The 288,358-nt window shown below is 45.9% G+C and overlaps 4 protein-coding genes and 1 long non-coding RNA gene across 6 annotated transcripts; 2 read left to right on the plus strand and 3 right to left on the minus strand.

The window, feature by feature from the left end:
- Nucleotides 1-213: 213 nt before the first annotated feature.
- ATP6V0E1 (ATPase H+ transporting V0 subunit e1) lies at nt 214-33,098 on the minus strand. Its single transcript, XM_037800956.1, has 4 exons — nt 32,914-33,098; nt 28,088-28,135; nt 8,255-8,385; nt 214-707 (listed from the first exon to the last, which is right to left on the minus strand). Exons 1-3 carry the CDS (start codon nt 33,015-33,017, stop codon nt 8,292-8,294), a joined length of 246 nt encoding a protein of 81 aa, XP_037656884.1. The 5' UTR covers nt 33,018-33,098; the 3' UTR covers nt 214-707; nt 8,255-8,291.
- A 5,200-nt stretch (nt 33,099-38,298) lies between these two features.
- RPL26L1 (ribosomal protein L26 like 1) lies at nt 38,299-51,587 on the minus strand. Its single transcript, XM_037800937.1, has 4 exons — nt 51,566-51,587; nt 47,674-47,726; nt 47,111-47,287; nt 38,299-41,070 (listed from the first exon to the last, which is right to left on the minus strand). Exons 1-4 carry the CDS (start codon nt 51,585-51,587, stop codon nt 40,942-40,944), a joined length of 381 nt encoding a protein of 126 aa, XP_037656865.1. The 3' UTR covers nt 38,299-40,941.
- Nucleotides 51,588-53,435: 1,848 nt separating this feature from the next.
- ERGIC1 (endoplasmic reticulum-golgi intermediate compartment 1) lies at nt 53,436-176,009 on the minus strand. 2 transcript variants are annotated; one of them, XM_037802153.1, is made up of 10 exons: nt 175,801-176,009; nt 115,325-115,386; nt 106,722-106,794; nt 96,496-96,590; nt 92,220-92,344; nt 80,287-80,391; nt 74,428-74,488; nt 69,162-69,262; nt 66,339-66,461; nt 53,436-55,412 (listed from the first exon to the last, which is right to left on the minus strand). In XM_037802153.1, exons 1-10 carry the CDS (start codon nt 175,992-175,994, stop codon nt 55,305-55,307), a joined length of 1,047 nt encoding a protein of 348 aa, XP_037658081.1. In that variant the 5' UTR covers nt 175,995-176,009; the 3' UTR covers nt 53,436-55,304. The 2 variants fall into 2 exon arrangements, with proteins under 2 accessions (XP_037658081.1, XP_037658082.1); XM_037802154.1 differs by lacking the exon at nt 175,801-176,009 and adding an exon at nt 115,663-115,680.
- Nucleotides 98,458-101,820, plus strand: LOC119508521. The gene is made up of 3 exons (XR_005211482.1): nt 98,458-98,513; nt 98,796-98,928; nt 101,583-101,820. It is a non-coding gene; the product is annotated as an uncharacterized LOC119508521 (long non-coding RNA).
- A 68,834-nt stretch (nt 176,010-244,843) lies between the features above and the next one.
- On the plus strand, nt 244,844-247,876 carry DUSP1 (dual specificity phosphatase 1). Its single transcript, XM_037801652.1, has 4 exons — nt 244,844-245,477; nt 245,755-245,900; nt 246,264-246,483; nt 246,846-247,876. The coding sequence occupies exons 1-4, from the start codon at nt 245,111-245,113 to the stop codon at nt 247,214-247,216; spliced, it is 1,104 nt and encodes a 367-aa protein (XP_037657580.1). The 5' UTR covers nt 244,844-245,110; the 3' UTR covers nt 247,217-247,876.
- Nucleotides 247,877-288,358: the final 40,482 nt, after the last annotated feature.

The raw sequence follows: 288,358 nt of genomic DNA on the forward strand, positions 1-288,358 counted from the left end.
ATGTTTGTTTCCCTCAGTGCCCTGGATTCAGAAGGCACTCAAATGTTTACAGAATGATTAAGAAAAGTACTTACCAGTCTCTTCAGGCATTTCAAACTACGTGGCCAGGTTTGTACATCCAACTTGTTCAGACTACAAAATAATTTTTTTAAAAGGCATAATCTAGAGGTAGAAATGCTTATAAAAGTGAACTTTACAAACACCAAAAGCAAATTCCCATAGAAAGCAGAAAAATAATTTATTCCAAAAGATGGCAGAAACAAGAAATTCATCCTGAAAATATAGTTTGTTGTAATTCTATTGTGTTGTGACAGATCTTCCCTCTGAATGTGCAGTCGTATTGAGTGCCCCACTGGCATCTTAGTTGGCTTGTAGCAGTTTCTGGCTGTTCTTTGCTCTTCTCATGGTGTGAGCAGACAGGAGCCATCTTCAAATCCACAGATTCCAAAAAGAGAGTACCCATATTTCTCAGAAGAACAGCATCTTTCATCTCAGAAGATCACATGCACATTTGTAGAGTCGGCATAGTTTAGGTTAAGTAGGCACATCATTCATCAAAGTGTAAAAAAAGGTGACAAGAAAAAAATACTACATTTTAGAAAAGATACTCAAACTTGCTGTGAAGGTTTAAGCAGTTGATGCCCAAGTCAAGAAAGGTGGTCTGGGGTTGGAGGTGATTTTGCATCCAGAGGAATTCTCTTCATGACCTGCAAAACAAAGCCATTCTAGTAACCCGTCCTTACACTTTCATTAGGAGGGGAAAAAGTTAACATCCAGAATGTTAATCAGGCCACTAATTTAAAATATGTAGGGATTCTATAACTACTTGAATGAAAAGTGGGGTTCAATAAACATACAGGATTAGACAGGTTTTACCGGGTTGTGAATGGAGGACCAACTCCCAAGGACATTACTAAACTGAGCATCACAATTGTTTGTGTCGTAGAGCAAGAAGAGCGGAGCTGACAAAAATGGATGGCACTGAAATCTAATGAGTTTACTTTGGTCTCAGAATCTGTATTTTTCCTTCCCTTCTTATGGCAAGGAAGTAAGGTTTCCATACCGGAAGTATGGAAAGTTTTTTTCTAGTGCCAGTCCCCACAAGTGTGGGTGACAAATGAGAATTAATTTTTCTAAAAGATTAAAGCTGCAATACCACTGTTACAAAGCTAGCAAATATTTAAAATTGTTATTTCCACACATCAAACTGCTAACAGTGGTTGCCTCTGGGAGAATGGGGCTGGAGGAGGGAGGTGAGGGGGGGAAATTTACTTGATAAACTCCTTCATATAAAATTTATTTTATGAACTTCTATATACTGTTTTACTTAAAAAAAAAATAAAGCCACCTAAGTGCTACTTTTGAAAGTAAAAAAAATAATAAAGAGGAAAGAAAAATTAAATGAACAGTCCTTTTCAAAGGCAATTTCTATATAAGGTTTGTGCTGGCTGATAAGAAAAAAGCTGGTTATGTCACAAAGATTGCCTAAAGTGTGGAGAAGGTTGGCTGGGAGATGAGTGCAAGGTAGGAGGGAGAGGACAGTTAAATTCATGAGACAGCTGGTTTGCAGCTGGCAGGTCTGGCAAGACTGAAGATCAAACAGCATGGAGAGATTTTTTGGGTTCTTTAGGTTTTCCAAATCAGTAGGCACAATCAGAGTTCCTACCATTGGGTAGAACTAAAGGATTTCCAGACCTGTGGTCCCAGAATGCCCAGAAATGGCCATGAGTCTGCTGCTAAGTCTTACTGGTACAAACTGGGGCAATCAACCTCCCTTGATGGGACTGTTAAACACCCACGATGTAGGACACTGCAAAACAAAATAACTTCAATTCGAGATGTAACCGGAGGATCATTTTCACAATATACTAGGAAAACAGCCACATCAGGCCAGGGAAGTGCAATTACCAGAGCTACGAGCTTCTTGTGGTCTTAAAGTCTCATAAAATCTTTTATTGTAACCTAATTGTCATCTTGTTTTCCTCCTTGGGCTGGCAGGACAGCCCTTCTGCATAAACCTCAATTCCACAGCAGATTATAAATTTAAATTGAGAATACCAAAGTAATGAATACAGATGTTACATGTGTTGATTTTCTGTGAAGGCATACTGATTAGACTTCCTCATCTTTTAGGCCTTTTTTGACAAAGGAACAATCATAAAGGGAAAAATGGATCTTTACTTTTGAAAAACCATATACCACAGGATATTTTTCACTCAAACTCAATGACACTAATTTAAAATATGAACAGGCATTATGTTAAATGACATAGTCTTAATGGTTTGGTTTTAGAACGAATTAAAGAAGCATATAATCTAGTTGTCTCTGATTTGAAATTACTGTTTGTGGGGTGGGGCTGGGGAACCCAACCAAAGGATCCATGTCCTCATTTTGTCAAATAAGGGAATCACTAAAGCTTCTGTTCAGATAAAACTGAGAATGAAGACAACATAAAAATATTATGCCCAGAACCAGGAAACCTGTTCAGGGAAGGCTGAGTGAATATACTTCTTAATCAAAGGATATGTCAATTACGTTTCATTTGTGTCCTTTTTTTTCATTGCAGATAAATCCACAAATAGTTCCTTCTTAACTATTATGTGCAAGGAATTATGGTAGGGGATAAACCACAAGATGTAGTTAAGCAAACAAAAGATATGTGTAGTTAACAATTCAAGGCAATGCACCAAATGAATGGCAAAAACAGGAGAGCTAAACACAATTAGGGATGGAAGAAATATTTGAAACAGTGTCCAGGAAAAGACATGCAAGCTGGACACTGAAAGAGAAAACATCAGGAAGAGTTAAGCAAGAATAAGTGACCTGAAGCAAGAAAGCATAAGAAATGTTCATAGAATACTGTTTACTAATCTGCTTAGTAAATTAATGGATATGGTAGGGCAATGGGAGGCAGGAAAAGCTAAGTAAATTAATTAGGTCAAGTACATGAAAACAGTAGGTCTGGAAACAATAGGTCATGGAGAAAAGTAGCGAGAAGGCAGGCTGCCATGGTGGTTTGAGGGCAGACTGGCAAAACCTTGACCTTGACCTTGACCACAGAGTTAAAAAGCTGGACGTAGCCTATAGATTGGTTGTTCTTATCTTCTGTGGAACCTTTGGTAATCCTGACAAAAGCTGTGTGCCTACAAAATTTTATGTAGCATTTTAAGGGGCATGTAACCACTAAAACTGGGGACTTCTGGTTAAGAAAAACTGCTATTGCCCATGGAGAATAATTGAAGTTTTCTTGAGAGAGCAGCTATCTGTTTCAGGAAGTGGTATATCAGGAAGATAAACAGGGTGGTGTTTTATAGATATGATGACATGAGAGTCAGGGAGACCCAGTCAGGAGCCACTGTAACAATTCAGAGCTGCAACGATCCAGGTCAGAAATTAGGGTGCTTGTTATGGGTGAATTGTGTCCTACTCCCTAACCTCAGAACGTGACCTTGTTTGGAAATAGAGCTGGTGAAGATGGAATCAGTTAAATTCAGACGAGGTCTGTCCTGGTTTGAATGTATAATGTCCCCCAAACATCATTATCTTTGATGCAATCTTGGGGGGCAGACATTTTGGTGCTGATTAGATTGGAATTCTTTGAGTGTTTCCATGGAATGTGCCCCACTCAGCTGTGGGTGATGACTCTGGATATTTCGGTGGAGGCATGCCCCACCCACTCAGGTGGGCCTTGATCACTGGAACCATTTAAATAAGCTGAGGGAAAGAGGGAACTCAGTGCAGCTGCAGCTGTGAGTGATGCTTTGAAGAGGAGCTACAGCCAAGAGGGACACTTTGAAGAAAGCACAGGAGCTGCAGATGAGAAAGCAGACTCTTGCTCCAGAGAAGCTAAGAGAGGACAAATATCCCAAGTGCAACTAAGAGTGACATTTTTGAGGAACTGCAGCCTAGAGAGGAACGTCCTGGGAGAAAGCCATTTTGAAACCAGAACTTTGAGGCAGACATCAGCCACGTGCCTTCCCAGCTAACAGAGGTTTTCCGGACACCATTGGCCATCCTCCACTGAAGGTACCCTATTGCTGATGTGTTACCTTGGACACTTTATGGCCTTAAGACTGTAACTGTGTAACCGAATAAAACCCCTTTTATAAAAGCCAATCCATCTCTGGTGTTTTGCATTCCAGCAGCATTAGCAAACTAAAACACGTCACACTGAAATATGCTATGCTGGGCTCCTAATCCAATATAAGAAGGGGAGACAGAAAGAGAGGAGACAGCCATATGAAGACATAAGCAAAAACGAAGATGGAGGCAGAAATTGAAGTTACACTGCTACAAGCCAAGGAATTACAAGGATTGCCGGCCACCACCAGAAGCCAGGAGAGAGGAACAGAACAGATTCTTCGCTGCAGGCTTCAGAGGGAAGGTGGCCCTGCCAGCACCTTGATTTCGGTCTTCTAGCCTCCAGAACTATGACAATAGATTTCTATTGTTCTAAGCCAACCAGTTTGTGGTACTTTGTTACAGCAGCCCTAGAAAACTAAGACAGTGCTCGAAGGGAGAATGGAAAGGAAGGGCAGACATAAAGATCTAGAAGGTTCAACTGGGTTTGAAGAAGAGGAGAAATAAGTGACCAGATATGTTTTCACTCTAACCAACAGGGAAAACTGGTTATCAGAAGCCAAAACAGAGACATGACTGAGTTTGAAATGGCAGAAGACTGTCCAGCCAGAGCTGTGTGAGGAGAGGTCAGAGTTAAACACTTTAACTGAAACACGCCTTGCTTGTTTAACTTTTCTCAAGTATGGCTTAATTACACCCTCTCAACAGACTGCAAATCCCTTCTGAGCCTTCTTTGAAACCCCCACTCATTACTAGGCACATCATGAGCACTCAAATATTTTTGGAATGCACAGAAAAATGTTCCCTTTAGAAGGCCTAATTGCAACATCCTGTAATGCCAACACCCTGTATTTCTCTCTTGTCCCAGATACTATAATAAAATCGACCTTCTGCTCTCTAGGACTGCTGTAAATTATAAAAACTCATCTACCATATCACAGTGGTAAACCAACTATCTTACAGGACACTGGGTATGAAGCCAAATCCACTCCAAGGAGAGTCCGTACTAGCATCAGACCTCTGAAGACTGCAGGAAAACAGCCACCTTGACGTAACAGTTCCACAACCATCTTAAGTCACACCTGCAAAACTAGGGGAAGCAGACAAGGCTGGCAGCGAGCAGAGATGGAGTGAACACTGTTCTTGGGAGTACTGGGCAGGGTTTCCAGCCAATAAATATAATGTGTTATAACTAGCCTATCATCAATACCTGTGGTTCAGTTCTTCAGCGCATGAAAGAAAATAACGCGATTAAAGTAGCAAAAGCTCAGCTAAGTAACAGAATGCTGCTCAGATCAATTCAATTTCAGCTATAAAAAATTATTCTAAAGCTTTCATAATTGTTCCTCATTTTTCTCTTCCAAAAAATGTCTAACTTACACCTCCTACTTTCCAAATCTGGCCCTTAAAGAAATCATGCACAAAATCAAAAACCTGGAAAACTTGCCAGGGTTTTGGTTCTTTAAACTGCCCCATGAGTATTTAGAAGGACTTCTTCCTTACCAGGTGAAGACAGGCCCAAAATCTGGCTTCCACACTCCTTTATCATCTCACTGTTGTGTCTGAGGTCCTGGCTCAACTCCAAAGTCCTGGAGTTATGGTATTACCATAATCACTACTTCGATGCTGAATGGATATGACATGATGTTCATGATTAGAGGTTGCCTGGCTGTATCCTCCTGTGCCCTTCTACTTCCTGCCATTTTGCTTTTAAAGAATCAACCTAAATATGAGGGTTTCAAGCAACCTGAGTTTGTGCTATGGACCAGAACCCAAATGTTAGAAACTTGTCAGTAAATCAAATTAACAGAGACATGAGACTGAAAAGAACAGGCAAATGAACCCTTTTCAGATCCACCCAGCCAGTGTGATTCAGTGCCAAAGGGCCCAGATCCCTCATTATAAGGGAAGGAAATGAGGCTCGAGAAGCTAAGTGAAGGCAATGCTGGAACTAGATCCAACTCTATAAGGCCTGAAGTTCTCAGCTTTAAACTCAAATCAACATCCTTACTTAATATTCACTAGAATTGAAAGGAAGAGTAGAAAACAGTACCTGCTGAAAAAAAAAAACAGGTTTTTTATGTATCTCTATCTATCTATCTATCTATCTATCTATCTATCTATCTTATGCGTGAGAGAAAAACCTATACAAAAAGAATATCAAAATCTCTTTGAGCAAAGACAGAACTCTAAGGGGGTAAAAAAAAGCTGACTACTTACCTATCAGACTGACAAAAATCCAGGCTGTGAGGAAATGAGTACACTCTCAAATACTGTTGGTAGAATATAAAAATGGTACAATCCCTATAGAAGGGAGTGTAGCAATATCTAGAAAAGGTGTAGATGACTTTAACCCACAAACTCCATTTCCAAGGACTCTACGCCAGATAACACTGGCAAAAATACAAATGTCTTATGCACACAGGATGGCACTGTGGCTCTTAGCAAGAAACTGGAAACAATCTAAAAGAACATCAATGGCTGTAAAAAGATATCTATATACTGACATGAAGAATCTCTAGGGTATATTGTTCAGTGAAAAAAGCAAGGTACAGAATAGTATGCATAATGTGATACATTATGTGTACTTATAGTTGTGGCAGGAAGATATATATTTGCTAATATTTGCAAAAAGAAACACTGAAAGGATATATTTTTCTAAATATATCCTGTTTATTCTTTTGACTTTGGAAATAAGTTTTATTGTGGTAGCAAAACATTGTCAACACAATTAACAGCACTGAAATATATACCTGAATATGATTAAAGGGGGGAAATGTTAGACTGTAAATATGGTAACAGAATAAAAAATTTTTTAAAGAAATCCATGGAACTACACTACACAGTGAACTCTAAGTTAAACCATGGACTTTAATTAATAGTACAATTAAAAAAATGTGCTATCATCAATTGTAACAAAGGTTCACACCAATGTAAGGTGTTGGTGGTAGGGTAATATACAGAAATCCTGTATTCTATGCATGATTGTTCTGTAAACCCACAACTTCTCTAATAAAGGAAAAAAAGAAAGAAAAAATTACTATAAATTAAAACAACTGAATATGACTGAATATCACATTGGTGACATGACTGAGGCAGGAAACATATAAGAGGGGTCTGTCAAAAGGATTCGGTGCCAGCCTGAACATATTCCTGTAGAGCAAAGATAGAATAATTGAATATAAAAAATAATAATAAATGCAATCAATTAAAATTAAAAAGAAAAGAAAACCTCACTGAATACCCTGGAAATAACTGGGGCACCAATATTACTCTGAAAATTAAAAGGCAAGAATTAAATACGTATCCTGCTTTTTCTGTATGAACTGTATTTCCTGGTTACTAAATAAACCTAGCTGATGAAGGAAAGCGCATCTTTATGGAACCATTTCAGCTAATCAAATGTGGAAATAAATAATGATAGAACTAGAAAATCACTATTTTGCAACTTCCACTGCAATGATTAATTCAGGCTATGATTATTGTGACAAGAAACTTTATAATGGGAGGGACCAGGCTGAAGCCACTGATCATCTTAGCATCACCAAAAACAGGACAGCCAGCTAGACATCCAGTGCCTCCTGATGTGAGGCATTATGAAATTCACAGCTCCACCCCTGTCAAAAAGTCAAACATTTAGCGCTAACCTCCATTTAACAAAATAATGGTGCTAGAGGAACAAATTCAAAGACAGTTTCCTGACTCTCATCCAGTGGCTGACTCTTTCCACTGTATCACTTACCTCTCTTGATCCTCAGAACCAAATGAGAGCTGCAATTTTAAGACCAATTTTCAAAAAGCACCACCTCTCTCCATCCAAAGCACTCAGAAACTCTTAATTTCAAATCTGCCAACCACTTCTCAAAGTTGTTGAGTCTTGCAATGCTAAGTATAAACAGGCACTTTTAGGATCTGTGTCTGAATCTGTCTTAAGACTGCATGCAAACAATTTTGTAAATCAAATTTTAAATGGCAGGGTAATAGCAGTTTTAAAAGAATCTCATGGATCATCCTTTGGTAAGATGAGTGGCCTAAGTTCCAGATTTATTTCTCCCCTTCAGATCATATTTGCTTATAAAAAAAAAAAAAGCTTATAAAATTCTGCTAAAAAGTCAAAGCAAACTCTAGCTGACTGATGGCCGACACTGATGTGAAAGAGCAAGATCCTCGTCACCTCAATGACTTGAGCACTGTAGAAGATGTCTTCTTCCTCAAGGCCAATGATACTTGAGATACCAGATGGTTTCATTTTTTAGTTGTGGTCCAAAGAGAGGGTTGAGCTGGGCCAGAATTGCAATCAGCCAACTAAAAGAATGATGGGTGGAGAAATGACAAAAAAAAGTGGTGAAATCATGTTGGAACATGACTGTTTTCAATAAGGATGGAAAAAAAAGCACTTCAGTAAAACTTGAAAGTCAAATTTTTTCTGTTCAGATCAAACCTTCAATGCACTCAAAGTTCGTAATGGAAATATACCTTTTAATAACACATTTCACAGAACCCACCTTGCCTTCATTTTGATATATATCCACAGAGCAGTGCTGCTTTGTCACAGCTGTCTTTTCTCTCCTTTTCTTAATCCCCTTTCCAAGTATCCAAGATATACTGAATTCATATGTTTTTACCTCAAAGAGTTTTTAGCTAATTTCAATTTATCATCATCATGACTTCTAAGCTTGGGAAAAATGCGTATTATATTCATTCTCCAAATTCTGAGGCCCACAACCTTTATGGCACATCTGGTTTTACCGATACAGCCACAGTTAAATTTCAGTCCATCACCTTCCAATTAGATTATAACATTTGAGCTCCCCTTCTCTAACTGCCATCACCACCAAAATGTATAACACATCTTTTGGGGCCCAGTGGAGCCGAACCAAATGGGCATTTAACTTTCCCTGCTTACTTCAGGACCTAAGTAACAAGGTATTTCCTCTGTGTTATGGACTATTTATGGAGGCAGAACAATGGTATCACATCTTACGCTGGGGTTAGGGGTGAAAAATAGCATACAGCCAAAATTATCTTTAACATTTTCTTATGCTGCTCACAAATTTCTGAATAGATGCTTTTATGCCAGATATGGTAATTCATATACTCACATAAGCTTGGGAATCACTGAGCTAGACCAGGAAAGAACAAAAAGAAAGACAGTGTGCAAAAGTCTGGCCATTCGAACCATTCCATGTTTTATCTATTAAACAAATATTTAATGAACACCTACTAGGTTCCAGGCTCCAGGGACACGAGATGAAATGTCACTACCCTTACAGAGTTTACATAATATAATACTGTCAGGTAGTGAAAAGTCCTATGAAGAAAAATAAAGCAGGGTGAAGGAAGAGAATAGGGGGCGGGGAGGGAGGAAAGGACTTGATAAAGCTGTCAAGGCAGGCCTTTCCAAGGAAGTAACCCTTGAGCAGAGACCTGAATGAAACAGAATATATACTGTTTTTAGTTTCTCTTTAAAATATTTTTTGGGGGGTGGGGGTGGGAGGATAAGTAGCAAACAAGCCAAACATCCATCCACTGATGTGGAAGAATAAATTTTAGTAAAAATAATCTGATGCTGCTATATACTCTCTGCATAGGATATAGGGAATTGCTTTCTAAAGACAAGAAGATACATTACTACAGTAGTCTCCTAAAATTTCAGAACTTTAAATTCCCCCGTATGAGAGGAACTAACCACACCTAACCAGGCAGTTATCTGGCTGAATTTCTTTTCTTCCATTTGCTGTAATTTTTAGAACAACTTTTCCAGTTAAAGGATTAAAAAACTGATTCTGATTACCAATGAAGAGATTACAGGAGAATCAGCCAGCACCAGCCAGCATAACTTCAGAAACTTGTGCCTACAGAAACAAGGCACCCACTCAACCCCCTCCCCCCAGACAAGTGGTTTTGTGACAGGAAACACGACACCTGAGGAAAGCAGGCCAAAATAGATACCTCAAGCTGACTCACTTTATAAACAAAAAGTTAATTCAGATGAGATTTTCTGATTTGTCCTTAAAACCACAGTATTGAACACGCACAAAATACCAAGACATGTAGTTGAGGTTTTACATCTATTTGACTCTACAAAAAAAGAGAGAGGAGACCACACAGGCAGATACACTGAAAAGCTCTGTGAGTGCAGTGAACACTAATGGTGCAGAGCTAAGAATCATGGAAAATTCCACAGAACTAGGATTTCCCCAACCCCAGCAGGCAATACAAGCTGACAGCAAAAGCAGTCACCTGCACTTTTGTAAGAGACTGAGATAACTGGCCAATGCTTAGAAATATTAAATTAAGGGTATGCTACAATCTAAACTTGTCCCAGGTCCCCCTTCTTCTCCAAAAATGTGTATTATGCAACAAAAACGCCATCTCCCGGCCCTTTGTATGACGTTTTATAGCCACGGGTCTGAACACTGGCTGCATATTATAATCATCTGAGAGCTTTTAAAAAATTCTGGTGCTATACTTCACATAACCTTTTGTTAAATTCTCCCATGATATAGTTAAGGAAACTGAGGCAGAGAGAGGCTAAGTGATTTGCCTATAGTCAAAACTGAGTGGCAGTAAGGGCCTGACCCCAAAACTGCCCTAACGTTCCTACTACAAAAAAATTAGCTCTGAAATATTTTAACTGAGAACATTTCAGAAGGCTTTCATTTAGCTAAATCTAAACTGTTTTAGAGTTAAGGAAACAAACAAGATTCCTTCTGCTGATTACTGATTAAGTCCATCACAAGCCTTTGGCACCTGGAGTAAAGAATAAATGTGCAGAAGCAAGAAGGGAGTCCACTTTGCTTGCTCAGGTCAGTATTCGGAAACTTTTCTGAATTTAATTTTACCTACTATTTTTAATGTTTCAAATCAAGTGAATCATCTCATGCAAAAAAAAAAAAAAAAACACACAACAAACCACAGTTCAAAAAATTCCTTGGGAAACAGTCCAAGCAAGTTCATTTGAAATTTCACAGAGGAATTTTCCTCTCTAACAGTTCTGTGCCTGCCCTTAAAATTTCCCTTTAAAGCTGATAAACACGACGGAGAACAGAAAAGAGAAAAAAAAATCCATTCTGAATTGATGGAAGTGGGTGGAGGAAGTATCATATTCCGATGAATCTATTACTTCACGAGTACAAGAAAAGGGAACTAAATGTACTTTTTCTATTTGCCCAAACCGTTCCACACGTCTCCGCAATCTGAACTCCAGCCTAATAACTAAACATCTGAGGTTATTCAAACGTCTGGGGCAGCATGAAAATTGCAGCGCTTGAAGGGACCTGAGTCAAGTCCATGTTTCTTGTTTTGTAGATGAGGAGACGTCTAAGTCTTATGGAACTTCAGACCCCACAGCTAATCAGTGATCGGTTGCTTCTGTATGATGCTAAGGATGAAACAAATCAAGCCACACTGACTCATTCCATAATCCTTTACCAGCGCTACCCTCCATGTTAGGCTCGGAGGGAGCAAAGAGGAATTAGTGGTTGATCCTCCAGGGACGCCTGAGCTTGTGGGGTGTTTTTAGTAGGGATATGCACCGGTGTTTTCATTCTACAAACACACACATGCTGGCTGCTTACTGTGAGCTCAGCTCCTGGTTATTAGACTTCTCCAAGCGTAAAATACGCCCTCCCACAGAAAAAGCTATACCTCAAATCTTGCTTTGTTCTTTTGTTCTGCATTCAGGTGTGAGAACAAGGAACAAAGGCACAGGTTACTTCCCATGGATGCACGGATCAAGAGGCCAACTGTTCGGTCTCCCTCCTGGAATGAGGAAGTCTGGCTAGGATCTCTCTTCTGGTCTACTGCCCAGGGCCATGACACTCCTCTGTCAGTGGACTTCTGAGAGACAGTAGACGACTGCTGTCCAATCCTCTCATCCCAATCCAGTGACACAACTACTTTCAAGGGTAGCAACATTATCAGATGCTATTGGAAAATATGAGATCTGGGTTTTTAATTCCATCTACACGAAACATTAGGGCAGTGATTCCAGGCCAGTAAACTTATGACCCTGAGCCTCTGTTTCCTCTTTTGTAAAATGGAGATAATATTCCCTAGCTTAAGACGTTAAGAATTAAAGACATAATATATGTAAGGTACTTTGTGCAGTATCTGATAAATAATCAATAAATGCTAGTTATTCCTTCTCTTTCTCTGTGAGACAGCTAAAAATGTATTCAAGCCACGGAATGAAACGCAACCTATTTACTTCACAAAGGAGTTTCTCACGTGGCACTGAGTCATTCTCCCCTCTGCCTCCCTCCTGTCCCCACCCTCCAATGTGGTAGGCAGAATACTAAGGTGGCCTCCAAGATTCCCACCCCCTGGTATACACGCCTACAAGAACCCCAGGAAGTGAATATGATGGGATAGTCACTCCCCTGATTAGATTCTGTTATAAGGCACAGCTGATGTCATGTATTCTCAGTAGAGGGTGCAGAAGGGACAGGGCAGGCTGGGCAGGAGGTGGGTGGAATGGGTGTGAGAACATTGAGTGGAGCCTGCCCAGCCATGGGCCCAGGACACAGTCCCTCTGTAACCTTGCAGCCTTGGCCTGGAGATAACCTTTCTACAGCCTTTCATCATGGAAACTAGAGCCTCTGCATAGCCTGCATGTTCTCCTGGGTGAGCCCCAGGACTTCCACCACATGCCTTTGCCTCTGATTACCTGCTCCCCTGCCTGCACTCCAGACCCAACTCTGGCCTGCCCAAACCAGTGAACTACTCTGTTATATGGCAGGCTGAACCATACCTTCACCAATAAGGTCGGAATCCCTTCAAGTTCGTCTCCCGGGGTACTATCCTTCAGCCCGAGAGTACCATATTGGGTTTCCTTATACTAACAGTTATTCTTTTATCATAGCTAATAATAATTCTTTGTTTAAGTTAAACTTCCCCCTGTTTAGCCTACTGCATAGTTTCTATCTCTTTTTGGATCCAGGCTGCTACAGGACAAGGATTCAACATGAAGGAGATTTTATGTTGCTGGTTTTGAAGATGGAGGGGCTACATGGCAAAAGAAGGTGGCCTCTACTTGTTGAGAGCCACCCTTAGCTGAGAGTCAGCAAGGAAACAGAATCTCAGTCCTACAACCACCAAAAGGAACCGAATTCTGTCACAGCCATGTAAGCTTGGAAGAGGACCCCAAGCTCCAAATGAGAAGGCACGAACTTATTTTCCATTAACCTTATGCCAACTCTTATCTCTACTCTGCTCCTTTACTACCTCAGAAGCATGCCTTATTTTTGCCAGCTCTAAAGTTAGAGTATCTTTCATTTCTTCTCTCCACACTTCAAGACCCACTTTCTATACTGGGGCTTAAAGTCTGTAACAATCCTTTTATCTGCCAAATTATAAAGGAAAAGTCTATAAAATCAGAAAAGAAAAATCAACACTTTCATATAGCAGGTAATCATGTAGGGCCAGGTACCTAAATTTCCCTTCCACTATCAAAAGCCAAATATTCTGGATGAAGTAAAAACAACTTACATGAATCCATGAGCTGAGAGAAATTTTAAGTAATTCTCAGGCGAAAAAAAAACTAAGAGAAAAAAGTGAAGTAACTGCAGGTCCCAATCCACACCCTGAGAGCATATACTAAACCACATGAACTTGGGCTCTGGTGTGTAGACCCTGAAGGAAATAAGAGACAAAGCCCAGGATCTATCCAGAGTAGAGTTTAATAAAGGTTTCACATACACACCCAAAGAGCTGGCACACCAAAGGGTTATATCTCAAGGTAGGGATAAATCAGATAGAACCCCCTCAAGGGTAATGCTAGAAAAATGAACTGTCTCAAACCCAAGCACTAAGAAGGAAGGAGAAAAACGCTGCTAGTGAGAATTGGCCTTCATGAAGGTTTGTATTCACACTACCTAGATGATCTAAAAAAAAACGCATAACAAGAATTTAATTAATCCCAGCCTGGCGATGGCCCTCAGACATGGCAGAAAAATGTAAATCCTTTTTGGAGAAGCTCACCTTCATACCAAGTCTCAAAGAAGTCATGCATATGAAATTATAGGGAAAATGGAACACATCACAGTAAAATATAACTGAAAACCTAAGAAATCAAGCACCATGAGTGAGAGACAGCAAAAACAACAAGGAGCAAACCTGTGAGAACCTTAGATAATGGAATGATCGGATATGGACTATAAATAAACTAGATTTAGTATGTTCTAAGAAATAAGCTTAAAACACAGGCAGGGAACAAAAAAATGAAATAAATATAGACTGAGCAAAATTGTACAAGAAGGAAAAAAAAGTATATAGAAATGAAAAACATAATACCTGAAAATAAAAAGTCAATGGATGATGGTCTAGTTCTGGTAATAGCAGAGTGGCTTGTATCAGACTCACTCCACAGGTAGTAATTATAAACCCTGAGCAAAATATAAAAAAACAACTGATAGTTTTAGAGAATGTCCAAAAGCAGGCAGAAACTGCAGGGGATTCGACTCTTGAAAGAAGGAAACTACACAGAGTACCCTCATATGGTTTTTCTCCTTTAGACACTGCCCAGTCCATAAGTGGGGCAGAACACCTGGAACTCAAGCAGCTTGACTTGAGATGTCAAAGGATGATCAGAGTTGCCAGGATATTTGGAAATTAAAGAGAAGTCTCAGAGAGGAGGGAGCCGAGAAGGAGCCCCAAATCTGGGTATAAATTTCTCTTAATTCTTTGGCTGACCCCTGAACTGTGCATGTACCAGGGAATCTCTAAGGACCCTGGTAGAAAATGACACCTGGATGGCTGCTAAGGCTGAGCAGGAGTCACTACTGCCTACCACAGGGAATAGAGAATTTGGAGTTTGAAGCAGAGGAGCTTGGTAAACTCCTCAGGCTTTCCACTGAAACCCCAGAAGGGCCACACCTTAACTATGAACTTACTCTAATCCAGAGGAAAAAAATGAAATAGATCTGCCCCAACAAAGTGTAAAACCAAGCCTCCACAAGTTTAAGGTGATCAACTAATAATTTAAATGTTTGCTAGAACAAAATTTAGCACTTTTCAGAGGAACAAAGTAGAATCAGAGTCTTTACCATCTACAATATCTAGTATTCAATAAAAAAACAGACAAGCAAAGAAACAAGAAACGGAATCAATGTCAAGAAAAAAAGGAATCAATAGAAACAGATTCCAAGATGACCCAGATGTTGGAGTTAAAAGGCAAGGACTTTAAAGTAGTTAATTTAAACATGTTTAAGGACTTTATAGATGAAAAAGTTCAGTGAACCCCAATCAGGATAAATCCAAAGAAAACCACACTTACACACATCATAGTCAAACTGCTGAAAAACAAAGATAAAGAGAAAATCTTGACAAAAGCCAAAGGAAAAAGAATGCTGAAGAGGAACTCAAGCTACAGGTGAGTTCTCAGCAGAAACAGTGGAGGCCAGAAGACAATGGAACAGCATTTTTAAAGTTAGTCTGAAAGAAAACAAACAAAATACCCCTTCAACCCAGAATTCTATATCCAGAAAAAAATTCTTCAAAAATGAAAGCGAAATAAAGACATTTTTAGATAAATGAAAGCTGAGAGAATGAAAATAAAAGGATGGAAAAAAGATAAATAATGCAAACAATGAGCATTAAAAAGGTGGAATGATTACTAGTATCAGAAAAAGTAAAAGGAGTATTATAAGCACATCTGTCCTACAACAAATATTAAAGGAAATTCTTCAGGCTGAAGAGATACCAAATATAAACTTAAATCTAGAAGAAGGAAACAAGTGCTCTAGAAATGGTAAATGTAGCTAAATATGACATTTTTTTCTCTTAATTTTTTTATAAGAAATATGAATGTTTAAAGTAAAAAACACTATTATAGGTTTTACAACATAGATATAAAATATATGAATACAAAAGCACAAAGGATGGGGAATTGTTGCAAGGGTGTTACACTTGACCTAAAATGGTTCAATATCAACTGTAAATAGACTGTGAAAAGCTAAGGATGTGTATTTTAAACTCTAGAGCTACACTGAAAGGAAAAAACACAAGGTTTAGCTAAAAAGCCCTTAGAGGAATTAAAACAGAAGTATTTTTAAAATATTCCTTTAACCCAAAATAAGGCATGAGAGGAAAAGTGGAACAAAAACAGATGGGACAAATAGAAAACAAGTAACAAAATAGTGGCTCCAAACCAAGTCACACTGATGATTACATTAATTATATATGGATTATCCATTTGCCAAATACAAGGTAAAGACTGTCAGAATGGATTAAAAAAGCAAGACCTAGCTCTATGGTGTCTACAAAAGACACATTTTAAATATAAAGACACTGACAGATTGAAAATAAAAGAATGGAAAACAACCACGTAAACGATGAGCATAAGAAAGGTGGAATGATCATTAATATTAGACAAAATAAAAGTTAGGTCAAGGAGTATTACCAGAGATGAAGGATATTTTAAAATGATAAAAATATCAATTCATCAGGAAGACACAACAATCATAACTATGTATGCTCCAACAATCATAACTATGTAATAGAGCTTCAAAATATATGAAGCTACCGAAAGCCACTGATTATACACTTCGGAGGGATTATATGGTTTGTGAATAAAACTGTCTCTCCCTCTATATATATTTATGAAGTAAAAATAGAATTAAAAGGAGAAATAGAAAAATCCACAATCGTAGCTGATGACCTAAACATCTCTGTCTCAGTAAACAGAACCAGACAGAAAGAAAACAGTAAGGACATAGAAGATGTGAATCACTTTGACCTAACTGACATTTATAGAACACTACACCGAACTGCAGAATATACATTCTTTTCAGGTGTACAGGAAATGTCATCATGCTGAGCCATAAAATAAGTCCAATTCCAAAAGACTGAAATCTTACAGAGTATATTATGACCACAGTGGAATTAAATGAGACATCAATAAAAATAAGATATTTAGGAAAGTACCAAATATTTGGGAATTAAACATCACATTTCAGAATAACCAATGGGTCAAAGAAATTACAAGAAAAATTAGAAACTTTCAAACTGAGCGAAAATGAAAATACATTATAATGAAATTTGTGGGATGCAGTTAAAGCAGTGCTTAGAGGGAATTTTATTGTCTGAAATGTTGACATTAGAAACGAAGAAAGGTTTCAAATCAATGATCAGAGTTTCTGCTTTAAGAAGCTAGAAAAAGAGCAAACTAAAGCTATAGTCAGGAGAAAGAAACAATGAAGAGCAGACATAAACAAAATAGAAAAAAAGACCAAAAAATAAGAAAACATAACAAAGTTAAAGATTCGGTTCTTTGAAAAGATGTGTAAAATTGATAAGCCCCTAATAAGATTGATCAAGATAAAAGAAAGAACACAAATTACCAAAATCAGCCATGAAAGAAGTAATGTCACTACAGATCCCACTGATAAAACGGATAAGGGACCATCAAGAACAATGTTATGCCAATAAATTCAAATTCATTCAAACAGGAAATGAAATTTTAAAAACTTTTATTCAAATAGCATTAAAAATCTACATAAAAATACTTCCCAATTAAAATCCCAATAGGCTTTTTTGTAGAAACTGACAAGTTGATTCTAAAATCTATAGGGCTATTTTAGAATAGCCAAATAATCACAAAGAACAAAGATGGAGGACTCACATTTCCTGATTTCAATAAAAAGCACAACATTCAAGACAGAGTGGTATCGTCCTAAAGTCAGACAAAGAGACCAATGAACAGAAGAGATAATCCAGAAATAGACATATATAAAGGGTCAAATACTTTTCAACAAAGACACCAAAGCAATTTAACGGAGAAAGAAAAGTCTTTTCTTTTTCAACAAATGATGCAGAAACAACTGGGTGTCTGTATTGGGAAAACAAAACAAGACAATTAAGAAAAACAAAGCTTGACTCCTACCATTCTACTGCCTTTGGCTTTTGGAAGTGGGCATGCCTAATGCCAAAACCCTCTCCACTGCCAAGCTTATCGTGTAAAGCCTTTAGGTCTAAGTTCTCACCTAATAACAGAGACTATAAAAAGTAAATTCAACATGTCTCATTTTTGTTCACCTCAACTATTTCCAGAAATCCAAACTTCCAGAACCAACTATTATGGTCCATCTCCAGAATGCTCTGTTTATCTCACCATGTGATCCAACTTCCCACATTTCTCTTTCTTTCAAATTCTTCCACTACTGAAGCTTGTGTCCCACCTCCAGTGCTTATGATCTGACTGGTCTGGGAGCTGCCTGGCATTGGCATTTTAAAAGCTCCCCAGGTGATTCTCACCTGTAGACAGGCTTGAGAATGCTGACAAATATTCACAATCACTACTCTACAAAGGGCATTCGGCACTGCCTGGCAGTGGCGTTTCTCTAATAAGCTCGTTTATTCTTCCACTCTCCCAACTATTCCAACCTTTTCCTTAGTCCTCAAACCTCCTATTCTTTCTCCATGTACTCTGCTACTCACTCCCCTACCTTTTTCAGCTGATGACCCTGCCTCTTACTTTCCCGAGGAAACAAGAAGCTGCAGAAAGTCTCTCTTTCATAGGACCAAATCTACATAAAACCTGTATGTGCACCTGTCTTCTTTTCACGTTACAGTGAAGTGCTCCAGTGCCTATCAATGGCCCATCCCTTCGTGTCCAATAGAGTCTCCTTTCCTCTCTCCATCAGACTTTCCTAACATACTCCTCTCTCCTGCATCCCCCTCCCCATCAGCATAGCAACATGCCCTTGATCCCTCAGTCCTATCAGCTACTACTGCATTTCCTTACTTTCACAAAAAAGACTTTTCCAGAGTTAGCTATATTTCTGTTTCCATTTATCACTCCATGAAGACTACTACTGTCAAAGCCAACCTCCAGGCTGACATGTCCAATGGATACCTTTCTTTCCTCACTGTTTGACACCTGGCGGTACTCCACAGGTGACCATGCTCTCCTTCCGGAAACATTCTCCCAACTACTAAAACACTGCTTTTCCTCTTTCGTGTCTCTGGTTACTCTTCCTCTGCCGCCTTTTTCTGGCTTTTTCTCATCTATATAATATCCAAAATTTGGAATTCTTCTAGTTAAGCCCTATGCTCTCTTCTCTCTCTCAACCACTTTCCTACTTTAGGGTTTTTCCTTGGCACTACTGATATTCTGGGCTGCAGAATACTCACTGTGGGGGCAGTGTAGGATGTTTAGCAGCATCCCTGGCTTCTACTCTCTAGATGCCAGTAGCAGCTCCAGCAGAGAACCACTCCCTTAGTAATTACAGGTATTCTCATGGCCTCAAGTTCTCTCTCCTCATACCCAACTTCCCATTTGATATCTTCTCTGGGAAGTCTCACAGACATCTCAATCTTCCCTTATCTCCAACTGAATTTGTGCCTTCAAATTTATATCCTGTCCTAAATCATCACCATCTTAGTAAATGGCCCAATTCAGAAATCTGGGAGTCATCCTTAATCCCTCCTACATCCAAACCATCAGTAAAGACCTATAAATTCTACCTCTAAATTACCTCTCAAATCTGGGCACCTCTCTTCATCTTCACTACCATCACCTCAGACCAAACAACACATATCTCCCACCTAAATGAATGTAATAACCTCCTAACTGGTGTCCTTCCTTCCACTCTTCCCTCCCAACAGTCTACTCTCCACAGAGCAGCCAGAGTGATTTTTTAAAGATGTAAATCCCTCCAAATCACTCCTTTATTAAAAATCTTAAAAGATTTCCTATTCATCTAATATCAAATCTGAACTCCTTACCCAAACTTCTACCATTCCCCACGCCTATTAAACTCCAGTCACGCTCCCCTCCCAGAAAGTCCAATCTCTTCAGCCCTCAGTGCCTTTGCATCTATGTAGAATCTTGCCTAGATAGAATGCCCTGCCCTCTGTGCTCTCCAAGGCTGATTCCTTCTCAGACAGGCTTTCTATTACCACTCGGAATAAATCTCCTCCTCTTCCCACCATCCACATTTTTCTCTATCTCAGCACCTTTTTCAGCCCCTTAAAACATTTTCTCATTTGCCTATTAAAAATTTACAACAAGTTTGCTGCTGCTGTTTATCTGTTTATCGTCTGACTCCCCTCACTAGACTGTTAGGTACAGAAGGACAGAAATCTGGTTCTGCACTGTATATCCTCTAACTGGCACAGATGAGGTGTTGTATAAATGCTTGGTGGATTAATTCCAGATGAAGATGCATAGCAAACCGTAAATAAACAATTATAAGCAAGAAATAGAAATTGAAGGGAACAAGCCAATTAGCTACAACAACAGATGGCTTCCTTTGGCTATCCATGCACAAGCAGGAAGGACTAAGGGCAGGAGAGCTTAACATTTTAGGAACAAAAGTGCGTTACCTACTGCTTTCCATTATCAATTCCTTTCTATTAGCAGACATCACCAAATCAGAAAGCAGGCACAAAAAAATAATTACCAATCTACACAGAAACAGAGACAGACATTCCACCTGTATAAAATATAATTTCTATCCTGAAGGTGCATCAAAGCTAGAAGGGAAGACAGATGCTACCAAAAAACTAACTGAAGGCCAAACAAACCACCTGCTAGTTGCATCAAAGGGACTGACTCAGGAGCCAACTAGAATAGGCTCCCACTGGCCAAGATGGAATAATCTGAACATTAACTAGGATATTAATTACACTGCATTGAAACACAAATATGTTTAACTACTTAAGACCATATGATACTAAAACAAAACAAAAATCACTGGTTCCCATTAGAGGATGCTAGGAAACCAATTCATTATTCTCAAAACTGGTAAATAAAGGAAAAACCAAACATTTATACTATCTTTCCTTTACAAACTCTTCTTCAGTTATCTGGCTAACCAAATAGCTGATGAAGTAAATCTTTATTCAAAGAAGTATTCCAGTTAATGAATGAAGAAGAAATGATAGAATACCATCAGTAACTGCCAACAACACAAAGAAAAGCCAGACATTATATACCTCTGATGACCCAAACTGGTTCATTATGCAGAACACCTAGTTCTCCACACCACTTATGAGAAAGATTTTCCAAAAAATTGAAGTTGAATCTGATCTAGCCTCTAGGTACGATTACCAGTTTACAGGAAATGCCAAGAAAGAGAAACATCTTTTAAAGGACATCATGGATATACAATCAAAAAAGACCAGACTCTGGAAAACTAGGGGGCAAACAAACCAGTTGTTTTTTCTCTAAAAAATAGGCAAGAAAAAAGAGGAAGACAGATGGAGAAGAAACTTATAGAGACTAAAGAGATTCTAACCAATTAACTGTGCAGTATTTGGATCCTGAGTCAAACGAACTATAATATAACTTATGAGACAATTAGAGAAATTTAACATGATAAGATATTTGATGATACTCAGGAATTAACTTTTTGTATATGAGAATGATATAGTGGTTATGATTTTTAAAAGAATGATTATCTTTTAGAGATAATTTTGAGATATTTCTAGATGAACTGATATGTCTGAGATTTGCTTCACAATCTGGGGTAGAAGGGGAAAGTGTGCGGGGATGAAACAAGATTGGCCAAGAGTTGATAATTTTTGTAAGTGAATGACAGGCAAATGGAATTTCATTATACTATTCTATTTTGTAGAGAGAGTATGGTAGATTTCAAAAGTTCTAACTCAAAAAGTTAAAAAAAAACAAATGCTACAGTAAATAATACCCCAGAAACCAACCAGCTCATAGTTGTTTGGTTGGATCCCAAAGTGAGGTCCACTGGTTCCTGGAACGTGATCATGTCCTGTGCCCAAAATGGTTCTAGAGCAGGATCCAAAAAAAAGGTAGGTAGCAAGGCTGGGTGGAAGGTATCTGCAAACTCCTGGACAAGTGAAATAGAGTTCCTGTGGCTGTGCAGGTCCTGTGACAGGCAGTGTTAGGGGGTTAGAGGGGTGATTGAGAACTCTTTGGGAGGAAAAGAATAGGGGTCTGTGAGAATGAGTGGATGGGGAATCTTTGGAAGTGGCTGAGGGTGATAGTGAGGGAAGTGACCGGGGGCTCTCTGGCTCTTAATTTGTTCACTGTCTGTCGCCCCTCACTAAAGGGGGCAGGGGGCTTTGTCTGTTTGGCTCATTTACTAGATACAGTGCTTGGTGCAGAGTAGGCTCTAAATAAATATATGTTAAGCGAATGAACTTGAATAAGGCCTAGTAACATACCTGCTACACAGACTTGTAAGCAAATTGTGCCCACAAGTAAATACACTTCTTTGAATTAAAAAAACCAAAACCAAAAACAAAAAAACCTCCAGTAATATAACTTCACATTTTTATTGTCCTTTGTTTTAATTTTTCACATATATCACCGCAAAAGGTAATTAGGCCAAGTATTATTCCTCCTCGAAGAACTAAAGTCTCCTGTCTCCTAGTCAATATTTCTTCTTCTACATGACTCCACTGTTAAGATTTACAATTAGTCAAGTGCTAAAGATACAGCGTATTTTCCAAGAAGAAAAAGTTATGTTCACAGTACAACTCCAAATTTCTAATTTGAAGACGTGAGTTTTGTGACTCTGTGTAAACTACAACATTACTGACATTAAAAACTAATCTAAGACCAAGAGAAAGTATAGAATACTAATTAATAGGATTGCATGCTTAGGAGACAAAAGTGACCCTGCGCCTAAAGGAGAGAACCAGACTTAGGACATTCAGATTTTCCTCTGTTGAACTATTAAGAGAAACTGGCTTCTACTGGCAAAAATCCTGATTCATTCAGAGTTCAAGCAAGTTATGCCCCACAGAATCAAACCTTACACAAGAACAGACTGGCAAGCAAAAATTGCCACAAGCAGAAGGTAATTTAAAAGTCCATGAATATATTTCAAAACATGACGTTGTTTAAAAAACAAAGTCTTTTTGGGTGTGTCTTACTTCAAAAGAGGTATTTTCAAGAAAACATACTTACTGGTGCCAAAAAGAAGTCGTCTTTGAATTCTAATTTACTCTATTATATAATCCCTTCCCTTTCTGGAGTAAGCTATGTAAAATATTTGGGGTCTGAATTCCAACCACATTTTTCAGGCAGATGTCTTGCTAAATAGGATACATAATCAGGTTTCAAAGAAACAAAAGAAAGAAAAAAACAGCTTCATAAAGTGAGTACCACCCAGCTACTTTTCTCCATAAAATGGCCTCCAGAAGCATTTAATGTTGGAACACTACGTACTACCTTTATAAATAAACAACAACAGGACTGATCCTCTGTCAATGGAGCATTCATGGCACTTTTGGACAGAGGAAAAAATGACCTAAAGTCTAGACAGCAGTAGTTAAGAGGTCATGGATAGTTCTCAAATGAGTCAGTAAAACCCAAAATGAAATAATATACAACCAAATCCAAGTGTTCATTTTACACTTCAAAATGAAAATAAGAGGCAATGAGACTGCATGAAAAAGTTTTTTTGTTTTAAAGGGAGCAGCATGGATATTAACCAAATTTCAAAGTTGATGGATTAAACCAAGATGTTAAACTCAAGCCATTCCTGTATGCAATAATTTTCTCATTGTACTATACCACCAGCAACCTTATTTTTCAAGCCGCAGAGACTCTTCAAAGCAATACAAAGGCCTCTTCAATCACAGGACCACTCCTTCGCTCCAGAATCGATAAAGAGTTCCCTTGTTCAGATTTCCATGGGAAATTCAGCAGGATAGGCCAGTGTTCAATCACTGTCACTAAAATTATGAATTCTCGATGATGCCTGAATTTCTTCTCACTTAGTCTTCAGAGCTGAGTACCACCAGTTTAATTATTCTCCCTATACACTGCTTGTCAAATGTCCATTCTGGAGGCTGAGCTATCACCTGAAAAAGCCTCTTCTACCTCTATAACCAGAAAGAAAACTAGACAAGCAAATTTAGAAAGTCTCATTATCTGAGTCCTAGTGTTGAGGAAGCAAAATAACTATCAACTTTGATCACAACTATATCATATTATGATTCAGCTTTAAACACCCAGAGTTGCACTTCAGTGAATGAATAATTGGCCAGGTAGTCAAAATTCATGGTAATAACTCTTGGTTGGCGGCAGATTTTGCCTGTGCCAAGAACTGGAATTTGGCTCATTTCCACAAACTCTGCTGAAAAACCTTAGTTCAGGAGTCCTAGGACACTGGACTTTCACAGATTCAGGGTCACAGTTAAATCCACCCCAGTAGGAAGAACTGCTGCTTCCTACTTATCTGGGTACTAAACAATGGTTTGGCTAACACCAATACTTTCCATATCATTGAGGTCTAGGAAAGCTGGAAAGTTCTCTTTAAGAAAAGGGAATCACTGCTTCTAAATTCTAAAAAAAAAAATCCCTAAAAGGATGAATTTATCTTATGTGAACTAAATCTCAATTAAAAAAAAAAAAGGAAATCTCAAAATTCTTTGAATATTTTGAAGTGGTTACTCTCTCCATGGATTGATTCATACAGTTTTTTTCCTGGGGCTTGACTCTTTTAGGGAAGAAGAGAAGGTAGATAAAAGCTAGAAAAGTCTGTAAAATAGTTCAACTACAACTCTGCCACTTCTGGCACACATGAGGATAAACTACTCCAAAAACATATGTTGAAGAATGGAATTACCTTACATATCCTAAAAGAATTTTGAGTCAACAGTTTATATAACCTATATAATCTATTCAAAAAGATGCTAATTCCAACAACCTACTTTGCAGACTTGGAAAAGCTAGTTATCAAATTTATTTGGAAAGGGAAGATGCCTCGAATTGCTAAAGACACTCTAAAAAAGAAAAACGAAGTGGGAGGACTTACACTCCCTGACTTTGAAGCTTATTATAAAGCCACAGTTGCCAAGACAGCATGGTACTGGCACAAAGATAGACATATAGATCAATGGAATCGAATTGAGAATTCAGAGATAGACCCTCAGATCTATGGCCGACTGATCTTTGATAAGGCCCCCAAAGTCACTGAACTGAGTCATAATGGTCTTTTCAACAAATGGGGCTGGGAGAGTTGGATATCCATATCCAAAAGAATGAAAGAGGACCCCTACCTCACCCCCTACACAAAAATTAACTCAAAATGGACCAAAGATCTCAATATAAAAGAAAGTACCATAAAACTCCTAGAAGATAATGTAGGAAAACATCTTCAAGACCTTGTATTAGGAGGCCACTTCCTAGACTTTACACCCAAAGCACAAGCAACAAAAGAGAAAATAGATAAATGGGAACTCCTCAAGCTTAGAAGTTTCTGCACCTCAAAGGAATTTCTCAAAAAGGTAAAGAGGCAGCCAACTCAATGGGAAAAAATTTTTGGAAACCATGTATCTGACAAAAGACTGATATCTTGCATATACAAAGAAATCCTACAACTCAATGACAATAGTACAGACAGCCCAATTATAAAATGGGCAAAAGATATGAAAAGACAGTTCTCTGAAGAGGAAATACAAATGGCCAAGAAACACATGAAAAAATGTTCAGCTTCACTAGCTATTAGAGAGATGCAAATTAAGACCACAATGAGATACCATCTAACACCGGTTAGAATGGCTGCCATTAAACAAACAGGAAACTACAAATGCTGGAGGGGATGTGGAGAAATTGGAACTCTTATTCATTGTTGGTGGGACTGTATAATGGTTCAGCCACTCTGGAAGTCAGTCTGGCAGTTCCTTAGAAAACTAGATATAGAGCTACCATTCGATCCAGCGATTGCACTCCTCGGTATATACCCGGAAGATCGGAAAGCAGTGACCCGAACAGATATCTGCACGCCAATGTTCATAGCAGCATTATCCACAATTGCCAAGAGATGGAAACAACCCAAATGTCCTTCAACAGATGAGTGGATAAATAAAATGTGGTATATACACACGATGGAATACTACGCGGCAGTAAGAAGGAACGATCTGGTGAAACATATGACAACATGGATGAACCTTGAAGACATAATGCTGAGCGAAATAAGCCAGGCACAAAAAGAGAAATATTATATGCTACCACTAATGTGAACTTTGAAAAATGTAAAACAAATGGTTTATAATGTAGAATGTAGGGGAACTAGCAGTAGAGAGCAATTAAGGAAGGGGGAACAATAATCCAGGAAGAACAGATAAGCTATTTAACGTTCTGGGGATGCCCAGAAATGACTATGGTCTGTTAATTTCTGATGGTTGTAGTAGGAACAAGTTCACTGAAATGTTGCTATATTATGTAACTTTCTTGGGGTAAAGTAGGAACATGTTGGAAGTTAAGCAGTTATCTTAGGTTAGTTGTCTTTTTCTTACTCCCTTGCTATGGTCTCTTTGAAATGCTCTTTTATTGTATGTTTGTTTGTTTTCTTTTTAACTTTTTTTTTTCATACAGGTGATTTGAAAAAAGAAGGGAAAGTTAAAAAAAAAAAAATAAAAAAAAAAAAATTAAAAATGAAAAACAAGGGGAAAAAAAAAAAAAAAAAAGATGTAGTGCCCCCTTGAGGAGCCTGTGGAGAATGCAGGGGTATTCGCCTACCCCACCTCCATGGTTGCTAACATGACCACAGACATAGGGGACTGGTGGTTTGATGGGTTGAGCCCTCTACCATAAGTTTTACCCTTGGGAAGACGGTTGCTGCAAAGGAGAGGCTAGGCCTCCCTGTATTTGTGCCTAAGAGTCTCCTCCTGAATGCCTCTTTGTTGCTCAGATGTGGCCCTCTCTCTCTGGCTAAGCCAACTTGAAAGGTGAAATCACTGCCCTCCCCCCTACGTGGGATCAGACACCCAGGGAAGTGAATCTCCCTGGCAACGTGGAATATGACTCCCAGGGAGGAATGTAGACCTGGCACCGTGGGACGGAGAACATCTTCTTGACCAAAAGGGGGATGTGAAAGGAAATGAAATAAGCTTCAGTGGCAGAGAGATTCCAAAAGGAGCCGAGAGGTCACTCTGGTGGGCACTCTTATGCACACTTTAGACAACCCTTTTTAGGTTCTAAAGAATTGGGGTAGCTGGTGGTGGATACCTGAAACTATCAAACTACAACCCAGAACCCATGAATCTCGAAGACAGTTGTATAAAAATGTAGCTTATGAGGGGTGACAATGGGATTGGGAAAGCCATAAGGACCAAACACCACTTTGTCTAGTTTATGGATGGATGTGTAGAAAAGTAGGGGAAGGAAACAAACAGACAAAGGTACCCAGTGTTCTTTTTTACTTCAATTGCTCTTTTTCACTCTAATTATTATTCTTGTTATTTTTGTGTGTGTGCTAATGAAGGTGTCAGGGATTGATTTAGGTGATGAATGTACAACTATGTAATGGTACTGTAAACAATCGAAAGTACAATTTGTTTTGTATGACTGCGTGGTATGTGAATATATCTCAATAAAATGATGATTTAAAAAAAAAAAAAAAAAAAAAAAAAAAAAGCTGATAACACAGGCTACCAGGAGATAGAAAGAGGGTAGAGATCTGCCATACACTTTAATAAATGTATTTGCCTCCTAAAAAAAAAAAAAAAAAAAAAAAAAAAAAAAAAAAAAGATGCTAACTATCATACTTTGATAGAACTTACGACAAACTGTTATAAAAAAGTGTCCATATGCTATTTGATCACAATTATTCTAGCTCAACTTCTGTTCATCAGAATACACAAGAATCACAATAAAGAACGGCTTTATTGGCATTATAGCTCAATATTTAAGTAAAATGAGTAGTAGAATATGAAGTAATACAATTATAATTTCCAGTTACTAACAAACATTAAATTTGTACCAAATAAATTGCACTTGTATTCCCAAGTTGACATAACACCTGTATAGCTCTTATGTAAAATATACTGAATAAGGAAAATTATTATATTTTCAATTTTAGGACACTATTTCTAGATATTACACAAAGGACATAATCCAATGAAACAAAAGTGCAAAGATTCACAATTCATGCTCTACTGATTTAATTTCCAACTGCATACACTATAACTACCAAGAATAACTGCTTATTAATTTAAGAGGTTAAAAAAAACACTTATAAGAGATAACATACCATACAAAAAAAGAAAAAGAGAGAGACAACATACTTACAAGAGATAGCAGCAAACTGAACAGGTCACCAACATGGTGATGGTAACTCTAAAAATAAAAACACACATTAGATAACTAACAACTATGCAGACATTACAAAATGGTTTATGTCCCCTTTCCAAGCTTTCAAACCGACATGGACTGTGCACCAAGAAAAGAGATCTGAATCTGTTCAAACACAAAGTAGACTGCAATGTATCCTGGGGGACTCCTGATAGAAGTTTAAGTAACTAAACATTCATATTTAAAGGGATATGTATTGATGCCACAGCTCAGATGTCCAATCCAAACCTATCTAAATTCAAACAGAAAAGGTCATAGTGACAATTAGTTTTGGCATCCAAGTAACTACTCTGGCAGTATTTTCTGCAATGGAGTAAACAATGTACTTCTAAAAATATGACTCTCTAGTCTTGACCTCTCATGGTTCTCCATTCCTGCCTAAAAAATAGTTAAAGTTGGAATCTATGATCAGCTCAATTTCAACATTTCGAAAATGGAATTCATAATATTCTCATCCCACACCATGTTCTCCTTCTAAACTTCCTACTCTCCAGAAGAGGCTCGACCATTTCCAGCCACCCCACCAACCCTCAAAACAGTCATCTTTTTGCGCTTCCCAACTCTGCACACTCACTTTCAGTAAGCACATGCTCTGGATTTGTCCTTTGACGTCTCTCTTCCTTTGTGGATGTTTTCCTTTCCAGTCCCACTGTTAGTACCAAATTCATCAGGTTCACCTGGCTAACTAACTGCTGACAGGTTCAAGACTTTATTCCTTCCCTTTTGACCTATCCACAATTACTACACATTAATCTTTCTGAAACATTCCTATCACCATACGCTATCCAGCTTAATACCTTTCAGTGGCTCCAGATCATCCATAGGAGTGGTTTCCAAAGAGTGGTCTCCATCCCCCACAGAGTGAGCAAGACTATCTCCTAAATGCAGAAGTAAGTATTTATTTTTAACTCATCCTTTAGAAGTTCTATGTGTGTGTGTATTTTCTGAGGCTAATAAATTGGCACATTCATCCATTCAATAGATTTTCACTGAGTCTCAAGAATGTGCCAGGTTCTAGGGATAGAGAAGTGAACAAAACAGATGAAAACCCCTGGCCTTGAGAAGTTTACGTGAATGACAGTGAAGGAGACAGACAAAAAAACAAGATAAACAACAAAATGTGTGTGTCTGCACACAAACATATATGTACACATACACACACACGTGCACACACCCTTATTTAGTAGGCTGGATAGTCAGTAAGGGCTATCATGGAGAAAGAAAGCAGGAAACGAAGAGAGGACATAACAGGGTTGGAGGGTGGAACTGCAGTTTTAAAGAGGGTAGTCGGGAAAGGCCTTGCTAAGGAGGCGACCTGCGAGTGAAGACCAGGACACGTAGGACTGAGCAGAGGGAACACGAGACGTTCAGAGAAGAGGAAGGAGGCCTATGTGGCTGAAGGTGAGCAAGAGTAGCCTAGTAGGAGGTGAGGTCAAAAAACTATCACGTAGCCACTGAAAAGGACCTGGGTTTGTGCTCTAAGTGCAAAGGGAAACTGGAGTGACTTGAGAAGATAGACAGAAAGATTCTACTTCCAACAGGATCTCTCTGCTGGGTTGAAACAAACTGGAGGAAGAGGGGCAAAAGGAAAACAGGGAAACTGGTGAGGGGGGACCTGCAATAATCCAAGGGAACCCAGCTGAGAGCAGAGCAGGGAGTGAGAAATGGTCAGGGCCTTCAAAATACATAATTTATCCATTAAGTTTATAATATATAAATGAATATGTATGGAGACTTGTGCTAAAAATTTTTGACAGCTGCACAATACAAAAGTTTTAATACCTATTTTCTCTAGAACCAAGTCCAGCTCCTCATACTCCTAACCAAATCCCTCCATCCATCCTCCTCTACTTTCAAACATCAACCCTTCATTCCGGAAGGCAGTTTCCTCACTCTCTCCCAAAACACATCACATTTATTATTCTCAATTCCAAGCTTTTGCTCATCTTCCCACTACAACCTGGAATCCCTTCCCTCTGTTCTTAGGCTGCTGAGGCTTCTCTGTATTACCTGTTTAATAGTGTCACATCAAAAGCCCCCTCATTAAAATATTAGCTCCTAACAGCCTTATTCTTAGGAGTTGCATGCTGAAGAATTTAGTGAAGTGTTTAGTGAAGTCTCATGATGCCCCTAACTTACCTTCAAATGGCTGAGCAAAAGAAAAAAAATTATACTGTGTATGCCAAGTGTGTGTGTGTGTCTATGTACAGACAGATGCACACACATACCCTTACTCAGAGAAAAGGCAAACATGAAAATATTATTGAATCTAAGTGGAGGAATATGACACTCATTGTACTATTTCTATCCTTCTGTATGTTTGAAAGTATTAAAAAACAGGAGCTGACTAAACTTCTGGAACACTAATCCCTGCTATCGCCCCCCTTCCCACCCCACCCCCAATCTACTGGTACGGGAGCCACTGTGACAAAACTTGAAGCTTTGAAAGAATCTGTAGATTCCTAAAGAGAAAAGAGGGAAATCATGAAAAAGAGGACTGGTCAGGAAAGCTGACTCCAGGCACAGACTTTCATCCCCCATTTTACTATGGCAGAAAAGAATGACACAGTAAAGACTAGCTGTAGGCAATGCACAGATTCAGGAGAGTTTTGCTCTCTCCACTTTCTTCTCTCTGCCTTACTAGGTCCTGATAACCTCTTACTCACCATCTGATCACCCAATTTGCAGGGAAAAGGATGTAACATCAAAGACCTTTTTTGCCTTTCTCCCTTCCTGCCTTTGCTCACACTGTTCCTTTGTCCACTATGTCCACCATCAAACTCCGGTCTTTTAAGGTATAGCTCAAATACTTATCTCTGTAATGACAATATCTTTAATCTCTCACAATAGAAGTGCTTTACTCTATTAAAACACTCACCACAGTTCTTCTTGAAGCAGTTATGCTCCTTCATGCATTTAAAAAAATTTGATATGCAGTCTTTCCAGGAAGGCATCTCAGGTAAAGGGGAACTAGTACTAATTCAGTACGAATATTCCCACTTTAAATGAGGAAATGAGAACATGGAAAAGTTAACTAAAGTGCCCAAGGTCACAGGGATCATCCACCTAGGAGAAGGGTTTCTCAAAGTGTAATATAGTAACTCTTTGGAGGAGACCTGCTCATTCCTGCCAGGAGCAGGAAATACAAGGATTGGGGTGGAGGCTGTAAATTGAACCTGCTAATATATCACTAGCAGGTCAAACACCTGCACATGACATCAGGGCTAGAAACTGAGGAGCCTGTTCACTCAGGGAAGGGTTTCATTACTTTGGATCAGGACCCAAGGCTACGCATGGAGAGTCCCAAAGTTGGGGGAGAGTGGAAGAAGGTTCTTTAAGAAAGGGGTGATCAACGCAACCAGCACATTAATAAATGGTTTTCTGAGTATGAAGCCTGGAAAGGCATACAGTAGGGTAATGAGAGAGTTGAAGGTGAAGACAAGAAGAAGTACTCTATTGTTCTCCTACTCTGGTAGGAGTAACCAGTCTAAATATTAAATTTGGCTAATACAAATTGCTTTAATAAACCCAGAATTCCGGCACTCGACTCTTCATAATTACAGGCTGGAGAGATGACCCCATATAACTAGTGTGTCTGTGAGTGTGTGTGTGTGTGTGTGTGGGGGGGGTTGGGGGAGCCCAAATTTGATGCTTCTAAATGATATAAATTCATCTACCATTCTTCCTTTTTTAAAAAGACAAATATTTATGATTTCTTTTGAAGCTAGACAGAAATAACAGGTACAAAGAAACTTTATTCTAGAGAGCAAAAAGGGTTCAGGTCACAAAATATTCAGAAAGTAATAAAGGTAGTAAGAATTATCCACTCAACAGATATCTGAGTGCCTACTATGCTTGCAAAGTACTGTGAAACTAGGCACTTCGAACAAAGCTAGAGATGGTGTTTCCGACAAACTGTGACTTCAGTGCAAGTTCCACCCCACATGATCTTGAGCCAAGAACAAATGACTAAAAAGCAAAAGGGGAACCACAAAGAGGGTGTCCCAAGGCTCCTTTGAAGGTGAGACTCTATTATGTATTACAGTAAAAGGTTTACTTACAAAAAATATAAAGCTCTATTTAACAAAGTCTGAAAAAGAAAATCTTTCTTATCGTCATTCTGAGAACTTGTTACATTCACAAGAGAGAGCCGGAGCGCCCTCCAAAAGGTATGACGCAGGGGTTTCTAAACAATCCCTCCTGCGCTTTGGTAATTAACTTCTCTTCAGATCAGGCCCCAACTACCTCCCGACGCCTATTAGATACAAGGCCTGGGCTCAACACTGTTGAACAACCTTGTCCTATACGCAACCGCGACCACGTGTGAGCTGAGAGGGCAATTTTAATTTTATTTGGTCCCTTTCTTTAAAGTTTAGGCAAACTAGGCCTCATTTGTGTGGACAGCAGGGCCCACAAAGGGCGAAAGTCAACTAAAGACAAACCCCAACATCTCCCTGAGTCAGTATAAACCCATTTCCGACTGCACCCCTCTCCACACTGTTCTGCGAAGAGAAAAAAAATCCCCCGAAAACTCGTTTCCGAAGAGGGACCCCTGAGGTCACGCTCCTCACTTTCGGGCCAGAGGACGATGAGGCTGCTGCGATAAGGAAGGTAACGGGCTCCATGGGGGTCGGGATCTGACTGTGGCGTGTGAGACACCCCCTGAAAGGTTTTGTGACGCGTGCGGAGGTCGCCCCCTCCCCCGCCCAGGCCCGACCCGTCCTCACCTCGCGTCCCTCCCAAGGCGGGCCTCGCGCACTTACCCTCGGTTAGGTCCTTTAGGGATGAACCAGGGCACCAACAGGCCGACGAAGCCCCAGAACACGCTCATCACGATGAGAGGCACCGTAAGGCCGTTATACGCCATAGTTGCCGCCGGAGCTGCCAGCCCCTGCCTCGCCGCCTCACTTTGGTCCCACCCGGAAGTGTCAACACCGGGCCGCGTGACCAACGCACGCCAAGACCCGCCTCCCGCGCCCCACGTGACCCGGGCCCCGCGACTCCGCCCCTCCAGGGGTTCCTGAGACAGAGCCCCGCCCTCACCTGGCCAGTCTGAGCGCTCCAGCTCCTTTGCTCTGGACCCTCACCCCAGAGCTAAGGGTCCAGTGAGCGGCTCAGCAAAGTTTTCAGATAAGAACGTAACTCTTTTAGGAAGACAGCTATAGGTATTTACAGCTTTGTCTGCCTCTTCTATGCAACAGACATATAGAGAGAACGTAATAGTTGAGTTACTACTATGAATCTTCCTGTGTGTCAATGAGAGCTTTACCGGCATGAGCTCTTGTTGAAGTCTTTCCTCACTTGTAATTGTTATCCCCACTTTGCAGTCGATGGAAGTGAGGCCCAGGGAGGAGGTTAAGGATTTTATCCAAAGTCACCTAGCCAATAAATGGCACGGAGAGGATTCAATGTCTGATGGTCTGGTTTTCAAGGTCGGTGCTCTGAGCCACTAAAGTGCTATGCTGTGCACTGTGGCAGGTTCTGGGGTTCCAAAACTCATCGACGCTGATGAGGAGGTGGGATTGCAAACAGTGTGAAGGTAGAGTGAATGATAGTGGATGGCCTCCACCATCATTCCTGAACTGAGCTTGAAAGAGGAGGCGTTAGCCAGAATAGTAAGAAGAGAAACATGGAGTTTCTAATACCTGCTAAGGGTTTTCACATAGGTTCATTATAGCGTACAACAACCTTGTTATGAAGGGAAAAAATCAATTTTCAGAGAGGTTAACTAAACTTGATCAAGCTCACAGACAGAAGTGGGAAGGAAAGTGGATCTGCAAACTAAATCTAGTGTGCTTTTACAATAGACCATGGTTTCCTTCCTACCTAATAATACCTCCTGATGTCTTTCTTCATCAAGGAAAATGGATTCCTGGATTAAAGTTGGACCAGTAATCTCCAATACCTGTCCCAACTCTTCATTCATGATTCTAAGCCTTTGCCTGTCCAATCAGGTAGGAAAGTAATTGGCCTCCTTTGTGCTTGTACTGTTCCCCCCAAAATTCAGCCCCAACAGAAACCCTATTATCCTTAAATTACAGTCAAGGATTGCCTCCTTCAAGACCCATTTCATGGGAACCTCTCAAAATTAAAAGCTCTGTACCTCAAAGAAATTTGTCAAAAAAGTGAAGAGGCAGCCAACTCAATGGGAAAAAAAATTTGGAAACCATGTATCTGACAAAAGACTGATATCTTGCATTTATAAAGAAATCCTACAACTCAAAGACAATAGTACAAACAGCCCGATTATAAAATGGGCAAAAGATCTCCAGACATTTCTTTGAAGAGGAAATACAAATGGCTAAAAAACACATGAAAAAATGTTCATCTTCACTAGCTATTAGGGAGATGCAAATTAAGACCACAATGATATATCATCTCACATCAATTAGAACGGCTGCCATTAAACAAACAGGAAACTACAAATGCGGGAGAGGGTGTGGAGAAATTGGAACTCTTATTCATTGCTGGTGGGACTGTATAATGGTACTGCCACTCTGGAGGACAGTCTAGCAGTTCCTTAGAAAACTAGGTATCAAGTTACCCTCCAATCCAGCAATTTCACTTCTCAGTGTATACCCAGACGATCTGAAAGCAGTAACATGAACAGTTATTTGCATGCCGATGTTCTTAGTGGCATTATTCACAATTGCCAAGAAATGAAAACAATCCAAATGTCCTTCAACAGATGAGTGTGGATAAACAAAATGTGGTGTATACACACAACGGAATACTACATAGCAGTAAGAAGGAACGAGGTCGTGAACACGACAATATGGATGAAACTTGAAGACATAATGCTGAGTGAAATAAACCAGACACAAAAAGAGAGATGCTATATGTTACCACTCATGTGAACTCTTTGAAAAATGGAAAATAAATATTTTATTTTGTGGAATGTAGGGGGCCTAGAGATGGATAGCAATAATCTTAACAGGAGCATTTTACCCATAGAATGCGCTCAATAAATACTTACACAACTGAATTGAATTGTTAAGGATGAGATCAGCCAGAACTAAATTACAGAAAGAAGTTCACTCCTACCTTCCTTTCCATTTCTTAAATAAATGCAAATATTTTCTCTGAATTTGATCCCTTGAAGTAGAGTGTCTAACCTTGGCGTCATCTTCTAGGTAGCTACTTTGGGAAACAGATGTTGGGAAGTGCAAGAATGTGCCTCATTAGACACCAGTTCTGTGTTAAGTCTGTCAGTTTTATCTTCTGTGAGTTGAGAAAAGTTCTTGATCTTGGTTTATTAGAGTTGTAGGCTAATATTGGCCAATAGCTCCCTCTATCAGTCATTCTGTCAACAACATTTGGTCCCACGTTCTGAATAAAAACTGGGTAAGGCCAAGAACTAGGATTTCTCAGAATGTCACCCACCTAAAGAAGAAATATTCTGTACCCTCAAGGCACCCTCAAGGCACTTACAGTCTACTACAGGAAAAGAATCAGACCCTAGAGTAGGACCCCTGGCAGAGGGTGGTCCTGACACTTTCTGCAGGTCTTCTTGGAATCTCTTTTCTTACACAAATGTGTGGGGCTGAATTTTTTTCATATGCTTCACCTAAAATATTTCAGACTGAATGCAGAAGCATTATGAGAATCCATTGGTCTCCTATTAAGCCAGACATTAAAGCATTTTACAAAAATGTAAAACAATGTCACTCTCCTCACTATATTTCTTTTGTTTTGGAAAATATACTCACTTTCTATAAAAAAACATGTTATGTTAACATGTTTTACTTTCTCAGCTGCTAAAAGAGATACCATACAGGGGGTTGGCTTAAACAATGAGAATTTATCCACCCACAGTTTTTGTTTTCTTTTAAGAGTGGCTAACACAATAAGAAACATTATATCACAAAGAAGACACCAGGATGACAGTTTCAGAATTGGTTAATTCAATAATCCAATGATGTCAGCACTCTGAGATTCTCTTGCTTTTTCCTCATGGTCACAAGATAGTGGCCACAGCTCCAAACATAAAGTCTTCACATGACAATGTCCTTGTCAGCCCACAGTTTTGAGGCTTAAAGTCCAAAATGATGGGGTCAGTAAGGTGAAGCTTTCTCTCTGAAGATTGTGGCATTCTGGGGCTGGCTACTGGTGATCCTTGGCTCTTTGGCTTTTCCGTCACGTGGTAATACGCGTGGCGGCATCTTCTCCTTTCTCTTCTGTGTTCTGTTGACTAACAACTTCTGGCTGCTCCTCCTGGCTTCCCCTCTCTCCATTTGACCCTCACTCTGGTTATAAAGGACTCTGATAATCCAGATTAAAGCCCAGCCTGATTCAGTTGGGCCAGACCTTAACTGAAGTAATATCTTGAAGAGATCTTACTTACAGGGGGTCCACACCTTCCAGAATGAGGACCAAGAACAAGAATACATCCAAACTGGGGGGTGCAATTCAATCCGTCACAACATGTAATAGGTGTATCGCAGTTTTTAAATGAATTAAAAATAAGTCTTAAAAACTTGTTTTACTTTCAAATATGGCAAACATCAATAGATATTTTTAAGAGTGTAAACGGATCTCAAGACGAAAAAAGTTTGAAAATCACTTCCTAGAGGAGAAGCCTCAGAGGCAACTCCAAATGGCATAAAATAAACAAGAGCTCACCAAAAACACTATAGTGCCAACAGCTAAGGAGTCCCTCTTTCCTAGGCCCAGTCCTGTATGTAAACAAGCATGCAGAGGTACAAAGCCATGGAGTCATAAAGCTCCTTTCCAACCTGGTCTGGAAACTGGAAGTTCGTAGACAGGCTGAAAACTGCAGCATGATTCACTACTCATTTGTTCAATGCATGTATGAAACATTCCCTGTGGGAGGACACTACTGATAAACAGCCTCTACCATTTCTTGACTGACTGCTGTGTGGTAGATGTTGAACTAGGTGCTTTGAATAGCCTATCTTGTTTAATGCTCGTACCTAATGTAGATATGATTAAATTCATTTCACAAATGAAGAAAGAGAAGCTCAGATTTGTAACTTGTCCAAAGTGTAGCTGTTTTAAACGTCAAAGATGGGATCTCAACATAGGTCTTCATTGCTCCTGTTCTTTCCACTAAGCCATATTGCCTCTTCTGTTTCAAATAAGTCAACATACCAAAATAATCTAAAATATAAACAACTTTGCAAGATAGGGACATCTACTGCATAAAATGAGAACTTTGGAAACCTCTGTTCCAGAACCAGCTGCACTACTACTAGGGATTGGCCGGAATGCAGTTGATTTACTCATTTCTGATGGATAAAGAATATTGTATTTAATATTTATGCATGTTTACATTGTAATTATGGGTTTCAGCCATTAAGTCAATCTTCTGTAGCTGTTTAAATTTGGGTGACCAAATTTAAAAGTCTCATGAAGACTTCCTGATGGATCAAAATAAAAATAAACACCCAATCATAAATGCATAGATTATTTCCAGAGGGTTACAAAAGAAACTGGGAACAGTGGCTATCTCTGGGGAGAACTGGTTGCCTGAGCAAAGAAACTTCCTTTTTCACTGTACACCTTATGTACCATTTTATTTTGTATCAAGTATAAATACTATTTTAGGAAACAAACTAAATTTAAAAGAACAAGGAACAAAAACTGGAGCCAACAACCAAATGGGAACTGCACAGTCAGTGGCATTAGCAGAGTACGATGGGTTCTTAGTACAGTTCTGTCTGGTTCCTGAAAAATTCTGTTACTTGCCCACCCAACTCCCATTGAGAGTTCTGTAGTTGAACATCTTATGTCTGAGTGCAATATGAAAGCAGACATTCAGAAACAGTCAGCTGAAGTTTAAGTTTGGAGTCTTCCCAAAATAGCACAAGGGGACTCACTCACTCAAGTGAATGGACATCTACAAACTATGAAAAAGTCAGAAGGAAACTGCTCCCTTCAGTCATGCCAGGAAACAAGCTAATCCCCTGGGGCCTAAACTCTGATAGGCAGATACACCCATGTGGCATTCTGCAGAGGCCCAAACACATCAGGACCACCCTTAAGCTTTCCTTTCCATCCAAGAACCTGCATTTGTCTAAAGTCCCTTGAGAAAAACTTCTCCCTCTTCTCCTCTGAAGGACAATGGCTAACATTTGCTGAATACTGCTTTACGTGCAATATCTCAAGTAATGAGGCTGACAACTCTATGAGGTAGGTACTTTTATTTCCATTTTTATGACAAAACTGAGGCCCAGAGAGGTTAAGCAGTTTGCCCAAGGTTACACAGCTTCAGAAGTGACAGAGCTGGGATTAGAGCTCACAAATGATGCTCTGTTCCTGCCCTTGTTTACTATTATTCATTTGGCTCAGCTTAAGCAGTCTGGTAGGTTTTGGATGTCTGTGGGGAGATTGCAGTTCTTAAAGCTCTCATCTATTACTTGTTTTAGAGAAAGTTAATGCAAACAAGCTAGGTCTGATGCCTAGAAAATAACTAATTTAAATTTACTGATGAGAGTAATGGCTGGAGTCTAGGACGCAGGCCAGGCATCAGAATATGCCTAAAGGAGCTCTGAGTTTAACCTAGAGTGACATCTGACTTTTATGCAATTTTTGGAACCCTAAAACATCATTGGGTCAGGAATAGATAAAACAGAAATTAGAAATTACAAACTACGGAACTTACTGGCTGATCTACTCATTATCTTCTAACATATAGATCAATGTTAAAAGACAGCTGCAGGGTGTTGAACAACTACTCTATTTTATGTGCTGTGTATATATATATTAATCTAGTTTCTAACAATCATAGAAAGCCCATGTAAGAAATACAAATGTACAAGACCTACTGCATCACAGAATCTCCAGGAAAAAGGGTGGGGACTAATGTTAGCAAGCACCCAAGTTACTCCTACAGCACTATCAATACTTACAGCTTTCAAAGTGGACTAAGAAATATCAACTATCCCATTTGATCCTGGCACTTTATTTCTGCATTTTCCATGAGATTGGCAGGCAGTGCAAGTATTATGTGTTATTACTGAGAAATGGGAGCTCAGAAACGAGTAACTTGCTCAAAGGCTCAAAGATCCCTAGGAGCATAACTGGGATTGGAGCTCAAGTGCTGCTGACAGTACTTTTCTCACTAAGCAGCACTACTGCTGCAAACCTTAAGATCTCTGTTCCACAAAAATGGGCATTCTCTTATCAGACTTCAGTAAAGGACTGACAAAACTGAAGGAACACCAGACAGCTGGCAAAAGTGGGAAGTGACTGACCTTGTTTAAATCCGGTCCCATCTCTTACTCTCTCTGATTTGGACAATTAGCCTAGTCATTTATCAGTCAAAATGGACAATAACCCTGATTCAGTCATCAATCATTTATTGAGTAGAAACTCCATCGTGATAGATAAGCCCTATGTTATTTTACTGGAGAGCCAATAAAGGGTCAGTTTGCATTTTAATCAATAGATTATTTTTCACAGGGGCAAGGAAGGATTTTAGATGTGGCTCTGCAGATAAAGCAAGAAGAAATAAAAGTAAGACCTGGAGTCTAAAGCTCAGATGCCAACAGGAGCCAGGAAAGTAGAGTAAATGAACGGAGCAAGCTGGAGAGGGGGCAGCAAACCTCTCAGCTTCACACGACTAAGGCCATTCAGGAATAGGGCCTTTTACAGCCAGATGAAGCACAGGATCTGGATTTCTCTATGGAATCTCCCAAGTTTTAAATGTTGGAAAGTGATTTAAAAATGTCCTTATAAACAATATAATGACCAAACAAAACCCGTGAGCCAGATCTGGCCCACAGGCTGTGGGTTTTTTGAGTTAGTCCCAGAAGAGAGGACAGGCATTCCAGTCAAATGGAAATGGTGCTTGCAAAGTCAAAACCTTGGGAAGAGTAACCTGATGAGGGAGCTGCATTTGGTTAGGTTTGTGTTGGAGATTGAATCACGTCCCCCAAAAGACATGTTCGCATTTCATCCGCATTCCCGTGGGTGTGAACCCAATTTGTAAATAGGACCTTTTGAAGTTTGCATTAGTTAAGGGGTGGCAAAATTGAATAAAATTGAACTAGGTCTTAATACATATGAATGGAAGCCTTATTTTAAAGGGAGGAAATTCTAATGCAGAGAACGCCATAGGAAAAAGCCAGATATTAGAAGAGGAGACACAGAACGCTACAGAGTTCGGGAGAAAGCACGGCTTCATCAATGCCTTGATTTTGTACTTCTAGCCTCTGAAACCATGAGACAACAAATTCTGACACATTGTGTCGTATTTGTGATAGCTGCACTGGCAAACCAAGATAATTTGGTGAGAATATGAGGCAAAGGAAGCTGGGGATATACAAGGAGGAGGACAGAGAGCACTCTGTCTAGAATGAGAGGCATGAGTGTAAAGCAGTACCAGATGCTCAGTGAGGCCTTGAGCCCTTGAGTGTGCCACTTCACTTGTGACTGTTTCTGAGTGTGGCAAGTCCCTGCATTGGGGACCACAGCCCTGTCCTTTCAACCCCATCAGCATTAGGGTCCAGGCAGGAGGAGGGCCAACATAACCCCACCATTGCTATCTGGCTGCTCAACAGATTGAATATATGAAAGACTGGAGAACGGAGTTGATAATAAGATGGATATCACCTATAAGATGATGCAAATATAACTGGAAATTAGGGAACATTTCCAACTTTTAGTCATAAATTAATCAAAACTGCAAAAGTAGTAGATTTACAAAGCCACATGTCAATAACAAAACAAGACAGAAATGAAATGTTCCAGAGACATCTTGAAAAGTTCCAAAAGAACACGTTAGGCTAAAATGTATAGTTAAACTGTGGTTGCACAGTAGGATGTACTCAATCCTGCATTTTCTCAATCAGTTCTTCCTTATATTTGCCTTTCTCTTTTCCAACTTGTCGAGATTTGGCTTTGCGTTCAAGAATGTTTTTCCGATCTTTGTCCAGTTTTAGCCTGGTGATAACCACCTGTTAGCAGTAAGAAAACAGCTATTCAGTTTTTTTAAGTGTAAAGGTTTATAACCACAGCATTCTGTATATTCTTCCCTTAATAACAGTTTGAGTTTCTTCTTATTACCCAAACCTCTGACCCCCTAACTACTGAGATTCTCAGGAGAGTAGTTAGTTAGTTTAGGGATATGAAATATCATTGGGGCTTGGAGAAATTTTACTACCAACATGTTACTGGTCTGTTCACCATCCCTTGGCTAGCAAAATACATTGCTTTATAAAAGAATGTTCTTATTCATGGGAAATGTGTATGTGAATTATATTGTTTGTTCAAGGATGTGTGCAGCTTGCTCTCATATGTTCAGAAGACAGAGCAATAGATAATGGATGATAGGGAGGGAGGGAGGGAAGAAAAAAATGGTGGCGTGACAGGATGTTAAAGCTGGTGGATGGGGTATCGGGGGAAGGGGGTTGGGGTATGCTGGAGTTCTGTTTATGGGTTTTGTATTGTTTTTGCAACTGCTCCTGTAAGTCTGAATTTATTTCAAAATAAAATAATAATAATAAAAAAACAGTGCTTTAAAAATGTCTACCTTCCCTCTAGCTAATAGGCAATAAAGAAGCCATACTATCCCAACCATTCTCCCCTTAAGGATCTGAAACTCTGGAAGAAGAGAAACACCTTATCATACAATGTATAAAATGGGAGTGCAAAAGTGGGACAACATATTCCACTAGGTGGGGTTGAGGGCCACAGAAAGAGGTGTATACTCTTCTCCCTCTAATCATTATCTAGGCAGGAAGTGATGCCTGCAACACCTGGAGACTTCTTGCTGCCAGCCTGAAGACAGATGACAAAAAGGATAAGAAAAGAATCTGCGTCCTTGAGGATACCCTAGGTCACTGAATCAATCAAGTTTGCCTAACCTACCTCCGGAAGTCCATACCATGGCACCATGGTGTTCATGCATTAGAAATGGGGGGCGGAGGGGGACTCCCGAGGAACTGGGGAAAAATGCAAATATTAAACTTCCCCACCTGGGTTATTACTGATATTCTCACAAACACTGGGGACTACAAAGTTAGTAAGATGAGCCCTCGATCTTGGGGCTTGCCCTCATGAAGCTTGTTACTACAAAGGAGAGGCTAAGCCTATTTATAATTGTGCCTAAGAGTCTCCCCGAGTACCTCTTTGTTACTCAGATGTGGCCCTCTCTCTAGCTAAGCCAACTCGGTAGGTGAACTCACTGCCCTCACCACTATGTGGGACCTGATTCCCAGGAGTGTAAATCTCCCTGGCAATGCGGAACATGATTCTCAGGGATGTCCGGGATGGTACCAATACCTTACCAGTTCTGTCTGTCAGACTACAACACGGCACTGCTGCTACCATTACTCAGTACTGGATTTGTACCTTGCTCAGGTGAATGCCCACGTGGACAGTTGTGCCATTAGCCTTCTCATGCTGTACCCTCTCAATGTAGATGACACATTTCTTTCTGTACACCTGGACTACCTTGCCAATTTGTTGACCTTTAAGTGTCCTTGAACCACCTAATAGAAAATACAAATGAGGATCAATACCCCCCATTTCTTTTTTTTATTAATTCAGTTTTATTGAGATATATTCACGTACCATACAGTCATTCACAGTGTACAATCAATTATTCACAGTACCATCATATAGCCGTGCATTCACCATCACAATCAATTTTTGAACATTTTCCTTACTCAAAAAAATAAAAATAAAAGTAAAAAAGAACACCTAAAACATTCCATCTCCCCCATTCCACCCTATTTTTCATTCAATTTTTGTCCCCAGTTTTCTACTCATCTGCCCATACACTGGATCAAGGAAGTGTGAGCCACAAGGTTTTCACAATCACACAGTCATACCACATAAGCTACACAGTTATACAATCATCTTCAAGAATCAAGGCTACTGCTGGTGGTGGATACCTGAAACTATCAAACTACAACCCAGAACCCATGAATCTCGAAGACAATTGTATAAAAATGTAGCTTATAAGGGGTGACAATGGGATTGGGAAAGCCATAAGGACCACACTTCCCTTTGTCTAGTTTATGGATGGATGAGTAGAAAAATAGGGGAAGGAAACAAACAAACAAACAGACAAAGGTACCCAGTGTTCTTTTTTACTTTAATTGCTCTTTTTCACTTTAATTATTATTCTTGTTATTTTTGTGTGTGTGCTAATGAAGGTGTCAGGGATTGATTTAGGTGATGAATGTACAACTATGTAATGGTACTGTGAACAATCGAATGTACGATTTGTTTTGTATGACTGCGTGGTATGTGAATATATCTCAATAAAATGAAGATAAAAAAAAAAAAGAATCAAGGCTACTGGGTTGAAGTTCACAGTTTCAGGTATTTCCTTCCAGCTATTCCAAAACACTAAAAAACTAAAAAGGGATATCTTTACTGTGCATAAGAATGCCCTCTTCCTCTCAACTCCATTTGAAATCTCTCAGCCACTGAAACTTTATTTTGTTTCATTTCTCTTCCCCCTTTGGTCAAGGCAGCTTTCATAATCCCATGATGACGGGTCCAGGCTCATCTCTGGGAGTCATGACACATGTAGTGGGGAGGGCAGTGGGTTTCCCTACTGAGTGGGCGAAGAGAGCGAGAGGCCACGTTGGAGCAATAAAGAGGTTCTCTGGGGGAGGCTCTTAGGCACAATTGTAAGTAGGCTTAGCCTCTTCTTTGCAGTAACAAGCTTCATGAGGGCAAGATTGAGGTAGTCCTCAATGTTTGTGAGAAAATCAGTAATAACCCGGGTGGGGAAGTTTAATATTTCACACTTTTCCCCAGTTCCTCGGGAGTCCCCTCCATTTCTAATCCAGGAACATCATAATGAGGAAGCTAATTATCAGGAACACATAGACTGAAAATACAACCCTTTGTATAGAAGCAGGTCAGTCCCGGCAATCAAAAGTCATTCATTCATTCATTCATTTATTGCATAAATCTGCTTTGTGTTATTCTAAGTCAGGTGAAAATTCTTCACTTGAATTTTTTCCTTTTCTCATCGGAAGAACAAAGAAATTCCTTGGACTAGGATAATCGTAATAGAACTAGTCTCAAGAGTAAAAAAAAGTATAATCATTCTAAAGCTCAAAATAGAGAACAATATCTAAAGAAATCATACTGACACTGCCATGCAACCATTTAAAATCCTTGTTTTCAAAAGATACTTGAAAGAGGACCTAGGGAAATGCTCGAGATATGAGGTTTTTAGGGGGAAAAAATGAGCATATAAAGCTATATAGAGAATATACTGTGAAATTTGTTTTATATATATATATATATATATATATATATATATATATGTTATCATAGAAAACAGTTGGATGGAAATACCTCCAAATGTTAAAAACAGTTGCTTCTAGGCAATAGACTGCAGGTGATTATTTATTTTATTCCTTTTTTTTTTAAATTTCCACAATATTCAAATATTTTATAAGAAAAAAAAGTAATTTTAAGTTATAATCTCATGGGCTATATTTCCATGCAACAAAATCTGCTCAAGCTCCAACTATATTAAAAAAAATGGTAAGAGGAACAACTAGATTATAATTTTACCAAAGGCAAGAGTCTTTTAAACAGCAGGCACCATATTAGTGACATTGAGTAGTAAGCATGGAGGAAATACCATAGTAAAGAACCAGAGAATCTCAATGCTCCTAAAAGGGAAAAATATCCACCTAGATTGTTCAATTAACTTCCCAAGGCAATTTTCAAGTTGAAAAGAGGACAGTCACGCTTCATTCAAAATCAATCCAGTATACATGACCAGAGACTCTCAGGCCACACTTGGAATATGTCTGTGAAAAAGTTACCATTAACTATTGTCAAGACTGAAGAAATGTTAGTAACACAAGTCCAGAGGAATAGGAGGGTTAAAGAGATATGGACAAATGCTAAACCTAGTGAGGCAAATGAAGTAAGACTAAATGTACTGGGATTGGAAAGGTGAGGGAGAAGAGGCAAGGACAGTATCCGGAATCTGGCTTGGACAGCTGGAGAACACAGAGAAAGAAACAGATTTTAGGAAGAAACGGTTTAGTTTGAAACATGTTGAATTTGAGACATCTAGGGGACATTTTAGTGGAGAATTCCATACACAGCTAGAAGGCCATCTGGGTTAGCAACAGAGACATGGGAGTCACCCACAGAGATGGCAATTCAAAGTCTGATCTCACCCAGGGAGTTGGTATGAGAAGAGGGGAGAATGTAGATTCAGTATCTGAGAATAGCCAACATTATAGACGAGCCTGACACAAAGACTGAAGTGGCCACAGGGAACGGGAAACCACAGGACTTGGTATTACAGCAGCCAACAGAAGACTGTCGAATGCTGTGCACGGTCTAACAGAGGAAGTATAAGGACCTGACAGACTTGACAACCCAGTGGTCACGGGTGACCATGGCTAGCATGCTTTCGATGGAATGGTGGGATGGAAACCATTTACAGTAAAGCAATGAGTGCTCCTGAGATGAGAAGGTGAATGTCAGAAAAGACGCCTCCCAAGACCCTGACTGTAAAGAGGATGAGAAATAGGATGGATGCTGGAAAGGGATATGAAGTTAAGGGAAATTTTTTTTTTCTTTTTACAGAGGGGAGAAACAGAAATATGCTTACTTACATGCTGGTTAGAAGAAAGAGGTATGGAAGAAGAGGTTAAGGAAACTATTGAGAAATGTGTTAATGGATGGAAAGGTTTTCAAGAGGAGAATGGAGGACCACAGGACACTGGGCTAATGGATTAGCTTCAGATGGAAATAGGGATAACTCTTATTTTGATAAGAGAGAAGAAGGATGTGCTGGTTTGCATCTGTTAGGTATCCCAGAAAAGCCTATCTTTTAATCCATTCTTGTGGGGGCAGACCTATTGTGGTGGGACCTTTTGATAAGGTTGCTTCCATGGAGATGTGACCCAGCCCATTCAAGGTGGGTCTTAATCCTGTTGCTGGAGTCCTCTATGAAAGGATAAAAGGCAGAGATTTTGGAGAGAGCTCAGAGACACTTAGGAGAAATGCCCAGAGAGATTTTGGAGAAAGAGGGCCATATTGAAACCAGATCACAGGAGAAGAACCAGCAGACATTGCTATATGACAGAAGAACCCCAGATGCCATTGGCCTTTCCTCAGAGATGGTATCTACCTCTTGGTGCCTTAATTTGGACAGATTCATGATCTTAGAACTGTAAATTTGCAACCTAATAAATCCCTATTGAAAAAGTCTACCCATTTCTGGTATATTGCATTCCAGCAGCTTTAGCAAACCCAAACAGGACAAGACGAATGGAACTGCAGGTAAGCAAGTAAAGTGTAGAACCAGACTGCCTGGCCAACAGTTTCAACTGACTCTGTACAATGTATAACAGTCACCTACTCAGAGAAAGAAGTGAGATTCAGAAGTGCTCAATAAATAGTCATTCAAAGGAATGAACCTAACCCCTGCCTACTTCACGCACCTCAACTTCTCACCTCCTACACATCCTAAGCTGAGATCACAGAGAAGAGAGGATTTATACTTTCCCACAAAGGCTCTTTCATAATTTCACACCCCTAATTTGCTGCTGCTTCTACATTTTCCCTGCCAGACTCAGTACCACCACATGTCCAGTCTCCACAAATCCCTGTCCATCAACTCCACAAAACCCAATGACACTAAAATACCACTCTCACTACAACACTTTCCCTCCAAAAGTCTGGTTTAAAGAGTGACCATGAGCAAAACCCAGCAAACTAGCAGGCAAGGGCCAAATCAAAAGACAAACATTTGTTTGGCTGGCATACTACTCTTTTTAATTAAAGAATTAAATCTGAATGTTCTTACCTAGGGTAAGCATTTCTGGTGGCCTTGGGTCCCACCTCTAATCCAACACATCTGCAAGGTCAGTGTTACTCACTTGCCAGAATCCTTAAGGCATGTGAATACGCAACTCTCGATGTGAGCGACTCCCCCACGATACAAGCACACATGATGCGACGACCCGAGCGCCAGCAGCTGGGTAACAAGATAGTTACCTGGACCTCGTCGTCCTTGCGGATGGGCATGGAGCGGACGTTGTATTTCTGCCGCAGCTCCTTGGAGAGTGGGGACGACATAATCTTCCTACGCACGTGCGAAGGGGCATTGAAGTGGCGTTTGCGGTTCTTGTTGCGGTCAGAGGTCACAAAGGGGTTGAACTTCATGGTGACCGTCTGCAAAGAGGGGAGAGGGAGGGAACCAAGGGCGCTCACAGGAGTACAAGGGCCTGTTATCCACGCAGGATAGCGTACCCCATACCCGAACAAGGGCTCCATGTAGGGAGGTGGCCTTGGAAGAAAGCGCCTGAGGAGAATGGGGGATAGGTGTACAGCATGGGTGCTAATACGGAGTGAGGCACGGTGGGAGGCGCCCGCCGGACCCAAGGGTTGGTGGGGAGAGGGTGACACTGGGAGGACTTGAAGCTGAGTGAGGGAGGGATGCTAGGGCTGGGGGTCACGGAGTGAGATCTGTGGTGATGCGCGTGGTTGGCAGCACGCAAGGGAAGGGTCTTCTGGGGCAGGGAGCTTCAGAATCGGAGAAAACACTTTAACTAACCTACCTGATGCCAGGCAAAACCAGACCGTCCGCGGACAGGGCCGGAAGTGAGGGTTTCTTAATGGCGCAAGCCCAGAAAAATACCGTCGCCCCATTGGCGTCTGCGTGAAGTAGAATGGCTCCCCTTGCGGCTCGGGGTGGGACTGCAGCGCCAAGACCCGCCGGGCTAGGGAAGCGCTATCCCGCGTTCACACCGGGGAGAAGGAGCGTATGTTTTTAAGGGTTAATCATGGAGACTTATTGATGCTCTTTTAATAGGTACACTGTCAATAGTCTCTCTCCTACCCAAATTCTTTCTTTACCCCTGTTACCCTCCGCGGAGATTGCCTAGGCATATTGTCGGAGTGCTTTAAACATCGTGTTGCACAAAGTGTAATCTGTGTACCTTCTTCAAAATCACCGAGACGTCTGTTCAAAATGCAGATTCTCGAGCCTTAACACCGTCCTACTGAACCAGACAGTGGTACCGTGGGGGCCAAAGAATCTGAATTTTAAGCAAGCACTTCCTTCCCCACCCTAACCCCTGCCAAAGATTTTGAGAAGCACCGATATTAAAGAATCGTTGAGAACCAATCACCTAATTTTGCAAAACTTCCTCCAGATGTGTTGGTCCTGCTCAGAGGCACTGGGGTTGTAGAGTCAGACGGGGGCCCAAGTGCCTCTTCATATGGCTGGACCTTGGGACACCGACTCCACATTTCTGAGCCTCAGTTTCCTCATCTGTGAAATGGGGGATGATCTTAGTAGCTGCCTCATAGGGTTGTTATGAGGATTAAATGAGTTAATCCGTTTACAGGGCACGTAGAGCTCACTTAGAATAATAAAAGCAGGGGCCCTAGGGTGGAGCTTGTTGTGGGACAGTTCTAAGGCCGGACTACACATAGGATCCTCACATTTAGACTCTGCCATTAACTCCAGATAACACAAACTGTAAGTTTGATGTGTTTGATGTAAACACGTGCAATGCATCACACTGGCTGGAACTCGTGTTGTGCTACCGCTACTTTGTTGTTGTTGTTGTTGTTGTTGTTAATATGCGAATCTTCGGAAAGGGCTGGTTAGGGTTCCTAGGGCTCCGCGGCACTGGTGCGCCCGCCGTGGGGTAGCTGCTGCCGGGCAGCGCCCCCTCCAGCCACGCCCCGATCCTATCAGCCACGCCCACCTACCGACCCCGGCCCGTCTACCCCACCTTAGGCGCGTCGCTCTCCACGTCGGTTCCTCCCTGGCCCCGCCCAGTCACGCCCAGGCCCCGCCTCCCGCCCTAGGGGTCTCCCCACCCTCGTGGGAACCGCCCAAGGGCTCCTCTGAGTGGGACACCTGCGTCGATTCTGAAAGATCTCGCGTCCCGCCTCCGCTGGGTGGGGGACACCCGCGACGTGGGAGGCCCTTCACTGCGCACCGTAACAGCGCTAGAAGGGTTGGGAAGCAATGAATGCCAAGCTCTCTCGCTCAGTCTTCAAGTTAGGGACCCAAAGGGCTAGATGCATGACGCTATTCTAAAAACCTTATTCTGTGCAATGTACTTCACATTCATTATCTCTAGGCTTCCCATTCATTCATGCAATCTTTCATTTTCATGTTTATTGAGCGCCTACTGGGTGCCAGATGCCGGATAGAAGATTTTGTGATGCTCAGTTAACAGATGGGAATCCGGAGGCCAATAGCCAGACTCTTTTCCAGTTTATCCGTTATTGGCTGTCATGTGGAGGTGAAATTAGACACCAGTATTTACTGATACTCATGATCAACCAGGCTGTCTTTGTCCCTCTGGTGGGTCCTAATTTAGGATTCATTTCAGACCCTCTGCAGGAAATGTTGGAGACCCCTCTGGTCTTCGAACTCAGGCAAGAAGGCTACACTTTGGGGTGTTTATAGAAGCAGGGAAGTAAGCAAGTTAACGTTGTTGGCAATAGCAACTGAAAGGCCACCCAATGCATGTGTGCCCAGGCTCTAAGAATATGGAGGTCAAAGGGAGAAAGTAAGAAAATTAGGAAGTCACTTCCCATCGGCAACATGGGCAGGCTGTTCCCTGAAGGAGCAAATGCTGTCCTCTTCCACAGGCCAGTCCTCATAGTGTTCATCAGCCCTATGTCGGGATTTCCAATAAGCTCATTCACTCATTCATTCACTCACTGTCTCCTGTTCATTCACTCATTCCTCTATCCATACATTCATTTAAGTCATCCACCTACTCATTTACTCACACATTCATTCATTTGCTCACTAATTTATTCACCATTTATTTGAGACCAGCTTAGATCCAGGTACTGGGCTACATCAAACAGATCTGAGGAGAGCGATCTGGTCCCTTCTTTCAAGGAGCGCAGAGCCTCCTATTGAAAGAAAACCACCTGGGATCATTAAAACCCAAAATACTCAAAGATGTATCAATGATCAGCCAGGCTCAAGGAGGCATTTCTCCAACCCCCACATGGCTCAGCAAAATTGAGACAGACATGATGACATCACCAGACAAGATGATGGGAGCCAGAGGCCCTGTCATTCTAATGACAACTTAGTGAGATTGGTTACTGTCTCCCACCCACCCTTGGAACCATGCACAGGGACTGGTAGAGAAGCCCCCAGAAGAGCACAGGACCCAGCACAGAGGAAATGCCCAGAGAATATTTTTATTTCTCTGAGGCAGAGAGTGGTGTGATGGGTAATACACGAGCTCTGGTATCTGACTGCCAGGGTTTGGATCTTCACTACTTCCTGGCTCTGTGGCTTTGGATAAGATATTTAGCTTCTTGGTCACTCACTTTCCTCATCTGAGAAATGGGAATAATGATAGTCATTACCTCATCAGTTTAGTCAGGATTAAATGAGTCCTTAGCACAATGCCTGGCACAGAGTAAGCACTGAGGAAATATTAGAAATTATTTATTGAACGAATGGATGAATAATGGCTAATCTTATTAGACTGAGCACTTACTGTGTGTCAGGCATTGTGCTAATGGCTTTACAAACATTACCTCGTTCAATCTGTTAAACAATCCTCTGAACTGCCCCTTTTACAGGTGGGGAAACTGAGGCCTTGAGTGAGAATGGAGCAAGGATGGCCATGCATAGTATATGCTCAATATAATCACTATCTGTTATCTTGCAGCTGATAATGATGAAATCTATATTTATTAAAAGGGGATGAAGTCTATTATGGGAGGCAAAAGTAAGCTACCAAATAATAATGATGGGACTGTATGGTCCCACTTTGATTATGGAAGTATATCATTAAAATATTAACAATAGTCATCTCTGATTAGTGGGATTATGAGTGACTGAGTTTTGCTTTTATACTTTTCAGCATTATCTGATTTTCCTCCAATGGGCCTACAAGTGTGTACTATTTGTGTAATTTAAGAGTTTTAAAATTTTTCTTTAAAAAGCCCCCTAATGTGTTCCTTTGCTCCTTCACAGGCTATTTAAAAGGAAAAAGAAAAAAAAAAAAAAATGTAAGTATCCCCTTCCAGCCGCCCCCATTTCCAATTTTCCCTTTGGATACAGCTGAAATGCTCTTGGGGACTGAGACAGAAATATAACTTTGGAATCAGGCAGATCTGGGTTTGAATTCCAACTTTACCCTCAACTGGCTGTGTGACCTTGGGTCAGTTACTGAGTCTCTCTGAGTCTGTTTCCTCCTTCCTAAAAAGGAGATAACACCCACCCTTAGGATTGTTTTGAGGATTAAAAGATAATAGCCTTGAAGAGCAATCACTCTCTGCCTGGCATGTGGAGAATGCCCAACCATTGGGAGCTCTCACAACAAGAGTTAAAATAAAAATAATTTACTTTTGTTAGAATGAAGTGCATGACCTCATCACTAAGAAACTGGCAGGAGACAACTGCGGGGGAGGGAAAAGTGTCTTCAGTGAATACTCTTCTCCACAACATGTTACCGCTCTCGCATTCCTGCGCCATAGCATCTATCTCCTGCAGCAGCTCATGAAACTTCAGAATTAAAATCTGCTTTCCTTGGTGAACCTTAAATTAAACCATGGAGTATATATAGCTAATAGTATAATTATAAAAACATGCTCTCATCAATTGTAACAAATGTACCACACCAATGCTAGGTGTTAATAATAGGGCTGTATATGGGAACTCTACTTTATGCATGATTTATCTGTAAACTCACAACTTACCTCATTAAAAAAAAAAGGAGGGGCAGGGAGAGAACCAGTTTCCTACCTAGGGATTAGGGCCACCAGTGGCCTGTGGCAGTGAGAACGCATAAATATTTGTTTCTGCTTAAAAACTAATTTGTGACATATAGAAATAAAAACTAATTATAGCTACCATTTAAGAGCCCCATTGTCATACACACACACATCCCACCCCCAACCCTAGCATCAATTGTTCTGTGAAACCCACTCATCCCAGGCAGCTTCACCTCTTCTGCAGCAGCTCCCCAGGAGGGGCCATTTATGCCCCCAACCCATCCTCCACCACTCTATGGGCTGTTCTGTAATATCCCTCATTCAGAAGTCCTCTTGCCCAACATCACACTGACCCGCCCCTGGTTAGATAATCAAAAAAGCTGGCTTAAGGGAAAAAATCACAAAAATGACATATACATACTCTAAATGTTTTATGTCAACTTAAAACACATTTGCCTATCTTCTGTTTGCCAGTCTTCTGACCCTGAGCCAAGGCTTCTGCAGTGAGAAACCTCTATTGGAGTTCTGCTTCATTTTCCTTCCATAAACCAACCTAAGAGTTCCAGATTTTAGTTTTTTTCAAATGGAGTGAGAACTTAGGCCCTTCTAATTTGAATGCACAATCCTCAAAGATTATCCCCTCAAGTCTTGTTCACATCTAACTCAGTGGCATTTTGAGGAGGGAATGGCAACTCCCCTTTATTAGGTCTTCAAAAACAATCAACTTAGTTTTCATAGACTCTTTCATTTTTCAATCGTATTTCATTGGTTTAAGTCATAATTACATCATTACAATATAAAGCACGACTGGCATAAACAGGTTTGGGAACACAAGTAATTGACCGTTCGTAGGCATACCACTCTTGCATTTGGGTGTCATGGTAACATCAGTGTCAAACAGGATGCTAAAGATGGAGAATGAGGAGGGGGCATTAAAAGTTTCTTGGAGACTGACTTCCTCCCATATTCTTTCCTGATAGATTTTTTCAAGTGAGTGCTGTCCTGATGAAGGCCTTGAAGAAATGGACAGCAGGATGGGAAATATCCATGTAAGTCTCCCTTTGCTGAGCTCAATGTTGAAAAAGGAATGCCAGATCCTTTGGAATCATGAATTTATGAAACAGTTTTGATATGTGGTGCACTGGGCTCAAAGCTGTGGGAGAATGCCAGCCCTATCCTCAAGGAAATTGTATTCTATTTGGGAATATCTATAAGTAATTACCATTTTTGAAAATTGACCATATACCAGGAATAAATACTTTACTACATATATTATCTCAATCTGATCCGATTATAGCATTTAATTTCCACAGCAGCCCTATGAGGTAGTTTTATCACTACTCCATTTTCAGTTGGGGAAATAGAGGCACCAATTATTTAGGGATCTGGATAGAGGATACCCAGCTAGAAAGAAGCAGAGCCGAACATTCCGTAGGGATTCAATAAAGGAAGGGCTTACTCCAAAGGATCTTGACTTCCTGATCATCCTCATCGATCTTCTCTTCAATATTTCCCAACTTCTCACCTCTGGAATTAAATTCCATTCTGACTGTGATTTCAGCTTTCCAACTACCCAGGCACAAATTGAAGAAGAAACAACACGGCAATATTTCTGAAAATCAACCTTTTAATCTATTTGGACCCAGTGAGTGGGGAAACAACTAAGACATTGTTTTCCTTGAGATTCTGTTTATAAGAATAACAGGTCAGAGATGCCTCTTCCATAGGAAACTGACATCCCCTATGTCCTCCGAGTTTTTTACAAAAATGCATAAAAGTGGATTTTTAACTCACGTGCATGCCACTTAGCTCCCCATTCCCAGCCCGCCCTGTCCCACCCCACCCTTGACAGGCGAATGTACTCACAAAAGGGACTCCTTTCTGGAACAGGGGAACAGAATGTAAAAAAATCCATCCAAGTGGCACAGATACCAGAAATCACCAACTGCAGTTTACACTCACGACATCAATCAACTCATATGCAAAAGGGGAAGCTTTTCTAATTGGAAACCAGGTCCAAAAATTACATATGGCAGAGACTTGAGCTATCCATAGAGATAATTTTTAAAAATCCTTCCACTGGACACTCCCCTTAATTACAAAAGTATGCAAACAATCTTGATATAAATGGAAACAGGGTGGGTGGCTCTCTCCCTGGGACACTAGGGCATGGCTAAAATTCTCTGGGTGGAATTACTGCCTGGCTCATCGCCCCTCCCTTTCAGGACTAAAGGGGAAGAACGAGGGGGAGCAGTAGGTAGGGACCCTGCTCACGAGCAAGTGGGAACACACTGGAGTTACTCCAGGACAGGAAACATGTTGGCATTTGGCCAGCCAATGGGGGACACTCAGTGGCCAGTGGGCCACGACTGAGCTGTAAAGAGGTCTGAGTGCTTTGCACCCCTGGGAACCCCTGAGGGCCAAAGATGGGAGAGGGGCTGGTCTGCTTTGGCCTTGGGACCAACAGCGGCTGTCAGGGAGAGGCTGAGATGTGATTATTTTAAGGATTTAGAGAAAGATGCTTCCTGTCTAGATGTGAATGCACATATTACCGTCAGTTCTCAAGGATAACCTCCAAGTCACACGCCATCCCCCAGCCCCTGCCACTGCAGGTCCCAAATGAGAGGTGGGTGGAGCTAGCAGGGGGAACCAGCCCCTCCAGTAAGAGATGCTGTTGCCACACAGCATAGGAGAGAGGCACATTGGTGGGGGCTTCAGAGGAACAAGGAGAAGAGAGGAAGGGGAGTGTGTGTCCCAGCCAGTGACTGGGGGGAAGCTCCGAGTCTCCCCACTACTGCTGCACAACTAGGCAGCTTGCTTCTTGGAAGAAAAGGAAGGAGTGGAGGGCGAGGGACTTGAGGATTGAGGGACTTGAGGCCTGGGCTCTGGGTTGGGCAGAAAGGGATGGAGCAGAAGTGGGGATTCCTTCAACAGCACAAATCTCAGGGGGCTGCCTGGAAAGTACCATCCTTCGTTGAAGGCTCCAGGTGGGAGGCACCTGTGAGCAGCATGGTCCAAAGCCGAGAGCCCAGGTGTGGTGCCTCTGGGCAGGTTGGCTGCCCAGGGGAGAAACCAAATGATTAGCATGTCCAAATGGTGGGGGTTGTGAGATTGTCAAAGCCTGGCTGAGAGCTGGTCGAGGTTGATTCTGGGCTGCTCCCCCAAGAGGGAAGGGATGGAAGCCTCACCTCCTGGACTGGTCCCCAACATCCCTGAGCACCACACCCCCTTGCCTGATTCTGGTCTTGGGGCTCCCCAGGGAAAGGAGTACCTCAACTCCAGGCAGTGGAATTCGTCTAAAAATCAAACACGGGGAAAAGAGGTAGCTGCGAAACCTTGAATCCTTGAAACCGCCCTCCTACCCCCCCAACTTGGGATGCAGCCGGATCCTGGGCTGGACAGAGGGCAGGAGGAGACAGGGCGTTGGAGACAGGGCTGGCGGCTGCCCTGGGTCCATGGTCACCAGGACAGGAAGACATCAATGCATCTTGCCCAGCTGGATCTTCTTCCAGGCCTCGGAAGCTGTGAAGATGCATGAGTCTAGGATGCCTGCAACAGTGAAAGTTCCACCGATGATGGCACAGATCTGAAAGAAAGTCAAGGGGAGGTCAGAGGTCAGTGCTGGAGGGGGCACCAGGTCAGACCTTTCCCAAGTCATGAGATGATGACCCACTAGGGGTCTGAAACCTATTCACAGCTAAAAACAAAAAATCGTTAGATGACAAATATAGTAACAGTCATCAGCATCAACATCAGCTCATTTAATTCCCCTAGGAACCCTCTGAATGAGCAAGGGGGGTTATTAGACCCATTTCTCAGGTGAGAAAACTGAGGCTTAGTTAGGTAACCTGCCTAAGGTCACACAGTAAGTAGCAGGGCTCTGACTTGAACTAAGGGATATCCTGACCCTGGAGCCTGCAGTCATAACCACAATTCTAAATTTATCAGATATTTACAACCCCATTTTCAGATGAAGGAACGGAGGCCCTGATAGTTGAGTGGGGCTGCTGGCCCAAGGTCATACATCCAGGAAGTGGAGAACCTGGGACTTGAACTTGGGTCTCAGGGCTCCAGGCCCAGTGCTGCTTGTGACTGAGGTCTGGGGTGGGCTGGCTAGAGCTAGAAACAAATCTTCTCTCTCTCAGAAGCTTGGCCTGTATCACTGGGATAGAAGCAGAGAAGGTTGTTCAGGAAGGGCCAAAAGAAAACCAAAAGGAAATGCACTGGTGGGTTTGAGGAGAGAGAGGAGAAGGGAAGGGATGAACATTCTCAGAACACATTCCAAATACCAGGCCTTGAGCTCAGTCCAGAGTCTTCAAGGTGAATACACATGCATGCACACACAGGCACACACACGCATGCACAAAATAGGCCAACCCTATGGAACTCAAGAGTCAGGTCAGGCAGACAGAGAGTGATCTCATAACCATACCAATAAATGCAAACTTCCAAGCAGGGCAGGCGCTACAAAGGAGAGAGACCTATGGTGCTACGAGAGTTTATCTTAGGGCAGGGTTTCTTCCTGGCACCATGGACATTTGGGGTCAGATAATTCTTTGTTGTGGGGGGCTGTCCTATGCATTGTAGGATGGTTAGTAGCATCCCTGACCTCTACCCATTAGATGCCAGTAGCATCTTCAAACCAAAATTGTCTCCTGACATTGTTAAATGCCCCCTGTTGAGAACCACTGTATAATGGGAGATGCTAATGAATATCACCTACATGCCTGCACTTCTTAACTTTCTGCCACGTCATCGTACAATAACCACAACAAAACATTCCAGATTGTGTGCAGATGAATACAGATGTGTGTGTGTGCGTGCGGTGATTTTTCATGCCAGGCACCGATTTGAAGTGAGTTATTGCATATCCACTCACTGAGACCTCAGGACAACCCTAGGAGATAGGTACTATTCTACCTATTTTGCAACCAAGGAAACTGAGGCACAGAGATGCTGAATCACAGCTTTTCTCCAAAGCTACAGCAAGAGGCCAAGCTGTGGTTCAAACCTTTGGAATCTGTGCTCTTAACATGACATGAAACACCTACCTGGTTGAACTACTAACTTTGCTTTGAAGTTTTCCAAGCTCCCTTTGGGACTGATCAAGCTAATTTTATGCTGTAGTCAACATTTTCTGGCTCAGAAATTGCTTTCTGGTGGCATAAAAGAATCAAAGTATGGATGACGGAAAACAAAAGCAGTTCATAAAAGGCTTGCAAGGAAACTGTCAACATATTGCACCTACTTCATGCTGTTCTTAAGAACCCCGGCCACCCATCCACTGTGTACACCCAGGCCCAGCAGGAGCAGAACAGCCTGTGATGGTGGCACCTCTTGGCTGAAGTACCAATGGGACCCAGAGAGGTGAAATAACTTGTCCCAAGTCAGAGAGCAAAGGTGGGGCAGATCCAAGGCCTGCCACCAAGTCTGTCTGCCTCTTTCCCCCATGCCACACTTAAGGGCCACCTACTGACCACAGGACCTAGGGACAGCCCATGGTTGGGCAATCCCAGAGGGCTCAGTGGAGTCCAGTGGAGATGGCCAGCCAGACAGGCAACCACCAAGGACTCTGAGAGACGTGCCTTAATGGACCCACCGGTGCCAAATGGTGGGAGGCCAGGAGACAAGGTGAGGTGAGAGGGAAGTGTGAATCGAACCAGCGTTTATTTTTAAAATGATATTTCCATTAGATGAGCTAAGCGGAGGCCTATGAGGCACCAAGACAGACAGAGCAGGTCTGTCCGGAGGGGTTTTAAGTGGAGCAGCTGGCATTCCGGTAATAACAGCCCAAGAAACTGGAGCAGCCCGCCAGGGACTGGAGAGGATGGGGGGCGCTGGGGGGATTACCATGAAGTGTTTTAAGTGGGCAAGGCCTCTCCTTGCCGGCCTCAGAGCATGACGCAGGGGCACTTTTCAAGGAAGATGACGGCAGGGGAGCTAGTTTATTTCAGTAGAGTGGATCAGATGATGGGAGATTTTATACCACAAAATGCTTTTAGGGCTTGCATCAGAGGCCAGTGAAATGTGACTTAAGTGCTGTGGAGCAAAAAATAAAAAATCACCGCATGCACACACACACATCTGTATTCATCTGCACACAATTTGGAACCCAAGTGCTGATGACTCACATACACCTGGCACCCAGTTTGAAGCCTCCTTTCATTGGGTTGGCCCAGAGTAGAAGGGAGACAACACATGCATTGAGATACAGAGAAAAACACACAACCTGTGGGGAAACTGAGGCCCTGAGAGCACAGAAGCAGCTAACAATTGGCCCAAAGTATGTGTATCTCACATTACCCGACTCAACAACCCATCCTGTTATCCAGCATCTGTTGAAGGGGTTGGACATTGGACAACAGAGGAGGGGTGGGGAGAGGAAATTCTGGAACATTCTAGGAGGGGCTCCTCAAATGCTGAAAGGAATGGAGCAGACCATTCAATGCTGCCACAGCCCCCTGGTTTCATTATTTTATCTTCAGCCTGCTGGGGCTTCTGTGACACACTCACATCCTGGGGTGTGACTGGCATTTAGCAAAGCAAGGTCCTGTGGGCAGGGCTCCTGGGTTCTCTCAGGCAAAGGAGCTCCCTGGAGTTCAACATACAGAAGGACCCAGATACCACCAGCCCCAAGTTTACCACCCATGACTCGTCCAGGGAAGCAGTGCATCATGGGCGCCCCACATCGTAAAAAGCTCACAGTTCCTACGTCTGAAATACAGAGAAATAGAGTCACAATGCTGCACCAGATGGGTCTCAAGAAAGGACCAAGAAAAGGTAGGGGTGCTACTGGCGGAAAGGGCGCTGGCAGCTTGGCTTCCCTCTGACCGGTGGGGGCAGGGCCCAAGATGAATACAAATACAAATGAAAGTAAAACAAATCACATCCATGACACTTAATTCCCACAGCCTGTCGCTCTTTGTGCAGAAGAGCTGGGAGGCTAAGCCTATATGGGGATGCACAAGGCAAGGAAGGGAGATGGGTCCCATCTTGCTGGACATGGTCAAGTTGGATTGAGCACAAGGTGCGAGCAAGGGGAGGGCTGGGGGGTCCCCGAGAGACTTCCTTGCTCTGGCAGCAGAAAAAGCAGGCTGTAGGCAGGCCCAAGTCTGAGACATCTATGGCCTTGGGAGAACTCTATCATCTTTCTGGGCCTCAGTTTCTCCAATCTATAAAATGGGAAAACCAGCCCAGTCTTGCCGGATTGCCATACTGCAAAAAACACATCTGGAGCACCAAGCACTTAGTAGGTGCTCAGTAAACGATCCCTACCTAGTCTCACCTTTTGTTGACCCAGGGAGGGCTCCAATCTTGGTGCCAAGAGCGTAGATTTCTTTAACCTGAGACCCACCATAATCAGAAAAATGGGCAAAATATCATATTCCCCAGAGCAGGCCTTGGGGCCTCGATTTCTACTCTTCGCTTGCCCCGTTAAGCAGAGAACGAGTCAATTCACAGAGGAATGTAAGCTCTGAACAGCAAGGGTGTCCCAGGCACCAAAGAACCAGGCAGGCAGGCAGGCAGGCAGATGCCCTGCAGTTGCCCAGGGTCCAAGCTCTCCAAGACCCTCTAGAGATGGGGCAGCTGAGGCCGAGGGAGGGGAACTCCTCAAGTGAGCACCAGAAAGAACATCCCTCTGGAGCAAAGCACCTGAGGCCAGAGGTTATTTCTATTATTTGGCCAGTTGGGGAGCTCTGGTGTGTCCTCAGTGCCCTAAGGCCACACTATCACTTCAATTTCCTTCTTCCCTGAATGCCAAAGGTACGGATGGCAGGCTACGTACCAGATGCTCAACAGATGGTGGGTGAATAAATAAAGGAGTGAGTGAATGAGTGAGAAGGAAAGAATGAGGAGCAGGTGAATGAGTGAGTGAGCGAATGAATAACTGGCTCAGGAAAGGAGCAGGGGAATTCTACGCCCAGGGCAGGGTGCAGAGGTGACTCGAGGGGTGTGGGCCTAGAGCTGTGAGCAGGCAGTGCTGAGAAAGAGGGTGGGTGTGGAGGAGGAGACTCAGGATGGGGGTGGGGTGGGGGCAGGCAGGAGGCACCCCTCCCCGTGTTTAATTGCCTTCGGGACCCTGAACCTGGGAAGCCCAGCCTTGGACCCAGGAAGGGACACTGTGGTTGTAAGGAGAGCCTGGCTTTGGAGTCTGGCAGAACTTGCCTTCGACCTTCTGATCTATGCATCTTGCATCACACCAGCTCCTGAGCCTCAGTTTCCTGACTTAGGAAATGGGAAGACTAAGCCCCACCCATCAGGGTTACAATGAGATTGAATGAATGTCTGCGTCACTCACATATCCTCAAATGCTTATTTTTCCTTGGTCCCTCGGCATCACCATGCTTCTGTGTCTCCTGATCAGGCCCTGAGGCCAGGGACAACCTGTGTGTGTGTGTGGGTGGGTGGGTGCGGGGAGTCAACCACCCCAGGCCAGGTGGTGGGGGGATGAGGGAGCAGGGCCGTGAGCCAGGGAGGGTCACCCCAGCCAGCGCCTGCCACAGCTCCAGAGTGAAAAACAAGGTCAAATCGATCCGCAGGCCCCAGCGAGTCTGAGAAGCACATTAATTTGCTTTCATCAGAAGTCATCAATAATGCCACTTTGTTCAGAAACAGCGACTTCCTCCTGAGGTTCCACCAGCTTCCCAATCCGTGCTATGACTAAGTCAGCCTGTTTACTTAAACAAAAAACAAAAAACAGGTGTGTATTTCCCTTTACATTTTAATTACTTCTCTTAATCCCTTGTAGTGGAAAGGCTATGTTTCAGCCAGGCAGGCTGGGCAGCTGGTTCCCTCATCCGAGCACTTACCACCTTCCCAAGCCAACCCCCCAATCCCCACGATTTCTGTATTTCTGTGACCCTGGCCCGGACAAGCCGGTTTCACCTCTCTGAGCCTCAGTTTCTCTCATCTGCAAAATGGGGCCCCCTGTGAGGACTGAGATGACAGCTCACTAAGGGCCTGCTGTGCGATAAGTGCCCAGGAACTGTTAATTTCTCCCCAGGCAGTGCTGCTTTTAAAGCTTCTGGAAAAGGCTCAGTGTGAGGAAATAAATAATGACTAGGAGGCCCATCAGATGGGCTGGCAGACAGTCTGGAGCCTGGAGCCATGTCTGAGGACACCACTGCGGGCAGGGGTGGGGCTGGGGGGTGGGGGCACTGATGACTGGGTTTGGGGGGTGGTTCAGTGGTCTCCATCCGGTGATGTCACACCCAGACACACACCCAGCAGGCCCCCACCCCCTTGCCCAGAGGCTGGGGAGAAAATTGAGTCCTTTCCTTGCCATTAAAAATATTTTTTAAGTTAAAACGTTATGTTTTTAAAAGTATTATTTGTACTTTTGTTTCTTATTTTAATTTCAAAAACTACTTTCATTTAAAAAATTTATTGTAGGTGAAAAAATTCTTAAGTCTCTACTCCCTGCCATTTTTTTTTTACATTGGCTGCAGCTGCAAAATATGCACTTCCCCTCTGTAAAAAAACCCACCTCGGTAGGACACTTGCTATGCAGCGGGCCTAAGATGGTACATTCATCTGCCTTATCAATCCTCATAGCTTCTAGGGGAGGAACACGATGTAGTGACTCCCATTTCACAGACGGAGAAACTGAGGCTTAGAGAAGGAACCGCTGGTTCAAGGTTACACGGCTACCAAGTTGGCGAGGACGACTAGAGCCCAGGTCTAAGGGTGGGGGTCTACAAAGACCACCCTGCCTCACTCACGGCCCACAGGAGGCTCTGAAAAGGCTGTCCGGCCACTGCAGCTGAACAACACTGATCTTTTCCCAGCTCACCCATGATAAGTGGGTAAAACTGTTTCGATTTTAAGTTTGTTTCCTGTCAATTTTTCTTCACCACCTCCCGACCCTGGCACTTGCTATCTTTTGTCTCCAGCAAATGTTTGCGGCTCCCCAAACAGATGAGCAAAAGTAATCAGATACAGGCAGGAAAACTTGCAAACCATCAGCCAACCACCCTTTGATGGGCAATTCTTTTGTGTTCATTGAATGGTGTGGGAATGGTTGTGATTTTATAATGCATGCTTGTTTCCAGTTATAAGATTTCTTCCCAATTCCCAGGATGAAAGTCGATATATCAATCAATCCTGGGGTCTCTGGTGCTGGAACCCCCTTGAGAACCCTCGCTTTGGAAGCTGGAGGTTCCCCAGCCAGTGGTGGCAGAGGCAAGCTTGGGATCAAGTCCCAGTTGTGCCATTTACAGGCTGTGTGAGTTTGGATGGGTTTCTTTGTCTCTCCAAGCCACAGCTAATACATATATGAAACAGGAATAATACTAACTACCTTATTAGGTTGCTGAAAGGGTTAAAGAAGATAACTGTGAAATTTCTTGGCAGATAGTAGGTGCTCAATAAGGATGGCTATTATGACATTATGATACTATTCAAGCAGCTGTCCCTTGTGGATTTTTAAGCTCCTATGTTCTGTCCATCTCAGGCTGGATGCACAGACCTCAGAGATGAATCAGACCCAGGAGCCCATATATTGGCAACCGTGAAGGGCAATCTAAAATTTGGGGGATTATCTCACTCGGAAAGAAAGTGCGTGAAACCCTCCCTCATTCTTAGGTTGAGTCCCAACCTAGGTCCCGAGTGTCACATGAGTGAACGTGAGCTGCACGACCCTTTAAGCATGGCAGGTTTTGAGTAGGGTTCAACAGGCCCATGTCACAGCCATCTGGGCATTTCTGGTGTCTAAAAATTGCCGAGCCACACTGGCCCAATTTGGCACTTTGTGACTTCTGGCTGTTCCCCTGAAATAAAATAAATCACGTAAGGAAAGAGATTCGACACCTCTGAAGTCATCCAATCTGTCACCACAACCCACTTGAAGGCAATCTCAAAAAAGGGGCTTTAGCAAGTGGCAGGGGCTGGAGACAAATGGACATGTGTAGGAGGGGAGCACTTTGAAGGGGATTACTTGCATGGTGTTAAATATGACCTGTTGATTTTCTAAGTGATGGAATTTTCTGGTACAGCCCAAAGGAGAGGTCTGAGCAAGAAGTTCTGGGTTCCCAGAGAGAGGAACCTGGGCATCTTAGTGAAGATTTCCTGGAGGCTGAGGATAGAAAAGTCCTTTCCAGACAATAAGACCCTGGAGGGGCAACCCAGAGTAAGCTGGGTACTTGATACTTTGAAATGTAGCTGGGTGGCCCCACCCAGCCTCTTCTCCCAGCTACCCCCACATCTCATTCCAGCCCACCACAGCTGCCTGCCCAGCCCCGCAGTCGCCACATGACGACATCCTGGCCTAAGCCCCCTCTTCAGCAGCCCCTCTGAGGAGCTATTTGCAGAGGCCCTGGTTTGGGGGGCCAGGGGCTTTGCACACAAGTGTTTGGTTTTAAAAACAAAGAAAGAGAAGATGCAGCAGGTGCCTGTACGTCCATCTCATCCCCATCCCACCCTGGGAGGGCTCCCAGGTATTTCTGCCATGTGTCTGTGTGTGTCTGAGGGCCAGCGTCATCCCCACATCTGCTGTCCTGTGACAGGGGCCTCTGAAGCCCCCACAATGACACCATCTGCCAAGCACAGCCGGCTCGCTTCCTTGGAGCTCACTCCTCGGTTGCCGAGGCAACCAAGATGGCAGCATGGGGCCGATGATGCCTAGAAGGTTCCCTGTAGCATGGCCCGCAACCTCCAGGTTCCACCTCCAGGGGAGGTGGGTTGGGCAGAGATGGTGGATAGGCTGGTGGCCAGAAGAAAAGGAGTCACAAAGGCATGTGGCCTCTTGGGCATGAAGGATAGGCTCTTCCCCTGTGCCTCGAGGGAACCTCCAACTTTCAGAAGTCAGAAGGTGAAAGGCTCACCTCAACCTAAGAGGGAGCCAATCACCCCTGGAAGGAGGCCACATGGCCTTCCCAAGACATGCTATGTTGGGCACCTCTGCACATGCTCTTCCTTTTGGAGCCTCTTTCTTTCACTCATCAGTCTAGAAAACATCTACTCACCCTTCAAGACCCAGCTCAGGGTTTCCTTCTTGGGGTTTTTCGAACAGAGGGGACTTGCCCTCCTCTTTGACACTGCTGTGCGTCTGTGATATAGGATGGCCATTCTCTGCCTACCCAGCCATCTCCCCCACCTACCTGATATGAACTCAGTGAGGGCAGGGATCGTGTCTGATTCAGCTCTCCCTGGTGCCCAGGACATGGAAGATTCTAGCAAACTTATTAAATGAATACATGAAGTTGCTTATATGTCTCAGTCACTTGGTAAGTGACTTCAACACCCAGTACTTTGGCTGCCTACCATACAGGAGCAAACGGGAAGGGGGTATGGAAAATCCCTCTCAGCCCTTCAGTGTGGCATGGGTGCCAGTCAATGCCACAGATGCCAGGGTCCCTGAAGGGCAGACCACACCCTCACGGACGCACAGAGGCACTGACCTGCATCTGAGTTTCTGTCTTATGCAATAGGAGGAGCCCTGGAGAAGAAACAGAACTGACAGCCTCTTGGGGCCCTATTCCTGTGGGGCCTTGGATAAAATCACTTGCTCACAAATTCCCTGATTTGGGGTCAGAGGGTTTGTGCATTTCCCTCCAAAGTGGTTATACCAATTTACCTGTGCACCAGTGGTAGATGTGAGTCCTTGCTGCTTTGCAGCCTCCCAGTCTTTAAGTTGGCAGGTTTAATTTCTGCCAGTCTGATAGCACTGAATTGGTGTCTTCTTGTTTTGAACCTCATTTCCCCAACTTTTAATGAATGTGCACCTCTTTTCACTGCCACTGAACTCTCCTCCTTTGCAAAGGGTCATTCCTTAGCATCTGCCCATTTTCCTTTCTGGTTGCTTAACTCTTTTTTTTTTTATTTTTTAATTTGTAGGAATTCTTTATATATAAATTCTGAAGATTACTCCTTTCTTGAATGTGTGGCAAATTTCTCCTCCCTATCTGCATCCATTGTTTTAACATTACATTAAGAACTCTTTGTTGAAAAGAAATTTCAAATTTTCATGTAATCAAATAGAATGGCAAGAAGCTGTGCTGAGGCTCCTATAAAAGCACCAGATTTATGACACTCTGTATTCATGTGGGTTTTTATATCTGCAAAGAGCTTCTCCTTTCATGATCTCCTTTGAGTCCCACAAGACCCTATGAGGTAGGAAGGGTCAGGATTATTCTTTTTTTTACACAGTTTAGAAAACAGAGGTCTTGTCATAGGCATCTAAGTTTTTTTTTTTTTTACCTGCCAGCACCCACTCTCCCATCTTCTAGTTTTTCTCTTGAGATACCCTATTCTGCACAATATTCCTTCTTGTAGTTTGGGTGGGGTTGGCTCCAGAGGGGGCTACTAGATCTAAGCCTGGCCTCCTGAAGCACTCCATTCTCCAGGCCACAAGGTGGGGCCAATAAGAGTAGCACCCAAGATTCAGGCTGGAATTATTGAGAAAGAGACACTGTCAACTGGTAAATTCTATTTGAGAATGAAGCCAGTACAGAGGAAAGGCAGTATGGATCAAACAATGGAGAGAGACCTATTCCTGACAACCTTTGTGCTTGGATCCAGCCATGCCTGAAGCTGACATACCCCTTACATCAGCTCAAGGTAGGTTCTGTCCCATCTGTAACAGATTCTGACTAATAGAGATGTAGTCCCAAGCCAGAAAAGAATGAGCCAGGACTAGACCCCCCCCCAATCTTGAACCATTATTAAAAGTTTGAAGAGGTATATAAGCAGGAAGGCCTTTCAATGCATTCATTTGTCTTTAAGCCTCAGTTTCCAAATCTGTGAATAGGAAAACTCACTCAATGCTTCCACCTCAGCTGACTCTGGCTTACCAGACATCTCCTGGACCCACTGGCTGAAGCAGAACATCCTGACCCTGATGCTCAGACCTTAGGGAATGACTAGGAGGCCAAGAAACAGTAGACTTGAAAGAAATAATCAGCACAAAAGAAAAGTGACATCAGCTGAGGCTGCCCCAGAGAAAACTAGACTTGGTGGAGACAATGGCAGAAAAAAAAGAACAGAAAAAAAAGGAAAATAAAAGAAAACAATAGAAAGAAGATTAAAAAAAAAAAAAAGGAAAGGAAAGGGGAAGGAAGGAAGGAAGGAAGGAGCATGTGGGCAGACAGAAAGGAGAGAAAAACCCTGACTCTATCAGCAGTTGTATTTGTAAATTAGATATGGGGAAAAAAAGAATGAAATCTTGATTGTAAAATTTACCCAGGAAAGGACAAACCCTGCTAAGAATAATTACTGTAAAAAAAAAAAAAAAAAAAAAAAAAACCTGTATAAAATCACCCATATCTAATTATGCCATATAAGGACTGGCTTAAGGAACTAAAGTGATTTAGTGGCATTCATTCTGGAAAATGTCTTGATGAAAAGTCATCGCTATTGAGGTGATTCTGGTAACATTTCTAAACACGCCTGGGGGCAAGGCCGCCTGTGCTCAGCCTGAGCCCCCGGCCCTGCAGGCTCCGTCCTGTTCCAGTGGGGGGCGCCAAGGGACAGGCTGCCCCCGGCGGCCGCGCTGCGCCGGGCCCCGCCCACTCACCGTGGTGATGAACCTGTACAGGGGCTGCCGTCTCTCCGTGTACTTGACCGTGATGGGGCTGAGGTCGTAGCGGAACCAGATGGCGGGGATGATGCGGCCCGTGTGGCTGTAGGCGACGTACTCCTGGGTTGGAAGGAGACAGAATGGGGGAGGAGGCGGGCGGAGGGGGCGAGAGTGAGAATCGGAAAAACTGCGCCTCGTGGTGGACAATGGACGCGGGGTCGGATTCCAGAAGGTCCTGCTTTCCTCCCTCTCTCCCCGACGACCCCAGGCCCCATCGCCCCCTCCTCTCCCGCCCCCTTCTCCAGGGCTCTAAGTTCTGCCGTCCAGCGTCAATACAGGCAGGGAATTTTTGACCCTTTTGGCTGCTTGGAAACTGACGCTGCGAACTTGAAGCTGCAGCAGAATCAAAGGAAAAAAAAAAGTGATTTGGGCTCAGCTTGAGTAAAGGCCTATCCCCCTCTCCTTTTTATATACGTCAACTCCTGGGCCACAACAATTTGTTCATTCAATCAACAGCTGTTGGTTGAGTGCCTTCTCTGTCCTCCCATCCCCACGGGCTGGCTGCTGGGGACCCCCTGAGGTGAGTGAGCCCCGGTCCTCCCCCAGAGGGGGTCATATAAAAATATCCATAATGCTGCAACATTATCCGTGCCAAGGCAGGATGACTGGGAGACTTCAGAGGAGGGGCCATTCTGAGCCAATATGACAGATAAGCAGGGGTCTGGGCATGTGTGTGTGTGTCTGTGTGTGTGTGTGTGTATGTGTGATGTAGGGAGTAAGCTTCTTCAAACTAGGCACAAGCACAGAACTAGAAAGCCAGAGGACACAGCCCTTCCCCAAGCCTTTCTGGGAAGGCACATGGCAGGATCTAAAAGGCTGCTAAGTGTGACCCTGGGCCAGTCCTTCCCTCTCCCAGGGATTTGGTTTCCCATCTAGGTACGCAGGTCTGGGATGATGACTTGTGGAATCTCCCCAGTTTGGACACTGCAGGGTGCTGAAAACCTCTGGGCTATTCTCATTCATCTGCAACAACTGGAGACCAAACTCAATCACTGGCGTACCCCCACCCCTAAATGCTAGGGCCTGAACTCGGGGGCTGCTTCCAGGGCCTGTCCTCCAACGCCTGGCATGACAACACTGAGACCTGACCTTCCTGCTGGTCACCACGGACCCTGACACACATGGCATCACTCAAGGGGCAGTCTGGGTCAAAGCCACAGAGGAAGCTGAGCAAGCTGTTCTGGCTGCTGGGTCCTTGCGGAAGCCTTGGGGGAAAGGAGCCTTGGGCAAAGAAAGATCAGCTTTCTCTAGAGAGAGCTGATGGGGCCTGTGAATATCTGGGTCACAGCACAGAACTGAGGGGCAGAGAAAAATAATGAAAAATAGCAGCAGTAGGTACCACTTACCTAAAGCCTTCTTTGTGGGCAAAGTGTTTTGAAAACATTGCCTCATTGGCTTCTCTCAACAACCTTATGAGGTGGGTACTACCCCCATCTCATAAATGAGTAAACTGAGGCATGCGGAGGCCATGTGACTTGTTCCGGGTCACGCAGCTAGTGAGCAACTGAGCTGGGATTTGAACCCAGCAGTGTGGTCCAGAGCCCAGGCTCTTTCTGCTCACATTGTAGCCATGTGCTTCCATGTGCAAGATGCTGTCAGCATTTGAGAGTTACAGTAAGATGCCCAAAGGCAAACAATGAATAAAAGAAAGAAGACCCTCTGGCAGCATTACATGGGGACATCCCCACAGGATGGATCAGAGCAGACTCAATGGGCTCTTTTCAGATGGAATGGGTGATTCAGTGATCAAAGAGGCCAGACCCTAGAGCTCAGAGAGGACCTGGTTTTCAACCCTATCTGGCCCCTTTATTGCTCTATGACCACCTCTCTGTGCCTCGGTGGCCAAGTCTGTAAAATGGGGATAATAGGCCCAACCCCAGTGCTGTCATGATGATTTGAAGAGATGATGGAGGTAGAGACTGTAGTATAGTATCTAGCCCACAATAAGTACTTGATACATTATAGCTCCTCCTCCTATTATTATTATTATAGTTAATTGAGCAAACAATGTATCACTTAGAAGGAGTTTGGGCAGCTGAGAACAGAAGAAAAAAAATAACACTGGAGGTAAAGGTTGGCAGTACAATCCAGTCAGGGTTCAGTGGGGGCATCTCAACCAACAGGCTTTGAGCATTCATGTCACAGGCTTTGAGCACTCATGTCACATTGGCAGGGTCATCTCCCCGGAAGCGCAAAGCTCACTTGGCTTCACACCACTAACTTGAGCTGTTTCACTGGCTCTGATCAAGCTATGTTCCCACAAAGGTCTGTCTGTTTCTCCACGACTACGAGTACCGGGTTCTTGGGACATTCCTGTTAACAGCCAATTAACCAATGGCCATCCTGGTGTGATTCACCAGCCTCCGTGGTTTTAGATAAAGTGCTTTTGCCCCAAGAGTTGGAATGTCTGGTGTGTAGTGACCAATCAGGGTCCTGAGCCTGAAGATGGGGCCCCATGCTCAGCAGTCGAGATGCCTAGGTTTCCCCTGGGACCTTTGGGGATGGGGATGTGGGGCACATGTCTGCTCTTCCACACCCAGGTCACACCCTACACCCTGCTTAGATTTTCTCCCCTTGACTCTGAGGCCGCCCCGAGGGCAGGGACTGGATCCTTCCATCTTCACCCAGAGACAGAACCTGGCCGGTGGAGCCACCCAGGAAAGTGACCCGAGCAGACATCGCGCCCGGCACTTGTCACTTCCGCCCCTGGCCGGCAGAGGGCGCGGGTGCACGCGGCTCGGGCGGCCGCCGCCCACGCACCTTGTTGGCCACCGTGTACTGGTAAGAGTAGCGCTGCTTGCCGCTCTTGTCCTCATAAACCGTGGGCACGATCTTCAAGATGTAGTCGTGGGAGGCGAGGGCTGCGGGGAGGACACAGCGAGATGAAGGAGGGGTACCGTCCTGCCCGGCCCGCGAGGCTCTCTACGTCATTTCAGTGCAAAACCCATTTGGCAAGACCGGGGATGGGAGGGGTGGAGGTGGGGGGCTCACGCCCTGCGTTTCCACCACCAAACCATCCCTCTTCATTTCCTCCACTCGGATACCAGGGATCGAAAGATTGCACCTGTCAGGCTCATTACTCCCACACTGTTCATAATATTAAAATTCTGGCACCACCCCAAAGGTCCATCAATGAGAGACACAATTTCCCGGAGGTAATGTTAAGTGAAATGGACCGAGTTACAGAATTGGGTGGATGTACAACATGTTTCCATGTACTGGGGAGCAGGGGAAGACTTTCTATATATAGGCTTTAAAAGCTATAAGAATGTTCTGGAAACATACCCAAGGAAACCATTAGCAGTTTTAGTCTCTGGGGAGGAAGGCAGGCTGTGAGAAAGATCCCTTTTCACTGTGCACCCTCTGGTATGGCTTGAAGTCGTCTATGTTGAAAACCAACTGGATTTTAAATTTTAAAGAGAGTCCGCCTACTAGTAAAACTGCATCTAGGAAGAACTGATTACTGTCTTTCCCCATTTTCAATTCATGGAAGATAAACTCTCCCTCCTTCATGGCCTCTCTTAGCTGACACCCCTCCACACACCGACTCTCCCCCCACCCAAGATGGAGGAGGCAGCAGAGACAGGGACAGCGCCTTACTCATCTCTGCGTCCCCAGAGCCCCGCACAGGGCCTGGTACGGAGCGGACGGTGGCAAATGCTTATTGAATGAATGGACGGATGGAGGGATGAGTGGACAGACACATGAATGGAAAAACAGATGAATCAGCTTCTGATAAGCATGAGGTAAGCAGAGTCCAACACGAGGCTGATCTAATGCTGGCTCAAAGTGGCCAGATATCACCCAGGGAAGGTATGATTTCTCCCGGCCTTCCGAGATGCTGCACCCCCACCCACCCGCCATGATTGGTTTCTAGAATCTTGGGTTGCATGACCATGGAGCTAAAGGCAATATAGAAATGTAAGGCCTGAAGAAGGCCAGTCTCACAGCGAGTCAGTCCTGAGTCCTTGAATTCATCTTCTGTAAGAGGGTCAAGGATGGAGAGAGCACCCATGGCCCTTGGCCCACTCCCTCCCTGCCCCTGCCTACTAAGGCTGCGTCTCAGAGAGAAGAGGACAGTGCTCTGTAAATGGATGCTTAAAACCTAGGGGGAAAGCCCTGCAGCCTCAGAAGCAGGTCCATGAAGACCCCCGTTTCCCTTGCACCCCTCTGCTCAACCCTGCAATGCGAGGAGCACTAAATTACCTGGGATTTAAAAGGCAGCTTCCTGGACCACAACCCCAGGAAGCCCCCTCAACAGGTCTGGTGTGTGGCTCAGAATCTGCATTTTAAACCAGGTGCCCAAAGACCACATTTGAAACCTAGTGCCCCAAATGCCCATCGCCCCAGGCTAAACACATGAAAGAGCGGCTGCTTTAGGAAATCATCCCTGTATTGTTCAGATTTGTACGAAACAAAAGAAAAATAAAGACAGACAAAAAATAAATGAAATAAAACAAAACAATAACAAAAAAAGAATAATCATAAAAAAGAAAAAAAAACACAACAAAAAAGAAAAAAAAGATTTGTACAAAACAGATGATCACAAAGAAAAAAAATCACCTATAAAACCATCACTCAGAGGAAACTGCGGTTAGCGTTCTCAGGTATAAACTGCCAGGTTTTGTATATGTTTATGCATATATATTTTTAGATTAAAATACATCAAATTATACCTTTTTCTAAGAACAGAACATCAGAACCATCATTTCAGGTCAATGACACAGTATGTACGCTACACAGAAGATAGTCTGTTTTACTTACCTCCTTATTCCCAGAACCTAGCACAGTGCCTGGCACATAATAGATGCTCAATAAACATCTGCTGCCTGAAGGCCAGCAAGAGACTGACCCATCAGGGTCAGCAGCGGCACAGATTCCCTGGTGTGGGCATAAATGATGGACTCAACCAACCTCCTATGACCCAGACACTGATGCGGCTTCACATTTTCACCCACATAAACAAGGACCAAACGAACAGTATTTTCCTAAACCTTTGCACCCTCTCTTAATTATTTCCTTAGCTTACCCTCCTAGGAACAGAAGTGATGACTCTAAGGGAATGTCCATTTATAAGGCCTTTGATACAATGTGCCAAGTCCCACTAGAAACACTGCACCTGTCTGCACCCACATGCATTCCTTGTTAGTGACCTTTCTTGATAAAGGCTCCTGGCTCCAAACTGTTCCAGGCAGGCCCACGTACACTTCATACTCCCTCCCTCCCTCCCTCCCCCTCTCTCCCTCCCTTCTAACATTTTACTGTGGAAAATTTCAAACATATTCAAAAAATAGACTCATATCATGAACCCACATGTACCCATTCCCTAGAGTCAGCAATTATCAACACATGGCCAAGCTTGTCTCTTCTTTTTCCTACCCCACCTTATTTTGAAGCAAATCCCAAACATCACCCCACTTCATCCATAAATATTTCAGTATGTCTCCCTAAAAGATAAAAACTCAAAAAAACATAACAAAACAAAAAAACCCACATACACACCAAAAAGCACAGCCACAAAGCCATCATTACAGCTAAAAAAAAATCAACAATCATTCCTTAGTATCTTCAAATATTTAGAGTGTTCAAATTTCTACTTATCTTATAAATGCTGGGTTCATATATATGTATTGTGCGGTATATATATACATATCTATCTATATTATCTATTAACGTATCTTTCCATCTATCCATCTAATATCTGTGTCTACTTACCAATCTATCTATTCATCTAATGTCTACCTAATATCTATCAATCTATTCATCTACATATCTATCTAATCTTCATGTATATAAAAAACTACGTCCCAAGCTTGTTTTGATACCAGTCACTCAGAATACAATGCATGCAAGAATCACCTTAGATTCTGCCCTAGGGAGTCTGGTTCCTGAAGTTGGTGGCCCACAATGATGAAGACAATGGGATGATGATAAGGATTTAATATTTATTGAGCCCTCACTGTGTCCCAGGCCATGTACTAAACCCTTTCCACATCTCTCATTAAGCCTCATGGCAATGCTGTAAGGTGGAGGGTACTCTCCCCACTTTCCAGATGTAGAGACAGAGGCTTGGAGAAGTTACACAGCTCTCCCAAAATCACAGCGTTGGGTCATGGTAGACTGGGGACTCCAGAATCCAATGCCTCATCACCACACTGCCCCACCATCTGGCAGGGGCTCCCCCTACAGTGGCCTTCAGGAAGTGACCTCTTATCACCTCTTCCCACCAATTAGGCATTCTGGGCACAGAACAGTGGACAAGGCAGAGTCCCAGAGCTCATAGAGCTTATGTTCTAGTGGGAGAGTCATCCAACAAACAAAAGAGACAATTGAAAGAACAAGACAATTTCAGAGAGGTATGTGCTGGGAATAAAATCAGGATTGTTATTGTTAGTGGGAGTGGGGTGACTTTACACGGGGTGGAGAGGCAGGGCCTCTCTGAGGTGGTGGCATTTGGGCTGAGATCTAAAGGACGAGAAGTCACCAACTGTAGGGTGAAGTGAGAGGAGGTCAAATGCAAAGGCGCAGAGGGGGGACCGAGCCTGGGGAGCTGAAGAAATAAAAGCCAGCCCTAGCCCTGGGTTTCTGTTGCACGATCCCATCCACTGTTTTTCCCACTTCAGCCAGCCTGGAGGCTGAAGGTCTTGCAAGGTCTTGCACCCCCACCCTGGCTCTGCTCTCAAACACTAGGGCCTTCCTAGCTGGGTCCTCTTCCAAAAGCAGGCAAAGCAAGAGATCCATGCTAAATGCAAGCGTATGTGCACAGTCACTTTAGGTGCACACTCAACCCTTGCACTAAACTACAACTACACAACCATCTGAAGATTCATCGACCTCTCTTATAATCAGACATTTGCATTAAAACAAGATGGGGGCACTGTCTCATCAATAAGGTGGGCCTGTTTTAGACTCACATTGCTGGAGGCAGCATAAATGAGCACCGGCTTAAGCTGGGAAGCGATAGGGTAAAGTAAAGCAAATGCATAAATATATCAGAGGCAGCGCTGTAACAGTGAGATGCTAGAAACAACAGGCATTTTTAATGATATGAAAATGCCTTCATAAAGTAAGGCAGAGCTGCTAGATGGATCTAGAGCTGCTAGATCCTCCATTATGATCGGAAAGAATAAAAACCATGATTATGAAATCATGTCAAGTACAAAGATAAGGATGCAAACTTCTATCTATGCTTTGCAAAAAGGATGTCTGCTCTGCTCACAGGCAAGCATTCAAAGGGACCCAAAGAAATGAAAAGTTTGATTTGTTGGGAGGTAGGTCAGGGAGGGGAGTTGCCTTTTGCTTAGATTTCCCCCTGTTGGAGAAGTTTATTATTTTATGAAATGATAAGAGGATGTGGGTATTGGGTCAGCTTGAGCAGACAGGACTCCTAGGCAGCTTCTGTGCACAGGTCCAACACCCCATATGTGCACACGTGTGTGCATGTGTGGGGGTATATGCATGTGTAGGTGTGTGTCACGTGTGTGTGTGCTTGGGTGCACACCTGGCCATGTGTGGAGAGGAGGGGTTTTCTTTAATTTGGACCAAGGTTCCAGGAAGTGAAGGGAGAGGGGCAGGAGGCAGGGTGGTCAGACCTGAGTGGGGTGGAACAGTGGGATGTGTCGGAGCCACCTGCAAACCTGTTCTGAAGGTGCAACTTGGAGCCAGAATGAAACCTGACTCTGCTCTAACTCCCCGTAGGATCTCAACGAACAACCACGTGGTGTGATAGCAATGATAACAATAAAAAAGCATCTATTGAGCACCGAGGATGTGGCTATTGAGCACCGAGGATGTGGCAAAGGCTTCTACATACTTGCCCCGGGGGCCAAGTCACTTTTTTTCCCTCCTCTGTGTGACGGGGATACCTCCCCCTTCCTCCCTGACCGTGGAAGGAAGCTGGCGGCGCCCTGACCCCAGCATACAGTGAGGGTTCCATAAACTATCCTCCCCTCTGCCGTCCCCCTTTCCCACCAGTCCTCCTGGGAACCCCGGGGCACATGGCTGTGTTCCCAGTCTGGATACGTACGGTTGGAGTTGAGTCTGTCTGCTCCTCCAAGGGCGTTGAAAGCTCCCTGGACGTTCTGGACCTGTGGAGAAGCACAGCGAGGGGACTGTCACCAGGAAGCCACCACCTCCAGGTCCGGCCCCAGCTATGGGGGACAGATAAGGGACAACCTGGAATGGAAGGTCTGGGACCTTCCCCGTGTGTACAATGGGGGACCCAGCAGGGTCTATCTCAGAAAGAAGTTGTGGGGAACAAGATATGGCACAGGCACCCAGCTTGAGCACCTGTTGTATGCTACTCTGTCCTGGCTGCTTCATGTCATCTTGTTTAAAGCCCCTGTGCTGGTTTGGATGTATTATGTCCCCCAAAACGCCATGTTCCTTGATGCAATCTTGTGGGGGCAGTATTAGTGTTGATTAGGTTGGAACCTATTGATTGTTTCCATGGAGACATGACTCAGTCAACTGTGGGCAAGACCTTTGATTGGATAATTTCCATGGAGGTGGTACCCCACCCCTTCAGCGTGGGTCTTAATTAAATCACTGGAGCCATATAAAAGAGCTGACAAACAGAAGGAATTCAGAGCAGCTGTGAGTGACATTTTGGAAAGCAGCTTAGAAAGACATTTTGAAGACAGCTGTTGGAAGCTGACACTGACATTTTGGAGAACGCCATTTTGAAACACAACCTGGGAGCAAGCAGACACCAGCCACGTGCCTTCCCAGCTAACAGAGGTTTTCCAGATGCCAACAGCCTTTCTCCAGTGAAGGTACCCTATTGTTGATGCCTTACCTTGGATACTTTATGGCCTTCAGACTGTAACTTTGTAACCAAATAAACCTCCTTTATAAAAGCTGATCCATTTCTGGTTTTGCAAAAGGGCAGCATTAGCAAACTGGAACACATGTGAACACAGGGAGGATGGGGAGGAAAAGGGAATGCAGCTGAGAGAAGTGGGGGTCATAAGTTCCTACAGAGAGGGCCTCGATGGGGGTCCGGTTTTCATATAGGAGCAGTGGGCAGCAGGTGAGTGCCCTGATCCCTGACCCTGATCTCAAATTGTTGATCTTTACCAAATGCTTAACAGAACTGCACACTGTACAACAAACCTAGATGAAAGGAATGCTTATCCATTTACCACCTTGGAGTCAACAGTCTGAAGATTTGGTTGTAACCCAAGAGGATGGGGGCTGTGGAGATGAACATTGCTCTTCCATCATCATGCCATGCTTTTATGTTCCATTTATTTCTGGGATTATTTCATAAACATCCACCTTCCCCTCTAGACTGTAGGCTCCATGTGGGCAGGGACCATGCTTGTCCTCCTCTATGTGTGCAAGGTCTGGCACACAGTAGGTGCTCAATAAATATTGGATGGATGGATGGATGGATTCTCTGCTGAATTCAATACTTTGTTTTAACATCTTATTCCCACCACAGTAATGACCAAGCATCAGGCTGTTGCTTTCCTTCTGTTTCTCCATCAGCAAACAGCAACGCATGACTGCTTTTCTCTCTCTCTGGTCCCTCATCTTCCTTCTCCCCTCTACCCTGCCTCAGTTTTAGCCCCCGTCACTCCTGCCCTGGGGCCCCAGCCCCTTCCTCACGTCCCTGCCTGCCTCCAATCTTGCCTTATGGGTGCTCTTTCCAAGACACACACTTGATCCTGTCTGTCAGTCTCCACCTTCCTAAATCCAATATGGATCTCCCAGGCCCCATAAAACCCAGCTCTCCCCTCCCCACTTCAGCTGACTCTGATGAGGCCTCCTCCTCCAGCTTCTGGCATCGCATGAACAGAACATTACTTGGGTCAAGGATGCTCGCTGAGCCATTTTTCTAAAAGTAACGCCAGGGGTCTCCATGTGAAAATGACCAGCTGGGTGTGCGAGTCCACTAGGAGAGCAGTGGTGGTAAGACGCCCCCAGCCCAGGACCCACTGCCCCACCCTGTGCCTGGACAAATCTTTCTCACCTTTCAAAGCTTGGCTTAGATGTCATCTCCCAGGCTAGGGGAGGACCCCCTCCCCACCACCCCAACATCAATGCACACAATTCTGGGCTTCTCCTGTCCTTAGCACTCCCTGCTCTACACCATCATGTTTATTTGCATTTGATCTCTTTGCTTGAACATGGGGACCCTGCCTTGTTCATTCATCGCTGTAACCCCAGGGCTTGGTGCAGAGTCTGGGGCAGACAAGAAATTTCCAGAAGGCCTGATGAACACATAACTGTAGGAGGCACAGTGAAAGAAGACCTGGGGCCAGGCACACTAGGGTTTTTTACAAGCTGTGTGACTTTGGGCAAGTTACTGAAACTCCCTGCCTGACTCGGTTTCCTCATCTGAAAAAATAAACACCGTCCAGCATATTTGAGTGTGTTTTTGTGAGGATTAAAACATGGCATTCTCTGCAACACTGCTGTCTAAGTGAGAAAGTGCCCCATGGGCAGAAGGTGCCAAAAGGAGCACAGTGTGATGCACAAACTGGGTTTGAATTCCAGCAGGGGCTGCTGATGAGCTGCATGGCCTTGGGCATGTGGCATCAGTTCTCTGCACCTCAGGTTCTCCACGTGCCCACCTTCCAGGGCTGTTGTGAGGATCTGGAGAGCTGGTGGGTGCAGAGGCAGTGAGGACACTGCTCAAGGAAGCCCTTCGGCCCCATTGCCTGCTTGTGTGTTTCATCAGCCCCTGTCCCAGCGGGGTAGGAACCACCGCACATGTCTGTGAGTCCCCTGCAGGCTAATGGCAGGCTGTATGTAGCATGGTACTGGGCAAGGGCAAGAGTAATAACTGACACTTCCTCTGTGCCACTGTTCTAAGAGGTTTCCACGCACTAATTCATTTCATCTTTGCAATATCCCTATGAAGCAGGAATTATTATTGTCCCCATTTCACAGATGAGATCACTGAGTGTGTTGGTTTGGATATACTATATCTCCTTGAAAAGACATGTTCTTTTAATCCAATTTTGTGGGGGCAGATTTATAGTGGGTGGGACCTTTTGATTAGATCATTTCCATGGAGATGTGACCCCGCCCATTCAAGGTGGGTCTTAATTAGTTTACTGGCATCCTCTATGAGGGTGGAAAGCAGAGACATTTTGAAGAGAGTAGAGAGATGCTTAGAGAGAAAATGCCCAGAGACGTTTTGGAGACAGCCGCGTAACTAGACGTTTGGAGATGCTAAGCTAAGAGATGAAGCCCAGAGTTTGCCCCAGAGAAGCTAAGTGAGAACCCACAGGAACTTAAGGAGAAAGCCACTGGAATTAGAAGCGGAAAGCAATACAACCTGGGAGCAAACACCAGCCACCTACCTTCCCAGCTAACAGAGGTGTTCCAGACGCCATCAGCCTTTTCCTCAGAGAAGGCATCTACCTCTTGATGCCTTAATTGGGACATTTTCATGGCCTTAGAACTGTAACTTTGCAATCAAATAACCCCCCATTGTAAAAGTCAACCCACTTCTGGCATATTGTATTCCTGGCAGCTTTAGCAAACTGAAACTCCAAGGCCTGGGAGGGATTAGTAATTTGCCCAAGGTCACATAACTTAGTGGTGGGGTCAGGATTTGAACCCAGAACCCACGCTCCCAACCTCCATGCACCACACCCTCGGATGGAGAGATGGGAGCTGAAGGGTGGTGGACCCTTTATGAACTGGCTACAAGGAGTGAGTGAGCTCAAGTCTGGGGTGGGGTTGGGGAAGGGCTTCACTGAGCATGTGGACAGGAAGTCTGGCCCACGGGTACTGTTACAGGTTGAATCACATTCCCCCCAAAAGATTGGCTGAAGTCCTAACCCCAAGAGCCTCAGAGTGTGACCTTATCTGAAAATAGGTCTTTGCAGGTGTAAGATGCTAAGATGTGGCCAAACAGGATTAAGGTGGGCCCTAAATCCAATATGACTAGTGTCCTTGCAAGAAGGTCACGTGAAGACACAGAGACACGCACTGGGGAGAGGGCCATGTGACAACACAAGCAGAGATTGGGGTGATGCAGCCACAAGCCGAGGAGTGCCAAGGATGGGGGGCAGGCACCAGGGGCCAGATGAGGGGTGGGGAATGGATTCTCCCCTTTGGAGGAACTGTGGTCCTCTGACACCTTGAGCTCAGACATCTGGCTTCTAGAACTGAGAAAGCATCCATTTCTGTTGTTTTAAGCCATGCAGTGTGTGGTGCTTTGTTACAGCTGCCCCAGAAAACCAAAGCAGGCACTGGGGGAGGCCAGGCCTTCTGGGTTCCCAGCCCCTGTCTCCAAGGGGAGAGCCGCTGGGGCCTCCGAAGGGAATGGGAAAGTGGCGGCCAGGCTGCTTTGCTGGGCACAGGCGCTCATGGGGAAGAAAGCACAAGCAGCCGGTGTCCACGCCCCATCTGTGGAAGGAGGACGCGTGAGCATGTGCATATACTGGAGGGGCAGTGTACACTCAGGTCTGTGTGGGAGGGAGATGGTACCGGGTGGTGGGCTCCGAAGCCAGACTAAGTGGATTCAAACGCAGGCTCTGCAACACAATAGCCGTGTGATAGACTGTAGCTTCTCTGTGCCTTGATTTTCTCATCTGTAAAATGGGACAATAACTGTACCCACCTCTCTTGGGTTGCTGAGAGACCGAAAGAAGACTTGTAAGGTTGCAGTTCCAGGCACACAGAAAGCATTCAATCTGTATTGGGGGTTACTGTTGCACGTGGATATACAAATGCGGCACATATGTGTGAATGGGGCAGTGTGTATCTCAGATGCTCCAGCACGAGTAAGTCTGCATGTGTCTCCAGGTGGGGTGTGTGTGTGTGCGTGTGTGTGTGTGTGTAAGGATGACTGAACTGGCATGGGGAATGTTTGGAAGCATGCCGTATGCCCAGGTGTGTAGTGCTGTTTCTGTGCAAAGCTCCAAGTATCTATGTGCAAATATGTGCCCAGGCCCAAGGGTGCACACACACATCTTGGAGTGACACGCCTTGGAGTGTATGTATGAGCACATGTAATCAGGGCACGCTTATAAGTGTGCCTGCGAGTCTGAGCAGATGTGTGTGCATGTAGGTGAGAAAACGGTGTGTGTACATGTGCCCGGGGGGCTGTGTGGGCTCATCACAGTGCCTGGGGGCACAACCCAAACATCCAAACCAGGGAATCAGAAATCTCATCAAGGAATTGGGGCCTGGCACAATTGCTTCCCCTTTCTGAGCCTCGATGTCCCCTCTGTAAAATAGGGTGTTACCTCGAGGACTGCTGTGGGGAGTGAAGAAGAGGAATGAGGTGCAGCCCCCTGCCTGCAGCTTGTAGAGAAGAGGAGCTAAGTATTTGGTTCCTTTACTACGGGTTTAAGCAGAAGAAGAGCCCCAGTGGGGTACAAACTGTCACATGGGAGCAACAACAACAGTCTGAGGGTGTCCTTTTGAACAAAATAACACAAGGACTCAGAATACTTTACTGTGTTGTCCCTATTTAATGGATGTGGGCACTGAGCAGAGAGGACGAGATGGCTGTGACAGGCAGGAGGCTGGACAGTGGCGTCAGACAAACCTGCTGTCCGGTCACGCCTGCAGGGGGACCCTGGATAAGTGGCTTCTCTGGGCCCAGCCTCCAAGTCTATAAAATATGGTACCTCAAGCCTGCAGAGAGCACTCTTTGTACTAATGTAAAGAAAGCAATAGCACTTAGTACTGCTCAGTAAAAGCGAGTCCCTTTGCCCCAGGCCCCAGGTGCACTGTCTACAAAACTGCAGCTGCTGCCCTCGAAAGAAACCACAAAGAGGAGTTGGATGAAGCAGAGCCTCAAAGCGGGTGTCATCCCTAGAAGACTCCCTGGCACCCAGGGAGAAGAGAGGGCACCAGGCGGCACAGCCCTGTATGCCCACCTCCAGCCCTGCCACCCTGCGTGTGCCCTGCTCACCTGCAGCGTGTCCCCGAAGGAGAGCTTGTGGATTACATGCGTCATGTCTGGGTTCTGCGGCTGGGCTGTGGCACTGTGCGTGGACACGTGGAAGTTGCCCGGGACCTGAGGGAGAAATGCAAGTTTCAGGAGTTCGGCTGACTGCTGCAGAGGGTGGGGTGCAGGGGCCTCCCCCTCTGTGATCCGGGCACAGGGTGGGCACTGGAGTCAAGTGTGGGTTTGGAGATTTCCTAGCTGTGTGACTCTGGGGGAGTCACGTCACCTCTCTGAGCCTCAGGTTCCTCGCCTATAAAATGGGGCAATACTAGCAGCCACCTGAGAAGGTTGCTGGTGTAACCCAGAGAGAGAATGCAGGGAAAGCACCTGGCTTGGGGACGGGCACAAAGCCAGTACTCGAAATGGCAGCTGCTCACCTTTGCCTTCATGGATTCTGGGCTGTTGGCCCAATGACAGGTTGGGGGACGACCTTAGTTCCTGCAGACCAGTGGGGGCTTCGAGCCCCACATCACGGCCATCACCCACCACCCTACACTGAAGGATTCCTGAAGGCAGGACTATGGTCACCTCATTTCTTCCCTGGTTCTTAGGGCCTTCCTGTGAGCACCACTGAACGGTTATCTACGGAATGAATCACGCTGACGGTAATTGTGGGCCAAGAGCCTGCCTGTTTCAGCAAAAGGTCCTTTCTCTTCCCAAAGACCTTGGTGTCAGCCTGGCCCCCAGACTGAGCCTCCGCTGCTCCCTGGTTCAAGGCCTGCTCCTGAATGGGCAATGGTGGTCGTCTCCCCACTGGGCTCCCAGCTTCCATCCTTGCCTCTAACTCAGGCCATTCCCCAAAAACACCAGAGCAGTCTTTTTTCTTTTTCAGTAGCATTATTTTAGATACAATTCACAAAACTTAAAAGTCACCATCTTAAAGTGTACACTTAGTGGTTTTTAGTAATATTCACTCTATTGGGTAAATGTCATCACTATTTGATTCTAGAACATTCCCACCACCCCCAAAAGAAACTCTGAACCTGTAGCATTCAGTCCCAATTCTCCCTTCCCCCCATCCTCTGGCAACCACTAATCTACTTGTGTCTCATGGATTTCCCTACTCTGGACATTTCATATAGTTAGAATCATGCAATGTGGGGTCTTTGTGACTGACTTCTTTCCCTGAACATAATGTTTTCAAGGTGCATCTATATTGTCTCATGTATGAGAACTTCATCCTTTTTCTCAGCTGAATAATATTCCACTGGATGTATATATCACATTCTGTTTATCTGTTCATCCACTGATAGATACCTGTGTTGTTTTTACCCCTTGGCAATTGTGAATAATGCCGCTATGAACAGTTGAGTGCAAGTATCTGTTTGACCCCTGCTTTCAATTCTTTTGGGTATATATCTAGAAGTAGGATAGCCAGGTCACATGCTGATTCTAGGTTTAACTTTTTGAGGAACTGCCAAACTGGTTTCCATGGTGGCTGTACTGTTTTACATTCCCATCAACAGTGCATGAGGGCAGGAGGATCCTTTAAAAGCCTATGTTTGCTCTCGTCACTCCTCTGCTGCAAAATCCCCCGAGGCTTCTGTTTCTCTCAGAGTTAGAAGCCCAAGTCCCCACAGCGCTGGGCGAGGCTGCATGTGTTCTGGCTACCAGGCCACACACTCTGCCCCTACCTCCCTGCCCTCTCCTACTGTGCTCTTCCTGGAGCCACGCAAAGCATGGCCTCTACCTCAGGGCCTTTGCACCTGCCACTCCCCCTTCCTGGAACTTGTTTCCCGTAGCCCGTCCTCACCTCCCACAGGCCTCTGCTCAAGTGTCCCCTTTCAGCAGGGGACACTCCCTGTGCCAGTTTGGATATATTATGTCCTCCAACAAAAAGCCATGACCTTTAATCCAATCTTGTGGGATACTGGGGTTAGGTTGTTTTCATGGAGATGTGACTCACACCACTGTAGGTGAAACTTTTGATTGGATTATTTCCATGGAGGCATCGCCCCACCCACTCAGCATGGGTCTTGATTAGTTTACTGGAATCCTTTAAAAAGAGCCATCACAGGCCCAGATGCTTGCTGGCTTAGCTCAGAGATGCTTGGCGTTGCGGACCCCTGACGTTGGCTGATGCTTAGACATTTTGGAGAACATCATTTTGAAATGCAACCTGGGAGCAAGCAGATGCCAGCCACGTGACTTCCCAGCTAACAAAGGTTTTCCAGACACCAACAGCCTTTCTTCAGTGAAGGTATACTCATGATTACACATTCGTTTAGACACTTCCATGGCTGTAGGACTGTAAATTTGTAACTTAATAACCCCCCTTTATAAAAGCCAATCCATTTCTAGTATTTTGCATAATGGCAGCACTAGCAATCCAGAACACTCCTTATCCTCCCTACCCTGCTTGATTTTTCTCCAGAGCACTAAGCATCACCCACCATCTTATACTTGTTTGGCTCTTGCCTGCTTCCTCCCACTATGATGTAAGCTCCATGCTAGTAGGGGTTTGTGTCTGTTTTGTTTCCTATTGTATCCCCCAGTCCCTGGCACATAGCAGGTGCTCAATAAATATTATCAAATGAATGAATGAATGTCATTTCATCCTTAAAACAGCTGTTTTGAGTTAGGTACTTGATAATTTCCATTTCACAGAAGAGGAAACCGAGGCGCAGAACAGTCAAGAAACTTGCAGAGCTACAATTTGAACTCAAGTCTGTCGACTCTGGGATCAAAGGATGTTCCTTCCCACTAATGCCTGGGGCCATGGAACCCAGGAGCCCTGGGCCGATGGTCACACAGAGCCAGTCCTTCAGGAGGTGCGCTGTGGGGGGATGACCCAGACAGGAGCCTGCCCTGGACAAGCCCCTGGCCTGCTGTGACTCAGACTCGGAACAGACAATGAGAGGCCGAGTGAGCTGCACTGGGCCACAGGGTCCTCAGACTGGGGTGGGGAGTGGAGGTGAGGGCCACAGAGGGGCCCTGGCTCAGCTGGGGGTGGGGCGGGTTTGGGGAAGGCCTCCCAGGGGAAAAGGCTTCTGGACAGAGGACAGAGCATGAACAAGTGTGAAGGCCATGGATGGCCCAGTTTGGGGGTATATTTAAGAAGCTAGAAAAGTTTGGTTTTATCAACACTCTGAATAAAAGAAGGGTCTAGATCCCAGGGGAGTGAATCTCCCTGGCAATGTGGGACACAACTCCCAGGAATGAGCCTGGTCCCGGCACTGAGGGATTGAAAATGACTTTTTGACCAAAAGGGGAAAAGAAAGGTAACAAAATAAGGTTACAGTGGCTAAGAGATCTCAAATAGAGTTGAGAGGCTGTTCTGGAGGTTACTCTTATGCAAGTTCCAGCTAGATATCCAGATGGCCACAGTATGCCAAGCCGTAATCAACAGTAGTCCCCAAATACCTAGGTCTCCATCTGAGACTCTGTAAAAGTCACTCACTAAGTTTATTTTTCAGAAACTTAAATCCTCCAGAGTGTTCCTATGCCAGATAAGTCCCAAACCCCAGAGATAATAGCCTCTCCAAGAGCATCAATCAGTTGCAGCCCACTTTCTCATAAAGTCAACACCTCTTTTCAACATGAACAAGTTAGGGTGGTCACTGCCTAGACATCCCTGAAGATCCAGAAAGTGATTAAACAAGAAGAAGGGGTGGCAACAGACAAGATAGGATTTAATACTGAATTTTTGTATTAATACTTTTTTTAGATGCTAGGGTATTAGAATAGCTAGAAGGAAATAACTGAAATCGTTAACTGTAACCCATAACATTCTTTGAAATCTGCTCTATAGCTACTCGTTAAATTGTACCTTGAAAGTTATCACCGTTCTCTAATAATGTTTTATTTTACAATAAGGAAATAACTGAAACTGTGGAACTGGAACCCGTAACATTCCTTGAAATTACCTATATAACTATTTGTTAAATTGTACTCTGAAAGTTATCACCTTTCTCTATATATATTTCACAATAAGGAAATAACTGAAATTATGGAAATGTAACCCATAATATTCTTTGAAATTTGCTAACTACTTGTTAAATAGTACTTTGAAAGTTATCACTGTTCTCTCTACATATGTTATATTTCACAATAAAAAATATATATATGTATGTATATATATAAAAGAAGGGTCTGGGGTTTGGTGGTGGTGGGAAATGAAGAAGCTCAGAGGGAGACGGGTCCATATATCAAAGGCCCCGAATACCACCCTGGAAAACTCAGGCTTTATCCCATCTCAGCTCAAGGAAGAGTCAGTTAGCCACTTCAGAGGAGGAAATAAGCCTTAGGGCCAAGCACGTGGCAGTCAATCAAAGCCAGCTTATTTCTCAGGTGTGTCTGTTTCAAACACAAGGGTGTGGACTTCCTGAAGGAATTTTCTTGTCTCCATTCAGGCCTCAGCTCTGGACTGAACGGGCATGGTTGTAGACTCAGTGAGCCCACAGTTGAGTGTGTTTGGGGCTACAATGTGGCGAGCACAGAGGAGAGGACAGCCCACCAGGTCTGGAGCGGAGCCAGAAGGACGATTCAGCAACGTCTCCCTCAAGGGACAGCATCGCTCCAGGAGGCCCCTAACCTGTGGTGGGCCACTGGCTTTGAGTTCCACAGCAGGCCCCAGTCCAGCCCACCACTTCCTAGCTGGAGAGCCCCCAGGCAGGTCAGTAGCTGCTCTTTGCCTCAGTTTTTCTATCAGCAAAATGGGGGTAATAACCGCAGAGGGTTACTGGAGGATGAAAGTGGGTGAAGTGTGCAGAGCAGTTGGCTGCTATTATCGGGTTCGGTTTATAGGATAAACACAAGTTTGTCATCAGAGCCAATAGCCAAGAGCCACTTAAGAAGAGGGAACAGCACGTAGAAAGGCAGGGAGATGGGGAAAGGGTCACTGTATCTTTAAATTTTTTTATTCATTCATTTTTACCTATATAAATACTACCTGGAAATATGTTCATTATAAAAATTCCACATGACTCAGGTAGAACAAAAAATCCCCGTTGACCACCATCTCTGGAAGCAAGAAACTGTTAGCTAAACCCAACTCGGCAGGTGACCTCACTGCCCTCCCCCTATGTGGGACCCGACTCCCAGGGGTGTAAATCTCCCTGGCAACACAGGATATGACTCCTGGGGATGAATCTGGACCTGGCATCGTGGGATTGAGAATATCTTCTTGACCAAAAGGGGGATGTGAAATGAAACAAAATATTTCAGTGGCTGAGAGATTTCAAGTGGAGTCGAGAGGTTACTCTGGTGGACATTCTTACACACTATATAGATAACCCTTTTTAGGTTTTAGTGTAATGGAATAGCTAGAAGACAAGACCTGAAACTATCAAACTGCAACCTAGTAGCCTTGACTCTTGAAGGTGATTGTATAGCAATGTAGCTTACAAGGGGTGACAGTGTGATTGTGAAAGTCTTATGGATCACACTCCCTTTATCCAATGTATGGATGGATGAGTAGAAAAAGGGGGACAAAAACTAAATGAAAAATAGGGTGGGGACGATTTGGGTGTTCTTTTTTACTTTCATTTTTTATTCTTATTTTTACTCTTTCTGGTTTAAGGAAAATGTTCAAAAATAGATTGGGGTGATGAATGCACAACTATATGATGGTACTGTGAACAGATGCTTATACACTTTGGATGACTGTATGGTATGTGGATGTATCTCAATAAAACTGAATTTAAAAAAAGAAAAGAAAAAGAAACTGTTAGCTGTCTGATGTGTGACTTCCAGGCATTTCTATGCAGCGACACGGGTCCTCCCGTGGACTGAGCCATGGGTTGGGGCCTGGGACTCGCACCCGCAGAATTAAACGCGTCAAGAAGCCTGGTGCCCGCGCCTCTGCCACCCGCACCCCAGCCCCACAAGCCTGTGAGTCAGAAACCTGCTCTCCGCTCCCTGGAGAACCCATCACAGGTGGCTGACTCATGCCAGCACACGCTGGGCCAAAGAAAGAAAAGACGACGTATTTGGAGCCTGTGAGTTAGGAACCCACGTCAGTGCCTCTGATGGATTATAAAAACATAGCTGGAGCCAGGCCCCATACCCTTACCCCCTCCTGCCCTCCCTGCAGGGGCTGGGTGATGCAGCAAGGTCTCCATGTGGTCTCCTCCAGGCTGCCGGCTTCCTGATGGCTGGATCAAGAGCCACAGGGCATGTCCATGCAATGTGGAGGGAGAAGGGGCGTGGGGGCCAGCTGCTGACCTGTGTCGTCTTAGCCTGTTGTCACTGTGGGCTTCCTGATCCGTTCGTCCCGGGACTGGGAGCTCCCGGAAGGCACAGACCCTTAATGAGGGAGAGAGGGAAACCTCTACTCCCTCCAGGAGTTGGGGGTAGAAGGTGGGAGCCGGGACGGGGAGGATACAGCCACAACTGCTCACACACATATAACCAGATGTCTACAAGAAGAGGCAGCAGGAAAGCTGGTGCAGGGGGAAAAGCATGGGCCCTGGTGGTAAGTCCCTGGGTTCAATTCCCCCCAGGTTCCTCCCTCCCTCCCTCCCTCTGTCTCTTTCTTTTTTTGAGCACTTTGAATATTTATCACCTTTAAGGAAAGTAAAACAGGGATTGGCTGTAATAAATGTCCACTACAATTGGGAATAAAAAAAGCAGGAAGAGACTACATGCTACCTGGACGATGCTGCACGGAAATACATGTGAGGTCCCCATTTGGATTTTTCAATTAGATTGGAGGGGTCTGAAGGGGGCTGAGGGTCCCACAATTGAACAACTTTCTTTGACTTTTTAAAAAATGTTTATTGTGGAAACATATTTGAGCAGGTCTCTTACCCTCTTGTGCTTCAGTTCCCTTCGGGCTGTTTGAGGATTTGATGAGTTTATAGATGCCAAAGGGCCAGGTAGGCATCTAGTAAGGGGAGCCATGGGTGGGGGCTGGCGTGACCCCTTCTTAGAACCCCTGGCCCTACCCTGAGCAGAGATCAGTTTCTTGGATATCATCCATGTCCATTTGACAAGCACACTTGGACCCAGCTGATAAGTTCATGGAAATGTCCACTGCAGAGGAATAAATAAGGCCAAAAAAAAGGGGCACTCACGCTTGTCCTAGTCCCCACTGTGCCCAAGGCTTTACTTATTTTACTTTGCTCATATCTCCCAACCTGTGAGGTCAGGATTAATATCCCAGCGTTACAGATGAGGAAACTGAGGCTCAGAGAAGCGAAATTGCCCAGAGTGACCCAACCAGTGGGCAGTGCAGCCGGGATTCCCAAGCATGGGGCCATTGGACCCCAAACTGCAAGACCTTCATTCTGTGCCACTCAGTTGCCAGCCTTCTGGTTCACTGAGAGCCAGTAGGGAGCCCCGACACAGCCATCAGTGGGGGGCCCTGACACAACCATCAGTGGGGAGCCCTGACACAGCCATTGGAGGGAAGCAGGCTGCAGCCTTGGGCACGTTGGCCCAGGGGTGGAAGGGCATGATGGCTGGCTTGAATCCTGGGTCATCACCCCAGGTTGGGTGCTGGCCACAGAGAACCGAACAAACACAGTCCTTCCAGGCTCACTGTGTGGGGCACACACACACACACACACACACACACATTCAACCCAGGTGATCACATGTCCCCAGGGGAGGCCTCCACGATTTAGATGTGTGTCTACCTTCACCTGTCTCCTTCCAGCAGGCCTTCCCTTACAGCCCTAACTCATTGGGCCTCCTGTTTTATTCTCCATCCTAACACCCCATTTGTTCTCTTCATAGCTGCTTTATCACACGTGTGTGTTTACTTGTTTGGGCGTTGAGCTGTGTGTCGGCTGTCACCCCATTACAGACGTGAGCAGGGCCAAGGGTGGGGACTGGGACTATTGCTCTCGGCTCTGCACCCAAAGCCAAGCCTGGAGCCGCACACAGAGAGGGGCGTTTGAGTGAATTATTCAGGGAGGGGGCATCTGCTAAAAGAAGTTGAGAAAGTGTCTAGAGGAGGAAATAGCCATTAGCACCCGAGTGTGATGCGTGGGGCTGCCGACAAGGGACAGGGAGGGAGGGCATGGAGAGGGACAGGAGAGCTTCCCCAGAGGGACCCGCGGCACCCGAGACCTGGGAGTGAGCAGCAGTTCTCCAGGCAGACAGAAGGGATCAGAGGCAGAGCAAAGAGCCCGGGCACTTGCATGGTGCCCACACCCCTGCCCATCACCCCAACCCCATGACTTGGATCCCATTCTCTCTTTCCTTCCTGCAGCTGCCCGTCCTCTCCCACACCATCAGCTTTCCCTGGATCCTTCTTTTCAGCAAACAGAACAACAGTCACTCCTTGCCCCCATCTTCCTCGACCCCTGCAGCACTGACCCTCCTCCTCTTCCTCTTTGATATAGGGTTTTTTTTAGATTCTAGGATCTACTCACCCACGTGTCTTCCAACTTCTCTAACCATTCCTTCTCCTACATTTTGTTGTCCCTCTGTCTCGTTCGCTACTTCTAGAGCACCGAGGATCAGCCTCAAACTCCATTTCTACTTAGACTTTGCATTTCGTAACATTTTTGGTGCCAGGGATGCTTTGACAGATGAGAGACATCTATGCTGTAAACGTATGAAACGTTTTAAACGCCTAAAATAAAATTCATAGGATTGCAAAGGAAAGACATTATATTTAAACAGTAATTAAAAATACATATATAAAAAATAAATTTGAATATGCTTCTTTATTAATGCATCAAATAACAAAATCTAGTGGTGGGTTAAATAATTACTGTAATTTCAAAGGCGTGAATGGAAACAACATATGGAAATTATCTGCAATGACTGTCACATGATATTAAAATATCAGCGATTTCTACTAGTGATTAAGTTACAGGTACTGCTAATACTACTGCGGTTTTTTTCCCACAGTCATCATAGAAGGAAAAGCTAAATTTGAGTTAATAAAAATAAAGATGTAATTTTTTTTCCATTTGACTTCACAGTCCCCTTGAATTTGATCTGCACTCCTTGGAGTATCTGTGGACCCCAGGTTTAGAACATTGCTCAAACCCCACTCCCTAAGGGATCTTGCTTAGACCTATGCTCCTCAAATCTGGAGGGCTTGTGTTCCGGTTTGCTAATGCTGCCATAATGCAAAATACCAGAAATGGACTAGCTTTTATAAGGGGAGCTTATCTGGTTACAAAGTTACTATCTTATGGCCATGCAAATGTCCAAACAAAGGCGTCAACAGTAGGGTAACTTCACTGTAGAACAGTGATGGCATCTGGAAAACCTCTGTTAGCTGGGAAGGCACGTGGCTGGCTTCGGCTTGCTCCCAGGTTGAGTTTCAAAATGGCCTTCTCCATAATGTCTCTCCAAGCTGCAGCTGCTCTGAGGTCCTTCTGTTTGTGAGCTTTTATAGGGCTAGAGTAAACCAATCAGGACCCATGCTGAATGGGCAGGGCTACACCTCCATGGAAATAATATAATCAAAGGTATTACCCACAGTTGGGTGGGTCATATCTCCATGGAAACAACCTAATCCAAAGATTCCAACCTAATCAACACTAATACATCTGCCCCCACAAGACTGCATTAAAGAACATGGCATTTTGGGGGACATAATACATCCAAACCAGCACATCTTATTATGCGACACAGATGCATGAGGTGGGGCCCGAGATTCTGCAGGTCTAACAAGTGCCACGTGATGCCAGTGCTGCCAGTCCAGGGGCCACACTTTGAGTAGCACTGACTTACAGCTTCCAGCATCATCCATTCCCTGATAACTCCCACATCTACATCTCTGGTTCGGCCCTTCCTCCTTAACTCCAGAAACACATTCCCAATTTCCAATGTAACATTTCTACCTAGACACCCGATGGGAATCACAAATGAAATACATCCAGAACCCAACTACTGAATCCCAGCCCCACCTCCCATACAATCCATGTTTCCCCAAACCTCTAAGTCTGAAAGGTGGTACCATTTGGTTATCAAGACCAAAAAAAAACCTATGAGTTTTCTTTGATTTTACTCTTGCCCTTACCCCCTCATCCAATTAGTGGTAAGTCTCATTGGCTCTACATCCCAGAGCCAGCCACTTCTCCCCAACATCCCTGTCATGACTGCTGTCCGTTATCCACCTCTGCCCTTGGCCCCCTTCAGTCTATCCCAGTGTAGCTGCCACCATGATCTTTCTAAAGCTGGGATGTCCAACCAAACTTTCTGCAATGATGGAAATGCTCTGAACCTGCAATATTCAATATGGTAGCCATTAGCCACGTGTGGCTAGTGAGCATTTGAAAGGCAGCTAGTGCCACCGAGGAACTGAATTTTACATTTTATTTATCTTTTATTAATTTAAATAGCTTAATTAATTTAATTAATTCAAATTTTAAAATTTAAATAGCCTCACGTGGCTGGTAGATACCTTATTAAATCACACCATTCTAGAGCATAAATCTGATTACATTGCTTCCCTGCTTCAAACCCACAAATGGCTTGCCATCACAGCCACAACAAAATCCAAATCATGGGGCACAGCAAAGATACTGTGTGGTAACTAATCTCCAAGGAGAGTGCCCAGTGAACCACGGCCTCCCAGTATCCCTGCCCTTGGGTAGTCCCTTCCTGAACCTGCATGTGATTTACTTTAACCCAGAGAATGCAGAAGAGGTGACATTCTCCCAGTTCTAGCCTGTCTTAAGCAGGCCTGGTAGCTTCCATGTTAGCACTTAAGGGATCCTGAGCTGTCAGGCCAGCAACCCTGCTAGGACTCCGTGGGGAGGTCACATGGAGAAGCAGGTGGCTTTGGGGCTACCTGGAGAGAGACAGGCCTAGCCACCCCCAAGCCTTCTGGTGGGGACATTCCAGGAGCAGATCGGCTCCAGAGAACTGTCATTAGTGGGAACATGGGCCCAAGTGTGGCTGGAGCCTCTGATTTTTCAAGAAAAATTGGACATCTGGACTCCTGATCTTTGAATGTACAGGACAAACAGAACCTGTCCTTGGGCTGGGTGTGGACAGTAATCTCCAAATGAGATTAGAGGAAGGGCATTCCAAGCCAGCACTGGAGCGGGGAAAATAGAAGCCAGGAATGTCCAGTAGCTCAGCTGGCAGGGACTGGGAAGGGGACCGTGGGACCTTGGGTGTGATGCTTAATCTCCCTGAGTCTCAGTTTCCCCATCTGTAAAATGGTGCCAACCTCACTGAGTTGTTGAGAGGATCCACTGCAATAATACAGAAAAAAAGAGGTAAGAGCAGAGCTGGCATGTGCTGAGAACCTTTTGATGTCTCCCACGGGGATATGCCGGCCCTCCCAAATACACTGCACTCACATCCTTGTCTCAGGGTCTAAAGGGAGGATGAATTCTGAAAGCTGGTTCTGGAGAACAAAACATCAGTGATGCTTGAGCAGTCCTTTGGACGCAACAAGGTGCTTTCAAATCCACCCCACTCTTAGTCCTCTCCTGCTTTATTCCCAGTCACAGCAACTAGCACCAGCTGAAATATTGTTTAGTTTGTCTCCCAACTAGAACAAAGGACCTCCAGAGCAGGAACTTTGCCCATCTATTCAATGCAAGAGCCCCAGAGCTAATAACAAACCGTAGAATGGAGAAGGTGCATAATAAAACTCTTGAATGAATGCACGTGTATTAGCTCACTGAATCCTCACACAAATCTAAAGATGTAAAACTGAAGCTAAGGCAAGTCAAGTGATTTTTGGGGTGTTGCTTGGTTAAGAGGGGGTAGAGCAGGACTCCAGATCCTAATGTCTGCTCACCTCCCACTGTCTCCCTCAATGAGGAGAAGTGAATGCCCTTCCTGAAACAGCCTTCAGGGGATCAAAACTTTAGGGCCCTGGAACCCCAACTCAGCTTCTCAACAAGGACACTGACCCTTATCTTGAGGGGGGGCTCTGTTAAGAGTGAGGCTAGGTGACGTGCTTCCGAGGAGGAAGGGGAAAGATGGTGCAGGGAGGGAATGGAAGGGGGACCCAGGTAGCATCTCTGTACCTTGTTGATGCTGAACTGCCCCTCAAAGCGGCAGCCCACCCCATTGTTCAGCGGGATCTTCATGGAGTTGTCGATGTGCCCCACTTCGTGCCTGCCCATCTCATCCTGGATGTCAAGCCCGACCACTGTGGAAGGCAAGGAGAGAGGAGTCACAGGTGCCCAGAAAAACGGGACTTGAGGACCAGTTCTCTCCTGTCTAGGACCCCTTCACTCATCTGCTCCATGGACATGCCAATCTCCGGGCTAAGCCCTGGGACTGCAGAGAGGAAGGTGTTTCAGTCTCTGCCCCATAGGAGCTCCTGGTCTTGGAACCCAAAGCCACAGGGAGGAAATCAGCAGGAATAGGAGGAAGTGATAGCTTGACTAAGAGGGAGCATTCTTGCAATTTTCCCATTCCCATGGAAACACCCCAGCGTTCCTGCCCCCACTTGCAGCTAAAAGGTAGAGGGGGAAGAAAGAGTTGGTGGAAACCAGCAGCTCATGGGGGCAGAGAAAGGGACCTCAAGAGTGCAGAGGTGACAAGTCGGCTAAATGCGAGCTGCGGGCAGGCCGCGGAGGGTAGCGGTCAAGGGCACTGACGGACCACACTGGTGGTCTGAATCCTGGCTGCCTTTTACCAGACGTGTGACCTTGGCTGGGTCACATGACCTCTCCATGCCTCAGTGTCTTTCTACGTAAAATGGAAGTGATAACAATCAAACCCTCCTTGAAGGCTTGTTATGGGATCAAATAGCTAATACATGTAATAGTAAGTACTTAGAAGAGGACTCGGCACCCACTAAGTAGAAAGTGCTTAAGAAATGCTAGCACTCTTTATGATTTCTCAGACTGAGTCTGCTAGGTTCACTGGCTGAAGAGGATCATTCATTCATTCCCCATACATTCATTCATTCATACCTTCCTCTACCCATCGCCTGTTCCTACTAGGCCCAGACTAAGCATCGGGGATGTACAAAGGGGGATCTATAGCCCAGCCCTCCAGGAGCTTGGGTGTTTTTCTAGGTTCCCAGGATACCAAATGGGAAATCTGAGGCTGGAGTCCTGGCTCTGACTCCATTGTGACTCTCAGTCACCACGCTGCAACTCCACTTTCCAATCCATTAAAAGGGCACACCAATGCTAATTGTGTTCCCTGAGGTATTGCAAGTGGCAAGGGGTGGGAGTGAGGGTGGAGTGGGGGGAAAATCTCCATAAACTATAGAAATGCAGGAATTTTCCTAGCAGTCACACTAAAAAAGGAGGTTGCCATACAAAAAAACAGCAGTGGAAGCAATTTTTAAATGAGGCAAATTTAAAAGGGAAAATGGGGCCGGGGAAGTAAGAGAGGGCGCATCCATGGAAGGGAACGTGACTCAGCTGTTGAAAATGTCGTTCAGGGTCTGCAGCTCATGGGAAACACCGAGGCTGTAATGTTAAGTCGAAAGAAACAGCAGCGGGTCCCTGTTTGACTCAGAGGTTCTACCTCTGGAAGCCCATCTTCCAGTTACAAGTGTGTGTCCAGATGTGGGCAAAGGCTGCTCTGGGCAACCTTATTTGAAATCGTGACAACTGGAAGCCATCCGGCTGCCTTCAACAGGGGAATGGTCAATGGAACGGCCCCTCTCTGGAATGCTGTGGGGCAAGTACAAAGCACAAGCTGAACCCACGAGCATGGAGAGAGGCCACGAGCAGGGCAGTGGCTGGAAGTAGGACTGGGGAGCTGCCATTGTCTGTGGCTGCTGGGGATGGCTCTGCTCCTTACTAGCCCTGGAACCTTGAACAAATCATCTAACCTCTCTGTGCCTAGGTTTCCTCTTCTATCATAGGTTTGTCAGGATATTTGAAAAATATTTTTAAATATTATAGTACAAAATTAAAGCAGCACTTACACGTGTGAGAGGCTCTTCTAAGTGCCTTTTATCTGAACATCTCTGTGGGCAAGAGTCCCATCCTACATATGGGGAAACTGAGGCACAGAGATTACAAAACCTGCCTGAGATCCCACGGCTAAGAAATGGTGGAGCTTGGCTTGGAACCCAGGAAGTTTTGCTCCAGAGCCCACACTCTTAGCCCACACCCTGCTAGACCAACTCTCACCTTAATGTGTTAACACAGCCAAAGGATTCAGGACAGGGCCTGGCCTGGAATAAGTGCGGAATACCTGGCAACTATGGTTTGTGCATCACTAATATCATGAGAGATGTAGGAACAGCTCTAAGACATTAGCTGAAAAAGCATGAAACCCCAGTAGGGTCTCATTTAGTGGCTTCCCAGTTATGTAAAAAGGAAGAAAACCCCAAACTATATGTTTGCAGACAGACAGACAGACACACACACACGGGCACACACACATTTTTAGAGGTGAGGGAAAAAGATCCCAACTGCCAACAGAGACTTCCTCTGGGAGGACAGCACACTGGAGAACATGAGGTAGAAAGGGGGACTTTTTTTTACTTTTCTTTACATATGTCTGTATTTTGAATGTGCTTCTTTTTAAAATTAAAAAAAAAAAAATGCATTCCTGTCTTACTTGTGTAATAAGAAATATTATTTTTAAAAGCAGGATATGAGCGTACACATACCATGTTTCAAATATACAGAAGGAAAGGCTAGCAGGAGGGAACTGCATCAAAATGGCAACCAATACCAGCTTGGGGTGATGGATCAGGGGCGATTTCTTCTCTCTCTGCTTTTCTGGGTTTTCCAAAGGTGCAATAATGAGCATGCATCTTTTTTTCATTTTATAATCAATTTCTCTAAGTTCTTTTAAAGAAACTCCAAAATGTTTGGCTCTAGTGGGACCTGTCCTGATCCAGACGGTGCCCACCATCCCCACCCCTGCCCCAGGGCCAGCAGGCCCAGGTGGGGAGCAGGGCAGTGGGGCCGTCATCGCCAGCAGCCTAGGGCTTGCCCAGGCTGCTGCCCAGATCTGGGATGGAGCCTGGAACCACATCCCTTCCCTCCCCTGCTCCACTGTTCCCAGTCCTCTGTCCTGACTAAGAATTTCCTTGCTCCACAGCCCAGACCAACTCCTGAAGGAGAAGCTGCCAGATGAATTGTTTTTCTAAGAGAAAAAGAAGAAATAAAAATAAAAACAACCTATTTCCACAGGTTCCCTGGCTCGGGGCCCACTGTGGATTCAAAACTGTGATGTAATTCTACCGCAGGACTCAAAATGCAAAAACAGGGCTGAATTGCTGCCTTATCTCTGGCTGGAGACTCACCCAGTGGTCTGCCCTCAGCGGTGCCCTTTGGAGGGAAGGGAGTGGGTGGAAATGCATCAAAGGGAAGGGGTCTGCATCACACTTTGCACACTGAGGCAGCAGGAGGGCTGGAACCATGGTCCGGGAGAGGACACCCAGGCCACTCGTTGGCAAATCTAGGAACCATCTCATCAGTTGCTCCCAACAACCTCAGACGTCAGACATTGCCAGAGGTGAGAAAATGGAAGCTCAGACAGGTTCACCTTAGCTAAGGTCATACAGTGCCAGGAAGCAAAGAAGACAGAATCTGACTCCAAAACTCCAGTTTTGTTTTATGCACCTAGTAGTTCATTCTTCTAGTTCAAGCAAACAGTGTGAAGTAAAAAGGAAGTTTCCTGGTTCTTCCTTGTAGCAGCCATGTCCGGGTCCTTTTGACTGGAGAGGGCACCCTATCTGACTTCTGTAGGTATCGGCTGCTAACAGCTCCAGGGTTGCACCTTCGGTAGGTGCAATCACCTCTTGGCTGACTGGAAGCCTCCTGGTCTTGAGATGCTTGGGGGATGCCCTCCCACCCGACACGGACCTCCTGTAGCCATCAGTCAAATGTATGGACAGTAACAGCCTGGACCTGTTTGTCGTTGGGCGGGACCAGCTCGATTGTGTAATTCATACTCCAGCACTCCCTATGAGACCAGGCTGAGATTAGACTTCAGCCGAACACATGTCTTTGTTCATCCTCTTGCCCTGCCGGCTCCTGCTTCCCTCACTCCCTTACTGGGTCCTCCCGAGGGCTCTCTCTCAATAATTCACCTGCAGGCTCTGCTTCTAAGGAGCACGACCTTGGACACCCTCACGCTCCCCGCACCAACACGGTCACTCTCCAGAGGTCACCCGGTTAGCGGTTTCTTGTGTTCTTTTATTCCAGAAAAGCCTCCAAGTGCATGCATATTTCATTATGTTCTCTTAAAAACAGGGTGGGGAGAATCATCTGCTACATGTTTACAGCTCACTCTGCTCATTTAACATATCCTGGACGCCTCTCCGTTTCTCTGTAGTGGGGGGCAGGGGGTGGGGTGGCTGTTTGGGATACTCACATTCGCAGTGCAAATTGGGTAAACTGATGTTGAGAGTGACGTCGATTTTGCCCCCGCTGTCCTTGTCTGGGTCATCGACGTAGAGCTCATTCACACTGCGGGAGAGACAAGCATAGGGGCTTCTGCTGAGATGGACGGCTGCTGGTAAGGGGGCATGGGTCCTGACTGCAGGTGACAGCTGCTGACAAGGGGGCATGGGTCCCGGCTGCAGGGGAAGGCTGCTGACATGGGGGCATGGGTCCTGGCTACTGAGGACAGCTGCTCACATAGGGGCATGGGTCCTGGCTACAGGGGGCGGCTGCTGACATGGGGGCATGGGTCCCAGCTACAGGGGGCGGTTGCTGACATGAGGGCATGGGTCCCAGCTACAGGAACAGCTGCTCACATGGGGGCATGAGTCCCAGCTGCAGGGGACAGCTGCTGACAAGGGGGCATGGGTCCCGGCTACAGGGGGCGGCTGTTGACATGGGGCCATGGGTCCCGACTACAGGGGACAGCTGCTCACATGCGGGCATGGGTCCCAGATACAGGGGGCGGCTGCTGACATGAGGGCATGGGTCCTGGCTACAGGGGACAGCAGGGAGCCGCTTCAATTGGTGAGCAATGCCCAGGCCATCCAGGCTCCCATCTGGGCGAGGCCTGCACGTGGCCGGGTGACGGGGAGCAGAGAGCCCATCTTGGCTGTGCTCTCCAAATGCAGGCCACTTAGCGGAGGCTGGTGTCTCAGGAGGGAGACAGAGTCAGACAGAATTCAAGTTTAAAACCTGGCTCTGGCACTTGCTATGGGAACTCGGGCAGGTAACTTTGCCTCTACAGGCCTCATCTGTTAAAATGGGCTACCCCCCCCCCACACACACACATACACACACTACTAATGGGGTGGTTTGAATGCTTAAATGAGAACAGTGGGCCTTGCTAAGGATCAGACCTGGCACTCATGGGCACACAGAATGCTACCTCCTTCCCTCTCCCCCAGCTGGGAAGCTGGGAATTCCACGTGTACTTATCCCCACTATCCCAGCTCTCACAATGTCCTAGCGGTGGACCCCAGACCTGAGACATAACTAGACAGCGACCTTCATTTCCTATTGCTGCTGCAACAAACAGCCACAAAGTTAGTGGCTTACAGCAAAATTTTATTATCTTATAATTACAGAGTTCAGAAGTCTAAAATGGGCCTGCAGGGCTTTCTGTTCCTTCTGGAGTCTCTAGGGGAGAATCCATTTTCTTGTCTTTTCCAGCTTCTGGAGGCCAAATATGTTTGTGGGCTTGGGGGCCCTTCCTCCACCTTCAAAGCCAGTAAAGCAGCATCTTCTCTCCCCTCTGACCTCCTGCCTCCCTCTTACGAGGACCCCGTGGTTCTATCAGGCCCGCCCGGATCATCCAGATAATTCCCCCAATGCCAGATGCTCAATTCAATCTCATCTGTAAAGTTCCCTTTGCCTTCCTTGTAATGTAACATATTTGCAGGTTCTGGGGACAGGGACATGGACATCTGGGGACTTGGAGGGGGTAGCATTATTCTGTCTGTGACAATGGCCACAATTTGGGGGCAGGTGACTCCCCACGCAGCCACATCACCTCTGCTGAGATGGAGCAGGAATGATGGGAGCTGTTAGCAACACACATTTATTCAACAATTGCATTTTGTGCCCTTACTTCTGGCAGGCACTAGAGACAGCAATGAAGCAGTCTCACGAACCAGGTGGACAACACTCACCTCCTCAATAAATGTTACCACCCATTATGATTAACAATTTGGCAGAAAGCTGCAGAGCGCCATGAGAGGGACTAACGGGCAGCTGATCTTTGGGGAAGATGAGAGGAGGGAGAGGCAGAACTTCTCCAGGATCTGAAGGCTGAGTAAGCACTGGGGGCTGCAAAGGGGGAGGGGACAGAGCGGTAACTCTCCCAACAGCACATGCCCAGAAGAGGGAAGGACACAGTTCATTTGGGCGACTAAATGAAGGCCAACATGGCTGCGGTGTAGAGATGTGATGAGAAGGGGCAGGACCAGGGTAAGGCCTGGGGGTCTGATGCCAGGGCACAGTGACATGGTCAGTTTTGCCCTTCAGGGGGCAACCTCTGGCTGCTGTGAGGGGCCTCTGTGCAGCAGGGAGGCCAGAGGGGAAGTTAGTACGCAAGTCCAGGCAAGAGAAGATGGTGGCCTGGCCTAGGTGTAGTGGGGCGGTGGGGATGGAGGGCAGGGATGGCTGCGGATATGGTTTGGAGTTTGAGCAGGGAGGACATAGGGGTGGACAGAGGGAGGCATGCAGGAAGATGGCCACACTTCTTTCTAGAACCATGCATTGGGCTGGGACACCCCTGGAAGAGGAGCAGGACCAGTGGAGAGAGAATGTTGCTGAGCTCCAGCTTGGCTGTGCTGGTCTCGAGGTGTCACAGACATCTATGAAGTCTGCTTCTGGTTTCCAGGTAACCCCACTGGGAGAGGGGATCTAATCAAAGGCCTGGCCCAGTGGGCCGCTGAAGGGGGCAGTGCTTCAGGGGCCCAGCTGTGGTTGTTTTAAACATTTCGTAGGTCCCTGGGGTCCAGCCCATAGCTATAAAATAAAGGACTGCAGTCCCTAACTAATTGGACTCTTAAATAGCCCTGTAAATGGCCACTTGTCTTTGGGAAAGAACAAGTCATGCCAGGGCAAAGGAATTTCATGTTTCCTAAGACCCTGTCTTTGTGTCCCAGCACCTAGTGTGCAGCTGATGCCCAGTCAACACGAAACCGGATGAATGGGCTCGGAAAGTCACTAGGGGTTATTTCCTCATGGGGCTTATGAGGATATTCCCACAGTTGAGAATGAGAGACCTGACTTAAGCCTTCAGATTGATAAATCCCCAGCCCATGCCTACTACATGCATTCTCATTATCCTCTCTGCTCCTGTGAAATGTCCTGATTCCCATTTTAAAATGAGGAAACCGAGGCTCAGAGAGGTTGAGCTCCATCGCAAGGTCACACAGCAAGAAATGGCAGAGCTGGAATCCCAACTCGGGTCTGCTTACGTCTGAACCCCAGGCTTGCCCTAGCCCCACACTGCCTCCCCTCTCCTCCTTCCTCAGTAGCCAGGGTGATGGGAGGAAATGAGATGAACTCTGACCCCTCTGGGGCCCCAGGGGGTGAGGAGGGGAGACAGAGGCCCATATCAGGGAGTGTGAAGAACAAACGAGCCAGTGGAAGGTGAGCAGACAGCATCATAGGAAGATCCATTCCTCCACACCCAAATGCACAGCCTTCAGCACCCAATCTCTACCCCAGCCTGAATCTGCAACTCCAGAGGGTTGTTGAGTAATAGAAGTGCTGGGTGATTAAGAAAATGGTCACCGTGGGAGGGCCCCGGCTTCTCTCTTCTCTCTCTCCTGCTGAGTGGGACGCTTCCTTGGAGCTTCTCCCCTTTCCCACCTGGGACACTGGTGAGACACCTCTGAGGGATTATGGGATGATGTCAGTCCCTGGCAACCCTCTGGGGGTGATCTCAGCAAAGAGCCAGGTGAATCCCAGGTGTGGTGCCAAGGTGAGCTCACCCTTTGGGCCCCAGGAGGCCTCGCCTAGCCCATCAATCCCTATCCTTCCAGCTAGAATAAGCAGAGAGAGGCCAGGCTCCCTGGGGCAGAACAAAGGGGCCGAGGTGCCAGGAGGAATGGAAAGCCACACCAGCCTGCAGAGGTCCGGAAAGAACTGGCTGCTCCCAGGATCCTTCCTTCCTGGAGGGCCCTGGGCTGCAGGATAAACACGGTTCAATCACCTGAGCTGCCTGATGAGGTCAATACAGCCGCCACCCGCATCCAAGGCAAATGATCCAGGGCTGCTGGCTTCCTGCCCCCTCCCCAGCCAAGCACCTCAGTCCAGCCCACAGCCACCACCCGCAGGTGCATGCCAAGCCTAACTGGCTTTATCGGCTGGGGCTAAGCTGATCTTAAAAGGGGACTGGGCTGCCAGAATCAGCCCACCTGGAAGAAAGAGAAATGATTTCTGTGCATTAACTGCTGTTTGGGGATTCTGGTGGGCTGACTCCCCTCTCCTGATGTAAGTTCACCTCCTGGCTCTGCTGAATAGAAGCTGGGGGCCTCAGATACGTGGCTTCAGCTCTCTGAGCCTCAGTTCCTTCAATTCTAAAATTGGGAAGGCTTTCCATAAAGTCTGAAAATAGGCAAAATTAATCTGTGGTTTCAGAAGTCAGAATAGTGGGGGGCGGTTGGTACTGCCTGGGAGGGGATACAGGAAGATCTTTTAGGGTCATGGAAATGTCTGATGTCTTGATTTGGGAGTGGTTACAGGGATATATGCATATGTCAAAATTCACCGAGCTCTACCCTTAAGATTTGTTCACTTTGCATTAAGTAAGTTATATATACCTCGCTGAAAAAAGGAAAGGAAGGGAGGGAGAGGATGACAGGAAGAAGCAGCAAGGAAGGAAGGGAAAAAAAGGAATAAGGATTCCAGCTAGTTCACAGATCTCTTTGAGGACTGTTGGGTAAAGCTGCAGGCTGCCCTAGGCCAGGAGTTTGTCCTACTCATCCTTCTCTCCAGGGCCTCACATGGGCCATTCTTGGCAAAGAAAACAAATATGCCATCCAGGCAAAGCCCCGGCTGCTAGGGTTCAAATCCCGGCCCTGTCCCCTACTGGCTGTTTGACCGTGGGGAAGGAGGAGCTTGGCCTCTGTAAGCCTCAGTTTCCCCAGAGGTAAAATGGGTACAATCGTAGTATCTATGTCAGGGGTTGTTGAGAAGATTGAATGAGCACATGAGAAACACTTAGCACAGTCCTTAGGGAGCACCCAAAAAATATCCACCATCTGTTGTCTTCCTACCAATGTTTCCTGAGTGGATAACGACATGCATACCCAACAGCACCCACCTCACAGCACCGGGGCAAGGATTACATGCAACAATGCCCAGCCCCTGGAATACTCTAAGGCCCCAAAAACATATGGCTTGCTAATTTCTAAGTCAAAATAGATGTTCTAGCTCTGAGCACTCAGGCACGGGCACCTGGATGCTTTCACGTGTGTTCTCTCATTTAACACTCACAGCAGGCCGGGGTTTAACAGGCGACACTGTTGTCTTTCTACACAGGACAAAGCCAGGCTCAGAGGAAGAAAAAGGACTGGCTGAGGTCGCTTGGCCAGGATGGGGCAGCAGTAGAATCTGAACCCAGACCCACCTGCACCCAGAGCCCACGATCCTCCAACTGCATTGCAAACATGCCTCCCTCCCCTATGGGGAGCAGAACAGAATAAGCATCTTACATCTCTGATAACCACAGGCTGGGTGGGACAGAAGTCAATTAAAAACTGAGGGGCAAACGGTGACCCTCCACCCCAAACCTGTGAGGCAAGCCTCATGGCCCTTTTCGGTTATCCATGGATGTGGCTCCCCTTCCCCCCCTCACATACCCATGGCCCAAAGGCCCAAGTGCCAGCAGGGAATGGGCACTCAGGGTCCCCGCCCTTTGTGCCCAGCAATGCCTCCCTCCCTCACTCCGGTGGGCTTCAGCATCTGACACCCCCCTCCCCTACTCCGGGATGAGCACTCCCTGAGCTGCTCCCAAACAGGAATGGAGGAGGGAGCTGACGTGAGCAGGCTGATGTGCACCCTGAGGACTCCCAGGAAGCAGGAAGAGCTGCCCTCACTGGTGGGGGGGTGGGGTAGGGGGGCACATTCCAGACGGGGGACGCCAGACAGCGTCAGGGCCCTGCGTGATGGGAGCGTGTGGGGGTCCATAGGCGGTGACCATGTAGGGAGAGAGGAGGAAAGGGGCCAGAGAGGTATGGGTGGTGGGGAGCGTACGTGGAATGTACCAAAGGGCCTTGAAATTCTAGGCTGAGGCGTGAATCTGATGACATCTATGGAAAACAATTTTATTTGCTTTTAGAAGAGCGCTTGAATAGTTCAGATTCCTGCCCAAAGTCGCTGACCTCCATCCTTAATAATTTGATTTAATGGAAACTTACACAGCAGCGAGGCCGGCAGCAAGGGTATGGGATGAGAGCGGTTGGGACAGGAGGGGGAGGGGGACGGGCACAGGTTTTGCAAACAAGCTCTCTGGGGGACATTGAGTTTTAAATCCTGGTAATTCCAGGTAAAAGTAAGTGCATCTGTTATCTATCAGGTGGGTGTCCAAAAAAAGTCCCTTCACAGCCACCCAGCCCTGCTCCAACCCCCCATCTCCACAGCTATCACCCTCGTCGCCACACCCTAAATCCATCTTTCCAAGATGTGACCTTCCTAAGGCATAAACCTGATCCTGTCACTCCATGCTCAGAAGCCTTCAAGGCCTCCCATTGCTAGGAGCCATGTCCCCACTCCTTTATGTCACATCCGTGGCTCTCCACCCAGCCCTAGTCCACAATCCAGGCCTCGGGGTGGGAAACCCCCAGTTTGCAGGGAGACTTCCAGCTCCTTCTCTTGGTTAGGCCCTTGACACCCCTACTCTGGGCCTGCTACTGGGGAGCAAAGGTTTCCTTTTCAGTGTGTGAGGACATAGTCCACGGTGGCTTCCAAGCTCTCAATGGGTGGGCAGAGGTTTCCTGGAATTCCACTTGCTATCATCAGCTCCGGCTCCTGTGCACCTGGACCTCCACAATGCCCTGGGCAGGAAAGGGTGGGAAACTGGTTGGCGATGCTGAGTCTGCGTTTTGGCGTCAGACAGTCCTGGGTTTGACTCTGGCTCCATCACTTATCAAACTCATGTGGCTTTAGCCGTCCAGTGCCTCAGTTTCCCCAGCAGTAAAGCAGGGCTCACAGCAGTACCTACCTCAAGGGGTTCTGTGATGATTAAATGAGACAGTCACTATAAACTGCAAACCTCGGCAGCTGGCAGATGGTCACTTATAAATATTAACTGGAATGTATACGTTGTATTACACTGTAAGCTATTGACAGAGGGTTCCAGTCACTACATTTGATTATTATAAGTCCTGTTCAGCTTAATAATTATTTGGAGGAGTCAGCGCCTGGGCGGTCAAAAGCCGGAACATTCTGCGGCCACGTTTTCAGAGGAGGGGGCTGCTTCCCTGGAAACACAGTCTCAGCCCTCCCTGTGGGGCCATTTTCCCAAGGATAATTACCAGCCTGTCCAAAGCCCAGGTGGAACCCAACCACCCAAACAAACATGCCTCTCTCCCCTACCAGGACCAGGACAGAATAAGCATCTTATGTCACTGACAACCACAGGCTGGGGTTGAAATGATGTTGATTCAGCCAGCGGTGACCTCATTTCCTTGGATTACAATCTCATAGCAGGGCTGACCTGCTGTGGTCACAAAACCACCAAGGAGGGCCGGCTGGCAGAAAACGAGAAAGACTGTGACCTTCAACTCTTCCTAAAGCTGCAGAGCTTCCTGGGGAGGTCAGAGAAGCTTCTGGAAAGAAGACCCTAAGGGGCAATCCTTTTTCCCCAGGATTGTTCTGTGAAGTGCTCGGTGCTCTCAGGAGTCACATCCCTGCAGATTCCCTTTGGGCAACCTTCACACCATGGTAATGAGGCAGCAGGGAGGGGAGGGGGGTTAGGGTTACAGGGTTCTTTATAGATGGACCCTTAGCTGCGCTGGGGGCTCCACCCTACCTCTCTCCAGCAACTGACACTGAAAATGAGTGACAAGGGCTTAGGGCAAGACCAGACACAAGACAAACACTCAATAAATGGCCTCTGTGGTTTTTAACACACACACCCCCTCCCCCGCCCCCATCTTTCCTCCTCTCCAGGGACTTTGCATGATCGGAGTGTCCAGGACACGCCCAGAAGGCAGAAGAGGACGTCTTGGAGAAGGACAGGGTAGAGCAGCGGAACCCGTAGTGCTCTTCGGAAAGAAGGAAGCCCTGCCCTTAGTTAACCGGGATGAGTTGTCCAGACTTGCTTGAATGGCCCTACCCCAGCCCTCTCAAGCACACAGCACATGGGGCCCCACCTGCTCAGGTCGCCAGCTCTGACGTCAAAACTTACCTGTCCTGTGGCCCATTGCCTCAGCACCCTACTGCACTACTGGGTGAGCAGATAAACAGCTTAATAAGCTGCGCCTTGCAGCATTAGCAGGAGGAGAGGCAAGAGAGGCCCATTCTTAACTCTGGGGCAGGGGAAAGAGAGAGGAAAGGGACTTTTAATGAACACTTATTATATTCCATGCGCTGCGCGGCCTTGAAAACTTTTTAGAGTTAGACAGGGAATAAATATTAAATGACTAAATGCATGAAGAGGTGAATCAATTGGTACACTGATATTAAAATACATCAGGCACCCTGTTAAGTGCCTTTCAGGTGAGTAATCCTGTTTAATCCTCTCAAAATATCAGCTACTTCAGTCCCCTTATTCCCAATCTCCTACCCTGCTTTAATTTTCTCTTCAGAGTGCTCATCATTAATTGACAGCTTTGTCGACTTGTTGACTATGCGTTCACCACAGGCATTTTCGGCTCCTCTGGGCACTGAACCACACAGCAGATAATTAGGGAAACCTGATCCCTGCCCCCTAGGAGCTCACAACCAAGGAGTTATTCCCATTACTACAAGCAGTGTACAAGACAGGCCTGACCTGTCTTGGTTCCTCCTACTCCATATTGTCCTCTCTCCCACTTGCACACTCTGCTCCAGCCACGAGCCTCCTTTCTGCTCTTTGCACACACTAGTTGATTCCTGCCCCAGGGCCTTTGCACTTGCTAGGGCCTCTGCCTGGACTACATAACACCTCCCAGAGCAGGAGCTCTGTAACGCCAGCAAATCTCAACCTCTTGCTGCTCTCCCTCTCCCTGCTTCTAGCTGTGGTTCACAATGGGGTGATCCCCGAGATGTCCAGTGGCTCAAATGTACCCAGAAGGGAAGACGCCTCATTCTGACATTGTGACACCCCCCCTCATTAGAGCTAGGTAGGAAAACAAAGCCCCTTCTTTGATCCCTGTGCCGTCAGGGAGGTCATGTCTTGGCAAACAGACAAAGGTACCCCAGAGCCAGAAGTAACCTTTGACTCTGATCTATCCCTCCCTCATTTGGCCAGCAATACTGAGACCCAGAGAGGTTCGGCAACTTGCCCAGAGTCACACAGCAAAGTAGTAATTGAGCAGAGACTTGACCCCGAGTCTCCCAATGCCTTGTCTAGGGCTCTCCCCACCACTCCAGGAGGCTACCTGGGATTTGGTGCCATTGGGTTTTTTAAAAACGGTATCAGAGTGACAGGGAAGGCAACCTGTCCCACACCTGTGAGGAGTGGAGGCTGCATCTGGAAATGAGTTAAGGTGAGGCAAGACCAGAACTCCTGTGTTATGAAGCTCAGGAGGGGGGTGGGTTCTTGCCTTTCTGAGCCTCAGTTTCCCCATCAGTAAGGATTAAAAGAGGTAAAACCCCTGTAGCAATGAAGGGCATTTTGGCTTAAGCAGCTACGTTTTTAGTTTCCTATTGCCTTGTGGCTGAGAGGGAGGCAAAGGAAACCAAAGAAATTCCAGGAGTGAAAAAGAAAATTCCAGTACCGAACAGAGGAGTGAGTGGCCAGGGCCCATCCCCACGATGACTCTCTGGGTCATAAACATAGGGTTGAAGAGGCTTTGAAGCCTGGGGCCAGTACCACAAGGCAGGAAGCTCCTGGTTCTAATCCCCTCTCCAGAAAGGCGTCAGACAAAGCCAGGACTGACTAATCCAAAAGGCATTCTATGTTATACATGTCCCATGAGCATTTACTATGTTATCTGGACAACAAATAATTCTAGGAATCGGAGAAGGATTCAGTCTGCGTCAGGCGCTGACAGGAAGCCCGTAGCAATCCCTAACCAAGTGTGGGCCTGCAAAGAGGAAAAAGCTTCAGCTGAGGGGGCCGGGCTGTGATGTCAGCAACCTCACCCCCTCCACTAGGAAGCCAAAGCCGCTTCTCTGAGCTCTTTTTTAACATCAAATGACCCCGGCGGTGATTCAGAAGGAAAAAAGCCCACTAGCCGAACAAAGGAGCAGCAAAGAGGAGCAAATAATTTCTGCCCATCTGAGGACCCGGGAGGCTCCCCCCATCCTGCTGAGAAAAGAATCCCAGTTTCCTTTTCAGCTTTAACAAAGCAACATCCACTTTTGCTCTATCGTGAAAGGCCTTTTAAGGAACAGAAGCAGCAACTGATGTCACAGGCTTGGAAAGAGAAGCTGGAAGGTTCAGAGGTTTTTCTCCCTTTTTACAGCCCCTCTCTTGTCTCTTCAGGAGTCCCAGAAAGTCCCCGAATGTCCCAGCAGGGGGGCTTGACTTACACTTCTGTCGTTATGAATCCGCTGAGTTCCGAGAGGAAGAGGAAGAAGATGAAGAGGCAGCAGCAGATAGAGACTGGAAGAAAGAACAGGGAGAGGTGCACAGTTAAGGGTGACGGGCATCGATGGAGATCCCCTGCTCTCCCCTCTTTCCCAATTTGGAGAAAAGCTGCTCAGAGGGTTGAGGAAAAAAGCCACAAGCATATGAGGGGCAGGGGTTCTGCAGACTCTCCATAGGCCCGTCTTACTCCTGGTCTCAATATGAAGCAGCCCTGCCCCCCAAAAGGTAGAACGCCCTCGTGGGGTCCCATGGCTGACCCAGCTTTCTTCCACAAGAGCTCTTTAAAAGCAGGGGTCAGTGAAAATTAGAGGTCACGAATTGGTGACCCACAAATGTATTCTGTTTGGCTTGAGGGATATCATTTTTTAAAATGTGAAGTCAATGTTAATCTGGAGATTTCCCATGAGGGTCCCAATCTCTGGCTTCTCCGGAATCCTCAGCCCTTGTTCCCATGCTGGGTTGGAGCTCACCAATTTGCCACAGGCCCCACCACTCCCTCTCGCCTCCCTGATTCTGAGGCTGAGTGTCTGTGGCGGTTTATCACCCCCTTCCTAATACCAGCACACTGTGCTCACATTTCAATTGGAAAATGAGGATACCGAGGCCTGAGATTCAAGAGAAGGGACAACTCCTCAAGGAAGTGAAGAATGGGACTGCATGTTTGAAATGCAGAGAATGTGAAAAGAACAGGCCCACTTCCCTCATACTAGTCTCACCTGCCTGGCCCCTGAAGGCATTTGAGTTTGTAATCCCTGACCTAAGGTCCCAGCTCCCCCTGGCCTCAGGCCCAAGTCCCAAATCCTTGGGGCAGAAAACAACAGGCAACCCTGGGTTTGGCCCTGGACTTGACTCTCAGCCCCACCTCCTGACATTGTGCCCCAACACCCCACCACCTAGCCACACCCTGCCACATGTTTATTCCTAAATATGCCTCGTTTTTCTGTTCCTTGGCTTCTGTGGTTTCTCTGCTGGAATGCCCTGCCCAGTCATCCTCTCTGCGTGGTGAACTCCTACTCATCCTCCCAGACTGAGGCCCAATGTAAATGTCCCATCTGGTGGGAAGTCCCCCTCCCCCCAAAGTAGAGTTGGTTACTCTTTCCTCTGTGTTCCCATACTTTGTTGGTTATCCGTTGTTCCCACTAGACTGATACACTGGAAGGCTAAAATGTCATAGCTCCAGTGCCTGGCCTTGTACCCATGTAAGCCCCAACATACAAAATGAGGGCTGGACATGTCTCCCTCACAGAGGAGTGTAGCATCCAAAGGCCTAGGCTCTGGGGCCACACTGGAGCCTTACCACCCACCTTCTGTGTGACCCTGGGTAAGTCACCTACCCTCTCTGTGCCCCATGTCCTTATCTGTAAAATGGCAAAAGTATTACCTGCCTCATAGCTGTGCTCTGAGGATTTAAATAACACAGGCATGGGGCTAAAAACAGTGCCCGGTAGATAATAATTGTTCAAGAATTAGCACATCAATAGGACTTTCATCAGGGGGACACTGGAAGGTTTGGTGATTTGGAGGACGATGATTTGACAAATTGGTTGACCCTTAGTTTAGAAAAATAAAAAGAGTTCCCAGTCCCACTGGCTGATCAGACTATACTCTCAATAACCTGTACCTGGACTGGCAGAGCTTAATCGTAGATGCTGAAGCCAGTTTATATTTATCCGTCTCTATCTATCTATCTTGCTGTCTATCTATCTATCTATCTATGTCTATCTGTCTGTGTATCTGTCTGTCCATCCATCTATCCATCCATCCATCTAATAACAAACACCAAATATGCATCTTGAGGGAAGAGGGAAGAGAATGAGGGTTTGTTGAGTGCCTACCACACACCCCGGCATGGGCTCATTAACAGACATCCTATCATTTTACACACTCGTCAGCCCGAAACAGGGCTGTCAAGGGTGTGGAAAGGGAGGCTCAGAGGGAGGAAGAGACTTGCCCAGGGCCACGCTGTATTGGCTGGAGGAGGGGTAGGATGGGAGCCCGTGTGTTCTCCAGCCAAGAAAAGGAACCCCAAGAACTCAGAGTCCAAGCGAAGGGTCAGACACCCCCAGAGGCCTCACCACATCTCCACAACCACATGAGATGGTGGGGAGGCTAGAATGACTTCCAAATTCTTCTAGTCATGGGAAAAAGTTGTACGGGGCAGCATTTATTTAAGGGATTTATTTATTTATTTATTTATTTATTTATTTATTTTTGGACTACGTTAAGACATGCTTATGATTTAAAAGAACAACTCAAGCCGTGTAAAAAGGCAAACACTGTGAGCTTCTGTCTCACAACTGGAGACCACACTTCCGGCTGCAGTTCCGTGTGTCCTTCCTGAGCGTCCACAGGCATAGACGCGTATATACCAAAAAATCCCTTTAATCTTTACACAATGGCAGCATCCTGTACACAACCATTTTAAAAACATTTTTTTTAATTGAAGTGAAATCCACATATACAATTTAAAGCCTACAGTTCAGTGGCACTTAGTGTATTCACAATGTCATTCACCTCCCAGCTCTCTCCAGTTTCACAACTTTTTCAACACCCTAATAAAAACACTCCGTACCCATTAAATATCCACCCCTCCTCCGCCCCCCGTAACCTCTCATCTGCTTTCTGTCTCTAAGGATTTACCTATTCTGGGCATTTTGTCTTTCTGGACATTTTGTCTCAACACGGGTTATTTCCACTTTTTGGCTATTGTCAGGAACGCTGCCATGAATGTTTGTGTACAAGTTGCTACGTGGATCTACATTTTCAGTTCTCTTGGGTATATACCTAGCAGCGGGGCTGCCGGGTCATATGGTAATTCTATGTTCAACTTTCTGAAGAACTGCTAAACTGTTTTCCACCATTTTACATTCCCACCAGCAACGTATGAGGGGTTTCAGTTTCTCCACATCCTTGCCAGCACTTATTTTCCTTTTTTTTATTAGTTTTTTAAATTAAAGCCATCCTGGTGGGTGTAAGGTGGTATCTCGTGTGATACATGCCCTTTTGAACTTTGCTTTCCTCCCTCTGTAATCCATGTCTGAGTATACCCTACATCAGTTCATATGTAGTGGACATGACACTGATTTCTGTTTTTTAATGGTTTAGTACTTAATCCCAAATGTCTTCTCCGGCTGCTGAACAAATCCACTGAAGAAGATGAGTTATAAATCCAAATTTCCTGGCTCATGTCCTTCCCCTCTCTTTTCACCTGCAACAGTTACTACACCGCCTGGGAAAGAATCCTACCGAGCAGGGAAGACATCCTTCATCTGGAATCAGGCACCTTTTCTGAACAGTTATCATGCAGGACCCAAAATTCAGAACCATTCTCACCAGCCCCACACCCCAACAGTCCACAGGATGCTGTAACAATGAACAGGTACAAAACAGGGAGGCATTTTGAAGTCAATGCTGACTTAATCCCATCCGGGTCTTCTAGCTGCACTCCTTGCCCCATGCTTACAGGCATGCCCCCAAGTTCTAACTCCATCCAGACTGGAGAGGAATGGACGGGGAAGGGAAGGCCTCGTCTGAGATCTGTGTGCTCCATACAAGGCTTAGGCCAAAGCCTGGCCAAGGCACACACGATTAGTGAAGCTCTGCCAAAAACCAGGACACTAATCATTCTCTACTGCGTCGGCCCCCTCTTCCCTTCTCCCCAGACTGGGAGGACAGAGACAACGTCTCAACATTAACCGTGACTTCAGGGTCTAGCACAGCGCCTGGCTCAGAGAAGGTACAAAATAAATAGTTGTTGATTGAATGAATGACAAACATGAAGGTTAGTAGGAAGTATTCAACCAGAAGGGCCTTCTGATGCTGCAGGCTTGACAGATTTCAATCCATGTTTGGGCAAGACTCTAAGGTTCTCCGCACCAGACTTCTGAAACTGACTCAGGTCCTTAGGCGGCAGCTCAATGCCGACTCAGACAGGCCAGGTCTTCCAACTACATCCCTTGCCCCATGCTTACAGACATGTCCCAAAGTTCTAACTCTCTCCAGACTGGGGATGGGAGAATGCCTGCTGGTGGGAAACCTAAGGCACCAAACACATGGAGGCCTGGACTCAGGACCCAAGGCTCAGAGAGGTCAAGGAGTTTATCTAAGGTCACACAGCCACTGAAGGGGAGAAGCCAACATTCAAACCCCGATCTGCGAATCTCCAATGCCCTTGCCCTTTCCTTCGGTTATTAATGGTACTTATCATGATGTAATGAAATGGCGTGTGTGTGTGCCTGCCCGCCCGGCTCGGCCCTGTGCACCTCAAGGACAAAGACCAAAGCCCATTCATCAAAGTGTTCCCAGCACTTGGCATGGAGCCTGGCCCCAGTACCTGGTTCATAAATATTTGTTCACTAAATGGTAGCTAAGGGCTGGCTTCCCATGCCCCACGCCTTTCCTCTGGTAGAAGGAAATACGCTGTCTCAGCGTTGTGGTTGAGACTGCAAAGCCGACAACATCCCCAGAGGGCCATTTGGCAGTTCCTTTTAAATTTTAAAATGCACATACCTTTGACCCAGCGTTCCTCTCCTAGGAGATTTACCTAACAGAAATAACCATACAAGGACACAAAAACCTACGTACAAGGATGTCTGCAATAGCAAAAAAAAAAAACAAAAAAACAAAAAAAACAAAACTAGAATAGGGAATATCTACCCTCAGGGGCTGGTTACATAAACCTCGACTCAGTCAGAGAGTGGAATATGACACAGCTGTTAAAAGAATGCGGGGAGCCTCTGTGTGTCCAGGGTAAAATGAACTGAAAACTGGAAGGCACACAATGGGTGTGCACAGTTAATCTCCCCTTCTGTGTTTAAAGCCACAATACAGGCCTATCAAAGTCTGAATACTTGTTAGAAGAGTCTAGAAGGAAATGCACCTGAGAGTTAAACATCAGTGTCACTGTGAGGCTGAGAAGTTTGAGCTGTTAGCTGGCAGCAGGAATGGCGGAGGAAACCTCATCTGTATTTCTTTTTCTAACCAGGTTCATAAACCACTTAAACCAATTTCATCTCTATGCTCCCCTTGATCTCCTTCCCTTGGGGCCCAAGACCCAAAAATGCACGGTGTCTTTGGTCCCAGACCCTCACAGGAGCATCCGTGGACTGAGGATGGGCCTGCACTTGCCAGGAATGGCCTCACTTAATCCTCAGATCAGGAAGCTGAGGCTCAGAGAGGTGATACAACCTGCCCTAGGTCACACAGCAGCTAAGAGGGAGAAAGAACCCAGGTCTGCCCAACTGGAAAGTCTGCACGAATGCTTCCTGCTGGTGGACGGACTGTTCCTTCCCCCAGGGTGTGGGATCCCCAGGGGTCCAAGAAGCACCCTCAGCTTCAATGCCCTACCCTTTGAGGGGGGATCCCAGAGGTCACCTGCCTACCTGAGAATGGCCTGACCCGGAAGACAGCACCTTACTCCAATCTGACTGCCAAGCCTCAGGGCCCTGCTCAGGCAGCAGGGCTGGGACAGTCACTGAGGAGGGTCCCCTCTCCCACTGCAGGTGCTGGAGAGGATGGGGTGGTGGCCCGGCTCCACCTCTTGTGAACTGTGAAACTTGGGAAAAGTCACTTGCCCTCTCCGAGCCCCTTTCCTCATCTGGAAAATGAGGCGAAAGCAGCCCTGCTTGCAGGGTGGTTTGGGTTTGGTTCTTATCATTATTTTTTTTAAATAAACTTTTTATTGTTGAATAAGACATGTTGCACAGATAGTGCAGAGAGCTCCCACACACCCTTCACCCAGCGTCCCTGAATGTTAACCCCTTACATACCCATGGGAAATGAACAGTTGTACAATACTATTAACTAAGCTACAGCCTTGATTCAGATTTCACCAGTTTTCCCATTCATGTCCCTTTTCTGGGCCAAGGAGGAATTAATCTCCTTAAATCTCAAATCCATGACAGTTTCTCAGTCTTTTCTTGCTTTTCAAGACCTTATCTTTTTTTTTTTAATTCAGTTTTATTGAGATACATCCACATACCACACAATCATCCATGGTGTACAATCAACTATTCACAGTACCATCAAATAGCTGTGCATTCATCACCCCAATCTATTTTTGAACATTTTCCTTACATCAGAAAGAATCAGAATAAGAACAAAAAATAAAAATAAAAAAGAACACCCAAATCACCCCCCCATTCCACCCTATTTTTCATTTAGGGTTTGTTCCCATTTTTCTATTTATCCATCCATACACTGGATAAACGGAGTGTGATCCACAGGGTTTTCACAAACATACCGTCACCACTTGTAAGCTACATTGTTTTACAATCGTCTTCAGGAGTCAAGCCTACAGGGTTGGAGTTTTGTAGTTTCAGGTATTTACTTCTAGCTTTTCCAATACATCAAAACCTAAAAAGTGTTATCTTTATAGTGAGTAAGAATGTCCACCAGAGTGACCTCTCAACTCCATTGAAGCTTTATTTCATTTCATTTTGCATTCCTCTTTTTGGTCAAGAAGATGTTCTCAATCCCACGATGCCGGGTCCATATTCATCCCCAGGGGTTATATCCTGTGTTGCCAGGGAGATTTACACCCCTGGGAGTCAGGTTCCACGTAGTGGGGAGGGCAGTGAGTTCACCTGCTGAGGTGGCTTAATTAGAGAGAGAGAGAGAGAGAGAGAGGGCCACATCGGAGCAGCAAAGAGGCACTCAGGGGGAGACTCTTAGGCACAATTATAAGCAGGTTTAGCCTCTCCTTGCAGCAACAAGCTTCATAGGGGCAAGCCCCAAGACAGAGGGCTCAGCACATCAAGCCATCAGTCCCCAATGTTTGTGAGAACATCAGCAACAATCCAGGTGAGGAAGTCCAACACCTCCACATCCTCCCCCAGCTCTTAAGGAGGGCCCCGAATATATATTTTTATTCTTCACACAAATTACTTTAGGATGTGTTGCTATTTCACTCTAACCTATACAGACCTACCATATCTCACTTCCTATTCAAAGTTCCATGTAATTGTAGTGCTTGAACAATGACTGTAGAAGCTATATTGTTTAGAAAATATAGATCCTACACCAAATAGACATCTGTTCCCTTGGTCTCACATGGAAGTTGAAGTTTTAACACACAGTCAGTTTCAACCTTTACCCTTTGGCCCAATTTGTTCTAGTCAAGATCTTCTCATTTTTTTTTAAAAAATTTTATTCTAGTACCATATATACAGCCTAAAGTTTCCCCTTTTAACCACATTCAAGTATATAATTCAGTGCTGTTAATCACATTCACAATGTTGTGCTACCTTCACCACCACCCATCACCAAAACTTTTCCATCAACCCAAATGGAAACTGTACAATTTAAGCATTAACACCCCATTCCCTACCCCGCCCCATCCCCTGGTAACCTATATTCTAGTTTCTGACTCTATGAGATTGCATATTCAAATTATTCATTACAGTGTGATCACACAATATCTGTCCTTTTGTGTCTGGATTATTTCACGCAACATGATGTCTTCAGGGTTTATTCACGTTTTTCACATAAGCCCTTGTCACTTATGAAGAATATTGGCCAGGTTTTCTTAAGAATGTTGCCCAATCTGGGTTTGTCTGATATTTTTTCAGGGTTCAGCTGGCTTGTGGGTTTGGGGTAAGACACCCCAGGAGTGAAGAGATGAAGTTCCCTTCTCTTCGTACCACATTAGGGGTAGGTGACGCCCATGTAACTGATCACTGGGATATGGCAGTGAACATCATCACCTGGTTAAGGTGGTATCTCCAGGTGCCTCCGTGGCAAAGTTACTCTTTGCCCTTTCCATCCTCTGTTCTTTGCAAGTGAGTCACTGAGGCCAGCCCACACTCAAGGAGACTGGAATTAGGTTCCACCTTCTAGAAGGGGGTGGGAATCTACATGTATCATTTGGAATTCTTCAGTAGGGAAGATATGCACCCCCCTTCCCTCAATTAATTATTCAAATATGGACTCACAGACTTTTTTCTTAATTCTTTGGGTTACAAACCAATAACATCATTATTTATTTTGTTACTCAGAATTGTTCCAGCTTTGGCCACTGGGACCTCTTTCAGGTCGGTTCCTGTGCCCCGTTGAGAGGTCCTCATCCTTTATCACTTTTTTTTAAGCACTTCCTTGCTTTCTGGCACAAGGTGTTCCAGGCTCATCTTGTACTTTCTCTGACCCAGCCCTTGAATCAGTCATTTCACCAAGGGGCCCTGGTTCCTCACTGGAGAGTGGTATTTAGAAACCAAAATCTGGGTGAGATTATTATCGTTTTTATTGGCTAAAAACACACTTACGTCAACAACTCAAACAGCTGCAAAGGTATGACAAGGTATCAGTCTCCCTCCCACCCCTGAGCCCCAGTTTTCCTCTCCCTGCTCCTATTGATAATTTCTTGCGTATGCTTCTAGAAACAGACCACGCAGGGATACAGTGAGGACAGAAATCAGATGACAAAAATATATGAAGGGCCTGGCAAGATGCCCAGGAAATGGTAACTGCTTTCCCTTGCTCTCGTCTCTCCTCTTTTCCTCCCTGACCCAGGTACTGGGGAGCAGGCAACAGAGAGAAGGCAGCTACTCACTAATGGCCCCAGTGTACGTTGGCTGCGTAAGGTCCTTGGGTACCTTCCTGTAGATGTCAAACCTGCAGCAGAGAAAAAGAGAACAGGGGTGAGACGGGCATAAAGGGCAGGTCTCGAGGTGGCAGGGAAATGGAGTTAGTGGCAGGCATGGAGTTGGCGGGCATGCCAGGAACTAGCTCCTTCCACCCTTGCAAGCTACCTCCTTCAAGAGGCCTCCCAGGATGCCCTCCTCTGACGGATCGCCCAGCACCGCACATTGTCCTTCAATTGCCACCACCTCATACCTTCTTCCTAACTCTTATCACCTGTAATGACCTTGTTCACTTGTCTCTGCTTACATTTATTCATTGGTCTCTCCCCATCAGAATGTAACCTCCCTGAGGGCAGGGACCTCATTAGGTCATGTCCCCTGCAGTGTCCCCAGACCCTCACCAGTGCCTGGAACATAGTAGGCACCTGGTAGATATCAGTGGAATGAAATGATCACAGGCCTCTCGTGTTACGCTGACGCTAAAGGAAACAGGCAGACGCACGGTCTTTCTCGAGTTATATAACTGCGCTGCATTCTTGTCCCCTCCCCACCCCCTCTTCCCTTTCCTGTAGTTGTGCCTCCACCCCTCCTCCTGATCTGCCCCTCACCACTCCCTGCCACTTTCCCGTCCCTGGCTCCTGCTGCCTTTTTTTTTAGAGATTTTTCTTAACTCTGGTTATCTCTAAGGCATGGGAGTGACATAAAATCCAGTCTTGAGCCCATGGTCTCAGACTCAGCTCACAGCTGCTCTGGCTCCCTTCTTACGTGGTTTTTCTCCCCCGGAGCAGAACTGACACCTTGCTTCCATCTGGATCCCTCCAGAGCAGAGGGAGGCAGTGGGGTGTAGTGGAAGGCTCAGTGGAGGAACTCAGAATTAAGCATGGGTTCGAGTTAAGGCTCGGGAATCAGACTGCCCTGGGTTCAAATCTTGGCTTATCTTCTTCCTTGCCGTGTGACCTTATTAGGCAAATGACTTTACCTCTCTGAGTCTTGGTCTGCTTATCTGTAAAAATGGGACCACTGCTATTAGACCCTGCAAGGCCTTTGTGGGGAGTAACAAGTGAAATAAATGTGGTGGGTTTTTTCTTTTTTTTTTTGCTTTTTCTTCATTTCCTTAATTCTCAGTTGGGATCAGGGAATTTGTTTTTATTCTATTTATTTTTAAGTAAATACCTTTACACATACATGCTGACTTCCTTCCCTTCACTTGAACCCTAGCAGACAGCTCTCCCCAGCAGGGTTTAAGGAACAGAGCACCAAGTGTGTATTAAGTCCAGTCTGATGTTTCCAGGCTCTCTGGGAGAACTATCATAGGGACAGGCTGCTCTGACCCTCGGGGGCGGCAGGCTGCTGCACAGTTCCTCTTTGGAGATTGGGAAATAACGCAGGCCCTGCTAAACCCAATGCAATGAGCTGGAATCTTGTGCAAGAGCTGATGGTTGGCTCCATGAGCTCACTCTAACCTCATGTGAAACGTGTTATTTCCTGAGACCTCAGGGGAGAAAAAATTCCTGTGGACCACCTAGTTAAAAGTACCATTTTCTCCCTCAACTACTGCCTACTCAGCTCTCAGTCACCTGTGTGGGCTCCTGAGGGTGGCAATAGAAAGTGGGGTTTGGGGTGTGGTTGGGCAGGGTTGGGGTGAACCCGACTCAATTCTCCATACCTGCTCACCTCCTTTATTCTGAAAATGCTGAATCTCAGAGTCAGACTGCTGGGTTTAAACCTGACCCCACTGCTGTGTGACCTTGGGCACATCTCTTACCCTCTCTGTGCCTCAGCTCCTTTGTGTAAAATGGGGGAAGCAACAGTAATTCTCTCACTACATAGAGGTGAGGATCAAACAACCTAGCACACAAAGCCCTTAGAACCAGGCCTGGCACCGAGGAAGTGCTGTACAAGCATTCAGTTATTAAGATTAATGTTTATCTGACTAATATTTACAGAACATTTACTCTGTACTAAGCCCTCTTATGAGCATGAGTGATATGGAAATAAAAATCAGCCCCTGAATGTACATGGAAATATTATGTGTTCAAAGAGCATGATGTATACAACCTACTCTCAAATGCTTAAAGAACAAATAGGAAGTTACATGTGGCAACATGTTAAAATTGGTGAACCTAGGTCTCTGGGTGGGGGGGATTATGTTGGAGTCCTCTGTATGGGTTTTTTTTTTAATCATATTTTTTATTGTAGAATATAACATATATACATAAAAGTGATAACTTTCCAAGTGTAATTTAACATAGAGAGCAAATTTCAAAGACTATTACGGGTTACAATTCCACAGTTTCAGTTATTTCCTTATTATGAAATATAACATATATACAAAAAAGTAACATATTTCAAAGTATGATTCAACAAGTGGATATGTAGGAAATTTCCAAAAGTTATTATGAATTATAGTACCACAGTTTCAGTTATTTCCTTATTGTGAAATCTAACATATTCACAAAAAGTTACACCTTTCAAATTACAATTAAACAAGTAGCTACAGAACAAATTTCAAAAGATGTTATGGGCTACAGTTCCAACATTTCAATTCTTTCCTTCTAACTACTCTAAAACCCTAGCTAAGAAAAAGGAAATTATATAAAGATTCAGTATTCATAATCCTTTTTTAAATTCCATCTTGTCTGTTGCTACCCCTTCCTCTAGTTTAATCATTTTCCCAATCTTCAAGGATGTCGAGGCAGTGACCACCCTAACCTGTTCATGTTGAAAAGGGGTGTCAACTTTATGGGAAAGGGGGATACATCTAGTTGATGTTCTTGAAGAGGCTATTGCCTCTGGGTTTGGGGACTTGGCTGGCATAGGAGCACTCTGAAGGATTTAAGTTTCTGACGAATAAACTCAGTGACTGAAACTTATATAGAGTCTCAGATAGGGATCTGGGTATTCTTTAAGGTTTTGGGGATGACTGTTGATTGGGCTTATCATAGTGTGGTCATTTGGCATATCTAGCTGAAGCTTGCATGGGAGTAACCTCCAGGACACTATTTGAATTCTCTTGGTCACTAAAGCCTCATTTTGTTGCCTTTTTTTTTCCCTCTTTTGGTCAAAAAGGCATTCTCAATCCCTCGATGCCAGGGTCAGGTTCATCCCCGGAATCCATGTCACACATCGCCAGAAAGGCTCACTCACCTTGGGGGTCCTGTCCCACGTTGGGGGAGGGTGATGAATTTATTTACAGAGTTAGGCTTAGAGTGAGAAAGTCCACATTTGAGCAACAAAAGAGGTTCTCTGGAGGTGACTTCTAGGCATAATTATAGATGGGCATAACCTTCCTGTAATAACCATAAGTTTCACCTGAGTAAGCCTCAATATAAAGGGCTTGACTTATAAAGTAGGGGGTTCCTAAGTTCACATAGCATATGTTATATCCACGATAATCCATTCATATCTTACATTATCACTTAGTTGTACAATCCTCATCACTCTCCATTTTAAACAATTCTCATGACCCAAAACATCTCATAGCTCTTGTCAGCCCTTAATTATTTGTACCTAGTATTTGTATAGTGCTAGCATGGTATTCCTATTAATTATAGTCCCTAGTATGCAATGTGTAGATTTTTCCCATGTCCTCTTCTGTTGTCAACTCTCTATGCTAGTGTCATACCTTAGAGGTATGCAAGCACCTATCTATATTTGTGGTTATCTGTAGGAAACATGCCTGTAAACAACCCCTTGCACTCCGATTTTCCCCTTCAATACAGCTCTGATACTTAAAATCCCATTAACAACCATCACCCCTATCCATTACCACACCTTTGAATTCACCATCATTAACATATCTGAACATATCAAATTATCATTCCCCCTCTCTGTATGGGTTTTGTATTATTTTTGCAATTGTCCTACCATTTGAAATTATATCAAAATTAAAAGTTAAGAAAACTAAAATCAGCCCCTGGCCCCCAGGAACCTGGAATTTTAGCATCAGGGACAAACAAATGGCATCGAGAATGTTGCTGCACTCCATCACGGGGCTAGCTGGGGGTGCTGGAGGAACCCAGAAAGGGGCAGCTCCCTTGGCCTGGGGTAGTCTGTGAACCCTCCTGCAGGAGGGGATGCCTAACAGGGCAGGAGGACGGAAGGTGGCAGCCTTGTGACGGGTGGGTGGAGGGAAAGCCACTCCAGGTAGAGGGGGTGGCAGGAGCAAGGGCCCAGAGAACGACGAGGCCTGGCATGTGAGGACGCTGCATTTACCTCCAGGTGGGACAGGGGAGAGGGGTGGAGGGAGAGGAGGGCCCCAAACGCCAGGATCCCAGTCTGGACTGATGCCCAACAAGCCAAGGCCCAATGGGTGCTAGGCAGGTCCACCATGGGAAGCTGTCAGAGGTTTTCACATTCAGAAGCACAAGGAGAAAACACAAAATTGGGGGCTGCTGCCACTGAGTCCCAGCAATTACTGCTGGATGGAGGGGAAGTGTAAGCCAGGGCATCCAGATCTTCTGATTTACAAAAGAAACTGCAAATTTGGCATTTAACATGAAAGTTCCCAATTCTCAAATGTTGGGCCCATACTCTACAGGACAAATGAGATGAGTCTGCAGGTCAGACATGGCCCAGGGGCTACCAGTGTGTGACCTTCGGAGCCGAGAATCCCTGCAGAGCTGAGGAAGGACGCGGTCAGCCTCGTGTCTCAGGCCATCTGGGCCAGGGTGGAGGACACGAGGGCTCTCCTAGGGAGACTAGGAAAACAAGCGACGGCAGGTAGTGAGGGGCCAGAGGAGGGGCAGCAGATGGGGTCTAGCCCAGGCTCTGCTGTGAAGTGGCCCTGCTCCTGCAGAAGATCCCTGACCCTTGCCAGGCCTCAGTTTCCCCAAGTGTAAAACAAGAAGGTACACATGGGAATCTAAAAAGGTCCCTTCCAGCTGAAATCTGAATTGGCCACTGTTCCCTGGAGGCTCAAGACACCCCAGGTAGCTAACAACCCCGCATTCTGGTCCAGTCAATAAGAGGGTCACCACCGGGGACCCACTGGAAGAAAATGTGTGTTCTGGACTGAATCTTGCCCCCCATGAAGATATGTTCAAGTCCTAAACACTGTTACTGTGGATGTGAACGCGTTTGTAGTATAATCTTCAAAGATCCTGTTAGTTGGATCCTATAGGATCCAAATTGATCGAAAGATCCTATTAGTGAAGGTGAGGCCAAACTGAATCAGGGTAGGCCTTAACTGAATAAGCCTAGAGGCCTTAAAAGCAGAGGAAATTTGGAAGCTGAGTCAGTAGGAGACAGACTGGGAGACACGGGGCCATGTGATGAGCAGAGACTGAGTTACAGACGGACAGATGGCAAGCCACCACCAGAACCCTACAGACTTCAGAGAAAACAAGATCTTATTAACATCTTGATGTAGAACTTCTAGCCTCCAGAACCATGTGCCAATAAATTCATGGGGTTTAAGCCAATTAGCCCTTAGTATTTTGTTACAGCAGCCCTGGGAAGCTACAACAGTGGGCCTCATGGTTTCGCAACTATTTGAACCATTGTTCAAAACCAGGAGTTAAGTGGGAAGTCAAAGGCTACTCAGGGTGAGGAAGTGGGGAGGGCCCAGGGCAAAGGTCAGAGCCTGATAAGAGTGAGTGGGGAGAGATGAAAGATTGTCACGCATGGGTGGACTCATCAAATATGTGACAATATTGAGGAAAATGGGAGTCAGGTGCTTTGCTTCTTTTTTAAATTTCAATTTTATTGAGATATATTCACATACCATACAATCATTCCCAGCGTACAATCAGTTGTTCACAGCACTATTATATAGTTGTGCATTCATCACCACATTCAATTTTTGAACATTTTCATTACATACACAAAAAAGAATAAGAATAAAAGTTGAAGTGAAAAAGAACTACCAAAACATCCCGTCACCCCCATCCCTCCCTATTATTCATTTACTTTTTGTCCTCGTTTTTCTATTCGTCTGTCCATACACTGTATATAGTGAGTGGGAGTCACAAAGTTTTCACACACAGTCACACAGTGTAAGCTACATAGTTACACAATCAGCTTCAAGAATCAAGGCTACTGGGTTGCAGTTCAACAGTTTCAGATATTTCCTTCCAGCTATTCCAATACACTAAAAACTAAAAAGGGATATCTTTATAATGCATAAGAATAAACTCCAGAATGACCTCTCGACTCTATCTGAGATCCCTCAACCACTGAAACTTTATTTTGTTTCATTTCGCTTCCCCCTTTTGGTCCAAGAAGGATTTCTCAATTCCACGATGCTGGGTCCAGGCTCGTCCCCAGGAGTCCTATCCCACGTTGCCAGGGAAATTTACACCCCTGGGAGTCACATACCACTTAGCAGGGCACAGGTGCCTTGCTCTTGAGGAAGGCAGGTAAAAATAGGTAGAAAATGAAAATAAACCCTGTGGTATAAAGGATGGGACTGGAGATATCAGTAGGAACTCAGGGTTTTCAGTTTACACAAATAAAGAAATATAGGTGTAAATGTATATGAATCACGTATAAACATACTTCCTAGCTCTTTCCATAGGGAGAGCCTAAGAGCAATGAGCCTCTAGCACCCAAATCTTGGCTTCTTCGTATTTTCCAGGCAGCCAAGAATTGCACAGATCCTAGATTTATACTAAGGCAGAGCTTCACCTTGAAAAATCTGAAACAGGAAAAACATGGCTGTGAATTTTCTCTGGGCCTCATCTTCTGCTATGCATGAGGGAAAACCCCTTTGAAGAAAGATGCTAAGGGCCCGCTTTGGTGAAGGTTGTTTGAAGCCTGGGGCCACTGAGCAATGCAGTCAGTTTCTTGTTGGAGCATCAAAAACTGAGGATGTTGCACAGGAGTGAAAACTTAAATTCAGGAAGGGGAACAGCCTTTGTCTAAGCTTTAGCGGCCGAATGTGGCTCATACCCTGGAACTACCAGCTCTCAGGGAGGCTCACCATGTTATTCTGTAGGCTCTGGGTGTCCCATATAACGAACCACTATAAAACAAAAGGGAAAGAATGGGGAACCCCATCTTGCAGGTAATAATGAGGTGGGCTGATGTAAGGACTGCTGTTGAATCTCACCCCCCAATTTTCAATGACCTAAATAACAAAAGCAACTGGAAAATGAAAAAAAAATTTTTTAAAAAGGCTGAGGCAGGGCAAGTAGCCTCTCTTTTGGGGTCAGAAAGCAAGAAAGTGTTCAAAGAATGATGATGACATTCAAAAGGACAAGAGGCCACCTCAAGGGTCTCCCACTGGCCAAAGAGGAAACTACATGAGCAGCAAAATAATGACAATAATAGAGCCTAACCCACTGAATAAAGTAGGAAACCACGAATCCATACAGACATAAATAAATGAATAAATTAAAGCTGAATGAAGAACAGGATATTTACATACTTTCAAAGTACCTCCCCACAGAATAGGTATTAATGACAAAGGGAAAAAGAGTAACTTTGCCGTGGAGGACCCAGGCAGACGCCACCGTGACCAAGAGATGAAAGTGAACTTCAATAATGAGACGCGTCAGCATGAGGTGCTGCTGATACGAGACGCTGCAGAGGGTATGCCAGCTCTGGGGCGGTATCACCAAAAATGCACAACCTACATTTAACTGTGAGAAAACATTAGACAAATCCAAATTAAGGGTCCATTTACAAAATTACTCATCAAAAGCACTTGTCAGGTCCCGTCCTGATCAAGATGGCAGAGTAAGATGCTACAGGGCTCTGTGTCCTCCCACAGGAGCTTTGAACAACCAGCAAGAACAGGCAGAAACAACCTTCTCAGGGCTCCAGTTAAGGAATGCAGATACAGGGTGAGCACCGAATCAAGAAAAAGGCCGCTTAAAAGCGGTAGGGTCACAAGGGGTGACAGTGTGATTGTGAAAACCTTGTGGATTGCACTCCCTTTATCCAGTGTATGGATGGATGAGTAGAAAAATGGGGACAAAAACTAAATGAAAAATAGGGTGGGATCGGGGGGATGATCTGGGTATTCTTTTTTACTTTTTTTTAATTCTTATTCTTTCTGGTGTAAGGAAAATGTTCAAAAATAGATTGGGGTGATAAATGCACAACTATATGATGGTACTGTGAACTGCTGATTGTGCACCATGGATGATAGTATGGTATGTGAATATATCTCAACAAAACTGAATTTATGCACATACACACACACACACACACACACACACACAAGCGGTAGGGTCTCCTGGTGCCCTGGCTGGCCTCTCCCCCTCCCTGTCACTGGCTGTGTGTGGAGCCGAGGGTGTGCTCCCAGTGTGGATTCCTGGCCCTGGTTCCACCAGGAGCATGTATCTCTGGCCCAATCTGTCTGGTGGTGGCCTGAGGCACTCGCTGTCCCAGAACCTGCCCTGGGTGTAAAAGACGGCTCACTGAGCTCTCCTACAGTGGCTGCCTGGTGCAAGGGATTGCAGGCTGCAGGACATACAGTGATGTGCCCGGGACTTGTGAGGAAACTGTTTCTTAGGGAAGAGGGGACATTTGTATCCCTATAACCTGGGGAATTCCTAGGGCCACACGTGCCCAAGACAAGAGGCATGGCAGAAAACATCAGGGAGGCCCCTACACTTTGGTCTAGAGCTATTCTTCAGACTCATTGTATGGATAAGCCCTGAAGGAATAAACTCACTCAGGTCAATCTGCAAGGACTCCTTCTTCTTTTTCTTTTTGTTAGCTCTTAGCATTTAAGGAAAGCTCTGTCATAACACTGGCTGGATACAAACCTAAGGAACAGATGCCACAGATTCTAAATTCCAGTGATAACACAGTAAAATATCAGTGTCCATGTTTCAATAAAAGATTGCAAAACATACAAAGAATCAGGAAGTTATGATCCAGGCAACAGACAAGATTAGAGAAGATGAGAAACCATCATTGAGGAGGATCAGACTTGGGACATTCCAAAGACCTTTTTTAAATGGTCTATATATCCTCGAAGCTAAAGGAAAACATGGACAAAGAACTAAAGGGAATCAGGAATATGACAGATGAACACAAAGAGAATATCAATAGAGAGAGAGAATTATGAAAAAAAAGGAGCTTAAGAACACAGTAACAGAAATTAAAAATTTCCTGGAGTGGTTCATCAGCAGAGTAGAGCTGACAGAAGAATCAGTGACCCTGCAGATAACACAACTGAACTTATCCAGTCTGAGGAGCAGAAAGAATGAAAAAAAGTGAACAGAGCCAGAGGAACTGGTGGGGCATGATCAAGCATAAAAATACACACACTGTGGATGCCCCAGAATAAGAAGAAGAAGAAGAAAGAGAGAAAGGGGCAGAGACAGGATTCAAAGAAATAATAGTTGAAAACTCCCTGAACTTAACAAAAGACATGAATATACACATTCAAGATGCTCCAAAAACTCCAAACAGGATAAAACCCAAATAGATCTACACTATGTCATGTTGTAATCAAACTGTCCAATGTCAAAGATAAAGAGAGAATTTTGAAAGCTGGAAATCAGAAGCAATGTGCTAAATACAAGGGAGCCTCAGTAAGATTAAGTGCTGATTTCTCAATGGAAACCACGAAGGAAAGATGACAGTGGGAAGACAAAGTGTTGAAAGCAAAAAATTGCCAAACAGGAATTTAGGCAAAATTATCTTTCCAAAAATGAGGAAGATATTAAGACATTCCCAGAAAAACAAAAGCTGAAGGAATTCATCACCACTATACCAGCTGTATAAGAAATGCTAACATGAGCTCTGCTGGTGGAAAGGAAAGGACACTAGACAATTGACTGAAGCCACATGATGAAATAAAGATTCCCCGGTGAAGATCATGACATGGGCAAATACAAATACCAGTAGTATTGTATGTTTAATTTGTAACTTCACTTTTTACTTCCTACAGGATCTAAAAGGCAAAGTGTAAAATGTAATGATAAATGAATAATTTTGAACTCATAATGTATAAATAAGTAATTTGTGACAAGAACCCCATAAAGGTGGGAAGACAGAGTACAGGAGCAAAGTTTAGGCATGCTATTGAAATTGCTATGTTGGTATCAAAGCAAAAGAGATTGTTATAGATTTAGGATGTTAAATTTAAGCCCCATCGTAACCATAAAGAAAATGTCAGAGAATCTGCAAATTCGTAGACAGAAAGTACAGTACGGGTTACCAGAGACAGGGAGCAGAAGCAATGGAGCTAATGCAAAATGAGTGTAGGGCTTCTATTTGGGGTGAAGGGAAAGTTCTAGTAAAGGATGAGGGTACCGCAACATTGTGAATGTGATTAATCCCACTGAATGGTATGTTTGGGAGGAGGAGTTGGGATAGGAAGATTTATGTTAGAATATATGTTTTCATAATTTAAAAAAAGAAAGATAAACTAAAGACATAATGACATATGCAAGATATGATACTGGATGAGAGCTAAGAATGGAGGAGAAGAGACTCAAAAGGACATTACTGGGATATAAGAAAAAATAGGACTACAGCATTTAAGCTTTATATCAATGCTGAATTACTTGAGCTTGATGGCTGTACTTAGGATGAATGCACAGATGTCCTTGTTTGTGGGAAGTATACGTGGAAGTATTGTGTGTTCAAGGAGTATGATGTGTGCAGCCTGCTCTCAAATGTTCAGACGGTGAATGGATGGAGGGATGGATAGACGGATGGATGATGGATAAGTGAAATGATATGATACGGCAGGGGTGGCAGGATATCGGAGTTGGTGGACCTGCGTATCTGAGGGGTGTGGGGGAGTGTTGGAGCGCTCTATATCGGGTTTGTATTGTTTTTATGGCTGTCCTGTGAGTTTGAGGTTGTTTCAAAATAAAAAGTTTAAAAAATTTAAGAAATGAATGAAACCCACAGAATGGAAGAAAAATTTTGCCAATCATATATCTGATAAAGGACTTGTATCTAGAACATATGAACAGCTCTTACAACTTAGTAATAAAAGAGACAACACAATTTAAAAATGGAAAAAGGACTCGACTATAGATTTCTCTAAATAAGATATGCAAATAGTCAATATACACAGGAGAAGATGCGCAACATCATTATACATCAGGGAAATGAAAATCATCATATGATCCAGCAATTATATACCCCAAAGAACTGAAAACAGGGATTCAAGCAGACACTTGTACAAAATGTCCATAGCAGCATAGTTCATATTTGCCAAAAGATGGGAACAACCCAAGTGTCCATCAATGGATAAATGGATAAACCAAGTGTGGTATATTCAAACAACGGAATATTATTTGGCAATAAAAAGGACATACTTACGCTATAACATGAAAACATTATGCTAAATGAAAGAAATCAGACACAAAGGGCCACATACTGTATAATTCCATTTATATGCAATGTCCAGAATAGGCAATCCATAGAGACAGACAGTAAATTAGTAGTTGTAGGGGCTAGGGGTTGAGGGGAATTGGGGATGGAATGCTAATGCATACAGCATTTGTTTTGGGGATGAAAAAAAGTTCTAAAATCGATTGTCATGATGGTTGCCCAACTCTGAAAATATTAAAATCCATAGAATTGTACATTTCAAAAGAGTGAACTGCATGGTATGTGACTATCTCTAATAAAGCTGACACCCACACCCACCCCCCATAGGGAAAAAACATCATCAAAGGTAAGGAAAGCCTAAGGATTGTCACAGGTTGGAGGACATTAAAGACACATGACAATAAAATCAGTGTGGGATCCTGGATTGGACCCTGGACCAGAAAAGGACACTGGTGGGACAACTGATGAAATCTGAATAATATCTATAGATTGTTATAATATTGGGTCAATGTTAGTTTCCTGGTGTGAGTTGCATTATGGTTATGTAAGATGTTAACATCTGGGAAAGCTTGGATAAAGTGCATATGGGAACAGTCTGTACTGTTTTTGCAACTCTTTTTGCAAGTCTGAAGTTATTTCAAAATGAAAAGTTTAAAAATTTTGTAACTGAATGGAAATGAAAAGAGAAATTCTAAGGGGGAGATTTCGCTTAAAAATCCCACTCAGCCTGTTTTCTTCACAGATGCCTAATCCCTCCCTGCGGGCATCTAAATTTGAGGTGCTGTTTTAACAAATTTTTGCCGAGCGTGTTGGGTGTCAGGCAGGGTATCCCTTTGTTGGAGGGAGAGGGACCAAGTGAACAAAGTCTACGGGGGGAGGTGAGACTTGGACCAAACTACAGAAGGCAACCAAAGGAGGTAGATGCTCTAGAAAGAGTGAATGACACTAAACCAAGATCACGTCCAGCCCCGTGCTTGATACTTTCACATATATATTTGCATTTAAATCTCACAATAACCCTGACAGACACTAACACCCCATATTCCAAGGAGAAAACTAAGGCTTACACAGAGGTAAAACTGAAGTCACTAACCCAGTGAATGGCAAAACTGAACAAGTCTGTCTGACTTCCCAAGCTGTGGTCCTTCCACTGCCCTGTAATCCATGGGAATCACTTTAGAACTTCCTTAATGGGAATGTGAATTAAGGTCTCAAGGTTTTGCTCATCTGTTTTCCCGAAGAGGCTAAGCTAGGGCAGGTGGGGGATCTTCTGGAAGACAGGGACCAGTTCAAAATTCATTAATTCATTCAACAGATATTTCCTGAGCACATACCATGTCAGGCAGTATTCTAGATGGTGGGGAAACAGATGGTCAAGACAAACATGGCCTCTGTCCTCACAAAGCTGCCAGTCCAATGATGCTTTTGGCTCCTTGCGAAAGGGGACACCTAAACAGAATTGTCTCAAATAATGACCCCATTCCCACAGCACAAACCCAGATAACAGACGACAAGTGAAGAGATCCTGGGTTCAGAGCTGACCACAAGCCATGTGAGTCAGCATTGAATGTCACTGAGAAAATGGACCACCAGGAGACTGGTGAGAACCCAGGCATGTGACAGACCAGGAAGTGAGCCGTCGTCTCTGACTCGCATTAGTCAGTCCCTCGCTGCTGTGATGTGACCAGCTTGTGGTCACGCCACAGTCAAGAGAATAGAAAGGAAAGGGTAAGAAGAGGTGGGGGAGAGAAAAGGGACACTTACTGAGACTCTACCATGTACCACGATCACGCTAGGTTCTTGACCGGCAGGTTCTCAGCCCTTTTCTCTGTCAGCCTGTATTTAGGGATTGTTATCCCATTTCACAGATGAGGCTCAGAGAGGCTGATGACTTAGCTCAACTCAGGCACCAATTAAGTGTTGTGGCCAGGATGTGAATCCAAGTCTAATTTATCTTTTTGGTACTTTCCCCAATATGGGGACAAACTAGGCCCATTTGGGTGGGAAATACTTCTAATGGAGAAACGTTAAAGTACTGGAACAAACAGAAACAGGGAAAGGATGAATTCTTTACAGTTGTCAAATAAAAAATACTCTTGCCCTTGTCCTCCCACTAAACTGGGAGTTTCTCAAAAGGCAGGGCCTGGGCCTCTTACCTCAGGCCCTTCCTGCTGCCCAGCCCGGGCCACGGGTAGAATTTAGTTGATCAAATGAGCCAAGAAATGAACCTGCCCAAGGACAAGGTCCACCAGCTGTCCTTACAAGCGAGATTAAGATGAAATGGATGGTGGGCACATGGGGGTTCCCTGTACTGTTCTCCCTACTTGTGTGGATGTTTAGAAATTTCCACTTTACAAAGGCAACACTGGCTTAAATTAAAGCGAGAGAACAATCAACTGGATTCAAGAAAGCTGGCGGGGATGCCAGGCTCTGGGAGAATGAGAGCAGTGATGGGAGGGGAGCTAGGCGGGCAGGAGGCTGATGGCATGCCAGGATGGAATCCACACGGAAACCCCACAGGGGCTCCCACACTCAACACACCCCCTGGCAGGCCGAGGGGTACTCTTAGCTCTTCACATCCAACACCTTCATTTTTTAAAAAAATTCAGCTGTATTGAGATATATTCACATAGCATACAGTCATCCATGGTGCACAATCAACTATTCACTGCATCATCACGTAGTTTTGCATTAATCACCCAATCAATTTTTTGAACATTTTCCTTATACCAGAAAGACTAAAAATAAGAATAAAAAATAAAAGTAGAAGAGACAACCCAAATTATCCCCCACCCCATCCCACCCTATTTTTCATTTAGTTTTTGTCCCCATTTTTCTGCTCATCCATCCATATACGGATAAAGGGAGTGTTAGCCACAAGGTTTTCAGCATCACACAGTCACTCCATATAAGCTATATAGTTATACAATTGTCTTCAAGAATCAAGGCCACTGGGTTGCAGTTGGACAGATTCAGTTATTTCCTTCTAGCTATTCCAATACACTAAAACCTAAAACAGGATATTTATATAGTGCATAAGAATGTCCACCAGAGTGACCTCCTGACTCCATTTGAAATCTCTCAGCTTTTGAAACTTTGTTTCATTTTGCTTCCCCCTATTGGTCAAGATTTTCACAATCTCACAATGCTGGGTCCAGGTTCATCCCCAGGAGTCATATTCCGTGTTGCCAAGGAGATTTACACCCTTGGGAGTCAGGTCCCACATAGTGGGGAGGGCAGTGAGATTCACCTGCCGAGTGGGCTTAGCTAGAGAGAGAGGGCCACATCTGATCAACAAAGAGGCACTCAGGCGCAGACTCTCAGGCACAATTATAAGCAGGTTTAGCCTCTCCTTTGCAGCAACGAGCCTCACAAGGGCAAGCCCCAAGATAACGGGCTCAGCATACCAAACCATCAGACCTCACTGTTTATGAGAATAGCAGCAATAACTCAGGTGGGGATGTCCAATATTTCTGCATTTTCCCCCAGCTCCTCAGGCAACCCCTTCATGTTACAGCTGAGAAGAAGGAAGTCCCAAGAAGAGTGACTTGCCTGGTTCAAGGTATAATTAAATACCCTTGAGTATTCAAAAACAAAAACAAAATCCTTGGTGTCCCTTGTGCTCTTAAAAAGCTGTATGTCAGTGATTCTCAGGTGGGTCTGATATCAGCCCCAAGGGACATTTGGCAACATCTAGAGGCATTTCTGACTGTCACAATGTGGGAGGGACACTACTGGCATTGAGTGGGTAGAGGCCAGGGATGCTACTGAACATCCTACAATGCACAGACCAGCCCCACTATAACCAAGAAGGATCGGCCCCAAATGCCAATGGCACCAAAGTTGAGAAACCCTGTTGCACGCAAAGCAAAACCTCACCCGTGGAAGCGCGTCACTCGTGGACGCTCATTTTCCCATTGATCCTTGTTCTTTCCAACGCCTCCAGCTGCTCTGCACCAGCCAGTTGAAGCCATGACCCCTGCCTTGAACCCCCACAGAGACCTGGAATCCGGGGTTAAGCAGTCTTTTCCTCTCTCCTTTTTTGCTCTGTGCCTGAGAAGGCAGAGTTCACTTGGAAAGAGCCAGGCAAAGGGACCCACAGGGAAAAGACAAAGGTCATTCGGATTTACTGTGTAACTTACTGTAATGGTGCAATAAGTACAAGTGTCACTATTTTAATCAAAATTGTTGAATCCATTCCTCTACCTTTATTACACCTTGGCATAAAACAAATTCCATGAGGACACAGGTCAACACCGGTCCTAGAAGGCAAGGAGAATATGGGATTCACTTAAAGAAATTCACTTGAAGGCTACTTCTAGCCTACGAGGCGCAGAACAGTCGCACAACCCAACCCAAAATAAACACACATAAGTCTTCCCCTGCTCCCGAGTGAGGAATGGGCTGCTGGAAATATCTGACTAACGGATTTCATCTGTAATTTCTTTTCATAGCAGAATGCCTCAGCTCTGCTATTTTAACTTTTGCTGCCTGGGACCGCGGCGCTTCTCTGCTTTTGCAGACGGATCTCGGATCATTCTGCGGTTCACCGTATGTGGGCAGCTACCAGGGCGGCTGCCTGTGATGTCACTGTTTCCAAGGCTTAATGAAATTAGATGCCATTTAGAAGCAAGTCATTGGAAGCGGTGGGTCACTCATCCCAAAAATAGCCACCAAGGCTCCGGGTTGCAGCTCTGGCCTGGTCACCATTGCCCCACCAGCCCGTAGGAATCCTGGCTGCAGGGTGCCAGGGGTTGAGGTAAAAGCTGACTTGTTTGCTCACTTACTCATTCTCTCCACCTTGCTGGGAACCACTAGCACACTGACTGTGCCAGTGCGTGTGTGGGTGTGCACGTGTGTCGGGGGGCATGCAGGGATAAGTGAATGGACCAGAGCCGAGCATGGAGAGAGGCAGAACTCTGCTCAGCGCCATTTCTAATGAGCCCTAGAATTCTGTCCTTGACTTTAGAACTCTAATTTGAGCTTGCATCACTCTGCTGTAAAAAGGAAGGAAAGAAGTCGGTTTTTGTCTCCAGCCCAGAGAGAGGTGCTTTGAGGGAAAAATAATAACAGTAATTATAATAATAATAATAGCAATCATAGAACTACCCCGGCTCCCCCCATCTGGGTGGGCTTCCCACGCATCAAGCCTTGGGCCGAGACTTTGCATTCATGATCTCATGTCATTCTTACAACCTTGTGTAGTAGCTACCCTTGTTCTTCCCATTTGACTTGTCCAAAATTCAGAAGCAGGCCTTGAACTCGTGCAGTCTGGCTCCAGGGCATTTGCTTCTAACCACTGTGCCATGTGCCTGCCTGGAACAGGGAGACAGGCTGGGAGCTGGGAGGGAGGCGTTCCTGGGTACACGGGAGGTTGGGGTGATGGCCCCCTGATCACACAGCCCTGTTACGCCAATGCCACGAGAACACTGTAGTTTTCTCCCTCCAGCCCATCGCCTGTGGACCTCTCACCAAATCTTGGTGCCCATATGGGGTCTCTATCTACAGCAGGGTTTCACCGCTCCATTTTAGTCCAGTAGTTTCCATATGGGGCTCTCTGGTCCTCAAATACCCTCTCTGAACCAAAGTCCTGGCCTTCTCCCCACTCCTTCCCACAAAAGCCTAAGACCAAGTCTAGCCAAAGAGGAAGAAGAAGAAACCTGACTGCTGGGTTTCCCAAAGGCCTGATGAAGCCTTTCCCGCACTGTCCTGAGGTCACCTCTCCTACCTCCCTGGGCTCCGTGGGCATATTCCTGGGACAGCCCCCAGCTGGCCACATTGGTCATCTACTCCTGCTGGGCTGGGAAGGGTCTGATCCATCCTGAAATCTCCTGTGGGTCACGCAGGGCCTGGCTCAACAAGGGCATTCAATAAATTCCAGGTGAAAATATAAAATGACGTCTGCACAAGGCTATTCACTGCAGCACCAGCTATAATAGCAAAAGGCTGGAGCCCATCCAAACGTCCACCTGAAGGGGACTGGTTGAATTAACAGAGAACATCCATAAAGTGGAGGATGATACAGCTGGAAGAATAAGGACAAGGAGGATCTCCTGGATGCAGTAAGAAAAAAAAGTAGAGAACACTGCATTCTGTTAAATTTTACATGCGTGTTTGCAGGGGGTGGAGTAAAGATAAAAATACATTTAGATCATTGCTTACATCTTCAACAAGAAACAATGGAAGGCAAAATCAAAACCTTATACAAGGTTTTCTTAGGAAATGCATAAAAATATTAAATATTTAGGGATAAGTTTGACAAAACAAGTGCAAGATCCATATATTAAGAACTATAAAACATTGCTGAGCAAAATTAAAGATCTAAAAATATGGAAGTTTATGAGTGTTATTGAGTGTTATTGCAATATTGTGAAGATGGCAATTCTCCCCAGATTGGTCTATAGACTCAATGCAATTCCAATGAAAATCACAGTGGGTGGTTTTGTAGAAAACAAGTTGATTCTACAATTCATATGGAAATGCAAAGGCCTTTTAAATAGGCAAAACAACTTTGGGGATAAAGAAGAAAGTTAGACCCGACTTCAAGACATACTCTAAACCTCCTAGAAGAAAACATAAAAGAAAATCTTTTGTGACCTTGGGTTAAGCAAAGATTTTTTTTTTGATAGGACACCAAGAGCATAATCCATGAAAGAAAAAAATGAATAAATTAGGATTAATCAAAATGTCAAGTTTCTGCTCTTTGAGACAGAAAAGATAAATCACAGACTGGGAAAAAATACATGCATATTACACGTCTAATAAAAGACATATCCAGTATAAAAAACTCAAAACTTCACAGTAAGAAAACAAATAACCCTCTAAAAAATGGGCAAAAGATCTGGACATCTTAACAAAGACTCACAGTAGGCAAATAACCACATGAAAAGATGCTAAAATCCAAGTCATTAGAGCAACACAAATTAAAGTCACAAGGAAATACAACCATGCAACTCTCAGAATTGCAAAACGACAGACTGATCACACCAAGTGTTGGTGAGAATGTGGAGCAACTGGAACTCTCACACATTGCTGGTGGGAATGAAAAGAGGTTGTGCTGGTTTGAATCTGTTATGTACCCCAGAAAAGACCATGTTCTTTTAATCCACTCTTATGGGGGCAGACATGCTGTGTGTGGGACCTTTTGGTTAGGCTATTTCAATTGAGATGTGACCCAGCCCATTCAAGGTGGGTCTTAATCCTTTACTGGAGTCCTTTGTGAAGAGGATAAAAGACAGTAAAAGTCCAGAGAGTAGACACAGAACCGCCTAGAGATATTTGGAGACAGCTACTGAAACCAGAACCAGGAGAGAAGGACCAACAGGCATTGCCACATGCCTTCCATGTGACAGAGGAACCCCAGATGCCAGCAGCATTTCCTCGATGCCTTAGTTTGGGCCCTTTCATGGCCTTCGTACTATAAATTTGCAACCTAATAAATCCCCATTGAAAAAGCCAACCCATTTCTGGTATATTGCATCCCAGCAACTTTAGCAAACTGAAACAGTGGTGTATCGATCTTGGAAAAGAGTTTGACGGTTTCTTAAAAAGTCAAATATACACCTAGCATATTGACCCAGCCATTCCACTGCCAGGTAAGGAAATGAAATGAAATTCCTAGGGGAAATGGAAAGCATGTGTCCATACAAAGGCATGGCTATGAATATTCATGGCAGCTTTCTTTGTAACAACCACAAACTGGAAACAACCCAAAGGACCACTACTAGTGCACATAATGGAAAACGCCAAAGCAATAAAAAGTAATGAACTATTGACACACAACAACAATGAGTCTCAAAATAATTGTGCTGAATGAAAGAAGACAGACAAACTTAAGAGTACAGACTGTATGAGTCCACTTATATAATATTCTAGAAAATGCAAACTAATCTAGAGGGACAGAAAGCAGAGGAGTGGTTGCCCGGGGAGGGAAGGCAGATCACCAGGACACTTTGGAGGCAATAGATACATTCACTCTCTTGATTGTGAGGCTGGTTTTATGAGTGTACACATAAGTCAAAATTTCTCAAACTGTACACGTCAAGTACATGAAGTTCACTGCATGCCAATTATACCTCAATCACTCTGGGTTTTTTTTTTTGTTTTGTTTTGTTTATTAAATTCAGTTTTACTGAAATACATTCACACACCATACAATCATCCATGGTATACAATCAACTGTCCACAATATGATAACACAGTTATGCGTTCATCACCACAATCTATCTCTGAACATTTTCCTTACATCAGAAAGAAACAGAACAAGAATATAAAATAAAAGTGAAAAAAGAACACCCAAATCATCCCCCCATCCCACCCCATTTGTCCTTTAGTTTTTATCCCCACTTTTCTACTCATCCATACACTAGATAAAGGGAGTGTGATCCACAAGGTCTTCACAATCACACTGTCACCCCTTGTACTCTACATTATTATATAATTGTCTTCAGGAGTCCAGACTGCTGGGTTGGAGTTTGGTAGTTTCAGGTATTTACTTCTAGCTATTCCTCAATCACTCTGTTTTTAACAGCAGACATGGATTGAAACACATCAGGTACATTAAAGAATCCAACGGTTTGTAATGATACTGAAAAAACGAAACACCTCGTTGGTCACCCTCTGAGTTGCTACGCTACTAATTCATTATCTGGAAACCGGTAAATCAAGGGAAAGCACTGATTCTGCCTATTCTTGTTTAAAATGTATTTCTAGGTAACCAAATAGCTGATGAGAACAAAAGTTCTTTTTTATAGAGCAATTGCAAAGAATACATGCTGAAGGAATGACAGAATTAGAAAAATCACCACTGTGCATCTCTGTTGAAATAATGGAGCTACGCGGTGAACATCTAGGATGGGGCACTTTGTAATAGATGGGCCAAGCTGCCGCTACCTGAACCCAATGACGCTTCTCAGTGTCTCAAAGAGAAGATAACCATCCATTATGTACTTCTCCATATGATGCAATAGGAAGTTCACAGCACCATCTGCAAAGGATTCTTGCCAAATTGACCTTGAATCTAATCGACGCTCCACATCTAAGTACCAGTTTACAGAAAATACCAGGAATAGAAGAACACGTTTCATGATTCCATAAGCCAAATCCAGATTGTAGGGAATTCTACAGAACAAATGACCCAGTTTCTTCAATAAATAAAGGACTGAAAAGAAAAAAAGGGAAAGGGAACTGTTACAGATGAACAGAATCTTAAGAAGCATGTTCATCAAATGCAATGGATAGACCTTGCTGAATTCTGATTCAATTCAACCCTAACTGCTCACTTTCCCAGCCTTCCTTGCAGCTCAGGGTGGTCATGTGACAGTTCTGGCCACTGATTTTAAGCAGAAGTCTGCTGGAGGTGGAGGGAGTGTTTGCTTTTATGACCAAAGGGCCAGGCATCACTGGCACTAACACTATCTGCCCACCCCCCACCCCCATCTTGAATGCAGATGTAACATCTGGAGCTGGGACAGATGTCTTGGGACCACAAGGAAAAGCTTAGCTAATGGCAGAAATAACAACTGTAGCATCTTTAAGCTGCCGAACCAACACCAGCAGCTGCCCACTTCCAGCCTTCTTGTTATGTGAGAGTGGGGAAAAAAAAACACCTCTTATTTGTTTAAACCACTTTTAGTCAGATTTTCTGCTACTCATGGCAAAAAGATGGGAAGGTCTTGGCTTTTTCCTACTCTTCCATTGGGGAACTAGGATCCCCTTTGGAACTTCAGTATCCTCTTCTGTAAGGTGGGGATACCACCATCCACCTTTCAGAGTTGGTACAGCAAACAAATAAGTGGAGGTTCTGATCATGCTTAAGAAGTTAATCCTTTGAGCTGGTCCTCACCTGAACTCAAGAGCTCTGCTCCTCACCTGAACTAAAGAGCCACTCAGTTTCTTGCACTTTCCTGGCACCCCCAGACCCTGAATTCAGGCTCTTTTCTAACTCTGGTGAGTCTGATCTGTCTTGAACAATTGGAGAATGTCCTGTCACCAGGAGAGCTCCCTCCACTGCAGATGCCTTCTCTTGGACCTCAGCCCAAGCTTACTGCCCCATCTTCCTGCTTCCCTTCTCTGCCAAACTTCTCAAAGAATGGCATGGAACAACCTCACATTTCACTTTCCATTTGACTATTATCACATAATGTCTGGACTCTGCCATTGCCTCTTTTTCCTTTCCATTCTTTTCCTGCTCTAGTCAAGATCACTTGAGAGTCACTAAGGGCCAGATGCCATTGGCTCTCCTTGGTCCTGCCTCTGCACTGAATCTGCTGACAGCCTCTTCTTCTCTCTTCTCTCAGCTGCCCAAAGCACACCATATCCTTGCTCTCCAGTACCCTCTTCTAATGGCTCCTTTTCCTCCTCTGGCCACTGATGCCTGGGGATGCCTCAGGTACTCAGTCCCCTTCTCTTTTAGCTCAAAGCCATCTTCCAAAGCCAATTCCTTTCTGCATTAATTTACCGTGCCAAGTACCAGAAATGCAGGCAAAAGTGAATAAGATAGATACAGTCCCTACAGTCCCTGCCACAGAGTTCACATGGTGATGCCCAACCAAGATGACTTGTCATTCCCAGGGTATCCCTTCTGCTCACCAAACTTGACATGCTCAGAACCAAGTTTAATAGCTTTTCACACAAAATCTGCTCTTAAAATCACAACAGAGGCGGGAGGAACCTCAGGGTTTACAGAAACCAAACTCATGCATCTACAGATAGGCAATCTGAAACACAGGTCAGTAACATTTTGATGTCGTAGAGCTGAGACAAGAGCCCCTGTTCTTTCCAAATCACCATCTGTACCCTCCTGGGGTTCCAGATGCCTGAGAAGTGGTAAGATGCACTGTGCTGGCCGCTGGGGCCACCAGAGCCCCCGGATGAGTGAGAAAGGAAAATCAGCTGACAAGGAAGATGACCACCTATGGAATTCTCAGAGAGTGTTTGGCTGATCTACAGCATAAAGATCAAGGCTGTCACTGGGTCAGATGATGCCCTTTATCTAAATTTTAGAGAGAATTTAGGGCTCTTGCAAAAATGAGAAATATTAGCATTAGGCTTTCCAGTGACAGGAAGCAGAAATCAACAGCAAATAGTCCTTGCTTTGCAGGAGACTCTTACCCTGTTCAAAGGACAATGACATGGATACCTTGAGCTCTCAGCGGTGGGAAAACAGCTCCCACGAGCTCCCCCGCCAGCCTGGCCTGGGCATGTGGGGAGAGAACCAAGCTCACGTCCAGCAGAAATGGGGGTTAGTCTTAGAACTCTAAATCTTACTGTGATCTGTTCTTGAACAGCAAAGCCGGTTCCTCTTGCTATTCCCTCTATCTGGAAAGTTCTTCCCGCAGATATCTTCATGGCTTGCTCCTTCACTTCATTTAGATCTATGCTCAAAGGTCACCTCCTCAGAGAAGCCTTCCTGGCTGCCAACTAAAAAGACATCACTTTCCCCTTCACCTGCTGTCTTTTTCTTCATAGCACTTAACATCACTACCTGCTATTACATAATACGAATTTGTTTGCTGCCTGACTCCACCATCAAAATATAAATTACAAGAGAGGCTCTTCATTTGCCTTTGGCACCACCACATCCCTGGGGCCTTAGAAAAGTGCCCGACACACAGTAGGTCCACAATAAATATCTGCTGAATGACTGAAGGCAGCGTTTTTCAAAGTGTGGTCCATGGAGCTCTGCTTCAGAATCCCCTGGGAAGCTGGTTACATTTGCAGATTCCAGGGCCCCACTGCTGAATGAATAAACCAAGAAGGGGTACGGAAGGCAGGCAGCTGCATTGTTAAAAAGTGAAGTTCAGGAAAAGAGGATGCATGCTACGGTCTGAGAACCGCTCAGGTGTACGCTGCATGTTTATTTCTAACTACACATCTATTTCCACCTGCACTTACCTTATTTACCATGAGTCAACATAGGAATGGAAAAGGGGACTGCATTTCCTGGGGTCCTACCCTATGTGAGCTAAGCATTACTAGACATTTGATGTCCTCTACCTGCTAGATGCTTCCCCACCATCCATGAGGTACCCTCAACAGATACGGAAACCTAGACTCAGAGAGGTTAAGTCACTTGCCTGAGCTCACACAGCCAGCAAAAGGCAGAGTTAGGATGCACGTCAGCCTGACCCTGGAAGCTGCACACATTGACTCTCTGCAGCCTCCCAAAAGCTCCACGCTGGTTCTGGGACCTTGGCCATGCTTGCCACTACCCTCCCATGCCGCCTCCCCCCCCCCCAGCAGAGCCAGCCCCCTGGGTGAAGGACAAAGGGCCCCATGGAGCTTCAGTGCTGTGCAGCCCCTAAAGCCCTGGCAGGGCACAGCACTGGAGGCCCCCTGAGACCCCCTCATGAACCCTCCCTACCCCACAAGGGCCAGGTGATGAGCTCATGCTCAGAGGAAGCGAAAGGCTTGGTCTCAGAGCCCAAGGCTGCGAGTCAGGCTTCCTGAGCGCCCCCCTCGTCAAGGCCACAGGGAGTGCAGGGGGGTGGGGGTGAGCCGGGGCCCCCAAAGTGTTTCCGAATCACTGGAAACAGGATGCAGCCGCCCGACCCCACACCAGGACACAACAACATCCCCTGTGCTATAAATGGAAATGTATTCTTAGAGGAGCAGAATGTTAGTGGGTTTTTTTCAAAAGTGACCCATCATCAGATAAAAATACAGACAGCATTTAAACGCTGAGCAGCAGAAGCTATTCCAGGGATTGGATTCTCATCCCCGTGGCTCCCAGCCAGGGCACGGCCTTTATTTAACAGAGATTTAAAAGGAATCGTTCGGTTGATGTTGGTGTTTTTAAGTTTAGGGGGAAGAATATCTGGGGGAAAGAGAGCAATGCCAAGGTAACCTGTGGACGGTGCCCCCTTCGGGGGGTGGCAGTGACCTTCGACCTCCACCCACTTCTGCCCATTTGTCTCAACTTTTACTCTGTGGTATGATACCCCCTTTTGGACAACACTCTCAGCTATCTTTCAAGTCAAGATGGGGCTCTGGCTAGGCTTAGGGGTAAAAGCATAGGAGAACTAAGACCCGAAGAGGTTTGCAGGGCAAGGAAAGGATAGCAGAGAAAAAAGTGGAGTTCGGCCTGGGGTCATGGGGAGTAAACAGGACAGAGAATCCTATTTACTGAGCACCCTCCCTCCCCGCCATGAGCCAGTCTCTTAACGCGCGTCATCTTTCATTTAATCCTCAAAACCACGCAGAGATCCAGGAGCTAGGTTCATCCTTGTTTTTACAGAAAAGGAAACTGAGGTTTGGAAAAGACCCTGGAGACAGCAACTCTGGGGCTGAGACTCTGAGCCTGGAAAGACAGGCAGGGACAAGAGTGGAGGTCAGCTCCCGCAAAGGCTCAGGAGTAAAGCTGGGATTCATGCCCCCATCTGTCTGAAAAACCAAAGTGACTGCACAGAACTGGAGAGCACAGCAGAGAGACCTGAATGCACAGCCGTGTGTTTTAGAAAGCAAGTTCTGGCTCACAGATTAAAGGTGAGGTTTTTTCAGACAATCCCGTGCAAATAAGGCAAGGGATCAAAACGATCTCCTCAGCGGTCTGGGTGAGAACTCAGCTGATGGGGTTCATTTGGGCAGGTCGCAACATTGTCAATGATTCTATAATCAGCAGGCATTTCTTTTATAAATGAAGGAATAAAGATAGTCAAATTTAGGTCAGTCTCAGGGGGCTAGTCTTTGGCCAGCCAGCCCCTGAGTGTGTATCATCTGCCCTTCCTCCCCACTCCGCTGCCACATCATCGCTGTCTGTTCCAAAAGCCCATTCTGTCCCAGCTGTGTGCCTTTGCGTATGCTGTGCCCTCTGTCTGGATCACCCCTTCTCTTGCCTCTTCATAGGTTCATTCATTCATTCCGCCTACCATGAGTGCCTACCATGGACCAGGCACTGTTCCAGGTGCTGGGAACATAGCAGCAGTCAAAACACAAAACTCCTTGCCTTCACCTGGTTTATATACAAGACAAATTGATATATGTCAGAAAGAATAGTAAGTGCAAAGGCCCTGAGGCAGACAGCCTACAAGGCTGGTTTCTGGGATTGCAAGGAAGCTGATCCACCTGGAAGGGGAGGTCAGAGGCCCCGGGTAATGCTCTAAAGCTCAACTCATACATCCCCTTCTCTGAGAAGCTATCTCCAATCAGTCCCTGTCTAGCGGAGGGGCCCTCTGTCATCACTCGGATGTGGGGTGTTGTCATTAAACATGTGTGCACTGGATGAAGGAATGAACAGCACAGCCCACTCTATCCCCTCAAAGCCATGAATTTCTCAAGGGCAGGAACATCTTAGGAGCCCCAGTGCCTGGCATTGCAATCCTGAGCAGGAAGCATTATTGTTAAGCAACAAGAGGCCCATTAAGATGCAGAAGAATGGGGGTCTTTCCTGAGCCAAGAGTTCACCCGAGATGTGCAGGCTCCTCAGGGAGCCACTCAGCTTCCTAACTCCCTATCAGTAATGAGACTTCCCAGATGAGTGCTAGGGACGCAGGCAGGGAGCAGGCAATTGAGAGAGGGAGGGCAAAGGACCACCCCTCCCCCCATATTTTTAACGTCTGCCGTGACCTGAGCTTTCTTCAATTCATGGCATATCTGAACCCTGGCTTTAAGAAAAGCCCACGTGGAAAAATTAAAATATAAAACCAACACACCAGGAACTGATCGTTCACAGTCAGAAAGCACCTTTCTCTCTGAAAAAGACCCCGTGAAACGTCAAGAGTCCCGAATGAATTAATGGACCAGCTGCTCAAGTCACCAACTGAGAGGCAGCCAGACATTATGTGTCTCTGACAGTGGTAGACTTCTCCAGAGCAGGAAATGCCTACTGAGCCTGGGCAGGTACTGAAAGTGAAAGGAATGGGCAGGGTGGGAAGTGCGACAAAGTGGGGAGTCCACAACCCATCTAAAGAGAGAATGCCCCTCAGCCTGGCCCATGGCTGAAACAAGGGGCCCCAGGGTGGCCAGAAATCCGGGGTCTTACGTGAAATCACCAATTTTTAAATGGTGGCAATTAGTGGTTTTAAGAAAAATAAAATACGCAAATCAAAGAAAACATTACTATGGGGCAGATTTGGTCTGGGGCGGGGGGGACGTCTATCAATTTGCAAACTTGGCCTTAAATCTTGACCACAAAGTTCATATATTGGAACATACAGCAGAAATTAAAAGAAAGGAGAAGGCAAAGAGACCTAAAAGTTGTAGCACTCAAGGGGAACCTGGAGATCATGTAGTCTCTGTGCAGCCAACAGGTTTATCTCATCAATCAACTCTAATCGATGGGAAGTGGCTGCCCAGAGGCTCAGGCTGAGACGGGACTCTGTGTGCAAGTGCGGAGATGGATTAGTGATGTCTGCCATGGACAGAGGACTGGGACACCAGCTATGTGCTTTCTGGGTAATGGTCGAGGCTGATGTAGTCCAGCCCCACTTTCAAGGTGGAAAAACTGAGGTCCAGAAAGCTTCACCAAATTGCCTAATGTCACAAGGAGAACCAGAGTCCTACCCGGCACACCTCACACAACAGCCAGATGCCATTAAGGAGCTGTCTTCCACTAAAGACTCATCTTAGAAAGATGCCATCTCCAAACAAGGAATGTAAGTCAATAAGAAAATTTGATTTTTACAGTGATTCATTTTATCCATGATTCGTGAGGGACAGAATGTCTCCTAAATAGCAAGGGTCATCTGAGCCCTGATGGGGCCTGAGGCGGCCATCTGAGGATGCAGCTTGCTGCACACAGGCCATCCCAGCAGAGGGCTTTAGCTGGCCAGGGACCCCGGCACCACAGGGAGCCTGGACCTACGAGGTCCCCACCCCCACCCCTCCCACTCGGTGTGAGTCAAGGCTCTTGACTTCAGTGTGCTGGCTACAGAGCCTTCAGTTTTATTTGGCTCCTGGGCAAAATGTACTTTTCCAAAGGACATTGATTCAACAGAGCCTGAATTTTGCAATGCCCTGGCAGCAGCAAGGCCAGTCTTCCCTGAGCACAGGCTGTCCTGGGGAGTGGGGACCAAAGAATGTGGTTATCACCTCCCTCACCTCCTCCTCCCTCCCTGAGTTGGGGGGCGGGGGGATCGGCCCATCCCCCCGCAGAGCCCCCGGCAGGGCTGCCATCCCCTCCGCCTCCCCGGTTTGCCTGAACTAAGACCCTCGCTTCTCTGCGGCTTCCCACACAATGCCCTCTGCTGGGCTGGCTTTCAAACCGCACCTGATGGCAGGCCTGGAAGAACAGCTGGAAAACATGACCCGCGGCTAATGCAGCCAGGGCAGCCCTTGCACTCTGCAAAGCCATGCCCCACCCCATGCACACCACCGCTGGGCACCTGTGGGGCAAGCACAGGCCAAGAAGTGGATCGGGTACCTGGTTTTTCGATCCTTGAGGTGTGCCTTTCCAGGACATCGGGTTCAATGCCTCTCCCAATTGGCTGCATGATTTGGATAAGTTAACCTCTCTAAATCTCTGTGTTGTTTTTGTTTTTCCATCTGTAAAATGGGGATAAAAATACTGCCTACCGCACGGGCCTGAGGACTGAACGCAGAACCACACATAAAGCCTGATCACGGTTCTTAGCACACAGCAAGCACATGACATATTGCTGCACTACTGTCACCAGCACCGTTGTACAGTAATCGGTTGTGTTTGTGTGCTTACCTAAGCTTCTCTCTGCAGAGCAGCCCTGGGGCCAGGGGAAGTGAAGACTACCGAGCTTTGGGCTCATACAGGCTGGGGTTCAAATCTTGACTCTGCTAAAGTGACACCTAGACCTCTCTGAGCCTTAGTTTACTCATCTGTAAATGGGGAGCAGGGTGACTAGGGGCCCTTCCTGGGAGAGTTTCTTGAGAAACAATGAGAGCACTAATTGGATCGGATACAGAAAGGGCCTGGCATCAAGTAAGCACTCAGCGTCAGCTCCCCTACGTAGGGCAGAATGCAGGGAAGGAAAACGAGTGCCTGGACATATTTGAGGATGGGGATGAAACAGCTGAGCCTCACTGCAGAATGTGGGGGTAGAGGAGCCCCTCTGCTGGTTAGTACCAGGGGCAGAAGGGGCTTCTTCAAAGCAGAAAGGAGTGTCGAGACAGGCAAGTGCTGTCCATCTGGCCGGAACCCAATGGACTTCCCTGGCCAGAAATCAGGGACAGGGTGGTCATACTTTGTCTGCGGGCCAAGGCCTGGCAAGCTCTCTTCATGATGTCAAGTGACAGCACAGGGCGGCGGCCTAGGCCAGTCAGCGATCATTCTTGTGGCCTCTGAGGAGCAGAACTATCAAACTACTCACAATTCTGTGGAATTGCTGGGCCTGAACAACTCCTGTGCTCGCCCGGAAAATGTCCTTGGCCTGCCCATCCCACAGGTCCAAAGATGAAAGGCCTGTCACCCCACCTGTACCCAAACTGGTTTGTGACATGTCACCCTGACCATGCAGGACTAGAAACCCCGGGATGGGGGGCTGTCATGATCCCCGGATTCCAGACGAGGACAATGCATGTGGCCCTGGGTGGCACAGTGGAGCTGGGACTCGACCCTCACCTTTGTGAGCCTCTCCGCTCAGCATCATGCCTGATTTTGTGGAGACCCCACCCCTAGGCCTCCTCACTGATGGGTTCCCATGGCCTTGCAGCTGTAGCTCATTTATTGTGGATACCACGGATGTTGTCAGCATCTGCTCTGTTCTAGGTGCTGAGCTAGATCCTGGAGGTACCCTGTGAGCCAAACAGATGCAGCTGCTGCCTTTCTAGAACTAGAGGCCAGGAAACCTCCCTTATAACTGCATTCATGTACAATGAGATGAAGCCAGGAAGAAAAGGCCCCTGGGCCTTCCGTTCCTCTAGTAAAAGAGAAACTGGAAAATATGTGGAACCCAGTGGGTCTGACGCAGGGCTTTCTGGGTTCAAATCCCAGCTCTACCACTTGCTAGTTGTGTCCTTGGGGAATTTAGTTCAGTGCCCTGTGCCTCAGTTTACCAGTTTGCCTGGCTCCACTGAGAAAGTACTCACAGCTTTAGCCATCATCACAAGATCACAGGCATTTTCTCCTTCCCAAAGAAAAACCTTATTCTCCCCACAAATCCCTCCAAGGGCTGACTCAGCAAAGAGGTGGTCTCAGTAGACACAGGAAGTCAGGCCAGAAGGAGGTGGGTGTTGTACACCCCTGGGTTCGAGATGAGACAGACACCAGGGCAGCTGCAGGACCCTGGAGATCTGCCGAGTTACAGGTCTCCTGTAACTAAGGAGGCAGGTGACTCTGGGGGAGGCCGAGCAGGGGTCGTTCCTAAGCCCATTTTGCAGAGCCCCCACTCTGCTCTCTTCCTGCTTCTCCACAACTGGCCTTTCCTTCTGTACTCTGCTCCTACTCCCTTGAGCTTAACAGCACAAAGCTGGGGCTGTGAATCCCAGAAATACTTAGGGTAGTTAAAAAAAAAATTCATCTGGGCTCAGCAATATGGAAGCAAACAACAAAAAAAAAGTGTGTGTGTGTGTGTGTGTGTGTGTGTATTCTCCCCTACCTAAATGAAGGAATCACATGCCAACATGCATACGAAAGATAAACACCACATTTAGGAGAGTGCTTATTTTGGGGTGGGGGTGGGGGTCAAAGATGAAAGCAAAAGAGAGTCAGATGGGGGCTTAAGGTTTGTTTCTTCAGATAGGTGGTAGGTGTGTTTTCTGTATTATTTTATAGGTTTAAATAGTCTGTGAAATACAAAATAAGCTTAAAAGCATCAAAAAGAAAGACACCACAGCAATAAAAAAGAACTAATTACTGATGCACGCAACAAAGCAGGTGAATCCCACAGACATTATATTGAATGAAAGAAGTCAGACACACACGTATATTTTATGATTCCATTTATGTGATGCTCAAGAACAGGTGAAACTAAGCTACGGTGAGAGAAGACAGGAAAACAGTGGCCTCTGGTTGTGGGTGCTGACTGGGAAGGGCTCAAGCGAGCCTGCTGGGAGCTAGAAATGTTCTGTCTCTTGATCGGGGGGTGGTCACATATGTGAGTGTGCACTTATGACGACAGCACTTTCTTGTGAGCTATCCCTTAACTTAAAAATTATTTAAAATTTCAAAAGAAAGAAAATTACATCATCAGCCAGGTTGGGGAATTCCTTGCACTGGTTTGGGGAATACTGATGTGACTGATTTGGAATTTCTTTCTATGACAACTTGATGTTTGAGTCCTTCATTCATGAGCTACCGAGCAGCTTCTCTGGGCACAACTTTGAATGAACAGGGTACCATAGCAGAGACACAGGGGAAATGTCCTACAGCAGAAAGGACACAGGTGGAAGGCGGGCAGATCCAGGCTGGAATCCTAGCTCAGCCCTTGCTTGCTGTGGGAGCTGGGGTAGAGGATGCCCCTCTCTGAAGCTCAGTGGCCTGATTGCAAAATGTGGTTAGGATTAAACAAGATAGTATTTGGCACAGGGCCTGGCACATAGTAGGTGTTCAAAAAATGAAACCTGTTAATATGGTTCATATGTTAACCCTCCAGAGCAGTTTTTATAAACTGCAGGTTCTAAGCCACTAGTGGGTCAATAAACCAGATTAGTTAGTTGCAACCAGCATTTTAAAAAATAAGACTAGAACAGAAGAGGGATAGAATAGAAAATAGAATAGAGCAGAATAGAGAATATCTGTTTGCACTGTCTGTAATAGAGAAGCATTGTTGTGTTCAGTTTTTATACACTGGCCAGTGGGATGCAATATAAAATTCATTTCTTGCAGAGGGGATAGGTCAAAAGTGATGGAAAACAGATCTTAGAGCTTATTTTTTAAAAAGCCATCGAAACCTTACTCTGTGGGATCCCACATAGCTTTGTGACACAGTAGGTTATCAGCTTAGTAAAACAGAGCTCCATCCTCCCCCAGAGCACAGTAGCAATGGAAACATACTACGGGAATAATTCTCACACTTCCAAGAAAGTCACACGTTTGATTTTTAATTTAAGGGCCAAAACGCCACACAGTTGAGGGGAGATCAGGGAAAGCTGCCTGGAGGAAGCAGCTTCAGCCTTACAAAAAATGGTCAGATTTGAATCCCTGGTTCTGGAAGAAAGGAGCCAGGTCACGGGAGGACCCAAGGGTACTCAGCACATCCAGCCCAAACAGCATGGACATGTGGCTGGTCATGTCCAAGGGCCTTGGTCTCCTGTAACTAAGGAGGCAGGTGGCTGTAGGGGAGGCTGAGCAGGGGTCGTTCCTAAGCCCATTTTGCAGGACAGTAAATAGCACGAATCACCTGGTGAGGAAGTTATTCCAATTCCATCTCCCTTTCGATTCTCCTGATTAAGTCTAGAAGAAAGTTGCCTCCTTGGCTAGCAGATCTTTAATGCCAAATAACCTTGCTTCTTAAAGATGAGAAGAGCAGGCTTCAGACTCAAAACCTTCCACCAGTAATAGACCCGAGCTAGAACTTTCTTCTCACTGCTTTGAATTTTTATGGAGACCTTGGATTCATGGCAGGTGATGGATTTCCATTTCTAGGGGTGAGGGAAAATTGCCTTCTAAAGCTCACCTATGTAAAATTCTTAAAAATGAGTCCATTTAAATAAAATATAAAGTCTATCACAGCACAGGTAGGTGCAGATACAGTAAAAATTCTGCAATTGGCCCAGGAGGGGTTGAAATCTGGCCAACACTGCCCAGGACTCACCGCATCTGAGGGTGGAGAATCCTACTATGGTTTTTCATAGCCTGACGTAAATTGGGCTCACAAAAGGACACACTTATTGCTGGGTAAGGAGGGACAGAACTCAGGGAGGGAGAACCAGATCTCCTGAAGAAAAAGAAAAGTCAGGGCCAGCCTGCCCAGTCGCTGCAGGGAATTCTTTATGGATTCGTGATTTTTACAATTGACGGGGCCAGTCAATAAACACATACGTTTTTCTCTACTGTAGCTTTTTAACTTTCCCCTTTATCTTGTGCCATCCTTTTAAATTTTTCCTTTTGAGATCATTTTAGTCCTACAGACGAGTTGCACAAATAGTACAGAAAAATCCCATACACCCTTCCCCCGGCTTCCCCGCCTGTTAAAATCTTACATAACCAGAGAACCATTTTCAAAACTAAGAAATTAACCTTGGTCCAGTGCCATTAACTAAACAACAGAATTTATTTGCACTTCATTAGTTTTTTTCCGCTAATGTCCTTTTTCTATTCCAGGACCCAATCCAGGATCCCACATTGCATTCCGTGGCCACATCTCCTTAGGCCCCTCCAAGTCTGCTACAGTCCCTTGGCCTTTTCTTGGCTTTCATGACCTTGACACTGTTGAACAGAACTGGGCATGTTATTTTGTAGAATGCCCCTCAATTTGGGTTTGTGTGATGTTTTCTCGTGACTAGATTAAAATTATGATGTTGATATGTCTTATTACTGATGATAGCTTTGATCCCTTGGTTAAGATGCTGTCTGCAAGGATTCTCCACTGAAAAGTTACTATTTTCCCCTTTGTGAATACTAAATATTTTGGGGGTGGTTGTCTGAGACTATCCAAATACCTTGTTTCAGCTTAAATTTTCTCCCACTAATTTTAGTACCCATCAGTGGATTTCAACTGCAGCAATTAATTACACTGTGATGTTCTAGTGGTGATATTCTATTTCCATCAGTCTTTCTACACTTGCTAACTGGAATACCTTGTTCCTTTTGTGTGTTGTGTGCCTCCGGGGGAGAAAAAAGTTCTTGGCAGGAATTTACAAACTTTCCAGTAGGCAAAATTGGCCTCAAGATAAATCCACTTCTACATATCCGCTGAAAAACAAAAAAAACAGTCCACTACCTCCAAGAACATTTTCCTTCCATTTTTTTCTCTTTGCCTCTCTCCTCCCCTCACCTTGTCCTACCCCACCCATAACCCTGATTTATAGGGCTGGCAAGCACCAGGCCGGGCTGGCAAAGTTGAAAACTATAGCCACCCAGCACACAGTGAGCTGGAACTAGGTCAGAACTTGAAGTCTGGGCCTCTCAGCACTGGCTCTACTTACCAATTCCTGACGACCTACTGTATGCCAGTCACTGTACTAGGCGCCTCATTTAATCATTGCAACAGTATCAGGAGCTTAGTATATGCTGGCCAATTTTCAGAGGAGGAAACTGAGGCTCATTCATTTAGCCAACACACATTTAGTGTCCACAGGTGCCAGGCACTGTCAACCGAGTTGGGGAAATGGGAGTAACCAGGACAAGTGAGACCCACGCCTTCCAGAGACTCACGTCCTCATAAACCAGCCAAAAGTACACGGGATGGTTCTGAAGTGGGCTAAGAGCTATGAAGGAGTACCCAGAGTGGCTTGATAGCACGTGATGGGGGACACCTTGGGCTGGACGGTCAGGGAAGGCCCCTCTGAGCTGAGACCCGAAGGCAGAGAAGGGGCTGGTGGTGCCGAGAGCCTGGGAAAAGCATCCCAGGCAGAGGGAACAGCCAGTGCTGGGCAAAGGCTCTGCGGTGGGAGGGGAGCCGACCTGTCCAGCTGGAACACAGGGAGGGCAGACGGCACAGGATGAGGCCAGTGAGGTGGGCGGAGGACAGGCCACGCAGGGCTTTGCCTGCCAGGGCAAGGCCTCCGGATTGTTCTCCGCGGTGGATTTGGAGCACAGCACTGAGTGCCCAGGAGGGCGGGCGGCATTTCACCCTAAGTGACCCCAGTGGTCAGCACCAGACCGGGCCTCCAGCTGAGGCCAGTTTACCCTAAGCCTGCTCTGGCTGGGCCCTTGGTGGGCGTCCCCGTTCTCCACGCTGTACCAGCCCCAGCCCAGACACATTGGAACCGGCTTTGGAATATGTTTTTGTGCTCACAAAGAAACACGGGCGTGGCTAATACCCTGAGCTTCCTTCTCCAACAAAATCACCCGAAAGCCTCACCCAGGTCAAGAAGAATCTGACACCAGTTCTTCTCCCAGAGCTGATCCCAGGACCCACTTCCTCTCAGGTGCCTGCTGGCTTGGCTTCAGAGTGGGCTCTGTCCGTTTCTTTCATGGCTCTGAGCTTTGCACACACTGTTACCATTTCTTTATCTGGCAAGCTCGTGTTCCCACAGGACAGCAGAGCCCCAGAAGCCAGGATGCCTGGGTTTGAATCCCAGCTTTGCCTCTGGCTGAGTGACCCTGGGCAAGTGAGTTAACCCCTCTGTGCCTCACCTTCCCAAAATGCAAAATGCTCATAATAACAGATCCTACCCACCTCACCAGGTGCTTGTCAGCATTAAATGACCGACTAGCTGTCAACACTCAGAACAGTGCCAGGTCCACTGAGAATGCTATCCCAGTGCTGGCAATTATCATTATCAAGGTGCTACAAGGTCCAGTTTGGGTTGCCACACCTCTCCCTGCCCTCCTCTGCTCCCCAGAGTAGCGAGCTCGCTGCCTCCTATGCCTGTGGGCTCCCTGAGGGTAGAGGCAGGTTTTGCTTACCTCTCCCTGCCCCCTCCCTGGCACGGGGCCTGGCACTGAGTAAATGTTGTTTGTTAAAAGCATGAATAAGTAAAGAACAAACAGGTAGGAGTAGGGGATGGTTAAACCTGCGTCAAAGGTAAGATTAAAAGCTTGCAATTACTCAGGACAAATACCTTTAACAAAAGCAATCTGGCAAAGCTGGTAATTCCGAAGAGGCCTGCAGGCATATGGCACAGCTTAAAGGCAAAAAACACAGAAAGGGGGGGAAATGCACGATAGGGATAACCCAGCCTCCAAATAATCAAGAACTCCACAGAACTGACCCTGTGGTTTAGAGTTAGAGAAACCTGCCTTCCAAATCCCAGAGCCGTCACTCACTGGCCATCAGCTGGGCAGGTTGAGTGAACCCTGCCCAGGGCGGAGAGCCAAGCTGGCGTAGCCTGCGCTGTGCCCAGCATGGTGGGGGGGTGCATAAGGCAGCCGGCACCCAGAAGGACAGAGGCTTTTTAAGTGATTCCCACTAGGATAGCAGACAGGTCACCAACAGCCCCAGGCAATTGGCAACACTCTCTGAGCCTCAGTTTAACCTGCAGAGTGGAGCTAACAAAGCTAACCTCACAGGGCAGGTGGATGACACTGTTACCTCGGTTAAATTATTTTTTAATCTCTGTAATTTTTACCTGTCTTCTTCACACAGTATGTCCAGCTCCTAGAACAAGGCCAGACACAAAGTAGGAGCTTAATCCATTTGCTGAATGAATGAATGAGTGAATGAATGAATGAATAAGCTAATGAATTTAATAGGCATCACTTCCTGACCTTTCCTTACAGCCAGTCAGGTCCCGATGCAGTGTACTCAGATGCCTCTGGGACCGTGAACTCTAGTAAACTGTCACACCCTTCAGTCTGGAAGAAAACAGTGGGGGAGATGGGAGGGAGGCAGAGGGTAACTTCTGGCTGGAATTCTGCCTTTTCTAGCCAGCTGGGAAGGGCGATAAGGCGGCCTGCTGTAGGAACCACAGGGAACCAGGGATGGGGGAGGGACTGGCCACATCACACAGGGCAGGAAGTTTAGGGCCCTGGCGGAATGTGGGCTGGGTAGGCATGGGGCTTGGCCTGGGAGCAAAGTTCCTGAATGACCGGTGGGCTGGGGCCGGGACCTTGGTCCCCTCTAGGGAACCTGCATGGCCAAGAGCCGTGTATCATCAAAACAGGAAAAGTCATGGGAAAAAAATGCACATGTAAAGGGGACTGGTATTTACAGGGAACGGCCCTGCCTTGACCCAAACACCAGCAGCAGGAGGGGAGCACAGAAGAGGGACTGTCTCGGGGAGCAGAGCCCTCCCTGGGAAGGCCGCCTGGTGTGGAGGTGGGGGGGTGGACATTCCAGGACGCTGTGAAGGCCGAGTCTGGTCTAAGTGGCATAAGAGAAAGAGGGCAAAGTGATAACTTCAGAAATCACATCATCACAAAATGGGTCCACCCGTCCATAGGCTTCCTCAGTAAACAGAACTTTCTGAGCTGGTATCACCTGCCTATTTTCCTTCCCAAACATCTCAAAGGGCTCCAGAAACTTGAGCTTGCTGTTCCTTGTGTCACCTCCAGGGAAGCGTGGACTTGGGCCCCAAACACCTGGCAGGTAAGAGCTCCGGGATCCTTGGGCAAGTCCCCAACAAGCTCCCAACCCTGTTTTCTTTCTTTGGACAATAGGGTACTTCCCACCCACACCTCAGAGTGCTGGGAAGGTTAACTGAGATTATGAACTTGGACTTGCCTGGCACCCAGGAGGGCCTAAATAAGCAGCTTTCTTCCTGCTTCCTCGATGGCAGCCGGATTAAAGTCGTCAAGGCCACAGGACAGCAGGCCATTCGTCAAGGGCTCCTGTGCCCCATCCCAGATCTCAGGATACATCATCTCAGAGGATGTGACTTTCTTCTGCATCACCACAGGATTCTGATCCTACCATGTGCAAATTGTGAGTCACTCCTCTAGGGCACAATTGAAAAAGGACCTGGTCTGTGGGCCACTGTCAGTCACCCTTGCTCGGACACCTGCAGGGGCCAAAGGTTCTCAGCATAAAGGGCAAATCCCTCCTCCTGCCTTTGGAGGCCCTCACGCCTGCCAGGTGTTTTTGCAGCCGAGCTGGGGATGCTCCTTCTTTCCACTTCCTCTTTCACTTCCCCCAGTCACCAGCGTTACCTCCCCAGATCAGGGTCTTTGCCTCTGTGTTCCCTCCACCTGGGCCTCCCCCTCCCCTTCAACCCTAAGCATTCTTCAGACACTTAAATACCACTTCTGGGAGGTCTCCTTTGATCCCTCCGAGAGTCAGGTCTCAGAGCCCCTTGGCTTTTTCTTCCCAGACCTCTTGTCAACTGAAAATTATGTATTTAATTGGGTTTTTCATTTCACTGCTGGAACTGAAAACAAACACCAGGAGGGCAGGGGCTATATCCCCCCTCACTCCCCACTGGAGCCCCAGGGCCAAGCACAATGACTGGAATAAATATTATAAATGAATGAGTGAGCGAATGAAAAAATGGGTGAATGAATGATTGATCAAGAAGCCTTAGGGGATAAAAAGTGAAAATGCAGGTAAAGCAGAGAGTGTATGGGAGCACTAGATTTTTCTACCCCCACCCTAGGAACTATATGGGAAGCTGGGAGACAAGAACTCAGGGAGGGATTCTAGACTTAGGTAAGGGGGCTGCCTTGGGTTCTGGGGTGACATAGGAGCCCAGAAAGAAGGGGTCCGTGACCCCTTGGACATTTCCTAGCATTTGTATACACTCCTGTCCTGCCCTCATATCAGCTCTAGCAGGGGAATAACAACTGGCCCAATGTTACAGATGGGGAAACTGAATCCCAGGGATGGGAGGACATGCCCACAGCACAACTGGGAAGGGGTGGGGCCCGGGCCGTGACTCTGCCCTGATGCACACAAGGCAACGGATTTCAGTGAAGTTAAGGACTCAGGGGAAGAAAGCCTCTTGCCCAGAGACCCCAGCAAGAAAGCAAAACAAATTTATCAGCATCTGCTCGAAATGGCCAAAGCAGAGATGCTGACACTTCTAGTGAGTAAGGACATTAAAGGGGAAAGAACTGGACTGTTCCAGGGATGCCAACTGACACCCTACCACAGCCAAGTCCCTGTCACATGTTTCACCTGCACTGACCCATTTAATCCTCACAGCGGACCTACAAGGTCCATTTTGCAGACGAGGAAGCTTAGAGAAGTTACCATTATTCCTGAGATGCAGAAACCATCACAGGCATTCTCTTTATTGCATCATTTTCAGAGACTTCCACATCTATACCTCACCATGTTTCTAAGGTCCACTGGTGGCCCTGGGACCCCAATACTATTTTTTCCAAAAAGTTTTTAAATTCCCCAACTGGGAATCTCCTGCTGTGGGGTTTTCAGGGTCTCCAATCCCCAGTTAACAACACAGCAGCAACAACTCCCTGAATCCTGTCCACGAGGCACCAATGAGCTTAAGCATTGTATGTGCATGGTTTAATTATGCTTTAGAACTCTGAGTTAGATCACTCCTGTTTCCCCACCGTACAGGGTGCAGGAAGAATTCAGTCCCAGGTCTGCCTCCACCATCTGTCTTCTGTCTCTATGAAGGTATGACAGAGGGGTCATCCCAGATGGAAGAACACTCCCCTACCATCTCTGGGAAACTGGGAAATGATTTACCCCTTCCTCTGTGCCCTAGGAATTTTTCACATTCACCTGTTCCCTTTCTTCCTCTTAAGTACCACCCCTGCTCAAGAACCTACTATGGCTCCCCATTGCCTGATGCAGCACATGTAGAATGCAAGACAGGTCCCTCCAGGGGGTCCACAAACTAGGTCCACCTCATCTGCCTGTGATATCCCCCTCATCGCTATCCCTACCTCCCAATCTCTCACTGGGTTGCAGAACCACTTAGTTGCAATGCCATCCTTTCCCTATCACCTGCCACTCCCACTCATCTCTCAATGCCCTTCCTCCAGGAAGTCCTCCCGATTCCTTCCCTGCTTGTACTTATGCTGTCATCGGCTTCTTTTTCTGTCAAGCACTATTGCATACAAGGCCCCAGCTCCTCTCCGACCTGTGTGTAACAACCCTCATCTTTCCAAGACTTGGCTTCTGGCGAGTAAGGATCAAGCCTATCCCCCCAGGACTGGGCACTGCAGCCTTGAAACAGCTTCTCCAGCCCAGCTACCCCAGGCTCACTCACTCCTGCAACCTGGCCTCTCACAGAAATGACCCTGCCCAACCCTGGGGGACACAGGGCCACGCATGAGGCTCATGTCCCTTCTCTGGCCTCAAGGACTATCAAGTTCCCACCTGCTGACAGGCCACAAACTAAGTCACCGGCCCATTATTATTATTATTTAATTTAGTGGGATGTGACTTACGATTTAATGAGTGGCCTCTGATGGACCAAAGGTCAACAGTTTCAAAACATAAAGTCAATTCAGGAGATGTGAATGCAAGAGGTCCCTGGGCCAAAAGACTGGACACCCCAAGAACCAGAAGAGGCTGGCCTGGCCCAGGACACGGGCCAGTCTAGGCAGCACAGCACACGGAAGCTGCCCATGTCATGCATGGAGCCTGGCTGCCCCAGCTCAAAACCCTCCTTGCTGTGCTGAGAATAAAGTGCACCCTCATCACGGTGCCTGCACAGCTCCATCTCCCTGGGCGTTCTCTGGTGAGGTCCTCCTGCCTCTGCGGGGGACTTGACGCCTCGCCCCATGGCCTAATGGGCTCTGATTATCAGAGGTCTTGGTGTGAGCTTCACAGGGGGGCCCTCCTTGAATCCTGGACAGAGTGTGTTCACCATGGGAAAGTTCACCGTTCCCTGAACTTTCTTCATCAGAAAACTCTTAGTCATTCAACTGATTACCCGCCCCACTGGAACGTAAGCATGGGCCCCACATCCTTCACGCCTGTAGTGTTCAGCTCCAGGCCCAGCACAGTGGGTGGTGCACACAGTAGAAGCGCAACAAATAGCAGTTACGAGAACGAACGAGCAAATGAACACACAGAGCACCGCCTGGGATTGAGACCATCTCGGCAAAGGGCTTGGGGTGGAGGTTTTGGCCTGGCCAAGCCACCCTCAGGGTGTGTGGGGATGGGGCAGGGTCCTGAGGCCTGTGGATCCAGACTGGGTATGGGAGGCAGGTGGACGTGCTTCCTCTCCCGCCCTCGCTCCCCTCCTGGAAACCAGCATCGCCATCCCTGCCTGGAGGTGATACCTGGTATCTGAGGTGGTAGGCGGTGTGGTGAGCTCAACACTTCAGTCCACTGCAGTCTCCCCCAAGGCAGCCACCCCCACCCCTACGCCCGCTGCCTGCGGGAACCGAGGCCCAGGTGGCACACCGAAGGGACCCATTTCAGGAGCCACACAGGAGTTCCCATCCCACAGGATTTCTTGTCCGAGATGCCGCTTGCCGGCTGCATCTCTTAAAAAGGCACAAAGCAACCCTGACCCCAGCATCCTGAGAGATTCTCACCTCAAAGGAGATGGGAAGATACACATATGTGTACTACACATACAGGTATCTTTTTTTTTATATTGCTTTTATAATGAATCCCCGTGGAACAATAGTAACAAATTGGTATTTACTGAACCCGTACACATGCCCCATGCTGCATTATCCAAAGCAGGTCACGTGAACTGCTCAGGGCTTTTCCCCACAGCCCTCTGCGGTGGGTTCCAGCACTGGCCTCATCTTACAGTCTTACAGCTGAGCAAACAGAGAGGAGCCCAGAGACAGGACATGCCTTGCCCCACTGAGCAAACAGCCGGGCCGGGTCTGTGAGACTCCAAGTTCCTACTGGCGCTTCCCACTCTCCCGGTGATGACGACTCCCCAGACAGGTTGTGTAAAATACAGAGGCCCAGGCCCTATTCCCCACATCACGATCTCTGGGAGGGGCCACAGGAAACTGCATTTTAACCAGCAACTCATCCCCATTCCGTCAGGCAGACCGTGCCTCCCTGGGCCTCAATTTTCCCCACCTGTAAAATGGGAACGGCTCCTTCTGCACAGAGTGGCTGTGGGGGATGAAGTGGGGGAAGTACTGGGTACGTGATCTGAAAACATCCAAGAGGATGCAGCCACGGCCCATACCTCTGGGCAGGCCTGACCAGCCCTTCCACCTCCGGGGTCCCTGGGGGTACTAAAGGGAGCTCCAGAAGCCAGTAGATGTCACGGGGTGGGGGTGGGGGAGCTGCAGCCCAAACTCCTCTGGCTGCTTGTCCCCCAGGCAGGAGCAGACCCAGGAGACACTCACACACCAAGGGGCATCCCCTGTGGAATAATAACAAATCAGTATTGGCTGACCCTGGACAACATGCAGTTTTCACTTAACATGTTTCTGATAATGCAGTACATGGTATTCGAGGTCATGTCAAATCTTCTGTGCAATAATCTTTCCCAGGCAAACTGGTTAAGCCTGGGGAGAGGGTAGATATGAGGTCCACATCCCATGTCCTACACTGGGAAGCCCCATGGTGTGACACCAGCTGAGGAACCGATGGCAGCCCCGCAGGCCTGCAGCAAAGTCATGGACACACATACAGTTTCATACATGAACACATGCACCTGCACACTTACAACACGTAAGCACATGCTGGTGCCTCTTTGACAGCCGGGGTGGGGTGGCTCTTCCTGGAGTTCCTCCTATCGGCCTTACCTGTGTGGCCTCTCTCCTCTGGGCTGCTGTCACTGGGGTGCTCGGGTGAAGATTCCAAAAGGACACTGTCACACGTCACCCACAGGGCTAGAGTCCCATCTGGTAGCCAGTCTCAAGGTCCCAAATAATGTTCACAGACGTGAGGACTGAGCGCTTATCACAGCAGCTGCCGGGATGAGCAGTTTACCCACGTTTTCTCATTTCAACTCTACTGCCACCCCAGGGAGGAAGGTACAATTCCCACTGATGGTGTGGGTGAGTTGCTAGCAAATCATAGAGCCTTCAAGGAGCAGAGCCGAGATGCAAACCCAGGAGGGAGGCTCTGCTCACTCACCATTTGACACCTAAGTTTAAGAGGTTTCTGGGTGCCTGACACTGTCCTGGGTCCTGGGGGTCCGATGGTGAACAAGGCAGACCCGGAAACTGCTCTCACAGCACTGACAACCCAGAGGGGGACTCTGGAGATCAGGCTCTTAACCATGGGTTCTCTATTGTCCCCCAAAGGCCACTGGCTCCTTTCCAAAGGGACACCTCCCTGCCCAGGCCCCTGGTGCCTGCTGTTGGCAGAAGGTCCCTGGGACCCTGGGAGAGGAGTCCCTTCAAGTCTGGGGCACATGGCATTGGTCAGTAGAAACCAAGTCTCTGCAGGTTCATCAGCTGACCCACGGCACCAGGGCAGACTGCAACTGCGTTCTGGAAAATTACGAACCATTCCCCATGGGGTGGCCTGGATGGCTCTGAGGTCTGGGTTGCAAGTGCAGGTCCGGACCCAGGCCCAGGCCCTGGCTCCCCCTGCCTCACAGCCCCTCACACCCTGCAGAGCGGCTGTCAGGTCTAGTCCTCTTTCTCAGTTACTGGACTCTCAGATATTGTCTCCAGATTTGCCCTTCTTACTGCAGTGGGTGTCTGTGTGCCAAAAAAAAAAAATATGTATATATACATATACATGCAATGCTGCTCCCCCTTCATCCCCTAACCCATCAAATGATGACAATGCACCTGATGCTCTGGCAGTTTCCTTTTGGCGGGTTCACCTTCCGGCAGGCATAGACCTACTTATCATAGTCTCTGCTTCAGACTTCCAGCCACAGGCCGATCTTGAAGGAAACTTTAGACTGGCTCCTTAAAAAAGACTTAGGCAAATCCCTATTTGGGGATGGAATCATATTAGCCACCAACCCGTGTATTGACAACCTGTTATTCTCATTTTGCAAATGAGGAAATTGAGGCACAGAGAAGTTTAGTACCGTGCCCAACGTCACAGAGCTGATAAGTGGAACACGTGACCCCAGGGAGCCTGTCTCTGGAACCCGGGTTCTTAACTACCTCCTCTCTATTGGGTTGACTCAAATAGGTTCCATCATAAGTGTCCTCACATTCCAGAGAGGTCCTGGACTTTCTACCCACCTTCCTCCCTGTTTGGCCCTGGCCCACTGATTCCAGCCCACACACATACCTGCTTTTAGGGTCCCAGGACTCTGCCCACCCACCCTCTGCCTGGACCTGTTTTCCTTCAGACTCCCCTGCCCCCATAAAGAGGCCCATTAGGAACTAGGGTACAGGTTTCATCTATGAGGGGAGCCAGCTGGGTGTGAGGCAAAGGGCCGGCTGGGGACAGGGGGAGCTGGAGAACACGTGCCATCCACAGGCAGCGGGTGCTGTCATGCAGGCCAGCATGGCCAGGGGGCCACTGTCTCCATTTTTATGTGAAATCTCCTAATTTGAAAATGCTGACGCTTAATTCAAGAATTTTTTTTAGTTGTGAGGGCCAAATAATCATATCAGTGGACAGAATTCAGGTTTGCAACCTCTGCTTTAGAAGATCAAATCTTCCAAGGAGTTTCCTAAATGGGGGAATGAGAGCAGTGGGGCCCTGGCATTGAATTAGGACCTACTATGTGCCAGAAGCTGAGGGAGCCTCTTTCTTGAATGCCTCACAGCAACCCTGTGTGTCAGGGTTTCTATCCTCACCGACAGATGGAAAAACAAAAAACAAAAAACACAGGCTCAGAGAGGTGAAGTGACTTGCCTCAGGACACACAGCAAGTGGGTGAAAGAGACAGGATAGGGACCAAGGTCCATCAGGCTCCAAAGCCCTGTGTTCTCATCATACTCCACTGTGCCCCACTGCCCTCCACTCATCCGAGCCTTCTGCCCAGCTGTCCCAGGTGTGCCTGGCAGCAGGGAACAGCCCCTCTAAGACAAGCTAAATCCTGGGTCATGAGCATGCTCTGATGAATGTGGAACAGGTAGAGGTCTGAGTGGGGTGACGCACCAGCAAGGCCCCACTGCAAGAGGCCTGACTCAGGTGGGGCAGGCGGGGTGGGGAGAAGGCAGTTGGGTGAACCTCCCTGGGCCTCCTTTGACTCCAGGATAACTCAGCTCTGACAAACCACCTGGCTTCGAGAGTGACCCAGTTTCGCAGCTCAGTCAACCGAAGTTGAGTTGGAGAAAGAAAGTTGGGCAGGACCAAAAGCTGGAACCAGCTCCTGCCATCGGGCCTGCTGGGTAAATAGAGGACGTTCAACTCTGAAGCCTCAGTTCCTCCAACTCCAGAAGGAGGGAGCTGGCCGAGCTGATCTCAAGGCCCCTTCCAACTCCCATATTTACTGATTCTCTTCAGCCCAGTACCTCAATGCATGTCAACACTGGGACAAAGCACTTCACCCTCAGTTTTCTCATCTGTAAAATGGGGGAAACAAAAGGCCCTATTTCATGGGTTAGTCATGGGAACTGAATAAGAAGATATGTTTATAGCACACAGCACTGCTCTTGACATCCAGGAGATGCTCAAGAAATGTTTACTTCTCCTGTAAACCCCACCCATCTGCCCTGCAAATGTCTGGCACCTGCAGATTCTTCCCTCCCCAGAAATTCCTGAGCATGGAGAACTGATGGGTGCTATGCATCGGGACACAGAGGCATCAAAATGCAAAGCTGGGTCATTGGGAAGAACTTGAGGACCTACCACTCACCAATGACTCCTGCAGCAAATAGAAAATATATGGGCTTTGCATTCAGACAAGCTGTGTTCTGGCAGCCCCTTAGCAGCTGTGTGGCCAGAGACTTGTCACTCAACCTCTCTGAGCCTTAGTTTCCTCATCTGTAGAGAAAATGATCAACCCTAGACCACAGACATCTTCTAAGGGCTTTCCTGTCAGATGCTTTCAGGATGAGCATTGGTAATTAATATTAAGTACCACATTAATTAAGATTTCTGGTACCCAGTTCCAGTTACACTTGTATCATAATGCCTGACCAACTTGCCTGATCCTAAGAACCACCAAGGACTTTTGTGGAAAATGCAGATTCCAAGGCCTATCCCAGCCAGGCCAACTGAATTGCTCTTTGGGATGGCCCAGAGCCTCAGGTGATTGGGGGAACCTGCTAGTTCACTAGAAAGAACAGAGCTACTCAGATGAAAAATGGGCAACTAGGATCTCTGGGGTCAGGTGAACAAACAGAAAGCATCAGTTTGGGGTCAGAAAGCTCTGTTACTTTCCCAGCTGTGTGGCTCTGGGCAGACCCTCAACCTCTCTAAGCTTCAGCTGTCTCAAACTGGAAACAATAAGGCTTAACCCCCAGACCGGGGTGAGGATGGAACGTCAGGTGTCCTCTCCCCCCTAGCCTCCCTTACTCAGATTCTGGGGACTAATGTGTCCTTTCAAGCAAGTGGAGATGGGGTGGTGGAGGGGAGTGCTTCCTGGTGACCTCCTGGGCCACCTACTCCTCCTTTGGGTGATGCCTGAATCATGTCCGACTTCCCAATTCCTGGGGACATAGTCAGCAGGGGCCCTTTTCTGCTCCCGGTGCTGGAGAAAAATAATCTTTTCTGAAGTGCTTACACCCTTAAGAGAAAACTGGACACATTTTCCAAGCACAAAGACATATGGCAGCAAAGCATCCAATCTCAGCAGAAGTGGATCCTTTTGCCATGTCGAGGGGGGAAGGGAGTCTTGTTTGGGGTTCAGAGGAGTTTCATGGAAGGTATGAGATGTGAGGGTGGCGCAAGGGTCCCACAGCCACAGGCTGGGGTTCTGACTCCAGCTCAGCCTCTCTCTGCCTCCCTCCCTTCCTTTTCTCATTCAATATAAATTCATTAAGAACCTACTGTGTGCAGACCCTGAGCTCAGTACCATCATCCAGTAATGAGCCAAGAGATATGGACCCTGCCTTCAAGAGCTTAGAGACCTCTGATGCAGACAGTTGTTAAATGATGAGCAGCATAAATAAATCATTGCAAACTGTGCTAGCAGTTGTGCTAAGTGATCTGAAGGGCTTGTTCAGGTGCCAGGGAGCATGCACTGAGCATCTAAATAGGCCAGGCACAGTTCTAAGGGCTTTACACAGACAAGCTCCCCAAATCCTCCTGACAGCCCAGGGAGCCAGGCCCCACTAGACGATGAGTCTAGAGGCCAGAGGTGGGAAGTGCCTTGCACGAGGACATGCATTTAGGAAGCCATAGAGCTGAGTCTTGAACCCCTGGGCTCACAGACTTCAGGTGTCTGCGTTGCCACAAGGCCAGGTCGTTCTGCTGAGCCCACCGCCTAGGATTCACGAAACCCCGTATGTGCCAGTCCCTGGGCCGCATTCTGCAGGAGCCAGCAAAACGAGTGTGACAGTGTCATGCCCTGGGGCACCGTGAGACCAGGAAGGGAACCCGTGGGGCACAAGGCACATACAGAGCCAGATGGTGGCAGACAAGGGGGTGGCACAGTCAGGGAGGGCTGCAGTGAAGCACAGTGCAGGGGATCTGCCAGACGGGAGAGCAAGGAGGGCTTCACAGAGGGGGTGGCACTTGCAGTTGGCAGTAAAGGGTAGGCAGGAGAGGCTATCTCATCCCAAGCTAACAGCCACCTCCTGAATCTACAGAAAGTAGCTCGGGACAGGTCTGCCACCCTGTCCACCAGGAGGGGCCTGAAATATTCCAGGACAAGTCTCACCCTCACCCCCCAAAACACTTCCTGGTGCTGGGCAAAATAGCCCTATGAAATGGTTCCCACAGGCCTCGCTATTAGCCCTTCTTACAAAGGATATAACAGGTAGATGACAGGTAGATCGTGACTATAAATCTCTTTACATCAGCTTGGCACAGGGGCAAGACAATCAGTCCTTACAAGCTCCCTTCTCCCTCCATCCCACTCACCCCCCTTTTTAAAATTATAGTAACACATATACAACATAAAACTTGCATTTTAACCATTTTCTAGGGTACACCTGGGATTAATTACATTCACACTGTTGTGCCACCATCAGTACCGAAACTGCACCCATTAAGCAACAGCTCCCTCTTCCCCCTCTCCCCAGCCCCTGGGAACCTCTAGATTACTTTCTAACTCTATGAATGTGCTTATTCTAATCATTTCATTTCAGGGAGATCATACAGTATCTGTCCTTTTGCGTCTGGCTTATTTCACTCAACAGGATGCCTTTAAGGTTCATCCATGTTGTCCCCTGTATCAGAGCTTCATTGCTTTTCACAGCCAAATACTATTCCATGCTCTGGAGAGACCACATTTTTTAATCTGTTCATCCGGTATGGACACTCAGTGTGATGGTTGGGTTCACGTGTCAACTTGGCCAGGTGATGGTGTCCCGGAGTCTGGTCAAGCAAGCACTGGCCTAACCATTACTGCAGGGACATTTGTGGCTGGTTAATAAACCGTAAGGCTGGTTTATTAAATCATCAGTCAATTGATTGCAGGGGCTGATTACATCAACGAAGGGCATGTCTTCTACAATGAGAATTCAATCTGCTGGATTTAACCCAATCAGCTGAAGGCTTTTAAGGGAGAAACAGAGAGGACTTCCACTTCTTTGGCTAGCCAGCAAAGCGTTTCCTGAGGAATTCATCGAACACCTTCATCAGAGTAGCCAGTTTGCTGCCTGAGGAGTTCATCAAACATCTTCACTGGAGTTGCCAGTTCACTGCCTGCCCTGTGGAATTTGGACTTGTGCATCCCCACAGTTGCATAAGACACTTTTATAAAATCTTACATTTATAGATATCTCTTGTTGATTCTGTTTCCCTAGAGAACCCTAACTAATACACTCGGGTTGCTTCCACCCCTGGCTCCCTTCTTCAACTGCAAAGCTCAGAAATGACACAAGGGGCCCTCTGCTGTGTGTTCTCTGCAGACAGAGCAGAAAGAGGCAGTGTGCGAAGTCAGGCAAAATGGCACAGGGGTCTGCAGGAGCTGGCAGTCCACTTCCCTAGGGGAGTGTGGTGCACCCCAAGGAGGGGGCTCGAGGAAGACTCCTGATCAATACCAGGCGCCACACAGTGGAGGAAGCTTGGCCACACCCCTGGAGCATGTGATGAGGATCAGTACCTCCAGAGACGGTGAGTGGGCATCCTGGACCCCACCTGGATGCACTGAGAGGGGCACCTCCCCTACGGGGTCTCCCCCCTGAAATCCGTAGCTCCAGTCTCATCAGGAGAAGACATCAGACAAACCCAGATAGGAGGACACGCTACAGGACACCCGGCCAGCACTCCTGTAGGCTGTCAAGGTCATGAAAAACAAGGCAAGAGCAAGCGACTGTCCCTGAGCAGAGGAGTCTGGGGAGGCATCAGCGGTGACGAAAACTTGGTGCCCCAGATGGGATTCCAAGACAGAGAGGGGGCATTAATGGAGAAATGGTAGATTCAAACCAAGTCTGCAGTTTAGCTCATGGTGATTGTTCTAGTTTGTTAATGCTGCCAGAATGCAAAACACCAGAATTGGATTGGCTTTCACCAAGGGGGTTTATTTGGTTACAAAGTTACAGTCTAAGGCCATAAAATGTCCAAGGCAACACATCAGCAATCGGGTACCTTAACTGGATGATGGCCAACGGCACCCAGAAAACCTCTGCTAGCTGGGAAGGCACATGGATGGTGCCTGCTCCAAAGTTCTGGTTTCAAAATGGCTTTCTCCCAGGACATTCCTCTCTATGCTGCAGTTCCTCAAAAACGTCACTCTTAGTTGCACTTGGGGTATCTGTCCTCTCTTAGCTTAGGACCTCTCTTAGCTTTAGGTCCGCTTTCAATGGCCATCTTCAAACTGTCTCTCATCTGCAGCTCCTGTGCTTTCTTCAAAGTGTCCATCTTGGCTGTAGCTCCTCTTCAAAATGTCACTCACAGCTGCACTGAGTTCCCTCTGCCCATCAGCTCATTTATATGGCTCCACTGATCAAGGCCCACCCTGAATGGGTGGGGCCACACCTCCATGGAAATATCTCATCAGAGTTATCACCTACAGTTGGGTGGGGCACATCTCCATGCAAACAACCTAATCCAAATGTTCCAACTTAATCCCCACTAATATGTTTGCCCCACAAGACTGCATCAAAGAATATGGCTTTTTCTGGGGGACATAATACATTCAAACCAGCACAGTGATGTATTGATGTCAGTTCCCCAGCTGTGACAGATGTGCCATGGAATGGGAAGGAGTGCACAAAGGGGGAAAACTGCATGCAGGGCACACAGGAATTCCCTGTACCATTTCTCCACTTGTCTGTAACTCTGACATTATTCCAAAATAGAAAAGTTTACTTAATTTAAATGATAGAGACACAAAATACCGCCAACTAAAATGTAAGCCCCAGAAGCTTGGGAGGGGTGGGGGCTGTCCGTTTGGTTTGGTGCTACATCCCCAGCTTGTGGAACAGAGCCTGGCACACAGTAGGCTGTCAATACATGTGTTGAATGAACAAATGACTTCATCACCCCAGCTCACCCCTGGCCTATTGATGGGGCTCTGGAAACTGGCCAGAGAAAGGGCCAGTCCACCAGCACCCACCGCCCTACCCCATTACCTCACCACAGGAAGCCATGTGGCCCAGTGGCAATGTCCTGCTCACAGATGCCCTCGGTGACAGGCAACAGCCTCCTCTCCAGTGACCCAGAGCTCCCCACCTCACCCCCAGCCACAGTCTCCATGGCAACTGGTCATAAACACCACTAAGCAGCCGGCAGCTGAGTTTGGAGGTGTCTGTGGGGTGCCCTTAAGAGAATCAAGGAGATAATGTTCCCCTCTCAGGCACAAAACTGTGGTTAAGAAAAGTCAGCGCTGGCATCACAGATAAGCGCTTGAGTCTTAACTGCGTCACTGCTGTGTGTTGTGATCCTGGCCAGGTCCCTTCCGCTCTCTGCCTCATTATCTTCATCAGGCAAATGGGAGTAATACACAGCTTCTACCTGATTTGAGGATTAACTGAAGGAATCCAAGAAAAGCCTTTGGCCTGGAACTTGATAAATGGCGGCTATTGTGGACAGTGTTGTTGGTACGGCACAGCCTTTGAGGTTACGGAGAGATACCCTGGGGCTGAAGGTGTTAGAGGATCTGGAGACATGGCATGTCACTCAGAAGGGGCTTTGGCCAGCCCTGGGACTGGCAAATAAGAAAGCCAAGTCCAGGAGCACAAGTTGGCAGTGCCATCTCAGCACCATGCCGAGGATGGGAGCCCTGGTTCATGGGTTTGGGGGATCATGCCTTGTGATGGTTTGGATATATTATGTCCCCCAAAATACCATATTTTTAATGCAATCTTGTGGGGGCAGACATATTAGTGTTGATTAAGTTGGAATCTTTGGATTAGGTTGTTTCCATGGAGATGTGACCCACCCAACTGTGGGTAATACCTTTGATTAAATTGTTTCCATGGAAGTGTGGCCCCACCCATTCAGTATGGGTCTGAATCATTATTTAAATCACCAGAGTCCTACAAGAGCGCACAGACAGAAGGAGCTCACTGCTGCAGCTTACAGAGACATTTTGGAGATGGCCGTTGAAAGCAGACTTTTGCTCCGGAGAAGCTAAGAGAGGACAAACGGTCCAGGAGTAACATTTTGAAGAATGCACAGGAGCTGAGAGAGGGGCTGGAACACAACCCAGGATCAGCAGACGCCAGCACGTGCCTTCCCAGCTGACACAGGTGTTCAAGATGCCACTGAACTTCCTTCAGTGAAGGTGCCTTAATTTGAACATTTTCACGGTCTTCAGACCGGAAATTTGTAATCAAATAAACCCCGTTTATAAAAGCCAATCCATTTCTGGTCTTCTGCAGAACAGCAGCATTAGCAAGCGGAACATGCCCACAGCCAAGTTGGGGGCCAGCACAGGATGGGGGTGCTCAGCGAGGGATGTGGTCCACATGGGATGGGGGGCTCAGTGTGGGACAGGGGATGGGACCCAGTGCGCAATGGGGCACAGTTGAGGTTGGGGTTCTGTATGGGACAGGGGTTCAGCATAGAATGGAGGTGCTCATCGTGCAAGGAGGCCCAGTGTGGGAGGGAAACCTGCATGGGATGAGGTCCAGCATGGATGTGAGGGATGGGGTCCTGGCATGGGACAAGGGGGATGGGGGGCCCCAGCATGGGAAGGGGGTGCTCAGTGGCAGACAGGGCTCAGTGTGGACTGGGATGCTCAGCATGGGGCTGCCTCTGCCGAAGCCAGTTGACCTGTGGGTTCCTGCTCCTCTGCTTCAGCTCCAGCTTGAGTCTGTGCCCACAAGGCCACCTTCCAAGGGCAGGGCTCTACCAAAGTCCTGGCTACCCGGTGAACAAGTGGGGGTCATCCGGGTCAGGGGGGCAGCTTCAGGCCATCAGCCTTCGGGACAGAGTGGTTTGGCCCAGCATGAAAAGAAAAAAGGAATCAGTTGCCAACCAATTCCACACAATTCATAAGATTTTCATCTCTTGAAAACGTAGGGAACCTGCAGGGCCACAGTAGCAGGACTGTGTTATGGCTGCCCCTTCCAGATGGAGTGGGTTGGCCCAAATCGCCCCAAAGGACCTGCCTGGCCCGGGGGCATCTGGTATGGCCCACGTGGCCCATTTCTCTCACCACAGATGCAGGCACTGGTGTCTGCAGTCTATTTTCATGTGGTTCTGCTTAGAAAGGGGATGCCTGGCTCCTGGCCCACATCTCTCAGGCGTTGTCAGTGAGTGTGTCTCTGGCCCTGCACACCCAAGAGGCCCTGGCTCTACCCTGTCCACCCACCAGACAACCCTCTGCTGATGTCCACCAGGGCATAGCAAAGAGCTCAGGGCACAGGGCTGCCAGACCAGCCTGGGAAGAGGGAAATGCACTCTCATATTCTAAGCATATATGACCTCATTTAACCCCACAAAAATCCTGCAATGAAAGCACTGCAGCCCAATTTACAGATGAGGAAAACTGAGGCTCCGAGAGGCCAAGTGTCTCAACCAGGGTCACAAACTCATAAATAATGGAGAATGGATTCAAGTGCAGTGAGTTCTGCCCACTGAGCAAAGAGTCAGGGCAGCTGGCTGCATTTTCCAGGGGAGCCTGTGGTCAGTCCTCAGAAGGACTTGCAAAGTGGAAGAGCATTCTGGAAGGTTGCCCAGGTCCACCACCATGCAGCACTTTACCCTGAAGATTTGGAGATGCTTTTTCCATACCACGAACGTGCTCTTTAACACAGAAAAACATCAAAACAGGCCACCTCTCACCAGGGTCTCCTAGTGTTCTCAAGGGACATTCTGGTTAAATTCTATAAGTTGGTGGCTCCTTGTATGAAAGGGTGAGCAGAGAGAAGATCTAGTGAGGAATCACCAAAATCAACAGTGGTGCAGCACCAGCAAGGCAGGATAGCACCAAGTTGAAGAGCCCGAGTTCTGAAATCTCAGACCCAGAGTTCAAGTCCCAGGCCTGCTCTTCTAGCTGTGATCCCTGGGACCAGTCAGTTTCCAGCTTGGAGCCTGGGTCTCTTGTTTCAAAAATGAATTAATATATAGAATATAGGGTACCTAGAGATAGACAGAAGCTACAGAAGGGGGAGCAGTTACCTAATATGTACAGAATTGTTATCAAGGTTGAACTTAAATGTTTGGGAATGGATAGAGGTGGTGGTAGCTTGTTATTGGGATTATAAGTAACAGTGCCATATTGTAGGTGAATTTGATTGAAAGGGGTTGTTTAAAGTCATGTATGTCACCGATTAACACTACAAATACAAATAAATTCTTGCATGAACTACTAGAAATGTATGACACTTGTATAAAGAGTTAGTAATAGAGTGGTATATGGGAGGAAATTACCTACTGCAAGCTACAGATTTTATTTAACAGTAATACCCTAATATTCTTTCATCAGCAGTAACAAGTGGACCACACCAATACTAGGGCTCAATAATAGGGGGGGAATAAGGGCTATGGGGTGTTTTGGGTTTTCCTTTTTTGTGTGTCTGTTATTTTTCTCTTTGGAGCAGTGAAAATTGCCTAAAATTGAGTGTGATGATGATTGCACAACTAAGTGACAATACTGTGAGACACTGATTGTATACTTTGTGGACTATGTCAAATGTGAATCTACCTCAATAAAATCTGCAGATTCAAAAAAATGAATGAAAAGTGTGACTATAAAGGGGTAGCATGAGAGGTTTTTGGGGGGTGATGGAACTGTGCTGCATTCCATTGTGGTGGTGTGACATGATACACATATATTTAAATTCTTAGAAGAGTACACCCCAAAACAGTCAATTTTCTATGTTAATTTAAACAATAAAGAAAATAAATTAATAATAACAGTATCGACCTCACAAGGCTGGAGTCACTTTTAAACCCAAGAACTTGCCTCGCACAGAACTCAACACACTAATAAGAAGAGTATTCTTATTAGAGAATAAGAGACCCAAGGCCACTGTTCAAAGACCCAGGCCAAAATGCAAGAATGAGAAGCTAACATTATGTAGGGGCTGCTGCAACACCAGAATCCAATGTTTCAGATGTGACTACATTTAGGTGAAACAGCAGCCAGGCCTCTCATCTCAAATAGGCTTTCAACCTTTTGAACATTTAGTCTGTTTCATACGGATCTTTCCTCCTGTCCAGCCATGGGCTGCTGGCAGGTTCCAGGAGGAAGGCCAGTGGTGGGGTCGGGGTGGGGGGGAGAGGGTCACACTGTCAGGTGCACACCAGGCCCCAGGGGCCCCCTGCTGCACCAGCTGTGTGGCCCAGCATCTCTGAGTGCGGATTTCTCTGGAGGCAAAAATGGGAGCAATCATGCCCACCTTGGAGGATGGGAGATATTTGTAAAGCATCCTATGTACCCCCTGGCTCATGGCAGTGTGGGGAGCCCTGAGTTCCTTCTGCCTCTCCAAGGGGTCAAGATTTTTTAAAAGGAATACCTAGCAGTGTTGGAGCTTTTTTTACAATCCTGTCCTTTTCCTGCACAACCAACGTAATTAAGTTAACAGACCTAAATGGTAAAGTTGACACAGACAATTAGGCTAATCACCACTTCCTTAAGGATCAATTAGAGAGGGCTGTGTTTCCCAAACTGTTCTGAGAAAGATGGTAACAGACGCTGCTCAATGAACAAAAAAGTGTGTACCAGCTCATAAATATTATGTCCCCCCAAAAAAGCCATGTTCTTTAATGCAGTCTCGTGGGGGCGGATGTATTAGTGTTGATTAAGTTGGAACCTTTCGATTAGGTTGTTTCTATGGAGATGTGACCCACCCAATTGTAGGTGATAGCTCTGATTAGATAATTTCCATGGAGGTGTGGCCCTGCCCATTTAGCATGGGCCTTGATTAGTTCACTAGAGCTCTATAAAAGTTCAGACAGAAGAAGCTCACTGCTAGAGCAACTGAGAGTGACATTTTGAAGAGGAGCTGCAGCTAAGAGAGGACAAAACACCCCAGGAGCAACATTTTGGAGAACATTTTGAAATGCAACCTGGGAGCAAGCAGATGCCAGCCACATGCCTTCACAGCTAACAGAGGTTTTCGGGACGCTGATGGCCTTTCTCCAGTGAAGGTACCCTTTGTTGATGACTTAGGACACTTTATGGCCTTAAGATTGTAACTGTATAACCAAATAAACCCCCTTTTATAAAAGCCAATCCACTTCTGGTGTTTTGCAAAAGGGCAGCATTAGCAAACCGGAACAGGGTGCCTTAGACATTACATTTGGCGACAGTTGGGCTGAACCAGGTGACACTGGTTTCATTCGTGCAGGACTTCTCAGAGCCTTTAGGAAGCCAAGGTGCTGTGGCTCTCTAAGAGGGAGCAACACAGACTGGAAGAGGCTGAATCAAATTTCATCATACAGAGCAGGGCTTTGAAAACTTTGACATGCATCCTAATCACCTGGGCATCTTGTTAAACTTCAGATTCAGATTCAGGGTGGGGACTGACAGTCTGCATTTCCAACAAGCTCCCCAGGGATGCTGAAGCTGCTTGTCATGGCACCTTACTTTGAACAGCAAGGATATAAACTGAAATGTACCATCCCTTATCAATCACTTTACAGGTGGGGTGGCACTGTACCAGAGCAGGGAATGGGCTTATTGAAGGTCACAGAGGAATGTTAGATGTGACCAGAATTCTGCTCTTCAGTTTCCATCTCCAAGGCTGTATTCCACCAGCCAGCTTTCCTGGGGATCTCAGCCTTGCTTGCTATAGGTTCTCCCAACTTAGAGCATGGTTCCCAGCCTGGACTGTGTACTGGACTCACAAAGAGGCTTTAAAAAATATGCATGTCTGGCTCCCACCCCAAGACCCTGATTATTTGGTCTGGGGTGGAACCTGGGTTTGGGGAATTCTTAAAAACCCTCAAGCAATTCCAATGTACAGCCAAGGGAAGGATCACTGATTTCGAGATCCTAGGAAAGCCTCGCCCCAAATGCCCTCCTTGCGTCCTCCCTGCTTATGAAAGAGCCACCCCAGCTGCCTCTCCAATGCCGAGGAAAATCACCTACGAGCAACTCCAAAATAAAATATGAAAGACTTAACAGATGGGAGATGGAACTTAACAAGGCCACAGCTGGCTAAGGGCCTGTCTCAAGCTCAGTACAGTATTACAGCCAGGAATCTAAACCAACCTGGGAGGAGAGATTTTCCATTTCCTCCCATGCCCAAATGAGGAGCAGGTAACATATGTTCCATACTCTGAAGCCCCAATGGCCAGAGTGGGAAAAAACCTGGACGCTCCAGGGCAAGATGCTGAGAGCTGGAGGGAAGAGGGGGGCATTGTCTTCTGTAAGAGATGATGCTGATGATTTCGGAAGAAAGTGGCAGAGTACGCACGAGTCTAGTAAGACAAGGTTGATGACTTGAGCTTCTTAATGAGCACAGCTGGGAAAGGCTTAGTGATGAGAAGGCCAATGAATACAATTAGAAGCGGTTTGAGTTCTACCGGAACTTAGGGAAGGGAGAGGAAAGAGCTGGACAGCTGGGTCGAGGGGATACAAGTACAGCCCTGTATGGCGAGTGTGCACACCCTGACTCCTTCTGCTGACCTGCCACGATCCTGAACTTTGTGGCACCTCGATTTTCTCCTCTGTAAAGAGGAGTAACAGCAGGGCCTGCCTTACAAGACTGTTGGTGGATTTCATGGGTTGATATGTGTAAGATGCTGTTACAGATTGAACTGAGTTCAAGCCCCTCTCCCATGACCATATTTGGAGATAGGGTCTTTGAAGACGTGGTTAGTTAAGATGAGGCCAAGCGGGATTAGGGTGGGCCCTAATCCAATATGATTAGTGTCCTTAAAAGAGGGAGATTTGGACACAGAGACAGAAAAGGGGACAAAATCATGTGAAGATGAGGCAGAGATTGGGGTGACGTGTCTTCAAGCCAAGAAACACAAAGGATTACCAGTGAATACTGGAAGCTGAAAGACACAAGGAAAGATTCTCCCCAACAGGTTTCAGAAGGAGCGTGGCCCTGCCAACACCTTTATTTTGAACTTCTAGCCTCCAAAACTTTGAGACAATCCATCTCTAATGTTTTAAGTCACCCAGTTTAGGGTACTTCCTTAAGGCGGCTCTAGGAGACCAATACAGATGCTTCCAACATGTCCTGGCATAGTAAGTGTTCAATAAACACGAAATCTGGCTTGATCTGCACCTAATTCAGCCCCTGGTCTAATCTTTATTTCCCTTTTGCCGTGATTTTTAAGTCTATTTGTATATTTTAAAACTTATTGTGAAGTATGTATTCTTGCCAGCTTCCCGAGTTCCTTCTGGAATGAGGCAGGGTGGCAATTCAACACTCTCGTTCATTACTGTGTGTAGAGGATTAAATATGCTCAGAGCCCTCGCTGTGGCTCCGACTGGTGTAGGGAGCAAGGAGATTCCCAGGGGATGCTGGGGCCCCACTGGGCAAGGCCATGGGAGGGTCACTTAGAGCACTGGGACCCACAGTGGGGCTGAAGCCAGGGTATGAAAAAATCAGGGCAACTTTGGAAAGCTCGCTCAGGGGTCCCAGGGAGGCCTGGGGTAGTAGCCTGGGGGTGGGGATTGGGAGAGAAACCAGCTGGAAGGCCAGGATGAGGGGTGATGGAGGCCCAAGCAAGACACTAGAGCAAAGCCAGCTTTGCAGGCATTCCACCCAGATGAGGCACGGAGCCCCAGCTCAGCTTAGTGCTCCACTATCGCCACTTTGAAATTCTGAAATATTCCGTGGGCAAGGGGCTCTACGTTTTCATTTTGCACCAGGCCCTGCAGATTATGTAACTGGTCTAACATGGCAGGGATATCTCTCACAAAGATTACTCTACTCCCTCTTTAAAGTGAAAAAACTGGGGCTCCAAGAGGATAAGTCAGCTGTCTTGGGCCACATCTTGGGCAGAAGCACACCCCAGACCTTGGGGTTTCAGCTCAAGGACCACCCTTGCTGGGGAGCCCCCACCTCCATCACCCTGAAAGCGGGGCTCAGCAGGTACCCTTGGCCCCAGGCCAGCTGGAACTGGGTAAAGTCTGTGCGAGCACCCACAGATCTGGGGCACAAGACCAGCTTCCAAAACAGCAGCATCTGGCTATCAATGAAACAGTTCACAAGAGCAAAGCAAACACACGTAATCATTTAAGGTCCTGGGGCCCTCCTCTGCTCCCGGCCTCCTCCCCATCCCCAAGGACAATCCAGAGAGCAAATTCAAGGAAGAAGGCGGGTGGGGATTCTCCACCAAGAGCTGAAAATCTGCCCATCAAGGAAGACTTGGCATGTCAAATCACATCATGAATTTGCCCTCTCTAAGATACGCAGAGGCATTTTGGAGGGGACGCGCGTTGGGCCCAGGCATTGTTCTAGTGCTGGGGAGACAATCACAAATCAAACATAAAAATCCTGGCCCTGGGGTAGCTCAACAGTCTAATGGGAGGGAGAAAGAGGCCAAGCACATAATAATTAAGTGAATTATATAGTATAGTAGGAGGTGATGGATGCTTAAATGAAAAGAACACTAATAACGAAAACAGCGGCGACAATTTGTTGAGCACTCACTGTAAGTGCCTTACACACCGTCTCGTTGAATCCTCTTAATAACCCTACTTTGGTGGGTTCTGCCATCACACCCATTTCACAGACAGGAAAGATACACAGAGGCAAAGCCAACTGCCCCAGGTCTTATAGGCAGTAAGAAAAAAACAAGGAGCATCAACAGGACTGGGCAAGAGAGGGCGATTTTTTTTCCCCTCCTGCCTTTTAATTTTAAGGAGAGTAACAGAAGCAGGAAAACTGGTTTTCTTCCTGGCCCCAAACTGGGAAAGGGTATCTGATCACAGTGTGCCCGTCCCAGATCCCCATAGATCTTAAGAGACCTGTAAGGCTGTGAGATCCTCCCAGACCTCCCTTTGCCCCCAGAGCTAAGGTTTTGGAGCTAAGAGTCCCAAGTTCGAATCCCAGCTCCACCAGCTCGCCCACGTACAGCCCTGGGCAAGCTGCTTCCTCTGGGGGAAGTCTCCCTTCCTTTGATTTAAAATGAAGATCAAAACTCCCCCTCCCAGGTGACAAGGGGATGGATGTCAAGTCTGCACCCCACGCTGTTTTCCAGCAGTGGATGCTACCAGATCACGCACACCCCGAATCCTGAGACCCAGGGTTGCCCTGGAAGCATCCCAGCCCACTCCTGCCTCACCCCAGCTTCTGCCTCCTCTCTCTTCTCTCTTGGAGGGGCAGAGGCAACATGTCACCCACCTCCACTCCATGGGGCACTTGGCAGAGGCTTGAGCATGGGGCGGACGCAGTTCAATTAATGTTTGCTGAACTAACAAGGAAGGAAGGCATGTAGCAGCAGTACATCCTGGAGGCTTATAGTTAACTGAGCTTCACAAATGGCACATCCCCCAAGGTGCAAATGGGAGGTGCCCAATGCATCCTCACTATTCCTGGTGAGCCCAAGACTTCAGGGAACTTACTAAAACACCTCATTATGTCGGGGCTGCGGGCATTCCAGGAGCACTCCAGGGCCAGAGAATGCACAGGAACCCCAGGGTGGCCAGCCTCCCGGAACTAAATATCAATGCCTACACAGGGCTAGTGCACACAGTGAACGCAGCCAAAGTCTAGAGCCAGCCACGCCTGTTTCCCTCACTTCACCTTACCCGCACCACCAACCTTCAACCTACGCCCACCCTTCCCATCTGGCACCTCAGCCCTGGAGACTCAACTTCCCCTCTGCAAGATGGGTTGTAAGGTGCAGCATGAAAGGATTAAATGACCAAAAGCAGTGATTTCCCCAACATGGTCAAAATTGCCAAAAATCTACTGAACCATGTGGGGAGTGGGGGAAGGAGGGCAGGGACCTTTATTTTTATCCCTGAAAAGGGGAGACTTGTGGAACCAGGAATCAGTGTGTCCACTGCACGTCTCCTGGCCTAGATGTCGTCTAAGGCTGCCATCTCTCTGTTCAAAACTGGCCGGATCTATAAGCATTTGTCTTGGAGATGCTGATACCTCCCTCAGGGCTGCCTAAAAGGGGCCAGGGGCTGGCAAATGTTTGCTCGATGGCCCTGGTGCTGAGGACAGGCTGGAGGCTCTCCAGGCCTAACCCCCTTATGTACCCACATGCCATGGGATCACTACCAGCCTAAGGGCTCTTCTAGGCTGTCACTTCATTCACACCTGTAAGGGGGGAGGGGAAGATGAGAGGGAGAATGCACTCCTGTTAAGTAAGCATCAGAATCCCTACTTTATTGATGGCAAAAACACCTCGTGGAGAAGCCCCTCGTTCATTCCTGCCCCACTTGTGAACTCAAACTGCCAGGCTCTGTGTTAAGTGCTTCATGGGAGGGGATCTTATTTTTTAGCCCCATTTGGCAGATGGTGAAACCAAAATACAGAGAGGATTTAGACACTTGCTCAAGTCATCCAGCTGAGCAGGAAGGGAGATCTGAACCCAGAGCTGTGTCCCTTAAACTTCTAGAATATAACAAGCTGCTCAGTGGAAGGAGGTAGAGGCAGGATTCAAATCCAGCTCCTCCCCATGCAGAAGCCCTGAAATTTTCCAGGCCAGGCACCCAGGCCAGGGCATCCCCCAGGGAACCCATACCTCACGGCAAGATCTGGTGGAGTCCCCCCTCCCCGGCCGGCTTCCAGAAGGCCGTGCCAGAACGACCTGGGCCATGAGGCAGCTGTGCCCCCACAAAGGGCCCATTGTGGTGACTGCAGAAAGCCAGGGCCAGACCTGGGCCTGCCCCTCTGCAGAGCCCTCTCCACAGCTTCCCTGTCCCCTCCCCTTCCCCTGGCGCCCCCAGACTCAGAGCACAGCACCAGAGCTGGCTGGAGGACAGGCTTCCATCCATCCCTACAAGCCTCCTGATCTCCCCAGTCTGGGGAGCCTCGGGCTATGGAAACCTAAAATCCTCCAGCTGTCGCCAGGCAAAGTGGGGCTGCAGGCCCCTGCAGATCCCTCAGGGCACTGGAGGTACCTCGGAGGTGCCCTGGACCCACCTGTCAGCTGGGGTGGGGTCCACCAACGGGCTCAGCAGAAGGGGAGGAGGGGGATGCTCATATGCGAGATGCGGGTGGGGAGGAAATCTGTCTGTTTCCCACTTTAGAGGAAGAGGGTGCGGGTAAGCGACGTGTACAGGCACGCACTAGACGAGGCTCGGCGGATGGAGGAGGTGGGGCGGCCTCGGGAGGTGGGTGGGTTTGTCTCCCGCTGCACGAGGGGGCCCTCCGCGGCCCTGGCTGGCTTTGTGTGTAGCAGGGGAGCCGCCCGGGTCCCACCCCCGAGGGCCTGCCGAGGTGCGCACCGAGCTGGGGGCCGCTTTTGCGTGCACGGCAGGTGGGGTCCGCGGCGTGCCGGGACACCCTCTAAGCCCGCGGAGGGGGCTGCCCCGTGGCGGGGGTCTCCACACTCACCTCCTGAAGTCAAAGGGCATCGTGCCGCCGCTGTCGCAGCCGCCGCCGCGGGAGGTGGACGCGCTGCAGGCCAGGAGGGCCGCGGCGCCGCGTGGGTCCGAGCCGGGTGCCACCGCCCCCGCCGGCCGCCCCCCGACACTCGCCACTCGCCACTCGCCTCCCGCCGGCGGGAAGTGACGCTCCGCGCAGCCCATTGGGCGCCGTCCACCGCCCCCCGCCGCCCCTTCCGCCGCCCGGTTAAAGGGGCCCCGCGGGCCGGGAGGGGGTGGGGCGGACGTTTTGGGGCGCGGTGGCGGCGATCGAGGCTGTCGGAGGGGAAAGGAGCTCCCCCAAAGACTCGTGCATTCGTTCATTCATTCTTTCAGCCCCTCGCTTTGTTTTCCTTCACGTTCTCTCTGTGGTACATCGAATAAATCTTTTAGAACCCCCGTTTTTCTGCACTCGTAAAACAGTTTCAATGAATTGTGAAGATTAAATACTCCAGGTGTTGGATGAGCAGCGTGTCTAGCTCTTAATAAAGGCCCACTACTGTGATTTGGGAAGGGAGGAGGTAAAGCGTTTCTAGATTTGTAACGTGAACCCACCCCTTCCCTGCTGTGCCTCTCTGGGAAAGTCACTTGTTTTCTCTGAGCCTCCTTTCTACATCTACACAAAGAAGATGGTGACACCTACCTCAAGAGGCTTTTTCTAGGGATCCAGTGAGAGAATTGGGAGAACAACTCAGAGCGGTGCCTGGCACCTACTGATGTGTCAAGCACCCCAAGCCATTGTGGTTGGCATGGTAGCTGTTGGCTTGCATCTCCCACTTGTGGTTCATTCCAATGAGTGTTCATTGAGCACCTACTGTGAACCAGGTCCAGAACCCAGCAGGGTTGTCTGAGAGGCAGACTGGGGTCTACACTGTGAGTTGGCCCAGGGGAGACTATGCCAATTGCCCCCTGCCCCAGACCAGCCTCAGTTTCCTCCTCTGAATTACAGAGTTATTGGAAGCTCTGTTTGCTATTGCTAATAGGGTTAAAGGAGACCCTATTAGGGAAACTCAGAAACTGGGCCTCTGGATGAAGACCCAGGCTTGGGATGATGGTCAGGGCCTGGAGAGACCCCATTCTGAACTTCCTTAGACTTTCTTGCCACTGCTCACATACCCCCAAGGTGCAGTGACATAGTGTTTGAAAAATCCCAGGGGAGGAAGTTGGGACTTGTATTCAAAAAAAGCGGAGCCAGTGGGCAGTTTCTGCATCTATAAATAGAGGGACAGTACCTGTAGCTCTGGGAGGATTGGAGGAGGCCCCAAATGAACAGCTCCAGCAAAGGGTCTGGCGTGGCATGAGCCAAATGCTTCCCAGGGACATGCACCATGGCCTGACCAGTTGCCTCTTCTTCCCTCTGACCCCCACGTTCCCTTTTCACTCATTCATTCATTCCCCCAGCAAGTGTTCAGTGAGGACTCACTGTGCCTTGCATTTACGGGAGAAGGAAGGAAATTCATTCTGAACTGGAAACCTGGAGGCAGCAGGAAAGGTGAACGGGCCTTGACATCAGACATTGACCACAGGTCCTTCCTCCCCAAAATGTGGTCCACAGCCCAGCAGCTTGGGCATCACCCAGACCAGACCTGCTGAATCAGGTGTGCATTAACTTGATCTCTAAGAGATTCATTTGCACATTCCAGTTTAAGAGGCATTACTATGAAGGAACTTGCTGGAGGTGGGAGGGGTTGCATTTGCTTGGCTTTTGCTGGGAGTAGCCTCTTATCTTCTACCCTGTTTTATGGGCAGAAAATGCTCATGTCTCCCAGCATCCATTCCCTCCTTCCTCAAACTTACTAAGAGCCCAGACTCTGGATCCAAATTGCATGGGTTCACCTCCCAGCTTGTCCCCTACTAACTTATTTCATTTCTCCATATCTCAGTTTCCTCATCTGTAAAATGGGGATAATAATACGTTCCTCATAAGCTTGTTGTGAGAATGAAATGAGAACAGTGCCTGGCAATGGAGTAAATGCAATACAGCATTGACTATTGTTGATAATTGTGCATGGTGATGGAGCTCCCAGTTTTTGACTGGGCGTACAGGTGCCCAGAATGAAAGCAGCATTTCCCAACATCCCTTGCAGCTAGACGTGGTAATGCGACTGCGTTCTGGCCACTGATCTGTAAGGGTAAGTGGCTCATGGTGGCTTCAGAAATAGTTAGCATATGCCCTTGGCCCACTGTGTCCCTTCCTCCATCTGGCTGCCCAGAATGTAGGGGTCATGGTTCTGGACATGAGGTGGAAGCCACACAGAACAGAGCAACAAGATAGAAGAAGCCTGGGTCCCCATCACCGAATGGTACCATATCTGTTCTCGGGCTCCTACCTAGACTTCTGTGCAAGAAAGAAATAAACATCTCTCATGTTTAAGCTACTGCTACTTTGGATTTTCAGACACTCACACCTGAACCTAATGCTAATACACCTGCCAACCTAGTTAACTACTTGATGGCTCAGATAGCACAATGTGGGATAAGCCAGGTCCCCCATGGTATCCTTGCATGGCATTTGGAAATTTTCCTTGGGAACACTTGGTTACAACTGATGATTAGATTATTACTTGTTGACTAATGCCTACCTCCCTGTCTTGATTGGAAGCTCTCAGAGGGAGGGTGAGGTGTCTGTTTGTTTACCACTGTATCCCAGCATCCAACCAGAGCCTGCACATGGTGGGACCCAATAACTAAGTATGGAAGGCTGAATGAAGGCAGGCCTTCCCCCAGAACAGAGAGGATGGGGCTGGGGGGCTGTGACAGGGTGAGGGGAGCCACATCAGTAAGGGTCACAGATGGAAACAGTAGGAGACAGAGCTAAGGAAATCAGATTGTATGCTGCAGTAAACAGAGGGCTCTGGCTAACTTTGACCAGGGAAGTATTTAATAAAAGTTGACTTTTAGGGTTATGAATCTTGTGGGATCCTGTGATAGCCAGTCTCCAAAATGGCCCCCATTGATACTCACCTCCTGGTATTCCCATGCCCTTGTGTAATCTCCTCCCACAATGAATCCTGTGTAACCAACCAGTATCACAGTGTATGACATCTGGGTTAGGTCATAGAAGATATTACATGTCTTAAGTCATAGTCATGCCTTGGGCTCTCTAGGGGCAAGCCAGCTGCCATGTGATAAAGGCACTCAGGCAGCATTATAGAGAGGTCCATGTGGCAAGGAAGTGAAGCCTCCTGCCAATAGACATGTGTGTGCCATCTTGAAAGTGGTTCCTCTGCCCCAGTCAAGCCTTCAGTGGCTACAAGCCCTAGCCCACAGCTTAACTACAGTCTTATGACAGACCCTGAGCTAGAACCACTCAACTAAATTGTTCCCAAATTCCTGACCCATAGAAACCATAAGATAATAAATGTTTATAGTTTTATACCACTAAATTGTGGGATTATTTGTTACACAGCAGTAAATAACTAATACAGACCCTACACACACACACACACACACACACACATTGTGTTTTTTTTTTTCTCCCTGCATCTTCTCCCTGATTTCCTCCACCTCCCTCCAAAAGGTCTCAGGAAATAGAAAACCACTTCAGAGTCAGACGACTTTCTAGCTAGGTGACCTGGATGAGTTGCTTAACTTGCTAGGCATCTGTCTGCATATAAAATGGACGATTATATTACCTTACCTGTGGTAGACAGCCTCTAAGATTTCACCCAATTAATCTAGCCTCCCTTGGGTATAGGCTGGACTTCCGGACTCACTTCTAATGAACAGACTATGGCAAGCATGATGGGATGTCACTTGTGAGGTTAGGTTATAAAAATATGGTAGCTTCTGTCTGAGACACTCTCACTGTCCCTTGGACTGAATACCCTGGAGAACCCAGCAACTGTGTTCTAGGGAAGCCCGTGCATGTGCATGAGCTTGCATGTGAATCTTCTGAGGCTGCACGAATGAGCTTGGCAATATCCTTCAGCCCTAGTTGAGCCTGGAGACAGCTGCAAGCCTGGCCGACCGCTTTACCACAACCTCCTGGGAGACGTTGAACCAGAGACATCCAGCTAAGCTATGCCTGGATTCCTGTGAGATCGTAACTGTTCGTTATTTGAAGCCACTAAGTTTGGGGTAATTTGTTATGCAGTGACAGGTAACTAATACATTATACCGAATGCTTGTTATGAAGGTTAAGGTACTATACAAGTGTCTGGCACATAGTAGGTGCTAATTAAGTGCTATTGAATGAATCAGTCAACAAACAAATGAATGTTCTATAATGGAGAATGTTCCCTGCAACCAAATACTCATTCTTTCCCGTCCCCTCTTGCCAAACGCATCACTGAAAGTTGTTTTAAGCAGGGGAATGGTCAGATCAGATTTGTTTTTCTGTAATGGGAGAATGGATTGTGTTTCGTGGGTGTGGCTGATTCAGCCATGGTCTGGATGAAGGGAGATTAAAAAATAATAATCCTCCATCAGCACAGAGGAGACTTGAGTGTAATGTAGGCCTCCTACCAAGGTCTCCGAACAAACTACTTTCCTTTCTCTATTAAAATCCCTTGACGTCCTAGCAGACACTCGTTCATCCACTCATTCATTCAATCATTCATTCTGCAAATATTCACTGAACACCTCTTTACGATAGGTAAATGTTCTGATGTTCAAACGAACATGATATGTCTCTGCTTTCAAGAAGTAGGGGAGGAAGTACACAACATTGTGGCACCATTATACAGCGTCAGGGGAAGAAGCACCAATTTCTTGTGCTGATGCAGTTTTGCAAATAAGGGCAGCGGCAGAGGGTCTGGGAGTCTCTAATCCCACCCATAGCGATGAATTGGTCTGAACTTTTCAAGCTGAAGATAACAGAAATCATCTCAAATCAACTCAAATTGGCTTGGGCAAACTAATGAAAAGTCCAGAGGTAGATCTGGGTTTCAGGCACAGTTGAATCCAGATGCTTAACCAATCGCACCAGGAATCTATCTCTCCTTGTACCTAGGCATGCATCTTTCTTCTGGCTTCCTTCCCCCTTGTGCTGACAAAAATGGTCCCCAGTAGCTCCAGGCTGCTGTTTTCCCACTTAGCAACTCCCACAGAGAGTGCCTCTTTCAGGATAACTCCCATCCAGGCCCCTGGGCTGACCCTCAAGGGCCTGGTTTAGGTCACAGCCATGAACTGTGGCTCCAGGGGAGTGGAGAGTCTTAATATGCAAGGTCTAGGCTGAATGCCAGGCCTTAAAGCCAGGAGTAGGTCATCCTCTCCTATTCACACAGACTCAGAGAGAAGAAGGGTGGTTCCTTACAGAAAAGTCAGGGTAATGTTGATGAAAGAGGATGGAGAGGCTACTGGATGGCTTAACCATCAGATATCTTCTGCAGCAAATCAGGGAAGGCTTTCTGGAGGAGGAAGAGTCTGAGCTGAGAACTGAAGAACAAGTAGGAGTTAGGAGGAATAAGGCACAATTAGTACACTAGTTATCTATTGCTGCGCTTGCTAGTTTGGATATATTATATCCCCCAAGAAAAAGCCATGATGTTTTAATCCAATCTCGTGGGATATTGGGATTAAGTCGTTTCCATGGAGATGTGACCCACCCAACTGTGAGTGACACTTTGGTTAGGGTGTGACCTCTGATTGAACATTTCCATGGAGGTGTGGCCCCGCCCATTCAGCGTGGGTCTTGATTTGTTCACTGGAGCACTATAAAAGCTGACAAACAGAAGGACCTGAGAGAAGCTACAGCCAAGAGGGACATTTTGAAGACGGCCATTGAAAACTGACAATGACATTTTGGAGAACTCCATTCTGAAACGCAACCTAGGAGCAAGCAGATGCCAGGCATGTGCCTTCCCAGCTAACAGAGGTTTTCTGGATGCCAATGGCCTTTCTCTGGTGAAGGTACCCTATTGTTGATGCCTTACCTTGGACACTTTTTGGCCTTAAGACTGTATTTTTGTAACCATATAAACCCCCTTTATAAAAGCCAATCCATTTCTGATATTTTGCATTCCAGCACATTAGCAGACCGAAACACTGAGTTAACAAATTACCGAAAGCTCAGAACTTTAAAACACCATTTATCATCTCGAAGTTTCTGAGGGTCAGGAATTCAGCAGCAGCTTAGCTGGGTGGTTCTGGCTCAGGGTCTAATGAGGTTGCAGTGAAGCTGTCAGCCAGGGCTGTGTCCCCAAAGACTCTACTAGAGCTGGAGGATCCAATTCCAAGCCCACGCACGTGGCTGTTGGCAGGAGGCTTCCATTGGTCCCTACTCGCACCTCTCTATAATGGTGCCCCCAGAGGGAGAGATACAGAGGGAGAGATCCAGAGAGAGAGTCACCCTTTATTGAAGTTGTTTCCAAGACACCCACTGCCACTTCCACCTTATTCTATTCATTAGAGACAAATTGCTAAGTCCAGCCTGCATTCAAAGAGAAGGGATCACACAGGGTATGTATACCAGGAGGTGGACTCGTGGAAGATCATCCTGAAAGCTAGCTAAAAACTAGGCAAGTGTACAAAAGCACAGATACGAGAGAGGAAAAACTAAAACCGTGTTTGCAGGACAGTAAAACTGCATCCTGGAGTAAAATCAAACTGGAGAGCTAAATAGGCCAGTGCTGGATTTTGAAAGACGTTGAGTGTCCTGTTAAGAAGCTGAACTTCCTTGGGGTGAAGAATGCACAACTATATGATGGTACTGTGAACAGTTGAGTGTACATCATGGATAATTGTATGGTATGTGAATATACCTCAATAAAACTGAATTTTTAAAAAAAGACAGATTATCAGTATGTCTCAAAAAGCAAGACCTAAGTGTTTGTTGTCTCTCTAAAAAACTCACTTTCAATGTAAAGTTGCACATAGGTGGAACTGTCACCCATAGCATCCTTTGAAATTGGTTCTAAAGCTACTTGTTAAATTGTAATTTGAAAGCTATCACATTTTTGTATATATATCGTACTTCTCAATAAGGAAATAAATGAAACTATGGTAATATAACTCATAACAACTTTGGAAATTTCCTATATAACTTGTTAAATCTTACTTTGAAAGAGATTATCTTTTTGTATATATGTTATATTTCACAATAAGGAAATAACAGAAGCTGTGGAATTGTAACACATAATATTCTTTGAAATTTGCTCTCTAACTACTTGTTAAATTGCATTTGGAAAGTTATCACTTCCATGTATATATGTTATAGTCTACAGTAAAAAATATGATTGAAAAAAAAAAAAGCTGAACTTTCTTCTGTAGGCAAATTAGGGTCCTGAAACATTTTTTTTTTTTTTTTTTTTTGCTTTTTTTTTTTTTTTTAAATCATCATTTTATTGAGATATATTCACATACCACGCAGTCATACAAAACAAATTGTACTTTCGATTGTTTACAGTACCATTACATAGTTGTACATTCATCACCTAAATCAATCCCTGACACCTTCATTAGCACACACACAAAAATAACAAGAATAATAATTAGAGTGAAAAAGAGCAATTGAAGTAAAAAAGAACACTGGGTACCTTTGTCTGTTTGTTTCCTTCCCCTACTTTTCTACCCATCCATCCATAAACTAGACAAAGTGGTGTTTGGTCCTTATGGCTTTCCCAATCCCATTGTCACCCCTCATAAGCTACATTTTTATACAACTGTCTTCGAGATTCATGGGTTCTGGGTTGTAGTTTGATAGTTTCAGGTATCCACCACCAGCTACCCCAATTCTTTAGAACCTAAAAAGGGTTGTCTAAAGTGTGCATAAGAGTGCCCACCAGAGTGACCTCTCGGCTCCTTTTGGAATCTCTCTGCCACTGAAGCTTATTTCATTTCCTTTCACATCCCCCTTTTGGTCAAGAAGATGTTCTCCGTCCCACGGTGCCAGGTCTACATTCCTCCCTGGGAGTCATATTCCACGTTGCCAGGGATATTCACTTCCCTGGGTGTCTGATCCCACGTAGGGGGGAGGGCAGTGATTTCACCTTTCAAGTTGGCTTAGCCAGAGAGAGAGGGCCACATCTGAGCAACAAAGAGGCATTCAGGAGGAGACTCTTAGGCACAAATACAGGGAGGCCTAGCCTCTCCTTTGCAGCAACCGTCTTCCCAAGGGTAAAACTTATGGTAGAGGGCTCAACCCATCAAACCACCAGTCCCCTATGTCTGTGGTCATGTTAGCAACCATGGAGGTGGGGTAGGCGAATACCCCTGCATTCTCCACAGGCTCCTCAAGGGGGCACTACATCTTTTTTTTTTTTTTTTCCCCTTGTCTTTTTTCTTTTTTTTTTTTTTTTTTTTTTTTTTTAACTTTCCCTTCTTTTTTCAAATCACCTGTATGAAAAAAAAAGTTAAAAAGAAAACAAACATACAATAAAAGAGCATTTCAAAGAGACCATAGCAAGGGAGTAAGAAAAAGACAACTAACCTAAGATAACTGCTTAACTTCCAACATGTTCCTACTTTACCCCAAGAAAGTTACATAATATAGCAACATTTCAGTGAACTTGTTCCTACTACAACCATCAGAAATTAACAGACCATAGTCATTTCTGGGCATCCCCAGAACGTTAAATAGCTTATCTGTTCTTCCTGGATTATTGTTCCCCCTTCCTTAATTGCTCTCTACTGCTAGTTCCCCTACATTCTACATTATAAACCATTTGTTTTACATTTTTCAAAGTTCACATTAGTGGTAGCATATAATATTTCTCTTTTTGTGCCTGGCTTATTTCGCTCAGCATTATGTCTTCAAGGTTCATCCATGTTGTCATATGTTTCACCAGATCGTTCCTTCTTACTGCCGCGTAGTATTCCATCGTGTGTATATACCACATTTTATTTATCCACTCATCTGTTGAAGGACATTTGGGTTGTTTCCATCTCTTGGCAATTGTGAATAATGCTGCTATGAACATTGGCGTGCAGATATCTGTTCGTGTCACTGCTTTCCGATCTTCCGGGTATATACCGAGGAGTGCAATCGCTGGATCGAATGGTAGCTCTATATCTAGTTTTCTAAGGAACTGCCAGACTGACTTCCAGAGTGGCTGAACCATTATACAGTCCCACCAACAATGAATAAGAGTTCCAATTTCTCCACATCCCCTCCAGCATTTGTAGTTTCCTGTTTGTTTAATGGCAGCCATTCTAACCGGTGTTAGATGGTATCTCATTGTGGTCTTAATTTGCATCTCTCTAATAGCTAGTGAAGCTGAACATTTTTTCATGTGTTTCTTGGTCATTTGTATTTCCTCTTCAGAGAACTGTCTTTTCATATCTTTTGCCCATTTTATAATTGGGCTGTCTGTACTATTGTCATTGAGTTGTAGGATTTCTTTGTATATGCAAGATATCAGTCTTTTGTCAGATACATGGTTTCCAAAAATTTTTTCCCATTGAGTTGGCTGCCTCTTTACCTTTTTGAGAAATTCCTTTGAGGTGCAGAAACTTCTAAGCTTGAGGAGTTCCCATTTATCTATTTTCTCTTTTGTTGCTTGTGCTTTGGGTGTAAAGTCTAGGAAGTGGCCTCCTAATACAAGGTCTTGAAGATGTTTTCCTACATTATCTTCTAGGAGTTTTATGGTACTTTCTTTTATATTGAGATCTTTGGTCCATTTTGAGTTAATTTTTGTGTAGGGGGTGAGGTAGGGGTCCTCTTTCATTCTTTTGGATATGGATATCCAACTCTCCCAGCCCCATTTGTTGAAAAGACCATTATGGCTCAGTTCGGTGACTTTGGGGGCCTTATCAAAGATCAGTCGGCCATAGATCTGAGGGTCTATCTCTGAATTCTCAATTCGATTCCATTGATCTATATGTCTATCTTTGTGCCAGTACCATGCTGTCTTGGCAACTGTGGCTTTATAATAAGCTTCAAAGTCAGGGAGTGTAAGTCCTCCCACTTCGTTTTTCTTTTTTAGAGTGTCTTTAGCAATTCGAGGCATCTTCCCTTTCCAAATAAATTTGATAACTAGCTTTTCCAAGTCTGCAAAGTAGGTTGTTGGAATTTTGATTGGGATTGCATTGAATCTGTAGATGAGTTTGGGTAGAATTGACATCTTAATGACATTTAGCCTTCCTATCCATGAACATGGAATATTTTTCCATCTTTTAAGGTCCCCTTCTATTTCTTTTAGTAGAGTTATGTAGTTTTCTTTGTATAGGTCTTTTACATCTTTGGTTAAGTTGATTCCTAGGTACTTGATTTTTTTAGTTGCTATTGAAAATGGTATCTTTTTCTTGAGTGTCTCTTCAGTTTGTTCATTTCTAGCATATAGAAACATTACTGACTTATGTGCATTAATCTTGTATCCCGCTACTTTGCTAAATTTGTTTATTAGCTCTAGTAGGTGTATCGTTGATTTCTCAGGGTTTTCTAGATATAAGATCATATCATCTGCAAACAATGACAGTTTTACTTCTTCTTTTCCAATTTGGATGCCTTTTATTTCTTTGTCTTGCCGGATTGCCCTGGCTAGCACTTCCAGCACAATGTTGAATAACAGTGGTGACAGCGGGCATCCTTGTCTTGTTCCTGATCTTAGAGGGAAGGCTTTCAGTCTCTCACCATTGAGTACTATGCTGGCTGTGGGTTTTTCATATATGCTCTTTATCATGTTGAGGAAGTTTCCTTCAATTCCTACCTTTTGAAGTGTTTTTATCAAAAAGGGATGTTGGATTTTGTCAAATGCTTTTTCAGCATCTATTGAGATGATCAATTGATTTTTCCCTTTCGAGTTTTTAATGTGTTGTAATACATTGATTGTTTTTCTGATGTTGAACCATCCTTGCATGCCTGGAATGAACCCCACTTGGTCATGGTGTATGATTTTTTTAATGTGTCTTTGGATTCGATTTGCAAGTATTTTGTTGAGGATTTTTGCATCTATATTCATTAGGGAGATTGGCCGGTAGTTTTCCTTTTTTGTAGCATCTTTGCCTGGTTTTGGTATTAGATTGATGTTAGCTTCATAAAATGAGTTAGGTAGTGTTCCATTTTTTTCAATGTTTTGAAAGAGTTTGAGTAAGATTGGTGTCAGTTCTTTCTGGAAAGTTTGGTAGAATTCCCCTGTGAAGCCATCTGGCCCTGGGCATTTATTTGTGGGAAGATTTTTGATGACTGATTGGATCTCTTTGCTTGTGATGGGTTGGTTGAGGTCTTCTATTTCTTCTCTGGTCAGTCTAGGTTGTTCATATGTTTCCAGGAAATTGTCCATTTCTTCTACATTATCCAGTTTGTTGCCATACAGTTGTTCATAATATCCTCTTATAATTTTTTTAATTTCTTCAGGATCTGCAGTTATGTCACCTTTTTCATTCATTATTTTGTTTATATGGGTCTTCTCTCTTTTTGATTTTGTCAGTCTAGCTAGGGGCTTGTCAATCTTGTTGATCTTCTCAAAGAACCAACTTTTGGTGATATTTATCCTTTCTATTGTTTTTTTGTTCTCTATGTCATTTATTTCTGCTTTAATCCTTGTTATTTCTTTTCTTCTACTTGGTTTAGGATTGGTTTGCTGTTCATTTTCTAGCTTCTTCAGTTGATCCATTAGTTCTTTGATTTTGGCTCTTTCTTCCTTTTTAATATATGCGTTTAGTGCTATAAATTTCCCCCTTAGCACTGCTTTTGCTGCATCCCATAGGTTTTGGTATGTTGTGTTCTCATTTTCATTCGTCTCTATATATTTAGCAATTTCTCTTGCTATTTCTTCTTTAACCCACTGATTGTTTAGGAGTGTGTTGTTTAACCTCCAGGTATTTGTGAATTTTCTAAGTCTCTGATGGTTATTGACTTCTAATTGTATTCCATTGTGGTCAGAGAATGTGCTTTGAATGATTTCAATCTTTTTAAATTTATTGAGGCTTGTTTTATGTCCCAGCATATGATCTATTCTGGAGAAAGTTCCGTGAGCACTAGAAAAGTATGTGTATCCTGGTGATTTGGGATGTAATGTCCTGTAGATGTCTGTTAAATCTAATTCATTTATCAGATTGTTTAGGTTTTCAATTTCCTTATTGGTCTTCTGTCTGGTTGATCTATCTATAGGAGAGAGTGATGTGTTGAAGTCTCCCACAATTATTGTGGAAACATCAATTGCTTCCTTTAGTTTTGCCAATGTTTCTCTCATGTATTTTGTGGCACCTTGATTGGGTGCATAGACATTTACGATTGTTATTTCTTCTTGCTGAATTGCCCCTTTTATTAGTATGTAGTGGCCTTCTTTGTCTCTCAAAACATCCCTGCATTTGAAGTCTATTTTATCTGAGATTAATATTGCTACACCTGCTTTCTTTTGGCTGTAGCTTGCATGAAATATTTTTTTCCATCCTTTCACTTTCAATTTCTTTGTGTCCCTGTGTCTAAGATGAGTCTCTTGTATGCAACATATTGATGGTTCATTTTTTTTGTTCCATTCTGCGAATCTATATCTTTTAATTGGGGAGTTTAATCCATTTACATTCAACGTTAAAACCGTGAAGGCATTTCTTGAATCGGCCATCTTATCCTTTGGATTATGTTTGCCATATTTTTCCCTCTCTCTATTAATATCCTTTATTGTACCCATACCGAATCTCTTTAGTACTGAACCTTTCTCCAAGTCTCTCTGTCCTGTCTTTGTTTCTCTGTCTGTAGGGCTCCCTTTAGTATCTCCAGTAGGGCAGGTCTCTTGTTAGCAAATTCTCTCAGCATTTGTTTGTCTGTGAAAAATTTAAGCTCTCCCTCAAATTTGAAGGAGAGCTTTGCTGGATAAAGTATTCTTGGCTGGAAATTCCTCTCTCTCAGAATTTTAAATATATCGTGCCATTGCCTTCTCGCCTCCATGGTGGCTGCTGAGTAGTCACTACTTAGTCTTATGCTGTTTCCTTTGTATGTGGTGAATTGCTTTTCTCTTGCTGCTTTCAGAACTTGCTCCTTCTCTTCTATGTTTGACAGTGTGATCAGTATATGTCTCGGAGTGGGTTTTTTTGGATTTATTCTATTTGGAGTTCGCTGAGCATTTATGATTTGTGTATTTATGTTGTTTAGAAGATTTGGGAAGTTTTCCCCAACAATTTCTTTGAATACTCTTCCTAGACCTTTACCCTTTTCTTCCCCTTCTGGGACACCAATGAGTCTTATATTCGGACGCTTCATATTATCTATCATATCCCTGAGGTCCATTTCGAGTTTTTCAATTTTTTTTCCCCATTCTTTCTTTTATGCTTTCATTTTCCATTCTGTCATCTTCCAGGTCACTGATTCGTTGTTCAACTTCCTCTAGTCTTGTACTATGAGTGTCCAGAATCTTTTTAATTTGGTCAACAGTTTCTTTAATTTCCATAAGATCATCCATTTTTTATTTAGTCTTGCAATGTCTTCTTTATGCTCTTCTAGGGTCTTCTTGATTTCCTTCATATCCCGTACTAGGGTCTCATTGTTCATCTTTAGTTCTTTGAGTAGCTGCTCTAGGTGTGTCTCTTCTGGTCTTTTGATTTGGGTGCTTGGGCTTGGGTTATCCATATCGTCTGGTTTTTTCATATGCTTTATAATTTTCTGTTGTTTTTGGCCTCGTGGCATTTGCTGTCCTTGATAGGGTTCTTTTAGGGTTTGTAGACCAGTTGAAGTCCTTATCTCTAATTTATCAGATCTACAGCTTCGTGGAGTACACTTTCTCTAACTAACCAGCAGGTGGCGTCCACGAGCCACCTGTTCTCCACAAGCCAGATCTCCCCTGCTTAGCCTTTTTGGTGAGTGGGGGAGTGAGTCTTGTGGGGCCCAATTGGTGTCCCAAGCTTGCGTGTGTAGTTGGTGTTGCCTGCCCTGTATGTGGGGCGTGTTTCTGGGCAGTCGGGGAGGGGGGGTGGCCCTAACAATCAAATCTCCCTGATGATCCTAGAGTTTTAAAGCTACTGCAATAGTCTAATCCTTCAGTTCAGTCCTGCCACAGTTTGTCTCTGCCACTGACCCACAAGTCTTTGGTATTGGCGTATGGCTCCTGAGACTTGCAAGTGGGCCCCTCTTCCAGGCTGTGCACCCCGGGTCCTCTGTTGAGGGATGACTGTGCTATGTCACAGGTGAGTGCCGTCCCCCCAGGGCAGTTCTGGGCTGCTGGGCTGTGTTGGGAGGCTCCCAGTCTGCTCAAATGATGGCTGAATGGGGCTCTGTTAATTCACACTGCTCCCCCTTCCCAGCTCTGGGACATTCAGCTGAGGTTGCCGGGAAGGCTAATGTCCACGCCCAGTTTTGTGGCGTGTGCCTGTTATTTGAAGCACTTCCGTCACACTGGGCTGTCTGGGGCAGCTCTGGGCCACGGGGCTGGCGATGGGCAGGAGTGTTTCCTGTCCACCAGGATGGTGGCTGTGAGCGGACACCCCCCTTTTCTTGGGAAGTTGTGTTGTTTAGTGAATTTTCTCAGCCACTGGATTATTGCCTTTGTCTCAGAGCTCTCTTATTTCTGCTCTTGACTTGACGTGCCCAAATTTCAATTCTTTGAAGCTTTCTGTATTGAGCTTCTTAGAGTAATTGTTTTAGAAAAAGCAAAAAGGATTTAAAAAAAAAAAAAAAAAAAACGGCCCTCCTCAGAGATCTAATGGGTTATTGAAATGCTAATAGACAAAGCAACCAGGGCCATTAAGGAAAGGTGCCCTGGGCAGAGAGATCAGCCTTGCTTCGGGATTTGCATATGCGCCTCAAGGCCTGATCTCCGCCCTTCCCCTTTCTGTGTTCACCAGAACTCCAAAAATCCTCTGCTTTTACTTTGGAGCTTCTCGTGTTGTTTTCCTTCTATGCCCGTCTCCTCTCTGCTGGGCTGGCTGCTCTCAGAGTCTCTGGTGTCTGGCCTCAGTCTATCTATGGTTGGAGTTTGAATCAGTAGAATGAGTTTCCGATGAGAGCAGCCACTGCAATTCTCCCTTCTCCTTCCTGGAGCTGACAGCCCCTCCTCCCCCGGGACTGAGCCTGGCAGGGAGGGGCGCGGGTCCCCTGGCCGCAAAAACTTACAGATTTCGCTGATCTCAGCAGTTCCACGTTTTCATGAGTGTTGTATGAAGTATGCCCAAAGACAGATTGCTCTGTGGTGTCCAGTCCACGCAGTTCCTGGCTTTTTACCTACTTTCCTGGAGGAGTAACTAAAACATACAGCTCACCAGTCTGCCATCTTGCCCCGCCTCCCCTGAAACATTTTAAGTTGCAATATTTTGAGTTTGAAGTTTGAGGGAGCCCAATGTATAGCACTTTCTTTCTTGTCTGGTTCTGAACAAATGTGACTACTATCTGCAGAGCAGTTTCCTAATGGTGGACCTCAGAATTCAGCAGATGAACCAACTCAGACACAGGAAGAGAAGAGAAAGCTCTGGCCTGTGAGAGAGCCAAGCAGAGCACAGCTCCCTGGAGGCAGCCTGACCCCACAGGAAAAAGAGAGGAAGAGCTGGGCACCATAGCCTTGGACCCCAATCCCAAACTCTCCAGTTGGAATTCACCCATCCCCCTCAACCTAATAAAGGGTATCTACAAAAAAATCCACAACTGATGTCATACTTAATGGTGAAAAATTGAAAGCTTTGCCCCTGAGATCAGGAGAAAAAGATGTCTGCTCTTGTGACTTTCATTCAGTATTGTACTGGAAGTTCTAGCCAAGGAATGGAGTTAATGCCTCACTGGTATAGAATTTCTGTTTGGGGTGACGGAAAATTTTTGGCAATGGATAGGGATAATGGTAGCACATTGTGAATGCAATTAACATTACTGAATTGTATTTCTGAATGTGGTTAAAGGGGGAAATTTTAGGTTGTGCATGTTACTAAAATAAAAATTTTTTAAATTAGAACTAATAAACAAGGTCAGCAAGGTTGCAGGATACAAGATAAATGTAAAAATCTTTGGGCTGAAAAATTGGGTCTGAAAAAATATCTATAAAACAGTTTTAAATCAAGCCCTAACTTGAGGCTTGCTCTTGTGAAATTTAGATTGTAAATGGGAGGCTGAGCCCTCCTATAATTGTGTCTAAGAGGCACCTTCAGGGAACCTCTTTTGTTGCTCAGATGTGGCCTTTCTCTCTCTGAGCCCAACTCAGCAAATGAATTCATCAACCACCCCTCATCCCCCCATGAGGGATATGACTCCCAGGGGAATGAATCTCCCTGGCGACGTGGGATATGACTCCCAGGAATTAACCCAGCCCTAGCAGCAAGGGATTGAAAATGCCTACTTGACCAAAAGGGGAAAAAAAGAAAGGTAACAGGCTGAGGTCACAGTGGCTGAGAGATTCCAAATAAAGTGAAGAGGCTATCCTGGAGGTTTCTCTTATGCAAGCTCCAGCTAGACATCCCAAATGGCCACAGTATGCCATTCCCTTGCCAAAAGTAATCCCCAAATACCTAGGTCCCTACTTGAGATTCTATAAAAGATTCACTCACTAAGTTTTTTCTCTTAGAAACTTAAATCCACCAGAGTGTTCCCATGCCAGACAAGTCCTAAAACCCAGAGGCAATGACCTCTTTAAGATCAACAATTAGATACAGCCCCCTTCCCCATACTGTCGACACCCCCTTTGAAGACGTTAAGGTGCTCACTGCCTAGACACCCCTGAAGATGCAGAAAGAGATTAAGTGACAGGAAGGGGTAGTAACAAACAAGATAAGATTTAACAAAGGTCTATGAATACTGAAACTTTATATAAATATATATATTTATTTGGATGCTGGGGTGTTGGAATAGCTGGAAGGAGGTAGATGACAATGTGGAAGTGTACCCTATGGCATCCTTTGAAATTTGCTCTATAGCTACTCATTGAATTGTGCTTTGAAAGTCTTCACCTTTCTGTATATATTTTATATTGCATAGTAAGGAAAGAACTGAAACTGTGGAACTGTAACCCATAACAATTTTTGAAATTACCTATGTAACTGCTTATTGAGCTGTGCATCAAAAGTTAACACCTTTCTGTATGTATGTTATGTTTTACAATAATGGAAATAGCTGAAGTTGTGGAACTGTGACCCATGACATTCTTTGAAATTTGTTCTCTAACTACTTGTTGAATCGTACTTTGACAGTTACCATTGTTATGTACATATGTTAAAGTTCACAATAAAAAATGCATAAAAATAGTTTTAGACCTGGGGTGATTTTTTTATTCCTTTCACTGAGGACCTGGGGAAACCAGCATTCTGAGATCACCTTAATTCAAATTCAGGCCTTGGGATTCACTAGATGATTTGAAGCTGGGTTCAGCCTGTTCAAGAGCTAGTCTACTTTCATTTCACCCCATTCCTAGGGTGCAGTCTGCCAGGCTCACAGCCCAAGCTTGGGGGGAAGTGGTTTTTAGGGTCACCAACTTTGGAAGACTCTGGTCTCTGGAATTTTTAATCTGAGCACTTTTAACCACTTCACATGACTATATCTTGATGAAACTGCATCATTTCTTACCTGGATCATGCATTGCTACACAACTGTTTTCCTGCTTTCATTCTGGTCGCCTACAGCCTATTTCCAATACAGCAGCCAGAGAAAACCTTTTAAATCCTAAATCAGACCATGTCCCTCCTCTGCTCAGAACCCTCCAGATGCTCCCATCTCACTCAGAGTAAAAGGCAAAGTCCTTTCCAGAGTAATTTGGGCAGAAAGTAAAAAAAGTATTGCAAGTTCCCTTGGAGGACTGGAGAAAAAAATGTGGACCCATTAAACTTCCCCACATGGGGAATTTCTGATATTCTCTCAGGCACTAGGGACTCACAATTTAGTAAGCCAAGCCTTCAATCTGGAGGCTTGCCCTTATGAAACTTACTTTTGCAGTGGTGAAACTTGGCATGCATGTAATTATGCCTAAGAGTCACCCCCAGAGAGACCCTCTTTTGTTGCTCAGATGTGGCCCCTCTCTTTAAGCCAACTCTGCAAATAAACCCACTACCCACACCCCTACATGGGACATGAATCCCAGGGGTATAAGTCTCTTTGGCATTGTGGGACATGACTCCCAGCAGTGTAACTCTCCCTGGCAACATGGGACATGACACCCAGGGTGACCCTGACATCGTGGGATTGAGAAAGCCTTCTTGACCAAAAGGGGAAAGGAAATGGAACAAAATAACGTTTGAGTGGCTAAGAGATTACAAATAGAGTCAAGAGGTCATTCTGGAGGTTACTCTTACGCAAGCTTTAGCCAGATATTGCAAACTACCACAGTATGCCAAGCCCTAACCAACAGTATTCCTGAAAATCCTAGGGAGTACACTGGGATCTAATCTTTATAAAAGTTTTTCTTAGTAAGCTTATTTTTTCAGAAATTTAACAGATTGATCCTATGCCAGATAAACCGGAAACCCAGAGGTACCAGTCTCTCCAAGAACATCAACCAGTTTCATTCCTCTATCCCATAAGGTCAACACCTTTTTTTATTAAGAAGAAGTTAAAATGGTCATTGCCCAGATATCCCTGAAGATTGAGAGAATGATCAGATGAGAGGAAGTGTAGCTGAGAAATTTGGATTTAACAAATGACTGTCACCACGGACTCATTATATAGATATTTCTTTATAGTGTCTGGTGTTTTTCAATAGCCAGAAGGAAATAACTGAAATTGTTGAACTGTAATCCAGTAGCCGTCATCTTTGATAATGATTGTATACAGAAAAAAAAGTGGGTTATCCGTGTTTGCATGGATCCACTTCTGGATGTTTTGTTCTGTTCCACTGATCTATATATCTATCTCTTACGGTACTACCCTCTCTTAGTTAACCTACCTCTATTAAAAGTCTTAAAATTGGATCGAGTGCAATTCCAGAGGCCAAAAAGAGGGATGGTAAGGGGTATGCAATGTTTGTGGTCTTCTTTTTTCTTTTTATTTCTTTTTCTGGAGTAATGCAAGTATTCTAAAATGGTCATGGTGATGAATATGCAAATATGTATGATACTGTGAACCATATACTTTGGATGGATTGTATGGTGTGTGAATATATCTCAATAAAATTACATTAAAAAAAAGAGGCAAAGTCCAATCAATGGTCTAGGAATTTGCCCCTGCTACATATCTGACTGCTATACCTAATATCTATCCCTTTACTCACTCTGCTCCAGCCTCTGTGGATTTTTCTATACCCTGAATACAACAGGAATGTGTCTGCCATAGGTTCTTTGCCCTCTTGGCCATCTGTCTGGATTGCCCTTCCTCAGATGCCTAATTGCTCAGCTCCTTCCCTGTATTGGTTTCCTATTGCTACTGTTAACAAGATATCACAAGTAGGGTGGCTGAAAACAACACAACTGTGTTATCATATGGTTCTGGATATTAGAAGTCCCAAATCAGTGTCACTGGGCTAGAGCCAAGAAGGGCTGCCTTCCTTCTAGAGGCTCTAGGGGGAAATCTGTTTTCTTGCCTCATCCAGCTTCTAGAAGCCTCCAGCATTCCTTGGCTCGTGGCCTCTTCCTCTATCTTCAAAGACAGCATAGAGTCATCACATCTCCTTCCCTAACTCCCACCCTCCCTCTTTCTCTTACAACTGTGATCACATTGGGCTCACCCAGATAATCGAGGATAATCTCCACATCGCAAGATCCTTAACTTAATCACACTGGCTGTCTTCATTTCCTGGATGCTAAAATAAAAACCACACAATGGGCTGGTTTAATAATAGGAATTTATTGGCTCACACTTTCAGAAACTAGAAGGCATGCTTCCTGCTGGTGTATCTTCTGGCTCACCTGCCATCCTGGGGGATTCTCGGCTTTTCCATCCCATGGTGATAGCCTCTCCTCTCCTGCCGGCTTCCACTGACTTCCAGCTTCTGGCTCCCTACCATGGCTTTCCCTCTGCACCCTTCTTCTCTATAAGGCATCCAGTAATAGGATTAAGACCCATCCTGATTCTGTTGCCCATACCTTAACTAAAAATAACATCTTCAAAAGGTCCTAATTACAATGGAGTCACATCCACAGGAAGGTATTAAGATTAAGAACATGTTTTTCTGGAATATATAATTCAACCGATCACATCTGCAAAGTCTCTTTTGCCATGTAAGTTAATACAGTCACAGGTTCCAGGGATTAGGACATGGACATTTGGGGAAGAAAATTATTCATCCTACCACACTCATCTTCAAGTCTTTGCTAAAAAAAAAAAAATTTTTTTTTTTGCTTCTCATTGAAGCTTTTCTGGCTTCCGTATTTAAAGTTACATGCTTCCCCCAACACTTCTGATCCCTCTTTTACCCTACCCTGTTTTTTTTTTTCCATAGCACTAATCACCTCCTAGCATACTTGTTTGTTTTGTTTGTTTATTTATCACTTAATTATTTTGTTGGCTGTCTCTCTCCCCCACTGGAATGTAGCTCAGTAATGATAGGGATTTCTCTCTCTCTCATTCTCTCTCTCTCTCTCTCTCTCTCTCTCTTTCTCTCTCTCTGTGTGTGTGTGTGTGTGTGTATGTCCTTGGCTCACTGCTCTGTCTCAGAGTCTAGAATAGTGACTGGCACATACATAGTAGGTGATCAATGAATATTCGTTGAATGAATTAATGTAAATCAGAGTGAAGCGATGACCAGGCTGAGGGAATCTCAGCTTGCGTGGCCAATGTGTTCAGCAGGGCTGGAGCGAGGAGAGCCAAAAAAGGAGAAGAACTACATGAAGGGAGATTATCATATATGGGTGAACTGGGCAAATATGTGTATATATTAAGCATAATGGGAGTTAGGTTTTCACTGTTGGAGAAGAGACATACAAATATAGAAAGGGGAAGACTAAAATAAACTCTATAGTTTTGGAATTGGAATTGAAGATAAGGTGTGAATACATGGATTTATATATACGTAAAGACAGAGATGTGTGTGTGTGTGTGTGTGTGTGTGTGTTTGAATATACACATCTTTTTCCTAGTCTGTCATTTGGGAAGTGCCCAGATCTTGGATTCACCATTCTTCACAAACTGCAACCAGGACTACTTGGAGAAATAGTTGATTCTAGGCCTAGGGCAGTGAAAGTACAAGATGAGTCTGAAACATCTTTTGGCATTGGAAATATTAAGGACATGCCCAAAGAATGATGGTGACATGTCAAGAGCACCTAAGAACCAGCTTGAAGGGGCTCTCATTGGCCGAATCTGAGACAATTCAAGAATTAAAATTGATGATGATTATAATGGATTATTACACTCTGAATAAAATAAGAATCCATGAGTATACTGATATAAAAAATCAATCAAATAAATAAAAATGGGGGGGGTGAGAAACAGCTCTTCTTCACAATAAGATGCCAACTAATAAACGTAGTTTATTTATTGACAACCATCAATGATTCACACAAGAATCACCAATGGTTGCTTAAGTTAGTGGGTAAAAATCTGGTAAGAAACAGAGGATTTATGTCATTTCAAAGTACTTCCCCACCTGTACCACACTCTTAGACCCATACAAGTGGGGCTCTTGCACAGCCTGCATCTCAGGAAGTCTTGTTCTTTAGAATGCCTTTCATGAAATTCTCTGTTGCCTAGGACTGGCTGGGGTCTGCTGTGTCATCTAAACAAGGACCCTAATCCCCATTTATCTTCTTCAGGGTACTTTCAGGACACCCCCTCCCAACCCCAGTTCCCTTCCAGTATGGGGTTGACCAGATATCCTAAGAAGTCAGGACTTGTACCAATGGGTCTAGGCTGCAGCTGGGCCCCTATTCTAGAAAGGTGGCCTGGTGAGAAGATGGCAGCATCTATTTTGCAGAATTGCAGAATATTGGGCTGTCAGAATAGTGTTGACAAGCTGATTTGCAGTGACTTAAACTGTTTATACAGGCAGGAACCCTTCAAAAAATATTTACCTGGGGATTTGCACTCCCTAGGGGAAGCCCTGCTCTCCACAGAATACTTATTAGTTACCTCTACAGTGGAGAAATCTGGCACACACTACCATAACCCAATGATAACAACTAACATCACCAATAATGGGACAAATCGGCATCACGAGCTTTCTGATATGATGCATTGAGAAGATGCAGGATCATTTCTGTAATATTCTTGCCCAAAGGGAAACATTAGACAACCCGAAATTGAGGGACATTCTATGAAGTAACTGGCCTGACATCCAAAAATGTCAAGAGCATGAAAGACCAGAAAATACTGAGGTGGTTTTCCAGACTACAGGAGACCAAGGAGATGTGACAAGGTAGATGCAGTGTATGATCCTGGATTTGGTTCTTGTTGCCAAAGGGAAGGGAGAAAACAGAAGAAATTTGTTTGTCTTGATATAAAGGATATTACTGGGACCATCTGTGACATTGAGTGGACTGTGTGGATTTGATGTTAGTATTGTATCAGTGCTAATTTCCCAATCTGGGCAAGTATACTGGGGTATGTAAGAGAAAATGCTTTTTCATAGAAAATACACACTGAAGCATTTAGGGGCAAAGACGCACCATGTCTGCATATATGACAAAACAATATTTGAGGAACCTGGGTGAAGAATATGCAGAACTTCTTTCTAAAAGTCTGCAATTTCTTCAAACAAACATGTAAAAATAATGAGAGTGAGGTGGGCAGGCTGAGGATGGTGACAACCTGGAGGCCCGGGACCAGCTCTGCCATTTGGGAACGTGGGACCTAGCTTCTTGTGCTTCCAATGCTTTCCAAATCCAGAAACCAGGATTTTTATGTGAACTCCCTGGATTTTTCAAAGTTAGCAACTGATATTCAAACAGCGTGAATGCGACCCAAACAAAACATATGTTCCGCATTGGTCAGAGTGTGACCTCCAAGGTGCATGTATGCTGTTTCAGTTGTTGGTTACTGAGTAACCATCCCAGAACAATCATTTCCTTGTTTCTTAGAATTCTGTGGGTCAAGAACATGGAAGGGCTCAGCTGGGTGGTTGCGACAGATTCTCCTGCGTGGCTGCAATCAGGTGGTGGTTAGAGCTGAAGGGGCTGGCCAGGCATCTCCCTGTCTCCATGTGGTCTCTCCGTGTCAACAGGTCTGGGCTTCCTCATGATTCAGCTGCCTCCAGGCTATCTCAGGGCAATCAAACTACTTACGTGGCGACAGGAGACTTCAAGTGTTCTGGAAAGCAAGGTGGAAGCTGCATTGCTTTCTATGACCAGCCTTGGAAGTCACGTCACATCACTTCACCATACTCTATTGGTGTAAACAGTCACAGAGTCCACCTGATTTCCAGGGCAAGTGACAAGGCCCCACCTCTCGATGGGAGGAGCATCAAAGAATGGGCCGACATGTTTTATGGCCACACATGTCTTTTGCTTGCTCCAATCCCAGACATCTAACAAGGGGCAGGTGCTGTTCTGAGGACATTCTTCACCTTTTCTCCCACACTCACCTGTGCTGTTCTCTTCCTGGAGCCTGGAATGATGACGACTCCCTTTGTAACACCCATGTCTGGGAAAGTGCTTACATGATGTTAATTGGACAAATAGATATAAATGTGGAGGGGGGTTGTGTGTCACCTCTTTTGCCTCAGCACCAACCTCTGTACCCCACACAGGCATGCATTTGGTCAAAGGACGCATGTGTGCACACAAGTGGTGTATGAGCATTTGTGTGCACAGTGTTCCCATTTTATATAAAGTGTCTTCACTCTGAATCCAGCTACATCTAGGAATGTCTAATTTGCCTTGCAAAGTACAACTCAGTCTTGGCTCTTGCTTGAGACCCACTTGCCCAACCCTTTTCCCCCACTGATGCCTTAACCACTCATTGGGACCTTGCTCTGTGAGACTATGTGACATAATAGTGAAAACACAGACTTCGGACTATGCTGGACCTGCCTTGCAACCTGGCTTCCCCTCAGCAGGTTGTGTGACTCTGGGCAAATTACTAAACCACTCTCTGCCTCCGTTTGCTCATTGGTAAAGTGGGGTACTAGTATTGTCCATATCATAATGTCGAATAACTCAATGTGGTCCAGAGTTTGGCATAGAATCTGGCCCATAATATATGCTCAATAAAATGGCAGTTTGCCCACCCCCTCCTCCTCTGAGAGGAACTCTAGGAAGGGGGTATGCAAACATGGTAGCACTTGTCGCACACAGGTAGTGGAGATTTGGTTCAAATAGATAGTGTATATCTGGTCTGACAGGACCTGAGTATTTCATCCATGTTTTTCAAGAGCTCTGAAGCTCACCAGTTTGTGATCTCTCACCCAGACGGTATCAGCTTCTGCCTCTAGAAGTCAGCTCACACAGGCTTGCAATGACTCAGCACCACCTGCTCACCTTTTTCCTCTCTTCCCAACCTGGAGTTCACCTGAACCTTTTCCTCCATTGTCTGTGGGGCAGGCGGGGCCCTGAATGGCTGGTTCCACCTCCATTCCAGAGACAGGTTTGGCTGCCCACCCCATCCCCACAGGTTCCTCCCCTTCATTCCCTCTCTTGGCTGGACCTGAGAGCTTGAGGAGCCCTTTGTGTGGCCCAAGTTTGAGTGTGTGTCATGGTGTGTGAGTGTCCCTGTGTTGACACCACTGACGTACAGAGGCAGGTGGGTCTGACCTCCTGGCTGATGACTGTGCCGAGCTTTCTCAGGGTGGGCCAGTGACACGCTGGTGTCCAACCGAGATGACTCTGAGGAGGAAACAGAGAAGGACTTTCTTCCCTGGGAGGAAAGGGAGACTCTGGCCCCAGAAAATTCCCATGTCGCTCAAGTAGTCACTAACCTCCCTGAGGCTCAGCTTCTTCCTTCATAAAATGGGGATAAAAATGTCTCCTCACAGGAACCATCAAGAATTAGGGTTTGTCTTGGTTTTCCAGGGCTGTCATGACAAATATGACAGGTTGGTTGGCTTAAACCACCAGAATTTATTGGCTCACAGTTTGGAGCCTAGAAGTCCCAAATCGAGGTATTGGCAGGCCATGCCACCTCCAAAAGTCTGTAGCATTCTGGTGGTAGCTTGCTGGCAATCAATCTCTGCATCCATCACATGGTGTTCAATCTCTTTCCGTCTCCTTCTGTGGCTTATACATCTGTGTCCAAATTTCCTTTGCTTATAAGGACTCCAGATTGTGGCCCACCCTGATTCAGTTTGGCTTCATCTTAATAGGATCTTCAAAGATTCTGTTTACAAGTGAGTTCATACCTGTGCCAGTTTGGATGTATTATGTCCCCCAAATGCCATGTTCTTTAATGCAATCTTGTGGGGGCAGATGTATTAGTGTTGATTAGTTTGGAATCTTTGGATTAGGTTGTTTCCATGGAGTTGTGACCCACCCAACTGTGGGCAAGAACTTTGATTAGATTATTTCCATGGAAATGTGGCCCCACCCATTCAGCATGGATCTTGATTTAATCATTGGAGTCCTATAAAGAACTCAGACACAAGGAGCTCACAGCTGCAGTTTAGACATTTTGGAGACGGCCTTTGAAAGCAGACTTTTGCTGACACTTTGCCCCAGAGAAACTAAGAGAGGGCAAATGCCCCAAGAGCAACATTTTGAAGAATGCACAGGAGCTGAGAGAGCAGCTGGAACACAACCTGGGATTAGCAGATGCCAGCCACGTGCCTTCCCAGCTAACAGAGGTTTTCCAGACGCCATTGGCCTTTCTTTAGTGAAGGTACTCTGTTGTTGATGCCTTTGTTTGGTCACTTTTATGGCCTTAGGACTATAACTTTGTAACCAAATAAACCCCCTTTATAAAAGCTGATCCATTTCTGGTGTTTTGCATACCGGCAGCATTAGCAAACTGGAACAATACCCGTAAGGCCAGAGCTCAGGCTTTGAACATGTCTTTGTGGGGGACATGATTTAATCCACCACAGAGGTTGTTTAGAGATTGAATCACGTCCTTCACAAAAGGCATGTTTGGGCCCCAACCCCTGGTCCTGGGGGCTTGAGCTCCTTTGTAAATAGAAACTTTGAAGATGTTATTAAAGTGTGTCCAAACTGAATAAAGGTGGGTCTTACTTCAATATGGCTGAAATACTTAGATGCAAAGGAAATTGTACGCACACAAAAAGATGCCATGCGGGAGCAGCCAGAAGCTGGAAGTCAAAGGAACCCAGAAGAAAAAGGAGACACCACCATGTGCATTGCCATGTGACAGAAAAGCCAAGGACCAAGGATTGCAGCCAGCCAGCCCCAGAATGCCAGTCTTTGGAGAGAAAGCATTGCTTTGCTGTTGCATCAGTTTTGGACTTCAAGCCTTAAAACTGTGAGCCAATAAATTACCATTGTTTAAGCCAACCCATTGTATGGTTTTTGTTCCAGCAGATAGGAAACTAAAGCAGAGGTCATTCAGTCATCCATTCACAAGTTGATGAAACTCTTTCCCTTCACATACAAGTTCTTAGTACTCCATAAATAATAATTAAGTACAGGCATACCGTGTTTTATCATGCTTTACTTTATTGTGCTTCACAGATACTGGTGTTTTACAAACTGAAGTTTTGTGGCAAGCCTGCATCACACAATTCTATCAGTGCCGTTTTTTGAACAGAATGTGCTCAGTTCGTGTCTCTGCATCACATTTTAATGAAGGTATGTACATTGAGTTTTTAGACATAATGCATAGCGTAAACATAACTTTTATATGTGATCACATAAAAAATTACCAAAAAAAAAAATCATTGCTTTTTTTGCTCTGCTCCAAAAATCATATATTCATCAACTACTCTAACTTGGCCTAAATCAATGCTATCAAAAGAGAATTCATTTTTGTGTGAAATTTACTTTTTGATTGTATCAACTAATTATTTAATTAAAGGAATATTGAGTCTTTCATTCGAAACTTAATGTATTAAAAAAGATATTCAAAGAAGAAAACAGTCCACATTGGAAAGTGAAGTCTCTCTTGCCACGCCTGCCAAGGGCAACCACTGCTGATGGTTTACTTCATTCAACTGGGCTTTTTGATGTGCGAGGGGTGACCTTGGGGTTTCTTTCAGAAGTTGATGATGACAGGCATAGCTCTGCTTTCCTAGCCAGGAGCGCTGAAGCTGGAAGGGAAAAGTGGGGGCTTTCCAAAGAGTTGAGATCCATCAGAAGGCTGTAGGGGAGAAGTGGAAGCTTTCCAAGGAGCTGAGATCCATCAGAAGGCTGGAGACATGGTAGTTTCCTTAGGGGCCCTTCTGAGTACAGAGTTCAGTCCCTCAGGCATTCTCCAAGGCACCAAAGCCTTGGGGTCAGGGGTCCTCCAAGAGAGACCTTTAACCTACTTCTGAGAAATGAACTGACCCTGTCAGGAAAGGTCTTCTACAAATATTTATTGAATGACTATGACAGGCCAGAAATAACCCTGGCTTCAGACTGGGGTTGGAATTAGGATGAATTAGGAAATGGAACTGGAAAGACACCAAATCTTACTTGTGTAGGAAAGGAGTAACATTTACTGGGCACATACCCTCTACCAAGAGCTTTTGTTAGGTTATTTGAAAATACACGACTAATGTAGAAATAGATTTTCCTTGTAAAAAAAATGAAAACTTTACCTATAAGGCTAAATCTCCCTTTGATCTCTAACTCCAGTCTTGATACGTTTGCGGAGTACAGGAATGCCTCAAAAAAGCAGAATAATTGAGTACAAAGATCTGTTCACTTGGAAGAGAAACCTAAGAACTTTTGAATTAAATTCACCCAAATGGCGATCGTACTATCTGGAACTATAGTGATTGGGTTGGCCATATTTTCTCAAACCGTCTCCCAGCTCAACTAATTTGCTTAATTCTGTTATGTTCTTCTTTTTCATCTCTTTCATCTGGTCTTTAAGGCTGTTAAAAGGGGCTTTCTGCCAAGGATTTCATAGGAAATCAATCCCACCAAGGGCTGTGTTATAGAACGAACTGTGTCCCCCTAAAAGATATGTTCAAGTCCTAGCTCCTGGTTCCATAAATGTGACCCTGTTTGGAAATAGGATCTTTGAAGAAATGATTAGGATGAGGCCAAACTGGATTACATTGGGCCCTAATCCGATACGACTAGTGTCCTTCTAAGAAGAGGAAATTTGGGCACAGAGACAGAAAAGAGAAAAACTTGGTTGGCTGGTGTTCCAGTTTGCTAATACTGCCATTAAGCAAAATACCAGAAATGGATTGGCTTTTATATAGGAGGTTTATTTAGTTACAAAGTTACAGTCTTAAGCCATAAAAAATGTCCAAGCTAAGGTGTCAACACAATAGGGTACCTTCACAGAAGAATGGCCAATGGTGTCTGGAATACCTCTGTTTTCTGGGAAGGCACATGGCTGGCGTCTTCTTCCTTCACTCCCAGGTTGTGTTTCAAACCTGGGAAAGGTTGGCTTTCTCCCAGGACTTTTCTCTCTAGGCGTCTGGAGGTATTCTCTTATTTTCTCTCAGGCAAACTCTGGAGTAGCAAAAGTCTACTTTCAATGATTGTCTTCAAAATGTCTCTCTTGGCTTCAGCGGCAAGCTCCTTCTGTCTGAGCTCTTATATATAGGACTCCAGTGATTAAATCAAGACCCATGCTGAATGGGTGGGGCCACACCTCCATGGAAATAATCCAATCAAAGGTGTTACCCACAATTGGGTGGTCACATCTCCATGGGAACACTCAATCAAAGGAATCCAACCTAATCAAGACTAAATACATCTACTTCCACAAGATTGCGTTAAAGAAAATGGCTTTTTCTGGGGACATATGTACAAACTGGCACAGGTGGCAAAGCACCAGAAGCTAAAAGAGGTACATGGAACAGATTCTTCTCTACAGATTTTGCTCAAAGCATGGCCCTGCCAAAGCCTTGATTTTGGACTTCTAGACTCCAAAACTGTGAGGTAATAAACTTCTGTTGTTTTAAACCAGCTAGTTTGTGGTACCTTTTTATGGTAGCCCCAGCAAACCAAGACAGGCTGGCTGAGTCCTGTGGCTTCATCTCCTTGGTTACATCTCTTTGTTTTAAAAGGGCGTCAAAACCCTCTGCCCACTCTTGAAACTGGCAAGGATTTCCTGAGAAGAGGCACTGGGGAATTTGCTTTTTGGAGGACTGTTCCCTTCTTCAAAATAATGGTCAAAATTCATTATCTCTTAAGGAGTGCTTTGCCTTAAAATTCCAATTTCACCCTCTGTCATTGGTAGAATTAGGGGAAGCCCAAAGCTTTCACCGGTTTCCTTTCACTTCCCTTTTCTCTGAAAAAATTTGAGGGCAAAGCTCCCTCCATTTCTTTCTTTTTTTTTTTCCTTTAAACTTTTATTTTGAAATAATTTCAAACTTAAAGGGCAGTTGCATAAAGTTACCGTAAGAGAAACTCCAACATACTTCTCATTCCCCCAATATTCAGATCCACCAGCTTGAACATTTTGCCGCATTTGCTTTATCATTGTCTGTCTGTCTGTCTGTCTATCTATCTATCTATTCATCCATCCACCCAATCACTTTTTTCAAAACCTTTGCGAGTAGGTTGTATACATCATGCTCCTTGAATACTTGATATTTCCATCTACATTTCCTAAGAACAAGGATATTCACTTATGAACCACTGTAAGGGTAGCTATCAAGTTCAAGAAATTTAACATTGATATAAAACCTACAGTCTACATTTTCAATTTTTCCCTATGTCCCAAAGTACTTTTGAGGCTTTTCTCCTCCATTATTAAATCCCGTCTAGAATCATGTATTGCATTTAATTGTCATTGTTTCTTTAGTTGCTCTCTCTCTTTTTTTAATTGCAGAAACATATATACAGCATACACTTTCCATCTCAGCCCCTCCCAAACATACCACTCAATGGGATTAATCATATTCACAATATTGAGGTTCCCTCACCACCCTCCATTATTAATGGCTCATTCCATCATTCCAAACAGAAACCCTACACTAATTCTGCATTAGCTCTCCATTCCCCTGTCCCCATCCCCATCCCTGTACACTGTAACCTGTCCTCTACTTTCTCTATGAGCTTGCATATTCTCTGATATCTTCTTTGTGGTTACCAAGGGGCTCAAACTCAACATTGTAAATACACAACAGTCTTGATTGGTTTGATATCAACTTAACTTCAGAGTGTATACAAGCTATGTTCCTGTACTCCTCTGTCCCTCCACCTCTATATAATTCTTTTCACAAATTACATATTTATACATTATGAGTCCAAAACCATGGGTTTATCATTATTTTGTGCATTTGCCTTCTAGATCCTGTAGAAAGTAAAAAGTGGAGTTATAAACCAAAAATACAATTGTTCTGGCATTTATATGTACCCACATTGTTACCTCTACCGGAGATCTTTACTTCTTCTTGATGCTCTGATCTATTGTTGAGTATTTCCTTCCTTTCAACCTGAAGAACTCCTTTTTGCCTGTCTTTTAGGGCTGGTCTAGTGGTAACAAACTCCCTCAGCTTTTGCTTATCTGGGAATATCTTAATTCCTCCCTCATTTTTGAAAGAAAGTTTTGTCAGATATAGATATAGATTTTCCTTTTCAGCAATTTAAATTTGTCATCCCACTGCCTTCTTGTTTCCAAGGTTTCCAATGAGAAATAATCATTAAATTTTATTGAGGCTCCCTTGAATGTGACACATTGCTTCTCTCTTGTAGCTTTCATAATTCTCTCCGTATCTTTAGCATTTGACAGTTTGATTATAATTGGCCGTCCTATGGGTCTATTTGGGTTTATCCTGTTTGAAGTTCACTGAGCATCTTGGATGTGTATATTCATGTCTTTCATTAAATTGTGGACATTTTCAGCCATTAATTCTTTGACTACTCTCTCCGCCTCTTTCTTCTTCTTCTGGGACTCTCACAATGTGTATGTTGGTACACTTGATGGTGTCCCACAGATTCTGTTCACTTTTCTTCATTTTCTTTTCTTTCTGCTCCTCAGACTGAATTATATCAATCATCTTATCTTCAAGTTCACTGATTCTTTCTTCTGCCAGCTCCAATCTGCTGTTGATCCCCTCAAGGGAATTTTTCATTTTTGACACTGTGATCTTTGTCTCTGTTTGATTCCTTTTCATAATTTATGTCTCTTTATTGATATTCTCTTTATATTCATCTATCAGTTTCTTAATGTTCGTAAGCCCTTTGTCCATGTTCTCCTTTAGCTCTCTGAGCACATTTAGGACCACTTTTTAAAAGTCTTTGCCTGATATATTCCAGGTCTGGTTCTCCTTGGTGATGGTTTCTAATGCTTTAATCTTCTCCTTGCCTGGGCCATCACTTACAGTTTCTTTGTATGTTTTGTCACCTTCTCTTGAAACCTGGACATTCTCATATTTTAATGCATTATTGCTGGAATTCAGACTCTGAGGATAAGTTTGTATCAGCTAGTGTTACGACAGAGATTTCCTTGAATACCAGGAGTTAACAAGGAAAAAAAAAAAAAAGAAGGAAAAAAAAAGAAAATACCTTTCCTAGTCTTTGCAGATTGTTTCGTGCAAGTGCTCTCCTTCAGAGTTCAGCCATAAAATGAATTTAGAGAATTTAGACGCTCGAGGCAAAAGCATAGGGTCCTCCTTGATCTTTCCCACACATGCCTCTTATCCTGGGCATGTGCACGAGACCTTAGGAATTCCCCCATTTACACAGATCTGAATGCCCCCTCTCTCTGGGAAGCAGTGCTTCCTCATGGTCACAGGCACTGTGTATGTCCCACCGCCAGCTGAACTTTGCTCCAGGCAACTGCAATTTAGCTGTCCTGTGGGGGACAGAACCCTGGAGTGTCTCACTCACCATCTTTATTGGGATGGGACCCATTTCTTTTCTTCTTAATATAAGTTAATGCTTCTTCGATTATAAAAGTACCCATGAAAGAATAGTTTAAAAGTACAGAAAAGTAGAAAATGAAAGAGCCCCACTACTGAGATACCAAAACACTTAGAATTCTTCTAGTCTTTTATATATATGTAATATCATATATATATATATATATATATATATGTGCATATAACACATACTTATAATTTAAAGAATCATAATAGAAGGTGTGATGGTTTGAAGTTGTATGTGCCCCCAGAAAAGCATGTTTTTAAAGCTAATCCATTCCTGTGAGTGTGGACACATTGTAAGTAGGATCTTTTCGTGAGTAGAATCTTAAGTTGAGATGTCACCCACCTCATTCAGAGTGGGTCTTAATCCCTTTACTGAGTCCTTTATAAGAGGATGAAATATAGAGAGAAAGACACAGAAACAGGCGGAAAGACGCAAAAGCTGAGAGAGAAGGGCACAGAAACGGAGAGAAGGCCACAGAAACAGAGGAAGTCACTGAAGCAAGAAGCTGAAAGCAAGAAGCCCAGAAGAGAACGTAGAGAGTAGGAGTTACTATCATGTATCTTGCCATGTGATAGAGGAGTCCCAGATTGCTGGTAGACAGTCTTTGGAAAGAAACCATCGCTTGTTGATACCCTAATTTGGATATTTTCATGGCCTCAGAACTGTAAGCTTGTATGTTAATAAATCCCCATTGTTAGAAGTCAACCCATTTTATGGTCTCTGCATTCCAGCAGCTTTAGCAAACTAAAACAGAGGGAATACACATGTGTGCATCGCCCAACTTAAGAAATATTGATCATCACCACTATTTTGAAGCCATATGTGCCCATCCTTAGTCATGAAACTCTCCCTCCTAAACCACCCAGAGATAACTACCATCTTGAAGTTTGTATGAATCATTCCTCCGCTTTTCTTTATAGTTCTACAATGTAGCATTTTTGAGCTTTATATAATTGGAACATATTTTTCATTTTGCAATTTGCCCTTTTCATTTATTATATTTTGTTAAATTTACCCATGTTGATGTGTGCAGGCACAGGTTATCTGTTTTCATTGCTGTATATAATAATAAAATATATGCAGATACTGTACTCCAATTTATTTCTCTGTTCTGCTAATGGATATGTGGGTGATTTCCAGGATCTTAAATAAACAAAACAGCTATGGCCATCCTGGCACATATGCAAGAGGTTTTCTGACTAAATAATTAGGAATGGGATAGAATTGCTGGGCCATAAGATATGTGTGTAATATTTTCCAAAGCAGTATAAAATGCACACTGTCATCAAGAGAAGTTGAGCATTCTAGTGGTTTCACACTCTAAGTAATACTTGGTATTGTCAGACTTCTGCCAATTTGGTGAGTGTGAAATATTTCAATGTGGTTTTATTTTGTGTTTCCATGAATAATAATGATGTAGACTATCTTGTCATATGTCCCTTGGTCATATTTGTTTCCTTTCATGTAAAATATCTGTGTAAGTCTTTTGCCCATTTTTTCTATTGGATTGTTTGTCTTGGTTTTATGGATTTATAAGACTTCTTTATCTTTCTGGATACTAATCATTTATTGATTATGCATTACAGATGGCTTCTCCAAATTTATGACTTGTCTTTTTGTCTCTGATGAATATAAATTATTCTAATTTAGTCAACTTATCAGTCTTTTTCTTTGTTGTTCTTGCTTAAGAAATCTGTCTCTATCCTGAGGTCATGAAGATATTCTTCTGTTTTTTCTTTTAAGAGTTTTAAGGTATTCCTTTCACATTTAGGGTCTAATCCACCTGGAAATTGATTTTTTGTATGCTAATGAGCTTTGTTTTTTCCTTTTGGATAACTAACTGTCCCAACTGTCATAAATCAGGCTTCCTAATATGTGTGGATCCATTTTGGGGACCATTTACTCTGTTTCATTCATCTCTTTGTCTATCAATTTCATGTTGTCTGAGTTGTGGCTGCTTTTTAATAAATATCGATATCTTATAGGTCAGTTCTGTGTCTAGAATTCTGCTTTGGGAGTTTCTTAGCCATTCTTGGCCCTTTGCTCTTCTGTATAAAATGTAAACTCTGCTTTCCAAAGTATGTGAAAAGCTGTATTGGACTTTCAGTTGAATACTGCTGAATCTCAAGAGCAATTTGAGAAGAATTGCCTTCCTATCCGTGGACATGTTATACATCTCCATTTACTTAGGTTTTCTTTAACATCATTCAATAAACATTTGTAATTTTCTTAAAAAGGCCGTGACAACTTATTTTAGATATTTTATATTTGCGTTTGCTTTTGTAAACTATTTATGTTACCTTGTGTCCATGCATAGGTTTTTTTGAAAATGTACTTGTAGTCACACTGTATATAATGTGCCTTTTTCATTTCTATCCCTAATACAATCCTTTTCTAGGGGTTACTGAATATTTATACAGAGGATTGACTATTTCACTATTATGGACACCTCAATTTCTGGTTTTCATTTGGCTACAGTCTCATTCGAGGTTTAGTTTTCCCCTAAAAACTTGAGTTTGGAGTCTGACAAGATGAGCTGCAGTCCCCCCTCTGTCCTCATGTCAGGCCATGTACTCAGCCTCTTTGTACTTGTGTTTCTCACCTGTAAAATGGAAGTAATGATGGTAACTGTGAGGATTAAATGAGATGAAGGGTACAGAACCCCTAGCATGGAGCCTAACACATAGTAAGAGCCCAATGAAAGTTAGCCATTATTATCATTACTCAACAAAAACTTTTACTCCCCTATTTTTCAAGGTATTGATTGTTCTAGCTGAAATCAGTGTTTGAAAAATTGGGAGACAAAAATCAGGATTGCTGTTTTCTCTCACCTCCTCTCCCTCTCCCACGCTATTCTTCCTTCTACCCCTCCCAACCAAGAGCTCAGGGTTAAATCTGGGTGGTTGGTACTGCCCAAGAGGGCTCTCAGATCCTCCAGTTGCCAGCGGAGTGGGGAGTAAGGACTCCTTCTCCCCTGAGGATGCCAAAGTGGGATACGATTTTAAAATAGATACAGGCTTATCTTATGGACTTCAAGATGGCCAAGAGTAGGGGGGCTCCTGACGGCCCATGAATGCCACCCCCAGGCTGGCTCTTCTGGCTCTTGACTCTGATCCCCTCTCCCAATTCTCCAGCCACTGCCTCAGTTCAGATCTCATAGCTGCTCACTGCCTCCTGCCTCTCCCCATCTTACCACCCAATCAAGACTTCCCACATCTAAACTCCATCACCTGAGGGTGCCACCCACTGTGTAGAGCCTTCCGTGGCTCCCCACTGCCCTCGGGGTGAAGTCCAAGCTCATTACCCTGCTTTTCAAAACCCTGCATGATCTGGCTTCCACCTAATTGCTGTCACTGGCTAAACTCTACTAGTCTTACATGTTATTGGTAATCAATGAGACTAAATTGCTGGTTAAGAATCATTCTTTCATTTAATAGATGAGGCCACTGAGGCTCAGGGAGGTGAAATGGCTCATCAGAGACCCCAAAACTAGGAACTTCAGATGCAAGATTTGAATCCAAGTCTCTGGCTCCCAGGCCAGCTTTATTTCCCACTGTACCTTGGTTCTCTCACAAGGGGTAAGGCTTCCCCCTCCTCAGCTCGATCCTGTTTAATATGCAGATGGCCCCGGGGATTGTAACACAGTGACTTGAGCTCATTCACCCTGATTCTGAGGGCTTAGCTGGGGGTGGAGGTGTGTAAAAGGGTCTGAAAAGGGTCAGAGAGCTGGTAAAGGTCAAAAGGGCAGTGAACGTAAAAGAGAAAGTATGCCAGGCTGACCTTTTGCACCCAAGGTTGAGCCCGGGGGGGTGGGGAGTGAGCCACGCAGGGGGGCCAGGGAGGGGTGGTGTGGCTCTTGGGCGAGGCAGGGCAGGGAGGGTGGTGGTGAAGTAAGGGCTGAGGTGGTGGTGACTGACGAGGGGAAGGAGGATGACTTAATGACGTAATGACGTAAGGTGGTGGTGGGGTGGAGGAAGTGATTAGAACCAGGAAATAAGGGTGCTGAAATCACCCTCGGAAGACTGGCAACGTATTCCCAGCACTGATTAGCATTTTAAAAATTAGTAATAATTACATTAAAAAAAATTTTGTGCCCCTCATTTGCCTGCCCATTCAATCATTCCAATAACCCTGAAAAGTGGTTATTACTATTCCCATTTTACAGAGAAGGAAACTGAGGCTCAGAGAGTGAAGGGGACTTCCTCAAAGGCCCTCACCTAGGAAGGGATAAAATCTAAAATGCACCTCAGGTCTGTCTGAGGACAAAGTCCTTCTGTTCACTGTGTGTGATCCGCTGTGTATAATTCTGCTGAGATCCAAATGGGATTGAATAATTTAGGGTGGCTACATAAAGGTAATGTGTTCTGCTAGTTGTAAAGTGTTCCAACAATATGGAAGAATGTGGAGGAGAAAGACACTGGTAATCCTCCCATTGCGTGGATACTGTACTTGCCCTCCTTCATCTGCTTCCCTGTCTAGACTATATTCTGAGTCCTGGGAGCCTAAATGTCCCGAGTCCCCTACCAGAGCCAGCATGGGCCCCTTTCCCCCTCCATCCTCTCGAGAATGGGCATGGGTCCAAGGAGCTGCTTTTGGGTGCTGGGGAATGGACAGAGCTTGGATCTGTGAGCTGGGGGTCCACACACAGCTACCCAGAGCCTGGATGAGAGGCAAGCTTGGTTCAGGGGTTTCCTTTTGCTCTCATCCTCTGGGCCCCATTGGATGGGTTCTATATATATACATAATATACAATCTCTCCTCCTCACAACCTCCAGGGGCCCTGCTTTCCTTCGGCCAACAGGCAAAGCCATACAATGATTCTCCGGTCCTATGTGATTGGCCCCTATTAATTCTCTGGGGTGGATTAAATTGTGTACCCCAGTTTGCACATGTTCTTGGCCCTGGTCCTCATTCTGATGGCTGTTGACCCATGGTAGATAGGATTTCTTCAAGACGTCACTCTAGTTAAGGTACAGCCCAAATGAATCAGGTTTGGATTTTAATTCAGATTACTGGAATCCTTTCAAGGCAGAGTAAAAGAAAAATGGAAAGAGAAGCAGGAAAGGCCGCCATGTGCATTGCCATGTAACAGAAAAGAAAAGCCAAGGACCAAGGGTCGCCAGCAGCCAGCTCTGGAATGCCTAGCCTTTGGGAAGAGAACATCGCCTTGCTGACCCCTCAATTTTGGACTTCTGCTAGCCTCAAAACCATGAGCCAATAAATTCGTATTGTTTAAGCCAACTCACTGTATGGTATTTGTTTTAGTAGCTGGGAAACTAGAACACTCTCTAACCTCATCCATTCCTCCTCTCTCATGCACGTCTCTCAGCCACACTAACCTCTGGGTGATTCTTCAGATAAACAAGGTCTTCTCCCACCCCACAGTCTGTTCTCTGTGCTTGGAACTCTCCCTTCTGTTCTTGAGGGCTTTACTCCAATGTCATGCTCTCCCCAGGCTCTGCCCTGGCTGTCCTATTTAAAATCACAACCTCTCTCCACCACAAGACCTCTTCAGCTCCCTCCCCTGCTTTGGTTTTCTCACAACACTTATCACCGTCTGACATCTTATGTATATTACTTATTAATCTGTTTATTCTCTGTCCTCCACCCCCACCCCTATTAGGATGCAAGCTCCATTAGGGCAGAGATTTTTGTCTGCTCTGTTTTTCCTGGAACCTAGAGCAGGACCTGGCACATCAGGGATGTTCACTAAATATTTGTTGAAATGAGTTGAATACAGAGGTTGATTTCTGTGGGTGGGTTTTGTATTTGCTTGTTGAAGAGGGAGAAGTGCTTCAACCATTGAACCATCCACCTTTGTGTTTTCCTGTTCTAGGTTGCATTGTTCTCTGATCAGCACTCTCCAAAGCTTCTCTTACATTTCATAATACTTAGTGCAGTTAACAATGGGAATGTATGCTATCTCACTGAATCCCCCAAGAGTAAACAGTAAAGGAAAAAAATTATTATTGTCAAGTTCTATATTGTCACCCCTGCATAAAACCCTACAATACATTTTAGGGCTCTGCCAAGGCCTGCCTACTTCTTGGACCACTCTTTTCCTCTCCAACAGTGCTCCAGCAATACTAGCTCCCTTCCATGTCCTCAGGGTCTTGGCACTTGCTATACCTGGAAAACTTTTCCTGGCTCTTCAAAGACCTGGTTCTTTCTTCTCCATTAGGTCTCAGCTCAGGTGTCACCACCTCCTAGAGGCCTTCCCTGATCAACCTCCGCAATCAGTCCCTCTCTATCATAACACCCTCCTGATATTTTCCTTTATAAACAATCTGTCATTACCATGTTTACTTAATGACTTATTTGTTTATTGACTGGCTTTGGGTGGGAGGTAGGAGGCTACCTTGTAGCATTGCCTGATTTCTGTGGTGTAACTACGCCAACACACCCACCATGGCTGATTTCAATCTACCAACAGGGCATCAGCAACAGCTTGCAAAATTTCTGAAAATCTTAAGCCTGCTCTTGCAAGTTGGTGGGAGCTGGCTCCAACTCCTTCCGCTTGAATAGCAACCCCATGGAGGGAAGGAGCCTGGATTTACTTCCTCATAGCAATAGCTCCAGGGTCTAGAACAAAGTCATCACTCAACAATTATTTGTCAAATGAATTACACTCTTTAACCCGACTCCAAGACCTTTCATGAGTCTTCCCTTTTGAACGCCCTAATGTCATCACTGGTCCCTTAATTCCCTGGCCCCCGTGATCCCTAGGGCCTCACTTGTGCGTCCCCGGTGATGTTGAGGTCCCTCAAAGGCCACATGTCACCCGGCCCAGAGAGCCCTAGCCGTGGCTGACTTCTCCTAGCCTTCTGGACGTGGCCGTAAGTGCTAACTCCTGCAGGCAGTGGTCCTCTCGCTGCTGCCGGGTTACGTGAGCTCTGGGCTTCCCCAGTCCCCCTGTGCTCCCAGGCCCCTATCCATCACCTCCCACCACTGAGTTCTGCCTCCCCCTCTGCCTCTCTGCGAGCTGCCGACCCACAGCAGGGCTCACATAAGGGTCCTGAGCAGCGAGAAACTTGCCTACGGCACCATCTGGCCAATGGTTGCTCTTGGCCTTGACCCGATAGTGAAAGAATGGAGACACAAATGAGCAATTAAATGCCTGAGTCCAGAGTAATGATGATTAAGGAATGTCGGGAAAGGACATTATTACTAGGCTCTGAAAGCATTTGAAAGCTGTTAAGAGTTCGGGAGAGTGGTTTGGGGGCGGGTGGGGCCTGACGGTTATCAGAAGCCACTGCCAGACCCTTCATTCTTGCCCCACTAGGTCACTGGGAGCCTGGAGCAAGGAGAGAGGTCATTGTTTGCACTCCACCTTAGCTCAGAAAAGGACCTCCCTCTTGCAAGACAATGTAATCTGAAGACGAGGAGGATGGTGGGACCATCTCGGGAAGGGGGTTCCTGGCAGAGGGTAAACTGGGACTCATGATAATTCCATCAAATGACTGAGTGGATTAAATGGGACAGTCCTGTCCTGGACTTGGGATGGGACCCAGCATACAGTAGACACTCCATTTATCCCCCAGAACGTCAGCTCCAGGAGGCAGGGGCTCTGTGTCGATCCCTGCTACCTCCCAGGGCCTGGAAACAGTACGTGGCAAACAGTGGGCACCCAATACATGCTTACTGAACACAACAGTACATTTGGAATCCTCTGGGTGCCGTCGAATTACGTAACCACCCTCTGGTAACAGACACCGGGAAGGCAGCTCCCAGCCCCAAGCGCTTGGTTCCCACCGTTTGGTGCCGCAATCTGCCCATTTCCCCACTCACCCCACAAGGTCCTGACAGGCAGTGACCACGCAGGGCTGATGACTCGGTGGCGTACTTCTCTAAATGCACCCCAGGGCGGGCGGAATCCCCAGGGGCTGGGCTCGGCGGTGCAAGCAGATGACTTGGGGCCCAGGACGTCTCACCTTCCCGTTAGCCGAGCACGGTCAGCAGGCCCGGCAGACCCTGAGGTTCTGCTTGGGGATGGGAACAGACCGTGTAATCCCAAGGAGTGGGGGCGTGGCAAAGCCCCTTCAAGGAGGAAATGAGCCCCGGCCTGTGCCACACCACAGCCTCTCTCTTGTCTGAAGCTCACTTCTCTGCCTCCTCTGACCCCGAGCCCCCTGGGAGGTGATTGGGCTCTCCATGGTGAATCTTAGGCAAACCACCCAACCTCTGGGAGTCAAGTTTGAGGACGACCAGACAGTAATTGTGGCCACAACTTTTATTGCACACTTACTCAGGGCCAGATCCTGTGCTGGAAAATGAAAATAACTTTGCTTCAATTATTCTAAAAGAGTCACTCATCTATTCCCCAAACACTCAGTTCTTTGATGTAGCTGCGCTTTGGCATAGGCTGCTCCTCCATCTCAAATGCCCTTCCAGGGTTTATCCACCTGGTGAACTGCTCATCCTGCAGCACCCAGCTCTTCTGTCACTTCTTCCAGGAAGCCTTCCTGGCTTGTCTGAGATAATAAGATTGCAGACCCCTAGTGGAGGCCCTCAGAGCTGTCGCTTGGGTTTGTGTGTCTGTCTGCCCTTGAGGTGTGGCCCCTGCAAAGACCCAGACTGGGCCTCATCACCTCCTCATCCTGCACATCTGCCTTGGTGCCCACATCTAGTAGAGGTGCTGAAAACATTGGTTTCTCTCTTCTCAATTCCGTGGCACTTCATCTCTGTCTCTTGCATACCCCTCATCCTTTCTGTCTTCATGTTCTTCATCTTTATTCCAAGAGCAATACTCTTCACATCATAGGTATTTATAAATATAAGTTGGATGACACAATGAGTCACTGACCTTAATGGCAGGGCATGGTTACCCCAGGAAGAAATCATCAGGACAGATAGGGAAGGGGAGTGTGAGGTCAGAAGACAGGAGAGAAGGGAAGAAGGGGGCTGGAACTAACACTTTCTGGCCACCTGTGTGTTCCAGGTATTATGTTTCATTTATTCTGCACCTTAATCCTATGAAGTGGGTATTATGATCCCCCCTTTTATAGATGAAAATGAAGGCACAGAGAGGTGAAGTGACTCACTCAAGATCACACAGCAAGGAAGTGGCAGAGCTGGGATTTGAGCCCCATCTGCCTGGTTCCACCACAATTCCACAGTTGGATGGAGTAGGCTAAATGGGGCCCATAGTATGAGGAAGTGGGGAGAAGCAAGCAGGGACAGCCTGACACTGGTGGAGAAGGAATCGGGAATGTCTGCCTCTGGATCCAGACCCAGACCACTGCCTTCCAGATGTCCTGGTCATATTTCCTCAGGACAGATGTTTGCTGGCTGGTGGATCCACCCTAAACTCCTCCCAACACATGTAACCATCAATCACCTCTCGAGTGTATTCTGCTTTTCAGGTAGCTTCTTTCTTTTTTTTTTTTCAAAGATCAATCCTGTCTAAACCCTTCCCTTGTATACCCCGGATCAGGATTTGGGTAACCACGACCCCAGAGGATTGTGCAACACCCACCAAAGGCTCCAGGAACCCGCAACTTCTCAATAATGCTGAACTGGGTGAAATTTCCCAGTAACCACCTCCTCTGCCTGACTAACGCTTTCTTAGCTTGGCAATGCAATGTCCTATTTTTAAGGAACCCAGTCATTGGGTTTAGATTCTTTATTTGTTTTATTTTAATGACCTTCTGAATCATTCATTTTTCTTCTTTTGAACTGATTCATTCCTCGCCACTTCCTTGTATAGAAATCCAACCCTTCCTTTAAGGCTTGGGGCCAACATCCACCTTCTCCAGTAAGCTATCATCACCCATGCCACCCCCTCCCCAGGAAGAAGTGCCCCCCACCACTCCATACCATCCATCTGGTATTTATTATGTTATCATCATCATTATCATAATGATCATACTAATAACCTGTCAATCATTTGAGCTATTTCTTTTAATTTCCACAATAACCCTAGGAAGAAAGTAATTATCACTTCTGTTTTATAGATAATGAAACAGCCTCAGGGAACTTAAACATCTTGCTCAAGGCCATACAATGAAAATGATGAAGTTGACATGCTAAGCCGGCCCAGGGGGGATGCCAAAGAAATTGTCTTGAAGAGGGAGCCCAGCTCTGTGCTTGTCTTTTCCTGTGATACTGGACTTGATGTCTCTTACCCTTCTAGATTGCAAGCTCTGTGACGTGCCTTGTTCCCTGTTGTACTGTACACAAACATCTGGGAACAAATAGCTGATGTTCCATAGCTGTTGACCTATGGCTGACTTCCTGTTCCTTCTGTAGTGTTAACCCCTGAAGCTTTTCAGTTTTGTATTTCTTACAACATCAAGCGCTTGGTAACAATCTCCAGTCAATACACATTGAGTGAATGAATGAATATTCCAGGGGCAGGTATGGGGTATTCCTGTGGATGTTTTTCCTAGCTAATCTTCAATAGGAAAGTTACCAAAAAAATGGTCTCTGTAGCTCGGGATGCATGGTGCTAGGCAAGACTCCCTTGTCACTTTTTTCAGGTGGAGCTGACAAAATCTTAATTAAAGTACATTCACCACTTTGCTTCGTGGGCTGGCTGTGCGTGGGTAGGCTGGTGCTGGAGATGGCCACATGGGCAATGAACCGGGTGGAGGTTCTTTGGGTGTCCACCCTCCCTCCTATTCCTTCTCAGTGCCCTGAGAGCAGGCAAACGTGGGGCCTTGGGGACAGGCAGAGGAGGCAAGTGGCCTAGGCAGGAAAGATCTCAACAGGCCAACAACCTTCAAGAAATGACCAGAAGCAGTGAAGGGAAGCCTGGAGGAGGTCTGGCTCATCACTCAAGGAATGTGAAGAGAACGGGTCATTGGACCATGAAGTGACAACAGAAGAATTCGGTGAGGTCTGGGAAAGGTAATGAAAACAAGAAGCCAGTCGTGGGTGGCACATGGAGGCAGAGAGACTTAAATGTCCCCTTCTCATTCAATTGAATGCTGTTTTGTCTGGCATCAGTATCGCTAGCCCTGCTTTCTTACTGTTTGTCTTTTCCTGACACTCTTTTGCCCCCAGCCTTTTGCTGGTAACCACACAGGGCTACTTTGCCACAAGCGGGTCTTCTCCAACCAGCGTCTCATTGGCTTTGTGATTTGGGGAATTTGGGCCCAAATTAAAGTTGCTACCTGGAAAGTAGTAGAACCCAGTGATTCTACCTGGTCTCTGGAGCCAGGTTTCCCAGGCTGGAGGAGCTGCCAACACCTGCCAACATTTACAGAGTGCTCAATCCACACCTAGCTCTCCCTCTCCTGTGTTCCACCCAAGGATAAGGAAGAACATCCCTATTTCACAGATGGGGAAACTGAGGCCCAGAGACATGACATTAATTGTTCAAGGTCAGAGGACAGAGAACACTCTGCCCTGTGACCTTGACTTACACCTTTGGGATGTGCCAACTGACTCTCTTTAACTCAAGAGCTTCTCAGTCTTGGATTTTGTTGGAAGGGCAGGGAGCCCTGTCTAGCTGCTTCTCATGGGTAAGAATGAGACTCAGACATGTTGATGGCAAAGCAATAATAAGAGTAGCAATACTGATAGCAAACACTTATTCAGAGCTCACTACGTGCCCAACACCATGCTTATGTGATTTGAGTGCTTCACCTTGTTTACGTTTTTCAGCTTAACAATTAATAAGTGTGGACCTTGGCTCTGCCACTTATTGGTTGTGTGAACTTGGGCAAGTTGATTTACCTCTCTGGGCCTCAGTTTCCTCAGTTATAGAATGGGACCTATAATAACACCAAATAATAGGTCCCTAGTACAGAGTAAATGCTATATGAATATTACTATCCCATTTCAAAACATCTAAGATCAGCTTCCTGTTTCTTACAAAAAATAAAAAGGTAAAAGGTGAGTGTATAAAAGAGAATTCTAATCAGAGGGAACCATTCCTTTTTTTCAGAGTTGTCAGCAAAAGGAAAGAGACTTTTTCAGTAACAAAGACATCAGAGCTGACAGCTGTGGTCTCCATCACAAAAGGGGAAACCGAGGATCAGAGAGGGTAACCAAGTTGCCTGAAATCACACAGCCAACAAGTAGCAGAAGGGAACTTGAGCCCAGGCCTGCTTGACGTCACAGCTCATGTCCTTAATCCCGACGCCATATGGCCAGTCCTGACGGTCATGGAAATATCTGTTGCCTGGCTCTGCCTTGAAAATGGAAGTATGAGTCACCGGCCCTCCCTGGGGATGGCTGGGGAGTGAGAGGAGCTGAAGTATGGGGCAGAATGTTCCGCCAGATGCTGAGGTGCGGCTGTCAGCTCCACTCCTTCTTTTTCATGCTGAGGAAAGGGAGGAGGAGAACATGGGGGGAATAGAGGCCATGGGCCAGCAGAGCGCAGCCTGGAATGGGGCCATGGCTTGGGGAGTGACATCAGGCTCACACATCTGGCTTCTGGAATGCGGAGGCCCCAGAGGACAGGCCTACATTTCTGCGTTGTCTTGGGGCAGGCTCCTCGTCTGTAATAACCCAGGCTGCTTCACTGAGAAAACCCTTGGACTTTCTAGGCTCTCCTGGATCAATCCAGGTAGTCCATGTAAAAGGGGCCTTCAGTGCCCACCAAGGAAAACCAGGTCTCTAAACAAAGTGGCAAAACCATCTGTCACATGCCCAATCTTCCTTTTCTGATCCCACTTTGTTCCAAGGAGAATGAGGTCCGGTCTGGCCTCTTCCCAGCCCCAAGCCGAGGGTGAAGAGTGAGGAGACGTTTGGCCTGCCTGCCTGTGTTTGTGCCCATTGATCACCTCCCAACCCCCCTGCCGATTCATTTTCGATTCTTGCGGTGGTTCTACCCGGGAAAGTTTGGGACAGGCCAGTGTGACTTGGTGAGATTGGTGATTCATTTTGGTTCTAGTGGGAACAAAAGCCCAGGTCTTCCCGAGGCCCGCTCCACTCTGGCTAGCCTCGTCCTTCGCTCAGGGAATGAGTCACCCTCCTCCTTATGGGTGCTCCTGTTTTCGCTTTGCCTTCAGAAAATCAAGCAGCAGCTTCCTCTTTCTCTGCCTCTTGGTGGGAGAAAATAAGTGAGTATATTGAAGGGAGGACTGAAAAGAGGAACCAAGTCATCATTCCATGGCGGTCACTGGAAGGGAATGGCCCACCCCAGGTAGAAGGCATTTGAAGCATCAGCAAAGCACCTCATTGTGTTCTCCTGTTCCACCTGGCTGAGGGCCGGACTTTTCAGCCTGCAGTCCAAATTCCCTCCCTGACAGTGGAAAAAACAACCCACCCTCTACAATCTGTTGAAATTTTATATATAAATATATCCTTGACAAAATAATTAGCCTGGGGCACCCTTGATTCCCTGCCTGGGTAAACCATACAACCTCAATTTCCTTATCTGGACAATGAAAGTCCTCATGCCTGGCTGGCAATTTGTCATGATGAGCATGAAGCAAGGAGCCTGCTGTCCTGGGGTGGGGTGGGGAAATGGGATGGGGTAAGCGGTCAGTGCCTGCTCCAAGCTTCAGTGAGGAACTGGGCAGTGGCTGAGGTGTGATTGTCCGTGAATTGTGTCTTTGCTCCCACATTAGGGCTGACTTATCTGGAAGTCGGACCTCCAGCCAAGCACTGGCCCCTTGGGTACCTGAAGTCCCCTGGTGAGCCCTGAGCAAATGGGCATGAGTTTTGGGTAGTGATGGAGAATCACGAAGCCCAAGCACATTTCTCTAACGCCCTGGCTGGGACCATCAGGACAGAACAAGGTAGAGTAAGAGCAGGGTATTCTCAGGAGGACATCATCTCGAACCTGTGACGTGAGCTGAGTCACTTCCCTTCTTTGGGCCACAGGTTTTTTTTGTGGTTTTGATTTGCTTTCATCAGTACGATGGAGATACCAATCCCCACCTCACAGGGCTGTAGCCATTCCATGGGCAGGGCATAGTGACAGAGAGCCCAGCTTTTGGGTTCAGCCCCCAGCTCAGCAGCTGACAAGCAGAATGAGGCTATCTCGTCCTACGAACCCAGTTTACTCATCCAGAGAGTGAGGGTGATAGAATTGTGCACTCAGAGGGTTGCTGATTAAATGAGATAATTGTGTAAAGCTCTTGTGCCTTGTGAGTCGGATGCATTTGATAACTGGCAGCTCTTAGTAGGTGAATGACGGAGCTTGGTCTCTGGCATATACCAAGTGCTCAATAGACGCTCGCTATTGTGAGAATGATGATGCCATTGACAGAGAGAACAAAATTAGAAATGCAGAGCGTCAGCCGTCAGAGATGGTGGACATCACCATCTTATTTTAGATCAACTCCCCTTATTTTACCGAGGCAGGGTGTAGAGTCCTCAGATTTCTCATCCAGGGCCCTTGGCTGACCCTATTCACCCAATAGACCAGGGCCAACTAGAGTAAGGACACTCAAGGGCCTCAGTTTCTCCCTAGGGATCGCTGCGTGACCATCCAGGGCGGAAACGAAGGGGCTTCGGGCTCTCTGGAATCATCCAGAAAAGGCTGGAGGGAATTAACAATTGCAGCAGGGAAATGCCCGTGCCTTTTAGAAAGCTCTGCCCGAATGAGTCAAGGTGAAAGCCCTGCTTTGGGAAGCGATCCAGCTATCTGGGAAAGCCCACGTGCTTGCATGTGGGTGTTTGCAGGCATGCACGTGTGTGCACACGTTTATGTGTGCGTGTGTGGCTTGGAAACAAGTCTTCTAGATGATAGAGATGGCCCCTGCTTGGAGAGCACTGGCTGTGTGCCAGGCACTGTGCAAGTATGTGCCTCTCACTAATCCTCCGACTACCCTGGAGGTGAGTGCTCTCTTACCCCCCAGCAAACTGAGGCACAGAGAGGCCAAGTAACTGTCTCAAGGCCCCACAGCTAATCTGTGGTGGAACTAGAACTTGAGCCTGGGCAGTTTGGCCCAGAGACTGGGACCCTCCACACCGCCTGGCCACCCCAGATGGGCCAATCCCTGGGTCTGTGTCTTCTTCTTCCCCAAGTCCTACAGTTTTCTCCTCTGTGACCTCATGGCCTACTCATGCTCACCCTGTGAGGTGCAAAGGGTCTTAGTCGTGGGCCTTGCCGGTAGCAGTTTCATTCATTCAGCAGCTATTTCCGGGCCCTATCCCATGCTGGGGCCCGTGCCAAGTCAGAGTTGGAGCAGGAGTGAAATCAGGCTTGGGGTTGGTGACCGTGGGGCATGTGGCCTTGCCTAGCAGAAATCAACCTGCCTGCAGTCTGGACTACCCCACCCCCCCCACCCCCCAGGCACTGGAGGTGGGCAGGGCATCTCTGATAGAATGCTCAGGGTGGCGAGTGGCATAGGTAGTCACTGCTGATCTGCCCAGTCACCTCGGCCAGCCCCTGCCCTTACTAGGCCTTGGTTTTTCCCATCAGAACAATGAGGACCAGGCAGGTTGGATGGCCTGGAGGAGCTCATTCAGTGGCAGAGTCCCTGTGGCTGTGACTTGCCTGAGGACTACCTGCCCCCCCCCCAACCCCCGCAACTTGACTGGCGTCAGCCATGGGCTGGGTCTGTGAGTCCAAGGAGCAGCCCTCGACTGGGCCGTCTGGAACAGAGCGGGCAGTGGGCACCCAGACGGGCCCCCCTTGGTCTCAGGCTGGATCTTGGATCCTCAGTCAGCCCCATCACATGCTGGCTCACAGGGTGACACGGCCCGTCCCGCCCCTAAGCTGACAACCTCACACCTGCCTGCCGACCCAGGAAGTCTGTCTGCTTGTCTGTGCTCTCAGGGGAACCAACAGCAGCAAAAAACATTCAAACACTCATCCAGACGTAAAAAGGAATGAAGCTCTGATCCTGGCGACAACGTGGATGAACCTAGAAAACATTTTGCTAAGCGAAATAAGCCAGACACGGAAGGACAAATATTGTATGATTCCACTTAGAGGAACTATCTAGAACAGGCAAATTCCTAGAGATGGAAAGTAGATGAGAGGTTACAGGGGGGATGGGGAGTTAATGCTTGATGGGTGCGGAGTTTCTGTTTTGGGTGATGCAAAGGTTTTGGTAATGGATGGTGTTGATGGTAACAGGACCTTGTGAAGGTGATTAATGCCACTGAACCGTACACATCAAATGATTAAAATGGCAAATTTTATGGTATATATATGTTACCACACCCACAAAATTAATAATAAAAAATTCAAGTCCTTTGCAGACATTTTCTCATTTCTAATTAACAATAACAGGCACCATTTATGAAGTGTTGCAGGTAAAAGGGGCCTTTTTATATGCCTCGAATCCTCACAACGACTCTTCTGTGGTATTATTACCATGTTTTGCAGATGAAAAGACTGAGGGTCTCAGAGGTAGAGGCAATTGTGCAGGGTCCCAAGGGCTTGGATATGGCAGCACCAGCAAATGGGGCTGTTTTGCCTCCAAAGTGCTGTGTGTGGGCCCTTTACATTCATTCAGAGCAACTTCTCTGTGCCAGGCACCCCGTGAGGTGCTGGGATGTATGGTGAATGGGTGATGCTTGCTCCGTGCTTGGGCTGCACTGCACAAGAAGCTCCCGAGATGGTAGAAGTAGTCATCAGAGGCAAAACGAAAGACCCATTCACCAGCTGTGTGACCTTGAACAGTTACGTTCTCTCTCTGTGCTTCAGTTCCAGGGCTGTAAATCAGGGGACCTATTAATCTCTGCCTCACTGGGTTGTCATGAAGAATCAATTAGGCAAGGCACATCAAACAGTTATAACAAGGCTGCATAATAAGCAGTGAAGCCTAAATGGAGCCATCGAGGGTCCCAGATGCTGTTCTCTTCCCCATGAGCCCCTCAGGCATCTGTGCTCCCCCCTGGAGGTCAGCCCCCCAGGAACCAGAGGCCCAACTCAGGGTGGGAAACGAGGCTCCAGGAGAGGAGGGGTTAAGCAGTTTGCTGGCAGTGTGCAGGAATTTCAGGAAGTGCTGGCTGAGAGCTCTTCTAAGATACAGGGAGGCAGGAAGGACACCCTTCCCCCAGCTGAGGGCCAGGAGGTCAGCCTGGCACCCAGCCCGCAGGCTGGTCCTCAAGGGGTCCCTGGGCTCCAGCTCAGCTTGGCTCAGCCACAGCGTGTGGTCTTTGAGAGCCCAGCCACCACTGCCCCCATTAGATCCTCCTCCAGGGATGCTCCTCCCAGCCTTCCCTGGGGGGAATGAGCAACTGCAGGGCCTGGGGCAAGGTGACCAGGGCTGGGGAGAAAACCCTCTGCCCTCTTTCCCCTTCAGATACCCCAAGAGCACTGTGGGATGTGTCAGGGGTTTTGAGCTGCTGCCTGCCTCTCCCCTTTGGGTGGAACCCTGGTCATGTGACCAAATGGCTCTGTACCCCAGTTTTCTCATCTGTAAATGGGGTGATGATAGTCTTGGCACCCTGCAGGTAGGCGAGGCCATAATTTCTCTAAGCAGGTGGCGTGCAGCAGGTATCACAATAATGCCAGTCCCTGCTCTTCTAGGGAGGGAGACAATTGCTAGGCCCGTGCTTGGGGCATTCTTAGGGTTGGGAGTGAAGATTTCTCTGTGCCTGTTTTCTATGCTTTAGGTTTCCTGGAGGTCTTATTTAGGCCAAGACATTAACGGGGCCCCTGCACTGTGTCCAAGCAGGGGGACCCCCCAGGCAGAGTCTCTGGGGCAGTGTTGGGGTGGGGGGACTGTGGGGTCCTGAAATTCAGGGACGTGGGTTCCAACCCCTACTAGCTGTGGGGCTTTGGAGCAGCACCCATGCGCCCTTAGCCTCACTTCCGTGTCCTCCCCCACAGAGTAGAGATCCTACTATCGCCCCCACAGAGCTTTGCACAGCAGTTCTGGAAGATAATGCAGCCTTCGGGACCCTCTGGCCTGGAGTTTTCTCTGAAATAACCCAAGAGTCCCCTTCCCCAGCAGCAGGGCCGGGTAGCTGTGTCAGGGTGAGTTCAGTAGGGTGAACCGGCCCCATGACCCGTGACCCAGGAAAGCTCCAAGGATGAGCTCTGAGAACTGGCTGGCTCAGGATGGGGAGCCGGGACCCCAGCCCCCCGCCCCCAGCCCCAGGCCTGTTCCAGTAGCTGCTCCAGTAAGTCCAGGCTCCTCAGTCACCCCGAGGCACTCTCAGGGGCCGGTTTGCCAGCACGGAAAGGGCCCGGGGACTTTTGAAGGGGTTTTGGAGGCTTTAACTGGGCTGCTCAACCCTGACGGGTCCCAGCCCACTGAGTCAGCCCCCTGCACCTTGGCCTTTCCTTTCTACTACCTCTTTATGGGTGTTTCCTGTCCCTTGAATAGGTGAAGAAAAGGGAAGTGAAAGAAGCTCTATGGGTGGGTACTTTAACAGATGGCAAATAAATTTCTTTATTATTAATTTTATAAATAGTACATGTGTGGAGTAAAAAATGGCCATGCTAGACTGCGAGATTTCAAATGGAGTCGAGAGGTCACTCTGGTGTACATTCTTGTGCACTATACAGATGAGCCTTCTTAGCTATTAATGTTTTGGTATAACTGGAAGTAAATACCTGAAACTATCAAACTGCAACCCTTGATCTTGAAGACGATTGTATAGCAATGTAGATTACAGGGGGTGACAGTGTGATTGTGAAAACCTTGTGGATTCCACTCCCTTTATCCAGTGTATGGATCGATGAGTAGAAAAATGGGGACAAAAACTAAATGAAAAATAGGGTGGGAGGGGTGGATGATTTGGGTGTTCTTTTTTACTTTTATTTTTTATTCTTATTTTTACTTTTCCTGGTACAAGGAAAATGTTCAAAAACTAGATTGGGGTGATGAATGCACAACTATATGTTGGTGCTGTGAACAACTGATTGTACACTTTGGATGACTGTATGGTATGTGAATATATCTCAATAAAACTGAATTTTTAAAAAATGGCCATGCTAGAGAGGCACATACATTGGAAAGCGTAAGTGCCGCCCCCATCCCCCAACTCCATCCACCCTCCATAAGGACCTGGTACCTGGTTGACTGGGGACCTGGCCAGCTCTGCTCTGTTTGATTCCAGGTTCATGCACATAATGTAGCATATTTTAAAGAAAGAAGAGAAGCTAATCTTGCTATTTCAATCATTCAGCAAATGTTTATTGAGTGCCTACTATGTGCCACATCCTATGCAGATCCCTCAACTTGCTTTTTTCCCCCAACAACATATCCTGGACATTAATGATAATGCTTCAGGTCAGTAGTTTCCAGCCCTGGCTGCCCAATGGAACCCCTGGGAAGCTTTTAAAGGTTCCCAGGCCCAGGGCTCACCTCAGGCCAGCCATAGCAGAACCTGAAGGGATGGGGCCCGGGAGTCAAGATTTATGGTAGATCCCAGGAGGTTCCAGTGAGCAGCCAGGGGTGACAAATGTGACTCTGGGCCCCTCTCTCCCAAATGCCGGGAGCAGGAGCCAGGCCCCTCCATGTGCCATGTGGAGCGGGAGCTAATTTTGTCAGGAGTCTCTGGTTTTCAATCTGACAGTGGTGCTTTCCATGTCAGAAAACGGGGGGAGGTAGGAGGGGGAGGGGATGTTCTTAAAAAATCAGGGATATGTCCCTTATTTTAATCAGAGTGTCACATCCTCTGTCTTTCTCCTTGGGAAGTTTACTTAGCTGGGTGGGTTCTGGGTTTTTCCTTCTGTTAGTTAAAGAAATCTGTCAATAAGGGACAGGAAGAAGCCACTTAAAGGCACCCAATGATGGTTCATCCTGTAAAGAGCCTCACTCAGTTTATTAACTTTCAACAAGTAAGCCCAGGTGTCACCTATTTGGTACATTTCTATAGAAAGAATTTTATGATCCCCTCCATTCTGGAATTGGTGTTCTGGCAATTGGGTAGCTTATTAATGACATGTGTGTGTGTGTGTGTGTGTGTGTCTGTCTGTGTGTCTGTCTGTCTGTCTGTCTGTATGTATGTCTGGAGAAATGTGTTGCTCATCTCTGTTCCCTGGTGGCCTGACCTCTAGTGGGTGTCAAGAAATACCTTCTGAATAAAAAACCCCAAAGAAGGGGTTCCGTTTGTGAGGCGCCGACTCCATGAGCCGGGCTGGGAGTTTCACCGGCTCTGTCATTCCCCTCAGCGACCCACAGAGGGGGGTGTCGCTGCTAGTCTCCCACTCCCCAGTGAGAAATGCAGGTTCAGAGGCCAAGGAAGCTGAGGTGGCGGTGGGCGTGGTCACCCTCTACCCCGTTCTGCATTTTACTGCCCGGAGACTTTCTGCTCTTGGGGGGGGGGTCCGGGGGGCAGGGGCTTGCTTAGCCGGGCCCCCCATGGCCGCTAGACTAGAGGGAGCCCTTCTCCTCTCGGGGCCTGCAGTTATTAGGGGGATCAATAGCAATCATGATGCCAGCTAATAGGTTTGGGGCTTACCCTGAGTCACTCACTGTGGTGAGGACTTTGCACTGGTTAACTCACATTAACCTCACACTGCCACGTGAAGTGAGTGCTGTTCTTACCCTGTTAACGTATGAGCCTCCCCAGCTCCCGCCTCACTCTGAGTAGAACCCAAAGCAGGGCCTGACCCCATCAGCTCTCTGCACTTGTCTCCTCGCGCATTCTGTTCCAACTACACTGGCCTCCCTGCTGTTTTTCTCTCTCCCTTGCTCCCTCCTTCCCTCCCTCCCTCCTTCCCTCCCTCTCTAATAGAACAGATTTTTATCATCTAGATACATCAGATTCTCCAACCAAGATTTTTAATTTATCTACATTTTCTCTCCACTTACTTTTTATTCTCTGCCAGCCATTTTAGAGAAAGAGCAAATTGTCTGATCATTTCGACCATACTTTCTTCTTTTTGCCCAGCTTTCTGCGATTTAGAGGATAAAATCACATTATATCCAGATCCCTATCTGAGACTCTATAAAAGTTTCACTCACTAAGTTTATTTTTCAGAAATTTAGATCCTTCAAAGTGGTCTTATGTCAGCTAAGTCCCCAAACCCAGAGGCAACAGCCTTTTCAAGGACATCAGCTAGACCGTGTCCTCTTTTCCCATAATGTTGACACCCCTTTTCAACACGAATTAGTTAGGGTGGTCACTGCCTAGACATCCCTGAAGATCGGAAAAGTGATTAAACGAGAGGAAGGGGTAGCAACAGACAAGATGGAATTTAACAGAGGATTATGAATACTGAATCTCTACATAATTTTCTTTTTCTTAGTTGCTAAGGCACTAGAATAGCTAGACAGAAAGAACTGAAATGGTGGAACTGTAACCCATAGCATTCTTTGAAATTTGCTCTACAGCTACTTGTTAAATTGTAATTTGAAAGTTATCACCTTTCTATGTATATGTTGTATCTCACAATAAGGAAATAACTGAAACTGTGGAACTGTAACCCGTAACATTCTGTGAAATTTGCTAACTACTTGTTAAACTATACTTAGAAAGTTATCACTTCTATGTATATCTGTTATATTCCACAACAAAAAATATGATTATTTAAAAAATCACATTGTATCAAATATAAGATATTTACTATAATTATATGTTATTAATAATTATAATAATTAATTATATTCATAATTGTCAACATGTTAATATAATATGCATTTTGGCTATGTTAGTTATTTTTTTCTTTTTTGTTATTCTCATGCTAATACAAGTCTCAATAAAAGCCCTCCCTCATGAAATAAAATTCAAAAGTAGCATTCTCTTTCTACTTGGCTCTGGCTTTCCAATCACATTCATTCATTAATTTAGCCTTCACTGAGTCTGGTATGAGCTGGACTTTGTCCTAGGGTTCTGAGAAGGAAGACTGAGTATTTATCCTCAAGAAGTTTATACCAAAGTGGAGAACGAAATGCATCCATCAGTTCCATCCGTTCCGATACTACACGGGGGCATGTGCTGCGATGCTTTGACCAACGATGCCAAAGGGGGTTCGGTAACCCAGCTTGTTACAGCCAGAGGTGGTCTCCTGGGTGATGGGTAGACTGAATCTCAAACAGAATCTTTTTCTTTAGAAATAGCTTTGTCGAGCTCTGTTTCGAATGTCATAAAATTCACCCTGTTTTGTAGCTTTACCAAGTGGTGCATCCATCACACATTCTTGTGGTCCTCCAACAAGATCTCCATTTACAGGTAATCCCCCCTCCCACCTGAGCCCCAGGTAACCGTTAATTTTACTGTCTCTATGAATGTGACCTTTCCAAGCATCTCATATAAATGGAGCCATGAAACATGCAGTTTCTTGTGCCTGGCTTCTTTCACTTAGAATGATGTTTTTGAGGTTCATCCATGTGGTAGCAGGTGTTGGCAGTTTGTTCCTTTTTTTTCCTGTGTATAGATAGACCACATTTTGCCCAGCCATTTGCCAGTCGATGGACAATCAGGTTGTTTCCAGTTTGGGGTTATTATGAATAATATTGCTATGAATAGTCACACACAAGTCTTTGTGTGGACAAATGTTTTCATTGCTCTTGGGTAGATCCTAGGGGTGCCATTGCTGGGTCCTGTGGTAATTTTATGTTTAACTTTTTGAGGAACTGCCAGATCATTTCCCCAAGTGGCTCTGTCATTTTATATTTCCATCAGTAGTGTAGGAGGGTGATGATTTCTCCACATTTTCGCTGACATTTGTTATTGTCTGTCTTTTTGATTACAGCCATGCTAGTGGGTGTGAGGCAGTATCTCATTGTGGTTTGGGTTTGGGTTTCCCTAATGACTAATGATGTTGAGCCTGTGTTCACGTGCTTGTTAGTGATTAGTATATCTTCTTTGGAGAAATGTCTGTTCGTGTCTTGTATCCACTTTTTTGATTGTCTTGGTATTAAGTTGTAGATGTTCTTTGCAAATTCTGGATTCAAGTTCTTTATCATATTCAGTTTTGCAAATACTTTCTCCCAATTGGATGCCTATCTTTTCATTTTCTTAATGGTGTCATTTAAGTGCAAAGGTTTTGAATTTTGTTGAATTTCAATTTATCAGTTTTTTTTCTTTTATAAACCATGCTCTTGTATCCAACAAATCTTCGCCTCACCCAAGTTTCTGAAGATTTTCTTCTCTGTTTTCTTCTATAAGCTTTATTGTTTTAGTTTTTACATTGAAGTCAGTGATCTATTTGAGTTAATTTTCATGTTTGACGTGAGGTGAGGTTATAAGTTCATTGTTTTGCATGGGGATATCCAGTTGTCCCTGCACTTTCCCTATTGAAATGTCGTGGCTCCTCTGTCAAAAATCAACTCACCATAAATGTTAAGAGTTTATTTCCGGACTCTCAATTCTGTTCCAATGATCTATGTGTCATTTTGCCAGTATCACACTGTCTTGCTAAATGTAGCTTTGTAGTAAGTTTTGAAATCAGGAAGTGGAGACCCAACAATTTTGTTCTTTTTCAAATTGGTTTTGGCTATTCTAGGTGTTTTTCCTTTCCACATAAATTTTAGGATCACTTGTGAATGTCTGGGGGAAAAAAAGCCTGCTGGAATTTTGATAGTGATTGCATTGAATATATAGATCAATTTAGGAAGTCTTGCCATCTTAGCAGTATTAAATCTTCCAACCCATGAACATGGAATGTCTCTCTCCCTTTCCTTAGGTTTTCCTTAATTTCCCTTAGCAAAGTCTTTCAATTTTTAGTGTACAAGTCTTGCACTACTTTTTTTTTTTTTTTGCTTATTCAAACAGTTTATATATTTTACTTCACATATGAAATGCTAATGGTTGTTTATTTTTGTTGTTAAGTTTGTTAGGCTATTATTTAAAATTTTTATTTTTGTTCAAAGATTGAATATCAGGAAAACAATTGGAAAACACTGAGTTGATAAGATGACAGCAAACTTTGGTAAGTATAATCCTGTACCTGCCATGGAAACATTTTTCAGTGATTTGGTAAATTAAAGAGGCACTTTACTGTCAAGCAAGTCTATTAAATGAATATATAAGCTATACCCTAAAACATATAGGATCTATTGAATGATGTTTTATCCATCGAGAAATCAAGTTATTTCATTGCATTAATTTTTTTAAATTTATTTTTTATTGAGATTGTTCGGATACAATACAACTATCCAAAGATCCAAAGTGTACAATCAATTTGCCCACGGCACCACCATACAGTTGCCTTGCACTACTTTTGTTAATTTTTTTTCCTAGGTATTCTGTTCGTTTTGATGCCATCGCGAATGGAATCATAATCTTAGTTCAATTTTCAGATTGTCCATTGCTTGTATGTAGAAATAAAATTGATTTCTGTTTATTACTCTTATATCCTGTAAACTTGCTGCACTTGCATTAGTTCTATTAGTATTTTTTAGATTCCCTAGGGTTTTCTATGTACCGGATCATGTCACCTGAGGCTAAAGACAGTTTTACTTCTTCCTTTCCACTCTGGATGACTCCTTGCTGCTTCTTGACCCCTGGGAGGTGTATTTCTGCTTCAGAGTGTCTGCCTGGAAGGTCCCCACCTCCACCCTCAGATATTCCATGGCACATCTCCTTAGGTCTTTAATTAAATGCCAATAGGTGAGGCCTTCCTGGAATATCCTATTTAAGGTGGAAAGCCCCTCACCTCACCCTGCACTCCCTAACCCTTTGCTTGCTTTATATTTCTCCACAGCACTTATCAACTTTGGACTTTCCCTCCATCTACCGTTCACTGAATTATCTCATTCATTGATTGACACCCTCCCTCCCCCTTCCCCTGCCCCACTGAAATGCCAGATCCAGGTAGGAGAATTCATTCTGTTTTATTCACTAATGTCTCCCCAATGCCTAGAACACAGCACACAGCAGGCACTCAATAAAACTTTGAATCGCCATGGAAGGATGAGCACACGGCCAGCCCAGACTGATTTCCTCAAGGTCACTCCCCTGGGAGGTGGAACCCTGGTTCAGCCCCAGACAGTCTGAACCTCTCCCCTCCCAAGCTGGTCCTGAAGTTTTCAAGAAGGAATAATGCCCTTGGAAGGAGGGGTCTGAGCTGGTGCTTAGCTGATGTTGGATGGAGGAGATCCAGAAGGGGTTTTCCCTGGAACACCCAGTCCCCATCTCACCCTTTTTGAGTGAGAGTCTTGCTAAGCAGATGGGAAGCCGTCCGGGAGGCAGTGGGTGTGGGTACCCAGGACTTGGGCAGCTTCTGCTGACACTGAGCTAAGGCTCACATACATGCAGGTATGCTCTAAACATCCCACCTGCACCAAGATAAGCCCTGGGATCTGGTCCTCAGGTGTCTGCTTGAAGCTTGTTCATAGCTAATTTCACCTGGACTGTATCAAAGAAAAAATTGCACTGAAAAATGTTGAGCGGGCAAGGATGACTTTGTTCAAAGCTATACGTAATAGAGAAGAGAGAGACCAGAAGGTTATCGTGATAGAGAAAGAAAGAGAGAAACCAGAAGGCTATCATTTTGGGGTGGGGCAGGGGTGGGGTGGGGGTGGGGGTGACGCTGAACTCCCTGAAGCAGAGCGCAGGGGGTGCAGGGGAGTTTTTTTTGTTTTTTGTTTTTTGTTTTTCACTTGAGATTGTTCACATACCATACAATTATCCAAAGATCCAAAGTGTACAATCAATTGCCCACGAACCACCATACAGCTGTGCATCCTTCACCACAACTAATTTTTTTTCAATTTTTAGAACATTTTCATTACTCCAGAAAAGAAATAAAGACAAAAAAAGAAAACTCAGATCCTCCCAGACCCTTAACCAACACCCCTCCATTATTGCTTCGTAGTATTGGTATAGTACATTTGTTACTGTTGATGAAAGAATGTTAAAATACTACTAACTGTAGTATATAGTTTGCAATAGGCATAGTTATAGTGTCATACATTTGTTCGAGTTCATGAAAGAGATTTCTAATATTTGTACAGTTAATCACGGACATTGTCCACCACAAGATTCACTGTTTTATACATTCCCATCTTTTAACCCCCAACTTTCTTTCTGGTGACATGTGCAACTCTGAACTTCCCCTTTCCACCACATTCACACACCATTCAGCACTGTTAGTTATTCTCACAATAATGTGCTACAATCACCTCTGTCCATTTCCAAACACTTAAATTCACCCTAGTTGAACATTCTGTTCATAGTAAGCAACTGCTCCCCATTCTTTAACCTTGTTCTGTATCCTGGTAACTTATATTTTATGTCTATGAGTTTATATATTATAATCAGTTCATATCAGTGAGACCGGGTGCAGGGGAGTTTGTAAGACTGGGATGAGCTCATGGAAGAGTACTGGAGGGGCAGTTCAAGCACTGGGTGTGTCCATTAGATGATGCTATCTCCTGAGTTGACTCTCAAGGCCTGGTGGAACCTGTTCTATCTGCGTTCTGTAGGGGCCAAGATGGAGGAGGTCAGGGGCCTGGAGCCAGGAAGAAGCCTGTCTACAGTTCAGTCAAGCTTCAGAAAACTGAAGGTCATCTTGGTCAGTAAGACAAAAGGTGGGGGATTTCTTAACCCACGTTGCTTTCCAGGATCACAGGGCATAGGTGAAATTCAACATTGTCATAGGAAATACTGGAGCTGGTGGGGGGCGGTGGGGAGAGCAGAAGGAAGGCTCAAAGCAGTTCCCCCAGACCCCAATCTAGCTAGAGGTGATTCTGCCTTTGCAACTAGGAAAATGCATTCCCTCATTGCAGGTGTGTGTGTGGGATGTGGGGGTGAGGGTAGGGGTGTGGGTTGAGCCCCAGAGCCCAGGCCAGGCCTAGGTGAGTGGGGGCTGAGGTGGAAAGATCCCCAACTGGGTGTCAGGGAATCCTGGTCCCAGTTCCAGCTCTATGTCTTTGCAGCTGGGGGAGTCAAGCCCTCAGTACCTGGGTTTCCACCTCCACCAATCCTGTGCTCTGGGCCTCCATTTCTTCATCTGTACACCCAGCATAAGAATAACCCTGCAGGGTTGGGACTCCAAGGAGATGCCAGCCTTTTAACAAGTCCTTGCTAATGACCCATCCTCTGCCTTGTTCTTGTCTCGTTGAATGGTGTCCCTCTCCCCACTGGATGATGGTGTCTCCAGACTGGACTGGCAACTTGTTCATGTCCTTGTCCCCCATGCCCTGCACAGGCCTGTCACAGAACGGATGCTTCCTAGGAAGGAGTGAGAACGACATGCAGGTGGTTGGGCCACAGGTTAAGCCATGGATGCAGGCTCGGAGGGCTGCAATGCTGGTGCCTCTGGAGCCCATGATCTGTGCCACGCAATGGCCTGCATGCTTGCCGCATGTAAGTCACTTAGCCCTCTCTGGAGCTCTGGCAGGAAGGTGCTATTGTCACCTCCATTTTGGAGATGAGGGCACTGAGGTAAAGGCAAGATACGTGATTTGCCCCAATGTCATCCTTCAAGGTCACCGGCAGAGCTGGGATTTGAACCCAGGTACTGGAACGGGTCCACACGAACTTCCTCTAAACTGTGAACCATTTGAATTTCAAGTTTTTTTTTTTAATTTTAAATTCAGTTTTATTGAGATATATTCACATACCTTACAGTCATCCGTGGTGTACAATCACCTGTTCACAGCACCATCATATAGTTGTGCATTCATCACCCCAATCTATTTTTGAACATTTTCCTTATATAAGAAAGAATCAGAATCAGAATAAAAAACAAAAGTAAAAAAGAACACCCAAAGCATCCCCCTCATCCCACCCTATTTTTAATTTAGTTTTTGTCCCCATTTTTCTACTCATCCATCCATACACTGGATAAAGGGGGTGCGATCCACAAGGTTTTCACAACCACACTGTCACCCCTTATAATCTACATCATTATACAGTTGTCTTCAAGAGTCAAGGCTACTGGGTTGGAGTTTGGTAGTTTCAGGTATTTACTTCCAGTTATTCCAATACACTTAAACCTAAAAAGTGTCATCTATATAGTGCATAAGAAAGTCCTCCAGAGTGACCTCTCGACTCCATTTGAAATCCCTCAGCCACTGAAGCTTTATTTCATTTCATTTCACATCTCCCTTTTGGTCAAGAAGATGTTCTCAATCCCACCATCAAGGAGATTCAATTTTGCTTCCATTCTAAGTTCTCTTTCACTAGCACACACCGACTCAGAGAATACCCTAACTTTTTCCCTTTGAATATAGGTTGCTAGGTGAATCATTAGATTGAACATATAATTGCTTTATTACAATCTCCTTTCTATTCTCCATCCATCAGTAGTATCTGAAATTAAGCCTAAATTAGGGAACAGAATTAAGCATTTCAATGGTCATGTTAACCCTTTGGATGGTTCATTAAGTAAAATAACATAGCCTGGCTGATTTATTTACTTATGTTTTAAGCAAAAGGAAGGTGGTTTTTCTTATCTAGATTCTGTCAATGGTTCTCAGGGACCGGATGACGTGTCAGATTAGAATCAATTGGCTGAGCAGGCAGAGCTACGGATCACCCCGAATTTGGCACAGCCAATGGATTACTCAGGCCTCTGCTTCCTCCTCTATAATTGGGGGGGAAAGTGGGACCTGCCTCGCTGGGTGGCTGGGGATTAACCAGCTGATGGTGGAAATTGCACCCTGCATCCACAGTCAGTGGTGGATCCTGTTAGCAATTATCACTGTCTCAGGCAAGCTGCTTGTGTCGACAGCTTCCACTTTACCCTGAGTTGATCAGTTCAGGGGCTAGATTCTGCATTTCATTATGAAAAATTTCAGACAGAACAGAAGGTTGAAAGAAGAAAACCACCCCTCAACACCCTTATACCCACCACCTTGCTCAACAATTATTAAGATTTTGCCATGTTTAATTTATTTATCCACTGTGTATATTTTTTCCTGAGCCATTGGAGAGTAAGTTGCAAACATCATGATGTTTCACCTCTAAATACTTCCGTGTGGATCCCCTAAGAACAAGGTGTTCTAAACAACCACCAAAGTTAGATCTTCCAGAATATCATCTCATTTCAAGTATGTATTCAAATTTCCTTTGTTCCAACAGAGAGTAATGTCATATTTTTGGATTTTTGCCAATCTGATGGATGAGAGTCTGGATGTAGTTGTAATTTTCTTGTCTTATTAAAATGAATAATGAACATCTTTTTTTTACGTGTTCAGGATCCTTCTGCAGTTATTTTCTGTGAAATATCTGATCATGACTTCTGCCCATTTTAAAAATCAGATTTTACGTTTTTCTTCTCTATTTTTAAGCCCTCCTTAAATATTACTGAAAATTAGCCTCTGTCTATGAGTTACAAATATTTTGTACTTTGCTTTTGGAGCTTTTTGTCCTGAGAAGCTTTGTCCTACCCCTCCTCCTCCTCCTCCTTCTCCTTTTCCAAATTCGGTTTTAATTTTTATGTAGTTGAATTTTTCAAGCTTTTCTTGTATAGCTTCTGGATTTTGAGTCCTAGATAGAAAGGCTTTTCCTCACTCACAGGTTTTAAAGATACCCCAATCTTTTCTTCTAGAAATTATAATGTTTCATTTTTAAAATCTGGATCTCTGATCCATTTGGTGTTTATTCAGTGTGGTGTATGGGTCCAATTTTATCATTTTTCCCAATGGCTATCCAATTGTCCCAGCATGGCTTATTAAAAAGTTTGCCACATTGTATAACAATGTAGCTTACAAGGGGTGACAGTGTGATTGTGAAAACCTTGTGGATCACACTCCCTTTATCCAGTGTATGGATGGATGAGTAGAAAAATGGGGACAAAAACTAAATGAAAAATAGGGTGGGATGGGGGGGGGATGATTTGGGTGTTCTTTTTTACTTTTATTTTTATTCTGATTCTGATTCTTTCTGATGTAAAGAAAATGTTCAGAAATGGATTGGGGTGAAGAATGCACAACTATGTGATGGTACTGTGAACAGTTGATTGTACACCATGGATGATTGTATGGTGTGTGAATATATCTCAATAAAACTGAATTGAATTAAAAAAACATACTTGAAAATACAGTCCCACCCATATAGATATTGATTTATTATTAGGTGGGTCCAAGGAATCTGTATTTTACTACTCCGGATCTCCAGATGATTCTGATGCAACATTTTCCAATTTATTTCTGTGTGTATTTCCATTGTTAGTATTATATTTTCAAACTTTGTGTTGTGTTTTTTAAGCCTTAGAAGTAAAGGAGTAAATTTTATATTCAAGAATGAAAATTAATGTTACGATATCTAACTTTTCATTGTGTAGCTCCTTTTACTTTTAAATAGATTAAATGTATACATATTGACTTATTAAAAAAAAGTCTATCATGTACCAGTGATTTGAGATACCACCTTTATTTTATATCAAATTTCCATATGTAATTAGGTAAATTTCTGGACTTTCTATTCCATTCCGTTGCTCTGTTTGGCTATTTATGATTCCAACCACAGTGTTTTAATTGTGGAGTGTCTTTGTTATCTTTTAATACCTGGTAGGCTTGCTCCTACCCCACCACCCTTCTTTTTACAGCTTCCCTGGCAATTCTTGATTGTTTATTATTTTATACCAGCTTCAGAATCACCTTAACTCCAGAAAAAAAACAAAAAAAAAACAACCTTCAGTATTTTCATGAGGAGCATGTTAAATGGATATGCACCTGGGCCAAATGGACATCTTTAGGGTATTGAGTGGTCCTAGCCAAGAACAATGGGGTGTTTTTCCTGTGTTGAGAGCACACTCCCTCACCACATGCAATGGCGGCTTTCCTGGTGATAGGCACCGTCACAGGGTCTCTTTGCCACAACTTCAGGGCATAGAGAAGCATTTGTGCACTTTCCTGTCCCTGACGCAAAGCAGGCCCAACCGGGTCTGTTTCTGGCCTGCCCGGAGTTGGATGAGTGAACCATGAGCACATCAGAAGGCTGGAGGTGTGACTTCACTCTCAATGGGTGGTAAAACCATTGAGGTCAAGCCCAGTGAATGAATCACTTGTTCAATGTGGCTCAGTGAGTCAGGGAGGACCAAGCTGAAAGCCCGAGTATGGGACATAATTCCTTTTCCCTTTCCTTTGGAAACTAGAAGCAGCTCCCTACAAGTCAACCCCCTGCCCCCAAGAAATAAACAGCAAAATGGTGCATCATGCTACCCTCATGCCACACCCCCTGCATGCTGTGAAGAGATAAAAGACTTAGAAAGGAGGGAGCACAGAGAAGTCCAGAGAAGTCCAGCTCTGCAGCTTACTTGCTGTGTGCCTTTGAACAAGTTAATTAACCTCTCTGTGCTTTTCACAGGTTTCATGTCATGATCTTATGAGGAAATGAATAATGAATATGAATGAATGTGAGCAAAGTGCCAGGTTCCTAACAAGTGTTCAATAAAGACTGGCTATTATTATTAATAAGAACTGCCCCAAATAACTTACCCCTAAAGGCAAACTTCAGATGCACAGTTTCTGAATCTTTCAACCATGATTCTGAACATACTGGGGATAGTTTTCTTCTCCCTTCCCCAGGGAAGAGTTTGGATTGAATAAACTATGACTTCATTTTCTCCCTCCAACATTATTTACAAAGTACTTTCTAATTATGAAAAGGAAGTAATGTCTCAATTCACACTCCGATTAAAAAGAAAAAAATAACCAATAACAGAAAGCTGTCACTTCTCAACCCGGCGTCAATTCCCCCAGCAGCTGGGGCATGGCTTGGGGCCATCCTCGGCAGGAGGCTGTGTCCTTGGCGGGTGCGGGGACAAGGTCTGTCTGAGTCATGAGGCACTGTGCCCCCTGGTCCGTCTCTTGGGCTCCTGGGTTGTCTTCACGTGTTTGTTCAACAAACCTGCTTGAGGCCAACCCTGAGTTGGGGACCAAGGGATGCAAGGAATCCTGTCCCTGTTCCCAGGTGGTGGGACAAGCCGAAATGGTCACCCCTGGGGACCATTCACACAGACTGCTGGGGCAAATCTGAGAGTCAGTCTTTTGGGATTATTCCTGTCTCTGTTTATAAGGGGAAGAAACTGAGGCTCCCACATGGAAAGTGGAAGATAACTGAGGACCACCTCTCAGAGGCATTTAGCCCAGACTTTTCTATTCTGTATCAGCTTTTGCATCTCCAAATACATGTCCCTTCTCTGGGCTTCCTTGCTGCTCCAGCTGGATGAGGGCTCCTTTTCTGGGATCCTCAACATCTTCCTTGGTCCTTAACACCTGGGCTGTTCTTGTTAAAAGGTCTGTTTCCTGCTAGAATGCTTGTTGATTGAATGAATGACTGTAGCATTTTAATTCCTGTTTAAACCTTTTTCCATTACTATATTTTACTTAACGTAGGATGCCATCAATTGTAAGGCCCCCGCAATTAATTTATGTACCATAAAGAAAGAAAAATGGCATGAATTAAGTATGTCAATTAACAAAGTCAGTTAACTACAACATTCCCCCCAGGTTGTAAGTCACATCTCACTTTGACAGATATTAAAATATGAAAAAAATGTGCCTTAGATGTGAGGAAATATATTATAAAAGCACTTCCTGCTTTTAAAAACACTCCTTAGGGGGAGGGGGTTTTGTAAACATTCATTCAGTAATAATAGCAAAGTTTACTAAATGCTTACCCTGTGCCAGGCATTGTTTCAAAGTGCTTTTCATAAATGATTTCATATCAGGGGTTGTCAAACTTTTCCTGTAAAGGGCCCAAGGCAAATATTTTAGGCTTTGTGGCCATTTGGTCTCTGTCACAACCACTCACCTCCCATTGAAATGTGAAAGCAGCCATAAACAATACGTAAGTGAATGGGTGTGGTTGTGTTCACATCAAACTTTATTTATGGACTCTGAAATTTGAATTTCATATAATTTTCAGGTGTAAAACCTGAAAACCATTCTTAGCACGTGAGTTGTACAAAAAAGAGGCAGCAGGAGATCTGGCCCTGTGGGTTGCCATTTACAGACCCTTGTCTCATATAATCTTCACATCAGCCCTACAACGTAGGTACTATTATTCTTATTTTACACCTGAGGCAATTAAGGCTCAGAGAGGTAAAGTAACATGCCCAAGGACACACAGCTGGCAACTGGTCAAGCTGAGATTCTAATCCAGGAAATCTAACTCTGTAACTGACTTTTAACAACAAGGCTGTCATCCTAACTATGGTTGCCTTTTAATATTTTTAACTTTATTTTCCTGGTTACAAAGCTTACTCATTTGTGTTAAAAAAAATTTAAACCCCACAGAGCTGTGAGGAAGAAAGTGAAAGTAACCCCACCCTCCAGAGATAAACACTGTTCAGGGCTTGAACACACAGCTCATACATTGCTGGTTACAGCTAGAACATTCTGGACACTGTGTGCCTCAGGACAGGTTGCCTAACCTCTCTGGGCCCCTCGTCTGTCAAGTGAGTGGGCTGGATGAGATGACGCAGCTCTGCTGGCCCTCCCAGGCCCAACCGTGGAGATCTGTTTGCAAGGCTTGTGCAATCGCAGCTGATTCTGTCCTAACTGCCTGGGTGTGGAGGGTGAAGTCACCCTCACCAACCACCCAGGGTGGGCCCCAAGCTGCCTGCCCAGTCTCCCTGTTTGTGGCTACCCCGAAATTTCAACAAGGGAGGCCAGGTCTGAGCTGGGGGTCCTTGGAGGCTCCAGGCTGGCTCCAGGGCTGGTGCCAGGGATTAGTGACCAGGACTATAGGCCAGCTGGGAGTTAGAGGCTTCAGCCAGGGCTGCTTGGGATGGGGCTTACCGAGGTGGAGGCCTCAGGGGATGGGTTCAGCAGACTGGGGTTCTGCTACCACCGGGGTCAGAATACCTAGGCCCAGTTCCATATCTTGAGTCAGACAGGCCCTGGGTTTGAATCTTCATCTGATGATTCCTAGCTGTGTGACCTTTGCACGTCTCCTCTCTGTGCCTCGTTGCCTGTAAAACGCAGATGCGGCCACCTCTCAGGATCATCAATGAGGAGTTTGTAACATGATGCCTATAATGTACCTGGTGCAGAGAAGGCATTCAGTAAATGACAATTTCCTTCTCCCTGCCTTCCTTAAATTGTGAACCTACTATGTGCCAGGCATTGCATCAAGGATAGTGGGCTCACGGGTACTAAGATGAGAAGAGCATAGCCCAGCCCTCAAGCTTATAATCTCCAAGGAGGGGTAAGGCAAGAATTTGAGGGACTTTCACACAACCAGAATGTTCCCACAAAGTCCTCCAGGACCCAGGGGCAGTAGAGGTTGGAGAAACCAGGGGGGTGCCTCATGGAACCGGCACTTCTGCTGGGTCTTGGAGGATTGGGGAGATTATAGGGGAGATCAGAAGGAATGGCACCCTAGTGCGGGATGGTTTGCGGTGTAAGCAAAGGTGTTGGGGCGCGAAAGGACGCGACACATTTGGGGAACACAAGCCCCCCGAGTTTGTCTAGAGCCCAGCAGGGAAATCAAGGGGAGTAATGAAAGGTTGGGCCAGATGGATGGCCGAGGCCTGGCTTTGGAAGCCTGGCTGAGGATTTGGTGGAAAATGGGGGAGCCATAAATTGGTACTGAACAAGGGAGGTACCTACCATACAGCTCAGGGGAGACAGTAAAAGGGCTGTGGGTTTTAAAGAAAAGAACATGAGCAGTGGGACCCAGCTCTCTCTGCGGCTCCAGGGGTGCCACACATCAGGCCCTTTCTCACGTGCTGGCTTCCTCAGTCCCACTTTACAAATTCCCACATTATTCCCACCTTACAAAAGAGGCTCAGAAATGTTAAGCCTCTTGCCCAAGTTCACACAGCAGACAGTGGGCTGGGCCCATTTTCTGATTGTCATCAGGTTTCCTGGGGGTACCAGCCCAGGCAGGCCATGCAGTTTTGATCCATCTGGATTGGAAGGCTGGTCTGATTATTTTTTGTGGGAGCTGCAGTCTTCTCCTCCAGTGACCCCAGGACAAGTCTGAAGTCTGCTTCGAGAGCAGGATTAGGTTGGGATTGTAGACTAGTGCCAATCCCGAGATACCCTTTAACATATATTCTTCCACAGAGTCTCCCACAGCCCCTAGAGGTAAATGTTATCTTCATCTTAGGCAAGAGGCAGGGGTAGCTCAGTGAGGTGAAAATTACTTACCCAGGGCCAAATGTTAAAGATGAGGAGTTTAGGCCAGGCTTTCCAAGCCTAAAGCCCTGAACCCTTCCCATTACTCCACGTGGCCTCCATGTTTATTTCTAGGCTGGGATAAGCCCAGGTCAGAAAAGCCCAATTCTTTTCCCCAAGCCAGCATCCATGGACTCGTCCTTTTGTGTGCCCCTTTGCTGCCCATCAGTCCTTCTACGGTTGTCATAGCCCAGTTCATGCTCAGCCTCTCTGGCTCCATCCCACTGCCTGGATTGGGGGCCTCCGTGGCTTTGCCACCTGAGGGCAGATGATCCACACAGACCCCTCACCCTAGCCACTATGATAGCTGGTCTTAAGGGGTGACCTTTCCTGAGCGAGGCCTGCAACCACCTTCATTAGCTGCTGCCTTGTGGTGACCTTCTCCCCAGTTCTGGTGCCAGACCCTGGAATGCACAGTGGCATGATCATTTAAGAACTGCTCTGCTGGGAAGGGGAAAACCAAGAGATTTGGTGAATCATTAGAAGGGGTAGGGTAGGGCCTGGGCTCCGTACCCCCACCATCTCTTGCTTGGGCCTCCATCCAATCCCAGAGCATGGTGTAGAATACCCAGTCTACAGATGTGGGCTCAGGGACCAGGGAAGAAACTTGCCTAGGATCATCTGGCCCCAAAATGAGGGCATGAGGGCATGGGGTTCAAGCCCACTTCTCTGGGCTGTTTCAAGCAAGGACAAGAGGCAAAAATCTCCCCAGGTCAACAAGACACCTGACACCAGGCCAGATTGTGCCACGACCACTGTAGTATTTGTATACAAAAAGTTTTCTTTTTAAAATTTGGGTTGGGGGAAGGTCTAATGAACGTTCTTGGCAAAAAAAAAAAAAAAAAAAAAAAGGATCAGATCAGATTGTTTGCAGTGAAAAGTCAGCAGCTGTTAACAGTCTATGATTCAACACATAAAATATGTTGAGTCTCTCAGCTGAATAAGTAGTATAACAAATAAAGAATTTATGTATTTATTTCCTTTTTTTTAAGATAGAGGGAGGGTGTTGCCATTTTGTGGTACCTCTATGTGCTGACCTACGCCAACGTTTATCTGAAGGTAGAAAACGCCCTTAAACAAACAAACAAACAAACAAGCAAAAACCCGCTCAGGGTCTTGAACTTGGACAGAAGAACTTGAGTAGAGCTTGAGCTTGAGGATGGGCGGACCAGCGAAGCGAGGCAAATGAAATGCAGAAGTCGCCTCTCCTAGTCCAATCGACAGAACAACGACACACGGTGAAATCCCCCGCAGCGCAGGGGAAGAAACCGCAGAATGTTCCTGACTCGGCACCCCGGCCCGGTGGCGCAATGTTTATGTTTGTGTACCTGGCATATCTATGTCGCCCCAGCGGGCTCCGCTGACCAGGGGGTCGCCTCGAGCGCTCAGGGCGCGGGGGGCCACACGGGATCTTCCCAAGTGTTTTGTTGGCCGGGGGTCCCGGTCCGGGAAGTTCTCCTGAGGCCCCGCGGAATGGGATTTCGAGTTCAGCCCATAAAGATGGCGAGCACCGGGGCGCGAGGTGTGGGGAAGTCTCCTGTTCGGATTTGGAGCCCCCGAGCCCAGGGGACACCAAGGCGCTCAATCAGTACTTATTAGTGGAATAAAAGAAAGAGATGGAGCTCAATTTGTCTTGAGCGAGCGTGACGAGAAACGTTGACTGTCGCCCCCTGGGGGGCGCTGTCGAGCCGCGCTGGGGGTCGGGGCCCCCTCCGCCTGGTTCCCAAGCATCGAACCCCGGAATCCGCGACCCCCGCTAGGGCTTTGAGTCCCCTGACCTGCCTTCCTCGGCTCAAAGTATTGTAGTGACCATGGGATTAGGGATAACAGTTTTGTGGGAGTGGGGTGATTTAGAGTGTATTTCGTTAAATACGAAAGTTTTAGAAGTAACAGCATTAGAGAAAGTTTGGGAAAAGGGAAATGTTTTCCTGATCCCCTCTACTCCACCTCACCCCGATCGGTTTTGGTAGGAACGACATTTCAGTGGCCCGAGTTGTTATTTTTTCTCCAACCCTCGGCTCAGGCTCTTCTGGGTTCCCAGCTTCACGATTTCCTAGCAGTGTGATGCTGGGCAAGTCACTCGCTTCTCCTTCGGACTTCAGTTTCCCCGCCTGTTAGTGACAAGGAAATGCAAAGCAGCAGAAAGCTCCTTTTCGCTCCCAGCGGCAGTGGGGACGCGGGAGAGGGGGACCCGGTCGTGGGGTCGGGGGAGAGCTACCGAGGGGGAAGAGAGGCGAGGGAGAGGGAGGAAGCACATCCTCCGCTCTCCCCGCCGCCAGCATGCCGGAGGTCAGCCCTCCGCTGGCAGCGCGCCCTTCGGGGGGCGCCCCAGGCGCAGGCCGGACGGCCGGGCGGGGGCCAGGGCTACAGCCAGCGCGCGGTGCGCGGACCGAGCTTCAGGGCCGATGACGTCTTCGCCTCTGGCTCCCGCGGCGCCAGGCTGGGCAGGGCAGGCGACGTCACCGCCCGGTCACATGACCACCATTCAAGCAAACAGGCCCCTTTCCCCCTGAGCGCACGCCCCGCCTCCCCGAACCTCCCCGCCCCGTACCCCTCCCCGCGCCTTCCCGCCCCGCCCCCGAAGAGGCAGCTTATAAGCGCGCTCCCCGGCGCAGGGTTCGCTGCGAAGGACACTGGGGTAGTGGGAGCAGTCCTTCCTGAAGGGACAATCGAGAGAAAGAGAGAGAGCCGAAGTGGCCCGAAGTCCGGCGCGTACTCCCCTCGCTCAGTCCAAAGGCAGTTTGGTTCCGCGCAAACAGACTCCGGGTCGGGCTTTTCCTCGAAAGCCGCCGCCCCGCCCTTTCGCCTCGGAGGACAAAGAGCTTGGCGGCCGACGTAGGAGAGACCTGCACGCTGGGGGCGCTGGGACCGGCCATGGTCATGGACGTGGGCTCCCTGGACGCCGGAGGCCTGCGGACGCTGTTGCGGGAGCGCGCGGCGCAGTGCCTGCTGCTCGACTGCCGCTCCTTCTTCGCTTTCAACGCGGGCCACATCGCCGGCTCAGTCAACGTGCGCTTCAGCACCATCGTGCGGCGCCGGGCCAAGGGCGCCATGGGCCTGGAGCACATCGTCCCCAATGCCGAGCTGCGCGGCCGTCTGCTGACCGGCGCCTACCACGCCGTGGTGCTGCTGGACGAGCGCAGCGCCGCCCTGGACGGCGCCAAGCGCGACGGCACCCTGGCTCTGGCAGCCAGCGCGCTCTGCCGCGAGGCGCGAGCAGCACAAGTCTTCTTCCTCAAAGGTACGCCCTCCGGGAGGCTCTGGGACGGGTTGCGCGCCCCCCTGCGGCCATACCGGGGACCTCTGGACCTCAGCTTCTGGGGACCTATCCCACCTGGAGCACATGGGCGCTGGAATCATATCTCTGGGGACGTTTCATTGGCTTTGTTTGGCACCAGGAACAAAGACTTGCCTGGGCTCTGATGTAAACTTCCAGCGCTAGTGGGTTGGGGAGTGTATGAAGGTGCCGGGTCTCAGCGGTACTAATGGAAAAAAAAAATGTCTCTTTGTATTCCCAGGAGGATATGAAGCTTTTTCAGCTTCCTGCCCGGAGCTGTGCAGCAAACAGTCGACCCCCATGGGGCTCAGCCTCCCCCTGAGTACTAGTGTTCCTGACAGCGCGGAATCTGGGTGCAGTTCCTGCAGCACCCCACTCTACGACCAGGTTAGTAGGGGCCCCATGCCAGAAGGGGGAAGGAACAGCTGGCAAGGTCCTGGAAGAGCAGTGCCAGTGAGAATAGAGAAAGTGACCTGCAGATTTATTTATAACAGAAGGGACAGAGGGAGATTATGTATTCTTCCCTTCAGTGATCTGAGTCTGGAAATGCTGGCTCTACAGAAATGAACCTGTTGGCCCTGACTAAGTAAATGAATTTAGTCCACCTATTTATTTCTACTCCATCAACACTTCCCAGAAGTTCATGGGCTATCTGAAGCAGACTTTTCCAGCAGGGAGTTTTTGTGGGTGTGGGTAATGTCATCGGCTTTGGACAAGCTTGACGAGTGTTGGATATCTCTCGATTTTCAGGGTGGCCCGGTGGAGATCCTGCCATTTCTGTACCTGGGCAGTGCCTATCACGCTTCCCGCAAGGACATGCTGGATGCCTTGGGCATCACCGCCTTGATCAATGTCTCGGCCAATTGTCCCAACCATTTTGAGGGGCACTACCAGTACAAGAGCATCCCTGTGGAAGATAACCACAAGGCAGACATCAGCTCCTGGTTCAACGAAGCAATCGACTTCATAGGTAAGTGGAGTGGATGCCTGAGACTTCTCTGCCTTCTTCCCCTCCCTGTTCCAGCCAGTGAGCCCCCTGTCCATTGTGGGCAACATCCTTGCAGAATATGGATTTGATGTTCCAGTTTACAAATTAGCAAACTGAAGCTCAGAAAGATGAGGCTGACTTGTTGCAAGATCAGTCGGCTTAGTGGAGAAGCTGAATCTAGATTTAGATTAGATCCAGCCCAAATTACCTCCATGAACAGCATCCATATGATGGCACGAGGTGATGACCCTCTCCGGACACATGACATTTCTTAGACCCTCTGTGCCTGGGGTCAGGGTTGTTCTCCAGAGCTTTGGAATAACCAGCCACCCTTTGTTTTCCAGATTCCATCAAGAATGCCGGGGGAAGGGTGTTTGTTCACTGCCAGGCAGGCATTTCCCGCTCAGCCACCATCTGCCTCGCTTACCTCATGAGGACTAACCGAGTCAAGTTGGACGAGGCGTTTGAGTTTGTGAAGCAGAGGAGAAGCATCATCTCCCCCAACTTCAGCTTCATGGGCCAGCTGCTGCAGTTCGAGTCCCAAGTCCTGGCCCCGCACTGCTCGGCAGAGGCTGGGAGCCCAGCCCTGGCTGTGCTTGACCGAGGCACCTCCACCACCACCGTCTTCAACTTCCCCGTCTCCATCCCCGTCCACTCCACAAACAGTGCACTGAGCTACCTTCAGAGCCCCATTACGACCTCTCCCAGCTGCTGAAAGGCCACGGGAGGTGATCTTCACAACCTACGAGGACCCCAAGCTCCTTCTCCAGAGGAGAAATGCAGTAACTCCAGGGAGGGGTGGCTTATGAGGGCCGGTCCTTATTTATTTTGATTTCACCCGAAACCACCGTCAACCGTGATGACTTGGCATAAAGGCGTTTGCCGAACTTGCATCTGGGACCAATATATAGTGGGTACATCAAGTCCCTCTGACAAAAAGGGGCGAAAGGAAAAGGGGACTCAGTGCATGAGCCCGTTTCTTTTTGCTTGCCCCTGATTTTTGTAGAAACGTCATGCTTGACATACCTACCAGTATTAACATTCCCAATGACACATATGCAGACAAGAAGATACCTTATTTATTTTTGTGCAGGTGGTCTGCCTTCACAAACGTCATTGTCTACTCCTAGAAGAACCAAATACCTCAGTTTTTGTGTTTGAGTACTGTAATATCCTGTAAATATAGCCTGAGCAGGTTTGTTTTCAGCACTGATGGAAAACACCAGTGTGGTTTTTTTTTTTAAGTTGCCAACAGTTGTATGTTTGCTGATTATTTATGACCTGAAATAATATATTTCTTCTTCTAAGAAGAACTTTTGTTACATAAGGATGACTTTTTGATACAACAGAATAAATTATGGCATTTCTATTGAAATCTCAATGCTTTATTTCTTTGGCAGCCCTACCCAATCCCTCTCCCACCCTGCTAATGAAATGGAGAATGTAGACATGGGCCTACAGAATGTCTTCACATCTGATTCTATACTCCTTGGTGACTTCTCGGTCCCACAAGATGCCTGGGTTACCAGGGAACTAAACAAGTGAGACCTATCTTGAAAACAAGGTGCTGTAGCTGAACTCTTAACATTGATCAAAGTGCCCTTCTAGACCCTTCTTATGGTGTGTCCTCCCTCCCATGTCACCTAGGGAAGCCAAAGCTAGAAAGAAATGGCCATTTACTTGGATTGTGTTTTTCACTTAACTGCCTTTCTTGAGGTAATATGAAAAGCCTACTTCTTCCTTCTGAGCTGTGCTAGAGTGATGAGGAGTGATAAAGTCCTCCAAAACACTTCACGTAAATGTCCCTACCATGTGCAAAGCTGTGTGTGTTACCTACCCTCAAAACAGCTATACAAGGTCTTTGGCAAATGATGCTGAGACCAAGCCTAGCTGAGTGGCAGGAGAGCTAGTTCTGCTTTGTTTCCTAATCCTATGTGCTTTGCACTTTACCACTTGCCTCTCTTAATTGCTCCCTTTTTGCTTTTGAAAAGACCTTTATTTTTGTGAAAATAACACAACAAATGGTTAAAAAGACTTCCAGCACTATAAGCAAATGCAATGTAAGTTACCTGAGCTCCCACCTCACCCCCCAACTCCCACCCCTACCCCCCCAAACTGACCCACTCCTGGACCATTTGCAATGTTTTGGACATCTGCACGGTATTTCCAGTGGCTGCCTCTTTCAGGTCACCTTGGCTTTGATTTCATAATTTTGTTGAAGAAGTTCGGCTATTAAGTCTAACTTGCTCTGGGGCAATATTCTGGACTTTTATGCTTTCTTGCCAAACAGGCTAAAACAGAAGAGGTACAATTGACTACCAGCTCATAAGCCAGCCAAGAAATGTAGAATTTAAATAATAGTGGAGGTCTTGGGTTACTGGGCTCTCAGCTCCTGCTCCCCCAGCTAGTTGGAAAAAAAGCTCTGTATGAAGCAGGAAATGAAACAACCCTCTTGACTTATCCTGGAGTGCCCTGTGCCATGGTCTTGGCCCAGCATGGTTGTTTAAGACCTTGACGCAGAATCAATGTCCTTGACCTTTCCCCACTGGTTCAGCATCTGCCAACTGACTCCCAAGGGCCTAAAAGATACCTGTGTTCTAAGTTCTAAGAATGTACCCTGAGCTGGCAGGCTCATTTCCTCTGCTGGGTTTCTGATTGCAAGTATACCTTACAATACACCTGCCTCACACAACACCGTACCCAATGTTTTTAATCGAACCCTAGAGATGTACTATACCAAATATTTCCCTTTGTGGAAATGTACCAGCAACTCAGAGTCTGTGGCAGACGCCATGACTGACTTCCCTGTGGGTTCGGGCCATCACTTTCTGCTTAGTAGGCATTGGCTGAACCAGAATTGCTCTCCAATGTGATCCACGCAGTGGAAAAATACAGTGGCTGCTTAAGGGAGCCGCAGGTTGAAACAATTCACTCACTTTTCCCACTGTGAGCCACTCCAGCTCCCGCCAGCCTGGGAGAGCCAGGGTGTTAAACCCCTTTCTCCTTGTATTGGATTTGCAGTGTTGGGGCCCTCTAGAAAATGTCACATTTGGCCTGAGACTGCTTTTCTTAGGAAACAACAGTACCTTGTGACGAAAAGATGCTTAAACTACGTGAAGATGGAGATAGACAACTACTGTTTAATATTGATAATGTGGTTATCACAGCTGTCAGTTTGAAAGCTAGCGCTTGTGCCAGTCATTGTGCTAAGTGCTTTGCATTTGTTCTCTCATTTAACCCCTGATCCCATTTTACAGAGGAGGAAACTGAGGCTCAGAAAGGTGAAGGGGTGGGCCCAAGGCCACAGAGATTGGAAACCCAGCCTGAAAGAAACCTGGGGACCCAAGTCCTACCCTAGAAAGCTTGAGGGAGTGGGGAAAAGAGTAGCGTAAGAGCCAATCAAACTTCACCATGGCTTTACCATGTAATTCTTGGTAGAAAAGCTACTTATCCCCTTTGGGCCTCAATTCCCTTCATCTTTAAAATGAAGATAATAAAACCCTGCTTCACTTGTGAGGAACAGGTTCAGGAATATAAAGTGCCCAGCAGGTAGCGGGTCCTGAAGAAATGTTTAGATCCCCTTTTCTCAACTGTCTTAATGACCGCTGGCACTCCCCAGGTCTCAGTTTTCCCATTTTCCCACTGGCAAAATGACGGGGTTGCCCTGGATCCAATGAGTAAGGTTCTCCCCAGCTCCCTGATTCTAGGAGTTGGGAAATGCATCATTGCATGCTTTATGCTTTTCTGTGGTTTCCAGGCACCCATTATTTCATCAGGATAATTCCAACCCCAAACGCCTCCACCATATTCTCCCCTTTCCTTGGAATTTTGCAAATCCTAGCTAATTTGCCTTGGACTCGCAGCCCCCGGCGCCCATTTCCCTCCCTCCCCTGGCCCATCCGAGGATGACGTCATGGTGCGTACACCTTTAAGATTATATAAATCTGTGATCTTACAGTGGCCTCCATCCCCATGGTAACGCGGAGGAGTTTCCCTTTTGTGAAGAAAGCTGTCATGTCACTTCCTGCTGCTGACAAATCAGTTTAAGAGATTAAAAAACGGGTGGGGGATGGGGAAGGCAGCCTCCGAAAACTGCTGGACGAGGTGGTTTCTGGTTGCTATACACAGAGGCAAACAATGCGGCCGCCTTGCCGGGCAGCCCCGCCCAGCGCCAGGCCCGCGTGGGGCTCCGGTTTCCCACACCTCACCCTGCCCCGGGTGGCTCCAGGTCATGTACCCCAGGGCTGTTTGTCTCTGCAGGCAGGCTGCAGTTTGGGGAGCAGGTGCTGGGGCTGCCCACTTCTGGGGACTTTTCTGGGCTTTGCAGAGGCAAAGCACATTGTAACACCACGGTGGATAAAACTATGTTAAGGAAAACATCTTAAAGCCACCATCTTCTTGACTATATCTTTTTAAGCTAAGCATTCATATATTTACAATTCAACAAATATTGATTGATTTCCTATAGGCCTGGATACCTCGGTACAAGAGGAAGTTTCTACTCCCAAATAGCTAACAATGGGGGCTTCTGGGGCTGGGGCTGGGGTGGGGTATATAAATAAGATAATTAAGAAATAAGGATAAAGGCTATGAAGGTGGGATATTAAAGGGGGGGGGTACTCTAGATTAGGGTGGTCAGGGAGGTCCCTCCGACTGGCTAAGCTAAGATCTGAAAGATACAACCTAACTGCTCATTTGAGAGGTAAGCTGGGAAGAGGGCTCCAGGCCAGGGGGGTGGCAAATACCTGAGGTTTGAGAGGGATTTCCATGGACTGATGGAGAGAACACTTGACTCGGAGTCAGCTAGATCTGAGTTCAAGTCCTGATTCTGCCTCTTTTGTTATCCAATATCTCTAAACCCCAGTTATCCCAGCTCTTTAAGAATTAAATGAAAGACTAGCACTCTGGACTCATCAGAGAAGCTTGGCAAAGGCTCTTTATACTCTTGTGACTGAGAGGGTCCCCTTCCGTCTCTTGAGCAGCAGTATCCCTCCCCAGAGTCCCCTGGTGAAAGGAAACAATAGTGAAGCGGGTTGTCTTGCTACCACCATGACACTCTGGGCCTGCATTCATTTACTGCTTCTCTCTGGGCCATCAGAGCTTTGTTTGGAGATGGTGTCTTTGCTTTGAAATCATCCAGCCTTGACCTTGGACATTGGGCAACGTGCTTCCCCTTTCTGGGTCTCAATTTCCTCATCTGTAAGAAGCGTCTGAAGTGAGCGTCACATATCCTCCTTTCCCACCCAACTGCCAGCTCTGAGCTTCCTCCTTACCCAAGCCTGGGAAAGGTTCTGGGGTTCACTGGGGCAGGTTCAGGGAGACCAAGGGGATAGGATGTAGACACCTTTGGGAAGGGGTAGTGAGGGATGCTGGACCTTTGGAAGTTGGGTTGGTATAATTAAGATGTGACTGATCCTTGCAGGAATGGGTCTTCCTAGAAGGTCCTGTGGGGGCATCACACACTCCAGGCCCCCAGGCCAACCCTTCTCTAAGACTCCCAGCAATCCTTTGCCATGAGCCACACTGCAAAGTTGGGGGTTAAAAGTTTCAACAAGATTGACACCGATGGACACTTGAGGTTGTTGCTTTCTTCTTCATTCTTCATGAATAAATGTATTCATTCATTCAATAAACATGTATTAGATACCCATGGTTTGCCACTCAGCATTTACTTCTCCCCAGTCCTTACTCACTCTCTTATGGGATTTGTGAACTTGTCTACGCTCCCCAGACCATCATCACTTTGGTACAGCATTCAAGGTTCTCCAGGATTTGACCACTGTCTTCATTTGCAACATCATTCCCCCTCCCTACTTCTCTTCCATTTGTGTTGGGACTTATAGTTCCCTTAACACAACCTGCTCTTTCTTACTGCCCCTTACCTTTGCACATGCTATTCCTGCTCCATCACAGCATCATCCCACTGACATAACCTGAGGGTTGTAAATTCAGGTGACTTAATTGAGATTTGGTCCAGTGGGAACTGTGGTGACCTGTCCTATAGGGGAAGCTGCTACTCAAAGTGGAAATGAGGGCGCCATGTTGCTGGCTCTTCCTATTTTTAATAAAAGTCAGGAATTTGTGTTTTTATGTGAAATCTCTTGATTTTGGAAACACTGTGTAGACCAAATGAAACATTTGCAACCTGGATCCAGCCCATTGGCTGTGAGTTTGTGACTGATGCTAGCTAGCCATCTGTTTGTGAATCTGTCAGGGAAAGGATCCTCCCTTACACATTTCTGGGTCCCCTGGCTCTTAGCCCAGAGCTTTGAGCAGCAGGTACTTTATACATGTCTTCTGAATGAAAGAGTGAGTGTCGTTCATTTAGCCCATAGCGGGTGCTCAGTAGATGTTAGAATAATATAATCGAGGAAAATTCTGAGATTCTGTTTCAAATGACTGGACTGAAACTGATGGTCAGCTAAGGGTGATGAAAGTATTTGCTTCACATGGTTAGTTGTGAAGATCAAATGAAATATGTATACAAAATGTTTGCCCAGTACTTGACACACAGTAAGCAATATATGTTAGCCGTTTTAATCATTACTATTATCATAGTGATCATCATTATAAGGGAAAGATGAAAAAAAAAAGAAAACAAATATATATATTGGCAGTTATCAACTTTTAATCTCTGGCTAAGCCTCTCTCTTAACTGCAGACTTAACTCCAATAGCTCCCTTGACAGTTCCATTTGTTTGTCAGACTCCCAAATTTGGTGTGCCAATTTGGATGTATTATGTCCCCCAAAATGCCATGTTCTTTAATGCAGTCTTGTGGGGGCAGACATATTAGTGTTGATTAGGCTGGGATATTTGAATTAGGTTGTTTCCATGGACATGTGACTCACCCAACTGTAAGTGATAATTTTGATTAGATTATTTCCATGGAGATTTGGCCTTGCCCATTCAGCATGGGTCTTGATTAGTTTATTGGAGTACCTTAAAAAGAGCCACACAGACACCTGAAACTCAGAGCAAGAGTTCGGCACTATGAATGTCAGTATCAGTGCATGCAGCAACTATTTAAAAAGCTGAAAAAGCATCCAGACTTCAAGTAGAGATATGAATGAAACAGATCTGGTTAGGACTAAGGCGAATCAGGCCTAAGGGTAAAGGACGATACTGTTTTAAAACTTCAGCTTCCATGTGAGACCAAGGGAAGAGATGTTTATTTTCTAAACAATTTAACTTGTACAGTCAGTTTGTTCAAATACCATAATTACTCGGAACTTTGAATAGGAAGTGAGATCTGGTAGGTTTGTACAGGTTAGTGTGAAACAGTGATACATCCCAAAGTAATTTGGGCAGATAATAAAAAATATATATACAGGCCCCCCCGAGGGGCTCGGAGAAAATGCAGAAATGTTGGACCTCCCCACCTGGGTTGTTGCTGATGTTCTCACAAACATTGAGGACTGAAGGTTTGGTATGCTGAGCCCTCTATCTTGGGACTTGCCCTTATGAAGCTTGTTATGCAAAAGAGAGGCTAAGCCTACTTATGATTGTGCCTAAGAGTCTCCCCTTGAGTACCTCTTTGGTGCTCGGATGTGGCCCTCTCTCTCTCTAGCTAAGCCAACCCAGCAGGTGAACTCACTGCTCTCCCCACTATGTGAGATCTGACTCCCAGGGGTGTAAATCTCCCTGGCAACACAGGATATGACTCCCAGGGATGAGCCTGGACCTGGTATCGGGGGATTGAGAAAATCTTCTTGACCAAAAGGAGGAAGCAAAATGAAATGAAATGAAGTTTCAGTGTCTAAGAGATTTCAAATAGAGTCGAGAGGTCACTCTGGTGGGCATTCTTATGCACTATATAGATATCCCTTTCTAGATTTTAGTGTATTGGAATAGCCGGAAGTAAATATCTGAAACTATCAAACTGCAACAATTGTATAACAATGTAGCTTACATGGAGTGACAGTGTGATTGTGGGAAAACCTTGTGGATCACACTCTCTTTATCCAGTGTGTGGATGGATGAGTAGAAAAATGGGGACAAAAACTAAATGAAAAATAGGGTGGGATGAGGGGGATGATTTGGGTGTTCTTTTTTATTTTTATTTTTTATTCCTATTTTAATTCTTTCTGGTGTAAGGAAAATGTTCAAAAATAGATTGGGGTGAAGAATGCACAACTATATGATGCTACTGTCAGCTGATTGTACACCATGGATGATTGTATGGTATGTGAATATATCTCAATAAAACTGAATTATTAAAAAAAAAAGAGCGACACAGGCCCAGATGCTTGCTGATGCTGACGCTCAAACATGCTTGGAGATACAGACAGAAGGACATTTAGCTATGAGATGAAGCCCAGAGTTTATCCCAGGATATGCTAAGCAGGACCCCCAGGCACTTAGAGAGAAGTGCCATGATCCAAAGTTCTTTCTCCTGGGAGAAAGAACCAAGAACATACAGAAGCTGAGAGTGGAGCTGGAACAGTACCCAGGATCAGCAGACACCAGCCATGTGCTTTCCTAGCTAACAGAGGTTTTCTGGATGCCAATGGCCTTTCTTCAGTGAAGGTATACTTATGTTGATGCCTTAATTTGGACACTTCCATGGCCTTTGGACTGTAAATTTGTAACCAAATAAACCCCCTTTATAAATTCAATCCATTTCTGGTATTTTGCATAACGGCAGCATTAGCAAACTGGAACACTTGGCAGTTCCCAAAACCAGCCTTTCATTTACTGCTAAGCTAACTTCTGCAGTCTTCCCACCTTCATAATGGCAACTTCACTTTTCCATTAGGTCAGGTGAAAAACTTGGGAGACATTCTTGATTCCTCCCTTTCTTTCAAAACTTATATCCAGTTTATTAGCAAATTGGGTGATCTGTTTTCAAAACATACCCATTTCCAAAATATATCCTCCCCAAATCACTTCCAAAACCATCTCTTTGGTCCAGACCCCATAACATCTTTTCTGAATTACTGCAGTAGCTTCCCTTCTGGTTTCCCTGCCTCTGCCACTATCCTTTTCAGTCTATTCTCAACCAGAAGCCAAAGCTATCCTTTTAGTATTTACTTTAGTGCAGCTAATGCTGGTGACAAATTCTCTCCATTTTTGCTTTCCTACTGATGTTTTTATTTACCTTCGTTAATGAAGAATGTTTCACTGGGCAAAGAATTCTAGATTGGCAGTTATTTCTTTCAGCACTTTGAAGATACAGTCTATTGTCCCCTGACTTTCATTGTTTCTGTTGGGAAGTCAGCTGCTTATCTCACTGTTGTCCCTCTGAGGGTAATCTGTGTTTTCCCACTGGTTGCTTTAGGATGTCCTCTTTGTATTTGTGTTTTAGCAGTTTTACTACAATGTGTCTCTGTCTAGTTTTCTTCCTATTTATATTGCTTGTGATTTGTAATGCTTTTAAATTTGTGGTTAATGTCTTTCTTTGGTCTTGGAAAACACTATCATTTCTCCATTTATATTCTTTAACCTATTAAACATAGTTATTTTAAAGTCTGTAACCAGTAACTGGATCCTCTTGTGTTTATATCTATTGCCTATCATTTCTTTTGGCTTTTGATCATGTTGTTTTATTTACTCCTATGACTGATTATTTTTGAGTGAGGGTCAGGCTTTTTATAAGAAAAAAAAATTGAGATTATTTGAGGTTTAAGATGATGTCATCTTCCTCTAAAGAGGATTCACTATTTTTCTGGAAGATGGCTAGGAGTTCTAGGAATCCCTGGTCATCTTAATCCAATCAGAGATTAAGGTGGCTTGAGATGACTTTAACCTGGGCTGGTTCATTCTTATTCCAAGCTTGTAGCCATTTGGGCTTTCAACTAAAAGCCTGGAGGTTTTACCTTTAAGTAATTCCAATAAAAGACCAGGGATGTACCAGATTCCCCCTTGATGTGTCCTGATCTCTAATTTTTGTTTCCTTAGAATTATGAGTCTTTCAAAAGCTCTACTCAGCTTCTTAGACTCATAGTCTCCTATTCCAAAATTAGCAGCTGTCCTATGCGGAAAAAGGCCCCAAATGCCATGTTCATCACTCTGGATTTTCTTCTCCCAGATTGGGAGAAGAACCCATCATTCCTCATTGCCCTTTTAGTGCTCCAATGTCTTCAAACATATATACATTTAAATATGTTGCCCAACTTCTCTAGTCCTCAGCAGGAGGGCTATCCGGAATTACATGGTCTGCCATTACCAGATGGGAATCAGACTTTTAAAAATCCAGAGTGAAACTTTTTAACCCCTACATCAGATCATTTTTCTCCTCTACTTAAAACCCTCCCACAGCACCCATTATCACTCGGAATAAAAGACTAAGTTCTTTCTGACATTTCTGACCACAGCTCCTCACTCATCTCTTCCAGCCATGCTGGTCTCCATGCTCTTTCTTGTATGGACAAAGTTCACTTCTGCTTCAGGGCCCTGGGTTGTCCCCGTCTGACTGATCTTGTTTCAAGCCTCCGCAGGGCCAGCTTCCTCATCTGCCTCACATCTCTGTTCAAAAACACTCTAAGCATGAGCTGTTACTTGACCGTGATTCCATTTAAATTATCAACCACCCTTCTCCAACTCTGGCCCTCCCATAATTCTTATTCTGTTTTATTTTTCTCCATAGCACTTATCACCATCTAATATTTATTTGTTTGTTTCTGTTCTGTCTCCCCACTAGAATGCAATTTCTTGAGGGCAGGGAGCTTGTCTGTGTATAGTTTACTGCTCCTGCTCCTAGAACCGTGCCTGGCATGACATGAGTGTTCACTAAATGTGAAGAATAAACAAAAGAACTTTGAAGATGTAAACTACTCTGTTCCTCTCTGGGTGGGTCCAGGACCCAAGCTGGGGAGTGGGGGGAAGTGATTCTTTCCTGCACAACCAACTTCTTTCCTCTCCACATGAGGCAATTTCTCTTGGAGACCTTCCAGTAACATGCAGTGGTGTGCAAAAGAAATAACATATAGGAGAGCACTTTGTAAGCAGGAAGTGACATGAGCATCCTGGCTATCCAAGACCCAGCTGTCCTGGGGCTCAGTTCTTGGGATCAGGGCTATGATTCTAGAAGGGATAGTCGTGGGAAAAACTGCCTTAGGGACGCTACACTGAGCCCCATCTTCCCACCACTTCCCCCCACGTTTCCTCCCTTCCATCCGAAGGAGAATTCCCCATGGCGTGTGTCTCTAATAAGGAGAATGGGGCAGTGGGTGATTCATGGGGAAGTCTGTAGGTCCGCTTGAGGCTTATGACTCATGGCTTCTCATCTAACAGGAGGAATAGATATCCATTCCGAATCTCCTGGAAATGTCCTTTGTGAGGGCCTCTATGACTATTGGGGAATCTCCTATGGACTCCCGTGGTACGCTCAACAGCCACCTTTCCTGGCACTCGACGCTCTGTGTTGTTGTATGCCTGTTGCTCAATAAATACTTACAGAAGGAAAAAAGGAGGGAATGTAAGGAGTGAGAAGGAAGAAACTGTGAGCTACCAAGGGCAGGGATCAGGCTTTCTCTTTTCTGTGTTCCCAGCCCCCATGGCAAGGCTTGGCATATTTCCAGGGAGGTGAACGGATGAATAAATGAGGAAACCTTTAGTGGGTCTTGAGGGACCCCTTTCTAGGATAGGACCAGCCTGACAGAGCCTTGTGAGTGGGGTGAGGGGTGTCAGTGCTCGCAGGGCTGGGGTTTGTTGTCCTGCCGGGGAGGACACTAGGGAGGTTGAAGTCACAGTAGATGGTCCTTTTTGGGATAGATGCCCTAGCCGTGGACACAGGTCAGCTGTGAAACCAACCTCTGCTGAGCTCTAACTGGTGGCAGGTGCCATGGTGGAAACTGGGCACACTGGGATGGAGCAGACACGGTTGCTGACCTCGGATGCTCCCAGCAAGTTGTGGAGACTGCCGGGTTGACCACAGCTTCAATGCCATGACCTGGTTGCTGCAGATGAGGTGTAGGTAGAGTATGGGGGGCAGGGGTAGGAGATGCAGGGGGAATGGGTAGAGGGCAGAAGGAGGGAAGGCTTCCTGGAGGGGGTGGCCCTTGATCCCTAGATGTCGTGGAGACATGAGAGAAGGACTGTGTCCTCAGGCTATAGACAGATGATCTGAAGCCATTTTATTGTTGCTCGCTAGATTTTATGGAAGGGAAACAGGCCCCAGGACTTGTCCCAGGCCCAATCTACTTGCCTGAGAACTGAACTTCCAAGAGCTCTCCCTGGGGGACCTTTGGTAAGACCACTCAGTGCCCTGTGCCTCCTCTGGTGGACATTTCAAAGTGAGGCCAAGGAAACGATGATTGGGGAAGAATGATTGAAACACACTTAGCTTGGACCCTGGTGGCCCCGGCTTCCTCTTCATATGATCATTAGATGAATCGTTTAAACTGTTGTCCTCTCACTACGAGTCAGAGGAAGGGCCTGGTGCAGGCTCTGTTGGCTACCCTCCTTCATCATATCATCATCATCACCAACAACTAACACTTTGTCGTCAGGCCTGCATGGCAGGGCTTATTATTATTGCCATCTAACAGAGGAGTGGGAAACCACAGGCTGGAGAACCAAACTCGCCCAGAGCTGCCCACTGGACTGAACTCATTTTGTGGTCTGAGGCTCAATTATGGTACCAGGCAAGAAGGGGGTGAGTCCTGCTCTGGCTTGGGGGCCTGGCACCCCTCTTTAAGGTTAGGGAAGGTGGAAAAGGCTGACAACGGGGATTCGACAAGGGACATCCCTGAGGGCTCCTGGGAAGGAGGTTTATGTGTCCTTGTATCCTTGGCACCTTCAGCAAATTCCCAGTCCACTGTTCAGCTGACGGTGTGGGGCAGAAATGGCTGGTTGTCCCTCAGTATCTGTTCTCCCTTTCTTCCTTAGTAATGGATTTTTTTTTTTTTTTTTTTTTTTTTTATAAAAAAGGGGTTTATTTGGCTAAACAGTTACAGTCTTAAGGCCATAAAGTGTCCAAGGTAACATATCAGTAATCGGGTACCAGTAATGGATTTTTAAAATGTAATTTTATTGAGATACATTCACACACCATACAGTTCATCCAAAGTATACAATCAATGGCTCACAGTATCATCATGTAGTTGTGTATTCATCATCACAATTTAAAAAAATTTATTACTTCAAAAAAAGAAATAAAGAAAAAAGAAAACCCAAAACATCCCATACCCCTTAACGCCCCCCATCACTGACCCCTAGCTTTGATGGGGTTCATTTGTTACTGCTGATGAAAGAGTATTAAGATATTTTTGCTAATTATAATCCATAGTCTGTGATAGGTACATTTTCCCCCATATACTTACTCTATTATTAACTCCTTGTAACAGTGTTGTACATTTGTTCTAGTTCATGAAAGAACTTTTTAATATTTGTACACTTAATCACAGTCATCATCCACCACAAGATTCACTGTGCTACACATTCCTATGTTTTAACCTCCAGCTTTCCTTCTGGTGATATACATGACTCTAAACTTCCCCTTCCTACCACATTCATGCACAATTCAGCACTGTTTGTTGTACTCACAATAACATGCTACTGTCGCCTCTATCCATTTCCCAAAATTTAAGTTCGACCTAGTGAAAAATTCTGCACAGAGTTAATAGATTTTTAGCCAGATTCATGTCCCACATTTTCCATGATAAAGAGTGACCATTTGCCCAAGTCAGACCTAAAGTGTGTGTAATTTCCAGGAAATGTCTTAAAGAGAGGAGGAAATGCCTTTCTCCCCCTTTCATCCTTGCTGCCGTCTAGGATACAGATGTGATGGTTGGAGCTTAGGGAGCCATATTGTTCCATGACGTGATCTTGTGAATGACGGCAGAGCAGTGAGACAGAAGGAGTCTGGGTCTCTGAGGAATGTTGGCAGGCAATTCTCCATGGAGTCTCTATGAGACAACTTTTATCCTGAACTATAGTTTCAAAGACATCTGTGTGGCAAACAGGCTGAGGGGGATAGAGATAGTCTCTCCCTCTGGAGCAGAGGGCAGACTTGTTTCCTGATCAGGATAAAAAAAATAATGTCTTTCTCCAGGGTAAGGCTTGTCAGGTTTGCTAGCAGCCTCTTATAAGTTCTGAAGTTTCTTAAGCTCAGTGTATCTCAGCTGGGCCACAAATCCACTGGACTCTCAGCATCAGCCCCATGGAACTTGGGGGACAAGGGCAGCCAGCACAGACATGAAGCTCATGCTGTCTGCTGTGCTGTGAGTAACAACGTCCAAAGTCCTTTGCCTCTGACCTAGGAATCTCATGTTTTCTGCCAGCCTATTGTAGGCTCACATGTGAGCTTGCAAGTAGGGAAAATTCTCAGACCCTCCATGTTTCTTAAAGGACTCATAGAGCAGAGCATCTTTATTAGCCCTGGTGGACTGTTTCTGTATGAGAGAAAACCATATTTCTATATTCCTATTTGCTTAAAACACTCTTATGTTGACTTTTTCTGTTATTTGCAACTGAACCTAAGCCTAACTAATACAAGAAGTTGTCCTTCTGCTCAAAGCCTTCCAGTGGCTTCCAGAATAAAACCCAACTCTTTCTGTGGCCCCCAAGGACCCAGTTAACCTGGGCCCTGGCAGAGTTGTTAAGGGTCAGATGTGGCTTCACAGGCCTGGGATCTTGAACAAGTTGTTTAACTTTTCAGTAGCTCAGATTCCTCACCTGCACAACAGATTAATAATAAAACCTACCTCATTGGGTCATCGTGAGGGCTAAATGAGCTACTGCAGTGAACAGGGCACTTTGCACCTGGCAAGGGCTCAGGTCAGCTTGCTGCTAGCTTCCCTCCTTGCAACTGCAGCCAGTCATATTGCTTTTCTTTTCTTTTCTTTTCTTCTCTTAAATAAACTAAGCTTGCTCCCACTGCAGAGCACTTGCACCTTTCCCGAAGGGAGGAATGCTAACCCCTACCCCAAACACACCCGTACACGCATTCACACACATACTCATATTCAAATAATCTACTCACACTCATACACCTATACTCACACCTGTACATGCTCACACACCCAACACATACACATACTCACAAATACATACATACACATGTGTACTCACACCCACACCCACATGTATACACACACAATACACAGTCACACACATATACACAACTCACAGACACACTCACTCACAATCACAACCCACACCCATGCACTCCCTGGCAAGGATGCTGGCTTCTTGGCATCCTCAGGGAAGCCTTGCCTGAACACCTTTGCTCTACCTTTGCTCCTTGTTCATTTGCTTCATTCCACTCTCTGCACACACTCAGTGCTCACCGAGCACCGCAGTGCACCAGGCACTGTCCTAGGCTGCAGGTTACAGTGGTTCGTTGTCACCCACCCTCCGTGCTGGATGCACCTGTTGGGCAGGGGCCATCCAATCTTGTTCACAGCTGTATCTACGGCCCTACCATGGGCCCCAAACACAGTCAGTTCTCAAGAAACATTATCTGGAATGAATGGATGAGTGCAGGAAGAGGACTGCAGATTGTCTGGACCGAAGGCACCCTGTGCAAATCACCTTTTGGAGACAACTGAGCTGTAGTGATGGTGGTGTGTGTGTGGGGGGACCTGCCCCAGGTCAGAGAGAAAGTGGCTGTGCCAGTTTGGGTGTATTTTGTCCCCTCAAAAATGCCATGTTCTTTGATGCAATCCTGTGGGGGCAAATGTATTAGTGTTGATTAGATTGGAATTCTTTTATTGAGTGTTTCCATGGAGATGTGACTCAATCAACTGTGAGTGAAACATTTGATTGGATAATTTCCATGGAGGTGTTACCCCGCCCATTCAGGGTGGGTGTTAATTGGATCACTGGAGTTGTATAAAGGACTTCTTCACAGACAGAAGGAGCAACAGAGTGACATTTTGAAGAGCAACTGCAGCTAAGAGAGGACAAAATGCCCCAAGAGCAACATTTTGGAGAACACCATTTTGAAATACAACCTGGGATCAAGCAGACACCAGCCACATGCCTTCCCAGCTAACAGAGGTTTTCTGGATGCCAATGGCCTTTCTCCAGTGAAGGTGCCCTATTGTTGATGCCTTACCTTGGACACTTCATAGCTTTAAGAGTGTAACTGTGCAACCAAATAAACCCCCTTTATAAAAGCCAATCCATTTCTGTTGTTTTGCATTCTGGCCACATTAGCAAACTGGAACAGTAGCCATTTTGAGATTGGGACTGAACTTCCTGATTCGCCAGTCAAGTCTTCTCAAACCCTTTCTCTCTTTTACTGCAGTGACAAGGATGTGGCCTCTGCTCCCTGGGGCACTGGTTCCCCGAACACACTCCTTCTTTTTTCTTTCTTTTGTTTCCCTCACAGAGAGCAGGAAGGCAGGCTCAGGGGGGATTGGGCAGCAGCTCCAGCAGTGAGGGTGATGCTTCTGCCTTCCCATCTTAGACAGCGCTGGGCATGGAGTTTGGAGTGCCCCACAAAGGCTCCTAAGGGGTCCTCTCTCTCTTTTGGCCTTAGACTCTCACTGACTCCATGGAAGGCAGGTGGAGGGCAGATGTTGGATCTTGGGAGTAGCAAGTAGTTCGAAAATAGTTTGAAAGCTCATATTCACCATTCCCTTTGTTTTTAAAACACCAGGAACAAACCAACAGCCCAAAGCCAACTTGACAAACGTCTTCTTGGGGGTTGTGAAGAAAGCGAGGCAAAAGGAGAAAAGATTTGGAAATACAGCCTTAAGAATGTAGGGGGAACGGGACGGCTTGACATCTGAGTAGCGAAAACGAGGTGCTGGGGTGACTGTGTGGTGTGTATGTGTGTTTGGGGTGTGTTGAAGTGTCTGTGTGTGCAGGTGTAGGTGGTCAGGGAGGGTGTGGCTGCATGTTCCTGCCCATGTGAACACTGTCGCAGCCCTCGTGTGATTGCCTGAGTGTGAGCGTGTGTGTTCTGTGCTTGCCCGGATGCACACGCCGTGGGGTGGAGTTGGGGCCTCTCTTGGTGGAAAGCCGGGGTGGTCCCAGCCCAGCAGCTTGCCTGGGGAAACTGAGAGGGAGCTGGCCTCCCCCATGCCCTCTGCCCTCCAGACCAGCAGAGCTTGTGGTCATTTAAGGTGCTGGCTGGGGCAAGCAGCTCATTGGGTGGCAGGCCGCCTGAGGCAGAGATGGTGGGGGCCTTCTGTGGGGGGAGGGGGGCTGGCAGCTATTTTTAGTGGCCTGGGCTGACTCCCAAATCCTACTGACTATTTCTGGCACCCAAAGATGGTCCTGAAGGATGTGGAAAGTTTTCATGTTAAGAATGTCTGGTTTCCCTCCGGCAATGCAAGGGCAGAGCAGGAAGACGAGGGCAAAGAGCTCAAGGCCTGCAGTCTTCTAGGAAAAGTTGTGGGCACTGAAAGCATGAAACGGCCATATTCCTGCCCTTTTAAGACTAGCACGTCCTTTAAAAGCATCAGCTTCCGTTAGGGTGACCGGCTCTTCTGGTTTGCTGGGGACTCTCCTGGCTTGACCACCTGGGAAACTCCCCAGATCCAGGCAAACTGGCCAGGTTGTTCCCTCTTGCTCCATTTTAGTCCCTTTTGGTTCTAAAATATCTCTCTTGAAGTTAAATTAACAACAATAATACTAACAAGAAGAATTGAGCTGCACATATCATCTTCCAGAATGTTCACCATAATTTCATTGTGGGTACTGTTATTATCTCCATTTTACACACGAGGAAACTGAGGCAACAGAAGTGAAGCAACTTTGGTCATTGTCAGACAGCTAGCTGAGTGTTGGATCCAGGATTTAAGCTCCTCTGTTCTGGTGGAGGAGCCCTCTCTTACGTGGTTCGGCAAAAGGATGCCCTTGAATGCAGGAAAACCTGCGTCCCTGAGAGGCCAGGCACTAAAAAGGAAGTATATAGCCTCTGTTCCCACCGCCGGTCCCTTTTGGGGATGGCGAGTGCCTATCTGTATAAATCGACCCGACTTGTTCTCCAAGCCGCCTCTTGAGGCTGCACGGCGTGGCCTCTGGTCACCGGAAGACTCCTGAATTGCTGCCCTCTCCGACTCCCTTGTCTGGCAGTTTAGGGAAAGGGAACAGGGACCTCCGAGTCACCAAGCCCCAACTCTGTCCTGTTGGCCTTGGACGTCACTGAGAGCCCCGGGTCCTCTTTTCCCTTCCCCAGCTGCAGAATGGGCGAATAATCCTGCCCTCGCAGGGGTCGGGGAGGGATCGGGGACACGACGTGGGGGATCTGCTCTCTTACCCTACTCTGCCCCAGGCAGAGTCTGGACCCAGAAGGTGTCCGCGGCGGAGAGGGGGGCCGGGGCGCGGGGAAGGGGCGCGGGAGGTGCGGACGTGCGTGCGGCCGGCCGGGGCACGAATGGAATGCGCCCTGGCCCCGCGGAGACGCGCGCTTCCTTCCGCGGCCAGGCGCGTCGGCGGGCGCGGGGCGCAGGAAGGGCTCGGTCGGCCTGGCGTTCCCAGCGCTCCGCCTCCGGGCTGGGGAAGTGGAGGAACAATAGGCCCTGGCCGCCGGGGGCACTTCCCGGAGGGCTCGTGCCCCGATTGTGTGGCTCTGCGTGCCAGGACCGGGCAGCTCCGAGTTGGATTGGCCGGGGGAGGAGGACCCCAGGGGGCTGTGAGAGAGGGCGGAGAGGGAGGATCCCTTCCTGGGTGTACCCGGGTGTCAGGCACGCGGCTACCTTCTCTCATTCAGTACCCACATCCTCCCTGGAAGGGAAGCGCCAGCATCCTCTTTGTGCAGGAAACAGGATCCGCGAGGACCACAGGCGGCAAACCGGATGTTTGCAGGGCTTGGGAAAGGCTCTGCTGGCTTCTGCCATTTTCCAGCGGTGGCTTGGGACTGGGTGCAGGGCCAAGGGAGTAGCTGAAAACCTGGCAGCTGCGGCTGTTTCTGCATGTTCATATAAAAACAGGCACATACACAGCCTTCCATGAGAGGACTCGGCTCTCCGCACCTACCATAAAATCACTGTGAGGACAACTGTGTCCCTGTCTTACAGATGTGGGTAGCGGGATGGAGACTCAGGGTAAATGTGTCTGTTCATACTGCAAGCAGTGTTCATTGTAGCAAAAAGGATTTTTTAAAAGGTACAGATTCATAATTAATTCTGCCTTTCCCGTATAAATTGTACCCAAGGTAATTGAATGATCCATGAGGGGGAAATTTGCATTTATAGACTTATTCCTGATAAAAAATGTACAGAAGGAGTGACAAAATCAGAGACTCATTGTGCAACCCCTAATGAATTAATGGAAACTGGCTTTGGGCACCTACAACTGCTCACATCAGGGGAAAAGATAGACAAGCAGGCAAGATGAGCCTCTTGATGGCGGAACACGGTACCACCTATCAAGCTGTCTTACCAAAACCAAATCTGAATCTGATCGAGCCACTCGATTCAGCTGCCAATTTACAGGGACTACGGGGGACAGAGGAACATGTTAAGTGGCACCACAGGGATGTAGTCAGCAAACTTCAGATGTGGAAACTCTGCTGAGTAAACAGTCAGTTTCTTCTACAAATAAGTTGCAAGAAAAAAATAGAATCAATCCATTAATCAAGCAAGGGAGAATCTACAGAGTAAAGGGGACTTGGAGATATAGCAACCAATCTCTGGGTACAGTTCTCATTAGGGCTCTTACCTAAAAAAAAACAGACAAATGAAAACCATTTATGAAATCATCAAGGAAGAATCTGGTAATCTGTTTTAAACAGATCCCCCACGTGGGATTCTTAATATGAGACAGCTTTGAGACCTCTTGACTTAGGGTACAATGGGGACTACCCAGAGTGCTGATCTCTGTTAGTAAGTCAGTCAGTGTTTAGGGAAGGAAGGAGAGAGGGAGGGAGGGAGGGAGGAAGAGGTCATATCTCTCTTCTGTCCTCTATACTCAGTGTCATCTTTTTTTAGAGCCTGCCCCTTGTAGGCAGCCAGAGTGGCCTTCTGGGTCTGCCTGCCCAGTGGCTGGTGTTTAAAATTAGACCCTTTGTGCCAGGGACTGCTGTGATCCTGCCCCCCGGGAAATGGCATAAACAACAGGCTCGTGTTGCTGGGAACACTGAACGTGTGCCCTGGATCTGGGGCTGCCCGGCATGGCAGCCATCCTTCACCTTTGAGGACGAGCCTGCCTTGGAGGTTTTAGCCCCACTGAAATCCCACAGCGACCTACTCTGTCCAGGGCCTTGGCCCTGGGTCACAGTGCTGGGTGACGAGGAAACTGCTGCCTGCCCTCAAGCCCTGCATTCTCTTCTCTGGATTGTCTTTCCCTTTGAAAGAAGGAGAAATGGAGTCCTGTAGCTTTTATCATTCTGCAAGTTATTATCATACCATATATTGACTTTTACAAATTATTATTTAATATGGTTTGCTTTAATTTAGTAGGTTAAATCATACCCATAGCAAAAGATCCCAAAGCACCCAAGGGTCTGATCTGTGATAAGTTATTGCTTCCCACCCCTACCTCCAATCTCCAAATTCTCCATCGAGGAACAAATATTGTCAGTTTCTTGGGTGTCATTCCAGAGATGGTCTGGCCAGCCTTTCTCCGCGGGCAGAGAGCTAGGTCTTAATGTCCCAAGGCAACTTGTAAGGAATGAACTTCTTTGCTCTGCTTCTGGAGTGGTACCAGTTGCACCCCATCCTTGAGTGAACTGAGCAAACAGTCACTCAGGTCATTTTCCATGTTCAGTGGTTCAGATCCTGACTTCTAGCTGGTCAATTAAATAAGCTGTTATGGAACTTTTCTTTTTTCTCTTTATTGTGGAGATGACTTGTTGCTGGTCTGTAGAGAGCTGACTCTTTCTTATTATGGCATGTGGTACCCTGATGTATAGATGCACTGTAATTCCCAGTAATCTGCTGCTTCTGATGGGGCATGTCTGATGTATCCGGTGTTTTGCCTTTATACATGATGCTTCATGTATATCTTCATGCACATATGTGAGGATATCTGTGAGATATATTCCTAGAGGAACGAGATGTTACTGATCTGTGTCAAAGCTGGTCCTGGTGCCCAGGCTTCTGGAAACAAGAACAGCCAGTCTGGAGGAACCTGGCCTGGGGGATCTGTAGCAACCTGGACCTGCACAGAATCTGGAAGTTAGGGGAGGGGAATAGAAATTCCAGGTGTTTTAGGAAAGGAATGGACCTATTATATACCAGGCATTTTCATGTTGCCTTATTTCATTCTCACAGCAGTTCTGTGAGGTGGACACTTATAGTCCCATTTACTGCAGAAGCTCAGAGAGGTTAAGTCACTTGCTGGATGGCACACAGTGAGTAAATGGAAAAGTTGGGATTTGGATACAAGTGAGTGAGAGTCCAAAGCCTGTGTCCTTTTTGCTCCACCACTTAACAGTCTGCAAGTACATCCTGAACAGCAAGGATCAGGTTGGCACATTACTTAACTCCAGAGGGAGTCATTCACATCCATTGTGCCTGCCACGATGCCACGACTCTGCTCTCGACAATATCAAAATCACTAAACACAATCGTTACCCTTAAGACCAGGCAATAGCAAAGCAGCTGATTATGGATTCTTGCCTTCATAAGCTCTTTAAGAACTTATTAGTGGATACTCATACATAACATCAGAGTCAAGATACTGTTTTCTACCTCCCAGGAGTTCCCAGTCATTGTAATTTAGAGGTATTCTGTGATCAAGGAAGAGGATGGCAATTGACTCTGTTGGGCTGAGGATCAGGGAAGACTCCTTGGAGGAGGAGGCAATCGGGCTGGGCCTTGATGGATAAATAGGAGTTTTCCAGGTGAGAGAGGGGATGAAGAAGAGAGTGAGGGCTGAGAAAGGGCATGTCAAGCAGAGGGAACAGCCAGTGAAAGACACAAGGCATGAGATGAGCAGGACCATTCAAGAACTATAAGTGGTGCCCTGTGACACAAGTGCAGGGCACGTGAGAGGAAGTGGGGAGTGGGGTGGGGAGTTTGCAGTTGGAAAGGCAGGTAGGGGGCCTCAGAGGGGCTTAAAACACACAAACACATGCACATGTGTGTGCAGCAGGCAAAGAAGGAAACTCTGGGTTCCCTCAGGTTCAAATCCTGGCCCTGACTATGAGAACTTGGGCAAGGCGCTCTCCACCTCTGGGCCTCATTTCTCATCTGGGCATTGATGAGAGAAATGGTGGTGGTAGGATCCAGCAAGGGGTCCTTGACTGGGATCGTGCATACCAAGCTGGGAGCACACAGCCACTCCTTAGCAATGTGCATGTACCTCATCTGCCATGACCACCTGCTGGCTTCTGGGGTCAGGCCCAGCCAGTCTACCTGGGAACTCCCAGGGTGGGGAAAGGGGCATGGTGGGGCCAGGGGAAGAACAGGCTGGTTTAGCTTGTCTGGGTACTGGTTGGGCTGGGCCAACTGCTGGGAGACTTCCCACCAGGCCTGGGGTGACGCAGCCCACTGCCCACTGCCCACTGCTGTGGGGGTGGGAGCCAGAAGGAGGAAGCCTGGCATGGAGCACCTACGATGAGTCAGGCCTGTGCCCAGCCCTTTATGCACGTTGTCTCTTTTGACTCTCAACAAAGCAGGTAACTTATTGTGACCATTTCACAGATGAGAGAAGCCATAGCTTCAGTTTTCACAGGTACAAAGAGGTTTCAAGCCCATGGCCATCTGCTCTAGAGTCTGGATTCTTTCTAGTCTCTATCAAACCACTAAGTTTCTTTATTTCCACTTCAAGCTCATGGAAAGTAGAGGCAGGGGCGGGGGTTCACTGTCCCATTAGTACCTTCCAGACTTGAGGGAAAGGGAGGCCTGGGGATATTTCCTTCAGTCAACCTCCCACACCTTATGCTCTAGTAGTTGCCTATTTCAGGCCTCCAAAACTTTGCAAATGCTGTTCCCTTTGCCTGGAATCTTCTGATTCCTCACTGTCTACCTGGCAAACTCCTATTCATCCATCAAAACCCGGATTAAAACAGCACTTTCTCCTGGAAGCTGACCATGACTTTGATCTAGAAAGAACCAATCCCTCCTGCCCCCAGACCACCTACGCCTTTTGTAACATCCTCCTATTGAGTCCCATTTACACTGGGCCATGATTACACATGGGCTTGTCTGTCTCCCCAACTAGATAACTAATAGCCCAAGGGCAGGGACAGTTCCTGTTTGTCTCTGGACCCACAGCCCTTCTGACACACAGAATGAAATCAGGAAACCCTGGTGGGATTTAATGGTGGTCTTCTGTTTGATTAGTATAGCTACATAACACTTGTTGAGCCCACACTCTGCATGACACTATGCTAAGCACTTCATATGCATTTAGTTCTCACAACAGCCCCATGAAGCTGGGTTATCCCCTATCACCGAAAAGGAAAACTGAGGCTCAGAGAGGTTAAGTAACTAGTTCAAGTCCACACTGCCAGTAAATTGGACCCCCAGGGCCTGTTGAATGCTGAAATGCCCAGGCTAACTTTATATATTGCTCTTTCCCAAACCAGTGTGAGATGATTAGAACTGGGACTTGGATTAATTTTTTCTTTTTTCCATGTGTATTAGGAAAAAAAAAAAAAAGCTAGAGTATCCAACAAATGTGTTCCTGCTGAATTTTCCTTCCTATAATTTCACTGTTCAGCTTTAGTCTTGAGACTATATGCATTTGTTCATTTAAACACTTTTAATAGTGGTGCTTTTACTAATGTGTATTAGAAAAAAGGCAACCTTTGACGGTGATATAATTTCCTTTTTAAAAGCAAATTATATAAGTAAAAACAGTAAAGGTATTGCAAAGACCATGAGAGTGAGCCTAGGATGAGAGAGCTCCTGCTCCGCCCCTGTGAGCCTCCTGGAGAAAGTGAAAGAAGAAGTGATTGGAGGGAACTGGGCCCAGAATGGGATGGCAGGCTGTCCTGGTCCCCAACCCCCACTCCCCCCACCCTGTACCCACCAACTGTCCATTCCCCACCCAGCAGCCTGAGTGATCTTTGAAAACTGTAAGCCAGATCCTGTTCCTCTCCTGTGAACCAACACCCCCCTACCCCCCACCCCCAAAGGCTTCCCATTGCACTTAAGATAAAGCAAGCTCTTTCACAAGGCCTGGAAGATCCCTCTCCACCCAGCCTGCCCACTGCTCCGACCTCATTTCCTCCCCTTCCTCACCGGTCATTAGGCCGGAGCTGTTCCTGCCTGAAGGCCTTTGCACATGCCATTTCCTTCACTTGTGGCTCTTTTTCCAGATGGACACATGGACTCTTCCTGCTCGGTGTAAATGCTACCTCCCTGGAGAGGCCCGTTCTGACCTCCCAATTAGAAGTAGCCCTTCTAAGTACTCACAATCCTCTCACACTGCTGATCCAAACACCTGTAATACTCTAGATTTTTCTTCGTTTCCTCTCCCTCCTCCCCCTCCTTCCCTTCCCTTCCCCCTCCTCCCCTTCCTCCTTCCCCTCTTCCTCCTCCTCCTTCTTTACTTGTGTAGTGTTTGTTGTTATATAACTTCCATTAGAACAAGAACTCCATCTTGTCAATGCTCTGTGCCCAGAAGTGTGTCTGGCACATAGAAGAGGCTTGGTAAAGATTTGCTGGACATATACGTGCATGAGGGTTGTCTGAGGGGGGCCAGAGAATGGGGTGTAACCCTGTTTAAGCTCATGCATCCACAACTGGGAGCCACGCTTCTCCAAAAACAGCTGAGAGATTTGAGGTCCTCCAGCTGAAACAGTTCAAGCAGCTGAAACCAAAAATGCAGACGGGATTAGTCACCCTTCGAGCCTGGTAACGCTGGCACCGAGCGCGCTCTGCATCCAAACACACCATAACAACGTCGTCAGGGCTCCAGGTGGAAGCTCTGGCATTTGGAAGCTGGCAGCAGCTGAGCGGTGTGGGCACAGTGGGGTTGGGGCTTGGAATGAGGCGGGCCAAGGGCCACAGATAGGGGGTCCTGCACTGCGGACAAGCGGTGGCGAGGGGAATGGGAGGCTTCTGAGGACAAACCGAACCTTGAGTAGAGCAGCCTTCAAGAATGAACTCAAAGCTGTTGAAAATAAAAATTCCACTCATAAACTGAAGCAGACCACTTGGTTGTGAAATCAAATTCCATGACACTTTGCATGCTTGAAAGGGGAAAAGTTCTACTTTTTTTTTTTCTAGTGGCTTTATTGAAATATAATTCACATACCGCACAGTTCAGCCATTTAAAGTGTACGATTCAATATTTTTCAGTATATTCACTGAGTTGTGCAACCGTCACCACAATTAATTCCAGAACATTTTCATCACCCCCCGAAGAAACCCATACCCATTAGCAGTCATTCCACATTCATCCCTTCCCCCAGCCCCTGGCTAATCTGCTTTCTGTCTCTACAGCTTTGTCTATTCTGGACATTTCATATAAATGGAACCATATAATACATAGGCTTTTGTGACTGAAGTTTTTCACTTAGCATAATGTTTCCAAGGTTCATCCATGTTGTAGCATGTATCAGTACTTCATTTTTTTAATTCTCAAAGAATATCCTGCTGTATGGGTATACCACGTTTATTTATCCATTAATTGCTTGATAGACATTTAGCTTGTTTCCATTCTTTGGCAATTATGAAAAATGCTGCTATGAATATCTGTGTATATTTTTTAATTAGAGCAGATGTAGGTACACCACCATCCATTACCAAAACTTTTCCATCACCCCTACCCATCCCTCCCCATCCCTCACCCCAATTGCATACAATTTTTTGCATGCACCTATGATTTCATTCTCTTCAGTATATACCTAGGTGTGGAATCTACTTTCCTTTAAAAGGGGGAAAATATCCCCTAAGTCAAAATGTATAGGATGGAGTAGATTCAAAATGCCCGTTGGAGCTAGGGTAGAACAAATAAACTCCACGAGCATAGGGGACATGGCTGTGCCTGGCATGTACTAGAAACTAACTCGGTGCATATTTTTTTTTTTTTTTTTTTTTTTTTAATCATCATTTTATTGAGATATATTCACATACCACGCAGTCATACAAAACAAATTGTACTTTGGATTGTTTACAGTACCATTACATAGTTGTACATTCATCACCTAAATCAATCCCTGACACCTTCATTAGCACACACACAAAAATAACAAGAATAATAATTAGAGTGAAAAAGAGCAATTGAAGTAAAAAAGAACACTGGGTACCTTTGTCTGTTTGTTTCCTTCCCCTACTTTTCTAGACATCCATCCATAAACTAGACAAAGTGGTGTTTGGTCCTTATGGCTTTCCCAATCCCATTGTCACCCCTCATAAGCTACATTTTTATACAACTGTCTTCGAGATTCATGGGTTCTGGGTTGTAGTTTGATAGTTTCAGGTATCCACCACCAGCTACCCCAATTCTTTAGAACCTAAAAAGGGTTGTCTAAAGTGTGCATAAGAGTGCCCACCAGAGTGACCTCTCGGCTCCTTTTGGAATCTCTCTGCCACTGAAGCTTATTTCATTTCCTTTCACATCCCCCTTTTGGTCAAGAAGATGTTCTCCGTCCCACGGTGCCAGGTCTACATTCCTCCCTGGGAGTCATATTCCACGTTGCCAGGGAGATTCACTTCCCTGGGTGTCTGATCCCACGTAGGGGGGAGGGCAGTGATTTCACCTTTCAAGTTGGCTTAGCCAGAGAGAGAGGGCCACATCTGAGCAACAAAGAGGCATTCAGGAGGAGACTCTTAGTCGGTGCATATTTTTGAATGAATGCTTACTCATTCTGATGTCTCCAATTAAAAGACCCAGGAGGGGAATTGAGACAAAAATGGGTCTCCATCCATTCATTCTGTCAATCGGTATAGCAGCACGTAGACCTCACTCAAATGCCACTTGAATTTAATCAGCTGTTTTGAGTTTCTTGGACAAAGATGGTGAAGACCCAGCCCCTGTACAGGAGGATGTCACAGTCCAGTGGGTAAACAAAGTAAGCCAAGAGTCCTGCCATGAACAAAGGAAACCTCTTTCGTGATGCCTCTCACTTTTGGTGTTTTCTCTTTGAGCCAATGACACTTCCCCCAAATTCCTGGCCTGAGATTCCTCCCGTCCCCAGGAGGAAGTGAGATGCTGTTGTCAGGAAAATGTCCTGTCCCTGAGGTGCCCTGCTCCTGTCTGTTTGTCTGATACTGAGGAATAAAGAGCATCTTGTTTGTGGCCTTTTCTGACTGTTGACCTATTTCCGCTGTCCACCCCAAGGACAGTGCAGGCTGTGCTGACGGGCCAGACAGAGGGTTAACTAGCAACCCAGAGGGAAAAGGGGTTCAGAGGGGAACGATGCTGCACTCACTGCCGTGGGGGTCCCTGTCTGGGAATCTACAGCTGTCTATGTTCTGTTGATTTGTCAGACACATTCTCCTATCAGTTCCTGGTAGACTTTTTTTTTTTTTAATTGAGCAACTACTTTATTAAGATAGATGGAGCAGGGAAATGTAAAATAAGTGAAAGGGCACTTTAAAGGAACAATGAAACCAATCCATGGGGCCAGTTTGAATCATCTATAGGGTTAGATTTTGCCTGGGATAAGCTGGCGTCGAAAGCAATTCACAACACACAACTTCCTGGCAGACTTTAGTTCTTAGAGTTTTAATACATATCCTTATTTTTAAAGAAGATATTCATTGGTTCATTCATAAATGTTTATTGAGAACCTACCATGTGCCAGGCCCTAAAAGGGACCCAGAGACGAATACCACTTTATCTTGACCCTTGAGTGCCTCATGGTCTAGCAAAAGAGAAAGAAAAGTAAATCAACAGAGCTCCCACCTATTAAGGGGGAATGTACAGGAGATACATTAATTCTATTCTATCTCACATATGATTTTCTCACTTAGAATACACACACACACACACACACACAGATATATGACATACTTTTGTTTCAGTTGCGTTTCTTACATAGGTTTTGTTCCCATCTGGATTACATGCAATCATATTTTAGTTTCACTTTTTTTGTCAATGCAATTTTATTGAGATCTATTCACACACCATACAATCCATCCAAACTGGTTTCACTTTTTGATGTTACATTTATACTTCTCTCATCCAAAAGGAAGCTATTTTATATCTTTCTATTGTATCTTTGAGCTTCATCTTTTTGACAATATATTATCTCTTTAAAATGGTGTTTTTCTCCTGTTCGGATTTTAATAGTAGCTCATTTTCGATGGAGGAAATAAAAAAATTAATTCATAAAGAAAAATTACTCATAATCCCCCCCCCCCCCCACCATCCCTGAGAGAAAAATTGTCAACATGTTTGGTCTTTCCTTGCAGCCGTTCCTCCAGGCTGCATGTAATCTTGCGTGTGTTCTTCTGAAGAAGACATAGAGGCTTGTGTGACGTTTAATCCTGATGACACAGCTGGGGGCTCAGGTGTCCCAGCAGGAGAGGGTGTCTTTGTCACACACCTCCCTCCCTAGAGGAAGGCCTGGCTTTTCTTCTCTGTTGGACCCGCAGGTCACTAAATGCATGAAGCTAGGGCAAAACCAGCCCACCCTGGTGGCAGGGAAGGTTCTGGAAGGGACTGAGGCTGAGCCCAAGGTCAAGAATCTCCCTGGCACTCCCACACCCCACAACCCCACCCCAGGGAGCCAGGGCAGGGAAGGAACAGGTGAATTTACTGTGTGTGTTTATGGCAGGTGGGGGGAGTAGTTGGGTCTGGTCCCAACCTAGTGCAAAGGATCTAAATAAGGCCCTGGAATCTACTGCACCAAGTGACAGCTGAGGATCCACGTGGCCTGGTGTCCTCTGCCACCAGAGTCATGACGGGGGTGCGGGCATCTGAAAAGCCAAGACTCACCACCCAACCCTTTGCCTCTCCCCAGCCTCTCCAAGGAAAGGAGCTTCTCAGAGAAAAGAAAAGTGCATGAAATATTAAATACAGCTGGTGAAACAAAAGTCCCGGCTCTCTTTGCCGAGTGCCGCTGTCACAGGCAGCAGGTTTTCACCAAGGGAGAAATCAAAGAACAACCAGGAATGGTTTGATGCTGTGAATATTCTCACTGAGCCCTGGGACAGCTATAGGAAGGAGGTTTCTCCATCCCCATTACAGCAAGGTGGAAACTGAGGCTGGGAGAGTTGGCATGGCATGTCGATGGTGCCACAGGGTTGGGGGTGACTCCAAGATGGGCGCTGTCAGCCTCTGCACTGTCCTGCCCCTTCCTGGCAGGTCTTGGATGCTGTCCTCGCCTTCCTTCGCCCCATTAATTTCACCCACCTCCTCCACCCTGTCCTCCTACCTCCACCCCTGTGCAAGATCATGGGTCTTGATTCCCAGCAGCCCCCAGCCCCAGCCAGCCATATAAATATTTATCAACAGAGAGGAAGTCTGCAAATTAATCCAATGCAGATGGGTCCTCAACCCCCGGTACTTACCAAGTTATTTCCATGCACCACCCTGTGGGGTGGTTGATAAAGATCTGGACAGAGGGACGCAGTGCTTGGACACGCAGGTCCTGGAGCCAGCTGCTGGGTGTGAATCCTAGCTTCTCGGCTGTGTGACCTTTTATGAGATACTGCCCTCTCTGTGCCTCGCTTTCCTCCTCTGTGAACCAGCAGCCCTGGGAATAGACCACGTCTCATAATTCCATGAAACAGTCCAAGCATAGGAGTTAACCCAGGGCCTGGCAAAAGCCTTTAGAGTGAAACAACATATCCTGGGAGCCAAGACGAGACTGCAAGATGAAGTGACTTTACGATGCAACAGGAGGCTCCTCAGAGGAAGTAACATCTGAATTGTTCTGGAATTCTGCCTAAAACCTGTCCTCAGAGTCAACCCAGACCAGGTTCATTGATCTGGTTCCGCGGTCCACAGGGCTCCTCCATCTTGCCCCCTGAACCTCCAGAACCTTCTCTGCTCCCATCTTCCCCTCCCTCAACCTCACCAAGCCTCCCAGTAGCTCAGACCCAAAGCCTGGAGCTTCCCTCCCCTCCCCTCCCCTCCTTCTCTCTCTCATGCCCCACATCCTGTACCCCACACCTCTGCCTCTAAAATACATCCTTACACCCACCGCCCCTCACAGCCTCCACGAGCACGCCCCAGGCTGGGAGACTCTGGTGGAGCCTCCTAACCGGTAACCCTGCTTCTGCCTTCTCTTTTGCCCCATCATAGTCTATTTTCCACAGGCAGCCGGAGCCACCCTTCAAAACATGGCTCTGATAGTATCGCTGCTGGGCATTCAACTCAGCAGCTTCCCATCAAGCTTGGGATAAAACCCTAAATCCTTACCCGGCTCACAAAGCCTGAAACGACTTCCTCTCCCCCTCTCTCCCTTCGCTCTCCTACTTTAACGACACGGCCTGCTCGCTCAGCCCCCTCAGAGCCTCTGCTCTTGTAGCTCCCTCCCCGCAATGACTTTTCCCAGATGCCTTCACTTCAAGGTCTCTGTCCAAATAGCACTTCCTTAGAGAGCCCTTCTCTGACTTCCCATTCCAGAGCCCCAGTGCTCATAATGCCCCCTACACACACCCTCGACTTCCCTTTATCCCTTTCCCTCCTTATTGTTTCAAAGTATGTATTTCTACCTGAAATTATATTATGTTATAATTTTATTTCTAAAATCTATAAATTATTTATAAAATGTATAAGATTGTCTCTCTACAGTGTAAGTTCTATCAGAGCATGCATATTGTCTGAAGGAAAGAGGGAAGGGAAAAAGGAATGAGAGGAGAAAAGAAGGAAAGAAGGGAGGGAGGGAGGGGGAAAGACAGAAAGAGGGAGGGAAGGAGGAGGCAGGAAGGAATTAATGGTCAGATTCATCTGAGGGGAGAGCAGGAAGGAAGGGAAGCACAGGCGCTGGGACATTTGGGGAGAGCAGGGGGGTCTGGTTGGCTCAGACAGTTGGTGCAGGACATTGTGGGGTGTGAGGCCGTGCAACGACTTCCGGAACAAAATGTGTGACGCGTTAAATACCAGAGAAAGGAGCTGTAGAACCAAGAAGCAGAGTTGAGTTTTGATCCTAAACCCTCTTCTCTGTCACTGGAACTCAAATTAGGCTCTAGAAAAGACAACGGGTTCATGAGGTTTGAGCCCTGTAGGACCCTTCTCCCCAACCATCCACAGCACCCGGATTTTCCCTCCGGCCTGGGCCTCACAGCCGGGGAGGGTGTGGATGCCGGGGAGCTGCAGCCAAGGAAGAACTTGCAGCGTAACACACTCAGGAATGCTGTGGCCACCGTGAACTTGCTCCAGATGTACACAGTTCCCGTCAGAACATGAACCAAGCGGGGAAAAAACCCACAAGGCCTGGATCGACGAACATAGAACTTAGCAACAGCACAACAAGCCGGAGCAAACCCACTGCAGCAAGCTGGGGTGCTTTCCAGCCAGGCCCTGGGGTGCGGAGCTGGGAGCAGGTTCCACCGCCCCTGCCTGGCTTGCTGAGCCCAAAGCCCACCCTGCCAATCCCAGGGGGTGGTAGAGCTATGGCGTATGTTGGTTATGGGACCACAAAGGCAGCCTGGCCTCCAGGAAGGGCTTAAAAATGTTGGCTCCACCAGGAGCTCTCCATGGAGAGACTGAGAAGCATCTGGCCAACAGCTGTCCCAACCCTCAAACTGGGTCACCTGGGGTAGGATGGTTTGCTCGGCTGGTTGGTGGGCTTACCAGCTCCATGCCCTCACCAGGAGCCAACGGGGGAATGGGGGACTTTGGGGTTTCAGGAACATCTAGATCACCCCAGCCTTTCTCAGTGACTCATAGAGCCTTCGTGGCTGTCACATCTGGATGGTGAGGAGATTGTCCTGACTCAGTTCCTCGGTCCGCCTCTCTCCTTCCATCCAGGCCAGTGTCATGCTCAATGGGCCAGCATGATTGTATCAGAGAACATCCCAGGCCACTGCAGAAGTTCAGAAAATCATATATGGAACTCCTGGGTACCTACCTCTCCTCCTTTTCCCTAAATGATATGCCCTATTTGCATCAGATCTCTCTCACTGTCTCCCTGAAAAGAAATGATAAAGGATGTCTTAGACCTGTGTGAACAAGGCCATGGTGGGTGGAGGTGGGGTGTCTAGAGGCTGGTCTGGGGCAACAAGCAGACCCCCAGAGCTAGAGAGGAAGGGGGAGCATCTTCAAGGTCCACTGCCGATGTCACAGCCCATCTCAGCTGTCATCCTGAGGAGTGCAGGGATCAGGCAGGTACCTGACAATGGGCTGCACATAGTAGATGCTCAAGAAGTGGCATTTGCCTGATATTGTGGCATCTCCTGCCAAGTCTGCAAGGCAGGCTGTCTGCAAATGAGCAGAGAGGGACCCAGATTAGGGCTTAAGGTCACTCAGATAGGAGGGGGACCTAGGATGCTACACCGGAGCTTGGTGGGGAGCAGGGAGAGGACAGCTACTGATGGGTAATTCGTTCCCATGGGCTGTCCCTCCCTAGGGGGTGCAGGGTGGAGGTCCATCCCTCGGCTGGGCCCTTCAGAGGGGTGCTGAGGTAGAGAACCTGCCAGAGAACAGGGACTATGGGGGAAACAGTCTTCAGGCACTTTGATGCCCCCTTCCTTTCCCTCTGCAGCCACTGTGACTGGAGCTGCTCGAACCTGCTGGTGAGCTTGCTGCCGTGACAGGCAGTTGGGGCAGATGTGGCACAGCTGGGAGCCGGCAGGTGGAAAGGGTCCACTGAATCGTTCAAAAGCAGCAGTTCTCAAAGTGTGATCCCCAACCAGCAGCAGCAGTGTCCCCTGGAAACCTGTTAGAAATGAAAATCCCCACCCTCTGCCCGCCAGACCTACTGAATCAGAAACTCTGGGGGTGGGTCCAGTGATCTGTGTTTAACAAGCCCTGCAGGGGATTCTGATGCATGTTCACGTTTAGGAAACGCTCTTTTAAGGCATCAATCTGGCTGTGCTTCTTCCTTGCTCTAAATCCTTCAGTGGCTCCCCAGTGCCTTCTAGGTAAAGTCCAAGGGCTGTAACCAGCACTCGAAGCCCTTTCCTGATGGCCGTGGCTGACAGAAGGTATCCGTCTTGTTTCCCCAGTCTGCTGTGTTCGCCCAGCACCCAGCCAGGCCAGGGGACCATGCAGAGGGCAAGAAAAAACTACAGTCCATGTTGACAACATGTGGCTCCTGGTGGCAGTCTGAGGTTCAAATTCTGGCCCTCGCTCTTCAGCCTGCTGCCTGGCAAATAGCAAAAGCCTTAGAAATATTAGGGTCCACCATCCCTCGTCCCAAACTCTTGGGGCTGGAGGTTTCAGAATTCTTAGTTTTTCAGATATTAAAAAGGGAAATTTATCATGTAACACACCCAATAGGATCTTCTCCCATAAACAAACACACTGACGATTCTGCATTAAAATGTATGAACATGCAAAGTGGAAAAAAGTAAAGACTATGGATAGCTTCCCATCAGTTTGGTCTTAATGCAGAAGGCACTGGGGAGCCATTGAAGGATTTAGAGCAGGGAAGTGATACTGTCAGGTTGTCGCCTGAAAATTGTGGCTTCCACATGTTAGCATGTATCAGAATCACCCAAAGGCTTGTTAGACACAGATCTCTGGGCCCCCCACAAGGCCACTCCAAGCTCATGTCAGGACTGTGGAAGGTGTTGTCAGTGTCCCCATTTTACAGATGATGAAAACTCTGAGGCTCAGAGAGACGAAATTACTTGCCCAGGAGGGCCTCACTGCCAAATGAGTTTTGGAGCCAAACTTATGAAAAACCTTTTGATTTTCAGGGTTTTGGAAGTGTGGATAAGATACGGTGAGCCAGAATTAACTGCCCTTGTGCTGGGCTCGGAAAAAACCAATGACAGGCGGAAAGAACATAGGTTTTGGGGTCTAAATCTACCATCTCATGGTTGTTTGACCTCAGTCAAGCAGTCTTGCCTCCCTGAGCCTCAGTTTCCTCATCCGCAAAATGGGACCAGCAGGCGTTCTTTGGCAGGGCTGAGGGAGGAAGCACTGAGATGATGCATGCTGAGCATCCCTGGGTGCTCAGGAGACACAGATTGGTCACCAGTTCTGCTCTCCTCTGGGGTGTCAGGCTGAGCCTCAGAATTCCCCAGACCCCGCCCCCAGCACACACCCCGACATGCCCGGGCCTGGGCTCCGGAATGAGGATGAGCCCATCTGGTCTGTGTTGCCCATATGTTGAGAAGGTCTGTTGGTGCCTCTCCATGGTGACAGCACACTGAGCAGGGTAGGGGTGAGGGAGTGGCCTCTGTGCCCTGGGTACAGGTGCTGTCCCTGTCCCTGCAGGAGACAGGCTGGCTCACACAGGTGGTGACCACAGGGGCCCCGCTGACCCACACAGGCCTTCCTGGGAATTTAGCAAATGGGTGCTGGAATCCTCCCAATCTGGATCTTGGGTAGGGGAACATGGGGAGGAAGAGAAGGAAATTGCATTGGTTGAGGGCCTACTGTGTTCTGCTGCCATGGCCCTCCTCGTCCGACAGCCTGGTCAAAACAGTTGCTAAGTAAACAGGCCCCAGAGTCCATTCAGATGCAGGTTCAAATCCCTGGATTGCTAGCTCTTAGCTGTGGGCCTGTCTGACCATCAGGCTCCTCATTGGTATAATAAGGATAATAACACCCACCACATAGGATTGTTGGTAGGATTAGATGAGATAATGTTTGTTAAGGACCAGGTGCAGAGCCTACTCAATACGTGGTAGCCATTCCCGTAATTTCCTCTATTTTACGCATGGGAGAGCGAGACCTGGATGGTGTTCAAGTGCTCATGGGCCAGTCAGCAGTGGGGGAGCATTCTGAGACAAGTCTGTGTACTTCAAAGCTCATGCTTTCCACCCCAGCCCTGGAAGCAGTCACATTTCTTTCAAGCCCTTCTTTCACAGTTCAACATTTGCTGAGCACGAGAGAGGAATCAGGAACTCAACGTTTCTGAAGCCAGAGGCCTGGGTTCAAATCCCAGCGCGGCCAATGACTAGCTGTGTGGTCTTGGGCAGGTTACTTAACGCTGTGCCTTTAGTTTCCTTATCTATAAAAGAGTTGACAGCTATCCATCCAGTGGCTCAGATTAGAACCTCCGAGACATCCCTGCCTCTTCTCTTTCTCTAACTCCCACATCTGTGCTATCAGGAAATCCAGCTGGCGAGCCCCTTCAAATATATCCAGGATCCCCCTACATCTTTCTCCCTCCAGTTCAACCCCCATGCTCAGAGCCACCATCATCTCTCACCTGACATATTGCAGGAGCCATCTCGTGGTTCTCTCTGCTTCCACACTGGCTCCCAATAGTGAATTGTCCACACAACAGCCAGAGGGATTGGCACCCCACAGTGGCTCCCAAGTCAACCAAAGTAAACCCAAGTCCTTAGCATCACTACAGGCTGCACCCCAAGTGGCTCCCACCACCTCCTGCCTCACCTCCTACCCCTCTCCCCTTGCTCTCTCGACCTTCTGTCCAACATGCCAGGCAAATTCCCCACCTGCTAGTCTATCTGCCTGGTCGGCACTTCCCCCAGATATCTGCCTAGCTCCCTTTCTCACCTGCATCAGGTCTTTGCTTAAATAATATCTTCTTCCTGAGCCCTTATTTTTTAAAAAGTTATTTATTTTTATTGGTAAAGTTGTAGGTTACAGAAAAATCATGCATAAAATATAGAGTTGCCATATACCACTCTAATATTACCCCTTGTGTGCTGGTTTATATATTTATATCCCCCAGAAAAAGCCGTATTCTTTAATGCATTCTTGTGGGGGCAGGCATATTAGTGTGGATTGGGTTGGAACCTATTGGTTCAGTGTCAGTGTGACCCGTCCAACTGTTGGTGATAACTCTGATTGGATAATTTCCATGGAGGTGTGGCCCCACCCATTCAGCGTGGGCTTGTTTAGTTTACTGGAGAACTAACAAACTTAGACAGAAGGAGCTCATAGCTGGCTGGAGTTCAGACAGACATTTTGAAGATAGCCGTTGGAAGCTGATGCAGACATTTTGGAGAACTCCATTTTGAAACGCAACCTGGGATCAAGCAGACGCCAGCCACGTGCCTTCCCCAGCTAACAGAGGTTTTCTGGATGCCAATGGCCTTTCTCCAGTGAAGGTACTTTTGTTGATGCCTTACCTCAGACACTTTATGGCCTTAAGACTGTAACTGTGTAACCAAATAAACCCCCTTTTATAAAAGCCAATCCATTTCTGGTGTTTTGCATCCCGGCAGCATTAGCAAACCAGAACACCCTGGCTTAGTGTGGTACATTTTTTGCAATTCATGAAAAAACAGTTTTATAATTGTACTTTTAAATATAGCCCATCATTTACAATAGGGCTCACAGTTTGTGTTGTGCAGTCCTTTGTTGTTGTTGTTTTAAAGTTTTATTTTAGTAACATATATATAACCTAAAATTTCCCCTTTAAATCACACACACATATATAATTCAGAGCTGTTAATCATGTTCACAACATTGTGCTACCCTCACCACCATCCATTACCAAAACTTTACCATCAACCCAGAAGAAAACTCTGTGCAATTTAAGGCTTAATTCCTCATTCCCTACACCCATCCCAGCCCCTGGTTCCCTGAACTCTTTTTTTTTTTAATGCAATTTTACTGAAATATATTCACATACCATATAATCATCCAAAGTGCACAATTGTTCATAGTATCATCATATAGTTGGGCATTCATCACCACAATCAATTTTTGAACATTTTCCATTACTCCAAACAATAAAAATAAAAATAAGAATAAAAATAAAAGTAAAAAAGAACATCTAAAACATCCCATAACTCTCCTCCCCCCCATTATTCATTTCCTTTTTTGTCCCAATTTTTCTACCCATTTGTCCATACAGATAAGGGAGTGTGAGCCATAGGTTTTCACAATCATGGTCACACCATATAAGCTACATAGTTATACGATCATCATGAAGAATCAAGTCTACTGGGTTGCAGTTTAACAGTTTCAGGTAACTCCTTCTAGCTATTTTGATAAACTAAAAACTAAAAAGGGATATCTATATAATGCATAAGAGTTACCTCCAGAATGACTTCTTGACTCCATTTGAAACCTCTCAGCCACTGAAACTTCACTTAGTTTCATTTCTCTTCTCCCTTTTGGTCAGGAAGGCTTTCTCAATCCCATGATGCTGGGTCCAGGCTCATCCACGGGAGCCATGTCCCACATTGCCAGGGAGATTTACACCCCTGGGAGTTATATCCCACATAGAGGGGAGGGCAGTGAGTTTACCTGCTGAGTTGGCTTAGAGAGAGAGGCCACATCTGAGCAACAAAAGAGGTCCTCTGGGAGTGACTCTTAGGCAAAATTGTGAGTAGGCTTAGCCTCTCCTTTGCAGTAACAACCTTTCTAAGGGCAAGCCCCAAGATCGAGGACTCGGCCCACTACAGTGTAATTCCCCAATGCTTGTTAGACTATCAGGAATTCCCCAGCTGGGGAAGTTTAATATTTCTACACTTTTCCCCAGTCCCTCAAGGGAGCTTTGCAAATACATTTTATTCTCTGCCAGAATTACTCTAAGATGTATCGGGGTTTTATGCTAACCGTTCAAGTTTCCCTGTAATTATGGTATTTGAGTAAACTGACCATACAAGTTAAATTATGTAGTGTGCTACAGAAAATATAGATTTTGTGTCAAGTAAACATCTCTTCCTTTTGTTCCACACAGAAGTTGAAGCTTTAAAGTCACAGTTTATATCATCCTTTACCCTTTAGTCTGATTTACCTTAGTCCTAACCAAGTCCATTTTGTTCATATCTCCAATCGAAGTCTGATCTCCCTTACAGCCTCTTTAACAGTTGCTGCTGCATGGGGCAATGCCGACACTCACAGCTGCCGAAATCTGGCTCTGAGAGTCCCAGGCGTCACACAGATACCTGAATCTGCAGGGACTGACCAGGTCACACACAAACAGCTCAGCATCTCAGAATTTAGAAATAACAGTTACAACTCATGAATAGATGTGACAGCTGTAAGAGCTTACAATCTAGGAACTTAACATAAACCTTCTCCTGATAATCCATGCTCCCAGATTCAATTCTCAGAGTTTGCACATTATTGTGCATCCTTATTAGGGAGGCATTATAATGTTTGTCTTTTCATTTCTGGCTTATTTCACTCAACCTACTGTCCTCAAGGTCCATTCACCTTGTTGCATGCCTCACAACTTCATTCCTTCTTGCCACTGCTCAATATTGCATTGTATTTATACACCACAGTTCACCATTAGGTTTATCAGTTGATGTAACCCTAGGCCACCTCCATCCATTGCAAATAGTGAATACTGCCGTCACAAACACCAGGGTACAAATGTCCACCCCTGAGCCCTTCTTGACCCCAATATTTAAAGGGCAGCCCTGCCTCCCCCAGATCCTCCCTGTCCCCCTTCATTGCTTTATCTTTCCAAGGAACTCTAATCACCACTTAATATATCCTATGTTGGCTTATTTAATTGTCTGTACTACCACAGCTAGCATGTAAGCTTCAGAGAGCAGGAATTTTTGTGAGTTTCGTTCTCTGCTGTAGAACAGTGTCTGGCCTACAGTAAACATTTAACTGTTGAATGAATGAATGAATGGATGAGTGGTGCCTCCCCCTAGGCTTGTGGTGAGGATTGAATGAGTTAACCTAAAGCCTTTGGAATATGCTTGGTAAAGCTTGGCTATTGCTACTGGAGCTCCAGGACCTACCAGACACAGGGAGTGCAGAGATGGCTCAGGGGACAGCAGTGGGAGAGGCCGGATCTGCTCCTGCCAGGAGGGTGTTCTGGAAGACAGCTCACTGCATGTAGATGTGTGGGGTTGTGGAAGGGCCTGGAGCACCTGGAAATGCCGAGCAGCCAGGGGTGCTGCACAGGGCTGGGGTGGGAGAGGACTACAAAGGAGGCCAGAGGTGTCAGCCAGCCCTAGACCATGAAGCATCTGGGATGCCAGGCTCAGGGGTCTGGGCTTTAGCTAAAGGCAGTGGGGAGCCTTGGGAAGGCTTTGGGGGTGGGGTGGGAATTGATGACTCTGAGGCCTGTGTTATTGGAGATCTTAACAGGAAGGGTCATGAACTTGAACTTGAACCTTCATCACAGCAGTTGGTGGACTGAGGACCTGAGCTGTCCCCAAAGAGACAATCTCCCTCACCCCATGGCCAAAGGGGGCCCTCCTGGTGAGCAAAGAGGATCTCCCACTGTCCCCCCACCACGTCCCCCATGCCTAACCCAGTGCTGAGTTGCTCATCTCTGGCAGTTTTCCAGCAGAATTCTTGGGATCCTAGAGAGAAAGTGAAAGGGCAGGACTATATGGCTTCTTACATGCAGGGGAGACACAGATGGGTTCTTGGGGCAGTTAGGTGGACTCTGTATCTGGAGGCCTCCCTGGAGGGGTCTCTTTCCTGATTCCTCTAACACTAGCTCAGTGAGCACCTACTGTATGCCAGGACCAGGCAGGACACTGTCTGTGTAGCAGAAACAGCACAGACAAAGCCCCTGCCCTCCTGGAGCCATCAGGCTGGGATGGTAGGCAGAAAGTCAACAAATTTCATTATAAATCATGGGACCTGCGATGATGAGAAAGTTCTGGTTTAATGGGAGAGACTGATTTAGACTGGAGGGTCAAGGAAGTCCTGTCCAGAGAAAATGTCACATGAGCTGAGACCTGGATGGTTAGCAAGAAGACTTCATGGAAAGAGTAAAGGGAACAGCATTCCAGGCGGAGGAAACAGCAGGGGTGAGCTCAGAGGCCCCTTTCCATCTGATGCTATCCAAGAAGAAGTTGGGTTTCCTGGGACTGGTCAGAATCTGCACTCAGGGGGCAAAACAATTATAAGTGGGGCCAATGTCATGCTCACTGTGGTCTCCCCTGCCCTTCAAAACATGGAAAATGCTTGCCATCTTTTCCCTGGGAATAGGAGAAAAGTGTTTGGCCAGACAAGAAAACGAGAGGAAGAGAGGCTGGAATCACCTGACCAAAGAACAGAAAGATAAGTAATAAAGTGAATTAATTATTTCATTCACTGAAGTCTTTATTGAGCATCTAGTATATGCCAGGCTTTGTTCTAGTGCTGTGACCAAGACAAAGACCCCACTGTTGCTAACTTTACATTCTAGCAAGAGTGACAGTTAAAGAGGTAAGCAAATAAAAATGCCATTTGAAAGTGATAAGTGCAATGAAGGAAAACAAAACCAGGGTAGGATGGCTGGGGGAAAGGGTGACAGGGACTACGGTGGTTAGGGAGGGCCTCTCTGAAAAGTGATACTTGAGCAGAGACCTGAATGAAATGAGTAACGAAGGCTGGAAGGATGTGGGAGAATCTATTGCAAAGGCAACAGCATGTGCAAAGGCCCTGAGGCTGGGGACCAGTTTGATGGGTCCGAGGAGCAGCAAGGAGGCCAGCATGGCTGCAGTGGGATGAGCAAGGAGGGTGGTGGAAGGCATGCAGGTCCGAGAAGCTCCAGGAGCCAGGTCAGGCAGGGCTGTTGAATTCCTCGGGGATTGGGTTGCCCCAACTTCAGGGCCCTGGGCAGTGCCACAGATATTTCAGTGGCTGGGCTCAAGCCAGCTGTCTGCTCTCAGCCACAGATCAGATAAGACACCCACCAGCTCCTTACTCCTTCTTGTCCAAGTCTCTCCTTCTGGAAGGTTCTATCAGCCTACTTTATGGTGGCAATGGTGGCTGCAGGGGTGGATTGAAGTCAGGGCTCTCGCTCTCTTTGGAGGACTGTGGCTAGGAGTCTAACATTCCCCCACCTCAGGTATGGCTCTCCTGTTCCCTTGAGGTCCCAAGACCCTGGGCAATATCCTGGATGTGTCTACTTCATTTCCTCACCGCTTGCTGCACATCCTCTCCCTGTGTGGCCCCATCGAAAGTCTCCACCTCCCATGCCGGATCCACTGGGAGCTCCAGGCCACTCTCCAGTCCCTGCCCAGCCTTGGCTTCTGAACCTCCTTCCTGGACGTCTGCTGGCACCAATGCTGACCTCCTCCCCTCTGCCCTTTGGGTCTGGGCTTCCATTTTCTTCCTCACCTCGGCTGACCCTTGGCTCTGGCCCATCAATGGTGACGTCACACTGATCTAGGGACCAATTAATCAATCCCCAGTCATTGGCAGTGTTGCTGTGAATATGCCCACCACCAATGTACAGAGCTGTGACCAGGCCCCGCTTTGCAGGGCGATGGGGACGAGTGGGACAGCATGCTGCCTTCAAGGACCTCCCAGGTGGCGAGGGAGCTGGGGCTGCAAAAACCCGGCCGGAGGAGTCAGGGCTGCCCTTCCAACACCACCTGCACTACCTACTACTGTCTTCCTCCGATGCATGGGCTTTTGCTTCTTAAATTTTTACTTTGAAAAATTTCAAGCCCATAGAAAAGTTGCAAGAATAGCTCAGTAAACACCTGTCTATACTTCACGTAGATCAGTGGTTCCCAACCAGGGGTGATTTTGCCCCTCCCGCCCCCGGAGATGTCACGGCTACGGGGGAGGGGAGAATGGCTGATACTGGCATCTAGTGGGTAGCAGCCAGGGATGCTGCTGAACATCCCATAATGCTCGGATGGCTCCCACAACTAAGAATTCTCTGGTCCAAAATGTTGTTATTGCCAAGGTCAAGAAACCCTGACCTAAATTGACCAGTGGTTAATGTTTTGACTCATGTGCTTTATACATACATGTACTCATACTTTATTATTATTACTATTATTATTATTATTATTGTTTTACTCAATGATTTGAGGGTATATTATAGACATCATGACTCTTTACCCTTAAAGACTTCAGCGTTCCCAGCGTAATCTCAGTGCAACTTTGATTATTTGCAACATGGATACATTACCATTATGTGATATACAGTTTCATTCAAATATTGCCAATTATCCCACTAATATCCTTCCTAGCATTCCTTTTTCCCAACCAGAATCCAGCCCAAGCTAGAGCCTTGTACCTGGTTGTCATATCTCTTTTCTCTCCTTTAATCTGGAACAGTTGGCTCCTCAGCCCTCTTTATCTTCCATGACCTCGACATTTCTGCAGAATATGGGCCCATTGCTTTGTAGGATGTCCATCAGTTTGAGTTT

Source organism: Choloepus didactylus, chromosome 13 (genome assembly GCF_015220235.1).
Source record: "Choloepus didactylus isolate mChoDid1 chromosome 13, mChoDid1.pri, whole genome shotgun sequence".
NCBI lineage: Eukaryota > Metazoa > Chordata > Mammalia > Pilosa > Megalonychidae > Choloepus > Choloepus didactylus.

What these genes read in the sequence shown, in the direction of transcription:
- DUSP1 (XM_037801652.1), top strand. Translation starts at nt 245,111, where the DNA reads ATGGTCATGGACGTGGGCTCCCTGGACGCCGGAGGCCTGCGGACGCTG. An exon ending in ACAAGTCTTCTTCCTCAAAG is followed by an intron (nt 245,478 to 245,754) that starts GTACGCCCTCCG and finishes TTGTATTCCCAG; the next exon opens with GAGGATATGAAGCTTTTTCA. An exon ending in GCACCCCACTCTACGACCAG is followed by an intron (nt 245,901 to 246,263) that starts GTTAGTAGGGGC and finishes CTCGATTTTCAG; the next exon opens with GGTGGCCCGGTGGAGATCCT.
- ERGIC1 (XM_037802153.1), bottom strand. Translation starts at nt 175,994, where the DNA reads ATGGGCTGCGCGGAGCGTCACTTCCCGCCGGCGGGAGGCGAGTGGCGA. An exon ending in ATGCCCTTTGACTTCAGGAG is followed by an intron (nt 115,387 to 175,800) that starts GTGAGTGTGGAG and finishes TCTCTGCTGCAG; the next exon opens with GTTTGACATCTACAGGAAGG. An exon ending in GGATTCATAACGACAGAAGT is followed by an intron (nt 96,591 to 106,721) that starts GTAAGTCAAGCC and finishes TCTCTCCCGCAG; the next exon opens with TGTGAATGAGCTCTACGTCG.
- ATP6V0E1 (XM_037800956.1), bottom strand. Translation starts at nt 33,017, where the DNA reads ATGGCGTATAACGGCCTTACGGTGCCTCTCATCGTGATGAGCGTGTTC. An exon ending in CCTAAAGGACCTAACCGAGG is followed by an intron (nt 28,136 to 32,913) that starts GTAAGTGCGCGA and finishes TTTTATTTTTAG; the next exon opens with AGTTACCATCACCATGTTGG. An exon ending in TCAGTTTGCTGCTATCTCTT is followed by an intron (nt 8,386 to 28,087) that starts GTAAGTATGTTG and finishes TCATTCTTTTAG; the next exon opens with TTGGCTGATTGCAATTCTGG.
- RPL26L1 (XM_037800937.1), bottom strand. Translation starts at nt 51,587, where the DNA reads ATGGCGCAGGAATGCGAGAGCG. An exon ending in CTGGTTTTGCCTGGCATCAG is followed by an intron (nt 47,288 to 47,673) that starts GTAGGTTAGTTA and finishes CCCTCTTTGCAG; the next exon opens with ACGGTCACCATGAAGTTCAA. An exon ending in GCAAGGACGACGAGGTCCAG is followed by an intron (nt 41,071 to 47,110) that starts GTAACTATCTTG and finishes TACTGCTAACAG; the next exon opens with GTGGTTATCACCAGGCTAAA.